Source organism: Bos grunniens, chromosome 6 (assembly GCF_055505025.1).
Source record: "Bos grunniens cultivar Pamir isolate PY7600 chromosome 6, Bosgru_T2T1.0, whole genome shotgun sequence".
NCBI lineage: Eukaryota > Metazoa > Chordata > Mammalia > Artiodactyla > Bovidae > Bos > Bos grunniens.
In genome coordinates, this window is record NC_141170.1 from 72,292,749 (window position 1) to 72,503,294 (window position 210,546).

At 38.2% G+C, this 210,546-nt stretch overlaps 1 protein-coding gene across 22 annotated transcripts; it reads right to left on the minus strand.

Annotated features, from left to right (window-relative positions):
- Window positions 1-26,595: 26,595 nt before the first annotated feature.
- On the minus strand, window positions 26,596-178,537 carry TBC1D19 (TBC1 domain family member 19). Of its 22 annotated transcripts, none has more exons than XR_015165506.1 (23): window positions 178,322-178,537; window positions 149,944-150,016; window positions 148,943-148,988; window positions 142,135-142,210; window positions 123,811-123,885; window positions 122,696-122,759; window positions 121,471-121,517; window positions 117,498-117,608; window positions 108,825-108,897; window positions 105,125-105,163; window positions 103,217-103,329; window positions 91,377-91,451; window positions 88,304-88,366; window positions 73,284-73,368; window positions 69,548-69,592; window positions 62,156-62,266; window positions 45,438-45,470; window positions 43,429-43,538; window positions 41,263-41,354; window positions 33,771-33,886; window positions 28,746-28,816; window positions 27,709-27,738; window positions 26,596-27,102 (listed from the first exon to the last, which is right to left on the minus strand). XR_015165506.1 is itself a non-coding variant. In XM_086406202.1 (22 exons), the coding sequence occupies exons 1-22, from the start codon at window positions 178,418-178,420 to the stop codon at window positions 27,037-27,039; spliced, it is 1,602 nt and encodes a 533-aa protein (XP_086262328.1). In that variant the 5' UTR covers window positions 178,421-178,537; the 3' UTR covers window positions 26,596-27,036. The 22 variants fall into 22 exon arrangements, 17 of the variants coding, with proteins under 17 accessions (XP_086262328.1, XP_086262332.1, XP_086262327.1 ...); XR_015165509.1 differs by lacking the exon at window positions 26,596-27,102 and adding an exon at window positions 68,655-68,731 and having other exon boundaries at window positions 27,535-27,738; XR_015165507.1 differs by lacking the exon at window positions 26,596-27,102 and adding an exon at window positions 68,655-68,734 and having other exon boundaries at window positions 27,535-27,738.
- Between the last annotated feature and the right edge of the window lie 32,009 nt (window positions 178,538-210,546).

Consider the following 210,546-nt stretch of genomic DNA (forward strand, 5'->3'; position numbering starts at 1 on the left):
TGCCTCCCTCTTTCTTGGCTCACTCCCTAGGCCTCCTCAATGTGCAACTTCTACATTGCTTTGGTTCTCCAAGTCTTCTGGTTGTCTGTTAAATGCTGGTACTTTTTAAGGGTAACAGAAAATAAACCCTTTTATTTAAAAGCTGGCTAGTTTAAATGTTTTCACTCAGGAGAAAGGCAGAATGGCTTACTTTTTTGGGTCACAGAACTACCTCCTTAATGGACCCATTTGCCTGGAAAGTGTGTGTTGGTGTGGAGAGTGAGGGAGGCCAGGAAAGGAGCTGTGCTCAGGGGGGATAGAGGGCCTGGAAAGCCAGGCTAAACAGCCAGACTTTGGTCTGAATTCAGCTTATCATAATGGAGTATGTATATCTTTTGAGTACTTGAGTACTTGCAGGGCAAAAGGACAGATACAGAATTTTTTTTTTTTTTTGGAGGTTCAATTTTACTCAAAGATTTTGAGAGGGTAATCTGTTGTAAATTAAAACATATTCTTCAGAATAAAAGGTAAAGTTGATGTGAATCTTTAAGACTTCAAAGAAGTTTAATGCTTATGGCAGGCTGCTTCAGCCAATGTACTCCCAATTTGCTGGTGTCATACAATTAGGATGCAATTTCTCCCATGTTCAGGAAAGCCCTCTCTTGATCCCATACACTCCTCTTTAATTGACTTCCTTAATAGCCAAACTCATTCAAAATGCTGTGTCTAAATTCATTGTCTCTCCTTCTCCTAATCCTAGTCTCTCTTGAAACCACCTCACCAGTGATTTGCTCCCACTTCATCTTGCTTAGCAGCTTCCGTGTTGCTAAAATCCAGCAGTCAATTATCTGCCCTCAGCTCCCATGACCACTGCAGAGGTGAATGTAGTTTACCTGCCTCTCCTCCTGGAAGCACTGTCTACAGTTGGTTATCAGGACCCCACATTCCTTTGCCATCTCCTTTGCTGGTTCTTTTCATTTCCCAGATCACTTTGCATGGAAGCGTCAGGGGGCAAGGGGTAGAGCATTCCAGATCTCAGTCCTTTGATGCCTGCTATATTCGCAAGCTTTGGTGTGGTGATCTTAGTCAGTCTTATAGCTTTAAATGGGCCTCCCTGGTAGCTCAGATGGCAAAGAATCCTTCTGCAATGCAGGTGACATGAGTTTGATCCCTGGGTTCAGAAGATCCCCTGGAGAAGGAAATGGCAATCTATTCCCATAGTCTTGCCTGGAAAATCCCATGGACAGAGCAACCTTGTGGGCTACAGTCCATGGGGCTGTAGAAGAGTTGGACACAACTTAGAAACTAAACAACAAGAACAACGGCTTTACACACCATCTACATGCTTTGGACAATCTTCATGTCCAAATTGCAGTCTTCAGCTTGGACTTTTCCCCTGAATTCCAAGTGCTTACTTAACATCTCTACTTGCATCTAATATACATCTCATATTTAATGCACCCAGAAAGGAAATTCCTAATCTTCCCACAATAAACCTGTTCTTCTCCCATCTCATTAAATGACAACTTTATCTTTGACATTTTTAGGCTTCAAACAATGGATTGATTCCTCTTTTACACGCCGCATCCAATCAATCAGAGAATTGTCTCACCTCTATGTTCAGACTACACCCAGAATTTCCACTGGTGCCACCCTGGTCTAAGCTGCATTGATCCATCGTCTCTTGCTCATGCTCCCTTAGGCTTCTTACTGATCTCCCGGTTTCTGCCTTTGCTCAGTTTAGGCTATTTTTCACCTAGCAACCAGAGCTATCATTTCACTGTGTAAGTCAGACCATGTGATTTATTGCTCTGTTTGGAACCCTCCAATGGCTTTCCAGTTCACTCAGGGGAAAAGCCAAACTTCATCTGATGGGTTTCATATCTTCACTTGAGCTACCGTCTTCTTTCTCCTCACTCATTCCATGCCAGTCCTGAGGGATTCCTTGTTGCTCCTCAAACAAACCAGGCCTGCTCTATGCTCAAATTTCTTCCTTTTGGAATGCTCTTCTTCAGCTCTGCAATACCTTGCTCCCTCATCTTCTCAGATCTTGGCTTAAACATCACTTTTCAGAGAGTCCTTCCCTGATCACCTCATTTAAAATACCAGCCTGCTACATCTATACCTTGTACCTACTATTATTCATCTCTAACTTTTTTCCTTCTGCTCGTCACCATGTAATGTACCATGATTTATTTTATTCATTTATCCTCTATCCTCCTGCACTCCAATGTAAGCTCTCTCAGGGCAGAGGGTTTTTTTTTTTTTTTTTTTTTTGGCCTTTCTTCCCCCCACTGTTGTATCCCCTGGTTAATAGGAGGTACTTGAAAGTGTTATTAAAATGAATTGACCCAGTGACTGAAGAATGGGTGACAGAGTTTCTTCTCTTCTACCACTATGGCTATATGGCTCTTCTTTAGAACAATTTGAGATTCTCTATAGGAGGCAGGAGCCATGTAGGGTTAGAGCAGGAGAGAGAAGTGACAGATGAGCATTGGGCGTAGTCTCAGGGAAAGTGTGATGGATGGATGTGAGGATGGGCAGGGTGGTGTAGGGAGGAAACTGGGGGCAGGTTGGCCAGAAGAATGTCATTTTTATAATCAAGAACTAATGATGATTTTGGGGTTTAAGCCTTTGTGACTGGGGCAGAAAGACAGCACTGCAAGGGAAATACCAACATTTGGAAAGGGAGCTATTTCTGAGGTATGCTCAGTTATGATGTTCCTTCCTTCTTATTTCAATAAGCAAATGATTTTAATAATTGTGTGGAAAAGTAAAAATATTATTTTTTCATAAATACCATATTTGGTTGAAAAAAACCCTAATTGTCTCATCCATACTATATCTCTTTGAGAAAAGCAGTAGTCTTTTGTATTTCTTCAAGAAACATATGAATGTATTGCTCTCTGCCTGAACTTGGCTGACCCTGGCGGCTTCCTTCTGGGCCACCATCCTAAAAGAGAGTCCTGGCTAAAGTCCTTGTTACTGAAGCCTGAAGAGTGACCTCTTGGGGTCATCTCAGCCCCCACGGGCACCAAAAAAAAAAAAAAACATATGAATGTATTAATAAATGCCTCACTGTATTTTTCTACAATGCCATCTTTTGCCCCCAAATGCAAACTCTACAGCTGTATAGTAAAAATATATTTTTAATATTATCTTGGCAATAATATGAAAAATAAGATTCTGGCCTAAATGAAATAAGGCAAATAGAGAAAGACAAATACTGTGTGATCTCATATATTGCATCTACCAAAAAAAAAAAAAAGACCAAAAAACCCCCAACCAAACTTATAGAAAAAGAATCAGATTTGTGGTTAGCAGAGGGTGAGGAGGGGGAAGAGGTATTGGCGGCACTAGTGATAAAGAACCTGCCTGCCAATGCAGGAGACATGAAAGATGCGAGTTAATTCCCTGGATCAAGAAAATCCCTTGGAGAAAGAAATGGCAACCCACTCCAGTATTCTTGCCTGGAGACTCCCATGGACAGAGGGGCCTGGCAGGCCACGGGCCACAGGATCACAAAGAGTCAGACATGACTGAAGCAACTTAGCATGCACACATAGTCAGCAGGTACAAGCTTCCAGTTATAAAATAAATAAGTTCCAGGGATATAATGCTCAACATGATGACTATCATGTTCAATACCGAAATCAGATTGATTATATTCTTCACAGCCAAGATGGAGAAGATCTATACAGTAAGCAAAAACAAGACTGGAGCTGACTGTGGCCCAGACCATGAACTCCTTATTGCTAAATTCAGACTTAAATTGAAGAAAGTAGGGAAAACCACTAGACCACTCAGGTATGACCTAAATCAAAGCCCCTACGATTATACAGTGGAAGTGACAAATAGATTCAAGATAGACAGAGTGCCTGAAGAACTATGGCGGAGGTTCTTGACATTGTACAGGAGGCAATGACCAAGATCATCCCCAAGAAAAAGAAATGCCAAAAGGCAAAATGGTTGTCTGAGGAGGCCCTTCAAATAGCTGAGAAAAGAAGAGAAGTGAAAAGCAAAGGAGAAAAGGACAGATATATCCATTTGAATGCAGAGTTCCAGAGAATAGCAAGGAGAGATAAGAAAGCCTTCCTCATCAATCAATGCAAAGAACTAGAGGAAAACAACAGAATAGGAAAGACTAGAGATCTCTCCAAGAAAATTAGAGATACCAAGGGAACATTTCATGCTATTATGAGCACAATAAAGGACAGAAATTGTATGGACCTAACAGAAGCAGATATTAAGAAAAGGTGGCAAGAATACACAGAAGAACTGTACAAAAAAGATCTTCACAACCCAGATAACCACAATGGTGTGATCACTCACCTGGAGCCAGACATCCTGGAATGTGAAGTCAAGTGGGCCTTAGGAAGCATCACTACGAACAAAGCTAGTGGAGGTGATGGAATTCCAGTTGAGCTATTCCAAATTCTGAAAGATGATGCTGTGAAAGTGCTGCACTCAATATGCCAGCAAATTTGGAAAACTCAGCAGTGGCCACAGGACTGGAAAAGGTCAGTTGTCATTCCAATCCCAAAGAAAGGCAATGCCAAAGAATGTTTAAACTGCCACATAATTGCACTCATCTCACACATAAGCAAAGTAATGCTCAAAATTCTCCAAGCCAGGCTTCAACAGTATGTAAACCATGAATTTACAGATGTTCAAGCTGGATTTAGAAAGGCAGGGGAACCAGAGATCAAATTGCCAACATCCATTGGATCATAGAAAAAGCAAGAGAGTTCCAGAAAAACATCTACTTTTGCTTTATTAACTACGCCAAAGCCTTTGACTGTGTAGATCACAACAAACTGTGGAAAATTCTTCAAGAGATGGGAATACCAGACCACCTGACCTGCCTCTTGAGAAATCTGTATGCAGGTCAAGAAGCAACATGTAGAACTGGACATGGAACAACAGACTGGTTCCAAATCAGGAAAGGAATACGTCAAGGTTTTGTATTGTCACCCTGCTTATTTAACTTATCTGAAGAGTATATCATGTGAAATGCCAGCCTGGATGAAGCACAAGCTGGAATCAAGATTGTCAGGAGAAATATCAATAACCTCAGATATGCAGATGACACCACCCTTATGGCAGAAAGTGAAGAAGAACTAAAGTCTTTTGATGAAACTGAAAGAGGAGAGTGAAAACGTTGGTTAAAAACTCAACATTCAGAAAACTAAGATCATGGCATCTGGTCCCATCACTTCATGGTAAATAGATGGGGAAACAGTGGAAACAGTGAGAGACTTTATTTTGGGGGGCTCCAAAATCACTGCAGATGGTGACCACAGCCATGAAATTAAAAGATGCTTGCTCCTTGGAAGGAAAGTTATGACTCACCTAGACAGCATATTAAAAAGCAGAGACATTACCAACAAAGGTCCGTCTAGTCAAACTATGGTTTTTCCAGTAGTCATGTATGGATGTGAGAGTTGGACTATAAAGAAAGCTGAGTGCCAAAGAATTGATACTTTTGAACTGTGATGTTGGAGAAGACTTTGAGAGTCCCTTGGACTGCTAGGAAATCCAACCAGTCCATCCTCAAGGAAATCAGTCCTGAATATTCACTGGAAGGACTGCTGCTGAAGCTGAAACTCCAATACTTTGGCCACATGATGCGAAGAACTGACTCATTTGAAAAGATCCTGATGCTGGGAAAGATTGAAGGCAGGAGGAGAAGGGAACAACAGAGGATGAGATGGTTGGATGGCATCACTGACTCAATGGACAGGAGTTTGAGTAAACTGCAGGAGTTGGCAATGGACAGGGAGGCTGGTGTGCTACAGTCCATGGGATAGCAAAGAGTCAGACACGACTGAGTGACTGAACTGAACTGAACTGATGATGACTATATTTATCACTGATATGTGGGATATTTAAAAACTATTTAAAAAGTAGACCCCAGGAATTCTCCTCAAAAGGAAAAAAGTTTTTCTGTTTCTTTTTTTATATCACTATGAGATGATGGATGTTAACTAAACTTATTGTGGAGATCATTTCACAATATATGTCAGGCAAATCATTATGCTGTACACCTTAAATTTATACAGTGCTGTGTGTCAGTTATAGCTCAGCAAAACTGGGGGAAGACTCTGGGGAAAGACTCTTTGCAACCCTTAGATATAATTCTCTGGCTCTCTCCCTCACTCTCAATCTCTAATTATCCATCCATCCATCCATCCATTCATCCACCTATCATGATAATAGCAATCATGTATGTAGCTTATTTATATATATTCCAGGCACTGTTTTGAGCTCTGCATATGTTACTTCATTTATTACAACCACCTTACGAGGTAGGCTAACTGCTGTAGAAACCCACTCTAAATTCTCAGCTTCTTAACACAGCAAAAGTTTGTTTTTCACACAAGTAATAGTTCATGCAGGTGTTTGGCAGGCAGCCTCTACTCAGTGACTCAGGGGCCCAGGCTCCTTCCTCTTAGGTACTTTTAGCTAGTGGATGGGATAAGAGAGAATGTGGAGTATCACCCAGAAATTTTCCCTGGCCCAGGCCTGGAATCAGAGCACATCACTCCCCTTACAATCCATTCACCGAAGAGTTCAGTCCCACAGCAGGCCTGCCAGGAGGGAGACTGGGCTGGGAACAACAGTCTGGCTGTGTGTGAACAGCGGGCACTGATCTTTGCCAAAGGTGGGCATGAGTGTGTTGTTTTACATAGGAGAAGACCACAGTCTTAGAAGGTTAAAACATTTCCCAAGATTATATCAGTAAATAGTGATGGAGCCAGGATTCAAAGCCCAGCTGTCAGTCCCCAGAGTATATGCTCTTTATCACTACAGCTATGACGATGCTCCATGGAGGTTAGGGCAGAGTGACAACCAGCTATCCACATAAATGAAAAAAATAAAAAGCAACAATGACTCCTAGATCCCCAGAGTGCTCCCATGTTTCTGCTTACTCTCAATCTGCTGTTTTCTCTGAGTGTACAGTCAAGAGTGCCAGAAACCCAGCAAGGATCCCATCCCCACCCCACCTCCCCTCCCCTCCCTGCCAGGTGCTTCATAGTCAGGGAGCCAGCCTCAGCAACCCTCCCGTCACAAATGCTTGTCACCAAGAGCTGTCCTCATAATAAGAAGCCAGCCTGACAGGTGGGTGGTCTGTGGGGAGAGGGGTTCGCCGGAAGGAGGAGAGGCCACATTTACAGTCCCATTAAGACTTTCAAAGTAGTCCTTCTTGATATGCATAGTTTCCATCCAGGGGGCCCTGTGCAGAACATCACAGGCTGTCATCTTATTTTTGGCTCTCTCATGGGGCCAGGGAGGCCCTGGAGAAAGGGCCCTGGAGACCTCGCTTCCACCCTTTTTTTCTGCTGCCCACTGGTGGAATAACTTTAGGAAGTCACTCATTCATGCTCTCTAGGCAAAGTGAGGAGTTGAGATGTGATCAAGACTTCCAGGGGGGGCTTAGAACCAAAAATATCTAGCTAAAACTAGGGGTCCCCTCCCCACAAAATGCACATAGTCATCTAACTCTGCAGGAGCTGACAGACTTCCTGAAGGGTGTCCCTGAACCGCTCGTTAAGATCGGCTGACTCTGGGCACTTTGTAGCTTGCTGAAAGCAGTGTAGGACTGCTCTCCCTTGACTCTGGCACCTCCTATGGAAGGGAACCTCCCTGGTACCTTCCAGGCTCTGAGGTTGGCCCCCAGGAGGTCTGCGTGGCCCTGTCCAGCGCAGCCCCTCCCCACAAGCCCAGGCCTCTGGTTGCCTGGCAGCAGGCCCACAGATCTGCTGGCAGACTTGTGTAAGAGTGAGTCACCGCAGGAGCTCTTCTGATTCACAGGGTGCATTTATTTGACAAAGGAGGTGTAAAGGACCTTGTTTCTCTTTGTGGCAGCTAATCTTTAAAAATCATTTGCTTCTTCACTGTCAGGGGAGGGTTTGTGTGGTAAGCAGCCTGTCAGCTGCTCCCCTGGAGATGGAGAGGCCGGCTGCCACAGACCTGCAGCTGTGCTGGGCACAGGAAGTCCAGGGGCTACTGGTAAAAAGTAAGGGGAACTATAAATACTGTAAAAAATGAGAGCCTCCAAGTTCAAAGGCAGTCCGGATGTTGTCAAGGTCGGGCTGAGGAAGAAAGGGGGCCCAGAGAGAGCCTTTCTGCTTCCTCTGAATATCCGGTATTCCCTGCCAACCTCCAGGGAGAAGCCGGAACTCCTTAGCATGGTAAATCCTCTGAGCTTGGGCCTCAGAGCACCTTTGCTATCTCAGGAAACTATGGCTCTAGCTTGCTTCCTTTAGTGACGCTGAACATGCTCCAGCTTTCCGAGGTACACGTTCTCATCATGCGGTTCTTCTGTCAGAGGGTCATTTTCCTCCTGTCAGTCCATCTCAATCCCATCCTTTCTCCAGGCCTGCCTTTATTCCTTGTCCACCTGGAAACATATCTAGATCATTATGAATACAAATGTCACTCTTTATTGTGCTAAGTCGCTTTAGTCGTGTCTGACTCTGTGAGACCCTATGGACTGCAGCCTGCCAGGCTCCTCTGTCCATGGGATTCTCCAGGCAAGAATACTGGAGTGGGTTGCCACACCCTCCTCCAGGGCATCTTCCAAACTCAGGGTTCGAACCTGCATCCGTTACATCTAACCTGCATTGGCAGGTGGGTTTTTTTTTACCACTAGCACCATCTGGGAAGCTCACTATTGAGTGACTACCATATACAAGCTGCTTTACAAACCTTATCACACTTGATTCTCTCAACAATCTTGCAAGATAGGATTATCATCTTATTTTATAGGTGAAATAATTTGAAGCAGTTAATTAAATCTCCTAAGGTCATGTCACCAGTAAATGACAGACCAGCCACTCTGGCCCAGTTGGCTTTAAAGCCATTGTTATGCTGTGATACCCATGCCTGTAGGCAGGCACCCATCTCTCTGCCTGCCCGTCCACCCTCCCGTCCACCCATTCAGCTGGCCATCTACCATCCTTCTATTCCTTCCCCCGAACACCTATGTGAAGTAAGGCAGTTCTCTGCCACCTCCAGTTCCTGTGACACTCAGTAACTGCACCCCACCCACTACAACAGCTCAGCATGATACCTATTCTTTCCTAGTGTAGACATTACCTTTCTCACCGCATTGGAATCACGAAGGATAGGGCTCAGGTGTCCTTCATAAAGACTACCACAGCACTTTGGACATTTTGAATACTTACTAACAACTAGATAATGATTGAATATTTACCCTGCCCTTTCATGAGCAGGCTGTGACGATAAAAGCCATGTTTCCAGATGATCAGGAACCAGGAGGCCAAGTCTTCAAGTGACCAGGGCCAGGGAAGGCCATTCAAGAAAGGTCAACAGAGAAGAGTCCAGAGCAAGAGTCTCCTGAAACTCAAAGAACCCTAGTTTTATATTCTTTCAAAAATCTTTTGATAGGTATACCCTGCTGTCACAAAAATCCCACAGTGAGCATGGAACTTTAGTCTTGAGACTGTAATCACAGGAAAGAGTGCTCTGTTTCCTAAGCAACGATAATTCTTTTTCTTTCCATCCTGTGTGCCCCTTTATATAACAATGAAAGCTCTAATGACTGGAATACACATCCAAACTACTCTTGAATAGCATCCTAAAGTGGCATTTTTTAAAGCTCCTGGAGATCCTGGCCTTATGTAGCACAAGGAAGAGGAAACGAATAAAGCAGCAGTTGTCTAAACCCAACTCTGTTCCTGTTTACACAGACAGATGGACAACCATGACAGCCACTCATGCACATCCACATCGCACAGCTGTGTGTTGGCTGAACGGTGCGGTTCCCACCTGCAGCCCTGCCCCCAGTCTTGGTGGACTTCTCTCTTCGGTCCTGATCACCCTTCATGCATTATCTTATTGCACTATATCATGGCCGCCTGTTTACTAGAATGCTCCCTCCCCTAGACTGTGAATGTCACCATGTCCTCATCACCACTGTCATCATCACCTTCACGGTGATAGTAACATCGTTCACTGCAAACTGTGTAGCAGACATTGTGTTAACTGCTGTGTGTGCATTATTGGAATTATTGACGATTGCATGGAATCTTGGGAGGAGCTTCCTGGAGATGCCAACCACCAGAAGGCATGCTCCGGGAACATTTCTGCCACTGCTGGTGAACCATCCCTCTTAGGGAAAGTATGAGGAACATCCATCTCTCTAAACTAACCCAACTGATTCACCCTGCCTCCATTCTGCTATCTTTTATCTCCCTCATTGAGCTATTGTTTTGACATTGTATTGCCAGTCTTTACACTTGAGTTCAGAAAGCATACCCACTTTATTTCTCGGGCTGACAATTTCTTTCGCATTAAAGGGGGAAAAATAGGATTGGCTGATGTTTCCACCATATAGTTTCTTTTTTAAAAAGTGTTTTTTTAAATCTTGGAATAAGATATTCCAATTTGTTCTGCTCTTCCTGGTCTGTTCAAAATGTTTTTCAGTAGACCGTCAATCTGAAACCAAGATTTTTTCCCTCACAGATTTCAATGGAAGGTGTTTCTCTAGTGCATGGCAAGTCATCTTCCCTGATCAGCATCTAGAATCCATCACTCCTCATGTCCTTAATTAAATCTTCAAGTTGGGGCTTACGTACTGAGATTCTTTATTCAAAAATACCAAGGGGAACATAAGCAGGCTTCATTTCTTGTTGTAACAATGCCAGTTTTCCATAATCTGACCTTCACTTAACACCAGTGGACCAGAACCTTTCTTCAAAGCAGTGTATATATTTTTATAACCTAGATGCACAAGATGACGACAGAGGATTATCTTCGGTCATTAAAGATGCTGGAACATTCTTTATTACAGATGGAAAAAATAGCCCTGCGGTTAGTTTTGATTCCTGTTTGAAGCTGACTTGAGCTGTCTTTTGTTGTCACAAGGTGCGGCCTCCACCTGTAGGATTATAAGTACCTATGGCCTTTAGGCCCAATATTTAAAAGCAGATTAGATATGTGACTCACACATTCAATATGTGATCATAAAAATGCAAATATGCTCACAAGCAAGAAAACTATTTGTATTCTCTTCCCTGAGCAAGCTGTATTCATTTTCAAGGAAAACTTATTAATGTCTTGTTTTCAGGATACATGCTATGCTTTATTCCTTCGTGATTTTTTTGTTGTTCCATTTGCATTTTATTTTTTATTTTTAATTAATTTTCATTGAAGTATAGTTGTGTTAGTTTCAGCTGTACAGCACAGCGATTCAGTTTTACGTATATGTATATTCTTCTTCAGATTCTTAACCCGTATAGGTTATTACAAAATATTGAGTATAGTTCTTCCCTGTACTGTACAATAAGTAGGTTCTTGTTATTCATCTATTTTATATATAGTAGTGTGTATATGTTCCATGATTTTAAAAAATTTGTTTTATAAGAAAAAAGTCAATGTTGTTTTTTAACCTACAGATCCTTCTGGAATATGGATAAATAAACTATCAGTTACATGGAAAACTGGCATTGCCACAAGATACCAGTGTCAAGAGGAATTTGACAGTAAAGCTTTTTGTCTCCGTTAACTGTATAACACACAATGCTGAATTTAAGACAGAGATACAAAACTGTGCAAGTGATGGAGTCTAACTCCAGTTTTGAGGTTTATCTGATGCCAACCTGCAAGTCCCTCTCATCTTTTCCTGATTGGCCCCAGGCTGAGCAAATGGAGTAATCCAGCCCCGGTGCAACCTCCTTTGGCACCAGAGGGAAGTTCAAACCATGCGAGGCCCCAGTCTCTGTGCAGGAACCCTCACCCAGAGCCACCTTCCAACCATACAAAAAGCCCCCAAGCCAGTCTCATTTCCCAACTCTTTCGAGCCATTTTTCGACCTTATTGGAAGCCTGCCTTGCATTCCCCAGAAAATCTCATATGTGAATAATAAACCTTTTCATATCCTTCCGGTGTGTTTGTGGCATCATCAGCTTTGACGCTGAAGCAAATTTTGAGAGGCAGGAGTCCCTCTTCCCTGTAGGATAATCACAATACAGTATGATCCTATGAAAAAGTTTTTCTATATGTGCACTTATTAATAATTACACTTGAAAGCAGAAACCCAAACCTTGGAGAAATATACTGAAACCTTAACAGTGATTAAGTGGTGATCTCTAAGCAATAGGATATGGGTGATTTTCTTTCTCTTTGTCTGTATCTTCTAAAATTCTTGCTATAAAGATATGTAAGTAAAAAATAATGTGGCATGCAATGAAGAGTCAAAAGCACGGTGCCTTAAGTAGGAGAAAAGAAAAATGCTCAAATCAAATGCACAAATTAACTTTGCCTGATCCTGAATTACATATACAAAAAGCCCAAATCAAGCTTCACATGATCTGGCCTTCTCTCTCTCAAAATGAAGAAGAAAAAAAAAAAAAAAAAAATGAAGCGTCATTGCATAAAATTAAATTTCACTTTTTAGGAAAATTTTAATCTAAGCTTTGAAACTATTTTCATGAAAGTCAGCATGAGGAAATTTATTTCTCAAAAAAAAAAAAAAGCCTTTCCTCAGGATTCAAAGGCTGAACTGAACTTTTAAACCTAGAACCATTAAAAATGTTAATTAAACAGTATTATTAATACCCTGTATTAGTATCAAGTATTCTTGCCTGGAGAATCCCATGGACAGAGGAGCCTGATGGGCTACAGTCCACGGGGTCGCAAAGAGTCGGACACGACTGAGCGACTTCACTCACTTCACATTAGTACCCTGTACTATCTTACAGACTTTTACTCTAAGGACAGTAGTAGGTCTTGTTCTGTAAATTTCCTATCAGACATATAGGAGTGGGAAAGAGAAACTGCTGTATGCTCATGATTTCTTGTGGAAGAGGTGTTTTTTCCTCCATCTTAAGAGCCAAGAGACCCATTTGCAAGGTCACATGACTAGGAAGTGGCAGAGCTCATATTCAGACCTTGACTGGAGTGAGTTACCATTTCCTTCTCCAGGGGATCTTTCCAACCCAGGGATCGAACTCGGGTCTCCCACATTAGAGGCAGACGCTTTAACCTCTGAGCCACCAGGGAAGCCCTCAGACCTTGACAACTTGACCCAAGTCCCTTACCCTTGGATGGTCCCAAAGCAGCCTGCTTTCAAGGGGCTGAACTAATGATGAGCAGTGGTCTTCAAACCTGAGGCTGCACCAGAGTCACCTTGTTAAGTCAGGGTTACTGGATGCCACCGCCAGCGATTCCAACTCAGCGGGTCTGGGACAGTGCCTGGGAATGCACATTTCTCACAAATTCCTCCTTAGTGACCACACTGAGAGCCAGGAAGCGCAAGTAGAACCTTAATTCTGGGGCTTTCCAATGAAGAGGGTTCAAGGCCTGGGTCTTAGAGCCCTTAAGGAGATCCAATAACTTATTGGCTACTTAGGGCTTCCCTTGTGGCTCATCTGGGAAAGAATCCACCTGCAACACGGGAGACCTGGGTTCAATCCCTGGGTTGGGAAGATCCTCTGGAGAAGGGAAAGGCTACCCATTCCAGGATTCTGGCCTGGAGAATTCCATGGACTGTATAGACCATGGAGTTGCAAAGAGTGGGACACAACTGAGTTACTTTCACTCACTAGGGCTGTCAGAGGGTCCCAGTGGCCAGGCTGAAACTTCCAGTCCCATAGAGGCCAGTCTTCACACACTGGACTGTTTCTCCATGATAAGGACTTACAGCTTCCTCCTCTATTCTCTGTTGGTTAATTAGCTACCCCTCAGGTGAGGTTTCACTAAGCCAATTACTCACCTACCAGCCAGGAAATTTCTTTTGTTTCCACCCTCCAATGACCTATATTTCAACAGTGCCCCTGAGGTGGCATTGTTAGGCTTGGGGAAATGACAAGAAGTTGTGGAGACCAGAGGCCCTTCTGAGAGGCTGGGTCCAACCCGCAGGATATGAGGTGGGTATCTGGCCACTTAGTAGCTGGGGCAAGAGCCTAGGGGAGGCTGCTGAACCCCCTCCTCTGGGGAATGAAGCACGCCATTGGCTATCCTTCAGGGAACAATAAAGATTAATTATGCTGTCAGCAGAGAGGAGAAACCTGCTCCTCCTTTGAGCTACATTAACTCTTTTAGGTCCCAGAATGGTTTTCTTTCAACTCTTAGAAACTGGCAGGAAATTAAAGAGAGTCTCAAGAATCTGGGGGTGGGGGTAAACGGTGCTGCAGAGGGTAAACAGGTTGTGTTCTGACCACGAGTTTTACATGGAACGTGGTAAAGTGCCTTGTAAGTAGGGCTTAGAAAAAATGTCAGTGAACAAGCCCCAAATAAAAACCCCGGGATAATCCCAGTTAGAAAGAATTGCCTGCTTGGCTGCCTTGGCCCTAGACATCCTGAGGTCTCAGTATCCCCCTTCCCTTCCCATGGTTCTTCCTGTCAACCCCGGAGAAACATGAACTAGTTTGCTCTATGTATAGGTTAATTTGAGGGCCACTGGAATTTGCAGTAAGCATCCTGTCATCTTAGAAACAGGGCCAGTTAAGGTTGTCAGGGCCTTCCTCAGCTGCAGCTTGTCCAGAGGGAAGCCCTTACTCACAGCCATCCCAGCCCTGACTGCTGGAGGCTAGGGGATTTGAGTCAAAACTGGGCCACAGCTGAACCCAACACAGGCCCGCCTCACCCTCAGCTAGTCCCTTCCAAGCTGCTGATGACAGTGCTTGGATCTTGCCAAGGGAGAAAAATATGTAAATTATAAGCTGGAGAAAACGCGGTGCATGTTAAGTCCTGCCAACTACAGTCATCAGACCAAATCTTGCCTGCCGTGCATGGAGCTAGGATGAACCGCAGTCAAGTTCCGTCATGCTGAGTCTCTCAGGGACCCGTCCCTGTGGCCCTGGTTCTGGCTGGAGTTCCTTGGTGTTACGGCCTGAGCTTTTGCAGCTTTGAATTGGTCTAAGGCCTGAGTAAACACACAGCAGGGAGAGCAACGCCTCAGGGGCTGTGGTAAGCCTACACAGAGGCGCCTAGGGTAAAAGGAAAGCACAGGCAGGGGAAGACAAGGCAGACAGCCCATGAAGGCATGGGCAACCAGAAAGAAGCATGTACTTGCAAGAACTCTGCCCTGAAGCCCAAGTGCCACAGCCCGATGCTGGCTAGCCCACTCAGCCTGGCTAGGTACAGTGGCCCTGCCCAGCCCAGCACCAGGTGTGAAGCAAATTGGAAGACCACGGGAGAGCCTGCGGCACCCCACTCCCCTTCTCCCAGAGTTCCTTGTTTTATCTCACTCAGTGATCAGCAGGCCAAGGGGGTGCCTTAGATAAGCTTGCCTTGATTCTGTGCTATTTGCATTTATTGGTATTATTGAAAGAAACCCCAGGTAGTTTCATTTTGCTCTAGGAACTCCTCAGACCAGTAGCACTTGTCATTTGGGAACTTATTAGAAATACAGAATCTCAGAACCCCCCACCCCAGATCCTCTGAATCAGCATCAGTTGTTTAAGATGCTTCCAGGTGACTCCTAGGAGCATTAAGGGCTAAAAAGCTCTGCCATAAGCACTGGTTTCTAAACTTGGCTTTATTCTGGGGGAGTTTTAAAATAATATATACTGATGTGTGGGCTCTATTCCAGGAGATTCTGACTTGTTAGGATTGTGGCCTGGTTATTGGGATTTTTAAATGTGTACAAGGAGGCTTCCCAGGTGGCTCAAGTGGTAAAGAATCCACCCACCAATGCAGGAGAGGCAGGAGACACATGTTCGATTCCCTGGGTTGGGAAGATTCCCCTGGAGTAGGAAATGGCAAATCGCTCCAGTGTTCTAGCTTGGAAAATCCCATGGACAGAGGATCCTGATGGATTGCAGTCCATGGGGTCGCAAAAGAGTCGGACATGACTGAGTGACTGGACATACCTAAGATGATTCTAACATGCAGTAAAATTTGAGAACCACTGAATAAAGTGCCCTCTGATTTTTTTCCTAGAGCAGTGTTTCTCAAATTTTAATGGCTCGGGAACCACCAGGGCATCTTGTAAAAATTCAGATTCTCATCCAGTAGTCCTAAAGCAAGGGAGATTCTGCCGTTCTAATGAGTTTCCAGGTGATGCCAAGGCTGCTGGTCCAAGGACCTCACTTTGAGAAGGAAGGTTTTGAGACACATGAGCGTGACCATGGGAGAGAAAGTCAGTGACACAAACAGAGAGAAAGACCAATTGTGTAACATCTGGACCCAAGCAGCAGGGTAGTGTAAAAGAAAGAGCTCAGGATTGAACGCTGAGCAGGCCAGAGGTCTAGTTCTCTTTCTACAAGCTGTGGAAACTCGACGAAATTGCAAAACCTTTCTGATCATCAGTTTCGTTAACTGAAAAGTGGAGATAAGATGGCCTGTCTGGTAGAACTACGTAAAGATACCAGGTGACCTACTTCTCCAGGGTTTCCTGTAGAAGAAAACCAAAATAAGAAAACAGAACAAATACTAAACACTGTATTTCAAGAAAATTTTCTTGGAATTCAAAGCTTTTTTTGAAATTAGGTGTTGAAAGAATATGGCACGAACTTCAGATGAACACAAAACAAGCAACACCTACATCCTGATTTGTTTGCCTATTTTTCTGTAAATAATTGACAGAGGAGTGCTAAAATCTCTGTGATTTTAAACTTGTCTGTTTCCTTGCCCTTCTGTCAGTTTTGCTTCCTATTTGTAGAAACTGTTTTGTGTATATATGTTCAGGACTGTTGTATCTTCTTGATGAATGCACCTTTTATCATTATACTAATATTCTTTTTTTGCAAATATGCCTTCAAAATAATGTCAGTTAATTGAAAGGTCTTCATTTTTATTAATAAATAAAACAGTTGTCTTATTAAAAATGTTTTGTCTTTTTAAAAAATCTAACCTGACAATCTCTGCCTTTCGATTGAAATGTTTACATTTGCCACTGCAGCCTTTTCTTGGCTGTGCTGAGTCTTAGTTGCGGCATGTGGGATCTAGGACCTCACCAGGGATTGAACCCAGGCCCCCGTGCGTTGGGGGCACAGAGTCTCAGCCACTGGACCACCAGAGAAGTCCCTGAATTGTTGACATTTAAATCTTACATTTTAATGTGATTATCGATTTGGCTGAATATTTTGCTATTTTCTCCCTCTGTGTTTTGTATCTTTTCTACTCCTTTTTCTGGCTTCTTTTGAACTGCATATTTTTATGATTACACTTTATCTCCTTTGGCTTATTAATTATAACTTGGTGATTTATTTTAGTGGTTGCTTTAGGATTTATTGTATACCTCTTTAATTTATCATAGTATCCCCTCCAGTGATACTCATACCACTCACATGGAGAACCTTAAACTGTATGTTCACCACATTTCTACCCTACTTGATGTTGTGCTATTGTCATATATTTTACTTCTATCTAACCTTGTAATTTCTTATTATTCTTGCTTGATATGATTTTAAAAAACAGATAAAAGAAAAAGTTTTATATTAACCTAAATAATTACTAGCCATGAAATTAAAAGACACTTGCTCCTTGGGAGAAAAGTTATGACCAACCCAGATAGCATATTGAAAAGCAGAGACATTACTCTGCCAACAAAGGTCCATCTAGTCGAGGCTATGGTTTTTCCTGTGGTCATGTACAGATGTGAGAGTTGGACTGTGAAGAAGGCTGAGCACCGAAGAATTGATGCTTTTGAACTGTGGTGTTGGAGAAGACTCTTGAGAGTCCCTTGGCCTGCAAGGAGATCCAACCAGTCCATTCTGAAGGAGATCAGTCCTGGGATTTCTTTGGAAGGAATGATGCTAAAGCTGAAACTCCAGTACTTTGGCCACCTCATGCAAAGAGTTGACTCATTGGAAAAGACTCTGATGCTGAGAGGGATTGGGGGCAGGAGGAGAAGGGGACGACAGAGGTTGAGATGGCTGGATGGCATCACTGACTCGATGGACGTGAGTCTGGGTGAACTCCAGGAGTTGGTGATGGACAGGGAGGCCTGGCGTGCTGCGATTCATGGGGTCGCAAAGAGTCAGACACGACTGAGCAACTGAACTGAACTGAACTGAAATAATTATTAGTTCTAGTGCTCTCCATTACTTTGCGTAGATCCAGGTTTCCTTCTAATGTCATTTTTCTTATGCTTGATTCCATTTATAACAAAAGGATCCTTTTGTCTGAGTAATTAAAACAATCTCTCCCCAAGCCACGAATAAGTTGAAACATGAACAGACAAAAGCCCACAGGGGGAGAAGAGAACCAAACTCTCTGGATGGGGGAAAAGATAGCTCCATCACCAAAGCAGAGCAGTGCTAATACGGAGACAACCACAAGCATTGCTGTCTGAAGAAGCAGCTGCCTATAATTAGACCATACCAACCTCAGGCTGCCTGAGGAAGCAGCCACCCCCACCACAGAAAACAGTCTGGTACAGAGCATTACCACCGAGAAGATTCCGTTTGTTCTACTCTCCATCAGAATAGGAAGCTTCCCCATCATCACGTACTCACCTAAACTGTCTTTCCTTATTCTGACCTAATTCCCACCTATCCTTCATTCCTCTCCCTCTTCTGTCCCTAAAATTCCCAATGCCCTGTGAAATCAAGGAGCTCTTGTAATTTTTAACCTCCTCTCTGAAGAATGTATTCACCTCCTAACAAAAAGCAGGCTGTTTCCTGGAGACATGGGTTCTATGCTGCCCTCTCAAATGGATTATTTCTTTTCTCTCAGACCCAAAGTACTTCCGCACCAGCCTTACTCCTCAAAGCTAGTTGAGTTTTACTCCCCCTTCCTTCTTGCAACCCCCTTCTGCTCCTCTGAGGCTCACGCCACTCTTCTTCCTCCATGGTTGAGTCACTAATTAGTAGCCCCTAGGTCTTTCTTCCTCATTCTCAGTAAAATGAACTTGCAGTTCAGTTTTCCTTTTATCTCTACCCATGTCATATTTGTCAATTTCAACATGCAGGCTGATTGATCCATCCAGTATCACAGACTCCTGGTTTCTTGCTGCTGCTGCTGCTGCTGCTAAGTCGCTTCAGTCGTGTCCGACTCTGTGTGAGCCCAGAGACAGCAGCCTACCAGGCTCCCCTGTCCTTGGGATTCTCCAGGCAAGAACACTGGAGTGGGTTGCCATTTCCTTCTCCAATGCATGAAAGTGAAGTTGCTCAGTCGTGTCCAACTCTAGCAACCCCATGGACTGCAGCCCACCAGGCTCCTCCGTCCATGGGATTTTCCAGGCAAAAGTACTGGAGTGGGGTGCCATTGCCTTCTCCGCCTGGTTTCTTGACTTCCAATATATTCAATGATGTGTTCTTTTACTCCACCTCAGATATCTACCATACCTTAGGTTTTGATATCAATTAAATTGGCACAATCTCCAAAATTTCAGATGTAAATATCTCATTTGGCCACAAAGATTACCCTTCCAAGCTACTTGCTGAAGTACCCTTTCTTCAAAGTGCTTTTACTTTTTGTTGTTACTTTCAGTCCATTCACCTCTCTTTCTCCATACTTACTGTCAACCCCTCCTAACCTCTCACTCCTTTCCTAGTTTATATCCCATGACTCATTGTTATAGTTTCTTCCTTGCACACCTTGACTTCTTTGCCCTATTGAATGAAGTCTGGAGGTTCAGTAAGCAGCACCCTTCTTCCTGCCTGAGTTCTGAGTAGTTAGATAAAATCTAGGCAATACAAGCAGATGAAGATGATGCATCATCTTTCTTAATGATAAAGTTAATCCTGGGGAACGTGACTTAGTTTTGCCACAAGAATAGGTTTTTCAAAACTGTGTCTTGGACCTGTCTGCCCAGCGATGAACTGAACAACTGCAGCTACTCCCCTTACCTACTCCACTTCCTCCCATACCACTGGATCCAGACTTTCTAACGTTAGGGCACAGAGGAACAGTAAAGAACATATGTTTGCTCTGGGCTGCTGGCTCCCCAAAGAAAGGTGAGAGAAAGGGGTTGGCTTTATTTACATGGCCACTCATTGATTCCCAACATCATCAATAATACAATTCACTCCTCTCCACGGGAAGAGGGAGTGAGGGGTGTTACACCAGTGAACTCCCTCTACAGGGAAACGTACGTTAGGATTTGGCAATGCACATCCCTTGAAACCTCTATTACACTTGCCTTATAAAAGTCCAACTTTGGGGAGTCTTTTCCCTGTCAGCACCAGAGTGGTAGAAGGTAGTCTTCAAAATACTTTACAAATTTTATCTTATTTGAATATTATAAAAATCACGAGAGGAAATGGACAGGTAGAATCATAGATCTTATAGGTAAGAGAATTCAAGCAATTGTGGACTTATTGTCGTAGGTAACAGTCCATATGATAACTCCAATTCATCTGAGAGGAGGTGGAGTAGGTTCTGTTGTTCTGTAATAAATTACCACACACTTAGAAGCTTAAAATAACACAAATTGATTACTGTTCTGAGAGTCAGAAGTCCTAAAATCAAGGTGTCAACAGGTCTGAGTTCTTTCTAGAGGCTCTAGGGGTGAATCTATTTCTTTGCCTTATGCAGCTACTAGAGACCACTTGCATTCCTTGACTCATGGCCCCTTCCTCCATTCTCAAAACCAATAGCAAAGCATCTTCAAATCCTTCTCTGACTCTGAGACTCTTGCCTGCCTTCCTCTTTCTCTTATAAGGATCCTTATTACACTGAGTTCACCAGATAATCCAGGATAACAGCTCATCTCAAATTCCTTAAGTTACTCACACAAGTCAAGTGCCTTTTGTCATGTAAGGTAGCAGATTCACAGGATTCAAGGACTGCCACATGAAAATCTTTGCAGGACCATTATTCTTCATAGGAGGGATAGCACCATTACTTCAAAAAAGAGGTGTTAGTATTCTAATTCCATAAGAAGCAGTCTCTTACCACATTTATTACTGAAAAAGCAAACATACAAATACATACAAACATTGAGCACTCAGAATAGTCTCATGTTCGGAGTAAGCATTTAATTCTTATTGAATAAATATATGCATATCATATATCTAAGAAAAAAGTTTTAGGGATAAAGAATAGTTGAAGTAACGTGAAATAATTACCTAATTAACATAACAAAGACATTAATACCTGGGGCCAATTGCTTAATAATTTGAAGAAGCCATTTGGATCATCAGCAACATAAAATTTTGAGCAAAATTATCTTGACTTTGTATGTCTTCCCACCTCATTCTGAATCTATTTCATTCCTTTCCATTATTTTATCCCTAAATTGCTCAAACTAGTAAATCGACATATACTGAAAATATTTGTTGCATTTATTTAAGAAAGAAGTATATTTAATTTAAAATTAGATGAGCTGCAGCACTTCGGTGTTCTATTGCAGGTTCTAGTCAGTGAACAAAGGAAGAAAAATAAATAAAAACATAGATTTGAAAAAAATGTAAAAGCATCTTTATTTATAGATGACATTTTATATGTAGAAAAGCCTAGGGCAGCTACAAAAAGAGGTACTGGAAGTGGTAAGTTTAGCAAGATCTCAGGATACAAGGTCAATATTTAAAAAGCAATTGTATTTCTATATATTAACAAACCATTGGAAATTGAAATTAAAAATATCATTTACAACAGCATAAAAAAGTAAAATAATCTTAACAAAATATGTGTAAGAACTCTACCTGGAGAACTACAAAATACTGAGTGAAAATAAACAAGACCTAAAGAAAATGAAGATACAGTCCACGTTCATGGATTGGTAGACTCAATATTGTTAAGATATCAACTGTCCCCAAACCTATCTATAGATTTAATGCTATCTCAATATTAAAAAAAAAAATTCCAGCAGCCTTTTTTGGATACAAATGGAAAAGCTGATTCCAAGAGTTATTTAGAAATCCAAATAACTTAAAATAGCCAAAATAGTTTTGACATAGGTGAGCAAAATTAGAGAACTTATACTACTTGATTTCAAGATTTACTCTAAAGCTACAAATCAAGACAGTGTGGTGTTGGAGTAAGTATAGACATAAATCCATGGGACAGAGTAGAGAGTACAGAAATAAGCCCATAGATAATACAGTCAATTGATTTTATACAGAGGTATGGATGTAAAGGGATAGTTTCTTTAGCAAATGGTGCTGGAAAAAATTGTGTATCCGTATCCAAAATGTGACCCTCAATGTTTAATTTGTACCATACAGGAAAGTTAATTTAAAAAAAAAGAATCAAAGGCCTAAATGTAAGAGTTAAAACTATAAAGTTTCTAGAAACAAGTACAGGAAAAAAAATTTTGTGACCTTGAGTTATACAAAGATTTTGTAGATGGGAGACAAAAAATATGAACCATAAAAAAATGGATAAACTGATTCAACAAAATTAAAACTTGCTGTTTAAAAGATGGTTAAAATAAAAAGACAAGCCACAGTCGAGAGAAAATTTTACATAACAGAAGTATAAACAGAATAAACAATTCTTACAAGTTCAGGTAACTGATTAAAAACTGGCAAAGATTTAGACACACTGCAAAAAAGTATTAAAAATGGCACATGAGCGTAAAAAGGTGCTCAACATCCTAAGTAACTAGAGAAATACAAATTAAAGCCACCTACTAGAATGACTAACATGATCATAGCTCTTATACACCATCAGGAATGTAAAATGGTAGAACCACGTCAGGAAAAATTTGGAGGTTTCTTACAAAGTTCAACTTATGCTTACCTATGACTCAGCAATTCTACTGCCAGATATTTACCCAAAAGAAATGAAGATATTCCATGTAAAGGCTTGCACACAAATGTTTTTAGAAGCTGTATCCATAATACACCAAAACATGAGAACAACATGGATATCACTAACCATGATGGGTAAACAAATTGTATGAAATCCTATCAAGTCATAAGAAAGAATGGAAAACTAATCAAATAACATGGATGAATCTCAGAAAATCATGTTAAGCAAAAGCTGTCAGACACAAAAGAGTACATATGCATGATTCCATTTACATGAAACTTAGAAAAGCCCATCCTAACATTTAGGAACAGAGCAGATCAATGGTTGTTTGCAGTGAATGTGCATATGGAAGATCGAATGGGAAGGAACATAAAGAGAATTGTTCCAGGTGGTGAAATGTTCTGTAACTTGACTGCAGTGGTGGTGATTTGAGTATACACATTTGTCAAATTTTACAGAATTGTGTAATTAAAATGCATACATTTTATTGTACAAAATTATATCTTAATAAAGTTGATTTAAATGAAAAAACTTGAGTGAGCCCAAGCGTTTACATTTTTTTCTCTCAAAATATTCCTTTTTGGATTTCCACAGGCAATTCCACAAATCAACTTAGGAGGTAAAATAGCTGAGTGACACTGGAACAAGCAAGTTATTACTCTGAACTTAGCAATTTTCCTCATCAGTAAAACGAGTGAATTAGGTTAGATGATTTCATTTGTTCATTCAATAAGCATTTACTAAAGCCCACTATGGGCAAGCACTAGGCCAGGTTCTAGAGATATAAAGCTGAAAAAGAAACCCCTTAAGGAAACAGAATGAGTCTAGTGGAAAAGAAAGACAAGCTAACATATGATTAGTATATTGCTTATGCATAATTAAGATATGAGGAGAATTCATAAGAGAAGCAGTCTTCTCTGATGATGCAAAACCTGAGTTGGGTTTTGAGGTACAAGTAAGAATTAGGTAGAGACAAGAAGGCATTCCAAGCAAAGAGTGCTGAGTGGGCAAAGATCCAGAGGTGAGAGAGACATCACGTGTGTTCAAGGTACTGCAGGTAGCTTAGTAGGTCTGGAACACAGAATTCATCCTTGTAAGGTCATGGAGTGTCTTGACTGAAAAAAAGTTCTAAAAGATTCCTCTAGTTTAACCAGCATGCAGGTAGGAGTCCTGTACCAAATAGTGATACTCATGTTGTAGAGGATCTCCTAAAAGGCAAAATAACTACACCATCAGTTAGGATCCTTTTTGTGGCAAAGATAATCTTTTGGCTCATGTAACAAAACAGTCCAGGGGTGGACTGGTGGAGTGTGACCTGGGAATTAACAAGGTCAACAGAGCAGCTTCTCACTCTGCATTCTTAGGCCACAGCAGCTCCAGATCTTATATCGTCTTTTTTTCATACCCAGTTTCCCTGAAAGACTAAACCAAAGCCTCATAATCAAGTTTCACTAATTTTGCACAACCTTAGCCTCTGCACTAGATCCCTGTAGCCAGAGGGATGATACATAATGATGGTTTGGCCAGGACCCAGAGGCCCTGGAAGCGGGAGTCAGCCACATCTGAAGTGCATGGAGGAATAGGTAGATCGCTAGATAAAAATTAGAGTCTTTGTAGAAGAAGGGAGACTATATGTCCTGAGGAGGAACTACCAGATTCCAACAAGTTTTAGAACAAGGGAGGGGGTACAAACACATGGTCAGATTTCTTCTTTCATCGTCCATTCCTAGGACTAGTCAATGAAAACTGACTTCAGAATAAAATGATGGGAGACAACATATATGCAAAAAACTATCACTACTCTAAAACACTGTATTACTAAATGAGAAGTTTTACGAGAACAAAGAGAAGGATGTAATTAATTCCAGTTTATAGGCTCAAGGGTATCTTCACAATAGAGGAGAGTTTTTTTAGTGGGGCCTTGAAAAACGGAGGTCCACTGCCAAAGATAAATTACATGGCCATAGCTGGTTGAGGAGCAGCATGTAATCTGGCGAGGATGAAGCACAGGATAACGGATCAGCGTGAGAACACAGGAATGGAAAGATCAAGCTGTGGCGAATTCTCCCCACCCTGCTACAGAGCCTGAACTTTATCCTTTAGGCAATAGGGTCTTGTTTAATTTTTAAGCATGTAAGTGACACAATTGAACCTGTATTTAGAGAGTTGTAGGAACAGATTAGATACTTCCTGAGACTAGGAAGAAGGAGATAAGTATAGGGGAATAAAGCTAAGTTGTGAAGTGGAAGGCTGAAGGAGTTCAAGCTTAGTGTTCTCTATTTTCTCTGTGAAATAGGTAGAGAGAGGATGTGCTAAATGTAAGGGGGTACTATGCAATTAAGACACTCTGGAAATTTCAATTAGCCAGAAAGTTGTATTACCAAAACATTCTGATCAAAAAGGTTATTCAATAAACTCTTCCATAATATAAGGTCACACATACTACATTAATGGACGAATTGAAATCAAGAAGAGCCAAATATAATCTATTAGGCTATTTCACCCCAAGTGAGAATGCCACAGGTTAAATAACAATGTAATTATCACTGGTCACTCAGATCCTTGCGATCACCGGCAAGAGCCTATGTGAGGCAGTGTCAGAAGTTGGTAGGAGATGGCCTGGGAGAATTCTGGAGGGAGGAGGCAAGGAGATGTAGCAAGAGCAGTGCAGTGAGAGATGCAGTGGGCAAGGCAACCTGTCTTCCATGCAGTATTTTAACAAGCAGCCAGGAGCAGCACATGGCTGAGAGGGTATGTGTGGCAGCCTATCAGGTTTGGCTTTTGGATTCAGATTTAGAACTACTGGCTAGAGCCACCCTTCTAAATGAAAGGATCTGCTATGCCATGGTTCATTAAAAAAATTTTTTTAATAGATATGAGGTCTCAAACTATCAAATGAAGTCACACAAATGCTAATGAAGTTGGGCACTCTTCACATATTATTTTCTACAACTTGACCTTAAAATGTCATATGTAAAATCAATTATTGACAACCTCTTATATTTGTCTGGTGCTTTGTAGTATTATAATAATAATAAAAAATAACTTTCAAATATATTTTCTCATTTGGTTTTACTCAACCCTGTCAGCAAACAGAGCAAATATAGAACTTCCGGTTGCCTGTCCTGTCTCCCATTTCCCACAGCCAAATTACAGATATAAGAGAGTAAATTATCTAGGGATTTAAAGCTAGGACAAGAACTCTCCAGTTGAATGTTTCTCCTACTAGATTACTACATTGCTATGTTTAAAACAGTTTATGAATATTCTCCTAAAGAAACAAACCAAAGGTAGGTGTATCTGTACACATTTGACCTTAATCATTCAGAACTCTCTTCCTAACAGTCACAGGTGTGTGCTTGTCCTTGTGATGAAAGTGCATCTGTGTACACAGAATGGCAAAGCATATGATCATAACTGTATGCCTTCAAAGGCAATAAAGTGGAGCTTGCTGCTGCTGCTGCTAAGTCGCTTCAGTCATGTCCAACTCTGTGCGACCCCATAGACGGCAGCCTACCAGGCTCCCCCATCCCTGGGATTCTCCAGGCAAGAACACTGGAGTGGGTTGCCATTTCCTTCTCCAATGCATGAAAGTGAAAAGTGTAAGTGAGGTCGCTCAGTCGGGTCTGACCCTCAGCGACCCCATGGACTGCAGCCTACCAGGCTTCTCTGTCCATGGGATTTTCCAGGCAAGAGTACTGGAGTGGGGTGCCATTGACTTCTCCAAAAGTGTGGAGCTTATTAAGGATCAATTACTGAATAAATGGTTATTTGCTTCTTCTAGTCGTTATTTAGTCCTCAAAGGTCAACAAGTACCTGATGAATAAAAGCATTATATGGAATTTCAAATTAATAACTAGTAGTTATATAAAATTCCACCACACTTGTGGTGGTGTGCTGAACCTCATACATTCCTAAAAAATACTCTCTAAATGAAAGACTTGGGAAATAGATTTTGATAAAACTTTATACAATACTAGGCATTTAGTAAGACTATCAATATATTGATTCAGAATTTTATTGAAATGATTAGAATTTTGAATTTGAGTATAAAATTGAAAGACATTGATTTTTGGACTTCTTCCCCCCACAATCTATCATTCCATATTACAGAAATGCTAGGTTTTTAAGAAGTAATATAAAATAAGACCCTCCACTTATAATAGGACCAAAATTAAGATTGATGCCGTGCACAATGTCTTCAGTCTCTACCTCTGGTCTCTCTAAGCTGCTCTGCACTAGAAGTAAATCTTGTTAAACCAAGCTTCAGCCAAAGCGCACATGGTTTTCATCTTTCATTCCCTTCGTTGAGTTCTTGGGTGTCCCCTTTGGATACTTCCGAAGTAAGAGAATTTGGCAACACACCTCAGCAGTGTCAAGTCTTCTAACCAAGAGATGGAAAGCTGAGAAACTTGAAGGGATCATTCCATCATTTTCTTTTTTTCAGAAAGTGATGACTAAAACACTGTCAGGTGCAAACAGTTGTATCTGACCTTCTCCAGGAGAGACCTTTAAGGGAGAAATAAAACGGAGAGAGATCTAGAAGATCTCTGATGAGAGACAAGTTGTTAAAAACACCAAAGTACATTTTCATTCCTACTAAAAAGCATTATCTTTGTCAAGTCTTCTCACATCTTACCCCACCCCTGCTCTGAGTGAAGAGCAATTTATAAGACAAAATGACTCATTATCTAGAGATAAATTTACAAACTGACATAAGAGAATTATCCCAGAGGCTACATTACCTATTCAAGTTTATTACAATATCTTTAGTTCTTATTGCATATATAGTTACATGCCTTTTACAAGTCAGGATTATCTATATAGTAGGCTTGATTTAGCAGAAGTTATGTCTATTGCTTCTCTCTTGAAAATCAACAGCATGCAGTGCAATACATGGTGTGCAGACTTATTGTTTCAAAAAGTGAAAAACTACTTCGGTTTAACTGAGAAGGGAACATGATCTTTATTGGCTTTATGCAAAGTTTAATTTTGGTTTTATGCAGAGTTTGCATAGTTCATGATTACTTCCTAAGGAAAAACTAGATGTATTGTCAGTGACCTTGCAGATCAGGTGACAGTAGCAAACAGAAAAATCTGAAGAAGAGGCATAACTTTTAAAGTAGAAAGGTCAGCAAGAACTGCCTGAAACAAAAAACGAAAGGAATGATTAGTATCGGCATTCTGATCAGCAAAGTGAAGCCTCTAAAACAAACACAGAAAAACCATTACAATGCACTTCTGACATCAGCACACTCTAAGTGTTTCAGATTGGTCTCAAATCTGAAGCTACAACCTTCCTTCTCTTTTCTGAACATCTTAATGTTAGAACGTGTGCAAAATGCTCAAACGTTCAGTAGAAAATAACCTGGACTTTAGCCTTGAGCCTTCTTCAAATATACAAGGTAGCATGAGTTTATAAGAGGTCTGACATTTCAACTTGCTTCTATAAATAAACATACATTATGAATCCTAGTCTTGTTATACTAGTGTAAGGAGTAACTGACTTTAGGAAATCATTTTAAGAAGGAATTAATGTTTATTCAGTTGCAAGATGCATAAACATCCTCTTCCCTTTAAACAAAGAATGTAGGCAGCTATTTTAAGGATAAAATTGCATTTCTATGAGAGATAACAAATAGAGTAATATTGTAAGTCACTACTTAATTGAACCATGTTTCAGATATAAGTTATACTATTGAAAAGAAACCAGCTTTAATAATTAACTCACTGCTAAAAATAACCAAAACCCATGTATCTTTACTGTATCAACCAAATGTATGCTCTTTAATTCTTTCAACTAGTGTGTCTTTGTTCTATGAACATAACACATGGATGTGAACAATTATAAGAAAATGCAACACAAGCCTCAATAGTTTCTATCAAAATTACTAGGTATCTTGTTTCCCATAAAAATAATAATGGTTTCTTATAATAACCTTGTTTATGACCCCTTCACAAGAACACTGTTTTCAAGTAATTAAGGAATTCTGAATATTTAATATTACTTAGCTTAAAACTTATAGGCATTACTCAAGATAAAAAATTAGGCTCTGAGTAATGTGTGTCCTATGCATTGGAGACTGAAGTACCCAAGCCTGGCAATCTCTCAGAAACTATTTCCATCCCATCTCAGCGAAACTTATCCTTACTTCAGCTGCAGCCAGTGATGTCACCTCCATCAGGTTCACTGCTCGGAAAGCAAACACAGCAGCTGCCAGGACTGGAAAAGAATGAACACTATTTTAACTGCTGGCCTACTCATCAGCCTGACAAATCTACTGGTATACCCAAAACCCACAGTGAGAACTCAGACCTAGTGCTTAACACAACTGTATTCAGTTAAGGTCTGGTGAGGAATGGAAATTTTCTTCTCTGGAGATCAGTATCTGAGGGCATTTCATTTTCTTTGGAAAAAATGAAAATTTTAGTGGTTTTTAAAAAGCCATTTTATAAATTGTTTCTTTCGTACCTACAGCTTCAATTATAACAGTTTTTAAATGGTAGATATAATGGCTGCCTTATGAAGATTTATTTTGATGCAGGTGTTTCTTATTGATGCAATGGAAAGGCTTCTGAAAAGTTAGAAGACTGAATTTTTAAATGTATCAGATAATATTTCATATGTATCAAGGCAGTATCTATATAAAAATGCGGCAACAAGTATGTCTTTCCTTAAAAATGTTAACTTTATTGACTTTCCTAGAGTGTCATAACTGGGTATGTCTGTTGGGTGGGGTGTGGGGATTGATCCTGACATTTACATTAATGTTGGTTATAGGAAAAGATAAGTTGAAACTTTGAAAAAAAGAAATAAACCAAACCATTATAGACTATCTTGAAGGTCAATAATATATACGGAGTAGAAAACATCTAGATTTTTGTTCCCATTAGTCATATGCATATGAAAAGACAGTAATGCTGATATGCATTACGTCTTATTATATAATCTACCATAAAACCTTACGAAAGGGAATGAGTCATCATGAACAATGGAAGGACTCATGTAAGAGCTTCTGGCAACTCTGATAAGGAAACGGTACTGCCCAGAGGTCACATCACTTCTCCTATTTTTCCCATCACCATAGTGGTAGTGCATTCTCTACCGAACAAGTCCTTGAAGTTTAGGAAATGAATGGTAAGGAATCTTTAAAATTACGTGGAAGACTGGTTCCTAAGTATATTGCATAGACAATGCAAATAATTGTTAAAAATACATTTCTAGTATGGAAATAATAATCATAAGAACAGTTAATTCTCGTATCAACCCTGTGTTTGTTACTATTGTTAGCCCCATTTTACTAATGTAGAAACTGAGGCACTGTGAGTTTGGATGACATATTCAGAATCATACAGGTAGAAAATAATAGAGAGAAAACTCAACTCTGGCCCCAGAGCCCAAGCGTTTAACCACTGTGTGATGAAATTTCTGAGACTGAAGGTAAGCAATAATGACTCACCCCTGACATGGAATTTGGTGTGCTTTCCTAACTGTCTTCTCCTGTGACCCTCACAATGGTTTTCCCTTGGGATAAACCATAATGGAGAAGAGAATAAAAAAGAATGTATATCCATGTATATATCCATGTCACTTCATTGTACAGTAGAAATTAACACAACACTGTAAATCAACAATACTTCAATTTTAAAAAATAATGGTTTGCCAGAGATGGACTGAGGATGGTGCATGGTGATCCATGCTCTGGAGGATCAGGTGGCTAGGTGGCTGTTCCTGGGGAGTACATGGTGGTAGGTGGCTGTTCCTGGGGAGTAGATGTCAGGATCCAGGTTTCTTAATTTCCCCAGGTAGAGGCAGAGTGACTGGGAAGCACAGGTAATTTTTGAGGGGACAATAGATTTTGCAAAGCTTGTCAAAAAAGCATTAGAACTAGTTAGGAAAATTCTGGAGGAAAAAAGATGGTTGTGGTAAAGTGAATAAATTTATTTAAAAAATCAAGTCAGCTGGAATTATTTAATATATAAAGACAGATATAAGAGATCTGGAACAAAGAATTTACCCTTTAATTGCGAATGGTGAAATTTAAGTACTTTAAAGTCCTTGAGCTTCCATTTTTATAAGAATATCCAAGAAAACCATTTCTGTGGACAAGCAACTTCTTTATAGTTCTCTAATATCTAGAAACATATTTGACAATGGAGACATTTTATATGCTAAGGGATGTGGTCACTATTTCCTTTTTTGTGTGTAATTTAATAGAGTTGGTGAAAGCTTGACAGGATGGTCAAATTTTTTGCTGTAGCAGGAAAGAGTTTCACATGCTGGGAAATAGTTTTTCCAAAGGTAGATAAGAGGGAGAATAAAAGAGTAGTTACTAATTAGCTTCAGCATCCAAAATGCTTGTGTGCTCATAACCTTTATTTATCTTGGTGTCACATCACAGAAGTTCCTTTCTGTCTACTTCATGTTTGGTTTGCCCAGCCCTTCCAAAGAGCAGGCTTATTTGCCAAGGAGAAAAGCTCTATACTTTGGGATATTTTCAACTGAATTCATGCTTTATATGAAATATAGAAACTCAAATACTTACTTTTGGTCTTTTAAATTGTTCGCATGAATTTTAAGCAACTCTATCATGAACATTAAAATACCCATGCTTTAAACTGTTCTTCAAAAGGCCCGAATAAGTTCACAGTTTAAACCAGTAATATTTACTAAAATATTTATAAAGATTATATAAACTCACTTGAGCAAAAAAGTTGGTCCCAAAATATTCTTTTCTAATATACTCAGATGAAAAAAATGTATAAAATGATCAAAACTAATTTATATACATGTGTGCATGCATGCTCAGTCATGTCTGACTCTTTGCAACCCCATGGAGTGCAGCCCACCAGGCTCCACTGTCCATGGAATTTTCCCAGCATCTACATGCAATTATTTGCCTTATGTCTCTTTATTTGAATTCCAAGGAAGGAACTCCCATCAGTCTAATTTCATTTCTAGATGTTCTACAATTCTTCCCTGTTGGTTTTTTAAAAGACACTCTGAGAAAGCAAATGGATTCAACAGTGTGGACTGTCATTCTACCTATGTATCAATAACTTATTAATGTATTAAGCATGCAGCAGAGTACCTGGCTTAGAGCAAATGCAGCACTCAACATTCATTTCTCTTTTACTTCAGTTTGCTGAGGGCATGATAAGTCACAGAAAGGGAGAATTTAAATTGGAAGAATTTAAGGTCTTATAGCTTTGAGGTCTTATAGTTTAACATTTCTTTCATGATAGAAAATCTTGTAACCCTTCAGATGACAGTTAAAAAGTCCATTCTACTTTTAGAAGGTCCTAATTATTAGAAAGTACTTTGTAATACTTAGCCCATTTCTTTAACATGCTCTAATATCTTTTTGAAATGATACAAAAAGTTACATGTTAATACAATGCTCTTCAAAATTTATGAACACCCAGAAGAATTACTTGGTGGAAAATCTTAAAATCCTGTCACCCAAGAAATGTTAGCAAAAAACAAGACTACTTAGCCTGGAAAATAGAAGACTTTGGGGAAAGAAGGGGGTGAGAATAGAAAAAACATGATGACGATCCCGATGCAACAGTAGTACCTTTTAACAAGTTATATTATCCAGAAGTGAAATAGGCCACTTAGTAAGACAGGGATTACCCAACACTGAATGTTCAAACACAGGATAAGTATTACCTGCCAGAAATATTTAAAAGAAGCTATACTTGATGGTCCGGAGAAGGCAATGGCACCCCACTCCAGTACTCTTGCCTGGAAAATCTCATGGGCGGAGAAGCCTGGTAGGCTGCAGTCCATGGGGTCGCTAAGAGTCGGACACGACTGATCGACTTCACTTTCACTTTTCACTTTCATGCATTGGAGAAGGAAATGGCAATCCACTCCAGTGTTCTTGCCTGGAGAATCCCAGGGACAGGGGAGCCTGGTGGGCTGCTGTCTATGGGGTTGCACAGAGTCGGACATGACTGAAGCGACTTAGCAGCAGCAGCAGCATACTTGATGGTCTCTAGGATTCCTTCCATCTCTAGATGGTATGTATCACAGCCATTCAGCCAAAAGAGGTGATGACAGACCTTTTTTTTTCCTAACTCATATTTGTATTGGCTTTAAAAACAATTGAGATCGAAGGATACTGGGAGTTATTAAAAACTTTGGTAAATGATAACTCTAATTACACCAGGGGCAACAGTTATCTTCATGGCACTTTATTATTTAACTTTCCTTTAAAAAATACCACCTAATTACTCTAGACCTCTCAACACTCAAAAATATGTTAATATGGTACCTAGAGAATCTTTTCCAGGGAAAGGGTCTTCAATTAAGCATTATTTCCAAATGGCCACAGAGGTGACTTTACAATGCTGTCACTGGGTAAAGAAATAAAGGCTCTCACAGCTTAAATAATTTGCTCAGTATCACACAACTGGAGAAGGCTGGAACCAGCACTCTGGCAACTTTTCAGCTCTCCACCCATGTGAAAACTCTGCAAAATTTATTTGAATTCCCTGATAATCCTGGTGATAGAAACAACTGAATCTATTTTACATGCAGAGAAGCAAAATAATGTAAGAAATCTGTGCTGTGTTATCATACAGTTGCCCTCTGTGTATATCTGTTGTAAGAACTGCTTAATTATTAAATGGAGATGAGTTTGTGACTTTCTGAAAAAATGTTTAATTTTTTTGACTTAAGAGAATAAGTAAAAGGGGGAACCTTTATGTATTACTCACAGACAGAGATTTCAACTATGCAGGGAGGCTCAGTCTTGGTTTGGCTTTTAGGCAGTAGCTGAGAAGGGGCACAGAACAGAACTACAAGATAATCAGAGGAGTCAGGAGAAGAACGGAAGTAGACCTACACTCCACTGCATAAACCTCATAGGTGCTGAGACTGAACAAATGCCCTGGCTGGACTAGAAACAGGTGAGGGGAAACTGACATTCCTGGAAGCAATGAAGAAAGACTAGGAACAGACTGGTGATGGGCAGTTCCTCAGGCGTATTTAGATTGCAGAACACCAGTCCTTGTCTTCTAAGGCAGATAAATCGACTAAATGTTCATGAATTAGAAATGACAGACAACTGTAGATTCCAATTCCAATTACAGATGGTAAATGTTAGAAAGAAAAGAAAGGCCTTACTATAGAAACAGCATGTGTTTTATAAACAAGCACTTACTCTTACCAGCAAGAATTTCCAGAGAGTTGTATCCTAGGATTCTGTCCCACAAAAGCAAGAGTTGATCTGTAGCTAAGTATCCAGAGAAAGCTCGAACCATCCATTTAAATGATATGCGAAGTCTATAAACAAAGAAAAACAAGATATTTTACCAGTGGTATTTTTTCTCATCAGAAAGCAATTATCAGAAGATCTCAACGAGTTACAATGACAGTAACTCCTTTGTGGGTTTTAAAAATCACAGTCATTTAAAACTCAAGTACTCTACACATGTACAATGGAATACTACTCAGCCTTAAAAAAGAAATAAAACAATGGCATTTGCAGCAACATTATTAGAGATTACTATACTAAGTGAATTAAGTCAGAAAGAGAAAGACAAATACCATGTGATATCACTTATATATGGAATCTAAAATGTGAATCTTAAATGAACTTATATACGAAGGAGAAACAGTCTCATAGATACAGAGAATAGACTTGTGGTTGCCAAGGCCAACAGGAGAAGAATGGATTGGAGCTCAGGATTAGCAGATGCAAACTGTTATACACTGAATGCATAAACAACGAGGTCTTGCTGTATAGCAAAGGGAACTGTATTCAATATCCTGTGATAGACCATAATGGGAGAGAATATGAAAAAGAATATATATATGTATAACTCAATCACTTTGCCATACAGTAGAAATGACCACAACATTGTAAATTAACTATACTTCAATAAAATAAATTTCAAAAAACTCAAGTACTCTATTAAATACAGCTGTAAAAATTCAGCTGAGAAACCCTGAGTTCCCAAATTAGTGGTCTCAAAAGTATTAAGAGAAAGAATTATATTTCAGAGCCCTACTTTATGTTGTAGTTCATTCTTTAGAAAACTCACTTCTACATTTTGTTTTTCAGGGTATGTACTAATTAGTTATCAATGAGGTGATCTTATAGTTTCAACAGTTCCAGGCAAGTCAAGATTATTTGAATTTTTATTCAAGACACTTAAATAAATACTTATAGCTGCATATTTTTCCAATTCAATAAATTATATTCCTAGATTTCACTCAAATGGCTACTAAGGATACAAAAAAGACAAGGAAAAATAGTTTTAAAGCTATAAGGGGTTTCCCAGGTGCTAGTGGTAAAGAACCCACTTGCCAATGCAGGAGACATAAGAGATATGGGTTTGATCCCTGGGTTGGGAAGATCCCCTGGAGAAGGAAATGGCAACCCACTGCAGTATTCTTGCCTGGAGAATCCCATGGACAGAGAAGCCTGGTAGGCTACAATCCATGGGGTTGCAAAGAGTCAGACATGACTGAAGCAACTTAGCAAAATAAAAATAAAATAGAAAAGCTATAAGGGAACTTAGAAATAGATTTCTGATTTCAACCCTTTAGTTTTAAAAAGGAGGTCATCAGAACTCTGAAAGATCAGCAAGAAAATTCAATTAAATTCTATTTTGTGAAAAATAAAAAAAAAAACCCAAAAAATCCTAAGAAGTATGAGATCCTACTGTTTCATAACAAGGTTATGTTACAATAATATTTTATCTCTAGGATCAGGAAACAAACCCAGCTTTGGTGCCTGAAGAGATAAAATACTCTCTCACATTTCTCTACTATCTATTAGCAATTAAATATCAGTTGACTGCCCCTGAGAGGTTTTAGCCAAATTCTTTGTTAAAACTGTCATAATATTATATAAATACCAGTACTTTTTCTTAAAAGAGAAACTGGGATCCAGAGATTGCCTTTGTTGATGTCATATTAATTTTCCTAAGATTGAAAAAGGACCCCCAAGTTTCAGAAATTCCTCAATATTATATAACTATTGCTCTAATATAACAAAGTACATGTAGGCAGCAGTATGATAAGTCAAGTTTCTTGGTTGGTTTTAGAATATTGGTTTATAGATGCCAAAAAAACTTTTGGCCAGTGAATGTTTTAAATTTTAAAAGTTCACTAATTCCCTGGCATGCCAGTAGGACTCCATGCTTCCACTAAAGGGGACCTAGGTTCAATCCCTGGTCTGAGAAATAAGATCCCACAGGCATGCAGCGTGCCCCAAACAAAACAATTTCACTTTTAAGTCTAAATTATTAACTTCAACTAGTTTCATTTTATGGATCTCTCATAGTGTCTCATTAGACCAACAGTACCACATACCATGCCTCCCCGCTCCCACTAGATATATGTGCTAGTATATCTAGCACAGAATCAGTTTCTTAGAAATAAAGCTTATTGATGCATAATTTATATACAGTGGAATTTGCTTTTATTAATGTACAATTCTGAGTTTTGTTAAAACCAAATAGAAATTTGAGAACTAAAAAATACAAAAACGATAACAACAACAAAGCAACCCTCACTGGATGAATCCAACAGCAAAATGGAAATAAACAATGAGAGAGCCAGTGAATTTAAGTATAAGTCAATAGGAAGTGTCCAATCTGAACTACAGAATTTAAAAAATTGAAAATAAAATGAAAAGAGCTTTAGAAACCTGTGGGATAAGACCAAAAGTTTTAATATTTGTGTTCCAGAAGAAAAGATGAATGTGAGTGGTACAGGAAAAAAAAACTGAAGAAATAATGGTTGAGGGAGAATGGACACATGTATATGTATGGCTGAGTCCCTTCACTGTTCACCGGAAACTACCACAACATTGTTAACTGGATATACCCTAATACGAAATAAAAAGTTTAAAGTTTGGGGGAAAAAAAGATGAAACCTAAAAAAAGAAATAATGGTTGAAAACTTCCTAAATTTGACAAAAGAAATAACCCTCAAATTCAAGATGTTCAACAAACCCTGAACAGGATAAACCCAAGAAATCCATGTCCAGATATATCATAAACTGTTGAGAAACAAAGACAAAGACCTTGATAGCAGTCAGAGAAAAAAAATAACTGATATTATTTCTCCCTGAAATGTTTGGTTGAATTTGTCTGTGAAGCCCTCCAGGCCTGGAGTTTATTTGAAAATAGAATGTGATAGATTAAAGATGTATATTGTAAATCCTGCATAAAGTATTTTTTAATTAAGGCATGTACATTTTTTTAGTGATAATGCTATCGGATTTCCCAGGCAAGAATACTGGAGTGTGTTGCCATTTCCTTCTCCAGGGGATATTCCTGACCCAGGGGTCAAACCCATGTCTCCTGCACTGCAGGCGAATTCTTTACCTGCTGAGCCATCACGGAAGCCCAAGGCACTGTCATAGCCTGAATGCTTGTGTTCCCACCCCTACCTCAAATTCACTGTAACTACCTGCAATGTGATAGTATTAGCAAAGAGATGTGGCCCTTGGAAGCTAATTAGGATTAGATGGCAGAAAGTGAAGAGGAACTAAACAACTTCTTGACGAAAGTGAAAGAGGAGAGTGAAAAAGTTGGCTTAAAGCTCAACATTCAGAAAACGAAGATCATGGCATCTGGTCCCATCACTTCATGGCAAATAGATGGGGAAACGGTGGAAACAGTGACTGACTTTATTTTTGGGGGCTCCAAAATCACTGCAGATGGTGATTGCAGCCATGAAATTAAAAGACACTCCTTGGAAGGAAAGTTAGACCAACCTAGATAGCATATTCAAAAGCAGAGACATTACTTTGCCAGCAAAGGTCCGTCTAGTGTAGGCTATGGTTTTTCCAGTAGTCATGTATGGATGTGAGGGTTGGACTGTGAAGAAAGCTGAGAGACAAAGAACTGATGCTTTTAAACTGTGGTGTTGGGGAAGACTCTTGAGAGTCCCTTGGACTGCAAGGAGATCCAGCCAGTCCATCCTAAAGGAGATCAGTCCTGGGTGTTCATTGGAAGGAATGATGCTGAAGCTGAAACTCCAATACTTTGGCCACCTCATGTGAAGAGCTGACTCACTGGAAAAGACTCTGATGTTGGGAGGGATTGGGGGCAGGAGGAGAAGGGGACAACTGAGGATGAGATGGCTGGATGGCATCACTGACTCTATGGACATGAGTTTGGGTGAACTCCAGGAGTCGGTGATGGACAGGGAGGCCTGGCGTGCTGTGATTCATGGGGTTGCAGAGTTGGACACGACTGAGCAACTGAACTGAACTGAACTGAAGACGAAGTGGGTTCTCATGATTGGGATTAGTGATTTCATAAAGTCATGTGACAGCTTGTTTTCCCTCTTTGCTCTCCATCACATGAGGATACAATGAGAAGTCAGCAGTCTGCAACCTATAAGAAGGTCCTCTCCTCGACCATACTATCAACTTGATCTTACACGTCCAGTCTCCAGAAGTGTGAGAAATAAATTTCTGTTGTTTACAAGCCATACAGTTTATAGTAATACGTTGTACCAGACTGAACTAAGACAGACATTATCAACAAATATTTTTTAAAAGGTATAAATAATAACTCAATACTGGAGATAAAAATGGAATAAAAAATATTCAAAAGTAGGCAGGAAAAGAGGAAAAAAAAGAATAAAGAGCACATGGAACAAACAAAAAAGTCTATCAAAATAGTAAATGGTATCAACTGTTATTATTTTATCCCAATATCAATTACATTAAATATAAATGGAATAAACACACCAATTAAAGATAAACTGCCACAGTGAAAGACCTGAATATACTTTTGATAAGAAAGCCACCTGAAAAGTAGAGACACTGATAATCAATATACTAAAAGTAGGACAGAAAAGAATACACGATACAAATTCTAATAAAAAGAAAGCTGGAATGGCTATATCAGACATAGTTCAGTTGTGTCCAACTCTTTGCTACCCCATGGACTGTAGTCCATGGAATTCTCCAGGCCATAGTACTGGAGTGGGTAGCCTTTCCCTTCTCCAGGGGATCTTCCCAACCCGGACATCAAACCCAGGTCTCCCACATTGCAGGCAGATTCTTTACCAGGTGAGCCACAAGGGAAGCCCAAGAAGTAAAGACATCAATACACTAAAGATAATACAATAAAGATAATCAATACACTAAAAGTAGAAGGACAGAAAAGAATACACTATATGAATTTTAATAAAAAGAAAGCTGGAATGGCTGTATCAGACATAGATTTATTACTAGGAAAAGACATTACATAATGATAAACAGGTCAATTCTCCTAAAAACAGTGTCAAATACATGAAATAAATATATATATAGCAACGTAGAAACAAAAAGACAAATTCCCAGTTATAATTGGAGACTCTAACACTTCTTTCTCAATAATCAATAGAAATAGTAGACAGAAAATTAACAGTGAGACGTCTTGAACATTATAAAAAAAACTTGACTTTATTAACACATAGACATTCTGCTCAATGCTAGTGGGAAATGAATTCTTTTAAAGTATACATTAAAGATTCATCAAGGTAGCTCATATTCTGGGTCATAAAACAAACTACAAGAACTAAAATCTTAAGAAGCACATTGTCTAATTGTAATAGAATTAAAATAGAAATCAATAACAGAAAGATATCACATTTTTTTCAAATATTTGGAAATTAAACAATGTACTTTTATATAAACTATGGTCAAACAGGAAGTCACAAGAGAAATTAAGAAACATTTTGATTGAATGAAAGTAGAAACATAAAATGTCAAAATTTGTTGAGTGGAGGTAAAGCAGGGCTTTGAGGGAAATTTATAACATTACTATTGCTTATGTTAGGAAAGAAATATCTGAAATCAATTCTCTAAATTTCACCTTAAGCAAGCAGAAAGATGAGCAAAACAAAGCAAAAACAAGCACCCAGAAGGAATAAACAAATTAAAGAGGATAGATCAATGAAACTGAAAATAGAAAAACAGAAAATCAATGAAACCAAAACTGATTTTCTCAAAGAATAAAATAAATAAGCCTCTGACCAGAATAATCAAGAAACACAAGATACAAACATCAATCTCAGGAATGAGACAGGCAGTGTCACTCTGATTTTAAAGATAGTAAAAGGCTAATTAAGAATAATTATGGAATATTATGAATAGTTTATGTCCATACATATAACTTAGATAAAATGCACAAAGTACTCAAGTAGAAGGAGATATCCTGAAACGTCCTATATCTAGTAAAAAAATTAAATTCTAATTAAAACTTTCCAATAGCATTAGTTTTAATTCATGAAAGTCTTTTTTTTTTTTTTAATTCATGAAAGTCTTTTAATAATTGATTTCTAGCCTGACAACTGAATTTTTACACTTTCCTTTCATAAGAATTTTGATGTTTACCATAATTTATTGAAATAAATTTGTTCCTTTTAATGATTAAAGTATATGAATAGAGTAGGAAAATATCAGGATTTTAGTTATAACAATTAACTAGATGTCTATAGAAAAGCATAGATATATACAAATATTCATTTCACAATAATAAAAAATGAGGTCAGTTTACCACAAGAAAAAAATACATGTGTAATATATTTCTGCCACAATTTTGTTTTATAATAATAATTATTAACAGAATTCTATTTTTTATTGGCTATAAAAGAAAGATTGTCAGGTATTATCAATAAATGATATGAGGTACACAAAGAGGAAGACAATAACAAAACACTGGTAAATCATTTGGAAATTTCTGTTGCCATGGACATTGTTAATTGAAAAAGAGAAAAGAGAACCAATAATAATGAGGTCCACAGGTACCCGACCTATTCACTGGTAACTCGTACCGGGATGTTTACTGATAACTCATACTGAGATAAATAAACAAAAATTCAAGCTTTTGCAAGGAAAAATCACAGTGTACAACCATTAGTAGATAACTGATTTAGTTTTCACTTAGTGAAAGATGGCAAACTTTAACTGATCTGGCTTTCAAAGTTGTCTTCTGATAAATCTGGCCTAAATTGACAATTTTAGTATCATCATATTTCTCAGGTAGTATTTGTTTCCACAGATTTTTACCTTAGTTTGGTCACCATCTTTCAGTATGAACTGGAATTAGTTGTCTGGTGATTCTTGTACCAAGCACAAAAATCCAAGCAAATAAGAATTTATCAGGATTTTGGTAAGTCTTCCAAGAATTTTTGGCACAATGTTGAGTTATAATTTACTACTTGATAATTATTGTTTTGGAGAAGGAAATGGCAACCCACTCCAGTATTCTTGCCTGGAGAATCCCAGGGACAGAAAGGCCTGCACATACAGGCTGCTTCTGTCAATTTCTCAGACTTTAAGACTGAACTTTTTAACTTGCATATAATTAGGTCACTCCTTTACCCTATGTATTAGATTCTAAAAGTTTGCCAGCACCTCATTGTGTTAAACCAACTACTCTGCACCTCTTTCTCGGAGAAGGCAATGGCAACCCACTCCAGTACTCTTGCCTAGAAAATCCCATGGACAGAGGAGCCTGGTAGGCTGCAGTCCATGGGGTCGCACAGAGTCGGACATGACTGAAGCGACTTAGCAGCAGCAGCAGCAATTATTGTTTTATTGGGGAAAATGTTAATTTCTCTGAAAAAAATCACTGCATCTTTGATGATTAAAAAGAGCCTTCTGATATCAATCTATTCTTCAATTAGGAGAGAAAAATACTCACGGTTGAGCCCCAATTTCTCGCAGATGATAAAAGAGTTGGGGGAGATAAGTTTGCAGAAGAGTTTCAAACAGCAGACAGAGTGACACAATACCCTGGATACAATAAGTCACAAGAGAAATGCATAGCTTAGTATTTAAAAATGAACTCTGCCATCAAATTACTCAAACAGAAATGAGAAAAAGATGATCAGTATCAGTATTGTTTAAGAGCCAAAGACAGGAAATGCACCAATGAGCTCTAAAACATTAAAAATAAGTTTATCCCTCTTTATGGATATTCACTCTTATAAATATGCCAAGGAGCCTACTTTTTAACAGTGAGGCTCCCTGCATAAGCTGGCATATAGTAATGTTCAGAATTCAAGAAAAACATCATTTTCTAGAAAGCCTGCTACTCTGTAAGTCATACATTATCACTTAGGCTCAGCAAAATTAGTTTTTTCTGGATGCAGTCCAATTTCCAGGTATTTCTCTAGTGCTGTAGCCACACCCTTACTTTCTTCCTCCATATGCTCCTTTCTTTCAGCTGCCTCACCCACCAGGGAAAATATTTCCTGCTTTTTTTATTCTTTCATCGAAAACTATCCCCAGGGAAAGATTTACTGCTTGAAATTTCTGTCAGGAAGTCATCAAACAAGAATGTTTGATTACTGAGTATAAGGATGGTTTTTAAAAAACTGAAATCTAGTTTTTTTAAAAGGGCATTGTAGAGTACAAAGCAGATGGGTTTTCAAGTGCATTAATTACTTGACAACTCTGAATAAAGTCTTTCTTGCAGTTTAGCATTCCTCAGGGTTGTTCTTTGTAAGAAAGTTCTAATCCTCTTTTTGAGTTTCTAAAGAAGTAAGGCTGTCCTGGTTCTAAACAGTTCAGTCTGGCTGCAAGCCAGAATAGGAGATGACTGCCTGTAAGTCTTTATTTCACTGAATAAAGAAAGGGCAGAGGCAGGGCTGTCCCAATCAGTCAGCTGGAAGAGGACAGCTTAGGGTCAGCATGGAGGCACAGAAGGAATAGCCAGAGTTTTAAAATTTAAAAAAAAAAAATTTTTTTTTAAGTCTAAAGTGTGAAAATAAAACATGAGAGTAAGAAATCTGATGCTAAGTATGACTGATTAGAAAAGAGAATTATTAATATATTTTTGGTTATCCTAGATTAAACATTATTGCAATATAGACACTAAATCGTTATCTCAGAGAGAAGAGACCCATGATAATTTGGTAGCACTTCATTTGCTCATCTGTGACATCCTGGATTTCCGTTACTTGCCAGCTGTCATCAGCAATGTTTGAGAGCAACACTAGAGACAGAGGAAGGTGGACTAGGAATACACAGGATTAAAATGGGGAGGAAGTATGATGAACTGCTATTTAGTTTAGTAGCAGTGTGACAATCTTCTCTTTCAGGAAACTTGGTAGCCCTGACACATTCCAATTTTAATGTTTCTTTGGGAGTGTCAATCAAGTTACTGACAAGCAGACCAAAGCAGGCCCCAAAACAGAAAAAGTATAAATGAAATAAATACTTGTTTTTACTCAGGTTAAGAGGGGTAGGAGTGGGGAGGGAAGATACGATAAAGGATGGGCCAAAATAAAACAGATATGAATATTCAACTCCCAATATGCTTCTCCTTGAATTTCTTGTTAAGGCCAAGGAGCCATCTATTGAATAAACACAAAGAAAATATCTAGTTTGATAAAGGATAATTAGTCAAACATGATATTGAAAAATAAGGGACAAATAAATGTTTAATTTTCATTAACAAAGATGATGATGATGATCATAATGACAATAAAAACAACAGCCACCTATTTACTGAACACCTGCCACGAGCCAAGTACTACCCAAGTGCTTCATACTCTTCTTTACAGCACCACAGAAACTCAGCATTAACCTCATTTCAGAGATGAGGAAACCAATGTTCAAAAATGTAGCCATCTTTGTCAAAGAAAACAATACAGACATTGCTATGCTTATTCTTTCAACATATAAAAGATAATTTAAATGCAAGTGATAAAGGACTTTTTCTTGTCATTATTACTAAAACTATTTAAGTATCAATTTACTCTTTCATTTTTTCCATAGGAAAGCAATGCTTGACAATTTGTTTTTCTTAAGGTAAAAAAGAACAAATCAGAGTCTGGTTTGATCCAATTTTTTATGAACTTACAGAAGGATGAGAAGAGATGGAATGAAGCCTGAAGAAAAAACGCACATACATCTCACGGAATATCTGATACAGTTTGGAAGGTTCATGGTATAGAAAACAAAGTGGTGCAACTGAAAGAACAAGAAAAATTGATTGATAACATTGCGGAACTACTATAATCGAAAAGTAAGTTCACAAACATAAAGGACAAATATTTTATAGTAATAATATTCATTCAAGTTTAAAATCATATATATTCTTTTTTCATGTTGAAAAGGGAATATATGCACATGTAAAAACTGTCATTAAAAATTTTTTTTAATGGGAGTAAATTATAAAATGTTTTATAATCCCAACAGTAGAATAACACAATGGAACCATATAAGGGTATTAAAAATTCAAAGTAACTTTTTAAAATTACATAAAATCTCTTTTTAAATTGAAATAATAACAAAGTGACATCCAGGCAATTCATTTTTACTTTGTCCCACAAAGGATCTTTCAAAATTTTTAATTTTTGACATCAGGTAAGTAAAATATAAGATGATTTATGGCTAGTTTTTAGAACTGATGGAATTTGAAAATTAAAATTCTGATTAACAGGCTATTGGTCAACATTGGCATATCCCAATATGTTTCTAGATAGTTTTCATAGGCTTTAAGTAAAACAATTCTAAGAATTTATTTCTCTAATGAATTTTTTGTGTGTGTTTGTGATAACAATCTTAATTAATTTGAATTAAATTATCTTTTGCACTGTTTGTGGCAATTAAGCATAGGTGGGTCAGCTCAACCAGATAGCCCACAGGTGAATGTCAGAAAGTCAGATGTTAAAATCAGATGCCAACCTGACAATATGATTCTTTCATCTGTGAACAGGCAGGAGCCAATGATGTATTTTGTACTCTGAGAACTGTTAGAAAATTTAAACTTCCTGACATTATTAACCGTTCTCTAAATTGCTCGAGTACACCTTTTAAAAACTATTTACTTGAAAAATGCCTGCAGTTGGATTATTAAAATAAAAGGATTAAAGGGCTTACATTTTATTATTAAAGGTAAAAATTTATATTCTTAACCTTGCTAGGTTTTCTATTTTAAATTCCTCACATATTTATAAAAGAGAAATATGCTGGAACGTCACTATAACAACATGTATTATGTTATGAAATTTTGATGGCTCAAGAGAATAAAGCCAAGCGAAGCATAGTGCAAAATTCCCAGACACTCTGAATCCTCTTCGTTGTATGCTGGTTTTAAAACTTTTATATTATGTCATTCACCATGATGGTATGATGCTGAACACCCGAGGATTTGTTTTTTTTTTTTTACAAAGAAAAGTGTTAATTTACTGCTGATTCTTTTTACAAAGGTAAACTTTATATTTCTGTTTAGTCTAAAGGTTGGGGAGGAGGAATAGTTGGGACAAGAATCTTCAACAAGTTCATACGTAAAACAGATAAATGAAAAATTAAATGGCATTAAGGGAGAGAGCGTTCTCCTTCTTATCTTTGTGACGCTTCCTGCATTCCTCATTCAAAGACCTGTGAGGCAGAAAGGTGCTGGGGCGCTCAGACCTGCACACGTGTGTGTCACGTGTGCTTCAGGACGCCCGCACACTTCAGTGTGACTGCTGCTCCGCACACCAGCCAGTCTGAAGAAATCAGGAGCTCACTCGGTGTTGTCCTTCCCTTTGCATGTTTTCTGATCTAGTATTTTTCAAAAAGACTTACGGGAAATAGTTTAGGAATTTCTACAGCTATTAAAACTAAATATCAGTGTGTATTTCTAATTTCTAGTGAATTAGAAAATGGTAAACCACAGAACCATTTTCATGGTATGTTTAACTTCACAAGCAATCATCATCTCAGCAAAATTTTACTTGGACATATAAACAAATACCAAACCCAGTGTTTAACAGTTCACAATAACATTGTTGAATGTGTGGGTGATGCAATATAAAGTGTGAGGTTCATGTTTAAATTTTCTAAAGTGTAATAAAACAGTGAGTATTTTAAAGCCTAACTTACCATACATTGAAAATCCATGAAAAGGGATTACACCTAAAAAAAAAAAAAAGTATTTCATTTCTATTAGTATACCCACTGAATTATTTTTTAGGTAAACTTTAGGGGATTAAAACCAAAAATAGAGAGCTTTGCTATTTTTGCTTCAACTTTGTTCATGAATGTCAGAAAGACTTAGTGATGGTAACCAACGAAATGATGTGCTTTTTAATAGCTTTAGAGAAGCAATCAAGAGGTTTTCAATACATATCCGGTTAACTTTCTACTGATAAAGCTGAAAATTAAGACTATGAATATATGTGTTACAAAAACAGAACAAGGCAGATCACAGAACCAAGTTTAAGAACTAACTAATGGTCTCAGAAAGTCAATAGATTAAGTCCTTCTTGAAACAACTTCAACCTGTATACTAAATTTGTTAAAAGATAAGTGAGCATTTCAAGGTGCCTCTTGTATAGATATATTCCCTTTAAACTTAACAAAAGTTACATCATAGGATGTGATTTGGAAAAAACATTGGTAGGAATATGGTACAAATTCAGTGTAATCTTTGGCAAGAATTATACAAAAGAACACATCCATTTAAAAGAAATACTTGAAGCCTGACTTGGTGTGCTAAACATCTTGTCACATTCTAAGTGAAAAATTAGAACTTGGACAGCTTAAGTTCAAAACAGAAGTTCTGTAATATATACACCATATCTCTAACACAGTACTAGATCAGGCTGCAAACACAGAAGAAAAATGAGTTTAATATTTTGAAAAATAGTACAGGAATGCTTTATTCATCTGACATTTTCAGAGGCAAAACCATGGTGTCGGCAGAGACTTTAGAGGTCATCTAGAGTAAGTCCTAACAAATGACTGTTCAGTCTCAGTCTAAAACACATTCAGCAATAGGGGACACATTAATTCCCACTGAAACCAGTTAAAATTTTGAACAGGTTTAATTTAGGGGGAGTTATTTCTCATACAGAGTCAAACTCTGGCTCCTAGTAATCCCCACTTACTACTCCTAGTTCTGACCACAAAGGTCAGAATTAGCCTAACTTATCTTCTATGGAAACTTTCAGAAACATTGGAGGACACGGACTGGTCTTTCCCCCACTCCCAACAGCATCACCACCAAGCTGGGTTTTCTGTGTGTGTGTGTGTGTGTTTTCTCGTTGTTCTGAAACTTAATGAGTTCCTTTAACAGTTCCCCAGGTGAAGTGGTCCTGAATAGTTTCTCTATTCTATTCTCCTCTGGACAAATTATAGTTCACCACAGTCAAAGTGATGTGACGGAAGCCTTCAAGCATTTTTCTTCCCTACACAGCCTAGAGCTAAAGCATAGCATACTTGTGCAGTTGTTTCTGACCTAAGTAAAGGGCTATATTCTTATATCTATTACATTTCCTCTTTGGTGAACCATTCCAGTTTGAGACAATCCCGGATCCTCGTCCTGTTATCTAATGTATTCCCTCTTCTTCCTGGGTGTGCATTGCTGGAGAGTTTGATAAATGCACTATGTCCTAATCTAGAGCATCAACAAATGCTGAACGAGACAGAGGACAGGACTTGTCACTAGAGACCTCCTTCCACACTGACAGTAATCCATTGATCAACACCCTACTGAGGTGCACTAAGGGCACAGACCAGGTGTCAAGACAGACTTGGTTGGGTTTATATAGCTCTGTCATTTAAGAACATTGCGTGCCTTGTTTCTTAACTCCCCTAATTCTCCATTTCCTCATCTTGTATATCAGAGATAATACTAGAACTATATAAATGACTAAATGAGAGATAATGACTACAGTTTGGGCTGCCCAGGTGGCTCAGTGGGTAAAGAATCCACCTGCAATACAGGAGATACAGGAGATGAGGTTTCGATTCCCAGGTCAGAAAGATCCCCTGGAGAAGCGCATGGCAACCCACTCCAGTATTTTTGTCTGGAGAATTCCCATGGACAGAGGCCTGGTGGGCTACAGTCCATGGGGTCGCAAAGTGTCGGACATGACTGAAGCGATTGACTACACGTGCATATACAACTATAGATTAGCCATTCATAAATAAAGGCAATTATTGATATTATTATTCACAAATTAACTCATATTTCTATGATGATTCTAGAAGTAATTTTATCAAAAGAGAGTATGAGGAAAACAAAATATTATTCTGAACTAGTATGCCAGGCCAACCACCTTTAAAATTTTGTGCAGCATCACTCAAACTTCATAAGATATAATTCTCAGGATCTACCTTTTCCCATTTTCCCCATGTCTTCCAGAACACAACACAGATTCATGTTGTTCAACTCTGTCTGAATCCCACCATGTTTATCATTTTCCTTACTGATCTCGATGTAATTAGCTTCCCTGTTCTCTCAGAACTGTCCTACTCTTCAAGTGCTTCACACCCAACTGCAGAATTCATTCCCCCCCACGCTGAGACTGATGTCACTGAAATAAATTCTCTTGCTTGTCTGTTCTTTACTTCAAAGGTGTTGCACACCTTTCATCTTTTTTCTCATTTCCCTTTAGGGAGGTCTTTAGAGGGAGACATCTCCTTTCCCTTTTTCAGAGCTACCATCTTCACCTTTGTTCTTAATCCTGTTTCCTTCACTTTTTCTCACAGAAGTTAAGGTCAGATCTGTGGCTTGTCTATGTGTGGTCTCTGGGCTAAGAATGGATTTTACATTTTTGAAAGATTATTTTAGAAAACAATAAAGAGTATTAAGAAGTAGAGACTGTTTGTGGCCAACAAAATTTTAAATATTTACTAATTGGCCTTTTACAGGAAAAGTTTGCCAACCTCTGCTTTGGAATCCTGTCCCACCGATTTTCCTCCCCCCTCTTTTATGTTCATCATTTAATAAACACGTACTGAGTTTCTACTATGTGCCTGACACTGCTCTGAGATCTGGGGCTTACTTTTTATCAAGGACAGGGAAGTCATGATGAAATAAGAGCACGTATGTCAGACAGTGACAAAGCCATGAAGAGGAGTAATGGAGGCAAGGGGGGTGGAGAGGACAAGGCCGGGGGCGGGAGGCGGTCTTGAGAGGTACTGAAGCTCTGGAGGTGAGAGTCACCTGGGACGGGGTGCCCTGGAGGCCCTGGGCTTCACGTGGTAACTGCCATGAGCCGGGATGTCCCCTGAGACGGACGGCCCAAAGGCAGGGAGCGGTGGCGTCGGCCTCCCCTGCTAGTGGAAGAGCAGGGGAGAGGGGCGGCTAGGTCTTATGGAAGTACTCCTCTCTCCAGTCCCTATTTTCACTGCAGCCTCTCAGCCAAAGGCATTATAAACACCTTCACTAATAACAAGAGGAGGAGAAAGAGGACTTGTCCATTTTTTTCCTGGACCTTACATTCCTGTCAAACAAATGTTTAATCTCTCTCCTCTTGAAGTCAAGCTTAATTCGAAAAACATGATCTGAATTAACTTCACTTCATTATGTATCCCCAATTCCTTATAATCTGGTTTCCACTCCTCTCACCCCAACTCCTGATTGCTAACGTCTCCTCTGTTTGTGTGTCCTGCCCCGCAGCAATTGAAAGTCCCTTCTCTAGATTGAGCCCACCAGACCCCGTGCAGATCAGGCTCCTTGTCTCAGAAGCTTCTGCTGCTCAGTTTTTGGTTTTGTTTTGTTGTCTTTTGGGCTAGCTCTCTCTTCTACGCACTTCTTAAATATGGCTACTTTAAGACTCTCTCATACTTGTTTTCTCTTTCCTTCCACTAGCATTTTCCTTATTAACCCATAATTCAACAGTAAAAGCCCAGTTTCCTGCGCCTCCTTCTGGCCTGTCTAGTTCTGTAAACAACTCCTTGTCTCCCTAGGCTTCAAGGAAGAAAGCTTTGCTTTCTAGTCCTCCCTCAGCCCTTATACCTAAATGTGACTGTGTTCCTTTCTTGTCCCTTTAAGATAAAGAAGGCTTAACTCTTCAGGATTCGGCCACTGTCTAACATAGCTTCATTTTTCTTCCCTACGAGCACAATTCTAATCCTGCCAAACTGACTACCACCCTTTCAGCTTCTGGACCTTAGGAAAAGGGCTGTAAATACTCCTCTACACTTGCAGCCACGTCCCAGCCCAACACCTTAGAGATTTTAAACAATACTCCTTCTAGAAAGATCCCCCTGACAGACTCCTACTTTCCATCCCCTATCACTCATTAGTCAGAACTCTTGTGTCAGCTGATTTCCCTGACTGATTGAGGTGCCCCTTCTCCTCTGTGCGCCTAGATAACCCTGCACAATTCTGGCTCCACTTCCTACCTGTGTATACTTAGGTTGCTTATTTCTCCTTTTTCCTTATCCAGTACTGTTCTTAGACCAAGGCAGGGGGACTTGGGAATAAGAGGCCTGTTATAGCCCTTCTCTGACTATACCCCTCACCCAGAATCCATGTCCCTCCTTTCAGACCACAACTCCAAGACTGATATCCCCAACCCAAAGGCCCTTAGCCAGAGTCCAGGGTCTGCACAGCCTCTTCAGTGGAGCCACTCTTCCGATGGATGCTGTCCTCAGGATGGAGAGGTGGTCATTTGTGGAGTATGTGAACAGAGCTTGGACCTGTCTGTCCAGGTACGGGGTAGAGCCATGGTAAGAAGTGGGTGAGAGATACCACAAGCTAGGAACTTCTGAGGAGTCTTAAGCATTCTGAATTTGAAACTCGCCTCCCAAATTGTTATAAAGGTATATTTTTCAAGACAAGAAAACCAAGTAGAATTTACTTAGCAGTTTATTAGCTTGACTTATATAGACTTATAGTAGGTTGGCTTCCAATTGTACTGGGCTTCCCTGTTAGCTCAGTTGGTAAAGAATCCACCTGCAATGCAGGAGACCCTGGTTCAGTTCTTGGGTTGGGAAGATCTGCTGGAGAAGGGATAGGCTACCCACTCCAGTATTCTTGGGCTTCCCTATGGCTCAGCTGGTAAAGAATCTGCCTGCAATGCAGGAGACCTGGGTTTCATCCCTGGGTTGGGAAGATCCCCTGGAGAAGGGAAAGGCTACCCATTCCAGTATTCTTGCCTGCAGAACTCCATGGACTGTACAGCCCATGGGTCGCAGAGTCAGACACAACTGAGTGACTTTCACTTTCACTTTTCAATTGTACACATGGCCTGAACCCTCCAAGTTAGGAACAGACTTTCCTTTATCTGCAAAATGAGGACAATACCAGTGAAGCTGTAAAGATTAAATAAGAGGATGTATGTTACATGCCTAGCACAACACTTGATGCAAAGTCAGAACTTAACGAATGATGTTTTTGTTCTCTTATACTATATTATAATTACTTCTGTTTTTCTCTTCCAATGTAATAAATCACTTGAGTACAAAAACTATTCCTTATTTCTCTCTATCCCCAGAGGCAAGCTTAATGCCCAAAATATAAAAGGTATTCATTCAGTGTTTGTGGAATGAATATATGAAGTCCTAGAGAATCTACCTCTACCGTTTTTCAACTGTTCACTTCCTTCCGACTGCCAGGACTGAGTTCAGGCTCTGATGAACTCTTACCTATAGTCTGTAAGAGCCTCCAAAGTGGTAACCCTTCCCCAAAACTCTCTGCCTTCCAACGAACTATTGTAATGGTTCAGGTTATCTTCTAAAATGTTGATGAGACCATGAAAAAGACCTCTATATCCATCGAGGATTTTCCCCTGACCATTCATCCACACACCAACTATTTGCTGAGTTTCTACTTACCCAATTAACCAATGTTTAAAAACCTACTCCGTAGCCTCTGGAGAAATTAAATTGAATATAACATTTTTTCTATTTATGGAATTCACATTCTAGCTTTATAATATAGGCTAAGTGTCTACAGAGTGAAATTCAAAAACTTTGATCTGGTCTTAACCATTCATGATGGCAATCTGAGATATATCTGCCTCTCCTTTGTCATCTTGATTCTGTACGTGCTGTGGTACAGCCATGCTAGATTACTCATCATCAGAACACATCATGCATTTTCATACTTTGATAGCTTTGAACTTTGTAATTCTGTACAATGAATTGCTTTAATGTCTATCAAAACCTTGCTAAGGATAAGTATAATCTCAGAAAAACATACCACAATTTCTTAATCCTAATTAAATGCTGATTCTTCTGCAAAAATTCTTATGGCACTTTGTTCATATTTCCATCACTATAATTTCACTGTATTTTGTGTTATAATTAACTGTTAATAGATTGTTGCAGAGGGCAGTAAATATGTTTTATTCACCTTTTATGCATTTTATGGTGCCACAAACATGGTTAATAATGAATATACTTTTGCTGAATGTTGCTGCTGCTGCTAAGTCGCTCAGTCGTGTCCGACTCTGTGCGACCCCATAGATGGTAGCCCACCAGGCTCCTCTGTCCCTGGGATTCTCCAGGCAAGAACACTGGAGTGGGCTGTCATTTCCTTCTCCAATGCATGCCTGCATGCTAAGTCGCTTCAGTCGTGTCTGACTATGCAACCCCATGGACAGCAGCCCACCAGGCTCCTCTGTGCATGGGATTCTCCAGGCAAGAATACTGGAGTGGGTTGCCTTTTCCTTCTCTCTTGCTGAATGAGTGAAGGGTAGATGAATAAGTAAATGATGAATAGAGAAGGGGCAGGAAATTTATTGGTCTCTAGTTGGGAGGTGAGGATTTTATTGTGGGCTTATCAAACTAGCTGGATAACTTTAGGAAAGTCATCAAATCTCATGAGCTTCACTAATTGGTTGTCATTAAAAGGGACTAATTGGAAGGCCTGATGTCATTGAAAGGACTAATGCTGAAGCTGAAGCTCCAATACTTAGGCCACCTGATGCAAAGAGCCACCTCATTGGAAAAGATCCTGATGCTGGGAAAGACTGACGGCAGGAGGAGAAGGGACGACAGAAGATGAGATGGTTGGATGGCATCACCAACTCCATGGACATGAGTTTGAGCAAGCTTTGGGAGATAGTAGAAGGACAGGGAAGCCTGCTGTGCTGCAGTCCACAGAGTCACAAAGAGTCAAACCAGACTTAGTGACTGAACAACAAAAAAAGGGACTAAGACGGTCTCCAAAATATCATCAAACTCTAGAATTAACAATTATGTCTAGGGCAAATATAGAAAAATTTGTGAGATCTAAGGAAAACTGAATATATGAGGATTGTATTATGAGAATGGTAACATTCTTTACCAACTTAAAGGTCTTTTAAGGACTTCCCTATAGCTCAGATGGTAAAAAAATCTGCCTGCAATACAGAAGACCCAGATTCAATCCCTGGGTCAGGAAGATCCTCTGGAGAAGGGAATGGCAATCCATTCCAGTATTCCTGCCTGGAGAATCCCACGGACAGAGGAGACTGGTGGGCTATAATCTGTGGGGTCGAAAAGAGTCGGATACAACTAAGCAAGTAACACTACTACTATTACTACTACTAGTCTTTTGCTTTCTAAAAACAAAAAATTGAAAACCAGATTAGATACACGCTGAAGGTCAATATTCTTAATGACACTATAGCTACCAGCTTTAGTTCAAGGGAACACTTGCTGCTGCTGCTGCTGCTAAGTCTCTTCAGTCGTGTCCGACTCTGTGCGACCCCATAGACTGCAGCCCACCAGGCTCCCCCGTCCCTGGGATTCTCCAGGCAAGAACACTGGAGTGGGTTGCCATTTACTTCTCCAATTCATGAAAGTGAAAAGTGAACGTGAAGTTGCTCAGTCGTGTCCAACTCTTAGCGATCCCATGGACTGCAGCCTACCAGGCTCCTCCATCCATGGGAACACTGAGGAGGGCCCAAAGATGAGTTTTCTTCTTTAATCTCTCCCTCTGTTTATATCTTTGGTTAAGTCTCTTTTTTCTCTTGTGAACACCCATCTTTTTCTATCTTCCCTAAATACAGCTTTGTTTTCTTTTCTTTTCTTTTTTTTTTCATATTGACACACTACTTTTATTGTCTCTAAATACAATTATGAGGGTGATTTCCAAGCATTTGGTATCAGTCTCAGCTCTGCAATTCCCATTTTCTTTTCTTTTTTTTTTAGATTTTATTTTTAAACTTTACAATATTGTATTAGTTTTGCCAAATATCGAAATGAATCCGCCACAGGTATACCTGTGTTCCCCATCCTGAACCCTCCTCCCTCCTCCCTCCCCATACCCTCCCTCTGGGTCATCCCAGTGCACCAGCTCCAAGCATCCAGTATTGTGCATCGAACCTGGACTGGCGACTCATTTCATACATGATATTGTACATGTTTCAATGCCATTCTCCCAAATCTCCCCACCCTCTCCCTCTCCCACAGAGTCCATAAGACTGATCTATACATCAGTGTCTCTTTTGCTGTCTCGTACACAGGGTTATTGTTACCATCTTTCTAAATTCCATATATATGCGTTAGTATACTGTATTGGTGTTTTTCTTTCTGGCTTACTTCACTCTGTATAATAGGTTCCAGTTTCATCCATCTCATTAGAACTGATTCAAATGTATTCTTTTTAATGGCTGAGTAATACTCCATTGTGTATATGTACCACAGCTTTCTTATCCATTCATCTGCTGATGGGCATCTAGGTTGCTTCCATGTCCTGGCTATTATAAACAGTGCTGCGATGAACATTGGGGTACACGGAAATAATTTTAAAAGTTCATCTTCGTCTAATCATGTTAACATGTGAAAGAAAAACCAAGCAAGAAAAATAAGTTCATCAATAGAGCCATATCTTGATACCTTACAGAAATAGAAATATGTATTATATCCTTCTAAAAACTAAATATCATACAGTATACTATAGCATATATGTGGAATTTAGAAAGATGGTAACGATAACCCTGTATGCAAGACAGCAAAAGAGACACAGATGTATAGAACAGTCTTTTGGACTCTGTGGGAGAAGACGAGGGTGGGATGATTTGAGAGAATAGCATTGAAACAGGTATATTATCATATGTGAAACAGATCACCAGTCCACGTTCGATGCATGAGACAGGGTGCTCACTGGTGGTGAGCACCAGGTTGGTGCACTGGGATAACCCAGAGGGATTGGATAGGGAGGGAGGTGGGAGGGGGGCTAAGGATGGGGACCACATGTACACCCATGGCTGATTCATGTCAATGTATGGCAAAAACCACCACAATATTGTAAAGTAATTAGCCTCCAATTAAAATAAATATAAAAAAATAAAAACAAAAACTAAATATCAAAGCCGGGTGCTATTAAACAAAACCCCTATATTCTCATTAAAAAACACTTTTTACTTTCTTTGTTCAGTACTGCAGAAACATTTGAGCAGGCAAATTAAGGTAGAAAACAATGAAGATGTTACTATCATTATCTTTGTCTGCTACAGATAATAATTACAGATGTCCTAAGTGTAGGAACACCTTAATCAAGACAGAGCACTTTTCATTATGAAGCATAGAGTGAATAAATTAGTCAACTGCCAAACAGCAAAAAGGAATGCTGTTTAAGATGACTCATGATTAATCACACTTTTACCACATTTCCCCCAAGTTCTGAAATCTATAGTTGGTGTATAAACAGCTAGGTTATAAGATATTTGAGGCAAGGGCCACAATTCATACTGAGTATTATCTTCAGCATCCAGCATAGTCTTCTACAAGTGAGATGCTCAATATATGCTGTTAATGATGGGAATTTAAGCAATTATAATCATATACTTATATATGATATAAAAGTATAAGATATATATATTATATATGATATTAAATATATATCACATACATATGAATACGTATGTATACATATATACATATCATACATGTGTACATATAAATATATATCATATACATATGATATTAAATTATATCATATGATATATTATATACGATATAGCTTATATATGATATTAACGTATAAGATTCATTTATCAGATCAGATCAGTGGCTCAGTTGTGTCCGACTCTTTGCGACCCCATGAATCGTAGCATGCCAGGCCTCCCTGTCCATCACCAACTCCCGGAGTTCACTGAGACTCATGTCCATCGAGTCAGTGATGCCATCCAACCATCTCATCTTCTGTCGTCCCCTTCTTCTCTTGCCCCCAATCCCTCCCAGGATCAGAGTCTTTTCCACTGAGTCAACTCTTCGCATGAGGTAGCCAAAGTACTGGAGTTTCAGCTTTAGCATCATTCCTTCCAAAGAAATCCCAGGGCTGATCTCCTTCAGAATGGACTGGTTGGATCTCCTTGCAGTCCAAGGGACTCTCAAGAGTCTTCTCCAACACCACAGTTCAAAAGCATCAATTCTTCGTCTCTCAGCTTTCTTCACAGTCCAACTCTCACATCCATACATGACCACAGGAAAAACCATAGCCTTGACTAGACGAACCCTTGTTGGCAAAGTAATGTCTCTGCTTTTGAATATGCTATCTAGGTTGGTCATAACTTTCCTTCCAAGGAGTAAGCGTCTTTTAATTTCATGGCTGCAGTCACCATCTGTAGTGATTTTGGAGCCCAGAAAAATAAAGTCAGCCACTGTTTCCCCATCTATTTCCCATGAAGTGATGGGACCAGATGCCATGATCTTCGTTTTCTGAATGTTGAGCTTTAAGCCAACTTTTTCACTCTCCACTTTCACTTTCATCAAGAGGCTTTTTAGTTCCTCTTCACTTTCTGCCATAAGGGACATGGACATCACCAGATGGTCAACACCGAAATCAGATTGATTATATTCTTTGCAGCCAAAGATGGAGAAGCTCCATACAGTCAGCAAAAACAAGACCAGGAGCTGACTGTGGTTCAGACCATGAACTCCTTATTGCCAAATTCAGACTTAAATTGAAGAAAGTAGGGAAAACCACTAGACCATTCAGGTATGACCTAAATCAAATCCCTTATGATTATACAGTGGAAGTGAGAAATAGATTTAAGGGCTTAGATCTGATAGATAGAGTGCCTGATGAGCTATGGAATGTGGTTCGTGACATTGTACAGGAGACAGGGATCAAGACCATCCCCATGGAAAAGAAATGCAAAAAAGCAAAATGGCTGTCTGGGGAGGCCTTACAAATAGCTGTGAAAAGAAGAGAAGTGAAAAGCAAAGGAGAAAAGGAAAGATACAAACATCTGAATGCAGAGTTCCAAAGAATAGCAAGAAGAGATAAGAAAGCCTTCTTCAGCGATCAATGAAAAGAAATAGAGGAAAACAACAGAATGGGAAAGACTAGGGATCTCTTCAAGAAAATCAGAGATACCAAAGGAACATTTCATGCAAAGATGGGCTTGATAAAGGACAGAAATGGTATGGACCTAACAGAAGCAGAAGATATTAAGAAGAGATGGCAAGAATACACAGAAGAACTGTACAAAAAAGAGCTTCACGACCCAGATAATCACGACGGTGTGATCACTGACTTAGAGCCAGACATCCTGGCATGTGAAGTCAAGTGGGCCTTAGAAAGCACCACTACAAACAAAGCTAATGGAGGTGATGGAATTCCAGTTGAGCTATTTCAAATCCTGAAAGATGATGCTGTGAAAGTGCTGCACTCAATATGCCAGCAAATTTGGAAAACTCAGCAGTGGCCACAGGACTGGAAAAGGTCAGTTTTCATTCCAATCCCAAAGAAAGGCAATACAAAGAATGCTCAAACTACTGCACCATTGCACTCATCTCACATGCTGTAAAGTAATACTCAAAATTCTCCAAGCCAGGCTTCAGCAATATGTGAACCGTGAACTTCCTGATGTTCAAGCTGGTTTTAAAAAAGGCAGAGGAACCAGAGATCAAATTGCCAACATCTGCTGGATCATGGAAAAAGCAAGAGTTCCAGAAAAACATCTATTTCTGCTTTATTGACTATGCCAAAGCCTTTGACTGTGTGGATGACAATAAACTGTGGAAAATTCTGAAAGGGATGGGAATACCAGACCATCTGATTTGCCTCTTGAGAAATCTGTATGCAGGTCAGGAAGCAACAGTTAGAACTGGACATAGAACAACAGACTGGTTCCAAATAGGAAAAGGAGTTCGTCAAGGCTGTATATTGTCACCCTGTTTATTTAACTTATATGCAGAGTACATCACGAGAAACGCTGGACTAGAAGAAACACAAGCTGGAATCAAGATTGCCGGGAGAAATAATAATAACCTCAGATTCATTTATGAATAAGCAATTAATATATAATTATAAGAGGCTCTCAATAACTCCATGTTGAAATTACAAATGGCCCACAAAGTCATACAGACATGAATTTGGGTCTTGTGTATCTCCAGGAAAGTTACTAACACTCTGAGTCTCTATTTGCATTTTTAGAAGTGAGGTTAAATAATACTACCTTCACTGGGCTGTATAGTACTAAAGCACCAGTGAGTTAATGTATTCAAAGCGCATCACAGTATAGTATATAGTACACAGCCAGTGCTCACTAATTATAGTATATTTTGTACTATAAAGGGAGAGTACCACACTTGCGCATCAGCTTAAACCTAAGAAAATCTTTCTTTCATCAGTATTAAATAGAGGTTCACTTCTGCTTAATCAAGATTAACCTGGGCTTAAGATTCCAGAAAAGTGTACATAGACTGCTCTGTTGACAAAGGATAAAGTCAGATTCTGACACACAAAAGTAGGAGGCCTAAGAAGCAATGAATTCATTAACACTCTAGGGCACATACCACCTAAAACATTTCTTTGATCTCAAAGCCTGTCATGTTCTTGGCCAGTTTTTCAAAATCCTTTCCTTTGCCTCTCACCACTTCAGTGTTTCAACGGTCAAGTTTCATCCACCTGGCCTTCATCCAAGAGTGTACTTCAAACGGGCATCGGGATGCTTGGGACACCATTTCTAATCTGGCCTCAGAGTTCTGCGAGTCTGCTATGAATGGTTATTTTAAGATCCTAGCCTACCTTTGGAGAAGGCAATGGCACCCCACTCCAGTACTCTTGCCTGGAAAATCCCATGGACGGAGGAGCCTGGTAGGCTGCAGTCCATGGGGTCGCTAAGAGTCAGACATAACTGAGCGACTTCACTTTCACTTTTCACTTTCACGCACTGGAGAAGGAAATGGCAACCCACTCCAGTGTTCTTGCCTGGAGAATCCCAGGGACGAGGGAGCCTGGTGGGCTGCCGTCTATGGGGTCACACAGAGTCGGACACGACTGAAGCGACTTAGCAGCAGCAGCAGCCTACCTTTATCTAACTGAAGAAAGCCTAAATTATTAACTGCCTACTCCATTCAACAGAATTGGCAAAACTAATACAATTTGTAAAGTTTAAAAATAAAATTAAAAAAAAAAAAAGAAAAAAAAGGTTTGATAGAATTCTCCTGTGGGGAAAAAAAAAAAGAAATAACTTTATAAAGTAATGATTCAATGGGCCTTTGACATAGCCCAGAGTGGTAAACATCATCAACAAAAATAAATCTTAAACTGGATGAGATATAAATAGTAAATATGACTCAGAAAATACCCCAAATTATTAACATGCTTTGCACTTACTAAATATTTTCCCTTAATTTTCTCATTGTCTCTATTAATATTTAGCATTTATACTTGTACCATAATACTAACATCCGATTCACTTTAACACCACTTCAGTTGAAAGCAAATTTTTACTCTCTTTCACTTGGGATTACTCAGTACAGCTTATTTAATTCATTTGCTGAAATAATCATTTCCTTTGTTTATTCTCATCCCACATGTAGCCTACAGGTCAGTAAGTGTAAGCACTAGGACAGTGCTCAAATCGTTTTCTACTATTTCTGCTATCTTTCTGAATTGGAATTTCAGAATATGATTTTGTTACTTTATTTTGGTAGTTAAAAGTTCCCCAAACATCAGAGCATAATCATATTTAAATATACCTCTAGAAATCATATTTTAAACAATCAGTTTTTCAGATAATGTCCAAAGTTACACATGAAATTAGATTAAGATGTTTTTAATTTAGATAACAAAGTATATTGTTATTTATCAACCTGACAAGATTTAAACTGATATATTTTTGTTATTTCTTCCAAGAATCTTTCCTGAGAAGGCTCTGAGTTTTTGTTTCTGCCTGACTTCTGGGCTCTATGCAAGCAGGAAGTGAAAGCTAAGGAAGAGCTGTAAATGGCCTAAGCCTTGGCAGACTCTCTCCATGGTTTAATCAGCAAAGACTGGGAAATTTTTTTTTGGTTTGAGAAGGAAATCTCTGTCAAATTTCTAACTGGTCACTAAGCTAACAGAACAGAGACTTCACAGGGCACTCAATACAAAAAAAGATAACCTTTACAAAAGCAGTTCAGAAAAGGCATAAACAATAACAGCCCACAACAGCAGCAAGTTCTGGGAAGGGAGAAAATCTGATTTTCAGAGTTAGCACATTGAGAGTCCCTTGGACTGCAAGGAGATCCAACCAGTCCATTCTGAAGGAGATCAGCCCTGGGATTTCTTTGGAAGGAATGATGCTAAAGCTGAAACTCCAGTACTTTGGCCACCTCATGCGAAGAGTTGACTCATTGGAAAAGACTCTGATGCTGGGAGGGATTGGGGGCAAGAGGAGAAGGGGACGACAGAGGATGAGATGGCTGGATGGCATCACTGACTCGATGGACATGAGTCTGAGTGAACTCTGGGAGTTGGTGGGGGACAGGGAGGCCTGGCATGCTGCGATTCATGGGGTCGCAAAGAGTCGGGCATGACTGACTGAACTGAACTGAATAGTCAAGATATCCGGTTATCAACAACAAAAAAATTATTATGCATGCAAATAAATAAGGAAATATAATCCATTCACAGGAAAACAATAAATTAATAGAAACTGCCCCTAAGGAAGCCCAGACATTGGACTTACTAGATAAAACTTTAGAGTGACTGTCTCCCTATCTGACCTGGCCCCTGGCCCCTGGCCCGTTTACCTCTCCTGCCTCATCTTGTGCCAACTTCTGTTTTGCTCACTGTCATCAGTCACAGTGACCATCTATTATTCTTTAGATCATCGAGTATGCTCCTCTCAGGCCTTTAAAAATGCTGTGCGTTCCCCATGGGGTGTGCTCTCCTTCTTCGCGTGGCTCCTCTGCATATTCTGGGCTCTGTTCACATTCTACCTCCCTAGAGGCATTTCTCCTGACGCTGTTCTCTATAACAGCTGTGCCCTCCCCACCTCCCTACCTCCTATCAATTTCTGTTCCCTTTAATTGTTCACGTCATCACTTTCTGAAATTATTTTCAGTTATTTACGTTAGCTACTTGTTCCCTTATGGCAGAAGGTGAAGAGGAACTAAAGAGCCTCTTGATGAAGGTTAAAGAGGAGAGTGAAAAACCTGGCTTTAAACTCAACATTCAAAAAACTAAGATCACGGCATCTGGTCCCTCACTTCATGGCAAATAGATGGGGTAACAGTGGAAACGGTGACAGACTTTATTTTCTTAGGCCCCAAAATCACTGCAGATGGTGACTGTAGCCATGAAATTAAAAAACACTTACTCCTTGGAAGAAAAGCTATGACCAACCTAGACAGCGTATTAAAAAGCAGAGACATTACTTTGTCAACAAAGGTCCGTCTAGTCAAGGCTATGGTTTTTCCAATAGTGATGTATGGATGTGAGAGTTGGACCATAAAAAGAAGGCTGAACACTGAAGAATTGATGCTTTTGAACTGTGGTGTTGGAGAAGACTCTTGAGAGTCCCTTGGACAGCAAAAAGACCAAACCAGTCAATCCTAAAGGAAATCAACCCTGAGTATTCTTTGGAGGGACTGATACTGAAGCTGAAGCTCCAATACTTTGTCCACCTGATGCAAAGAGCTGACTCACTGGAAAAGATAGAAGACGGAGGAGAAGGAGATGACAAAGGATAAGATGGTTGGATGGCATCACCAATTCAATGGACATGAGTTTGAGCAAGCTCTGAGAGATGGTGAAGGACAGGGATGCCTGGCGTGCTGCAGTCCATGGGGTCACAAAGAGTCGGACACAACTGAGCGACCAAACAACAGCAGCAGCAACACTTGTGTACTTGTTTATAGGATGTTTATAGGATGTCTCCCTCCCAACGTCAAGGTCCTTGGCAGCAGGTACTTTATCTTTGCCCTTTACTGTGGTTCACCCACCTAGGAGAGGGAGCCAGAACAGGGCCAAATAAGTATTCATTAAATGAATAGGGACAAGTTACACATGTTGAAATAAAAATAAAAACAAGAAAAACTTAAAAATTTCCCATGATGAGTCTCCTCCAGCTCAGAAATTTTTGCTCACTGGTTGTCTAATGAACCTACTAGAGAAAGTCTTTCCACTGTAATGTCCAGTGCCACAGGGGCCTGTTATTTATTTCCATCCTAGGAAAGGAGACCACAGGAGGGGAAACAAGTGAGCAAACCTCTGCCCCCTTTTAAGCACCTGCCAGGTCAGGGATGGAGGGTGTGTCTGTGAGCTGCAGGCAAAGCTCTCTGGGTGAGGCCCTGTGACCATGAAGGCCAGGCCACTTTTGATGGTGGTGGTGGCAGAGGTATCCTTGAGAGTTCAAAGTAATCCTGTCTTTGGCAGAGGTTGAAAATAGGGCAGGTAATATAAAAATGTTGCTTAGTATTGCCTTAAGAGTAAACGCACAGAGACTGACTGCTCCCTGTCTCTTTTTATCTGAAATTTCAGACTCAATCCTCAGAGAAGAGTCCTCTCTGATTCTGGTAAGGTTCTAAAACAACCTGAGAAAAGAAGTGATCCTTAAGTATTAAGTTTATGAACAGCTGTGGGTTTACTTCATTAAGCATTAAGCTATTTTTTTTCCTGGATGAGACTGTTTCTAGGACCTATTACATACACTTACCTTTTCAATCTCAGTTCCCTGGTGGCTCAGACGGTAAAAGAGTCGGCCTGCAATGCAGGAGAGCAGGTTCAATCCCTGATGCTGACCCTGACGCTGGGAAAGAACCTGATCCTGGGAAAGATTGAAGGCAGGAGGAGATGGGGATGACAGAGGATGAGATGGTCAGATGGCATCACTGACTCAATGGGCATAAGTTTGAGCAAGCTCTGGGGGATGGTGAAGGACAGGGAAGCCTGGTGTGCTGCAGGCCATGGGGTCGCAAAGACTCGGACACGACTGAGAGACTGAACAACAACAACCTTTTCAATGGGGCTTCCCTGGTGGCTCAGATGGTGAAGGTAAAGAATCTGCCTACATGCAGAGTCCTGGGTTTGATCTCTGGGTCTCAAAGATCCTCTGGAGAAGGGAATGGCAATCCACTTCAGTATTCTTGCCTAGAGAATTCCATGGACAGAGGAGCCTGACTGGCTACAGACAGTCCTTGGGGTCACAAAGAGTAGGACACAACTGAGTGACTAACACACACACCTTTTCAATATATAAACCCCTTAATTTTCTAAAAGATACTCAATGAATTCAGTAATGTTTTTCTGAGGTAGTGGGACATGGTGATTAAGAATATTGCTTCTGGCACTTCCCTGGTGGCTCAGTGGAAAAGAATCTGCCTGCCAATGCAGGAGAACAGGGTTCAGTCCCTGGGCTGGGAAGATCCCACATGCTGCAGAGCAACTAAGCCCGTGCGCCAGTTACTGAGCCCAAGTGCTCTAACTGCTGAAGCACCTAGAGTCTGTGCTCTGCAACAAGAGAAGCCACTGCAATGAGAAGCCTACACCCTGCAACTTGAGAGTAGCCCCCACTTGCAGCAACTAGAAAAAAAAAGCCCACATAGCCATGAAGACCCAGCACAGCCAAAAATAAATAAATAAAATTAAAAAAAAGAATATTGCTTATGGACTCTGTGGGAGAGGGAGAGGGTGGGAAGATTTGGGAGAGTGGCATTGAAACATGTAAAATATCATGTAAGAAACGAGTTGCCAGTCCAGGTTCGATGCACGATGCTGGATGCTTGGGGCTGGTGCACTGGGACGGCCCAGAGGGAAGGTATGGGGAGGGAGGAGGGAGGAGGGTTCGGGATGGGGAACACATGTATACCTGTGGTGGATTCATTTTGATATTTGGCAAAACTAATACAATTATGTAAAGTTTAAAAATAAAATAAAATTAGAAAAAAAAAAAAAAGAATATTGCTTCTGAAGTCAAACAGCTTGCATTCAAAGCCGGGCTTTGCCACTGGGCAAGTTAACACTGTGCCTCAGCTCCTCTATCTGTAAGTAGGGATAATACTAGTAGTAAGTTGGCTGAGAAGGTTCTTGTACGGATTAAATGAATTAAAACATATAATGTATGTAGTGCACTCCCTACTACATAGTTCTGCATGGAAAATGTTAGCTGATACTGATGACTACTGTTACTATTGTTGCTATAACAATATTTTTTTCTTGGTGCCTTAAGCTCATTATAAAAGTCTCAAATTAATATATGTGTTACAACCTAATGATACTTTTTTAAAGGGAAGAGGGCTATTGGCTTTTACATAAAATGGTCCCAGACTGATTTGCAGGTGTGCTTTTATATGCTGGTCTCTGATTTTCACTTCTACTGTTGTTAGTCATTCTCCAATCTATATCAGCTTCTTTTCATTCTTTTTTTTTACAGGGGTATGCTGCTGCTGCTGCCAAGTCGCTTCAGTCGTGTCCGACTCTGCGACCCACCAGACAGCAGCCCACCAGGCTCCCCTGTCCCTGGGATTCTCCAGGCAAGAACACTGGAGTGAGTTCAGTTCAGTTCAGTTCAGTCGCTCAGTCGTGCCTGACTCTTTGTGACCCCATGAATTGCAGCACGCTAGGCCTCCCTGTCCATCACCAACTCCCGGAGTTCACTCAGACTCATGTCCATCGAGTCAGTGATGATATCCAGCCATCTCATCCTCTGTTGTCCCCTTCTCTTCCTGCCCCCAATCCTTCCCAGCATCAGAGTCTTTTCCAATGAGTCAACTCTTCCCATGAGGTGGCCAAAGTACTGGAGTTTCAGCTTTAGCATCATTCCTTGCAAAGAAATCCCAGGGCTGATCTCCTTCAGAATGGACTGGTTGGATCTCCTTGCAGTAAGGGACTCTCAAGAGTCTTCTCCAACACCACAGTTCAGAAGCATCAATTCTTTGGTTCTCAGCCTTCTTCACAGTCCAACTCTCACATCCATACATGACCACAGGAAAAACCATAGCCTTGACTAGACAGACCTTTGTTGGCAAAGTAATGTCTCTGCTTTTGAATATGCTATCTAGGTTGGTCATAACTTTCCTTCCAAGGAGTAAGCGTCTTTTAATTTCATGGCTGCAGTCACCATCTCCGGTGATTTGGGAGCCCCAAAAATAAAGTCAGCCACTGTTTCCTCTGTTTCCCCATCTATTTCCCATGAAGTGATGGGACTGGATGCCATGATCTTCGTTTTCTGAATGTTGAGCTTTAAGCCAACTTTTTCACTCTCCACTTACACTTTCATCAAGAGGCTTTTGAGTTCCTCTTCACTTTCTGCCATAAGGGTGGTGTCATCTGCATATTTGAGGTTATTGATATTTTTTCTGGCAATCTTGATTCCAGCTTGTGTTTCTTCCAGTCCAGCGTTTCTCATGATGTACTCTGCATATAAGTTAAATAAGCAGGGTGACAATATACAGCCTTGATGAACTCCTTTTCCTATTTGGAATCAGTCTGTTGTTCCACGTCCAGTTCTAACTGTTGCTTCCTGACTTGCATACAGATTTCTCAAGAGGCAGGTCAGGTGGTCTGGTATTCCCATCTCTTTCAGAATTTTCCACAGTTTATTGTCATCCACACAGTCAAAGGCTTTGGCATAGTCAATAAAGCAGAAATAGATGTTTTTCTGGAACTCTCTTGCTTTTTCCATGATCCAGCAGATGTTGGCAATTTGATCTCTGGTTCCTCTGCCTTTTCAAAAACCCATAAACCAAGTTTGTTAGGCATGTGTGTCAAATAAAAGCTAATATATGCTAAACTAAGTTGGAAAAGCTCTTCTATGAATAGAGGAAAGGAACTTGATTCCATGGACATCTCATCTGGCCCTTCAGAGATAATTATTTTTTATTTCTCAATCCTTATATAACTATAAAATTAAGTTTCTGGGGAGACAGATGTAACAAAGGTTATACATACATGTTAAAAGTAAAAAGCCTCTAAATTGGCTTTTTAAATACTCATTAAAGTCCCATCACTTCATGGCAAATAGATGGGGAAACAGTGGAAACAGTGTCAGACTTTATTTTTCTGGGCTGCAAAATCACTGCAGATGGTGATTGCAGCCATGAAATTAAAAGATGCTTACTCTTTGGAAGGAAAGTTATGACCAACCTAGATAGCATATTCAAAAGCAGAGACATTACTTTGCCAACAAAGGTCCGTCTAGTCAAGGCTATGGTTTTTCCAGTAGTCATTATGGATGTGAGAGTTGGACTGTGAAGAAGGCTGAGTGCTGAAGAATTGATGCTTTTGAACTGTGGTGTTGGAGAAGGCTCTTTAGAGTCCCTTGGACTGCAAGGAGATCCAACCAGTCCATTCTGAAGGAGATCAGCCCTGGGATTTCTTTGGAAGGAATGATGCTAAAGCTGAAACTCCAGTACTTTGGCCACTTCATGCGAAGAGTTGACTCATTGGAAAAGACTCTGCTGCTGGGAGGGATTGGGGGCAGGAGGAGAAGGCAACGACAGAGGATGAGATGGCTGGATGGCATCACCAACTTGATGGACATGAGTTTGAGTGAACTCCGGGAGTTGGTGATGGACAGGGAGGCCTAGCGTGCTGCAGTTCATGGGGTTGCAAAGAGTCGGACACAACTGAGTGACTGAACTGAACTGAAAGTCCTACTATAATGAGATCCTGGAGGAACAAAAATGAATGCTACAGTCCTGAACCTCACAAGGCCTGCAATGTAGAGGGGGTGATAAAGCATATACAATCAATGCCAAGAAAATACAATATGAGATAGCAAAGATTTTCACGTTGGGTACTATAAGAGTCTAGAAGAATGGCCCTTAACCTCACCTGGGGATCCAGGGAAAGGTTCCTGAAGAGGATCATGCCTGAGCTGAACCTGGAGGGCAGCCAGGTGAAGAAAGGCTGAGTGGGCTATTGCAATCACAGGACCAGGCGAGGTAATGAGGCAGGAAGCAGCATACTGCTTCTGTGAGAGTATGCTTGTGCAAAGAGTTACTAATTTGATATTTTGTGATTTTTAAAAAAGTAAAATAGGAAATTGTGAGAAATGAAGCTAGGAGTTAGACTGAATAGGAGCCAGAGTCAAGAGGGACCTTCTTATGCTTCCTTAGAGGTTTGGGTATTGCTTATAAAGAAATGCAGAGCCATTAAGAAACTTTAGGGAGAAAAATGACAAATTTCAGATTTTCCTTTTAGATATACAACTCAGACAGCACTGCGAAAAACAGAACAAGGCTAGAAAAGCCTAGAGGAAGGGAAATCAGTTAGGTGTCTCAGTTCTGTTCAGTTCAGTCACTCAGTCGTGTCCGACTCTTTGCAACCCCATGAACCGCAGCACACTAGGCCTCCCTGTCCATCACCAATTCCTGGAGTCCACCCAAACCCATGTCCATTGAGTCGGTGATGCCATCCAACCATCTCATCCTCTGTCATCCCCTTCTCCTCCTGCCCTCAATCTTTCCCAGCATCAGAGTCTTTTCCAATGACTCAGCTCTTCACATCAGGTGGCCAAAGGATTAGAGTTTCAGCTTCAACATCAGTCCTTCCAATGAATACCCAGGACTGATCTCCTTTAGGATGGACTGGTTGGATCTCCTTGCAGTCCAAGGGACTCTAAAGTGCCTTCTTCAACACCACAGTTCAAAAGCAGCAATTCTTCGGCGCTCAGCTTTCCTTTGTAGTCCAACTCTCACATCCATACATGACCACTGGAAAAACCATAGCCTTGACTAGACAGACCTTTGTTGATAAAGTAATGTCTCTGCTTTTTAATATGCTGTCTAGGCAAAGAGTCGGACACGACTGAGCAACTGAACTGAACTGAACTTAACTGAGGTTGGTCAGTTACTTACTCCAAGCAGTAAGCGTCTTTTAATTTCATGGCTGCAGTCACCATCTGCAGTGATTTTGGAGCTCAAAAAAATGAAGTCTGACACTGTTTCCCCATCTATTTGCCATGAAGTGATGGGACCGGATGCCATGATTTTAGTTTTCTGAATGTTGAGCTTTAAGCCAACTTTTTCACTCTCCTCTTTCACTTTCATCAAGAGGCTCTTTAGTTCTTCTTCACTTTCTGCCATAAGGGTGGTGTCATCTGCATATCTGAGGTTATTGATATTTCTCCTGGCAATCTTGATTCCAGCTTGTGCTTCCTCTAGCCCAGCGTTTCTCACGATGTACTCTGCGTCTGCTGCTGCTAAGTCGCTTCAGTCATGTCCGACTCTGTGCGATCCCATAGACAGCAGCCCACCAGGCTCCCCCGTCCCTGGGATTCTCAAGGCAAGAACGCTGGAGTGGGTTGCCATTTACTTCTCCAATGCATGAAAGTGAAAAGTGAAAGTGAAGTTGCTCAGCCGTGTCCAACTCTTAGCGACCCCATGGACTGTAGCCCACCAGGCTCCTCCATCTATGGGATTTTCCAGGGAAGAGTACTGGAGTGGGGTGCCATTGTCTTCTCCGAGTCTGTATCTACTGGTGTCTAAAGGCTGAATGAGGGCAAGGTAGTAGTTATGATGATGCCATGAGGGTCCCAGATGGGTTTTGAAGATAAAATTGGAATATCCTCATGATTTGTTGGAGGAAGAGGATCCATGACTGAAAAGAATCATGATGACTACCAGATGTTAGGCCTTGAATGACTGGCAGGCACACTTAAGTGAGAGAGAAACAGTTCAGTATTTGGGTTTTTATTGTTATTGTTCTGTTTTTTTAAATTTAATTTTGCTTTTTTTTTTCTTTTATAAATATGAAAGTTAATTTACTTCAGCTTAAGACATGTTAAGTTTGAGTTAAATAATGTAGAAGTCAGAACTGAATTAACAGATAGAAGAGCAATTAACAAACAGAAGCAAGAGAGCAGATAAGAAGTCCTAGGAAAATGTTTGCAAAGAAGAGCTGCATGGGGAAAACCAAGAGGAGCAGCAGAAGTCGGGCGGGGTGGGCCGCTGGAACTGCAGCGCTCAAGGAGGGGCAGAGGAGGGGGCCCGGGACAGAAGTGGGAGGCACAAGGAGGCAGCCTGTGCTTTCTCGGCACTGTCTGTGAGCTTCATGTGGGCTGGTCAGTAAGGAAGCTAAGCCCGGCGTGTAAGTCGCATCTGCTGAGCACTCACTACACATCCAACTGTGCTGTTTCATACAGTGTATCTCCTTTAATCTGTTACCCATGTGCTATAGATGACGAATCAAGTCTGGCGAAATGCATAACTTACCCAAGGTCATAGGGTGAGCTGCAAGAACTGGGATCTGAACCCAGGTCTACAGGATTACAAAGGCCACGGTCTTAACTCTGCTGGAGTGAAATAAATTCTTCAGGATGCCACTTTATATTATCATAATAAGGACTGCTATATAGTGCTTTTCCAAGGAGCATATCTTTAAAACTAAGAATTTCAAAAGGAGTCATTATACATTTGACCACTTTAATCAAAATACAAATTTTTGGAGTTACATTTCTTGAAATATTTTTTATCTCATAAATACTACACTTGTCAAGAGGCTTCCCTCCTAGTTCAGTCGGTAAAGAATCTGCCTGCAATACAGGAGACCTGGGTTTGATTCCTGGGTAGGGAAGATCCTCTGGAGAAGGAAATGGCAACCCACTCCAGTATTCTTACCTGGAGAATCCCATAGACAGGAGACTGGCAGGCTACAGTCCATGGGGTCTCAAGAGTCACACAGGACCTAGCGACTAAACCACCACCCCTACCACCACACTTGTCAAACCATGAGAACAACAAAGTGCAATACACGGCAATCCACTCATTGGGGCACTGCTCCAGTAAAGCCACGGGAAGGTACTGGACAGACGAGTTAGTGTCCTTCAGAGCAAAGCTACATGCCCTGCACTTAACACCTGAGTCTTCTTAGCTTGCTCACAAATACTATTACTGGTCTCAAGGGAAATCAGAAAGGCCATGCACAGCCCAGCACAAACCTACCACAAACATGGAAAACTTCATTAGAATAGTTATTTTACAGAAGGTTTATTTTAGATGATAAATTATTGTTCATTTAAAGATAGAGAATAATAAAGTCACATTCCTATTATAAAAGTTGTAATTTTCCTATTTCCCACTAGAGGAAGCAATAACATTACTCTTACCATTTGGTGGATAAAAGACAGCATATTCTTCTAGTCCTAGTTTTCCTGTAAGAGAAAAAACACACAGAGTTCCAATATTGTTAAATAAAATAGAAAAAACTTTAAAAATTAACTAACTTTGTGAATATACTAATAATTAGTGGAATTTTAAAAACTACTATAGTACAATCTCCTTTCATTTCATAAGAAATTAATTTGAAAATATGCCAGCCAATCTTTTGGTATCAGCAAATCTTTTCATCAATGAAGGTTAACAATGAAAATTTAAGTACAAGGCAAGTGATGCAAATAATTTAAAAAACAAACGTTTTCAAGCTCCTTAAGCACTTAAGAGCAGCATCTATTTGTAAGCACAGAACTGTTGTATTAATTATAAGTAATTCTATTTTTGTCATTAAAGTAAGTCTAAGCTTTGTAATACCTCATTAGTTTATCATTTTAATGGAATGGGAGAAGAGTTTAAATTAAATATCTATCACTGGACAGTGGTCATATTTTCTGAGTCCTTAAACAATTAATATGACCTAAAGTGTGAAAGTTGCTTAGTCATATCCAACTCTTTGTGATTTTATGGACCATAGCCCACCAGGTTCCTCTGTCCATGGGATTCTCTAGGCAAGAATACTGGAGTGGGTTGCTATTCCCCTCTCTAGGGGATCTTCCCGACCCAGGGATCAAATCTGGGTCTCCTGTACTGCAGGCAGATTCTTTAGTCTGAGTCACAGAATAAATATTTGATATCAACATTGTCTCAGAAAATTAAAGTATATTTACCACAACTAAATATTTAAAGGAGTTTAAAAAATTTTCTCCTCAAAACATTTAAAGGTCTGAGGTTTTTCCCACTTTCCACTGAAGTGTGAAAAAGTAGGTAATGTTTATCTCGACGGTTTTTCTAACACTGTTGAGTCTACTGAAAAGACATATGCATTTTTGCATTTGACTTTAAGGCAAGATTTTAATTAAAACAATTTTTGTATTTCTTGTTGGGAATGGTGGCAGAGAAAAAATGGAGAACTGGATGAGCAGTTTAGGTTAAAGTGGAGACAACAAGGATTGATCTTGTGAGTAAGAAGAAAATGAAATGATAGATAGATGGTAGGTTGACAGGTATCCAGAGGGATGGATGATAGAGAATACCTGCTGAGTACTCAATACTGGGCTAGGTGCCAAGAGGCAAACAGAACAGATGTAAAATATGGGCCTTGAACCACAGGGCTTATAGTCCAGACTACAACAGGGAACATTAAGATATGTTTGCTGAATTTTCTGGCACAGGCTTTACGTGTTTTAGAGGTTTAGAGGAGAGGGAACTTGATGAGAGATTAGTGGACTTGGTGAGTAAGAGATAATAGAGAATGTATAATTGGTCTCTGCCCCTGGTTGCTGGCACAGAGCTCCTGAAATCCTTGATATTTCCTAAGTTTGATAAGAGCACTAGGAGCATCTCTTATGCTAGTATTTGTCTTTGATGCTGTCCCTGATACAAGGCTTCTGAAACCCTTGTCAATTCCTAAATGAAACTAGCATTAAGAATATCTTTTGTTCTATTCGGGTGACCTGAGTGGGCTCCTGAATGGGGGCTTGTCACCAGAAAGACCAAGCCATGATTAGAAGCTTGGAATTTTCAGCCTCACCCCCCATACTCTGGAAGGACTGGAAATGGTATTTAATAATCGATTATGCTTATGTGGGCTTCCCTGTTGGCTCAGACAGTAAAGAATCCACCTGCAATGTGGGAGACCTGGGTTTGATCCCTGGGTTGGGAAGATCTCCTGAAGAAGGGAATGAATACCCACTCTGGTATTCTTGCCTGGAAAATTTCATGGACAGAGGAGCCTGGCAGGCTACAGTCCATCAGGTTGCAAAGAGTCAGACATGACTAAGCGACTTTCAAAATATGTGAGGAAGACTTAAACCCCAACAGTAGGGGGTTTGAAGAACTTTCAGGTGGGCAAACAGGTCAACACTGGAACGATAACACACCCCAATTCCACAGGGACAGAAACTCCTGTGCTCGTGACCCTCCCAGAGCTAGCTCTATGTATCTCTTCATCTGGTTGTTCATCTGTATTCTTTATCATATCCTTTAACAAGCTGGTAAATACAAGTACATGTTTCCCTGAGCTCTGTGGGCCACCCTAGAAAATTAATCAAACCCAAAGAGGGGTTTGTTGGAACCTCCAACCTATAGCCAGTTGGTCAGAAGCACAGGAGACAACCTATGCTTGTGACTGGTGTCTGAACAGTGTGTGTGTGTGTGTGTGTGTGTGTGTGTGTGTGTGTGTGTGTGTGTGTGTGTGTGTGTGTGTGTGTGTGTGTGTGTGTGTGTGTGTGTGTGTGTGTGTGTGTGTGTGTGTGTGTGTGTGTGTGTGTGTGTGTGTGTGTGTGTGTGTGTGTGTGTGTGTGTGTGTGTGTGTGTGTGTGTGTGTGTGTGTGTAGGGGGGCAGTACTGTGGGACTGAGTCCCTAACCTGTGGGATCTGACACCATCTCTAGGCAGACAAGATTAGAATTGAGTTAAAACGTAGGATACCCAGGTGGTGCCAAGACTTGCTTGTTATTGTGGGGCAAAACTCCCACATATGTGTAAACAAAAGCGTCAGAAGTGAAGTGTTTTGTGTGAGTTGTAAACACACTACTGGGAAATACAGTAGGAAAGAACTGGGTTTTTCCCTACATAGAAGGAAATAATCTCAGTTTTTCTGATACTGTGAGATATAGACTAGTTCTTCAAGAACCTATGATTTTGGGGGTGAAGGAAAAGGAATCCTTCTGTGTAGGGAATATATAGAGATTTCGAATGAATATGCGGTAATGTGGAATAAACAGGGAGCCAAAGTTAGGTAGGTTAAGACAGGGCCTTAAAATCCTGGCTGAATTTAGAGGTGAGTCCATTAGATAATTAAATTCTACAATCAGTTTTTCAGCAGATGATGTTAAAGAAACAAACAAGCAAACCAACTGTTTCTATCAATTCAGTGTAGAAGCAATGTATCTGAGAGAGCCCCCAAGTTTGGGGGGAGCCTGATCCTAGCCCTGGGAATGTGGGCCTGTCTTAGGGCAGGGGTTGTGGTAATCAGGCAGACAGTCGGACTTAGGAGATACAGGCAAACAGCTTCCTTCTTTATGGGAACAGCAGAAAACCATACACAATAGGTTCACAAGCTTTCAGTGCTGGGAGTTCACTACTTAATAAAAATGAGAAATCAGGGGAAAGTCTTTTAGCTAACCACTGGCTCAGCTGTCAGGTGCCAGCAGCATACTGAAATAGCATTATCTTATAGGCAGCTAGGGATAAAGACAAGAAAGCACTAACTAGAAATCAGAATGCTAATTGCATATAAATTATATCAAACTTTCAAGTGTGGTGTAACGTTAAGAGAAGGAATAACGAAGGCAAAAAAAAAAAAAGCAGAGAAAGCAAATTCAAATGATAAAGTCATAGTGAGAAGGGGGAATAAAAGTCAACATATATGACACAAGCTGCAACAGAGGATAGCGCGAACAGGAAAAATAAAGAAGGTAACTTTAAACGCTGTTTTGGGGATCCACTTTCCTGTGATTTGTGATAAGTTGCTTGGGAGTAAAAGGATGGTTATAATAACTTAAGAGACATCTTTTTAAATAATTTACAATAAAAAATTTTGAAAATGTAATATATGTTATAAAATGAACAGTCTTGGTATGATTATGTAAGTGCTAAAGAATATTTCCTTTAATTAAGAAAAGTTTACCTCTTATGTATGATTTCGGTGGTGAGGCACTGTTGTATGCAAAATGACTCAATACAGATGTATCTCTGGAAAAACAAAGTAACACCTGGGTACAACATTGGGGAAAAAACAAACAATTAAGCACTGTTTTATAACAGGTAATTCATTGCTGTGTCTACTTACGAGGTACCGAGGTAGATAGACTTCCTCAAGTTCAGTACAGTACCTGCCAATGAGAAGAGTGCCCTCTACTGGTACACCTATGGTAGTGTTAAGATAACCAAGTGTGATAGCCCAAGTTCACCCAAAGATTTCTCACTGTTAAGTCACCTAAACCTTGAACAACAGGAGAAAATGCTAGCTGCTACCTACCAGTTGATTCTGTATTACCCAGTTGATTAGTGTATTTTCTATTTGGAAAAAAGAACCAACTGAGAGAAATTTAATAAGATAAAGAATGTAGAGGGGGAACCCTTGATAACTATAGTGGCATACAGCAGTTTGGAAAGTGCAGGAAACTGGGACCAGGCTCACTGCTGGGATGCGGCAGCTGGCAGTGGGCATGTCAGAGGTGGGGGGAAGGCAACTCAAAGTATCCAGAAGAGATTAGCAGCAGTAGAACAAGTGGTGGTCCAACATATGTTAGGAGCTGGCTGTCCTGACCACTCTACCTGGAGGTGAAAACAGGCAGGACAGACAGTCAAAATCAAAGATGTCCAGTAAGAGAATCTGAACTGCTGATTTCAGCTTGGAATTTTGGCACAGGGGACCAATCCCCAGGAAGAGGATTAGTGATAGGAAATCTGGGTCCTGGTAGTGAAAGATGTGGGATTCAAAAAACGTCACTGAGAAAAGAATTCGGGAATAACAGAAAAGGCAGAGAAAGCCAGTTAACAGAACACAGGCACAAAGTAGGGCTGGACCAGCAGCAGGAGCGAATGGAGAGAGGAACCGTGGTTTCAAGGCACGAGGAAGGGGCCCAGCTTTAGAAACAGGACAGATACGGAGACTGGGCATCAGTCAGGCCCAAAGGCAAGACGCACACTGACCACTGCCACTAATTTATTCTTATTTTAAAAGACTACATGAACAATACATGTTTGTGACAAAAACCAGAACGTTAGAAATACAAATAATCAAAGAAAAGAAAAAACACCTACAATCCCACCAATGTTAATATTTTAATGTATATCCTTTCAGATTGTTCTTATACATACACACATACATTTTCAAACAAAATAGGATAATGCACACTATCCTATACTCTATTTCAATATTATAAGTATTTTCTACCCACATTTTTAACATTGCAGAATATTCCACTGTGCAGATGAATAATATATAACCTTTTATTGTTGAACATTTAATTATTTCCACTTTTCCCCAGCTATAAACAATGCTGCAGTGGACTTCTTGATAGCTAAATATTTATGTACACCTTTATTTAAATTTCTAAAACTGGACTAGCTGTCTGGTCAAAGTGATGGGCATTTTAAATCTAAAACTCTTCACATACATAGCAAAATTGCCTTTCAGAAAGATTTTGCTTTTGTTTTTAACATGGACAGCAATAAGATAGTACACGTTTTCTCTTACTCTCATCAAAATGGTTTATGATCATCTTATAGGTAAAAAAAAAATGGCACCATGCTTTAGTTACTAATGAGGTTGCCCACTTTTCCATTTGCATTTCTTTCATTATTTTCCAGTTCATCATCTTAGTCCATTTTAAAATTGATGTTTTTTTAATTACTGATTTGTTTAAATTTTTACATGTTAAGGACACTAACCTATGGTCAAATTATATGTTATAAATGGCTCTGCTCAATGATTTGTTAATTATGTTTGACACAGTTATTTTTAATTTTTATATGCTCAAATCTACCAATACTTTCGTGCTTGGAAAGTCCCTTCCCTCATTTATAATAGTCTACTATACATATTCCCTTAAACTATGAAGTAAATGGTGTTTATCATCAAATATTTCTGGTTCTTTCCCTTTGAGAACATATGTCAGCTTATATTTTTTGTCCACTTTGGTGTTAGGCGTGCCCATGAGATTTGCTCTTTACTCAGTGAACTAGGTATGTGTCATTTGAAAGTTTCCAAATGGACGCTCTAAGAACCAGAGTAGTTAAGCAGGGTCCCTCTTTCCCTCTGCACAGAAACCATCAGTGTCCCAGACAGTGGTTATGCCATTAACCTGGGTGCTGGAGTGAGGATGACAGAACTATGTCCCCATCCTATCTGGGGTTAATATGACCACGAGCAAGAAATAAACCTCTGTTGTTTTAAGTTGCTGAGATTTTTGGATTTACATGTTGCCACAGTATCCCAGGTGGCTCAGTGGTAAAGAATCTGCCTGCCAGTGCAGAAGACTTGGGTTTCATCCCTGGGTTGGGAAGATTCCCTGGAGAAGGAAATGGCAACTCATTCCAGTATTCTTGCCCAGGAAATCCCATGTACAGAGGAGACTGGTGAGTTACAGTCCATGGGGTCACAAAGAGCCGGTCATGACTTTGTGACTAACCAAACAACAACCAACAGTAATAATCTAGTGCCTCCTGACAAAATCAGGCAATTTTGTTTAGCAATTTGATAAAATCATTTGGTAATAAAATCATTAGCTCATCTGAAATTTATTTTGAAACTAAATTGCTGGAGTCCAAAATATAGCCCCACCACTTACTAGATGTGTGATATCAGGCAAGTTACTGGACTTCTTAGAGTCTCAGTTTCCTCTATGTCATACATATACAATATTAATATCTACTTCAAAGTCTACTGTAGGACTTAATTAATACACATAAAGTGCTTAAAGCAGTGCCTAACACATAGTGAGTATTATTACAATGTTAGCTACAGTCATTACTACTACTCCTACTACTTTAAATTTTATTCCATATTCTATAGTTTTCCCCCAGGAGTATATTTAATTTTGGGTTTGTTTTTATTTCTATGGCTTGAGACCACCATGTTTCTTCACTGTGAACTTTTGTTTATGCTCATTTCTGGAAAATTCTCAGCCATTATCTTTTTGAAAGACGCCTCTCTAGTTCTCTAGTCACTCCTACCTGACTCCTACAGATTGAAGGTTGACCAACACTTATTCAACCTGCCACAGCTCTTAATCAGTTTCACCCCTCTGTGTTCTCGCGCTTGGGATATGACAAAGGAAACAGACAGATAAACAAAAAACCTCCCTTAAGGAGCATGATTGGGGCGTGGGGAGATAAATAGCAAACCTTGTAAATAATTACATTATATAACAGATTGGTTGGTGAATGCTACAGGAACAAAGTAAAGGAGGGATAAGGAAAGAGAATTGCCATTTTAAAGAGAACAATCAGGGTGAACTTCATTGAGAAGATAACATCTGATGGAAGACCTGAAAGAACTTGAGGACATTAACATTTAGATATCAGGGGGAAGAGCATGCCAGGCAGAAAAGCCAATAATCGCAGCGGTGCTAAGGCAGAAGTGCTCCTGATGTGCTGGAGAAAACCAAGTGTGGCTGGAGCAGATGAGTGGAAAGAGATATGTGAGAGAGGAAAAGAGGCCAAATTATGCCAGGCATCGTCAGGATCTCCGCTTTTATTGGGAGTGAAGTGCAGCTCCACCGCAAAGTTTTCAGCAGAATAGTGAAATGATCTAACTGACTTTATAAGGATTCCTCTAGTCACTATGAAGAGAACTGGGCGTGGTGGGTGCGGTGTGGGGTGGGGGTGGGGGCAGGCAAGGGCAGAAGCAGGGAAGCCCTGCAGATTATGACGATGATGGGGACGAAGACGGTGGCAGTCTGCAGTGGCCACTGGGACATGCGGCCCAGACTCTCTTTAGGTATGAAGGACTTATGTTGCCTGGCTCTTTACTTTACATTATATATGCCAAATGATTATTTCTCATATTTAAAAGAATAAATGATTTCAATATTTTATTTGGTAAACAGGTATTTAACTGAATTATAATTCTAATGGTTTTCAGTTAATTCCTATATTTGATAATAATTTTGTATCCTTTCTGGTATCTATAACTTTATTTTTCTTATTCAAGGAAAGGTACTCTTTTCCAGAGCCTCTGGAAGAAACACAGACAGCCCTGACAACACCTTGATTTTAGCCCACTAAAGCCCATTTCAAAAAATTTCCAATCTTCAGACAGAACTGTAGGAGAATATATTTGTTTTGTTTTAAACCACTAAATTTATGTTAATTTGCTATAGCAGCACCAATCAGCTAATACAACTAATATAACTAATAAAATTATACAATTAGTGTAACAATAAATAACTACTAATAAACTAATACAAATAAAATAAATAAGTACAAATAAAATAAATAATGCAAAAGAAAGTATACTTATAAATATCCTTCTATCATTGCCTAGAGGGAATACAGTTCCTAAAGAAACATTTGTATTAACTTTCTCTTTGAAACTGGTGGGAACATAGTAATGTTAGGAGAAGCTCTGTGCTTAAATATATACACCTAAAATCCCTATCGCCTTAGAGAAGACAAGATATCTGAAACTGCTCTTGAGAGAACATCAGTGACTGTAGCGTGACTCTGATGATAAGCCAGAGATGGGATGTTACACAGTATGTACTGACGCGCAACCCCAGCATGCAAGCAGAGAGCTGCCAACTCCTATCTTAACCTGAGCTGTTTTAACTTCTGAGATCCAATTTTGTATCTGTAATGAAGTTACAGTTCAACTGTAAATTTGCTAGAAATGTTGTGACTGTATGAAGATGACAGTTTTAATCAAATTAACTAGAAAATTCAACTTTGATTATTCCTAAATTAAGTAAAAATTGAACTTTATGTGGATGAGATTACATATGTAATGATTTACTTTATTTAGAAAAGTTGGGAGTGTAAGTATAAGCTGGATGTGTAAGTCTGAACTACAGTTTTATAGCAGAATTACACCTAACAGTTCTACATACAGCTGCAGATTTACATGGACTAAAGCTTCCTTTCGTTTTTGAAAAGATATTTATAATGAATGTTTCTGAGAAGTAAGTTATTTATGTAATAAAAAGCATATAAGAAATGATGTATGTCTGTTGGAAAAATCAGTTTAACTTACAGTTATTGCACAATTTTAAAATTTGTGGTGCATCTTGTATTTCTATCCAAACTAATCTGGAGAATTTTCAAATGATAAAATTTCAAGAATCACTTTTTTAAACCCTCTGCCCTGATTTAAATTTTCATAAACCAAAGAGCAATTAGGCTTACAAAGCTTTGAAACGGAACAGACCTAGCCTGGGTCCTGGTAGCTATCAGGTATAGTTTGAGCTCTGAGCCTCTGCTTCTTCATCTATGAAACAGAAATAAAGCTACCTGTTGTAAGAACTGTACTGTAAGTACATAAAGCATCTAGAGCAGTTCTTGGCACCTAATAAGCACTCTCTAAGTAAATGATCAAGATAGCGCTGATAATTTCACTTCCAATCAGAGAATACTGGGAGAAAAATTAACAAAGACTTCTGGTTTAGTTTCATGCTTGGCTAAGGACTCTCATCACATTCTTACAGAGAAAAATATACTTTAAAAATCCTTCTCTGACCTGTCCCCTTGATTTCCAACCTTATACATTCTTCCTGTGTTTCTGATCTTAACTTCCATGCATGTTAAGTCACTTTAGTTGTGTCCAACTCTTTGCGACCCTGTGGACCATAGCCCATCAGGCTCCTCTGTCCATGGGATTCTCCAGGCAAGAATACTAGAGTGGACTGCCATGCCCTCCTCCAGGGGATCTTCCTGACCCAGGGATCAAACCCACATCTCTTGAGTCTCTTGCATTGGCAGGAGAGTTCTTTACCACTAGTGCCATCTTGGAAACCCAATACTTTTAACTATCCAAAGCCTGGAAACTCAGTCATTCTTGATTCTTCCTTCTCAGTCAACCTGCATAGTTAGCCAGTCACCAAAATCCTCCTTATTCTGCCTTTGAGAGTTTCTTCCTTCTCTCCTCTCTCCTGCCCTTCCTTCTTTCCTTTCCCTTCTCTTCATCCCTCCCTCCCTCCCTCCCTCCCTTACTTCCTTCCCTCCTACAAGTATTTACTTGAACATCTACTATGTGGCAGGCATGGTTCTAAAGACTGAGAATACAACCACGGATGAAAAAATATCCCAAATCCCTGTCCTTACAGTGTTTCTGCTTTTGTGAAGGGAGATAGAGGGGAAAAAAGTAAAATATATTGTATGTTATTTGGTGGTACATGCTACAGAGGAAAATAAGCAGACAAGAGGGATAATGCATGCTCACATGTATATATTAGTAAAAGTTTGATGTGTATTTTAATTAGGAACTGAAAAGTGGTCAGGAAATGGGTCTAGGGTAATAATAAGAGTTTGGGTAGAACAACAGCTCCCTGGGACTAGGTACACAAGCCTGGAGTTGAAGGGAGAGGTCCAGAAAGACCAAAAAGACAAGACAAACATAAATTTGGGAGGTGTCAGTGTACAGATGGTATTTAAAATCATGAGAATAAATGAGATCACCAATGGCAAGAACAGGAGGAAAAAAGAGGTTCAATGGCTTATCTTGGGGTACTCCAGGGTAAGACAGGAAAATAAAGAGAAACCAGCAAAGGTGAATGAGCGTGCCAGCTAGTAACCTGAAAGCATGATATCCTAGAAGCCAAGTGAAGAGAGAGAATCCAAGAGAGGGTGACTGAGTGACCAAACAGATAAAGTAAGGTGAGAACTGGGAAATGATCACTGGATTCAGCAACATGAAATAAGTTTAGTGGGATAGGTTGGCAGAGAAAAAGACTTATTCAGGAAGGTTCAAGAGAGAACAGGAGGATAAGACTTAGAAACAATATCTACAGATTTAAAAAAAAGAACTTTCACCAACTCAGGGAATAGGGGAATGGCGCAGTAGCTGGATGTGATGAAGAATCGGGGAAGATTTTTGTTTTGCTTTATTTTGCTTTTAGATGAGAGAAATAATAGCACATTTGTATAGTGAGAGGAGTGATCCAATAGAGACAGGAAAACTGACGATGGAAAAACTAACAATTTCATTGCTTTTGAGTACCAAGGGGAAATGAGTTTCAGTGTCCAAATGCAGAGATTGGTTTTGTTATAAATAAAAGCATGGATAATTTATCCATAATAAGAGAAAGGGAGCTGAGTATATTGATGCAGATGCAGGTATGAGGAATACAGGTGGTGGTGGGAGTATGTGTGTGTGTGTCTTTGGGGGGCTTGTTCTCAGAGCTTTTATTTTTTTCAGAAACAGGATTCAGAGTCATTAGCTGAGACAGAAGAGGTGGAGATTTGAAGAGAGGGGAGGTATGAGAAGTCTTCTAGGAGAATGGATGAAAATTGGATTAGGGAAATGAAGTAGAAATGCCAAGGAAAAGTAAGGACTTTCTTGAGGTTCTTGGTCATGAATTTAAATAAAAGCAGTTATCATGGTTGCATGTTTTTCTCCAGCCACTTTCAAACGCACACTGTAGCCACAGAATCAAGCTGTACTTAACCAGGATTAAGGTTTTGCCAGGTAATTACTACTAGAAAGCAGGAGAAGGGCAAGGGAGTTGAACATGCATTCAAGATGAAGTGATTATAATGATAAGTCATGCTACTGACATGTCTCACATTTGTTCTCTCTGTTCACACAGGCCTCGTTCTACCTCAAGTGCTCGTAAGGCTAGCCTGAACTGCCAGAGCTGTTCACCACCATGCGAAGCTAATCTCTCCTCATTAATCACCATGTGCATATGGCTCATGCTTATTTTTGCTTTTCCCATTCTCCTAATTCTTTGTCTTTTAAGAACCAGACATTTCCTCAGAGGAAAAAAAAAACCAAATGATTTCATTTATAATGTGGAATCTTAAAAAAAAAAGAAACCCACACATGGACAAACAAAACAGCAATAGATTCATAGATACACAGCCAGAGGGGAGAGGGGTGGGGGGCTGAACAAAATAGGTGAAGAGGATTAAGAGGAACAAGATTCCAGTTATAAAAGAAATAAGTCATGAGGATGTAATGTATAGCATAGGAATACAGTCAACAATAACTGGAATAACTTTGTATAGTGACAATTACTAGACTTATTATGGTGATCAATTTGTAATGTATATAAATGTCAAGTCACTATGTTGTATATCTAATAATAAAATAATATGTCAACCACACTTCTATAAAAAGTTAAAAAAATTTTAAGATAAAGGAAAAAGAACCAGACATTTCTTATAACATTTCTATTCTAAAGCCACCACTAAGCTGAACTACTCCCAGAATTTATTTCCCCTTTAATTGTATTTGCATGGAACATTGCATAAACCTCTATCAGAACATTTATCAAATTATAACTGTGTATTTGCCTTTCCCTCATTTTTCACTAAAATGTGAGCTTAATAAACATTTTCTTATGCAGTGCCTGTATCAGAACAGACACTCAATAATTTGACATGAATACATGAATAAAGGGTATCTGATTGCACCTAGGCCTTTCTTAAACTCCATTCAATGGCATTAAAATATTTGTAACTATGGCATATTCTAGCTTCCCTGGTGGCTCAGTGGTAAAGAATCCACCTGCCAATGCAGGAGATGCGGGTTTTATTCTTGGATCAGGAAGACCCCCTGGAGAAGGAGATGGCAACCTACTCCAGCATTCTTGCCTGGGAAATCCCACAGACAGAGGATCCTGGTGGCCTACAGTCCATGGGGTTGCAAAAGAGTTAGATGACAGCGACTAAACAGCAACAACAACAAAATGGCATATTCTAATATGTCAGTATTTCTACTAAGCATATGCTAGATAAGCCAAGCATATGATAAAGAATTTGTCAGAAAACAGAAAGAGTAATTCCTATGTCTTCTCTTTACTATTTAAAAGTTCCAGCATGTGTATACCTGAAATTTTTTTAATTTAAAAAAAAAAAAAAAAAAAGTTCTCCCCTATGAGTACTTTATATACTTTGGACAATAAGTTAACTTTTATAGGTTGTCATGATATCACTAAGTACTCAAATCTGAAACTAAATTGTCAAACGACCCAATTTACTTACATGGAGTAAAGGGTTGTCTTCTGTTTGAACATATTTTAAAACTCTGACATAATTTAAAATTTTCAGCACAACTAAGTATTTTTAAGAATTTCATGCAAAATAAATGCTAAACTTTGGAATACTAAAAAATTGACTTATTACTCAAAAGGCTATTTCTATAATGTTCAATGTTGTTGCTGAAAAAAATTCAGGTAACTAACATGAGTCACTCAGAAGACAGAAGAATACCTGTGTATCCGTGTAACACAGGCCCAGATCTTCCTTCAGGAGGAACTACTGGAGACTTTCTCATCTATATATGGACACAGCAATGCCACATGCTGTCAAATTTTTTAGTCTAGTCACAAAATCCAATACATGGGTTATGACACAGAGCGTGCTAGAAAATTAAGTTCATTCCATTAACATCAACAATTTTCCCATTGAGTAGTTATGTTGCTAGGCAGCTCTGCCAAATGAAAGCCCATAATTAGCAATAAGAAAAGGCTTTCTTCTTTCTTATGTCGTACATACACACACATTTGAGGGCATGTGCATACATGTATAGGGATAGAAATTTTTTTTCAGAAAAAAATCACAACTCAATTCCTGATAATATTGTTTTCAATGCAAAAAATTACATATACTTTTATTACTTAAAATGAACTTCTCTATGACAAGTCAAACTAATTATAAAATTAATTATGATCAAGTATGATCACGAAAAGTATTTTCTTGGTAACTATCCATATGAGGAAAATTTTGTTCTGCAAAATTCCCAAAGACAGAACTTAGGTGTTACAATTATCCATTTATTTATGTTGTAAGGACAAAGATCCACATCGCTGCTGCTGCTAAGTTGCTTCAGTCGTGTCCGACTCTGTGCGACCCCATAGACAGAAGCCCACCAGGCTTCCCCGTCCCTGGGATTCTCTAGGCAAGAACACTGGAATGGGCCACCATTTCCTTCTCCAATGCATGAAAGGGAAAAGTGAAAGTGAAGTCACTCTGTCGTGTCCGACTCTTAGCGACCCCATGGACTGCAGCCTACCAGGCTCCGCCATCCATGGGATTTTCCAGGCAAGAGTACTGGAGTGGGGTGCCATATAAGATCTATGACTGAAAATACTATAGGAAATCTAAAAATAATATAATTTGGACTAAAATATTGATAAAAATGGAAAATAAAGGTTAAAGTATACTCCTACAGTACTCACTATCTATGATATTGATTAATACCTAATGCTTTACACACATACTTTAAAACAATTTCGAAACATTTTTGCCTCTTTAACTAGAATGTAAGCCCATCAAAGGTGGTATCATTATATAAAAGGGTCAATAAATACTTACTGATGACCATTCTGCTTTTTCTCAGAGAATGCATCCATTGTTTATAAATAATTATGTTTTTCAGACTCTGTCACTTATAAGTTTCCCAAGTTTATGTGGTACATAAAGATGAATATGTCTTCAAGGGTAATTCTGGCACTATGTGGAGAAACTGTAACGACTGTAATTTAAAATGCTATCCTTATAGACCCTGTTCATCAAATGAGGTAGGTTTTTTGTCTGGCAAGTCCTTTTCACCACCACCAAGAAGACTTTGTAGCTGTGAATTTAAATTGACAATCCTCTTCTCTCCAGCCACCAAAGGGGCAGAAATTGTGACATTTCCACTTGCTCTACCCACACACTGAAGTAGAAGAGTGAACACACTACAAACTATATGATTATTGGCCTTTGGCTGATATTATAATTTATGTACTCATGTTCAGTGTCATAATAGTTTCATGTTCAGGATCTAAATAGCTATCAGAGGGAGGACCAAAAATTTTCATTTGTTTCATATTTTTAGTATTGTGCAACATTAACTAATTTGTTTCATTTAGAAGTTAGTTGATAAAAAGATCCTTCACATCTAGAACTAAACTCTTAACTAAAGAAAATCTACAGCCCTCTACAATGACAATAAATGTGTAATCACACAGAACACAAGGCCATGACCCTATGTATATGTCCTGCTGAGAAGCCCAGTAGGTTGGGAAAGGTATTTGTGAATAAGTGATATTCTAGTTGAAAGCTGAAGGAAAAATAGGAATTTAGTAGAGGAAGAGGGGAGGACAACAGTCTTTTACATCAAAGGAACTGCAGGTCTGATGACCCTGAGGTAGAAAAAAGCATAACGAACACGAGGAGTAAAAGACCAGAGTGGCTGGAATGCATAGTGCCACAGTGTTAGTGCAGAGGTGAACAGTGAGGCTAGAGATGTGAACCAGCACACCCAGGGTCATCAGGCCTTGTGAAGGATTTTCGTGTTTGGGATTTAATCTCACAAGTAACATGAACTGATTGGTGTTTTTACAAGACCACTTTGACCAGTCAGGCAAGAAAAAGAAAAAAAAAGGCATCCAGTTAGGGATGGGTATCCGTGGTGGCTCAGTTGGTAAAGAATCTGCTTGCAATGTGGAGACCTGGGTTCAATACCTGGGTTGGGAAGATCCCCTGGAGAAGGGAACAGCTACCCACTCCAGTATTTTGGCCTGGAGAATTCCAAGGACTGTATAGTGCATGGGCTTGCAAAGAGTTGCACATGACTGAGCAACTTTCACTTTCAAGTAGGAAAGAAAGAAATAATCTCTACTTACAGATGATATGATCTTATATATAGAAAATCCTAAAGGCTCCATCCAAAATCTGCTAGAATTAATCAATGAATTCAGTAAAACTGCAGGATACAAAATCAATATACAGAAAACAGTTGTGTTTCTATACACTAAGAACAAAAAAGCTGAAAAAGAAATAATTTCATTCACTATAACATAAAAAAGACCAATAAAATACGAAGAAATTTAACCAAGGAGGTGAAAGATCTGTACACTTAAAACTACAAGACTTTGACGAAAGAAGCAGAAGAAGACACAAACGGAACAATACCCTACGCTCATTGATAAGAAGTTGCACTGTTAAAATGCCATACTACCCAAAGCCATCTACAGATTCAATGCAATTCCTATTAAAATTGCAATGGGTATTTTTCACAGAAATAGAAAAACGATCCTAAAATTTGTACAGAGCCACAAAAGAAACTGAGTAGACAAAGCAATCTCAAGAAAGAATAACAAAGCATCATACTTCCTGATTTCAAGCTATGCTACAAAGTTATAGTGATCAAAGCAGTAAAGCACTGGCATAAAAGTAGACATAGGAACCAATGGAACAGAATTGAGAGCCCAGAAATAAACCACACATACACAGTTAACTAATATTTAACAAGGAGCCAAGAATACTCAGTGGAGAAAAGATAGTATCTTCAATAAATAGGGTTGGGAAAACCGGATAACCACATGCAGAAGAACGAAATTAGACTTGTACCTTATACCACTCACAAAAATGAACTTGAAATGGACTTAATACTTTAAACATAAGACCTAAATTCCTAGACGAAATCATAGAAAAAAAGCTCCTTGACTTAGGTCTTCATGGTAATTTCCTTTTATGATAGTAAAACACAAGCTAAAAAGCAAAAATAAATAAGTGAAACTATATCAAACTAAAAACCATTATAAAGCAAAAGAAACTAAAAACAGAATGAAAAGGCAACCTACAGGAAGGGAGAAAATATTTGCAAATTTTATGTCTGATATGAGGCTAATATCCAAAATTTATTAAGAATTCTACAATTCAATAGCAAAAAACAAACAACCCAATTAAAAAGTGGGCAAAGGAAATTAACAGAAGTTTTCCAAACAAGACATACAAATGGCCAACAGGTACATGAAAAGGTATGCAACATTACTAATCACCACAGAAATGCAAATCAAACCCAGAATGTTATCACCTCATACCTGTTAAAATGGCTACCATAAAAAAAAAAAAAAAAGACAAGTGTTGGTGATGGTACAGAGAAAAATGAACCCTAGTGTACTGCTGGTAGGAATGCAAGTTGGTACAGCCACTACAGAAAACAAGTCATAGAGGTTACTCAAACCTGCTCTTGACAGAGGGTTACCCTCTGAGTGGAGGCAGGAAGCCCCCGACTTCTGAAATTTTGCATCTACAACACAGAGCTGAGGAGAATGAGAAATACCGGTTTCCTGAACCTTTTATGGGCTTCCCTGGTGGCTCAGATGATAAAGAATCCACCCGCAATGCAGCAGACCTGGGTTCGATCTCTGGGTTGGGAAGCTCCCCTGAAGGAGGGCATGGCAACCCACTCCAGTATTCTTGCCTAGAGAATCCCTATGGACAGAGAAGCCAGAATAGTCCATGGGGTTGCAGAGAATCAGACACGGCTGAGCGACTAAGCACAGCACAGAGCCTTCTATAGAGATACTGCAGTCTTTGACAGAAATTATTCGAAAAAGGAACCCCATCTTCCTAGCCACACTCAGTTGAATTGAAGCTTCCATCATGATGATCTGGGGCTATGAGGAAGGAGAGAGTGCATCATGGCTCAAGTGCTACAGACTGATTTGAGACTTAATCACTTCTCCTGAATAAATGTTTTTATTTGCTGACTTGACATCTAATCTTAAGACAGTTTCCAGATACTTTAAATGTTTGGGTTTTTGTTTTTTTTTTTGCTTTTTAAATAATTTTCACTGGTTTTGATTTTTCTAATAGGGATGGTTCTGTGGACCTCTTTATGCTACAATGCCAAAAGCAATCATTTCTACTCAGTATTTCAGTTTAGAAACAAAAATTACTATATAAATGAAGCTTTAACTTTATTGTACATTCAAAATTTGACTGAGTACCAAAAAATAGGTATCAGGCTACATATTTGCTACATACATAAATAAATTTAAGGTTTTTATACTGTTTTAATTAATAACAATATGTTAAAGAATGGGATTTTAAGTCTTAACTTTTTTTTAATTTTAAAAATTAATGGCATATTTGAAATCATGGAAATTCCCTTAAAATTCTTTCCAAGGTTATCTCAAATTTTAATTTTATAAATAAATTTTATAAAATCTTTTGGACTTTAGTTCTTGGAATATACGATTAGGTCGCACAGAGTCAGACATGACTGAAGCGACTTAGCAGTAGCAGCAGCAGCAAACCTTCTAGAGAGATTCTTATTTAACTCTTTTCTTAAACAGATACACAAACTACAACCACTATTACCATCAGAGACCTGCTAATTCGACATCTGGGACTGATTTACATTTAGTCAAGCAGAAACTGCCATGTGGAATCTAGATTTTTTTTTTCCATGATACATATTGCTGCTGCTGCTGCTAAGTCGCTTCAGTTGTGTCCGACTCTGCGACCCCATAGACAGCCTCCTACCAGGCTCCTCTGTCCCTGGGATTCTCTAGGCAATAACACTGGAGTGGGTTGCCATTTCCTTCTCCAATGCATGAAAGTAAAAAGTGAAAGTGAAGTCGCTCAGTCGTGTCCGACTCTTAGCGACCTCATGGACTGCAGCCTACCAGGCTCCTCCATCCATGGGATTTTCCAGGCAAGAGTACTAGAGTGGGGTGCCATTGCATATTATCTATCTTTTATCTATCTATGTGTGTATGATCTTTAAAAAAAAAAATATCATTTAAGCAATTCTACATAAATCACATATTTCCTAATTGTGATGTTTCTATTTTGTTTCTCTTTTATCAGATATAAGAAAGACCTAGGTAAACCCAAACATCCACAGTATCACCATATGATGTGATCAAACAGTAATCACAACTCTTCAAGCTGATTTCAAAGCACTTAATTATTTACTCAAGACCTTTAATAGAAAAGTATCATGTAAAAATGCTTTCTCTAAACATCTTGGGACAGCTGAAATATGAAGTAGACACTCAATTTATGAATCTGATCTATACCTCTCCTGGGTGGAACAGAGATGAAGTTCTTATCCTCCCACCTAGTCTCTTTTAAGAACAAAAGTTAACCTGATCCCAAATTTGGAACTAATACAATTATGTAAAGTTTTTTTTAAAAAAAAAAAGTAGCCTGAGTTAGAGAATTTAAAACAAGAACATTATATATTTTAATTTTTCAACTTACCTGATATAAATAATCTTCAAATACAAAATAATAATCATCATTGCTTGCTGTCAATTTCACATCCTATAATTAAAAGTAGAAGGCACTGAAAAGAACTTAAATGAGTACGTTTATAGTACTAAGACATAAATATAACATACAGAAATAATACTGAAATGATTTTATTACTTCACATATGATTATAAACTTCTCAATTAGATTTTATCACTGGGTTTATCAGAAATAAATTTATAAAGTTACTTGACTGATATTTGTGACACATTACTTGACTTCAAATTGTTTACACTTATTTGGGTTCCATGAGTAATTTCTTATTATTTATTTCAATTTTATCTCCTTTGAATCTAATATTTAGGTATCTTAAAATTAGAAAAGCATTTGCAATCACAACATCCAAAAGCAGCCGTAAAAATCTGGCCTCAAATTACTGTTCAATCTGGTCCTCCACTGTTCAGGCCCACATTCATGCCATTCCATCAAAATACCAAAAATCTTTGATGTTTTTGTAATTATTCATTTGCACGTCATCACTTGTTAGCAAAAGAGACAAAGTTTATCTTCAATCTCACCAGCAAGAAAACATACATGGTAGAAATACTGGAGAATGAGAAATACTGGTTATACGCCCCAAAGAAATATTACTTAAAGACACAGATTAAGAGAAAAGAAAGGAGTCAGTCTAAGTCACAACATGGGCATAAGTAGAGATCACGAGATCTCAAGGAGGATGATGTTGCCTCTAAGGGGGCATCATTCCTGGGGAATCAAAATTTTAGAGAAAATTTTTTCTTTTATGAAGAAAAGGTTGAGAAACACTGATATGAACTGTCAGATCACAGTAAGCAGTAGAAAATTGTAGATGGTGTGGATTCAAGACAAGTTTGTGAGAAAAAAATACAATCCAGAGAGAATCATTAGATATTTTAGCTTAGGGAGGGTTTGATGATGTTCTGTGCTTAAGCATTGCCTTGTTTCCTTCATTTCTTTAACCGCTAAAATAATTCTATTTTCTATTAAATTAAAAATGAATCTTTGCCAAAGGGAGTTGTAATGAAACTTCAAATGATTATTTTTTTAATGCTTATTCCCTTAAGGGCTGACTTTAATAATATCTGGAGTTGCTCCAGTACGATCAGCAGCGTTTAACTAACATAAGTAAACACTCATGCTGTGGACCGTCAGGACTGATTCTACCAAAACTTACATTCAGCTGTTCAGACACAAGCTGTTTACCTCTTTCTCATGACAGATTTGCTTTACTGATTCTAACTGAAATTCATGTTGGCAGCAAAGGGAACTCTCGTGCTAGCACTCTTGGATTTTTTGAACTTCTCTTGTGAGTCTTCTCTCATTTGAACAGAGAGATTAAAGTCTTAAAGCCCAAAAGATCTCTTAGGCTGTTGCTAAAATGATCCCCTGCGTACAGTCATTTGACCTCAAAGTCAATAGCAGTACCTGTGATCCAAATCTATGTAAAAACTTCTAGAGTTTTTCAAAAGAGTCAAGACTTTTCATCAAAAGACTGCATCCCCTTAATTCCCCTCATCCTCCTCCCTGTAGAGCATAGTGGTTAAAGGTACGGGTTATGAAATCAGATTACCTAGATTCAAATCTTGGCTTTACTATTTAATATATGAATTTAAATGGATTTCTTTACTCTTTGTTTACCTTAGTTCCCTCATCTGTAAGACAGTAAAATAATAGTATTAATACTTCCTACTTTGCTATAATACATGTATCAATATGTGGCTGGTGAGTAAGGAAATGATGTCAGTACAACATGAGAATTGTGTTGGTTCAAATGCAATTTTCCTTTAAAAAGAGAAGTCAGAACAGCAGAAGTAGAATTATATCCTTCAGCAGGAAAGGGCAAAGCCTTCTGCAGGCATGAGCCCTTTGCCTGTTTCCAAGAGAATGGAAATTTCAAGAGAATGGAAAATGAATGATTGCATGGGGTCCCTGTCTCCAGAGAGGCACACCCCCAGCCTTGCATATCTCTTAACTGCTGTACTGCCTCTTGTGCCCTCCTGAACAGCAGCCCCAGTGGCTCTGTGCAACTGAATTATTTTAGCACTTACACTTTGTTATTTTTGTACATTTTTAATAATTCCTGCAGGAGCAGCCTGCTTGGGCTGTCCAGTTCATCTCCCAATGATTGTTTCTGTTAGCACTTTGGCTATAAAGTTGCAAAAGCTACCCCAACCCTATTTTTCCTATAAGCTCTATTATTTTTAATGCATGATCTTGTAGAATGCAACTTTTTTTTTTTAGGAAAAAAAAAAGAATTATCATTTATAGCCCAAATACTCCCCTGGGGTAGCTGTCAGGATCAGTTAATCTATGTAAAGAGTCTGGAGCATTGTATGACACACAGAAAGCAATCATTAAACGCTAGCAGTCACTGTTATTATTAACTTCTGTTATGTTCTACCCAGACAAATCTTTGGGTCTTCTTTCCCCTGTTTCTGAGGTCTGGAATAATATGCCCTTTCTCCTCTATCTTACAAGTTCTAAATCTAAAATCCAAGTCTTTTAAACAACCCAATTATGAATCCGGAATCAGTCAAACCCTATACCATGCTTTTAGCATCTACATCTCAACTCTCAATAACAGATGCCTGGAAATAAAACTTGAGATGTGTTTAACTCTATGTCTAGAAATCAAAAGAAATGAAAAATAAGCTGTGACTTCAATATAATAAAATAAACAAGCAGGCCCTAAAGAATTGTGAGATAAATAAGATGAAGAAATCCATAATCTGATTTTTTTTCTTTTAGTAGATTTTCTGTATAGTTTGAGTGGAAAATTGTAATTTATAAGGACAAGAAATATCACTCACTTAATCAATATACGGGAGGGTCAAGAAAGGATTGTGAAGACAGTTGCAAAGTGAAAGATAACACTGAATAGAAACCTCAGATTTTGAAGGTCAACCTTATCGTTCTAAGTATAATGATCACTTAAAATTATTTTTCAAGGTTAATATGTATCATAGATAGTGCAGTACCTACATGAAGACTCTTGATAATTGCTTAATGTTAACGAAATGGAAAAACTTACAGTTTCACTTACTTTATAAATTAGACTGTCCACCAAAAGGTCATGTTGTATCACATTTGTCTTAAGCTGCTCATAATATAAAATATCCTAGATTTAAAAGAAAAACAAAAACATTAAAAGTCAATCATTTATAAAGTCAGCCTCAAACTTTAATAAATAATGATCATTAATAGTATTATATACACTAAGAGAATAAGGGCTTTATTTTATTACTAGAGTCTCTAGGCCTGGATAATAGCTGATGATCAATAAACAGACTTAATCCCATCCCTTAAGATAAAATCTGGTACCTGGTAGGTATTTAATCAATGTTTGCTACATTGATTTAAATGTAATTTAACTTTAATAGCAAATGTAGTATTTATTAATTATTAGGAACTGTTTTACCCAATATGCATGTTACTCTATTTAATCTCATATCAACAAAATAAACCTGTTCAATGATTATTATTCCCATTTACATTTGAGAAACTGAGGCCCAGAGAAAGAAGTAACTTTCTGTTCAAGGCCACAAAGGTAGTAAGATTTGATTCCAGGAAACCCCCAGAACCTATATAAAAACCCAGAGTGACTACTCTATACTGCCTTTCTAATATCTAAATTATTATAAAATAAAAAAATTTAAGCATACTAAATCATCCCTGGTAGTAAAAGCTATCATATAGCATATGAAAAAAAAAAAATCAGGATTTTTTTTTGAAAAAAATGTCTTTAATTTTTCATTTTTAGTTCAAAATAAAATGGTTGTAACTATACAGAATGCTATATAGCTAACTTGTACATGATTTAAACATAGGTTGGAAAAGTATGTAAGTTTTTAAGAGGTAATGTCAAACATTCTCATATCATCTGGCTAATGGACAATGATAAGGGTTCAGGACTTTTAATGACATTGGTCAATAGAATCAGTAGTGCACTTTAAATCTGAGCCAAGGCTTTTAAAAATTAAATAAAAATCAGCTATAGCACCAGGAACTCTGCTCAATATTCTGTAATAATCTAAGTGGGAAAAGAATTTGAAAAAGGATACATGTATATGATGCACAACTGAATTACTTTATTGTATATCTGAAACTAACACAACATTGTTAATCAACAATACTCCAATATAAAATAAAATTTTTTTAATTGCAAAGAAATTAGTAAAATTTTAGCAAAAAAAAATCAGTTAAAAAATATTAGAATATCAAATTAACTCTAAACAGTGATAAGATTAGGCTGAAAGTTAAGTGAAAGTGAAAGCTGCTCAGTTGTGTCTGACTCTTTGGGACCCCATGGACTATACAGTTCATGGAACTCTCCAGGCCAGAATACTGGAGTGGGTAGCCTTTACCTTCTCCAGGGGATCTTCCCAACCCAGGGATTGAACCCAGGTCTCCCACATTGCAGGCAGGTTCTTTACCAGCTAAGCCACAAGGGAAGCCATTTAATAAAGAATAAGAAATAAGAATAAGAGAGGAAGGACAGGAAAGAGAGAAAAGGGGGTAAGGAAAAAGAAGAAAAGACAGAAGAAGAGAAAGTGGGAGGAAGGAGGTAAGATGTAATCCAGTTAAGGGACAGGCTAATAGTTGGTCAGGTGTTCATAATAAAGATTGAGAAAGGTCAAGATTAAGTGGGTAGTAGCTGTGTTAAAGAGAGATGGAAATATCATCTGACTACTACAAGCTGATCCCTGCGTTTCTCCGAATCCCTCCATCCATCTCTCGGGGACTCTAGCCCTGGTTTCCACCTCTACCAAATACTGCTTGGCTCCCTCAGTACTGTGTGATTCTTTCTGAAGACAGTCCCTCAAACAAGTAAGAGCTAGGGGACAGGATCACCTGGGACAGAGAAGAATATCTGATGCATGCAGCAGCCATGGCAGGGTGGTGTTCAAACCTATGTTTCCTGAAATACAATTTCTTTATTTATTTTTTAATTTTATTTTTAAACTTTACAATATTGTATTAGTTTTGCCAAATATCGAAATGAATCCGCCACAGGTATACCTGTGTTCCCCATCCTGAACCCTCCTCCCTCCTCCCTCCCCATACCCTCCCTCTGGGTCATCCCAGTGCACCAGCCCCAAGCATCCAGTATCGTGCATCGAACCTGGACTGGCGACTCGTTTCATACATATTATACATGTTTCAATGCCATTCTCCCAAATCTCCCCACCCTCTCCCTCTCCCACAGAGTCCATAAGACTGATCTATACATCAGTGTCTCTTTTGCTGTCTCGTACACAAGGTTATTGTTACCATCTTTCTAAATTCCATATATATGCGTTAGTATACTATATTGATGTTTTTCTTTTTGGCTTACTTCACTCTGTATAATAGGTTCCAGTTTCATCCATCTCATTAGAACTGATTCAAATGTATTCTTTTTAATGGCTGAGTAATACTCCATTGTGTATATGTACCACAGCTTTCTTATTCATTCATCTGCTGATGGGCATCTAGGTTGCTTCCATGTCCTGGCTATTATAAACAGTGCTGCGATGAACATTGGGGTACACGTGTCTCTTTCCCTTCTGGTTTCCTCAGTGTGTATGCCCAGCAGTGGGATTGATGGGTCATAAGGCAGTTCTATTTCCAGTTTTTTAAGGAATCTCCACATTGTTCTCCACAGTGGCTGTACTAGTTTGCATTCCCACCAACAGTGTAAGAGAGTTCCCTTTTCTCCACACCCTCTCCAGCATTTATTGCTTGTAGACTTATGGATGGCAGCCATTCTGACTGGTGTGAAATGGTACCTCATAGTGGTTTTGATTTGCATTTCTCTGATAATGAGTGATGTTGAGCATCTTTTCATGTGTTTGTTAGCCATCTGTATGTCTTCTTTGGAGAAATGTCTATTTAGTTCTTTGGCCCATTTTTTGATTGGGTCATTTATTTTTCTGGAGTTGAGCTGTAGGAGTTGCTTGTATATTTTTGAGATTAGCTGTTTGTCAGTTGCTTCATTTGCTATTATTTTCTCCCATTCTGAAGGCTGCCTTTTCACCTTTCTAATAGTTTCCTTTGTTGTGCAGAAGCTTTTAAATTTAATTAGGTCCCATTTGTTTATTTTTGCTTTTATTTCCAATATTCTGGGAGGTGGGTCATAGAGGATCCTGCTGTGATGTATGGCAGAGAGTGTTTTGCCTATGTTCTCCTCTAGGAGTTTTATAGTTTCTGGTCTTACGCTGAGATCTTTAATCCATTTTGAGTTTATTTTTGTGTATGGTGTTAGAAAGTGTTCTAGTTTCATTCTTTTACAAGTGGTTGACCAGTTTTCCCAGCACCACTTGTTAAAGAGATTGTCTTTAATCCATTGTACATTCTTGCCTCCTTTGTCAAAGAGAAGGTGTCCATATGTGCGTGGATTTATCTCTGGGCTTTCTATTTTGTTCCATTGATCAATATTTCTGTCTTTGTGCCAGTACCATACTGTCTTGATAACTGTGGCTTTGTAATAGAGCCTGAAGTCAGGTAGGTTGATTCCTCCAGTTCCATTCTTCTTTCTCAAGATCGCTTTGGCTATTCGAGGTTTTTTGTATTTCCATACAAATTGTGAAATTATTTGTTCTAGCTCTGTGAAGAATACCGTTGGTAGCTTGATAGGGATTACATTGAATCTATAAATTGCTTTGGGTAGTATACTCATTTTCACTATATTGATTCTTCCAATCCATGAACATGGTATATTTCTCCATCTATTAGTGTCCTCTTTGATTTCTTTCACCAGTGTTTTATCGTTTTCTATATATAGGTCTTTAGTTTCTTTAGGTAGATATATTCCTAAGTATTTTATTCTTTCCGTTGCAATGGTGAATGGAATTGTTTCCTTAATTTCTCTTTCAGTTTTCTCATTATTAGTGTATAGGAATGCAAGGGATTTCTGTGTGTTGATTTTATATCCTGCAACTTTACTATAATCATTGATTAATTCTAGTAATTTTCTGGTGGAGTCTTTAGGGTTTTCTATGTAGAGGATCATGTCATCTGCAAATAGTGAGAGTTTTACTTCTTCTTTTCCAATTTGGATTCCGTTTATTTCTTTTTCTGCTCTGATTGCTGTAGCCAAAATTCCAACATATGGAGGCTGAACAACACGCTGCTGAATAACCAACAAATCACAGAAGAAATCAAAAAAGAAATCAAAATTTGCATAGAAACGAATGAAAATGAAAACACAACAACCCAAAACCTGTGGGACACTTTAAAAGCAGTCCTAAGGGGAAAGTTCATAGCAATACAGGCATACCTCAAGAAACAAGAAAAAAGTCAAATAAATAACGTAACCCTACACCTAAAGCAACTAGAAAAGGAAGAAATGAAGAACCCCAGGGTTAGTAGAATGAAAGAAATCTTAAAAATTAGGGCAGAAATTAATGCAAAAGAAACAAAACAGACCATAGCAAAAATCAACAAAGCCAAAAGCTGGTTCTTTGAAAGGATAAATAAAATTGACAAACCATTAGCCAGACTCATCAAGAAACAAAGGGAGAAAAATCAAATCAATAAAATTAGAAATGAAAATGGAGAGATCACAACAGACAACACAGAAATACAAAGGATCATAACAGACTACTATCAACATTTATATGCCAATAAAATGGACAACATGGAAGAAATGGACAAATTCTTAGAAAAGTACAACTTTCCAAAACTCGACCAGGAAGAAATAGAAAATCTTAACAGACCCATCACGAGCACGGAAATTGAAACTGTAATCAAAAATCTTCCAGCAAACAAAAGCCCAGGTCCAGATGGCTTCACAGCTGAATTCTACCAAAAATTTAGAGAAGAGCTAACACCTATCCTGCTCAAACTCTTCCAGAAAATTGCAGAGGAAGGTAAACTTCCAAACTCATTCTATGAGGCCACCATCACCCTAATACCAAAACCTGACACAGATCCCACAAAAAAAGAAAACTACAGGCCAATATCACAGATGAACATAGATGCAAAAATCCTTAACAAAATTCTAGCAATCAGAATCCAACAACACATTAAAAAGATCATACACCATGACCAAGTGGGCTTTATCCCAGGGATGCAAGGATTCTTCAATATCCGCAAATCAATCAATGTTATACACCACATTAACAAATTGAAAAATAAAAACCATATGATTATCTCAATAGATGCAGAGAAAGCCTTTGACAAAATTCAACATCCATTTATGATAAGAACTCTCCAGAAAGCAGGAATAGAAGGAACATACCTCAACATAATAAAAGCTATATATGACAAACCCACAGCAAACATTATCCTCAATGGTGAAAAATTGAAAGCATTTCCTCTAAAGTCAGGAACAAGACAAGGGTGCCCACTTTCACCATTACTATTCAACATAGTTTTGGAAGTTTTGGCCACAGCAATCAGAGCAGAAAATTTCTTTGTTTTAAAAAATGCTTGATACACAGTTCTCTAGTTTGAGTCAAATGCTCATCACATAAAGATAATCTGGGAATTTGCTGGCTATTTTTAGTCATTTTAATTAAAATTTTAATTTTAATTAAAAAGCTTTATTTTGTTCTCATTCATTATGTTTTGATTTCTTACCTAAAGAAAAATTATTTTACTATTTTATTTACCTTCTATTATATTTATTAAATCTACCTCTTTAGTTAGAATAAAAGAACACTTTTAAAGGTAGGAACAGCACCCAACTCAAACACCAATCCTGACAGCTAGCAAAGGGCATAATATTATACTTTAATGCTTCCTAGTGAACGTAGCAGAAAAGCTGTTTAGAGTTATGTTGCTTTTTAAAAGTAAAAAGTTTAAAATTGCAAACTGATATATGACCATTAAAATAAGTGAAACAATCTAGAGCTGGATAAAGAAAATACTCTTTTTTTCTTCCCTCCCACCACACTGAAGAAACTCATGTTATTTATATTTGTATTAATAACATTATTTGTAATTTATATCCTTCCATACTTTTCTCCATGCTTATATAAATATATAATCATACTTAAGGGTTTTAGCTGTTGTTTGTTAACATAAAATGGAATCATACTATACTTATTTTTCAGTTTCTAGTGATGTATCACGGTCATCTCTCTCTGTCTTTTAAATAACTATCAACACATAAACTTTAATATTTTTAAAACTGCACTACAGATACATTATGATTTATTTAACCATTCCCCTATAGATGGCTACTCAGGTTGTTTCTAGTTGTTTGTTGCTACAAATACTACAATAAATATCCTCATGCACATATGCCTTTCCTGAGCGACTTTCACCATTTTCACTTTTCCATGGGTAAAAATAATGGTTATCTTACTGTTGTATTAACTTAGACTTTCTCAAATACTAATAAAGTTGACTTTCTTTCATATGCTTATTGGCCATTTGAACTTTCACTTCCATGGTTTACGTATTTTTCTGTTAGATTACATTTATTTCATTAATCTGTCAGATTCTTTATCTATACTGAGGATTAACATTTGTCATTTGGGTTACAAATACCTTTTCTTCATATTAATATGTTTTGTTTTTGTTTATGGTATACACTGACAAATTTTTCAAAATTCTTTATGGATTTAGGTTTTCTTGCTTGCCTTAGGCAAGGCTCTCCTACACCACATATTTATGTAAATATTTTCCTAATTTTTTCTAAAATTGATATTTTAAATTTACATGTTTATAACCTACCTGGAATTTATTTTAATATTTTGTAAGCCAAAGGTCTGATTGTTTTCTTTCAGAAGGATGGTTATCAGCATCATTTATAAAATAAATCATGCATTTCCAATTGAAATAAAACTTCAACATTTCTCTATCAGAAATAGATTCAGTAGGCAGAAAATCAGTAAGGTCCAAGTTGAACTCAACACCACCACCAATAAACTGGATATGATGGACACCTATACGCTACCTCATCCAACAGCAGCAAAACACACATGATTCTCAAGCTCACATGGCACATTCACCAAGACGGACCACATTCTGGGTCATAAAACATGGCTTTAACAAATTTAAAAGAATAGAAATCCTACAGTGTCTGCTCTCCGACCCACCGTGGAGTTAAACTAGAAACCAATAACGGAAAGATAACTGGAAAATATCCAAATACACGGAGATTAAACAACACACACATGGGTCAAAGAAGAAATTTCAAGAAAAATTTCAAAGTATTTTGAACTAAATGAAAAGGTAACATCAAAATTTGGGGAATGCAGTAAAAGCAATGCTTAGATGGAATGTATAGAATTAAATGCAGGCATATATTAGAAAACAAGAAAGACCTAAAATAAACAAACTAAGTTTCTACCTTAGGAAATTAGGAAAAGAAGAGCAAATTAAACTGAAAGTAAGCAGAGGAAGAGAAATGATAAGAATAGAGCATAAATAAATAAAATTGAAAATAGGAATCAATAGAGAAATAGCATTGGAACCAAAAGTTGGTTCATTGAAAAGATCAAGAGACAATGATGAGCCTCTAGCTAGGCTAATTAAGAAAAAAAGAGAAAGGACACAAATTACCCAAATCAGAAGTGAAAGATCCTTTGAACATTAAAAGGATAATGGAGGAATACTAGGAATACTTCCCTGCCCACAGATTTGATAACCTAGATGAAATGGATCAATTACTTGAATAAGATTTTGCTGAAAATTTGCTGAAATTCACACAAGAAGAAACAATGTGTATAGGCCTAGATTTGTTAAAGTAACTCATTTAATAATTAATAACCTTCCAAAACAGACAGTACAAAGCCCAGAGTGATTCACTGGTGAATTCTACCAAACATTTAAGGGAGAGATTCTGCCAGTCTTCTACAATCTCCTTCATAGGACAGAAGCAGAGGGAATACCTTTTAATTCATTCCATTACCCTAAAAGCAGACAAAGACATTATAAGAAAACAATTTATAAAATAAAACAATCACCAATAATAGAATATTTAAAGAGTACTTTGTATAAGCTCTGGCAAATAGACATTTAAGAGCAATAAATTATGATTATAAAGGCAATCTTTGAAAAGCAAAGTAGCCCAAATTTTTAGCATCAGACAATAATTTTAGTATATGTATCTATTTGGTCTTTTATTCAGACTTAGACTATCCATTTAACTAAAGAGAAGAAGAAAATATATACTTAAAAAATCAAAGAACTCACAAAGAGTCCTAAAATTTTATACTTAATTGTTCAGTAAGCATTTAGATGAGCCTATCATTTTTAGGTACTGTACAAGATACTGACATTAAGATGGTGAAGAAGAAAACAATTCCTGTCCCCAGGTACTCAATCTAGAAAGAATGTGAACTTGTTAGTTGCTTGGTCATGTCTGACAGGCAAAAATACTGGAGTGGGTTGCCATTTCCTTCTCCAGGGGATCTTCCTGACCGAAGGATTGAACTTGGGTCTCCCACACTGCAGGAAGATTCTTTATCATCTGAGCCACCAAGGAAGCCCCAATCTAGAAAGGGAGTCAGACAAATAAAGTAAGAAGTATGATATATGTTTCTTTGACTTGAGTCCTTGCTCCTGCCCTGGTTATGGCAGGAGGGAAAAGAAGGAAGTATCTAACAGTAGCAGAGATGGAGTCGGGAGAAGGCACGGTAGAGGAAAGGTGAGGAAGCTTTCTCAGGAAAGGTGATGGAATAAGCTGCACATGAGAGAAGAGCAGAGTATCCAACAAGAGAAAAGTCTGAGACTTTTTTTTTTTTTTCAGGGAGAGAACAGAATGGTAGAGAGACAATTCAACATTTCTTGGATGACCATAAATGCATTGAGGTGAAGATTATGCCTTTTCTTTTAGACATCATGAGTCTGATATACTTTTGGATCATGTGTTAAGAGTTCTGTAGGAAACTGGAAATAAAAGTTTTAGAGTTAAGACAATGATTGATTGAAAACAGAGTTGGAGCCATTACAGAAAGAAATGATTGGTGAATCAGTCTAAGGAAAATGTGCAGAATGAAAAGAAGATCAAAACTGAATTCTGAAAAACACAATCACTTGAGGGTTGTACGGGAACCCAAATGCAGACTTGAAAAAAAAAAACAAAAAAGAGGGAAATAACTAAAAAAAAGGATGAACTAAATTAAAGACCAAGAATATTTCAAGGACAGAGTAGATAATAGTATCAAATGCAGTAAAATGCAAAGACTAAAATGCGTCCACTGTTCTTGACATCTTTAGCTAGGACAGTTATCGTTATTTGGTAGAACGTATACCAGAATAAGGTAGATTGAGTGATTATGGGATTAAGAAAGTAGGAGCATTCAGCATAGAATTTTCTTTCACATGATTTAGATATAAAAGTAGAAAGTTCACAGGTTTCATGGAAAGAATTTGGATAAGTTCTTTCTGATGACTTATGTTTTCTCTGGTTAAGAGAAAGTAATATCTTTTACTAAGATTGTGAAAAGCAGCGGTTGAGGAGAGTGAAGGACAGAAACAGACAGTGGGAAGACTAGGTAAGTGTGACCAGAAAGATCTAGGATGATCAGGCATTGCTGGAGATCTTTAGGTCAGGCTGTGGAGAACCTTGTTGTGAAATCACTAAAGGAAATCTTAAATGTTAATACTCATCTTGACTATTTTATCAGTAAGTAAGAACTTAGAGCAAAGTAAAAGAAAATTTTCTATATTCTTTTAATTAGCAAACTGAAATTAAGCAAAAATTTAAATATGCATGTTTGCTAAATATGGATATTTGATCCAGAAATCTATAGAAAATATATAAAGACAACGCTTTTAAGCTTATCACATATTTTCTTAAAAAGAGAAAAAAATCAAAGTTAAATAATGTTCTAATAAAAGTATTAAATAAACTAACTGCTAGGAACTCAAAGCATTAAATACCAAGTCTTTCTAAGAAGGTAAGATTTTTAAAACAGGTTTATGGGTGTGAAATTTGAAATATTCTGTTTATGTATCTCCTTAACTATGATACATTTGCATGTGTACCTTATTTTAAGTGACTGAAAAGTAATTGAACAAAACATTCTGATAAAGAATTCTTTGTAAGAAGTATTCTCCCTCCTCTAATATACCACCTAAACAATTATTTTGGAGTTGCTATAGTGTGTGCAGGTCACACTTTTACAGTGAATATAAAAGTGTAAGGTATAGAAAGTGTTTTATTCAATAAAATCAAGATTGCCTTTCTGATATGAATTTCTATTTACAGATCTGTCATTTTGAGTACAGAAAATCAAGATCATTATTAACTCCAGAATGCAAGTGTAAAAACAGCTGTTGAACATTATAACAATCATTATTTTGGATTACTACTTTTATTCTACAGTGATATTTCTGGAAAAATTCTAAATCTATTTTTGAAATGGAAGTAGTTCCTCTGCAGAGACAGGACTTGTTAACTTAGCTGCTGGTCGATGAAGTTGGTAGGTGATCTAACTCTGATCTACACAGTCAGATCAGAACAAGAATTACTACCTCTTTTACAAGAGCTGATGCACTAAAAAAAGGCCCAAAGTACACTCTAAACTGTTTTGTCAACTGTTACTTTTAAAGTGTCACCTCAAAAGATCAGCAGTATCATTTGGTTTAAAATTGCTCTAAAATAAAGCACAAAGCTTATTCTTTCAAAAAGGAAGCAAGTGATTTTTGATAGTGCTGTTTACAGAGGGAGATTTAAAACACATATATATGCATGCACATACACACACATAAGCACACATACATAATTTGCGAAGGCCAGAGGTATAGCTTTTATAATACTTATGTTAGTGCTTGATTTTCTTAAAAACAGCATTATTATAAATTATGATGTATGATTAATATTATATAACTAATTTATTAATAATTATCACTATTATATGTAATTTTAATATATGTGTATAATTAGATATGTATATAGTTATAATATATGTGCCTAAATTATTACATATTATAAATTATGATTAATTTACAGTTATATGCAATATATAATTATTACTGCTACCATCAGTGGTGGCCTGTTACATCAGGTACTGGGTTAATAAAAGACTTACATTTTATTTAATTCTCATAACCACTCTATGATATAAAAATTATTACCCATATTTAAGCATAGGTAACTTGAGGCTTGAAGAAATTTTTCTCACTCAGCAACTTATTTCAAATAAGTTGGGGGAGCTAGGAGTTGAAACTAGGTCATATGATTTCAAAGCAAACCCATGTTTTTAACCACTGTCTAGTGAACTATTAGTTTGCTATAACTATTAGTTTGCTATTTATTAAAATATTTAAATCAATGATTTGTAGATCAATGGGCTTAAGCAAAAAAAAATTTCTCTAAAATATTTCAAAAAGAATGTGTTACATATTTTTTCTTTATTGAATCTATTACCTGTCTGTTGGTGATTTCTCTTCATTTTCATTTTATTTCCTAAAATAAAATGTTCTTATACTTAGAAAAATAACATTCCCACATAAAATGTCAATTTTTAGAACTATAAAAATGGTGCATATTTTCAAAGTAACTGTAGGGACAAAGTACTCATTCACATACACTGAGCAGTCTGTCTTTATTTCACCCTGTTCTAATCCCCAGTTCCACCACACATCCTCACTGACCTACACTGGTAGACTCCACTTATTACAATTGTATGGAATTGGCCAAAAAGCTCACTGGATTTTTCTACAAGATCTTTACAGAAAAACCTTAATGAACTTTCTGGCCAACCCTACACTTACTGTTTGGGTATAGGTTCACACTATCCAATTAATTATTAATAATAAAAACATATATATTAAATACATAGTGATTAAATTATGTATTAATCTTATCTTAGAACTCTAAACTACAGTGAATTTGAAAATTAAAAAGGGGATACATATAAGACTAAGAAAACATATTTCTGTTTTGAAACACGGGTCTTTGAAGAATAAATATCAAATTTGGCTCATCCTTCTTTTTCTTACCTCAGGGTGACTGGAGATATTCAAAATGAGAGCCCATAGTTCAGCTCTCAGGGCTGTGGGACTTCCTTGTCTGATATACTGTTGAGCAGCAGCACTATCTTGTTCTGTTAAAACTGTTAAAAGTATATTAGAATCTCATTAGAAAATGTGTAATGTAAGAAATACATTGAAATCTTTACAATTATTTTTAGGAAGCTAACATTTCATCTTTGTATCTTACATAATTAAAACATATCTTGGCAATCTTCTTTTACTCTCTGATTTTTGATGTGGTCTTATTTACAGTCCTGTATGTTTTAAGCCTTAGGCTCCTCCACCTCCTACCTTATCTGAAAGTTTTTTTACTGTAAGTACCTTGAATTCCTGTGCTTTAACTATAGTTTCATGGATCTGCCACTAATGATGCATATATATAATAAATTTTGGATTTGAAGATCACATCAAATCATACCTACAGAAACCATAAATTTCTTAAGCATATTCTACTCAGTCATGAATGTTCTAGTATTTGGAAGTAGTATGCTATCTGAAGTATTACGACTAAGAATTCTACAAATGTAGATATCCATTCTATTAGATGATCTTTTAACTATCTGCCAAAATCAACAGAAGAAGTGAAGAAGTGAAGATGCTCAGTCGTGTCCGACTCTTTGCAACCCCATTGACTGTAGCCTACCAGGCTTCTCTGTCTATGGGATTTTCCAGGCAAGAGTACCAGAGTGGGTTGCCATTTCCTTCTCCAGGACAATGAACAGAAAAGAGGAATTTTTTAAGAACTGAAAACACAAAGGATCCAATAACATTTTAAGGCTCCAAATTATTCAGAAGTGGTCAAGTTCTCAAAATTAATATATTATCCTTTTGTTTTAATTTTTATTTTAAAGAAAATATTAACTATTAAATCTAGAAATTAAGTCCCCTTCCAAAACAAATAAAACCGAAATATAAAAAAGTAAAAACAAAAGAAGAAATACTAGACATCTGCTAATACTTGTCTAACAGTACTGTTTTCTTATATTCTTAAAAGAAAAAGGAAAAAACCTTACACTAAATGAAAATGAGAAGACCAAAAGAAACAAAGGGACCCTTTGAAATAAAAAGATGAAACATACCCTTTAACTTGCAATTATATTTAATGTAAATATCAAATCATATAAATACAGTCCTCTAGATTCTGAAAATTGAACTAAGGAGATTAGACCATGATAATATAACTGTCAGAAGGTTCATTCTGACACAAAGACTTATCTGCACTTCATATTTCAAAGACTGAACTGGCTTTATATAAACAAGGAAAAGAATCTTCAAAAGATGGGGAAAATTTATCCTCCAGAATGCTGACAGCTGCTCAGTTATTAAGTCCTGCCACTGTGAACAGTCACCAGGAAGCGTGGCAGTCATCACTTTCTCCTGATGCAGGAGCATATTCCTATTAACGTTAATGAGAAGGGTGTGGGCATATCAAAGAGAGAACCTGACTCTGATTTTAAAATGAAATTCCACTGTTGAATGGATTAAGCTAATACCCTTGAGAAATGTGTAGCTGCATTTATCTTTTGTTTTTTAGTGAATCATCTGTGTACTTCTTTATCTGCTGTTTATTGATAAAGCCAAAGTGATGCATTTCCCCTCTTTATAAAGATTCCTATTGTTTTATCTACATTGTTAATTATGATTCCTTTTTAGGTCTTTAGCTTTTCAGGGATTAAATTTCAGATGAGGGCATATGATGCAGACATTTACTTAAAACTGTCTCATTTTTAGAAGTTAAAATAAGTTTAATCAAAAGCTTATCTTTTTCTCAAGAGGAGGAGATGTATACTAAATAGCTGATTCGTGTTATTTCACAGCAGAAACCAACACATTGTAAAGCAATTATCTTCCAATTAAAATGTTTAAAAAGCTTACCTTTTTGCCCAATACGTACATGCTCATTTTCAAAAAGCTCTAAAAATGATAAAATAACATTTTTAGACACAAATATAATCAGCCACATTTAGAATAATATTATGTGTATTTTTCTAGTATTGATGCTTCTAATTATTTTCAAAGCTGGAATAGCTCTACAGGAAACTATAAGAATATACGTAGAAAAGTCTTTTTTCTAAGTTGTTTGAAGTTTATAGAAATTAAAAGAAAATTAAGTATATTTAATCAGAAAAAAAATTGATAAACTAACTTCCTTTGTTAAAATAGTATAAAATACCTTCTCATAACACAAGTTTCTGTCAATTCATCTTTAATTTTTTTCCCCTAAAAACAAAACTTATTGACAGCTTCATTTGCAAACCCCTACTTCCACTCTAAACTAGCATGAAAGCATACCTAATAAAAGCGTTAATACTATATGGGTAATCCCACTATAAAAATGCCATTTTAAAAGGTTATATGGGGAAAAAAAAATTTTGCTTTTAAAGTACCAATCATAATAGAAAAAAAACAAAACTCCTAAACTTGGTCATATTCAACCCAAGAAACTTCTGTTCATCAAAGACATCACTGAGAGTGAAAAGGTGAGTCACAGAGTGGGAGAATATATTTGCAATATGTATCTATCCAGTGAAGGTCTTGTACTTAGAACACAGAAAGCACTCCCAAGTACGTCAACTTAAAAAAGACAACTATCCAATGCAAATATGCAGAAGATGTGAACAGGTTCTTTACAAAAGAGGTAATCCAAAGGACCGATAAACGTATGAGAAAATGCTCAACCATGTTAGTTATCAGAGAAATGAAATTAAAACCATTATGAAATACACAACCACCACAATGGCTAAATGCAAAGGAAATGGAGCAAATAAGCTTCTCATACAAAGGTGGTAGGAGTGTAAATCAGTCCAACCACCTTGGAAAACCATTTGGCGACACCTACGAACACTGAACGTATGCACACCCTACAACAGTTAGCAGCATTACTTTCACTATGAATCCTAACGTCTGCCTATATGTACCAGGAGACTTACACAAGAATACTCACAGCAGCACTACTGTAATACAGTCAGCCCTCCAAATCTGTAGGTTCCACATCTGTGGATTCAACCAACCTCAGACTGAAATATTTTTAAAAAATTCTAGAAAATTCCAAAAAACAAATCTTGAATTTGCTGTGTGCTAAGTTCTAAAAAGCAAAACTTGAATTCATGTGAATGAACTGACGTTGGCATACCCTGCTGTAGTCTCCCACCATGTCATGGATTCATGCTGCTTGCCAAGGAAAGCTATAAGGTCAGTAAAAATGAACCAAGCATTTGCAAAATAAAGCAGAAAGAAGCTGAAGTATTAGTGCTGCCCCTACAATTGCAAAAATGGTCTCTGGTTCATGGTAAAATGCTTACAAAGGTATTAAGTGTGTGGCTGGAGGACATGTCACAGAAGCATATTCCTGTTGACAGCAAGATGAGGTGTGAAAAAGCACTTAGCCTCTGTGAGCACCACTATGAGGGGATGAGGAGAATGGAGTCTGAAGCTCACAAGGGATGGCTGGCTAGCTTTGTGAAGTGCTGCAACCACAAGAACTTAGAGATCATGGGAGAATCAGCATTGGCTAATGCAGAGACAGCTTCAGCGTTCCCAGAAGAGCTCAAAAAACTTACAGAAGAGATAGGCTATCTTCCAGAGCAGATCTTCAATTGTAATGAAGTGGGCATGGTCTGGAAGGAGATGCCCAATAACACCTATTTCCATAAGAATGTAAAGCAAGTCCCAGGGTTCACGACCTGGAAAAATCACCTTATTCTGGTGCTGTGTGGTAATGCAGCAGGTCATGTGATCAAGCCAGGCTTCATCTACTGAGCAAGCAATCCCCAGGCCCACAAGAACAAAAACAAAAATTGCCGGCCCATGTTCTGGCAATACGAGAAGGTTTGGGTGAAGGCCATTTTGTTCTTGGAGAGGTTCCACCAGTGCTTCATTCCTGATAGTAAAGGGATGAAGAGAAGGGGCTGCCATTTCAAGGTCCTCCTCTTAGCTGAGAATGCTCCTGGTCAACCCCAATCTCTCTGCTTCACCAACGAGAATGTGGAAGGCTGCTCCTGTTTCCTAACTCTCTGTCACCGCTGCAGCAGTCCATCCAGGTGACTTACATCCACCTCACTTGCAAAAGGTTCCCTGCTGCCCTTGATGCTAACCCTGCCTGCAGTAGCAGCAGCAGCAGCCGCCTCAGTAGCGATTTATGAAAGAGCTTCACAATTGCAGATGCAAGTTTGCCCACTGCAGAGGTTGTAGATGCCCTAAAGCCTGATGCATGCTGGAGGCCATTCTGGAATGAAGCAATCAGTGACTTGGGGACTTCCCCAATATTGATGCGGAAATCAAGAATACTTTGAATGTTTCAAGGAAAGTTTGGTAGGGGAGATTTCTCTGACATAACTAACTGATGACAATGTTGAGGGCCACACAGAAGAGCATAGAGAAACCCTTACCAAAAAGGAACTTGAAGATATGCTGAAATCCTATAAACACACAAGGATGGTGATGATGATGATGACGTAGAGATTTAGTGGAGGCAGAGTCGTCAATCTAGACACTTGAAAAATTTGCAGCAGTTTTTCAAATATGATTAGAGACAGAGAACATGTGTGTATGTGGAAGTGGGGATGGAGGTGGCAGAAGGGGGAAGGACAGAATGAGGAGGCAAGAGATGAGATTTGAATAGTAAAAACAGTGGTTATCTTTGACACAGGGGATCAAGATTGAAAGGGGGTAGGAAAGGACTTCATTTTATTGATCTGGGTGGTAATTTAATAAGAGTGTCCAATTATAAAAATTTATTGAGCCATTCTCTTAGGACACATGTACTTTCCTATATGCATTATACAGTAAAAAAGGTTTTAAAATGATAATAAAACATAGCTACATCTAGAGTTGTTTTATATATAAAACACATATAACACATAGTATATGCTCAATAACTGTTTTTTATTATTATTATTAGCAACAATAATAAGTGGCCAACTTCCTTATCTTACAGTGGAAGAAACAAGTCCCAAAATACAAAGTGACTTTTCCAAGTCACACAAGTAGCCAGTGGCAGAGGAAAAGACAAGAGCAGCCCCATGGCTCCTGTCTATGATAATTAGTACAATAATATAGACCTTCCACATTTTAAGTCAATTTTTACTTCCTGTTTATTATGATTAAATATTAATCCAGTCTTTTATGAAAATATTGGCATTTAGGCACAAGAAAAGAGATGTTGGGGAAATGTTCTAGATGAAAACACACCAAGTTTAAAACCTGTGTTTGTTTATACAAGATAGAATGTCAGTGTTCATTTAACTTGGTGATATGAAAAATAATAAAGATGGTGACGGCAAATAAAGGGAGCCATGAGTGCTGCCAATGAAAATGTTACCAACAAAATGACTTGTGTATGTCCTAGGGGTTTTCAAAGTTGTTTTAAAGACCCTCAAGTAAAAAGACAATATCTAGTTGAAGGCTAATAAATATACAAGATTCTATACAATAATTAATAGTAACCAAGGAGAGGCACAAAGCATGTTAGTTGACAGATATTAAAAAGTTACTAGATTAATTTGGAAATGACAAGATAAACCTTAACCTAACTCTCATTTTCATTTATTATATGCCATATGGGAGAAATACTAACCAGGAGGCACTTGTGTAGAGTCATCTATACCCAGCTGTCCTGTAGTTAAGCCAAGTTCTACAAAGAATTCTTTCTGAAAAATAACACACAGAATTACCATACATCTCAGACTTTTCTACACGTTATTTAAAAGATAATCTTCACCTAGACATCAACTTAAATGAAAATCACAATGTAAAATAAATCTTTGCTTCATTCAAATATCTAAAAAAGAAAACGATATTATTGAACCTTTAAATAGTAATGCTTTACTCCAAAATTTTCCCTTTTCAGATAACAAACTAGTCAGTAAAAGTAAAGACTAATTATTCTTTTGAGTAAAGAACTAATAACATTCAAATCTTTCTTTAAACATACATATACAAATAGCACATGCAGTACCTATAAATTTTATTTTCTAAATTCATTGTCTAAAATTACCAATATAATTCTGTATCTGTGCTTTGTATGGTACTGTATTTCACTCAGCTCTTAATCAAATAAACACTGCAAATATCCAAAACAACTTAAATTAATTTTTAAGTAAAATTAGACTATCAAGTGCTCTGCTAAAATAAGAATAAATTAGATTTATTCTCCAGACTTCCTCTACTTATCTACTAATGCCTAAGGAAAGTAACCCTGTTTGTCTGTTTTTTTAAATACATAAGAACCTCATAGTATTCACATTATTTTTATTCCCTAAGTAATTAAATATTTCTATTAATACTTGCCTCAGTCTTTTGTCATTATTCTAATTGCTAAAACCAAACTTCCTTCTTCTTTAAAAATGGAATTAGTTTTAATCCTTCATAATTATCTATGATTATTTAAATTAGTGATTTGTGTCCCTCATAAAACAGTTATTCAGCATAACATATATTTTATTTTTTTATAGATTTTAAATAAGTGTCATTATATTTCAATCTTTTAACTAAAAACTTGATTTTTATCTATATCTTAAAAAAGCACTGCAACTTATGTTACCAATTTTGGTAACTAAAGAGATAAAAATTTACTGCTTTGGACTATTTTTTATTCTATATCAGTAGTGTAAGTGTTAGTCACTCAGTCATGTCTGACTCTGTGACCCTATGGACAATAGCCTGCCAGGCTCCTCTGTCCATGGAATTCTCCAGGCAAGAATACTGGAGTGGGTAACCATTCCCTTCTCCAGGGGATCTTCCTGACCCAGGGATTAAACCTGGGTCTCCTGCATTGCAGGCAGATTCTTTACTGTCTGAGCCACCAGGGAAACCCTGGGCCCTAATCTCAGATTTTCTTCTTTATAAACATGTATTACCTTTTCTGCAACCTCTATCAAAGCATATAATTACATAGTATTGAAATTATCTTTTTACTGTCCGTTTCCTCACTAGCCTGAAGCTCTTGGAAGATAGTCCTATCTCTTACACACATTTGCACCTCCAATACTTAGCGCAGTGCTTAGTGACATATAACAAGGGGGAGTTAATAAATAGTGAACCACTCTACTGAGCTCTAGTTCCAACCTGCTGCCTGTACCTGACTGAACAGGAATTAGTGTGCAACTTCTCTTTAGAGTTAATACATTTTGGTTTCAAGAAATTCCCTTTCGGCAAGATAGAGGTACAGGATTAAGAGATATAAACTACTGCATATAAAGTAAATAAGCTACAAGAATATATTGTACAACACAGGGAATATAGTCAATATTTTATAACTATAAATGAAGTATATCACCTTTAAAAATTGTGAATCAACACGTTGTACACCTGAAACTTATGTAATATTGTACATCAACTATACCTCAAAAAAAATCCTTTTTAATATGCATGAGTCTGCATAACACTGTGAGCTAGGTTTGAGGGCCATCTATTACAGGATCATATAAGACTCACTGAGTCTCACCAAGTTCAGTACTCACACAGACAGACCAGGGTTACAGATAAACCATGCACTCTGGAGGTAGAACCATTATCAGCAGCCACATGATTCAGGAAATGGGGACAACCATCCCTAATGCCTGGAGACATTAAGTATGGTCACAGTTTTTTGAAAATCGGTCACAGGATTCTGATTCTCCAATAGCTAAGAATTTATCTACACCAGCTCCAGGTCCCCTCAGACAGACAGAAGGCATAATTAGTCCCACTTACAACATGTAAAGCTGAGCACCGAAGAATTGATGCTTTTGAACTGTGGTGTTGGAGAAGACTCTTGAGAGTCCCTTGGACTGCAAGGAGATCCAACCAGTCCATTCTGAAGGAGATCAGCCCTGGGATTTCTTGGGAAGGAATGATGCTAAAGCTGAAACTCCAGTACTTTGGCAACCTCATGTGAAGAGTTGACTCACTGGAAAAAACTCTGATGCTGGGACGGATTGGGGGCAGGAGGAGAAGGGGATGACAGAGGATGAGATGGCTGGATGGCATCACCGACTCAGTGGATGTGAGTCTGGGTGAACTCCGGGAGTTGGTGATGGACAGGGAGGCCTGGCGTGCTGCGATTCATGGGGTCGCAAAGAGTCGGACACGACTGAGTGAATGAACTGAACTGAAACCTTTTCATAAATCATCATTTCCTGCTTCTTTACCTAGCAAACGCCCTCAAACTATTTCAAATGTCAGTACCTCTGAGAAGACCTTCTACACTTCATGAGAAGAATCTGCCACTTCCTCTTCTATACAGCCATATCACTTTGTATAAACCTCTCCTAAGAGGACTTCTAACATCTTTTAAAATAATGTCTTAAAAATAGTTTTTTATGACAGTTATAGTACTAATGCTTAACATTTACTGCTTACTATGTTTCAAGGACCGCTTATATGCTTTATATTTATATATTAATTTCTTAAGGCTGCCATTTTAAAAAGTACCACTAATTGCTGCTGCTGCTGCTAAGTCGCTTCAGTCGTGTGTGACTCTGTGCGACCCCATAGACGGTAGCCCACCAGGCTCCCCCGTCCCTGGGATTCTCCAGGCAAGAACACTGGAATGGGTTGCCATTTCCTTCTCCAATGCATGAAAGTGAAAAGTGAAAATGAAGTTGCTCAGTCATGTCCGACTCTTAGCGACCCCATGGACTGCAGCCCACCACGCTCCTCCGTCCATGGGATTTTCCAGGCAAGAGTACTGGAGTGGGGTGCCATTGCCTTGGCTAGCTTTAAAAAACAGAAGGGTGCTTCCCTGGTGGCTCAGACAGTAAGCGTCTGCCTGCAATGCAGGAGACCCAGGTTAGATTCCTGGGTCAGGTAGATCCCCTGGAAAAGGAAATGGCAACCCATTCCAGTATTCTTGCCTAGAAAATCCCATGGACAGAGGAGCCTGGCAGGCTACAGTCCATGGGGTCACAAAGAGTTGGACACGACTGAGCAACTTCACTTTCACTTTAAACAATAGAAACTCCCAGTTTCTCACAGTTCTGGAGGCTATTAGTTCAAAATGTTAACAAGATCATGCTTTCCCTGAAGGGTCCAGGAAAGAATCTGTTCCATGTCTTTCTCTTAGCTTCTGGTGTTGCTGACAATTGCTGGTGTTCCCTGGCTTATACATGCAACACTCCAATCTCTTCCTGTCATACTACATTCTCCTTGTGAGTCTCTCTTCTCCTCTTCTTTTAAGGACACCAGTCATGTTGGATTTTGAGCTCACCCTACTCCAGTAAGACATCATCTTGATTTCATTGCACCTGCAAGGGTCTTATTTTAAATGAAGTCACATTTACAGGTATTGGAGGTCAGGATTCAACATAACTTTTGGGGGGGCCACAAGTCAACCCATAACATATCTTAAGATATTGATCAATACTTTTATGAGATACTATTATCCATATATTGAACAAGAAAACTAAAGCTCAAGGTTAAGAAAACCTGCCCAAGGTCACACAATCAGTGAGTGGTACAGCAAGAGGTTAAACCAGGTTAGTTGGCTTCAGAATCTTAATTATCTAACCACCATGCTATGCTATCTTTACATACATTAAACATAAGTCAAATCAGCTAAAAGACTTAACAACAACCATAACAAAACATTAGTTTCCTATTTATGCACTCCTCTTCAACACACAAATACACACAATCACAATTATTCCACTACGCAGGAACAACCACTTTCAGCATTTTCCCTGGTATTCATATCCATATTTTGGAAATCCTCTGGTGGTCCAAGGGTTAGGAATCCACTCTCTCACTGCCAAGAGCCTGGGTTCAATCCCTGGCTGGGCAACTAAGATCCCAATAAACCATGCAGCATGGCCAAAAAGCAAACAAACACACATCCATATTTCAAGTAACAGGTACATTCTGCTATTCTAAATTTAGCAGTTTCAAATAACTATTAAATCTGTTAGTGATAAATGTGGATTTTTAGCTCAGTACATTCTCTTTTCCTCCTTCTATCATTCCAATATATGTATATATCAATGCTTAATTACATCTATATTAAGAGTTTGTTGTTGTTATTATTATTTAAATATTACTCACTGCTGAGGAATGTAGTATGCTATAAATATGTTTCCTTTCTTGTACTTTTTTCCATACAGTTCATAATTAAACCACTTTTTCACTTATGCATTTTCTCTACTTACCTCTCCCTCCTCCCTTCTGCATGTGGTTAGCACGTCATCAGGTCATCTATATTTTTGGGGTTTTTCTTGCAAGTTCTCATCATGGAACCCTACAACCTCCTGCTCCAATATGGATTGCTCTGCTCTGGTCCTGTTGCACAGACAGGCCTGGAAATTCTCTTCACTGGCATTCTGGAACTTATTCTACTCTTAGGTTGGAAATCCCATTTCCTAGATCCTCTATTTCACCCTTTTTGTTTATGATCTTGTTATAGAGCATTTCTACCAATAGGTCCATGAATTAGAATATTTTAGGTCATGTACATCTGAAAACAGATACTTCAACTTCACATTTGATTGGTGGTTATATACAGAATTCTAGGCTTGAACTCATTTAGATTTTTAAAGGCTTTACTTAAAAATCCTCTGGCTTCCAGTCTTCCTGCTGAGAAGTCAGATGCCACTCTGATGCCTGAAACATTATATATACTCTGTTCTTCCATAAAAAGTTTTTAGTCTTCTCCTTTTCAGGTGCCTTGCTATGGGTCTTCTTTCATTCATAGAACTGGGTACTGGGTAGGTCTTGTCATAATGAAGATTCCTGTCTTTCAGTTCTTGAATTTTTTTAACTCCTTGGCTTCTGTATTCTCTTTCTGGAACTCCTACTGGCCAGGTGTCAGCCCATCTGGACTGACCATCTAATTAAACAAATCTTTTCCCATTTATTTTTCATCTCATTGGCTTTTTGCTTTTACACTGTCTTCTGATAGAGATTTCCTGGGCTTTCTACTGATTTTTTTTGTACACCATATTTTTTATTTCCCTAACTCTACCCATTTTTTTTGCACATCATATTTTTGATTCCTAAAAGCTCTTTTTCACTTTCTAATGTCTTGTTTTGTTATTCTAATGAAATTCTGTTCCTGTTTCATGAGTAATATCTTCTCTCTGAGAATATTAATGTTTCCTTTAAGTCTTCTATTGGGAAGATACAGTTAACAAAAGGTTAACCTCTTTGTCCACGTGAAGACTACTTTGTATTTACCTTCTCTCAGCACTGTTGCCCTGAAAATGTACTGGATTATGAAAAAAAAATTGTGGAGAGGAAAGCCAGCTACATAACCAGCAATATAATTTACTGGAAAAAAAAAATGACACTTGACTGTTACATTTCATCTGAAATGAAGGACTGTAAGTGGACTAAAGAACCTATTGGAAAACACAGGCCTTAGCTACCTGGTGTGCCTCTTGAGAGGACTTGGAAACTGTGCTCATGTGCATTACAAGAAACAGTTCCCATTGCGCGTGAGATTTTCCTATGCTGTACCTACATAACCTTGTTACTTCCATGTGCAAGCATTCCTTGTAGGGGCTAGGAAGTAGCAGCTGGTAGCTGTAAGGACTTCCAATGAAGATCTACATGATATATTGACATGCCATGTTTTCTGTTCTGTATCTCTCTACAAATCTAATTGAGCCTTATACCAGGTTTTGGCCTATTGTATCCTGCAAGTGTAGACGTAAATTCAAACCTGAGGTAACTATATTGGTGGTCATAATAATTACTCATTTCCTAAATTGGCTATTTCTTCTTCTTTATTTTTCTCTGCAGGGTCTGTTTTAGTTTTGAGCTGTGCTTTTCAAATTGTAAAATTTCAAATATCTGGAGAGCCTAGGCTGGTCAGTCATATTTCGGATTGAGGCAATGAACAATTGACTGGAATCTCTGTCTTTGAGGCCTGGGCAGAGTATGATGGGCTTTAGTCTGAAAAATTTATTTATAGACAGCCAGCTTTCACTTTCTTTCTTTTGGTCAACCTTCACTTAATTCTTCTGTTTTCAATACAATGCTTCATTCCTATTCAGCTCTACATTTGAGGTCTCTGAGTTCATGGCCTCTCTGCAATGATTATATACACCTCTGGTCTCCTGTTGGGGAGGAGGAGTCGCCAGAAAATGAAGGATGGGACAAGCCTGGGGGTCTAAACCCTTTTATACAATCTCTATGTCTCCTCAATGTCTTCTATCACATGTGGTATCTCCAATTCCTCATTCTTTGCAAAGTTCCAGGGAGAAAATCATCTGGTTTCTTGTATCAGTCAGAGTCCAGTCAAGAAATAGAAACCATATCACAAGTGTGAACAGGGAAAAACAGAATTAACAAGTGCAGAAAGCAACTATGGCTTCTAGGCTGAAGGAGAGTGAACCAAGGAAGGAAGAACTCAGGAAAGGTCCCCCATGTCCTCAAGACTGAAATTCAGACTTTTAAGGAGAGGGTGTGCCTGCCCCAGGAACATGCAGACCAGAGGTGAAGAACAATCTTGCCAGTGAGTACAGGCTGGAGCTGGTTGACTAAGGGCTGCCAAATTGAATACTACTGGGTCTTCTGTTTGCTGCTCTGCTGGCTTCTGTACATGGAAAGTCCCTTTATCCTACTATGGTCTTGCAATGTCTCTCCAGAAACCACTACTGACAAAGCCTAATGTCAAGCTAGTTGGCAAAAAGGAAATGTTTACAAGGTCCAGCTCCAGTATAATAAAACAGGATTTAAAAAAAAAAAGGTAGGTTTACAAACCACAAATGGTCAGAATGGTCATCATCAAAAAGTCTATAAATAATAAATGCTGGAGAGGGTGTGGAGAAAAGGGAACTCTGCTACACTGTTGGTAGGAATGTAATTTGGTGCAGCCACTATGGAAAACAGTATGGAAGTTCCTTAAAAAACTAAAAATAAACTCATGATATGATCTAGCAATCCCACTCTTGTGCATATTATCAAGAAAAGACAAAAACTCTAAATCAAATCATAGCAGCACAATTTATAACAACCAAGACATGGAAGCAACCTAAGCGTGCATCAACAGATGAATGTATAAAGAAGATGTGGTATACAGATGCACAAAGGAATATTACTTGGCCATGAAAAAGAACAAAATATTGCCATTTACAGCAACATGGATGGATCTAGAGATTATCATACTAAGTGAAATCAGTCAGACAGAAAAATACTGTATCACTTATATGTAGAATCTCAAAAAATAAAACAAATGAACTTCCTTACAAAACAGAAATAGACTCACAGACATGGAAAACAAACTTACAGTTACAAAAGGGAGAAAGAGAGAGGTAGGGATAAATTAGGAGTATGTGATTAACATATATGCACTACTATATATAAAATAGATAAATAACAGGATTTACTATATAGTACTGGGAACTATATTCAATATCTTGTAATAACCTATAATGGAAAAGAATCTGAAAAACAGTATGTGTGTGTATCTGTGTGTAGTAACTAAATCACTTTGCTGTACACCTAAAACTAATACAATATTGTAAAGCAACCATAGTTCAATTTTTTTAAAAGGTAGATTTGGAGCTGAAAGGTAATAAATTGATTACCATCACACTTCTCATCCATACCTCCCACCTTTCAGAAGCAATAAGGCTTGACCTTCTTCTTCACGTCTGAGTCATTCCTCATTCTCCCATCAGTTCTCTATGTTAATACTTTAAAATTTAGTTGTTTCTTAGTTTCACCAAAGACAATATTTACATTTCTGTGCTCCTTACTATTTTGGGGTAATTAACAAAAGAAAGACTGGTGGTAATTTCTTAACTTCTTTGTAAGGAAATCTCTCCACTTTACTACAATTATTCTATTTTAAAACTAATTTCCTTACCAAAATGTGACAATCTGCAGAGCAAAGATAGTCTTTAACTCATCTTATGTTCTTTTATCTCCCTCAGTGTCTTCCATATTAGGAGCTTAAAGAAAGGTTGGTTGAAATAAATGAATGTATATTCCTTAAAATTTTTAAATAAAATTCACAATTTGTTTCAATCAGTTTTATAGCTACACATCAGGCACTGAAATCCCAATAAGAGGTCTTATAAGTCTATGCTGTTTATTAAAATAAGAATTAAGCAAAAGCATTTATAGGTCAATGAAAACTCACCTTTAATCCTACTAGCAAAGCAACTCACTCTCTATAGAACATATTTACAATAAAAAAGAAATTTTTCACTTTATTCATTTATTTAGTGAGCAGATTGTCCTACTACTTTAAATATATGTTGAACTAAAATATTTTTCCAATGGTTACCCTCTAAAATATATTAATTTATTTTGAACTACCTATACTTACCAATTCAGGGATGTCTTTTACTTTGAGAGGAACTTGGATTAAACCCAAATGAGTCCTGAAACTAAGAGAATCACCATTTTCATAATTTGGGTTGCGAAGATTAATTAATACCTTTAAAAACAAATCCAACGAAATTGGTTAGTTTCTTTATACAAAATTCACACTTATAAAATTGGCAGTGATATTCTTAGTATATCACAAAATTAAAAATTATTTGGGTTATGCTTATACTTTAATCACATTCTGAACACTATAAAATTGAGTTAAAATGTTGAAATACCATAAACATGTTTTCAATTTAATATTCCAACAGATGACCTATCAAATACTAAAAAGTTAAAATTTCAGTTATAAAGAAAAACTTTTTGATGTTACGAAAAAATAAAAATTGTTTGCATATAATATTTTACAAGGAAAACTGACAGAAAAATTTAAACTGCTTGATTTCAGTATTTGCCAGGGGAAAATCTTCAGAACCAACTCTAACACTTTTAAAAATAGATGCTGAAAAGTTTCTAGAAAGACAGTGGAATAACATCATATGGTATTGCTTCTAAATCAAATCCAAAGGTAAAAAAAAACTTTTTCAGAAGCCAAACTAACAAGAAATATTTTTCAAAATTAAAAATCTTGGATATTTGCATATCCTTTAATCTAGGAATATCACTCCTGTGAGTATGATTATGGAAATAATTAAAACTGCTTGCAGAGATAGTGCAAAAAAAAAAAGGTAAAGGAAGTGTTGTTTATAACAGAAAAATATTATGCATTTAATATTTTAAGACATTCAATATTAGACATTTAAGATGTTTAAGACTACTTAAACATTACGGTAGAGGAAATTACCTATACAAATTATGTTTTATGTACATAAAATATAGTTTAATATGCCACGATTAATAAATACCACAATGTTTATTAAATTAAAAATTACAGTAGTGTTTATTGCTGTATGATGATATTATAAGTAATTTTTGTTTTAAATTTTCTTCTTATATGTGTTTTCTTATTTTTCTAACAACATGTATTTTAGGGAGAAAATAATAATAATTTCCAAAAATATTTTTAAACTGCAACTCTGAAGGGAAAGAAACCAAGAATTCAGTGAAGAAGATTATAATGACAGAAACACCAGCATATCTGAAGTAGGCATTAATAACCTGATAACTAATGGCTGACAAAATTAAATATATCACAAGTGCAAAAGAGTTGCCTAAAATTTCAAACACTAAATCGAAGCTAAAAATATCAAAGGAATTTATTTAAAAAAAATGTTTTAGCAAAGAACCAACAGTGTTAAATATAGACTAATATAGCACAATACAATTTTAGTCTAATTATGCAAATAAGGGATCACAGTGCATGGAAAACTTAAAAACATAGAATTGAAAAGAAAAACTATGAATACATGGGCAATAGAAAAGAAAAAAATATTAGAAAAGCAGAAACGATAAGGAAGTGATTATAGAAAACTTTTCTTGAGCTAAAGAAGAATCTCAGTATGACTAATAAAAGAATCAATTCAGCAATAGTCCTTAAGTAAACAGAGTGCTATGATTATTAAGAAGAAAACATAAAGTTAATTATATAAGAATTATATGAAATTTAAGTGCTAGGAAAGGGATGAGTTTGAGAGAAATCTTTAATAATCTAAGAGAAATAACACTAGCAGTATAAAGGCAGTTTCAAACCAAAGTAACTTCTCTTTTAAGTTAAAAGGAGACTGTTTATAATTCTAAAAGGCTCGAAATGATTTCTAACAATGCTGGCAAACTTGTATCTGAGAAAACAGGTTCAGAAAAAAAAATGCAAAAGATTAAATCATTCATTTACTCATTCACTCAACACTTATTTACTGAGCAACTATGTGGTAAGCACTGTTACACCTGTTTGAGAGAGAGTAGTTTAGGACAGGATCTACTTGCAGCTGGTTTGTGGTAGCTCCTATCTTAGCTTCAGGGACATCTAGCAGTGACCCTTGGCCAAAATGGGATGAAATGCACTAACTAGTCATTTATAATGTGCTACTTAATGTCCCCTGGAGGCATTCCATATCAATTTATTTACTGTTTATTGAAAATGTATAGATTGATAGTTTGCACCTGAATTACCAGTAGGGTATAAAAGACTCATTAGAAAGCTTGTGCTGTAACTTGCATCTTGCACGTACCTTGGTGATTCATAACCCAAAGGCAAAGTGCATCCTGTGTAACTGAGAAAGGGCTGCAAAGTGCATCCTGTGTTACTGAGAAAGGAGCTGGGACTGGAAATTTCTATTTCTTTGTATTTGCATGTGCTTTCTTTCTCTTGCTGAAAGAAAGCTTTATGTGGGTGTATCCTTGTGGCTGAAATCTTGTATGTCTTCTCAGTTATCTGATTTGGCTCTGTGTGACTGTTGCAGCGGGGAACAAAGCTTCCATGTTACAGAATAAAGGCGGCAATAGGCAAAATAGAAAATCAGTATGTTTTATGATGCTAAAGGTTATGGAGAAAAACAAAGCAGAAAAGGGTTATAAGGAGTTCCAAGAGGTGAGCCAGGGAAGGATTTGGTGAGAAGGCAACATTTTTTTGTGTGTGTATATGTTTAAATTTTTCCCATGAATGTTCTTTTTTAAATTGAAATACAGTTGACATACAATATTGTGTGAGTTTCAGACTGTACTAAAAGTGATTTGACATTTGCATACATTATAAAATTATCACCACAATAAGTCTGTATCTCTCCAAAGTTATTACAATACTATTGACCATATTGTTTATGCTGAGAATATGACATTTAAGCAAAGACATAAGGGAATGTGAGGGAATGGACACACAAGTATCTCGGGGAAAAGCAATGCAGGCAGAGAAAACAAGGAGCAAAGACCCTCAAATGGGAGAAAGCCAGGAGAAAGTAAGCAAGCTAAAGCAGCTGGAGTAGAAAAATCAGGAGGAAAAGTAATGGGAGATGAACTCAGAGAGGTGATGGGTATCAGATCAAATAGGGTGTTTTAGGCCACTGTCATGACTTTGGGTTTTAAGTAGAATGAGATAAGAAGCCACTGGATACCAGAAGAGTGGCTTCTTCAGAATAGTATTTACAAGGCTTCCTCTAGAAACTCTGCTAAAAATAAATTCTAGGTGGGGAAGTGTAGAAGCAGTAAGAGCAATTAAGAGGCCTATGAAATAGTCCAGACAAGAGATGGCAGCTTGGATCAGCAACTTAGGAATGGCAGTGATGAGAAGTGAATGCATTCTGGACATACTTCAAACGTAAAGCTGAAAGGATTTCCTGGTGGATTACATATAAGGTACAAGAGAAAAAAATGGAATTAAAGATGAGTGAATTAAAATAATTAGTGAGTTCTAACTGCCTACTAAAGAGTTCCTCTTCAATGTCAATACCCTCTCAAACTTAATTAAGTGCATCATCTTCACTAATGGACCTGTGTCTCTTTCTGTATTCTGTATCTTAAGTTAACTCTGCCTAGTTATCCAACCTAGACACTTAAAGGTCATCTTTATCTTTTCTTTTTCTCATACTCCCTAGATCTAATAAATTCCCAAATCTTTTTAAAAATCTGTTAAATTCTCATCTTGTTAAATTCAAGTCTGTTGATGTCTTTCCATTTTAAATGCTGTTCTCTTAGTTCAAACCTTTATCATGCCTTGTCTGAACTGTTACAACAGGGAGAAAAAGAAAAAAGAAAAAGATTCACTGAGCACCTATTGTGCTAGCCAGCAGGCTACATGATTTATAGTCGCTAATTTTTAATCAAATCTTCTTGATGTACTTCCCTCTAATCTTTCCACACTACCATGTATTTTCCCAGAGCAACTTCCAAACACAAATCTGATAAGGTTATTCCATTGCTTTCATGGCTCTGGGGCTTCTTATATGGTGATTCTTCTGCCTGGAGATGTTTTTTAATATCATCATTTCTTTTGCATTTTTACCTCATTAATATACATATATTTAACCAACAGAACCTACCTCAAGAAAATCCTTAGGTGCATAAACAGGTCTGAAAAGGCTTAAATCTAGAATTAATAAGACAGATTAAAGTAGAATTTCGGTTACAATATACAAATCCTTAATAATAATAAATTATAACGGTTCTTTCATATTGTTATGCAGCTAGGTTAATTCAAACATTTGCAGAATATCAATTATTTGTCATACACTGTGTTAAGCACTGTACTAACAAAAACAGAAAGTCCCTTCCCTTGATAGTCTAAATAGCATATTCTAGAAGAAATTGAAGAGTCCTCTCTTCCATAAATTTGTAATGGAGCATTTGTAATTGAATTGGAAAACAATGTCAATATCATATGAAAGTTCTACATGAGAATTCTCAAAGTACTTAGAACACAAACAATAAATTCTCAGTGAATCTGTAGTTGTACTGAACTGCTCTCCCTTTTGAACTTTCTATAATACACTGCTTCCTTTGTGCATGCATGCTTAAATGCGACTCCCCACTCAGGGATCGAACCTGCATCTCCTACATTGCAGGAGAACTCTTTACCACTGAACCACTGCGGAAGCCTCAGGTTATATTGAACTATTCTTCCTTCTGAATTTCTATAACACACTGCTTCCTTTATGATGGCTCAAAATTTTTTGCAACCTCCCCAGGCCCCAGCTATTTTTTAAGAAGGAGTGGTGAAGAATTATGTACATGTCTACCTAAACAATTATTTTACATATATCAATAATTAATTTATACATATATTTATCACTCATTAAGTGTTTTTTAAAATTGATAGACTCAATTTTAAACATTAAAATGAACCAAAATAAATTCTTAAAAACATTTTAAAACATGTTAAAGGTCTTAAAACTTTTCAAAATGTAACACATTTTAACATCTCAATGTAATTAAAGCTTGAGATTTATCTTAATTATGAGCCTAAGAAATCCACTGAATGATTCTAATTTATCCTTTCATAAAAATGTTTTCAAATGCTGATTAAAAAAATAACTGATTTAAATATTCTCAAAATAACGGAGCATAGTGACTAAAGCTGGGAATTTTTAAACTGCAAAGTAGAAGTTTAAGCAAAAAAAAAAAAAAAAAAGATGATAATAAATCAGTGAGAAGGGAAGTTGCTATCTTTCCAAAAAGAACTTGTTAATAATGTTATTTTGGATCCACAATTAAAAGAACAATTTTTTTCCCACTACCACATTTTGAAAATATTTTTTTCATATGTACCTGGTTCATCGGTTCCCATTTCATTCCATTTATTGAGAAGTTCTTTCTGTTCTCCAACTGGCCTCTAAAAAAGGTAATTTTAAAATTGGTTTCGTTTTGTGAAGTTAAGCAATGCAGCTGAAAAATAAGAATCAATACCTTATCTAAAAGCTTATATAAACTACCATAACACAAGAAAAAATAATTTCATTACATATGATTAGCTTTTCTGGGAATTACACTTAATGTTATTTAACTATTACCTTGTATGCAGTCTTAATGGCTCAGTTAGAATATGGTACTAATGAGTCTAAAATAGAAGGCAAATGATATGTGCTGGCCAGTAAAATTTCACAAAGAAAGACTGCTCCTCAGCCACATACTACATCTCTCACCCCATCCAGCAATCTCAGAAATGCATCACAAGGGGGCTGGCCAAGAGAGTGTGACTGTGAGTCAGTAGCATCATCTTCCTATATGAAAGACAGTATATTACACAATACTACATATTTAGACAGTTTTTCATATAAATTTATCCTCTTTTACACCATCCTTCTGGTGCCTTCAGTGACTTGTGCTTGGATATTATCCAATGTACATTCACTATATCTTGTCCAACAGCAGGGAATAAATAGGTGTAGGGAGGACGAAGTGAAGAGAAACTTGTTCACTCCTACTCTTGAACAGCTATAAAAGACCCAGAACATTCCTCACGTGGCTTTTCTCTCCTTTTCATCTCTCCCCTATCAAAGCCCAGAACTACAGATAAATGTTGAGTATTAGATCTAAATAGTTCTAGAGAGATGATAAATCATTCGGGTAAGGAGACTAAAGGTAATTAAAATCTTTAAAGTGCATTTATAACCTTTACAGACAAATCTCCAAATAATCTGTACTGTACAGCCTATATTTATTCTTGATACAGGTTTGTTTTTTTTTTTTTACAAAAAGCATTATAGCATATGCAATAGAAAACTATATAAAATACATCCACATAATTTACCTTTTATAGACTTTGGTTTCAAAAAGCTGTATACCAGTAACAAAAAAAAAAAGATAAATCTGCCTAACAGTTATAATTTCATGATACTTGCTAGTACATGATTCACAATAAAATACTTAAGTGTTAAAAGTACCTTTCGTGCCAATGGAATACTCAGTTCAGTGCACATACTATTTAAACTCTTCAAAATTCTTTTTTCCCAACTTCCCTGAAACATAAGGAACAGTCTATTACTATTTTTGGTTAACAGTGCCAAAAGTGATTTTTAAAAAATTAAAGACATTATGAGTTATATAGAAATGGTGAAGTTGCTTGAGATTGGTTATCTTATTCACTAGATTACTCAACAAATATTGATTACTGCCTACTATATGCCAGATACTATCCTTAGTGCTGTGAATAACAAAATGTCTCCATCCTCATGGAACTGACATTCTAGTGGAGGATTGGAATGAAGATAGATTAAAAAAATAAATCAACAAGTCAGATGTGGAAATAGCAGATTTTAAAAAAAAGGTAAGCTATATTTAAGTACTTTATAAATCTTTCATACTTGAGACTCCCATTAATGACCTAGTAAAATAAAATTTTATAGAAATTATTATATTGTAATTTTTCCAAACATCTTTCACCCTAAATACTTCACTATGAATTTTTTAAGAATAAGAACCTAGCTGTGGTACATATACACAATGGAGTATTACTCAGCTATTAAAAAGAATACATTTGAATCAGTTCTAATGAGGTGGATGAAACTGGAGCCTATTATACAGAGTGAAGTAAGCCAGAAGGAAAAACACCAATACAGTATACTAACGCATATGTATGGAATTTAGAAAGATGGTAACAATAACCCTGTATATGAGACAGCAAAAGAGACACTGATGTATAGAACAGTCTTTTGGACTCTGTGGGAGAGGGAGAGGGTGGGATGATTTGGGAGAATGGCATTGAAATATGTATAATATCATATATGAAACGAGTCGCCAGTCCAGGTTCCATGCATGATACCGGATGCTTGGGGCTGGTGCACTGGGATGACCCAGAGCGAGGGTATGGGGAGGGAGGAGGGAGGAGGGTTCAGGATGGGGAACACATGTATACCTGTGGCAGATTCATTTTGATATATGGCAAAACCAATACAATATTGTAAAGTTAAATAAAATTAAATTTAAAAAAATAAAGTAGGATAATGAAATAGCAAGGAATTTATAGCATCAAGTAATGTAATAAAATGACTGTCCAGGTTTCAAAAAAAAAGAATAAGAACCTTCTCTTACATAACCACAATACCACTATGACACCTGAGAAAACTAAAAATAATATTTCATATCATCTTAGCCCATATTCAATAATTTCCAATTATCCCCCAAAATGTCTTTATATCTTTTTAAATCCTGGATCCATTAAAAATTAATGCATTACATTTAGTTGTTATGTCTCTTTCTGTATAGCTTAATCTAGTGCGCTTTTCTCCTTTTCTTTTTCATACTGGCTTTTTTGAGCAGTCCAAGGCAGATGTCTTTTGGAATGTGTCACAATCTAGATTGGTCTTACTGTTTTCTCACCATATCGATTACATTCTTCTTTGTCCCTGGTATTTCTCATAAACTTGAAATAATAAGTTAACTTTAATGGTCAGTCATAAATTGATCATCCGTATACATCATACTTCAGTAAATTATTCTCTTTAATGCCAAGTTAAAACACCATAATTTTTTGGTCTTTTAGCACCGGCCACTTCTGACTCACAAAAAACAGAATAATACCAAAGCTCCAAAATTTAGACCAAATGAGGAGAAATGGAGATAACTATATATTATACTATCTATAAAAGACAGCTAAAATCAGATAATATTAAATAGAATAATAATACCTCCTTTACATGATTGCTATAAAAATTAAAGATGTAAAGTACTTTGAACAGTGACACAATGATAATAATCATTCAATAACTGATAGTTTTTACTACAGCTATCATTATTCAGAGTTTCTTCATTAACATATGTATCTAGATATATTACTCTCTATCTGGAATAAACTCTCCATGCTCTACTCTTATCCCAACATACTTATTCCTATGTTATCTGAATAAATTATATTCACCATTCAGGTCTTCACCTCTATTAAGCCTGCTCTTACCTGGCCCCCACTCAGATAATATTAGTGCCTTTGCCTACAGATTCTCACAATATCTCTTCCTTCACCTATCATAGCACATATCACACTTTATCGAGCACATAATAAGTTTTCAATAATTGAACAGATTTCTACTCTTAGTTATGCTGCAAGTATTTAGAAAAATTTTGGTACAACTGCCAAAGTAATGAATGAACAGGAAAAAAATCATCTATAAGAGAAATACAAAGCTGTGTGAAATGCATAAGACTTAGTTTACTGAATATATAGAAATAGGTTTTCAAGAATAAAAGAATACTCAATAAATTTCATAAAATACAGTCCAAACTAATTCTGTTTACTAGTTTGTTTTCAATTTTTTTCTCTCTCTTTTCTTTTTCCTATAAAGAGTTCTCTTAGATGCAGGACTTCAAATATATTTGGGTATATTATTCATGACCAAACTTTAGTTAGTGTAATACAACCCACTTCCACCCTCAACATTCTTATCCCAAATTTATCTGGAAAAATCTAACTCAACTTTCATATCTTGGCTTAAAAGTAATTTCCTTTAATAAGCTTTCTGCCACTTGCTCCCTCAAATCCAGATTGTGGGGGTTGGGGGAGCAAGTATTAGAACCTTAACAACACAAGAGAAGACTCTACACATGGACATCACCAGATGTCAACACCGAAATCAGATTGATTATATTCTTTGCAGACAAAGATGGAGAAGCTCTATACAGTCAGCAAAAACAAGACCAGGAGCTGACTGTGGCTCAGATCATGAACTCCTTATTGCCAAATTCAGACTTAAATTGAAGAAAGTAGGGAAAACCACTAGACCACTCAAGTATGACCTAAATCAAATCCCTTACAATCATACAGTAGAGGTGACAAATAGATTAAAGGGATTAGATTTGATAGAGTGCCTGAAGAACTATGGACGGAGGTTCATGACATTGTACAGGAGGCAGTGATCAAGACCATCCCCAAGAAAAGAAATGCAAAAAGGCAAAATGGTTGTCTGAGGAGGCCTTACAAATAGCTGAGAAAAGAAGAGAAGCTAAAGGCAAAAGAGAAAAGGAAAGATATACCCATTTGAATGCAGATTTCCAGGGAATAGCAAGGAGAGATAAGGAAGCCTTCCTCAGTGATCAATGCAAAGAAATAGAGGAAAACAATAGAATGGGAAAGACTAGAGATCTCTTCAAGAAAATTAGAGACCCCAAGGGAACATTTCATGCTACTATGAGCACAATAAAGGACAGAAATGGTATGGACCTAACAGAAACAGAAGATATTAAGAAGAGGTGGCAAGAATACACAGAGGAATAGACAAAAAAGATCTTCATGACCCAGATAACCACAATGGTGTGATCACTCACCTAGAGCCAGACATCCTGGGATGCGAAGTTAAGTCGGCCTTAGGAAGCATCACTACAAACAAAGCTAGTGGAGGTGATAGAATTCCAGTTGAGCTATTTCAAATCCTAGAATATGGTGTTGTGAAAGTGTTGCACTCAATATGCCAGCAAATCTGGAAAACTCAGCAGTGGCCACAGGACTGGAAAAGGTCTGTTTCATTCCAGTCCCAAAGAAGGGCAATGACAAAGAATGCTCAAACTACCACACAATTGTACTCATCTCACACACTAGCAAAGTAATGCTCAAAATTCTCCGAGCCAGGCTTCAACAGTACAGGAACTGTGAACTTCCAGATGTTCAAGCTGGATTTAGAAAAGGTAGAAGAACAAGAGATCAAATTGCCAACATCTGCTAGATCCTAGAAAAAGCAAGAGAGTTCCAGAAAAACATTTACTTTTGCTTTATTGACTATGCCAAAGCCTTTGACTGTGTGGATCACAATCAACTGTGGAAAATTCTGAAAGAGATGGGAATACCAGACCACCTGAACTGCCTCTTGAGAAACCTGTATGCAGGTCAAGAAGCAACAGTTAGAACTAGACATGGAACAAACAGACTGGTTCCAAATTGGGAAAGGAGTACATCAAGGCTGTATATTGTCACCCCGCTTATTTAAACGTATATGCAGAGTCCATCATGTAAAACACTGGGCCGGATGAAGCACAAGCTGGAATCAAGATCGCCGGGAGAAATATCAATAATTTCAGATATGCAGACGACACCACCCTTATGGCAGAAAGCAAAGGAGAACTAAAGAGCCTCTTGATGAAAGTGAAAGAGGAGAGTGAAAAAGTTGGCTTAAAACTCACCATTCAGAAAACATGGCATCTGGTCCCATCACTTTACAGCAAATAGATGAGGAAACAGTGTCAGACTTTATTGTTTTGGGCTCCAAAATCACTGCAGCCATGAAATTAAAAGACACTTGCTCCTTGGAAGAAAACCTATGACCAACCTAGACAGCATATTTAAAAGCAGAGACATTACTTTACCAACAGAGGTCCATCTAGTCAAGGCTATGGTTTTCCCAGTTGTTCTGTACAGATATGAGAGTTAGACTATAAAGAAAGTGAGCACCGAAGAACTGATGCTTTTGAACTGTGGTGTTGGAAAACTCTTGAGAGTTCCTTGGATTGCAAAGAGATCCAACCAGTCCATCCTAAAGGAGATCAGTCCTGAATATTCACTGGAAGGACTGATGCTGAAGCTGAACCTCCAATACTTTGGCCACCTGATGTGAAAAACTGACTCATTTGAAAAGATCCTCATGCTGGGAAAGACTGAAGGTGGGAGGAGAAGGGGATGACAGAGGATGAGATGGTCGAATGGCATCACTGACGTGATGGACATGAGTTTGAGCAGGCTCTGGGAGCTGGTGATGGACAGAGAAGTCTGGTGTGCTGCAGTCCATGGGGTCACAATGAGTCGGACATAATTGAGTGACTGAACTGAACTGAATTTTAATTCAGTCATTACTATAAAAATAAAACTTGCATAAAGATTAAAAATCCAATCCCTGATTTTTTATTATGTATCCTATTATATAAAAGAACTAAATTTCTAGCTATTGAATTATGATTACAAAAATTATCATTTTCAACCACTAATAAGAGGACTCTTGAGTTGATAAAAAGAAAATAACTCTCAGATATAAAAATAAAAGTTACAACAGACATCAATGTGTGGCTCATAATATATACCGTACATATTTGTAAGACTGCAATACATAATTTTAATACAGCATAAAACCTACTGAAAACACAGACATAAAGTCCATTTAAAATAGAATACTTTCTATAATTATATGTTAATAAGATATTCTGAAGCATATTTAACTTATTCTTTAGAAAATCACTCTGACAAAAACATCTCTTCAGGAGTTTTGACAAAGTAAAATTTTAAGTGATAAATCACAGTTCTCCTAAATAACTATCCCACTTACCAAGTATTTCAACTTACCAAATTTAATGTTAGATGTAATATACAGAGAAACTACTTAAGAAAAAAATTTCACAGAAAAGAAATTAGAGAAAACAAACTTATGGTTACCAGAGAATAAGTGAGGGGAGGGATAAGAATAAGTGAGGGGAGGGATAAATTGGGAGATTGAGATAGACATATACAAACTACTACATATAAAATAGACCTGATCCAAAGAGCCAAATAATTGGAAAAGACCCTGATGCTGGGAAAGATTCAAGGCAAAGGAGAAGCGGGCAGCAGAGGATGAGATGGTTAGATACCGTCACTGACTCAATGGACATGAATTGGGGCAAACTCCAGGAGACAGTGAAGGACAGGGAAGCCTGGCATGCTGCAGTCCATGTGGTTGCAAAGAGTCGGACATGACTTAGTGATTAACAACAACAATAAACTAATAAGGACCTACTGTATGGCATAGGGAACTCTTCTTGATACTCTGTAATTCTCTATATGGGAAAAAAAAATCTAAAAAACAGTGGATATATGTATATGTATAGAACTCATTCACCTTGCTGAAGAGCAGAAGCTAACACAACATTGTAAATCAACTATACTCCAATAAAATCTTTTTAAAAAGAAATTAGATATTAGAAGCAAGCATTCTGAATGAAAAAAATAGAGCTAAGTGACTTACATGTGTTTACAATATGTTATTTTATTAATCCTGTGAGTAATGTATCATTACCCTCATTTTTACAAATGGGAAACTTTTTAAAACAACACCTGAGAGTAGAATGGAAAAGAATATTAAGAACTAAAGCAATGCTGAACAAAGCTTTATTCATCATTTTTTATTGTGTTCCACAACTAAAGCAAAAACGTGGAAATGATCCAGAAGAGAATAAAGAACAAGATGAAAAACTGAGAGAAAGAGGAAAAGGATGTTCAACTCAGAAAATTCAAAATTTTAAGGCTAGAACAGGTGGACATGAGGTTAATAGCTGAGTTTTCAAATAAGGAAAATATATTGATTCAACAAATATTTACTGGGCTCTTATTAAACATATGCCATTAAAAGATGAATAAAACAGCTATCCCTGTAGTGAGGGTGAGAAGGATAAGACAGAAACAAATAATATGGATAAGTTGCAAAAAGTTCATTAGGGCTATACCAATCTATACATAAAAAACCATAAAAATGTAAAACAATAGGCACGCAATAGGAAGCTAAGTATATCACAACTTCTAGCTGTCCACAGAACACATCACATCCTGAAATAATGAAAGAAGAGTGACCCCAATGGTTGGCCTTGTCTTCCCTATTCCCTGTTCCATACCTATGAAAGGTTGTCAGGATTTTTCCAAGGTACTCTTTGCAAGAACTTCAGTCAGATGGTCAGAAGTCATTTCATAAAAGTCTTAGTCAACAAAATCATTTCCACAGACATTAGAAACAGTAACAGAATTTCCTGACAATGAGGGGAAATCCAAGATGAAGCAAGCGGCTGTTTTTAAGTGGGGTCATCCTTTAGGTTCCCTAAAGAACTCTAATCTTGATTAAGTGGTATTTATTCATTTCTTTGTCTCACTGATTATCATGTATTCAATGCTTTATATCTACAAAGCACAAAGCTCAGACCAGTGAGTAAATGTTATAAGGAGCTTATAACCATTTAACGAAACTTGCCAACAATTAAAAGACTTAATCAAAATGGGTTAAAATTGTGAATTTCTTGTTTCCAGTTCTCCATCAAAAGGAGATGAGCTCCAGAGGTTAGACTGGATAAATGTGAAGGTCCACTCTAGCTCCAGCTCCAGTTCTATAGGTACATTTTTCTCTACCTGTGGAAATGAATAAATAAGCCCTACGTCTCAAAGATAAATGCTAAAAATTCATAGTTGATGCTATGCTATTATTTAAATAAAAATTTCAGTGTGTACCTAGCACCCAACAAAAAGTTGAAGTAGCAAATAAGTTATTGAAAAATGATAGTGCGCCAATATAAAATAAGAAGAAAGTAAAAGTTTCTATCCCAAAGACTTACAAAATAAAGATTTTTTAAAATGTTATTTAAAAGGAAAATGGATGGTCTTTTACATTTAAAATGTTTAAATAGAAAGACATTACCTTTTACTTAAACCCATATCCTCTCTAAATGAAATTATTGTTGCTTTCTAATCAGTTTCCCTAATAATTGAAATCTATGATATTAACTCAAAGGATTTCAAGAATTTTATAAATAAGGTAGTTTCTAAGCCATGAGAGGTAAAAGATTCTCAAAAGAATTGCAATTCTACTGAAATCTTTAAATGGGTATTATTATCATCTTGCTTCTTTTTCATAGTAATGAAAATAAATAAGAAGTCATTAAAAACAATGTAACAAATACACAGCATGCAAAACTTATGAAATTATAAAATTTTTTCATAAGTTTAAATTACTTTCTTCACACTGAAATGAATAAAGTAAAACAAAATAATAATAACCCAGCTTTCTAATGGAAAAAGGCTTTAGTAATTCTATGATAATAAAGAGTATACATTTATTCAAGATAATATAAAAAACCATACAATATATAAAGAATAAAATAATAAGCACTCATAAATTTCCACCAGTCAAAAATAACCAGGGTTACCATTTTATTCTATTCATTTTTTCTATGCATGTATGTGTACAACTGAGATGTATATGTGTGTATATATGCACTTGGATATATATACACTTAATTAAAGTAGAATTATATTGTTTTATAGTTTGCTTTTTTGAATGGAGATTATATCATATGCAATTTCACCTCATTATGCTGCTGCTACTGCTAAGTCACTTCAGTCGTGTCCGACTCTGTGCGACCCCATAGACGGCAGCCCACCAGGCTCCCCCGTCCCTGGGATTCTCCAGGCAAGAACACTGGAGTGGGTTGCCATTTCCTTCTCCAATGCATGAAAGTGAAAAGTGAAAGTGAAGTCGCTCAGTCGGGTTCGACTCTTAGCGACCCCATGGACTGCAGCCTACCAGGCTCCTCCATCCATGGGATTTTCCAGGCAAGAGTACTGGAGTGGGGTGCCATTGCCTTCTCTGTCACCTCATTATACTTCTCTGAAAATGCCACTTTTGATGCCTGTGTAAAACTGTCTTTTGGAGATTCGCTGTTACATTTAAGCAGGCCCTATTGCTTTCTTTAGATGCCTTTAAATTTTTTACTATTATCTCTGATTTTTTTCTTTAGAGAAGGCTCAAGAAGTGAAGTTACTCAAAATAAGGGTATATTTTCCTAAAGGGAACATTTCCACTTTTCATTATGTAATTCATTCATCATTTAAAAAAAAAAAAATCTATTGAGTGTCTACCATGGGCCAGGCACCATGCCAGAGGTTGCAGATACAATGCGGGAAGAGAGACACTGGTTCTGCTCTACAGAATCTAGTGATCATACAGACAACCCAAGTATTGTGATAGGAAGGTCAGGGTGCCTCTCATGTGGAGGACTTGAGATACAGGAAAAGTATCTGAGTATCTGAGAGCGAGGGGTCAGAAAGCCTTCCTAAAGAAACCATCATCTAACCCAATACCTGAAGAATGTGTAGAAGTTAGCCAGAAACACGTGGGGTTCAAGGGGAGGCAGTCTGGGGTAGGAGTGACGGTATGAGCACAGGTTCTCCTGCTGGAGGACACCAAGGAGATGAAGAGAGAGAGAAGGTACCTGTGCGTGGAAATGGAGTGGCAGGAAGGGGAGGGACAGTAAGAGAAGGCAAGGGATGAGACCTGAACAGTAAAATGGGGCAAGATAATGTATAGATTTTTAAGCAAAAGTAAGGAACTGAAGCTCTATCCTAAAAGTCTTGGAAGTTTTAAGAAATGGAGTGACAATACAGAAGGCAGAAGGACCAGTTAGGAAGGAGATGAGAATTGAAGTAATATGAAACTAGCAAAATTCTCAACTTTACTAAGGTTACTGGATTGACAGAAAACAGGATAAATTCAACCACACAGCTCATCCTGAGTTTGAGCATTTCTGGACTGGATACAGAAAGGCTGAAAAGAATCAGGTAGTGCAGATTCTGGAGTGGCTGTCCAAATTCAAATTCCAAGTCTTCCACTTAGTAGTTTTGTGAAGCTGGCACTCTCTGAGACCATAAATGTAACTCATCTCATAGAGTCGACATAAATATTAAATGAGTGAATACTTGAATGGTACCTGGCACATAATTAGAGCTCTATGTGCTTACTACTATTATTTCACATGTAAACTTGTGAATTTAGATTTATCACACTGCATATAAATTTCTTCAAATACGGCTTTCTGTGAAAGGCGTAGCAAAGTAGTTCCCAAAGTACTTTACATGGAAATATGTCACATACGTCTGAACAGCACTAGGTTAAATAAAAATTAAACTGTTTCTCTACTGAAAAGCCTCTCTGAGCCATTAACACACCAAAAGAAATTGTAAGCAAAATTAAGGAGCATTAGATTAAAAACCAAAGTATCTAATAAATATTCATGAGTCTATATTGATACAAATAAATGATTGAATAAGTAAATAAATGGGGGAGAGAAGACAACTCTCTGATGCAGAAGAATTCTAAATACTTTTTGTAGATACTCCCCTGCTCAGGGAGGTAGAACATAATTTCTCTTCCTTAAGTATGAACTGTGACTTCCTTCAAGCTGGTTTTAGAAAAGACAGAGGAACCAGAGATCAAATTGCCAACATCCACTGGATCATGGAAAAAGCAAGAGAGTTCCAGAAAAACATCTACTTCTGTTTTATTGACTGTGCCAAAGCCTTTGACTGTGTGGATCACAATAAACTGTGGAAAATTCTTCAAGAGATGGGAATACCAGACCACCTGACCTGCCTCTTGAGAAATCTGTATGCAGGTCAGGAAGCAACAGTTAGAACTGGACATGGAACAACAGACTAGTTCCAAATAGGAAAAGGAGTACGTCAAGGCTGTATATTGTCACCTTGCTTATTTAACTTATATGCAGAGTACATCATGAGAAATGCTGGACTGGAAGAAACACAAGCTGGAATCAAGATTGCCAGGAGAAATATCAATAACCTCAGATATGCAGATGACACCACCCTTATGGCAGAAAGTGAAGAGGAACTCAAAAGCCTCTTGATGAAAGTGAAAGTGGAGAGTGAAAAAGTTGGCTTAAAGCTCAACATTCAGAAAACGAAGATCATGGCATCTGGTCCCATCACTTCATGGGAAATAGATGGGGAAACAGTGGAAACAGTGTCAGACTTTATTTTTTTGGGCTTCAAAATCAGTGCAGATGGTGACTGCAGCCATGAAATTAAAAGACGCTTACTCCTTGGAAGGAAAGTTATGACCAACCTAGATAGCGTATTGAAAAGCAGAGACATTACTTTGCCAACAAAGGTCTGTCTACTCAAGGCTATGGTTTTTCCTGTGGTCATGTATGGATGTGAGAGTTGGACTGTGAAGAAGGCTGAGCGCCAAAGAATTGATGCTTTTGAACTGTGGTGTTGGAGAAGACTCTTGAGAGTCCCTTGGACTGCAAGGAGATCCAACCAGTCCATTCTGAAGGAGATCAGCCCTGGGATTTCTTGGGAAGGAATGATGCTAAAGCTGAAACTCCAGTACTTTGGCCACCTCAAGCGAAGAGTTGACTCATTGGAAAAGTCTCTGATGCTGGGAGGGATTGGGGGCAGGAGGAGAAGGGGACGACAGAGGATGAGATGGCTGGATGGCATCACTGACTCGATGGATGTGAGTCTGGGTGAACTCCGGGAGTTGGTGATGGACAGAGAGGCTTGGCGTGCTGCGATTCATGGGGTTGCAAAGAGTCAGACACGACTGAGTGACTGAACTGAACTGAACTGAAGGTGGGAGAGGGGCAGTAACTTCACAGTGGAAAAAAACCTCACAATTAGTATCTCAATCAGGCAATAAAGGTCAACATCAAAAGTGATATATCATGTTGATAGTATGAATGATGATACAATTTAATCAATATAAATGGCACTTTATGTCTGTGATCTTCCTACAAAAAACTCACAACCCCAGTCTAATCATGAGAAAAACATCTGATGAATTCCAAGAGAGGGATATTCTACAAAATACCTGACAGGTACTTCTCAAAACTGTCAAGGTCATCAAAAACAAGGGAAGTCTGAGAAAATGTCATAGCCAAGAGGAGGCTAAGGAGACATGGCAACCAAATGCAATGTGGTGTGCTGGATGGATTCCTAAAACAGAAAAAGGACATGAGGTTAAAACTAAGGGAATCTATTGAATAAAGTAGAACTTTAGCTATGGTATTAATATCAGTTCACTAAGTATAATGAATGTGCATAGTAATGTAAGAAGTTAATAAGGCAAACTGGGTATCAGATCCTTGGGAATTCTGCATAGTATCTTCTCGATTTTTCTATACACCTAAAACTCTTGTAAAAAATCAAGTCTACTAAAAAAATAAAATAAAATAAATTGTGATTCAATAAGAGGAAGGCAATGTGTGCTTCCATTTGCAAATTTACTTGTCCCTGGAACCCCCTTTTGTGGAGCATCTCTCAGGGTGAGGATTCGGCATAAAACACTCGGGAAAAGGCTGACGCAGTAAAAGAAGTCTCTTCCCCTTATCAGCCCAGATTTCCTGGCCACCTTCCCTTTGGCAGGCAGCACTTTCTACCTTGTGTTACAGATACATGTGTCCAAGTCTTATTTCAATGATCAAATCATGTAGTTTCCTGAAGGCAGAATCTCCATCTAATTTATTTCTGCATCTCCACAGCACACAGCAGAGTGTCTTTTACTCATGGGCATTCAGTAAACATCTGTTAAATAAATACTGTAAGAAAAGATGGGAAATGCCTTTTCTTACTGATTCATTATAAACTAAGTTTCTGCTACATAAAAGTCTGGGTTGTCATGCCCTCCTCCAGGGATAGTGTGCTACCAGAGTTCAAAAGAGGGAAAAATCCTTTCAACAGGAGTAATAAAAACCTCAGCGAAGAGATGCCATCTAAGCTGACACAAAATAAATGGGATTTACATAATACAGAACAAGCAGAGGGCTTTCCATGACAGCAAAACCAAAAGTGTTAAAGACGCAATAGGAAAGGCAAAATGCTTCACTTGGATGGGCACAAAGGGCAGTTATAAGACAGCAGAGACTGATGGAGTGGAATCATCTCTGCTGGGGACAGAAAGTAACTACCCTTCATGGTGGGCTTTGGACTAGGAACATCATTTACTAGGCAACTGGCAGTCACTGAAGGTTTCCTAGAAGGCAGTGAGAAATATTATAAGGGTAAATCCTAGAGAAAGAAATGGCAACCCAAAAACATAGGCCCCCCCCAAAATAAAGTCTCACTGTTTCCAAAAATAAAGTCTCCACTGTTTATCTCTTTTTTTTTTAGTAGACTTGATTTTTTACTAGAGTTTTAGATGTATAGAAAAATCAAGAAGATACTATGGAGAATTCCCAAGGATCTGATACCCAGTTTCCCTCTATTTACCATGAAGTGATGGGACCAGATGCCATGTTTTCTGAATGGTGAGTTTTAAGCCAATTTTTTCACTCTCCTCTTTCACTTTCATCAAGAGGCTCTTTAGTTCTCCTTCACTCTTCTGCCATAAGGGTGGTGTCATTTGCATATCTGGCAATCTTGATTCCGGCTTGTGCTTCATCCAGCCTGGCATTTCACATGATGTATCCTGCATATAAGTTTAAAGAAGCAGGGTGACAATATTCAGCCTTGATGTACTCCTTTCCAATTTGGAACCAGTCTGTTGTTACATGCCAAGTTCTAACTGTTGCTTCTTGACCTGCATACAGATTTCTCAAGAGGCAGGTCAGGGGTCTGGTATTCCCATCTCTTTCAGAATTTTCCACAGTTTGTTGTGATCCACACAGTCAAAGGCTTTGGCATAGTCAATAAAGCAAAAGTAAATGTTTTTCTGGAACTCTCTTGCTTTTTCTAGGATCTAGCAGATGTTGGCAATTTGATCTCTGGTTCCTCTGCCTTTTCTAAATCCAGCTTGAACATCTGGAAGTTCACGGTTCCTGTACTGTTGAAGCCTGGCTTGAAGAATTTTGAGCATTACTTTGCTAGTGTGTGAGATGAGTACAATTGTGCGGTAGTTTGAGCATTCCTTGGCATTGCCCTTCTTTGGGACTAGAATGAAAACAGACCTTTTCCAGTCCTGTGGCCACTGCTGAGTTTTCTAGATTTGCTGGCATATTTTCCAGTCCTGTGGCTGTTGCTGAGTTTTCCAAATTTGCTGGCATATTGAGTGCAACACTTTCACAGCATCATCTTTTAGGATTTGAAATAGCTCAACTGGAATTCCATCACCTCCACTAGCTTTGTTTGTAGTGATGCTTCCTAAGGCCCACTTGACATCACATTGCAGGACATCTGGCTCTAGGTGAGTGATCACACCATCGTGGTTATCTGGGTCATGAAGATCTTTTTTGTACAGTTCTTCTGTGTATTCTTGCCACCTCTTCTTAATATCATCTGCTTCTGTTAGTCGCATACCATTTCTCTCCTTTATTGTCCAATCTTGGCATGAAATGTTCCCTTGGGGTCTCTAATTTTCTTGAAGAGATCTCTAGTCTTTCCCATTCTATTATTTTCCTCTATTTCTTTGCATTGATCACTGAGGAAGGCTTCCTTATCTCTCCTTGCTATTCTCTGGAAATCTGCATTCAAATGGGTATATTTTTCCTTTTCTCCTTTGCCTTTAGCTTCTCTTCTTTTCTCAGTTATTTGTAAGGCCTCCTCAGACAACCATTTTGCCTTTTTGCATTTCTTTTTCTTGGGGATGGTCTTATCACCACCTCCTGTATAATGAACCTCCGTCCATAAATCTTCAGGCACTCTGTCTATCAGATCTAATCCCTTGACTCTGTTTGTCACTTCCACTGTATAACTGTAAAGCGATTTGATGTCGGCCAAACCTGAGTGGTCTAGCGTTTTTTCCTACTTTGTTCAATTTTAAGTCTGAATTTAGCAATAAGGAGTTCATGATGTGAGCCACAGTCAGCTCCCAGTCTTGTTTTTGCTGACTGCATAGAGTTTCTCCATCTTTGGCTGCAAAGAATATAATCAATCTGATTTTGGTACTGACCATCAAAAGCAGATAATTAATAATAAAAGGATTGAGATGCAACAAAATGAACCCACTGAAAGATAAATGGGTTTAGACTAAACTAATGGTAAACATATAAGTTAACTAAGCAGGGTGACAATATACAGCCTTGACGAACTCCTTTTCCTATTTGGAACCAGTCTGTTGTTCCATATCCAGTTCTAACTGTTGCTTCCTGACCTGCATACAGGTTTCTCAAGAGGCAGGTCAGGTGGCCTGGTATTCCCATCTCTTTCAGAATTTTCCACAGTTGATTGTGATCCACACAGTCAAAGGCTTTGGCATAGTCAATAAAGCAGAAGTAGATGTTTTTCTGGAACTCTCTTGCTTTTTTCACGATCCAGCGGATCTTGGCAATTTGATCTCTGGTTCCTCTGCCTTTTCTAAAACCAGCTTGAACATCTCGAAGTTCACGGTTCACGTATTGCTGAAGCCTGGCTTGGAGAATTTTGAGCATTACTTTACTAGCGTGTGAGATGAGTGCAATTGTGCGGTAGTTTGAGCATTCCTTGGCATTGCCTTTCTTTGGGATTGGAATGAAAACAGACCTTTTCCAGTCCTGTGGCCACTGCTGAGTTTTCCAAATTTGCTGGCATATTGAGTGCAGCACTTTCACAGCATCATCTTTCAGGATTTGAAATAGCTCAACTGGAATTCCATCACCGCCACTAGCTTTGTTCATAGTGACGCTTTCTAAGGCCCACTTGACTTCACATTCCAGGATGTCTGGCTCTAGGTCAGTGATCACACCATCGTGATTATCTGGGTCGTGAAGCTCTTTTTTGTACAGTTCTTTTGTGTATTCTTGCCACCTCTTCTTAATATCTTCTGCTTCTGTTAGGTCCATATCATTTCTGTGCTTTATCGAGCCCATCTTTGCATGAAATGTTCCCTTGGTATCTCTAATTTTCTTGAAGAGATCTCTAGTCTTTCCCATTCTGTTGTTTTCCTCTGTTTCTTTGCATTGATCACTGAGGAAGGCTTCCTTATCTCTTCTTGCTATTCTTTGGAACTCTGCATTCAGATGCTTATATCTTTCCTTTTCTCCTTTGCTTTTAGCTTCTCTTCTTTTCACAGCTATTTGTAAGGCCTCCCCAGAAAGCCATTTTGCTTTTTTGCATTTCTTTTCCATGGGGATGGTCTTGATCCCTGTCTCCTGTACAATGTCATGAACCTCCGTCCATAGTTCATCAGGCACTCTATCTATTAGATCTAGTCCCTTAAATCTATTTCTCACTTCCACTGTATAATCATAAGGGATTTGATTTAGGTCATACCTGAATGGTCTAGTGGTTTTCCCTACTTTCTTCAATTTAAGTCTGAATTTGGCAATAAGGAGTTCATGATCTGAGCCACAGTCAGCTCCCGGTCTTGTTTTTGCTGACTGTATGGAGCTTCTCCATCTTTGGCTGCAAAGAACATAATCCATCTGATTTCGGTGTTGACCATCTGGTGATGTCCATGTGTAGAGTCTTCTCTTGTGTTGTTGAAGAGGGTGTTTGCTATGACCAGTGCATTTTCTTGGCAAAACTGTATTAGTCTTTGCCCTGCTTCATTCCGTATTCCAAGGCCAAATTTGCCTGTTACTCCAGGTGTTTCTTGACTTCCTACTTTTGCATTCCAGTCCCCTATAATGAAAAGGACATCTTTTTTGGGTGTTAGTTCTAAAAGGTCTTGTAGGTCTTCATAGAACCATTCAACTTCAGCGTCACTGGTTGGGGCATAGACTTGGATTACTGTGATATTGAATGGTTTGCCTTGGAAACGAACACAGATCATTTTGTCATTTTTCAGATTGCATCCAAGTACTGCATTATGGACTCTTTTGTTGATCATGATGGCTACTCCATTTCTTCTGAGGGATTCCTGCCCACAGTAGTAGATATAATGGTCATCTGAGTTAAATTCACCCATTCCCGTCCATTTGAGTTTGCTGATTCCTAGAATGTCGACATTCACTCTTGCCATCTCTTGTTTGACCACTTCCAAAGCAGCCATAAACAACATGTAAATAAAGGAGCATGATTATTTTCTAATAAATATATTTTATTAATTCCTATAATTTTCATGGGTCTCAAGACAGTATTCTTCTGATTTTTCAACCAGTTGAAAATGTAAAAAAAAAAAAAAAAAAAATCCTAGCTTGCCCACGATACAAAAACAGGTAGCAGGGCAGATCTGGCCCATGGGCTGTAGCATGCCAACTCTTGATCTAGTGGGTAAGCCTAGAAAGAAGAGAGAAGACTACCATACATATACTTACCATTCATACACAGTCTCAGCAACTAGCAGTAGGCTTTAAGAACAGACCTATTATTCACCTCTTCAGTCTTAATAAGAAACCAACTTCTGTTTTTTACACGTTAAAACTGATACTTTCTCTAAAATGTTCAAAAATTTTCCAATTTTGCCAAAAAAAACAATCTTAGAACTAGATATTTAGCTTTATTTTCTTGAGTTCAGACCTTTATAATAAAAGACCAAACAATTCTTTCATACACGCATCATTTCAATATTATGCTTTATGACACACTGATAGTAAATACCATCTGATTGCTGGACCTAAAGTATTAATACTACATAGAGATACAAATATCAGAGAAGGCAATGGCACCCCACTCCAATACTCTTGCCTGGAAAATCCCATGGGCGGAGGAGCCTGGTAGGCTGCAGTCCATGGGGTCACTGAGGGTCGGACACGACTGAGCAACTTCACTTTCACTTATCATTCTCATGCATTGGAGAAGGAAATGGCAACCCACTCCAGTGTTCTTGCCTGGAGAATCCCAGGGACGGGGGAGCCTGGTGGGCTGCCGTCTATGGGGTCGCACAGAGTCGGACACACCTGAAGTGACTTAGCAGCAGCAGAGATAGAAATATACTACACATTAATATTTCCTCAAATATCTCCATGTTTTTTGTTTATATTGCTTCCTTTCACCCTCCAATTTTAAGGGCTTTTTAAAAAATCTGCCTAACATCCAGCACATGAAACATAGTAACTCAAAGCAGCAGAACACTTCTCAGGAGCAGCAGAACCACTGTGTAATTGCTGAAGCTGGGTGATGGGTTCATGGGAGTTCTCCAGGGTGTATTTCAAATTTTTCATAATAGTTTCCAAGACTACGATGGAGAAAGAAGGTCAGCTTATGATGTCCATTAAAGCCTCAGGAGTGGCAGTTAGAGGGTCCCCAGCACTGAGAGGAAGGCTCATGAACAGTCCTACCTCACAGGCAGGTAGACCAGGCTGGGCAAAGGCAAAGGCCAGCTAAAGAATTAGGGACATTTAGACAGCTTATTGTTTCTATTTTAACAGCTTTTTATAGTCTTTCTATTTAAATTGTTTTATTTTATTCTTTTAAAGTGACTTTTCGTTGTTTGTCAGTTCATCTTAGATTACAGGAGTCATTTGGATTCTGCAACTGAATACAACTAGTATGTGACAACCTGTTATGAAAACAAATATATTTCAAATACACTATCAGTAACACTGGTGTCAAAAGCCAAAATTTTAGGGGACGAGTGAGTCAGTTCATTCCCTATTCTTTCCTTTAATATCACAGAACTTGAGGAACAAATCGGTACATAAAACTTTTATCATATTTTAAATCTTAGGCCAGTATGGTACATGATTTTTTTCCCTTCTACTCAGTATTTTCAGAATTACTATAGAAATTAAGTAAGTAATCCTTGGTTACCAAATATAAACAGCATACAAATACTATTTGCATCACTTTAGTAGTCCTTATCCAGTCTTTCATATAATAAATATAGTCCTAATGTTAATAAGGATCTTTCATTCTGCATTATATAACTTGGTATGGAATAATAAAATTAAAATGAACAATAGCCAACCTGTGCTTTCCGCATGTATACCAAAGGTTCTTTAAGATGTTCAGGAGGTGCAGCAGGATGACTAGGTAAAGGAAACCTGAGGACAGAAAGAGGGAGCTAAATATTACATACCACTCTTGATAATTAATCAGTTTGTTTGGTTAGAAATTACTTACCTCTATAGTCCATGATATATGAAACAGAACATTTGCTAGCAGTTCTATGTACTTATACAAGGTACAACAACCTAACAAAACTTTAATTTTTATCCTGCTAGCATTGTAACTTTAAATTAGCAATTTAATGACATTAAAAGTTAAAATGGAATTCATAGATTGAGGTAACTTTTAAATTATTTAGCTCTGTAAGTGCTCATATGAAATTTTCACAACTGTTAATTTTAGTATATAAATATTATAACAGAAATTTTTTAAATCTGAAATCTAAACAAGTCCATTAACTTACTAAAATATCAACTTTTCTCAATTCTCCCAATTTCCTTTTCCACAGAATTGAAGTGATAGTATAAATACTCTTTTGTAATAGCCATATTTTAGCATGCAATATATTACATACTATATTAATTCACAGACTTAATAAAATTTTTTAAATTTAATGTCAAATTCTGTTTTCTGTGTAACATGACATTTTATATTCAAAATATATTGTTTTTATTAAGAAAACAGATTCATTTATTCAACATATTTGAGCCATTCTAGGTATATGGTGAGATTAAGACAGTGTCTCCTATTCTCATGTACCTAATATTCTAGTGAAGAAAGACAGTCAATATTCATTAAAAAACAAACAAACAAATAGAATAACATAAAAGAGTAGTAAATGCCATGAGAAAATGAGAGCAGGATAAAGTCTAAATGATTTGGAAGGGCAGGGAAGGTGTCTAAGAAACCTAATGTTTGAATCAAGACATGAGTGAAAAGGAGCCAACCAACATTCCAAGCAAAAGGATAGCAAGCACAAAACTCTGAGGTGGGAAACTGTGGAATGTTTAAAAATCAGAAAAAGCCAGGATGGCTGAAATGTAATGACTGAGGCACAGAGTGATATAAAATCATAGAGAAGCCAATAGGAAAACACAACAATTAACATTTCCTTAGAGGTTTCAATCTCTTTCACAACTGATACCTCTAATTAAAATTAGTCATAGAAATTATACCCATGTAAAGCAACCATATTCTAACAATCAAGAACCATGCACTGAGTTCTCAAGAAATTCCTCATCCAAACAGGGACATCTAAAGGGGAACTTTAGACAGTTTTACTAACTGATTGTTTCTAATTGTTTTTTCTGCTAAAATCTGCATTCCATGTACCTAAACAAATCACCTTTCCACACTCACAAAAAAAAAAAAAACAAAAACCACTGGTAATTTCTAGATACCTGAGTATTTCAAGTTGTATATTTTATACTGCTCACTATATTACTTGTAAAGATACATATGTTTTATAATGAAATGTAATTCTAAAATCCTTCCATTTAACAGTAATTATTTCTAAATTTAATAAAACTTGGAAATTTAGAAACTTGAGAGCGTTTACTGATGATCTTAAAGGTTATTTAGAAAAGATCCTGGTGGCTCAGATGATAAAGAACCTGCCTGCAAAGCAGGAGACTCAGGTACAAACCCTGGTTCAGGAAGATCCCCTGGAGAAGGGCATGGCAACACACCCCAGTATTCTTGCCTAGAGAATTCCATGGCAGAGGAGCCTGGCAGGCTGTAGTCCATGGGGTCACAAAGGGTCGGACACGACTGAGTGACTAATGCTTTCTTATTTTAAGGGTTATTTCAGACTTTATTTTTCTGGGCTCCAAAATCACTACAGATGGTGACTGCAGCCATGAAATTAAAAGACGCTTACTCCTTGGAAGGAAAGTTTTGACCAACCTAGATAGCATATTCAAAAGCAGAGACATTACTTTGCCAACAAAGGTTCATCTAGCCAAGGCTATGGTTTTTCCTGTGGTCATGTATGGATGTGAGAGTTGGATTGTGAAGAAAGCTGAGCACCGAAGAATTGATGCTTTTGAACTGTGGTGTTGGAGAAGACTCTTGAGAGTCCCTTGGACTGCAAGGAGATCCAACCAGTCCATTCTGAAGGAGATCAGCCCTGGGATTTCTTGGGAAGGAATGATGCTAAAGCTGAAACTCCAGTACTTTGGCCACCTCATGTGAAGAGTTGACTCATTGGAAAAGTCTCTGATGCTGGGAGGGATTGGGGGCAAGAGAAGAAAGGGACAACAGAGAATGAGATGGCTGGATGGCATCACTGACTCGATGGATGTGAGTCTGAGTGAACTCCGGGAGTTGGTGATGGACAGGGAGGCCTGGTGTGCTGCGATTCATGGGGTCGCAAAGAGTCGGACACGACTTAGCGACTGAACTGAAGTGAACTGAATACAAAGAAATGAGGATCAGCAGATAGGAACAATACAGAAACTGGATGTCACTCTTTACTCCTCCCTCTTCCTGTCTCTCCAAATCCCTCTAAATACCACCCATCTTTTACTACCTCACTGACACTGATTTGGGCAATGACATTATTTGCTTGCATTCATCTGACATATTCATAAGCAGTCTCCCCTGCATCTACACTATCTTCAACCTATTTGTCAATTTGCCTGGCTGTTCGTCAGGAGTAGTGTGTTCTTATTCACCAGTGATTGTATTTCCAGTGTCTAGCATAAGACCTGGCACATACTAGATACCGAGTACATTATTGAATGGGCTTCCCAGGTGGCTCAGATGGTAAAGAATCTGCCAACAATGCAGGAGATGTGGGTTCAGTCCCTGGGTCAGGAAGATCTCCTGGAGAAGGAAATGGCAATGTACTCCAGTATTCTTGCCTTGAGAATCCCTTAGATAGAGGAGCCAGGCAGGCTACAGTCCATGGGGTCACAAAGAGTCAGACACAACTGAGCATGCACATATGCACATTTCTAAATAACTAAAACGCAAATGTGATCATATCACTACTAAATCCTAAAATGGTACCCAAATGCTTTTAGGATCTAGTCTACAAATCCTTGAGTAACAAGCACAAGCCTGCCTACAGATCCAGCTTCATTCTTTCCTATGGCCCTTTGCCCTCGACCATCCAGCCATACAATTTTTATTCTTCCAATATATAACATTCTTTTCCACCTCTAAATGTCTGTGGGCTTCCCAGGTGGCACCAGTGTAAAGAATCCACCTGCCAGTACAGGAGATGCAAGAGATCTGGGTTCAATCCCTGGGCTGGGAAGATCCCCTGGAGGAGGAAATGGCGACCCACTCCAATATTCTCACCTGGGAAATCCCAAGGACAGAGGGGCCTGGAAGGCTACAGTCCTCAGGTTTACAAAAGAGTTGGACACGACTAAACACATATGCATGTGTGAAACATCTGCACCTGTTGTTCCCTTGTGCCCAAAGCATTTTTCTTCTCTATTCCTTCCCCTAACTGTAGCTTTGCTTTCTGATCTCAGTCTGAATATTATTTCCTGTGACAAGTCATCATGACACCTCTAGTCTGAGTTACACACCTGCCCTATGTACTGCTTGTACTTACCCTATTACAGCACTTACCATATTCTACTGTAATTGCGTCTGTAAAGTCTCTGTGCCCCACTGGGATGTAAGCTCCATTAAAAGCAAACACTATCTACTTACTTGTGCATTATGCCAGCACCTAGCTCTGAACATAACAATTGTTATGTGTAACATTTACAACTAAGAGGGCAAGAAGAACTATGATTAGGAGATTTTAGAGATGCCCAGGTCTACTACCTGAGGACTCTCTTAGAGAACACTGTGCATGTCTATAAAAGACTGACCTAGTCTGGTGATCTAGTATAAGGTACTCATTAATCTAAAAATCTGTCTGTTTTGAGGCCCACTATCATTAAACATTTATATGTCTCCAAAATATGGTAGACACTTGCATATATATACTATAACAGCAAATTGTGGTATCTGTTTTTATAACATATACGTATATGAAAGGTTAAAAAGGTTTATATATTCTTTTAATTTGTATTCCATAAGGAAAATAATATATCTTCTAATTCTTTATATGCATGCTCAGTCTCTTCAGTCATGTCCAACTCTTTGCAACCTCATGGACTATAGGCCCCCCTGGGTCCTCTGGTCCATGAGATTCTCCAGGCAAGAATACTAGAGTGGGTTGCCATTTCCTTCTCCAAACTGCTCTACATAAAATACAATAAAGACTAGGAGACAAAGAAATGGGTACATTTTCAAAGTAAAGACTTTCTTAAATATTTACAGTAAATATTTAGGATTAATAGTTTCACTAAGTTTTCTCAATTCAAAAAGATATTTATTGTGTGCTAGCCCTAGGGGTGGCTCAATGACTACTTGCTGACTCCATGTCATTTATTTGATGCTATAGGAGATACTCAAAGAAATGTAAGACATAATTCTTGTTTTAGAACATTTTTAATCTAGGTAAAAAACAAGATGCAAGTATATGTGAGAAGTAGTAAAAAGTATGGCTTTAGAATATGTTTCACTAGAGGTAAAATCCCAGCACTGCCATTTACTAGCTACATGATTTTCAGCAAGTTACTTAAGTGATCTTAGACTCAGTTTTCTCTTCTGTAAAATAATTAGAATAATAAAATCTACTTTGTAGGGTGTTATAAAGACTACCTAATATAGACAATGCCTATAAAGTGCTTATTACCACAGTGCTGGACATAAACATTCAATCAATGTAAATTATCACTGATATAATATTAAATAGTTTTTAGCACAATAATAGATAAGGTACGCAATTTTGAAGTGGAAAGAGCTAACCTGGGCTAGTGTTATGTTTCATGTAATAAAAGACTGTAGAAATTTTTCTGCTATACTTGTTAAATAAAAATCTGACTAAAATCTTTGGAATCATTACTAAAATAAGTATGACATGAGCAAATTCCAGGTATGATGTATACAGTTCACATGGCCACAGTTCTATTAGGAATGAGAGTATGTGCATTTTTTTTTCAGTTCCAATCATTTATATTAATAGATATTTCTATCTTAGTTTTGCTTTATTTACCTATGCATCTAATGGTTTCTACCAATGAAAAATGGACCAGAATACGCTAAGTCCACTTACTTTTCTGATTTGCATGAGGAAACACTTCTTCCCCGACTCCAGATGTGCCCTTTCATATAAAACGAACTGCCTCCCTGTAACATACTTGACCTCTTTCCAGGGCTTTACTCACTATACCCCAGAAGACAATAAATGCCCTCTCCAACTTTTAAATTTTGGAAGAATAAACTGAATATGCTCACAATGTTATTTAAGTAGAAGGTTAAGTCTGAGTGTGGAGTTCAGCTAAAGAGTTTATTTTGCTCTTGCACTAAGCTATGTCCTCCTACCAATCTTTATCACAAGTAAAAGTATAGTTTTGATTTCCCATTTGCCTTTATATTTTATTTTCTTTATTTGTTCAGAACCCAAGTGAGGAAACAGGCAGTTTTACTGAACTTCTTCAAATATCCCAACAAGTTATTCAATATTTATAAAATACTTATTTAATGTCTATTATGTAGGATATCAAGGATATTACAATGAATGAAATATTGTCCATGCCATCAAGTAAAAAGGCACTCTATCTCACAGAACAATTTTCAGGAATGCATTATGCCACAAAAATAGCAATCATCAGTAGTATCTACTGAGATGAGAATCTAATATCTGGAATTATACACAACAGATGCTATTATTCTGCCAGTATCAGAGACAAAGACACTGAAGTTACAAGCTTAATAGACAGGCAAATCACCATGTCCATATTAGTTTAATCAACTTATGGTATCTCTACTACATTTGGGGAGTTTTAAAACCTTACTTGTCATGATAAATACCTTTTCCTTTAGTGACTAGAACCAAAGGTATAATCACAATCAGCTTTACTTAATAGATGGCACTTTATTTATGAGTTTAAGAGCTCAAAAACCAACTCAAAAGATAGCAATAAGCAAAGAAGCAAATAACTAATTTTAAAAACGTGTGTCTAAGCACAAATCCACAAGCATTCATCTCTTTGTTTTAGAAACAATTCTGGTAAACCAGGTTATTTCCTTTTCCAAGTAACAGCAGATTAGAAGGAGCAAATTGGAAAGAGGAGTGTGAGAAACTAGAGAGGTTACGGATACAGATACACTGATAGCAGGGAAAAAAAGACTTAAGAACTCAGTTAGATCATAAACCTCATGAGGGCAGAAACTGTTCACTGTTCTATGCTATATCCCCAGTGCCCACTATAGTGCTAGCAATAAATAATTGATGAATAATGGAACATTAAGTAAACTACAAAGGTTAACATTTGGGATCCATATGTCTTATAATGAAAAATAGTTCTACACACTTCAGCAAACTCGGACAACAAATTCAGATAAATAAAAATAGTAATATTCTTAATAATGAATATTTCAAAAAAGAGTTAGTTGTGTTTAAAATGGTCAGTATATAAATACAGAAAAAGGATAATGTCCAATATGGCAACAATAAAGAGAACACTGGTAAGCTTAAATTATCTGGAATACTAACTTTTGAGAAATATCATATTCCCTAATTACACTGGATTAATGAATTGTTAATATAAAAATTTGGTCGGTAAAAACCCCCACGTATTAATTCTCAGGAAGACCACAACTGAAATTGTAAGTGAAACTCACTTGAAATGCTATATAAATGCTAATAAGAAATAATAACAATGAGTACACATAGTAAAACTATATTCATTACTTACAAAGCAAATATAGCTAAATGTAATAAGAGTATCTCAAAATAGGGAGGAAAAACTCACACACTCAGTTCACTATACACAGCATTCTGAAGTTTTTTCTCCCAACCTGTTTAAAAAAAAGGAAAACATATATAAACATATTAGTTTTTTAAGTAAACATACATTAAAATTAAATTTATTTCACAAAAACTTTAACATTATATTTACTGTGAAAGAACTTTATCAACTGCCAATTGCTAATGTAAAGTGTTATTCTAAAGAATTATTTCTTATATATTTACCAATATTCCCTTGGCTAACACTGAATACAAAGTCGTCAACATGATTTACTACTTTGTAAGTAAAACTATGGTGTCATTTTCTTAAGATGAGAAGAATATTTCCTTCTTTCATTGTTAAGGAACTCAACAAATGCCAAAATCTTTGGCAGTTGTACTGTCAGTGCTATGAGGAACATGCCAACGGAAGGGCGAGAAACAGCCAGGCGCTTGACAAAGATCATAAGTAATTCATGACAATCACCTAGTCAGTAAATTCCTAAACAAGAGAAGCAGACTATTATGAGGCACCACCAGTCAGATCAGTTCACTTGGCTACTAACTATTATTTCTGATCAACTTATTTGGGTAAGTAAACCACTTAATATCTCAGTTCCCAAGTGCAAAAGCTTAACAGCTTGCTCTAAAAGCTGAGATCTTCTTCTGTTTTCTTTGAAGTGTAGAAAAGAGAGAAAAGAAGCAGAGAAAGAAAAAAGTCACAGATGAAAGGTAAAAGACAAGATATTTAACCAAGGAGATTTTAATACATTCAGGATGTATTTTGACCAGGAAGGTAAACACTATTTAAAACTGATCAATGTAAAGCAGTTATTACCAGTGTTCCTGAATTTCTGCAGAAATGTCTGAAAGTTCTAATTCACTGCAGATAAAAACCTATCCTACCACTCTTCCACAATTTTAAACAAGTAACTGACTGCAGATACAATATCCCCTCAAAATAAAGTCTTTCCTTATTTTGCTTTAAAGAATTAGAGAAAGAAAAATAAAAAGCAACTTACAAACCTGATATTTTAAAGAATTCCTTAATATCTTCTTTTAGTGATTCAAGTTTAATCTCAGGTCTCTGAAGACTGGCCTGATTTTAGAAAGAAGAAACAAAAAGACAGGTCAAAAGTAGTCATTTGGCGTGATACTTAATGCTAACGAGATGTTTAAAAAGGAATGTCCAAATGTGTGTGTGTGTGTGTGTGTGTGTGTGTGTTAGTTGCTCAGTTGTGTCCAACTCTTTGAGACCCCATGGACTGTAGCTCACCAGGCTCCATAGGATTCTCCAAGCAAGAATACTGGAGTAGGTTGCTATTTCCTTCTCCAGGGGATCTTCCCAAACCAGGGATCGAACCTGAGTCTCCCATATTGCAGACAGATTCTTACCATCTAAGCCACCAGGGGAGCCATATATGCATACTACCATTTAAAACACCCCCTTTGAGATCAGAGCTCCTGAGCATCTGGAACAGCTCGTAAGACAGAATACTCATATACTTTTAAAACAGAAGATCTGTGATAGGACACTAGAATCTACTTAAAATATTAAACCTGTAGCTAATGAATAGTTAACATCTTCATCTAAGACTTTCATTTTTATGAATATTTAACATCTATTTTTCTAATAGGAAAAATACTTTATAAATTCATTCTTTTTATACTTAATATATATGGAATCTACATGCACCTAATAGCCAAAAACCCGGATGCATCCATATAACTGGAGCTTTGAAGAGTGTCATCCCCTTTGGATTGCTGCTCTGTAAACCTGCATTTGTTGTACATATTTATGGAAAATACATAAAACTACCCACTCAAGATTGCCGGGAGAAATATCAATAACCTCAGATATGCAGATGACACCACCCTTATGGCAGAAAGTGAAGAAGAACTAAAGAGCCTCTTGATGAAGGTGAAAGTGGAGAGTGAAAAAGTTGGCTTAAAGCTCAACATTCAGAAAACGAAGATCATGGCATCTGGTCCCATCACTTCATGGGAAATAGATGGGGAAACAGTGGAAACAGTGTCAGACTTTATTTTTCTGCGCTCCAAAATCACTACAGATGGTGACTGCAGCCATGAAATTAAAAGACGCTTACTCCTTGGAAGGAAAGTTATGACCAACCTAGACAGCATATTCAAAAGCAGAGACGTTACTTTGCCAACAAAGGTTCGTCTAGTCAAGGCTATGGTTTTTCCTGTGGTCATGTATGGATGTGAGAGTTGGACTGTGAAGAAGGCTGAGCACCAAAGAATTGATGCTTTTGAACTGTGGTGTTGGAGAAGACTCTTGAGAGTCCCTTGGACTGCAAGGAGATCCAACCAGTCCATTCTGAAGGAGATCAGCCCTGGGATTTCTTTGGAAGGAATGATGCTAAAGCTGAAACTCCAGTACATTGGCCACCTCATGTGAAGAGTTGACTCATTGGAAAAGACTCTGGTGCTGGGAGGGATTGGGAGCAAGAGGAGAAGGGGACGACAGAGGATGAGATGGCTGGATGGCATCACTGACTCGATGGATGTGAGTCTGAGTGAACTCCGGGAGTTGGTGATAGACAGGGAGGCCTGGCGTGCTGCGACTCATGGGGTTGCAAAGAGTTGGACACCACTGAGCGACTGATCTGATCTGATCTGATCTGACCCACTCACAAATGCTTATTAGTGTCTCTTTCATCTTCAGTTGAATGCTTTCTATTCTACTGGTTTTTCACACTGTGATTTTTACCAAAATAATAATTTCTCCAACTTATAATGGCCTCAATTACCTTTGAAGTGTTGATATTTCATCACCTAGCTCTCTCTATCAAATTCTAGAGACATATGTCTTAAAAGGGCTTCCCTTGTGGCTCAACTGGTAAAGAATCCACCTGCAATACAGGAGACCTGGGTTCGATCCCTGGGTTGGGAAGATCCCCTGGAGAAGGAAAAGGCTACCCACTCCAGTATTCTGGCCTGGAGAATCCCATGGACTGTATGGGGTCACAAAGAGTCGGACACGACTGAGCGACTTTCACTTTCACTCACTTTATGTCTTAAGAAAGCATTTCTGTTAGGGTATCTCACAAACATTTCTGATTAAGAAATCAAAAACTGATCTTATATTCCATTCACTATCTTTCTCCTTCTCTCCTATTTTTAATACTCATCCATGAAAATTATCATTCACCAAGTCAGAAATTTCAGTTATTCTCAATTCTACTCTAATTCTTCCAAGATTCTAACATCTCTCTGGGAAGATGACATTGGTAGTAGGGAGACTTTTTTGTTTTAATCTCCACGATCTCCACAGTGAAACCAAGCAACTAGACAACAAAACCAAAATCCAACAGAAAACACTCACAACCAAACTTGGTAATAAGGTATTCCCCACAAACCTAAAATACAAGCAGTTGGGGACAAACCAACAACCACAAGACTTGTATGGTGTTAGCAACTATAAAAGGAAAGAGCAGAGGGGCTGTTGATGAATACGAAAAGAGGAAGACCCCAAAATTGCCAGCAAGTATTCACTGGAACATATGAAGAGCTAATTTGAGAACAGGAGCTGACACTGGGAGGGTTGTTCTCTAATCCAAGATAGCAGACGAGGTCTGAAGACACTGGAGCAGCCTCACACCTATGAATACTTGAAACTGACCAGACAAGTCTCTTCTCCCTTTCTAAGAAGAAAAACTTGATAGAGTAATGAAAATTGAAGATGACAAGGAACCAACTTACTACCTTGAAAACTGATTAATAAATGAAAAGGCATCTATCTAGCCCGACTTTCCTACAGGAACTATTGTTTAGTCACTAAGTCGTATCCGACTCTTTCGCGACCCCATGAACTGTAGCCCGCCAGGCTCCTCTGTCCATGGAACTTCCCAGGCAAGAATACTGGAGTAGATTGCCATTTCCTTCTCCAGAGGATCTTCCCACCCAGGGATCAAACTCGTGACTCCTGCATGGTAGGGGAATTCTTTACCACTGAGCCACCAGGGAAGCCCTACAGAAACTATATCATTTGGTAACCAAATAACAGATATGGAGAAATGTCTCTTTATAAAAATATTCCAGCTAGAATAACTAAAACAGGTATGATATAATTAGAATACCATCATTTTGCAACGCCTAATCAATTCTAGGCATTGAGGAGAAATAGCTATTAACTTTGCAAAAAAACAACCAGCCATTATGTGCTTCTCAATGAAAGAGGACTCCAGTGCCAACAGCTGTGGTCACTGAGATGGCACCTGAGTCTGATCAAAACCCCTGAATCCAACTGTCAACTTACAGGTCATACAAATGACAGAGGAACATGTTAATCCGAATCATGGAACTTCAGCATCAGAAGGGATTATAGAGTTCTTCTAGGCCAACTAACCATTTAATGACAGATTCACCTCTCCTCTCCAAGGAGCTTTTTTAGCTTAGAAACTCTCAGTTTGAAACTCTATGCTAGCTTTCCCTACCTTTAGTCAATTCTACCTTGGAACTATTCTGTTAGAAAATCCTTATTATGAACTAAAATAGATTCCCCTTAACATCTGCTACTATCATTCTTCCCCTCTGCTCCACCTTACTCCAAGTTCACAGAAAATATGCCAAATCCCTTTTCTGTGAGAGATCTTCAAATACTCAAAGTTAGCTATTGTATCTTCCCAGAAAGTTCTCAAGGTCACATACATTTTCAGGTTCTCCAAGTTCTCTTCATTTGACATATTCTCCTTACCACTCTGGTCATTTTCTCTAAGCAAAGTCTAGTCCAACTTGTCTTCTACTGTAGTAACTTCCTAATTTACCTCTCTATTTCACTCATTCCACTACACCACTTATTCTCAAATTTTTAAGTCTCAGGACCCTCATTCTTAAAAATCATTGAAGACTCAAGAGTACTTCTGTTAATGTGGATTATATCTACTGATATTTATAGTACTAGAAATTAACTCCTCAAAAAATAAAAAATTGAATTTCTGTATGGCCCAGCAATTCCAATTCTACATACATACTCAACAGAACTGAAAACAAGGACTTTAACAGCTACTTGTACACTCATGCTCATCGCAGCATTATTTATAATAGTTAATATATGGATGCAACCCAAGGGTCAAAGATAAATGAATGGATAAAGAAAATGTTGTATGTACACACAATGGAATACTATTCAGCCTTAAACAAGAAGACAATTCTGGCACATCTACAACATGGACAAACCTTGAGGACATTATGCTAAGCAAAATAAGCCAGTCACAAAAAGACAAATGCTGTATGACGCCACTTATATGAGGTACTAGAATAGTCAAATTCATAGAGACAGAAAGTAGAATGCTAATAGCCAGGGACTGTGAAGAAGGAGCAATGGGAAGTTAGTGTTTAATGAGTATTGAGTTTCAGTATGGGATGATGAAAAAGTTCTGGAGATGGATGGTGATAATGGTTGCACAAAATGTGAATGTGAATTCACAAAAAATATGAATGTACTTAATGTCACTGAACTGTACACTTAAAAATGGTTAAAATGGCAAATTTTATGTTTATCATAATAAAAATATTTGTCAATTCATTTTAAAGTAATAAATATAAATCTATTATATATTAACCAAGATATTTTTATTTAAAAGAACTATATTTTAAGAAACAAAATTAGTGAGAAAAAGAGGCCCTGTTTTACAGTGCAAATGCAAATATCTTTGATGTTTGGACAGTAGAAGACAACTGGGCTCTTCACCCCGCTGTAATATTCCATCTGTGGCATGTGTTGTTCTGACTAACATATGCGAAAATCAGTGTCACACAGGCAACTGGAAAATGATATTTTAATATCCTTTTCAGATATTGTGGATATTCTCCTTTGATAGTATACTAAATTTGACAACTAGTAGTTTCCTAAAGATTAGCTGAAATGTGGAATTTGAATGAACTTATAATTTCATGAACCTATACTTTCACACTTTATTGGAAAAACATGTATCGATCTGCCTTGCACTTTGAATCAATCTTCTACTTATACATGATTTTGTAACATTACATATCAATCATTTCAAACATATTAACAATATGTGGTGGACATATTTCATTAAACAATATCAAAAAGTAACATTTGTTAATATCACCATCAATACCATCAGAAAAGTATTTAAGTATTAGGAAGCCATCAAATTCACACTGATGAAAACAAGTTTTCCAGAATCCAATTTTTATTTAAAGCCTGAATTTTATAATTGGCAATATATAACAATTTTCCTTGAAGTGATAGGCTCACTTTGCTCATTTTAGAGAAAATATCTGCCAAATATTCAAGTGTGAATAACAGTTTGTCAACAGTTCACGCTTACAAGTAAAGATGTTTCATTTTTTAAAAAAAGGCAATCCAGTTTGTAATTTAGTTAATCGCTGGAGTGGTCTTCCTCTAGATAGCCATCTTATTGCAATACACAGCAGTAGTGTCTTACTCATAATTTCCATTTCAGCAAACAGATTATTTAAAAATTAGTATTCAAGAAATGAGATGTAATAAAATTTATACTTGTTTACTGTTGATCAAGAACACTTAAACACTTAGATTATGTTTTAAAACTGTGTGTTGGTGAAAAATACAGTGACTACTAGTAGAGTTCGGTACTAGTTCCCCGATTTAAACTCATCGCCATTGCTTTTGTAGCATCAGTGTAAATGTCAGCACAATGAATATTTTTTTAAAAGGCCTTTGTATTATACAAAATAGTTTTGACCTGAAGGGGTCTTAGGACCCACCAGGGGTCCACAGACTATACTTTGAGAACCACTGCACTAGGCTTCTAGAGCATAAGTCTTTCATCTCTGAACCAACATAATGCTTATCACATAGAAGTACTTCATAAACGTGTTTTCAGTGAACACATTGCACTAAAGATTACTTAGGCCTACACCTACAAAACCCCATGGGAACGGAATTCCCTGATGGTCCAGTGGTTAGGACTCGGCACTTTCACTGTTGTGGCCTGGGTTCAGTTCCTTGCTGGGGAACTAATATCCCATAAGCAATGTGGCGCAGCCAAAAACAAAACAAAAAACACATAACACAAACACAAATGGGGGTGGGGGAATGGCTACAAATAAAAAAGCATTAAAACAAAAAACATAAAAAGATGGCCAATTTAAAAAAAAGCTAACTCCACTATGTTACGACAGAGGAATCATCCACAGAACAATTAATTCTAATTTTAGAAACTAGAAAAGGGGAGAAAAGGCATATAGGCTGAGTGGATGGACTGAACAGAGGTATGTAAAAGTTCTGGTGCACTATCAGTTTGTAGAAGGGTGGATGCTCCAGGAGAATATAGGAAGGAATAAAGTGGAGGATGAAAGTAGAACACTCCCCATTTCTATCTAACCTGCTCACCAGTGCCTGACTAGTGTTCACCAAAACCATCTCAATGTCTTCACCCTCAAAATACCTCAACGACCCTTTCACTGCCTATGAAATAAAGACAAACTCATTCTGGCATTTCAATCCCAATTTATAAAATCTTATCTCTCTAGAAGCGCCCTACAACAAAAAGCTACTTAGCCTTGTCACCATTCCCACATCAGGAATTCACTCCCATCTTCCCCACTTTAAGTGCCATCCAAGCCTTCTCCAAGTCCAGGGGTCTCCTTTCAATATAGTATATACACCTATTCATTTGCATTCTTCCTTCAATAATTAACTGAACACTTCCTACATGCTAGTTGCTCAGTATAAAGGGAAAACCATCACAAAGTCATCCCTTACCCTTGTAGAACTCAAAATGTATTTAGTGAGGTTAAAAATAAAAAAGCTAAGACAGAAGTATGATTTTAAAAATAATATATATATAACCCCCTCCCCGTATCAAATGCAAACATTTTCATCACTAACATAATTGCTTTGGACTTAATCTAGTTTTTCTAAAGAGCCCATCACCACCACAGAAAAGAGTAGCACAGAAACATATACGTTACCATATGTAAAACAGCTAGCCAGTGGGAATTTGCTGTGTGATGCAGGGAGCTCAACACAACACTCTGTGACAATCTAGAGGAGTGGGGTGGGGTGTGAGGGAGGTTCGAGAGAGAGGCGAATACATATACCTGTGGCTGATTCATGTTGATGTGTGGCAAAAACCAATACAACATTGTAAAACAATTATCCTCCAATTAAATAAAATTTTTAAAAAAGATGCTCTGGGGTTCTAGGGGACTTCCTTGGTGGTCCAGTGGTTAAGACTCTGTGCTTCCAATGCAGGGGTGTGAGTTTGATCCTTGGTCAGAGAACTAAGATCCCACATGCCATGCAGTGTAGTCAAATTTTAAAAACAACAACAACAACAAAAAATGATGCTCTGAGGTTCTAGTCTCATGACAACATCCTATCAGTTATATTATTCCTTCTCTCTCCAAAGCCTATCTCCTTCCAGGTTCCTTCCTTTACAACACTTACAACTCTATTATTCATAATAACAATCTGAGCAACAAGACTTATTAAGCACTTAATGGAATGGAAATAGCATTTGAGGTTTTATACAACATCCATTTTAAACACAAATAACACATGATACAAAATAATGATGACCTGGTGTGAGACATCAAATTTGGAATCAGGCTATCACTCTACCATCTAGAGGATGAATGGGCAAATTCAACTTTAAGATGTAGGTTGATTTCATAATTCAAGAAAACACAGAAATCAAAAACCATATGCTTTTTCTAGAAACACAAAGTTCCATGTTATTACACCAAGATTTTTAAATAAGTAAACTTTAGTATACGAAAGGATACATTAAAATACTACAAGAAAAGCACTAACGACAAGGGGGAAATCTGAAAAATCATTTATATTTGGCTTTGAAATACTCTGTGTGATTTTAATTTTTCTAATTAAGTTGGGCCAACACTGCTTTAGCACTTTCTAAATATAATACAGACAAAATGAAGGCAGTGCAGAATATGGTCGTGGCAGGAAAACGCCCTCTTGACTAAATTTGTAAAGGCCTGTTACAAACAGCCAGTTGTTTAACCATACATTATCAAAGCTGATTGTAAAGCTGGCTTTTAAGAGTTAGCTGACATTTCTAGCAAACATCCGAGCTATTGGACATAAACTAAGGCAAAGTTATCACATATATTTTCAAGTCCAAGACTACATTACATTACTTTAAAAGGATCTATAATTATATTCTTTTAAAGTAGGAATCTATAATATCACAGATTTCCTATTTTATCTTAAGAATCAGGCAAATACATGTTTTTGAATTCCCTGCGAACCATCTCCTTATACTCCTTTATCAGTTTTGCTTCCTCCACTTTTTATTACCTCAAGGCAATTAATTCCCTGATGTTATATGTATAGATACATAACCCTTTATTTGAAATCCTACAACCTAAAAAGCTTGGAAAATTAAAGCTGTTTTTTTTTTAACTGAATTGATGGCAAAATCTGTCCTGACTTAAACTCATTTGGTAGGAAAATCTACTGAAAATTCATACATTTTGCTGCATAAATACTAATGTGTAATTACAAGGTGCAATAAAACGATAAATAGTAAGGATTTAAATAACATACAGAATATGCAGGAATTACCTTTCTAAAATTTGAAAAATGCTAATTCCAAAACATACCTGCCCCTAGGGTCTGAATAAGGGATTGTGGATCTGTATTTATGTGCAGGTTGGTACAAGGGTAATTGCAGTTTTGGACCATGAATTTGAAATCATTATAACTAGGCTCAAACATCTTTATTAATCAAAATAGGAACGATTACAATCAACACATTTTTGCCAATGAGAAATAAGTTTACTTCTGTAGACCAAAAAATCCGCGCTTCAGGATTCAGTGAGCTCTTGGAAAGCATTTTCTGCCTCCTGCTGGTTGTGGAAGGATTTTCCCTACAAAAAGTCATCGAGATGCTTGAAGAAGTGGTAATCCACTGGTGAGAGGTCAGGTGAATATGGCAGATGAGGCATAAATTCATAGTCCAGTTTGTTCAACTTCTGAAGTGTTGGTTGTGTGACATGCAGTCGGGCATAGTCATGGAGAAGAATTGGGCCCTTTCTGTTAACCAGTAACTGCTGCACACATGCAGTTTTCCATGCATCTCATTGATTTGCTGAGCATACGTCTAAGATGTAATGGTTTCACCAGGATTCAGAAATGTGTAGTGGATCAGATTGGCAGCAGACCACCAAACAGTGACCATGATCATTTTTTGGTGCAAGTTTGGCTTTGGGAAGTGCTTTGGAGCTTCTTCTCTGTCCAACCATTGAGCTGGTCATCTCCAACTGTTGTATAAAATCCACTTTTTATGGCATGTCACAATCTGATAGAAAAATGGTTCTTTGTTGTTGCATAGAATAAGAGAAGACAACACTTCAAATCAACATTTTTTTTCAGTTAGCTCATGAGGCACCCACTTATTCCACTTATTGAGCTTTTTTGCCTTTCCAACTTGTTTCAAAAGCCAAACAACCATAGAATGGTCGACGCTGAGTTCTTAAGCAACTTCTCATGTAGTTGTAAGAGGATCAACTTCAACGACTGCTCTCAATTGGTCAAGTCTCAACTTGTGGGCTTTCCCAGTGGCTTAGACAGTAAAGAATCTGCCTGTAATGCAGGAGACCCGGGCACGATCCCTGGATCAGGAAGATCCCCGAAGAAGGAAATGGCAACCTACTCCATTATTCTTGCCTGGAAAATCCCATGGACAGAGGAGCCTAGTGGGCTACAGTCCATGGGGTCACAAAGAGTTGGACATGACTGAGCAACTAACACACACACAAATTCTGATGGCTGGCCAATACATTCCTCATCTTCAAGGCTTTGCAAAACTTCTTGAGCCATCACTGTACATTAATTAGCAGTTCCTGGGCCAAATGCATTGTTGATGTTGTGAGTTGTCTCTGCTGCTTTACGACCCGTTTTGAACTGGAATAAAAAAATCGCTCAAATTTGCTTTTTGTCTAACGTAATTTCTATAGTTTAAAATAAATATAATCAGCAAGTAATAAGACATTAGCAAAAAAACATAAATTGAGAAATGCACATTCAAATGATGTATAACATAACCACACTTACTTGAGAACATATTCCAGTATCAAATGGCAAAGTTCAACAATGCAAAACAGCAATTACTTTTGCACCAACCTAATACTATCATCTCACCATGAGAGCAAAACTTTATCTTATTCATTGGTTTATTCCCTGGGCCTTGAACTGTGTCTTACACATAGTAAATACTCAATAGATACTTGTTCAATAATCAAAACAAATAATAACAGTGAATTAATAGATGTGGAGTTCAAAATAGAAAGGAACAAAAATATTCCTTCAAGGCAGTAACCTCCAAATGAAGTTATAATTTATACAGATCATTAATCTCTTATTTGCAATTCTGAAATAGAAAAAGCTTTGGAAAAAGTTTTGTCATTACTGCTTATATTCTGAAGCTTCAGGCTTTTTTATAAAATTGAGAAACAACTATTAACTTATTAGATCCCAAATTACAATAAAAAGAAATACTTAAAGAAAAAGTACTTTTAAAGAAAAGCAAAATGCCACAGCAGACTTTGAATTTCTTAAGTAAGGATGCTTTTCATAATCTTTTACCACTAAGTATTTGATACATAGTAGGTACTCAGATATGCAGATGACACCACCCTTATGGCAGAAAGTGAAGAAGAACTAAAAAGCCTCTTGATGAAAGTGAAAGAGGAGAGTGAAAAAGTTGGCTTAAAGCTCAACAGTCAGAAAACTAAGAACATGGCATCCGGTCCCATCACTTCATGGGAAATAGATGGGGAAACAGTGGAAACAGTGGCTGACTTTATTTTTCTGGGCTCCAAAATCACTGCAGATAGTGACTGCAGCCATGAAATTAAAAGACGCTTACTCCTTGGAAGGAAAGTTATGACCAACCTAGACAGCATATTAAAAAGCAGAGACATTACTTTGCCAACAAAGGTTCATCTAGTCAAGGCAATGGTTTTTCCAGTGGTCATGTATGGATGTGAGAGTTGGACTATAAAGAAAGCTGAGCGCTGAAGAATTGATGCTTTTGAACTGTGGTGTTGGAGAAGACTCTTGAGAGTCCGTTGGACTGCAAGGAGATCCAACCAGTCCATCCTAAAGGAGATCAGTCCTGGGTATTCACTGGAAGGACTGATGTTGAAGCTGAGACTCCAATACTTTGGGCATCTGATGCGAAGAGCGGACTCATTTGAAAAGACCCTGATGCTGCGAAAGATTGAGGACAGGAGGAGAAAGGGAAGACAGAGGATGAGATGGTTGCATGGCATCACCGACTCAATGGACATGGGTTTGGGTGGATTCTGGGAGTTGGTAATGGACAGGGAGGCCTGGCGTACTGTGGTTCATGGGGTTGCATAGAGTCAGACACGACTGAGAGACTGAACTGAACTGAAGGTACTCAATATATATTGTCAGAATGGACACTAAGAAGAACTGGGATTTGTTTCATTTAACAAAGACATGTTGAGTACCTTTCTCATAGTAGTCATTATGCTGGGTATATAAGACAGCAGAACAAGAGACACAGAGTCTTTCCCTGTCTTTATGAAGCAGACTTTAGTGGGGAAGGATGATGCTTAAATACTACAAAAAATAAAGTTCCAGGTACTATGGATCCCAAAAAGAAAGGAGTAGATAAACTAAACTAGAAGGTTATGGAAATTCTATAAAACTTAGACAGTCACGGCTGAAGAGCAGAGACTGAAGAAGAGTACCACCAAGCTGTGTGGGCCTAATCAAGGACTTTGTTCATTCTCCTAAGGGCAATGAGAAGCACTGAGGGATTTTAAACAAAGGAGTGTATTTCATTTGGACTTTAATTCAGACTTCTACTTTCTGAGCACTTACTATGTGCCAGGCATGTTATCTTGTTCAATCCTGACAGAATTGGCCTTGTATTTCCAAATTGTATGGAGGAGCTGGTGGCTGATCAGCATCCCTATATACAACAAAAAGAAGAGCCAAACAAACAGAAATCCAACTATATATAGACAGAAGAGGGTTGTTAAGAGAACAAGAACTAGAGTAACAGAAAGGGGAAAATCTTGAGAGACATACTGGCTGCTGTAGCCACATCTTCCCTTGGATCATTATTCTGAGCATGAACTGAAGGCTGACAATCGGGACAAACCCAGTACCAACCCTGGTGGAAGGCTGCCAAGGGAGGACAGAGGAATAAGCATAGCTTTGGCACAGACTCGGGAGATCTTAAGCACATGGCCAGTTTTCTCAAGAAATTTTTGAATATTAAAACTGTGTGGGGTAGAAGGCTACAAACCTAAGCACAAGACTTGTGAAAAAGTTCTTTAGCAGTCTGACCAGAAAAAGGTTAGAGTCTGGGACCCAAGGAGGAAAGCACCCTTAGAATATATCAAATTCATAGCTGAAAACTTGTGAGAGCCAGGGAAGAAACAGAGGAAAGAAAATTAAGCCTGAAAGTAAAACTCAGTCTCAACCCAGCACACTCCCTAATTGGATAAAGGGAATCAGTCACAAGAGTATCGGCCCAGGGGGTGGTAGCGTTGTGGTGATCAGTCCCCCATTCATATCTGACTCTTTGGGACCCCATGGACTGTAGCCTGCCGGGTTCCTCTGACCATGGGATTCCCCAGGCAAGAATACTGGAGTGGGTTGTCATTTCCTCCTTCAGAGGATCTTCCCGACTCATGTATTGAACCCACGTCTCTTGCATTCCCTGCATTGGCAGGCAGATTCTTTATCACTGTGCCACTGGGGAAGCCCAGGAGAGGAGAGAGTGAATCCTTAAAAAAGGGAAGATATCATCAGGAGGCATTACAATTTTTTGGACACAATGTCTGGCATAAAATAAAAATTATTAGGCATGCCAACAGACAAAATTAGATTAACAAAAGATAAGGAAAAATAACACCACAGACAGATCTACATGTGATACAGATATTGGTGTTAACTGACAAAGACTTTAGAACAATTATGAGTTATATTTTTTTTAAAGAGAAAGAACTGGACAAAGTAGATGAAAAGCAGGTAATTTTACCTAAGAATTGGAATCAATAAAAGAGAACCATTTGGAAATTTAGAACTGAAAAATAACACTAAATATAAGTAAGAATTCATTAGATACATTTACCAAGAGATATAAAAATAGCATAAAACAGGATTCATGAATTGAAAGGAGGTCAAAAGAAAATGTCCAAACTAAAGCACAGAGGAAAAAAATGTAAAATAAAGGAAAAGAGTAGTAGAGATAAGTAGGACTCAGTGAAAAATCTACTATATACAAATTGGAATCTCAGAAAGAAAGAAGGAGAAAAATGTGGCAGAACAAATATTCAGACAGTAAATGATGAAGAATTTTCTAAAACTGGAGAAAGATACTAACACAAGATTTAAGAAGCTCTATAAATTCAAACCAGAATGAATTTAATAATAATAATATAATGCAAACAACAATAACAGCACATCAAGGTTATTTTCAACAAAGATTAAAATGAAAAAGATAATATGAAAATGTTAAAATAGCCAGGTGAGGGTGGGGAACATATATTCAGTGGATTTCAAAAAGACTGATGACTGATTTCACAACAGAAAACAAAGAGGCCAGGAGAAAAAGAAATGTCTCGATATGCTGAGAAAAAAATTAATGACAACTGAAATTTAAACACAGGATTTAAAAAAATCCTTCAGAAATAAAGATGAAATAAAGACATTATCGGCGCTTCCCGCACAGCTCAGCTGTATAAGAGCTTCCCAAGTAGCACTAGTGGTAAAGAACCCGCCTGCCAGTGCAGGAGACCCCGGTTCAATTCCTGGGTTGGGAAGATCCCCTGGAGAAGGGATAAGCTACCCACTCCAGTATTCTTGGGATTCCCTGGTGGCTCAGATGGTAAAGAATCCGCCTGCAATGTGGAAGACCTGGGTTCGACCCCTGGGTTGGGATTCCCTGGTGGTTCAGATGGTAAAGATTCTGCCTGCAATGTGGGAGACCTGGGTTCAACCCCTAGGTTGGGAAGATGCCCTGGAGAAGGGAAAGGCTACCTGCTCCAGTATTCTTGCACTGGATAATTCCATGGACAAAGGAACCTTGCAGGCTACAGTCCACAGGGTCGCAGAGTCTGACACAACCGAGAAACTTTCACTTTCACTAAAGACATCATCAAACAAATAAAACTGAGGAGACTGTCACCAGAAAATCTGAACTAAAAGAAATACTAAGAGTTTTATAGGAGAAAAATAATCCCAGGGTAAATAAAGATATATAGAAGGGAATTATAAGAAACAAGAATAAAAATTGGTTAAGATGAGTAACCAATGATGGAATTCCAGTTGAGCTATTTCAAATCCTGAAAGATGAGGCTGTGAAAGTGCTGCATTCAATATGCCCACAAATTTGGAAAACTCAGCAGTGGCCACAGGACTGGAAAACTGATCCACACAGGACTGGAAAAGGTCAGTTTTCATTCCAATCCCAAAGAAAGGCAATGCCAAAGAATGCTCAAACTACCGCACAATTGCACTCATCTCATATGCTAGGAAAGTAATGCTCAAAATTCTCCAAGCCAGGCTTCAGCAATACGTGAACCATGAACTCCCAGATGTTCAAGCTGGTTTTAGAAAAGGCAGAGGAACCAGAGATCAAATTGCCAACATCCACTGGATCATTGAAAAAGCAAGAGAGTTCCAGAAAAACATCTATTTCTGCTTTATTGACTATGCCAAAGCCCTTGACTGTGTGGATCACAAGAAACTGTGGAAATTCTGAAAGAGATGGGAATACCAAACCACCTGACCTGCCTCTTGAGAAACCTATATGCAGGTCAGGAGGCAACAGTTAGAACTGGACATGGAACAACAGACTGGTTCCAAATAGGAAAAGGAGTACGTCAAGGCTGTATACTGTCACCCTGCTTATTTAACTTATATGCAGAATACATCATGAGAAACGTTAGGCTGGAAGAAGCACAAGCTGGAATCAAGATTGCTGGGAGAAATATCAATAACCTCAGATATGCAGATGACACCACCTTTATGGCAGAAAGTGAAGAGGAATAAAAAGCCTCTTGATGAAAGTGAAAGAGGAGAGTGAAAAAGTTGGCTTAAAGCTCAACATTCAGAAAACGAAGATCATGGCATCTGGTCCCATCACTTCATGGGAAATAGATGGGGAAACTGTGGAAACAGTATCAGACTTTATTTTCTGGGGCTCCAAAATCACTGGAGATGGTGACTGCAGCCATGAAATTAAAAGACGCTTACTCCTTGGAAGGAAAGTTATGACCAACCTAGATAGCATATTCAAAAGCAGAGACATTACTTTGCCAACAAAGGTTCGTCTAGTCAAGGCTACGGTTTTTCTAGTGGTCAAGTATGGATGTGAGAGTTGGACTGTGAAGAAAGCTGAGCACCGAAGAATTGATGCTTTTGAACTGTGGTGTTGGAGAAGACTCTTGAGAGTCCCTTGGACTGCAAGGAGATCCAACCAGTCCATTCTGAAGGAGATCAGCCCTGGGATTTCTTTGGAAGGAATGATGCTGAAGCTGAAACTCCAATACTTTGGCCACCTCATGTGAAGAGTTGACTCATTGGAAAAGACTCTGATGCTGGGAGGGATTGGGGGCAGGAGGAGAAAGGAACCCCAGAGGATGAGATGACTGGATGGCATCACCAACTCGATGGACATGAGTTTGGGTGAACTCCGGGAGTTGGTGATGGACAGGGAGGCCTGGTGTGCTGCAATTCATGGGGTCACAAAGAGTCGGACATGACTGAGCGACTGAACTGAACTGAACTGAAGATGAGTAAATATTGACTAAATGCTTATGTTACAAAACACTGATAGCAATGTCCTATGGAATTTAAAATAAAATGCACAACAAAAATAACACAAAAGGAAAGAGGTGTAATAACTAAAGTTTCTAAGTTCTAGCATTACATTACAGGAAAATAGTAAAAAAATAATAAAATAGTTTATTCAAGAGTACAATTAATCAAAATAAATGTTGTAACCTCTAAGGCAGCTATATAAAGAACAGTAAAACACTGTGTATCTACCACATTAATGGAGAAGAAAAACAAAAAACAATTAAAATATTTGAATGATATTTAATAACCCAAAAGAATATAAAAAAGAGAGAAAACAGAATATGAAGCAAAATTAAAAACCCAAATATTAAGACCAATAATATAAAACCAAATAAATCAGTAAAATCATTAAATGTAAATACACTAACTAATAAAATTGAAAGATTTGTCAGCCTGGATTTAAAAGACAACTATATTGATGATTTTGATACAGAAAGGGTGAAAATAAAAGTATGAAAAAAGTCATACCTTGCAATCACTAATCAAAAAAAGCTGCTGTGGCTATACTAACATCAGACAAAACAGACTTTAAGGCAAGAACCTTACTAGAAATAAAGGACATTTCATAATCATTAAGGGATTAATCCATCAGGAAGTTATCACAATATAGATCTATGTACAACCAATGAAACAGCCTTAAAATTTAAAAATTGAGAGAAATAAAAGAAATAGATAAATATACAGTCATGATAGGAGATTTAAACATATTTCTTTGAATAGTTGGTAACAATCAGAAAAAAATTCAGTAAGATTATAGAAAAGCTGAACAGTATAATTGACACCTGGATTTCAGTGACATATACACAGATAACCTGACCCAACAATGACAGGACACATTCTTTCATTCTTTACAAGTGCCCATGGGATACAAAGCAAAACTGACTCTACGCGAGGCTGCAAAGCAAGCCTCAACAACGTCCAAAAGATTTAACCAGTCAGAGGAGGTCTCTGACAACACTGATATTAAGTTGGAAATCAATAACAATGACATGGTATTATACATAGAAAATGCTAAAGATGCCATCAGAAAAATATTATAGAAGAGCTTCTTCAAGAATAAAGTTGAAGAATACAAAGCTAATATACAGAAATATTACATTTCTATACATTAATAATCAACAATAAAGAAATTAAGGAAACAATCCCATTTACCATCTCATCAAAACCAAGAAAATATCTCAGAATTAACCCACTTAAGAAAACAAAAATCCTATACCCAGAAAACTGTTAGACACTGATGAAAGAAACTGAAGATGACACAAATAGAAAGATATACCGTGCTCTTGTTTTGGAAGAATCAATACTGCCATTTACAGCAACATGGATGCATTACGCTCAGTGAAATAAATCAGAGAAAGACAAAATGCTATGTGATATCACTTCTATGTGAAATCTAAAAAAAATTTTTAAACTAGTGAATAAACAAAAAAGAAACAGACTTACTGATACAGAGAACAAACTAGTAGTTACCAGTGGGAACAGGAAAAAGAGAGGGACAATACAAACTAGCTACAGTTTGTAATTAAAAGCTACTTTGTAACTAAAAGCTATAAGGATATATTGTACAAACAGTGAACACAGCCAACATTTCATAGTAACTATAAGTGGAGTATATGTGTGCTCAGTCCCTCGGTCATGTCTGACTCTTTGTGACCCCATGGACTGCAGCCCACCAGGCTCCTCTATCCACGGGATTTTTCAGGCAAGAGTACTGGAGTGAGTTGCCATTTCCTTCTTCAAGGGATTTTCTTGACCCAGGGATGGAACCCGCATCTCCTGTGTCTCCTGCCTGGCAGGTGGATTCTTTATCACTGAGCCACCTGAAAGTACAGCCTTTAAAAACTGTGAATCACAATACTGTACACCTATAACTTATATAAATATTGTACATCAACTAAACTTCAAAGAATACCAAAAAAAAAAAGAAAATCCCAATTAAAAAATCCAAAAAAAAGGAAATTTTCAATAGCTTGGAAATTAGGTAATATACCTGATGATAACCCTTGGATCAAATCTTTAAAGTGACAAAAAATATTAGAGAATGTTTTATACAAAAGAATATTAAAAAAATATGACTCATTAAAGCTGGAATATAGTTAAAGCAGTGCTTAGGGGGAAGTTATAGTTTTAAATGGATATTTTAGAAAGGAAAAAATGTCTTGAAACTTATGTTCTAAGTTTCCATCTCAAGAAACTATAAAACGGTAGCAAATCAATCTCATAGAAAGTAGGAAAAATTAATAATAAAGATATGATCTAAAATTAAGAGAAAAACAGTAAAGCCACAATTGGTTCTTTGATTAGTAAAATTAATAAACACCTAGCAAAACTGTTCAAAAACACATATGCACACAAATTTTCATTATAGGAAACTGATAGATTTTTCAGACATTAAAAAGAAATAAAAGTTTGTTTTAGACAACTAGACACCAATGATTTATATCATTTATTTTTAAAATATTTATTTAACTGCAGAATAATTACAAAATTGTGATGGTTTTTGTCATACAGCAAGATGAATCGGCCACAGGTATACAACTAAATGGGCTTCTCTGGTGGCTCAGACAGTGGAGATTTCACCCAATGCAGGAGACCTGGGTTCCATCCCTGGGTTGGGAAGATCCCCTGCAGGAGAGCATGACAACCCACTCCAGTATTCTTGCCTGGAGGATCCCATGGACAGAGGAGCCTGGCAGGCTGCAGTCCATGGGGTCACAGAGAGTCGGACATCACTGAGTGACTAAGCATGCAGGCACATACATTTAAATAAACGAACTCTTTGAAAAACACAACTTATCAAAACTGACAATAGAAGGAATAGAAAATCTGAATACTCCTATATCTATTAAAAATGAGTCCGTTCTTTAAACTCTTGCCAATACTAAAACATAACAAAGTTGCAGGACTGACAACTTCAGATTATCAAGCTACCAAAATCAAGAAAATGTGGTAATGTTAAAAACACAGACAGTAGATCCCTGTGCTATATACCGTTGGTCCTTATTAGTTATCTATTTTATATGTTTCTACATATATGTGTATACATTGATCCCAATCTCTTATTTATCCCTATCCTGCCTACCCCTTTTGCCCCAGTAACCATAAAATTGTTTTCTACATCTATAACTCTACCTCTCTTTTGTAAATTAGTTCATTTGTACCATTTTTCTGTTGTTGCTGTTGTTCATTGTTCAGTTGCTAAGTTCCTTTGCAACTCCAAGGACTGCCGCATGCCAGGTTTCCCTGTCTTTCGCTATCTCCCAGAGTTTGCTTAAACTCATGTCCATTGAGTCAGTGATGCCATTCAACCATCTCATCCTCTGTTATACCCTCAATCTTTCCCAGTATCAGGGTCTTTTCCAATGAGTCAGTTCTTAGCATCAGGTGGCTAAAGTATTGGTGCTTCAGCTTCAGCAGCGGTCATTTCAATGAATATTCAGGACTGATCTTAAGGATTGACTGGTTTGATCTCCCTGCAGTCCAAGGGACTCTCAAGAGTCTTCTCCAACACCACAGTTCAAAAGCATCAATTCTTCAGCGCTCAGCCTTCTTTATGGTCAACTCTCACATCCATACATGACTACTGAAAAACCCTAGCTTTGACTATACAGACTATTGTCAACAAAGTGATATCAGTGATGTCTAGGGTTTGTCATAGCTTTTCTTCCAAAGAATAAGCATCTTTTAATGTCATGGCTGCAGTCACCATCTGCAGTGATTTGGGCCCAGGAAATAAAATCTGTCACTGTTTCCACTTTTTCTCCATCTATTTGCCATGAAGTGATGGGACCAGATACCATAATCTTAGTTTTTTAAATGTTCTAATGTTTCTAATGAAAGTGAAGATACCATTAGAATGATATCATTAAAGTGGTATCATCTGTATATCTGAGGTTGCTATTTCTCCTGGCAATCTTGATTCCATCTTGTGATTCATCCAGCCTGGCATTTCACATGATGTACTCTGCATATAAGCTAAATAAGCAGGGTGGCAATATACATCCTTGACATAACTCCTTTCCCAATTTGGAACCAGTCTGTTGTTCCATGTCTGGTTCTAACTGTTGTTTCTTGACCTGAATACACTTTCACAGAAGCCAGATAAGGTAGTTTGGTATTCTTATCTCTTGAAGAATTTTCCAGTTTGTTGTGATCCACACAGTCAAAGGCTTCAGTGTAGTTAATGAAATAGAAGCAGCTGTTTGTCTGGAATTCCATAGCTTTTACTATCATCCAATGGAGGTTGACAATTTGATCTCTGGTTCCTCTGTCTTTTCTAAATCCAGCTTGCACATCTGGAAGTTCTCAGTTCATATATTGTTAAAGCCTAGCTTGAGGGATTTTGAGTTTTACTTTGCTAGCATGTGAAATGAGTGCAACTGTAGACTAGTATGAACATTCTTTTTATTGCCTTTCTTTGGGATTGGAATGAAAACTGACCTTTTCCAGTCCTGTGGCCACTGCTGAGTTTCCCAAATTTGTTGGCATATTGAGTGCAGCACCTTAACAGTATCATCTTTTAGGATTTTAAATAGCTCCACTAGAATTCTATCACCTCCACTAACTTTGCAGCAATGCTTCCTATGGTCACTTGACTTCACACTGCAGGATGTCTGGCTCTAGGTGAGTGATCACATCATCGTGGTTATCTGGGTCATTAAGACCTTGTTTGTACAGTTCTTCTGTGTATTCTTGCCACCTTTTCTTAATATCTTCTGCTTCTGTTAGATCCTTGCCATTTCTGTCCTTTATCGAGCCCATCTTTGCATGAAATGTTACCTTGGTATCTCCACTTTTCTTGAAGAGATCTCTAGTCTTTCCCATTCTATTGTTTTCCTCTGTTTCTTTGCATTGTTCACTTAAGAAGGCTTTCTTATCTCTCCTTGGTATTCTCTGGAACTCTGCATTCAGTTGGGTACATTTTTCCTTTTCTCCTTTGCCTTTCACTTCTTTTCTTTCTCAGCAATTTGTAAGGCCTCCTCAGACAACCACTTTGCCTTCTTGCATTTCTTTTTCTTGGGGATGTTTGGTCGCTGCGTCTCATACAATGTTATGAACCTCTGTCCACAGTTCTTCAGGCACTCTGTATACCAAATCTAATGCTATTTGTCACCTCTACTGTACAATCATAAGGGATTTGATTTTGGTTATATTTGAATGATCCAGTGGTTTTCCCTATTTTGTTCAATTTAAGTCTGAATTTTGCAATAAGGAGTTCATGAACTGAGCTGACAAAACAGTCAGCTTCAGGTCTTGTTTTTGCTGACCACAAAACTCCATCTTTGGCTGCAAAGAATATAATACAGATTGGTATATACTATAGATTGGTATATAACTTTTTTTAGATTCCACAGGTAAGTGACATCATGTGACATTTGCCCTTCTCTGACTTACTTTACTCAGTATGACGATCTCTAGGTCCATCCATGTTACTGCAAATGGTATCATTTCATTCTTTTTTATGTCTGAGTAATATTTCTTTCTATACATCTACCACATCTTCTTTATCCATTCCTCTGTCAATGGACATATAGGTTGCTTCCATGTCTTGCTACTGTAAATAGTAAACAGTGCAGCAGTGAATATTAGGATGTATGTATCTTTTCAAATTATGGTTTTCTCTGGGTATATGCCCAGGAGTGGGATTGCTGGATCATATGGTAACTCTATTTTTAGTTTTTTAAGGAACCTCCACACTGTTCTCTACAGTGGCTGTACCAATTTATATTCCCACCAACAGTGTAGGAGGGTTCCCTTTTATCTACACCCTCTCCATCATTTATTATTTATAATCAATTTATCTTTGACAAAAGAGCAAAAGCAATTCAATGGAGCAAAGACAGTCCTTTTAACAAACTGTACTAGGACAACTGGACATCCGCATGCCAAATATACATATGTGTGTGTGTGTGTATAATATATATATTTTAATGGATCATAAATGTAAACCCCAGAACTATAAGACTTCTAAAAGATAACATGGGTGAAAATCTAAGTGACCCTGGTTTTGGAGATTAACTCTTAGACATACTACCAAAAACGTGATCCATAAACCAAAAAAACTGGTAAGCTGGACTTCATTAAAATTAAAAATTTCTCTGGAAAGTTACTGCTAAGAGAATGAAAAGACTGGCTACAGATTGGGAGAAGATATTTGCAAAGCACATATCTGATAAAGGGCTTGTACCCTAAACATACTCTTAAAACTCTTAAAACTCAACAATATGAACACCCAAATAAAAATGGGAAAAGACCTGAACAGACATCGCACCAAAGAAAACATACAGAGAGCATATAAACATATGAGAAGATATTCCTTATCATACGTCACTGCTGCTGCTAAGTCACTTCAGTCGTGTCCAACTCTGTGCGATCCCATAGACGGCAGCCCACCAGGGTCCCCCGTCCCTGGGATTCTCCAGGCAAGAACACTGGAGTGGGTTGCCGTTTCCTTCTGCAAATGTCACTAGGGAACTGTAAATTAAAACAACAGTGAGATATCACAACACACCTATTAGAACAGCTAAAATCTAAGCCACTGGTAACACCAAATTCTGGCAAGAACATGGAGCAACAGGAACGGTCATTCAAGGCTGGTGGGAATGCAGAATGGTACAACCACAACAGAAGACAAGCTGTCAGTTTCCACCAAAGTCTTACAAACCAGAAATTATGCTTCTTGGTATTTAGCCAAATTAGCTGAAAACTTATGTCAACACAAAAATCTACCCAGGAATGTTTATAACCAGTTTTATTCATAACTGCCAAACTTGAAAGCAACCAAGATGTCCTTCAAAAGACAGTGAATGTACAAACGAACTGATATACCCTCACAATATAATATTATTCAGGAAAAAAAAAAGCTGTCAAGGCACAAAAAGATATACAGTAACATAAGGCACATTGCCAAGTAAAAGAAGTTAATCTGAAAAGCTACATACTGTATAATTACAACAGTGAGACATTCTTAAGGGCAAAACTAGAGACAGTAAAGGCCAAGTGGTTGCTGGGGGCTTGAAAGCAGGGAGGAATGAATAGGCAGAGCACAGAGGGTTTTCAGGACAGTGAAGTGTGACCAACCTAGACGACATAATAAAAAGCAGAGACATTACTTTGCCAACAAAAGTCCATCTAGTCAAAGCTATGGTTTCCCCAGTAGTTATGTATGGATGTGAGAGTTGGACTATAAAGAAAGCTGAGTGCTGAAGAATTGATGCTTTTGAACCGTAGTGTTGGAGAAGACTCTTGAGCATCCCTTGGACTTCAAGGAGATCCAACCAGTCCACCTAAAGGAAATCAGTCCTGAATATTCATTGGAAGGACTGATACTGAAGCTGAAACTCCAATACTTTGACCACCTGATGCAAAGAACTGACTCATTTGAAAAGGCCCTAATGCTGGGAAAGATTGAAGGCAGGAGGAGAAGGGGATGACAGAGGATGAGATGGTTGGATGGCATCACCGACTTGATGGACATGAGTTTGAGTAAACTCTGGGAGTTGGTGATGGACAGGGAGGTCCATAGGGTCGCAAAGAACTGGACACGACTGAGCAACTGAATGAACTGAACTGAAGTTATTCTGTAAGATACTGGAATAGTAGATACATGGTATCACACATTTGTTGAAACCCATACAATACAAAGAGTGAGCCATGATGTAAAATGTGGACTTTAACAGTAATGTATCAGTATCAACTGGTTCACCAATAGTAACAAATGTAGCACACTAATGCAAGATGCTAATAAGGGAGATCGTGTGTAAGGAGAGGAGATGTATGAGAACTCTGTATTTCTGCCCAATTTTTCTGCAAGCCTAAAACCATCCTAAAAAATAAAGCTTTAGTAATTAAAAAAAACCTTCTCAAAAGAAAATCTGAGTGACACAGGCTTCAAAGGAGACTTCTTCTAAACATTTAATAAAGAAATAACAAACACTGTCTTGTAACACTCTTGCATCAAATAGAAAAGAAAAAAGGAGGTGAACACTTCTGTACCATTTTATCAGGCCAGCATAACCTTGATACAAACTTTTCAAAGACATTACAAGAAAGTAAAATTACAGACCAACCTTTCTCACTGACATAGGTTCAATCCTTCAACACTTATTATTGGATTTCTGCTAATGTATAGGATGTGGAAAGTCAGAACAAGAAAATATTACTCCCACCCTAACAATGAGAAAGAGTGGTATAATCTACAAAATCTTAACTTTTGAACTCAACAGAAAAATGAAGTTTTAAGACAATCAAGTGAATTAAATTCCAAACAGTAACAAGCCCCTTTAAAGACAGATGGAACTACAAACTATTTAATATTTGACAAAGCACAGGAGGAAAAGGAGGCTACAGTACAATCAAGAAAGAAAAATGCAGCTAAAATTAACTGTTATAGATTAGATGTGGGCTAGTATGTCAGTTCAGAGAAGGCAATGGCACCCTACTCCAGTACTCTTGCCTGGAATATCCCATGGACGGAGGAGCCTGGTAGGCTGCAGTCCATGGGGTCGCTAAGAGTCGGACACGACTGAGTGACTTCACTTTCACTTTCATGCATTGGAGAAGTAAATGGCAACCCACTCCAGTAGTCTTGCCTAGAGAATCTCAGGGATGGGGTAGCCTGGTGGGCTGCCGTCTCTGGGGTCGCACAGAGTCGGACACGACTGAAGCGACTTAGCAGCAGCAGCAGCAGCAGTATGTCAGTTTAGAAACACTGGGAGCTCAAAACACAGGGGAATTCACACTTGCATGCTCTTTTGCCAAGGTCTCCATCAGGGTTGAGGGTAGAGCAGGTAACTGCAAAAGGTCCCTTTCTGTGGCACAGGTGTGCAAGAAAGGATAGGCCACCACTATAAAAACAGCATACAACCATGCCACATTGCCCAAACTCCCCTCTCATTTGAGGAAGAGGCCTTAAACCTCTGGAAAAGGCAGAGGTTCTGGGTGTATGCCAGTGTACTCAGTCATGTCTGACTCTTTGTGACCCCATGGACTGTAGCCCACCAGGCTCCTCTGTCCATGGGATTTACCCAGCAAGAATACTGGAGTGGGTTGCCATGCCCTCCTCCAGGGGATCTTCTTGACCCAAGGATCAAACCCACATTTCCTGAACCAGCAGGCAGGTTCTTTACCACTTAGGCACAGAGGAAGCCTCTGGGGATTATGATTGACGAAAAACTACCTTCCTCATGGAAACATAAGAAAACTCTCGCAGGCCCCAAATCCTATACCAGTACAAAGCAGAGGAAAGTCAGCACTAGGGAGAAGGAGGAATCTCTCACCCGTTATGTGCCACAAGACAAACTTCAGCTGCCAAAAGCAAAAGAGAAAGGAGCGCTGTCAAAAAGCAACTGTACTCCAATAAAAATTAAAAATTAATTTAAAAAATAAAAATAAAAAGCAAAGCATTGGATGACAGGTTGGCTGTTCCTTATAAACTATTCTTACATATAATCCAGCAATTACAATCCTTGGTATTTACCCAAATGAGTTGGAAATGTCTCCACCCGAAAACCTGCACATGAATGTTTGCAGCAGCTTTATTCATAATTGCCAAAAGTTGAAAGCAGCCGATATCTTTCAGTAAATGGGCAAGCAGTTGTACATCCAGGCAATGGAATATTCAGTTCAGTTCAGTTGAGTCGCTCAGTCATGTCCGACTCTGCAACCCCATGAATCGCAGCATGCCAGGCCTCCCTGTCCATCACCAACTCCAGGAGTTCACTCAAACTCATGTCCATCGAGTCGGTGATGCCATCCAACCATCTCATCCTCTGTCGTCCCCTTCTCCTCCTGCCCCGAGTCCCTCCCAGCATCAGGGTCTTTTCCAATGAGTCAGCTCTTCGCATCAGGTGGCCAAAGTATTGGAGTTTCAGCTTCAGCATCAGTCCTTCCAATGAACACCCAGGACTGATGTCCTTTAGGATGGACTGGTTGGATCTCCTTGCTGTCCAAGGGACTCTCAAGAGTCTTCTCCAACACCACAGTTCAAAAGCATCAATTCTTAAGCACTCAGCTTTCTTCACAGTCCAACTCTCACATCCATACATGACCACTGGAAAAACCATAGCCTTGACTAGACAGACCTTTGTTGGCAAAGTAATATCTCTGCTTTTCAATATGCTATCTAGGTTGGTCATAACTTTCCAAGGAGTAAGTGTCTTTTAATTTCATGGCTGCAATCACCATCTGCAGTCAGCCTGCTTATTTAACTTATATGCAGAATACATCATGAGAAACGCTGGACTGGAAGAAGCAGAAGCTGGAATCAAGATTGCCGAGAGAAATATCAAAACCTCAGATATGCAGATGACACCACCCTTATGGCAGAAAGTCAAGAGGAACTAAAAAGCCTCTTGATGAAAGTGAAAGAGGAGAGTGAAAAAGTTGGCTTAAAGCTCAACATTCAGAAAACTAAGATCATGGCATCTGGTCCCATCACTTCATGGGAAATAGATGGGGAAACAGTGGAATGGAGTATTACTCGGCACTAAAAAAAAAATAAGCTATCAAGCTATAAACAGATGGTGGAAACTTAAATACATATACTAAGTGAAAGAAGCCAATCTGAAAAGGCTACATATTGTATGACTTCAACTACATATATGACATCCTGAAACAAGCAAAACTATGGAGACAGTAAAAAGATAAGTGGCTGCCTGAGGTTCAGGGGGAGGAAGGGATGAGCAAGAGAAGCACAGTATTTTTACAATATCAAAAACCATGCTGTACAATGTTAGATACATGTCATTATTTATTTGTTAAAATAAAGAGTCCACAACAATAGTCAACTATAAACTATGAAATCTGAGAAAAAAACTTAACATCAATTAGTAATAAAACTTTCAGAAAACAAGGAATAGAAGAGTGCTTCTTCAACTTAACAAAAAGCATCTAGACAACATCACAATGGAATCACTAGCCAGTGTAACAAGGCAAGAAAAATAATTAAAAGGCACACTGATTGGAAAGGAAGAAGTAAAATATCTTTATTCACAAACACCTGACTTGGAAAATCCTAAGTCATCTACAAAAAAAGGTATTATAACAAATACATAAGTTTAGTAAAGCCCCAGGATACATGGTAAATATACAAATATCAATTATATTTCTGTATACTAAGAACAAATGAAAAAAGAACAAATAATTGGAAACTGAAATAAGAAAAAAAATCAGCATTTTAATAGTATCAAAAAACATGAAATACTTGGGGAAATTTTTAATAGAATGTATACAATAATCATATGTTGTTTAGTCACTAAGTTGTATCCAACTCTTTTGCCACCCCATGGACTGTAGACCACCAGGCTCCTCTGTCCATTGGATTTCCCAGGCAAAAATACTGGAGCAAGTATTTCCTTCTCCAGGGGATCTTCCAGGAATCAAACCCACATCTCCTACATTAGCAGGCAGATTCTTTACCACTAAGCCACCAGGGAAGCCTGATAAGCGACTTACGTCATACATAAAGAATCCATACAATTCACCAGTATGAGAACAAACACCATTTTTTTAAAGGCAAAAGATTTTAACAAACACCATTTTTTTAAAAGGCAAAAGATTTAGAGGAGTATAATTACAAATAAAAATTAATTAATTAAAAACTAACACCAAGCACTAGCAAGGACGCAGAGCAATCCTCATAATTGCTGTGGAAATGCAAAATAATACAGCCACTTTGGAAAAGTTTGGTAGGTTCTTATAGACATACACTTACCATACAATTCAGCAATTTCACTTCAGAGTATTTATTCAAGAGAAAAGAAAATTTTTAAAGAAAAAAAAAACTATACCAGAAAGCATATATCAGTTTTACTCATAATGTTTATAAATGGAAACAAACGATAACTCTGTAACTGAAAGTGCCCAGCAACCAAGGAATGGATAAACAAATCGTAGTACATTCAAACAATGAAATATTACTCAACAATAAAAAGAAACGTAACTACTGAAATAGCAATTACATGAATGAATCTCAAATTATGCAAAATGACAGAAACCAAGCACAAAAATTCTCATACTGTATGATTCCATTTGTCACATTCACAAAAAAAGGCAAAGGTCTCCTGATCAATCTCTGCATCCAAAGAACCTAGCACATTAGAAAATAATGAATGCCTGGTGGGCCGTTGGAGGGGGAATCATTGCACGGAGGGTGGACAGCAAGGTCATAGAAGCCAAAGTCAAAAGGAACCTGGGGGCGCAAACACACCTGCAGGATGGAAACAGCGAAGGAAGGTATACTTCAACCTACCTCCAACGATTTCAGCAGCTTAAATAATTAGATTCTGTAAAGCTCTACATTATGAATGAATAGCCTCAGCGGTTCTCTGGCCTAAAAGAAAGGCATGATGCGCCCCACCCTACTTTAAAAATAAACCCGATGCCCAAGACTGAGCAAGTGGAGCTTACAAAGGGCTAGGAGGATTTTCCGTGCCCAGGAGCGGAGCTGAAGAGGGCCGAGGCGGGCTCGGGCTTAGGTCTGCCGGAGGCCGAAAGAGCCGGGGCATCGCCGCGGCCCCGCGGGTCTCCACCCCTTCCCACATCCTCACTTACCCAGGCCTGCCGTTCCAACTGAGCGTACAAATTAGAGCCTTTGAGCTTTTGGACTATCTGGGCAATAATGAGAGACAGATCCGACTCCTCCTGCAACATTTCCCCTGTCCTACCCCGCCAAGTAGCGGGGGCCGCTAGCGCGGAGAGCACTGGCCACGTTCGGGGTCCCACTCTAGACCAGTGACACTTCTCGGGGACCTTATTACGCTGGGACTCCTCCAGCGGGCGTTACTAGGCAACTGCCAGGCCGTGAGTCCGTTCCTCTCTGGTCCCCCCTCAAGCCTGAAGGCCCAGCACCTGCGTTCCGCTGGCAGAAAACGATCTTCGGAGTTGGGGGAGGGGAGAGTAGCTTTTCAATTCCATTGTTCCCGCTTAGTCTGTGGTGGAAAGGCAAGAATAGGGTCTCTTTCCTCCAGATCTACAGAGCCTCTGATGCATCAGGGGAAATCAGAAAGTTTTGTATTTTTGTGTTTTATTATGAAGGATCATTCCTTTTCCACTTTCCAGTCTCTACAGAAAACAGGGCAGTGCACACAATGAAATGGCAAATGACTTCCAAAACTTACAAGGCTCTGACCCTAACTGCGCGAACTTGGGCGAGGTGCTTAAAGTTAAGAACTCGGTTTCAGTCTCAGCAAAATAATACCCAGCTGACGAGATGCTGTGATGATTAGCTGAGATAACAATCGTGAGGGTGCCTAGCACTGTACTTAGCGCTCCACTTTATTTCCTTTTCTGCTTCTGGGGTCTTATGCCAGGAATAAATATACAATGTCTTCTCACCTAACAGCTACAATAATAAGCATTTTATTGACAGATTTTCTCTGAAGCATTGGCATTTCAGTGGTAGCTAAGACATTGTCCGAGTCTTAAGGAATGTGCCATCTAAATAGATTTCCTCTTCTTCCATGCACTCACTCATTCAATCAAAACTCAATTCAAAATTCATTCAGCTTTCAACTTACTGAGCTTTTCCATACAGGAAATCGTGTAGGCACAAAGGTAAATGAAACATGGTTCTTGACATTAATGTAACACAGCAAAAACTTTAAAGAGAACTAGAAGTATCTAATTAATTGACATTCCAAAAGGCAGCTAATTTTGAAAGGTGTATGGAATAATACATGTATTAGAATAACCTCACCAAAATAATCAAGAATTAAATTCAAATATGTGCATGCATATATTTTAAGCAGAGAAAATGTAGGATTCCAAGAAAAGAGACCAAGATTGCTGGCAAAAACTACGCTAGTATAACTGCATTAAACTCTAATGTGGTTAGGCGCATTAAACTTAGCACGTTGAACTCTAATGTGCTTAGGCATAACAGATCTTCTGATTCAATAGGCCTGTGGTAGGACCTGCTAATCTCACTGTTAGCAAGTTTCCAAGAGATGGTAACCCTGGTGGCCCAAGGCCTATATTCTAAATAGCAAAAGACTAGAACAGGTAAACAATAGAAGTTCAAAGGGACCAGACTTCTGACATCTATAGGCAGTACCCTGGCCTTCAGAATATTATGATGATAAATACAGATCCCAAATAACCCCTTTGGTCAGGTTTGTTTCTTTGGAGTGAGGCAGGCAAGGGGGAAAGTGTGTTAGTTGCTCAGTCGTGTCTGATTCTTTGCGACTCCGTGGACTGTACCTGCCAGGCTTCTCTGTCCATGGGGATTCTCCGATCAAGAATCATAGAGTGGGTTGCCATGCTCTCCTCCAGGGGATCTTCTCAACCCAGGGATCAAACCTGGTGCTTAAGGCAATTTACATACTCTACAAAACATGTAGCTTCTCTACAAAACATTCTCCCACAACTCAGAATTTCTCACACTTGTATATGAGTTCATCTCCTCAACTCTCTACAGTCCGTTTATCCCAACATCCCACCCATTCAAGAATCTCTGCATGAATGTCACTATGAACAACAACAAAAAAATGTGGAGACAGTGTTTTTAAGATTGAAAAGGGTGACGTGATTAATAACTGAATAAATAGGGATGCTTAGGTTAAGAAGGGTCATAAAGTATAGAAGGGAAAGAAATGAAACCTGGAGCTGAAGAAAAACCACGGTGCCTTGAGTCAGAAAAGTCTGGGTTCCCCTCCTGCTCTGCTCCCTTGGAGCTGCTCAAGTCCTCCATCATCAGAGTTTTCACTTTCTCTTCTGTAACAAGAGGATAAAAGACCCACCTGAGGGGATAGTGTACCTAGTATTAAAATATCAGCAAATAATAATAAATTAAATATTAAAATTTGATAATTTGACAAAACAGTCCCCTGTTCAATTGACAAGGGAATAGAAAGTACCTGAAGAAATGAAGCAAGACATATGAAAGTACCCAGCACAACTCTTTGCACACATAGGGGCTTTAAATTTTTTTCTTTTAAGGAGAAAATAATTTTCAGTCTTAAAGCAGCAATTAAAAAGTTCAAATTTTATTTTGATGGCATGCTCAAGCAAAAATAAATTTAATCTTAACATTAAAAAAGTGTTTCTCACATCCATAGAAGCAGATGTGTTTGGAATATAATTCAATCCTAGCGTGCCCTCTGTTCTTTTTTCAATTCAATTTAGCCACGCTTTTCAGAACACCTCTCTGTGCTAGGAATGGCAAGGAATACAAATATGAGTAAGCAATGGTCCCTTCTCTCAAGGAATTCTCAGTCCCAAAGGGATGGTGAGCCCAGTACACAAAGGACTAAAATGGTAGACAGGGGCCTTTCACCTGTGTATCTGGAAATTTTATTACTTTACAGTAATTGTCTCATAAGAAACGGAAGGTACTGCTTCCTATCTCTGTCCCTCAAGGGAGAACTTTGCCTTGGAAAGTCTTATTTTACCTAACAGGGTCGAGGATTGGGAAAATACACTATTTCTGACATTTTCGAGTGAACCGTGACCCAGACTAACAGATGAATAGTCAAAGGGGTCCAAATAATCTGAATAATTAAAACTGCATAGAGACAACAGCAAAATAGATGCAGGGTGAAGTCTCTTCAAAATTGCCTCAAACTCAAAGCAGAGGTACTCTGGCCCAACATGTGTAAGGCCCTGTGCCCAGTCATGACTGACTTCCTCAGAGCTGCTCTACTCTGATCTGTTTTACATACAATGTCATGTCAGATTTCACTGTGGGTGAGGGGATGCATTTGAAAATCACTGACCAGTGGCCTCACAGAGGCAAGGATGTGGACCACATCAAAAACACCCTGCCAGTCTAACGCAAAATTAAGGCACTCTTTAGGGTATACCAGAACATGTCCTTATTTTATTCACATGAGTATGGCTTGCATAAGCTCTACAATTTGCAATGAAAATTATTTTCAGCTGTTATTTTTGAAGGAGACACTGGGCTTCCCAGGTAGCTCAGACAGTAAAGAATCTGCCTGCAATGCAGGAGACCTGGGTTTAATCCCTGGGTCAGGAAGATCCCCTGGAGAAGGGAATGTCAACCTGCCCCAATATTCTTGCCTGGAGAATTCCATGGACAGAGGAGGCTGGAGGGCTACAGTCCACGGGGCCGCAAAGAGGCAGACGTGACTGAGCGGCTAGGCACACAAGCACTGCTTTTAGCATACCGTGTCTGCAGAATGGCTTGAATTGTATGTTGTCAGGAATTTACTTTAATATAAATTATTATGTGTGTCGTGTGGATCACGAATGTCAACAGATCTCACTGTCTTTGGGAACAAATGAGCTCGTAGTGGTATTGACTACCTGTCACTGTGTAGGTAGCCCCACGTGCTAGCACAAGCCCTCAGGCTCCTCTTATAAGTCTCTTCCTGTTACTCCTGAGAATTGTTAGGAAATGACACAGGTGTGCATAAGAAAATTTCTCCTCATGATCTTCTCCGCCTGCTCTGGTGATATCCAGAGCCCCCAAGCCACTGTCTGGGGTGCTGCTTCTTAATGCTCCTAAAGCTGCAAAATACCAGAAGTATTTAAATCCCAAGGCTCAGCAAAGCCCCCATGAAAAAACCTCTTTGATTCTTCTTGCCACCTCTCTTTACAAGGTGGCTATACCTCATTTCTGAGTCCAGGGTAAATACCAGATTGTGCTAGTCTCCACTCCCCATCTTTTCTTCCTCTGGTTCCAGATGACTGCGTGTGAATGGGGAAGACTGGGCTACTGGCTCTGCGAACAATCTCGAAACTGGGTTGACTCCTTGTAAATTCTAAAGCTCTCAGGAGAGAAATCCAAATAACAAGTAACAGTGGTTTAAATTATTGTTAGCAACAAATTTGGAAGAGCATCCCAATTTTGGTTTAGTGCCTCAAAAAAACATCATCAAGAATCTGACCTCTTCTTTTCTGTTGCACCATCTTAGCATGCCAGCTTTCACCACCTAGCTTATTGCTTCAGTCTCAAGACGGCTGCTGTAGATACAAGTGACACGTTCTCCTACTGCTGCCTACAACTGCAGGGAGGGAGAAAAATAAGAGTTCTCAATGACTGTGTGTGTCTCTGTTTTGAGGAAAGACTTTTTTTAAGAAGCCCCAGAAAGAATGCTACATGAAAGTCCAGCAAGAAATAATCTAGTATTTTATTCTCAAACCTGGGAGAAGGATGGAGAATTGCTTGCTGATGCTGCCATATTGTCCAAAATGCCTTCAGTATAAAATTTTGCTATGGTATGAACACTTGTAAATGAACTTCTCTGATTGATATTTGGGCCAGTCAGACTAAAAATCAATGAAAATCCTTAGAGTTCGGCAATATTCAGATCACTTGCTATTCACAAAGAGTTGATTGTGTGCAGTTTAAGACCCAGAATCTAAATGATAATACTTCTAGATGTGGCAATTTCTCAGCATCATGATATGATATTTTAAAAGCTAAACACAAATAAGGTTGACACAGTCTATGAATAAATGATTATGTGGCAAGAGCAAAACATTTGCAACTGTTATTTTTTCCTAAAAAAGACAAAAATTGGTGACATGTGAAGAAAATGGCTTGTGCATAAATGACTTTTGATGAAGGGCTCTCTGTATCTAAAAACCAGCCTATTGAAATTCTAGGTTATTCTCTCTGGTTGTACAAGCGGAACTGAATATTAGAAACAATCTATTTTTCAACACCATCTGTGCTGCTTGGGGAGAAAGAGATTTACTGCTGCCAAGGGATGTCCTATTGATAGTTCCTCCAGCACTTCCACCACATTCCAGGTAACAGAGTAGAGCAGGATCTATCTGGCTCATTTTCTCCCTGTGTCTGTGATTGCAACTCTGCTTTCTCACCTCCTCCGCCAAACTGCACATGCACGCACACGCGCAGACACACACACACACACTTCCATTCCAGGATATTTCCTTTTATATTGTTCTTTTTCATCTTACATGGCCTGTTTTCTGTTACCTCCTGGGAGACCAGCGTACCATTTGCCAGCTGTCATTGTTCCAGTTTCCTTGAAGGCATAGTGGCACATACAAGGCAACCATTAGTATATATATATATACATATATGTATATATATATATATATGAAAAAGACAGCTACAATATTAAGTCCTTAAGATCAAGTCAAAGACTGCAATGGGGCCTGACTATACAAGTTATCCCTATGGATGCAGATGGGGAATTAGGATCGAGTTATAGACCTAGAAAGAATACCAAGCGCCATATGTCAGAGACCTGGTCATCTGAGAGCAGAGCCAGTGAAGGGCGGAGCATGGCCCTCTAGAGCAGAACCAGCAGGCCCCCTGGTTAACAGGAGCAGGTTCTAGGGAAGTGGCTGACAGGTCTATTACCAGGACTTAAGCCGGAGAGAAATTCTATGCAGGGGCTTCCCTGGTAGCTCAGCGATACAGAACTCACCTGCCAATGCAGGAGACTTGAGTTCGATCTCTGGGTCAGGAAGATTCCCTGGAGGAGGAAATAGCAACTCACTCCAGTATTCTTGCCTGGGAAATCCCATGAACAGAAAAGGCCTGGTGGGCTACAGTCCCTGGGTTTGCAAGGAGTCTTTGTTCAGACACTAAACAACAACACAGTGACAAGCTCTATGCAGTGGAAGAAGCAAGGCCATGAGCCCTGGGACAGAGTGGTTGTAACAGCAAGGAGAAGCTTTCAAATGGGAAGTTGAATGACCAGGTTTGATAAAGAGGGAAAAAAAGACAAAGACTGCACTAAAAGACTGGTTCTTAAATACCTCAAAATATCTTTCCGTTTCCAAGCTTTTCCTCAAAAATTTAAAAGACTATGTGGGTATTCCAAAATATGCCTGTGTTTATTTTAATATAAAACATATTTTAATAATGAAACATCTAGAAAATTAATGCACCATTTGTACTGTTGGTATTCAGCCCATTTCCTGGTGCACAGCTGTATGCCCTTAGAGCACACAGTTTCCCAGACGTCTCAGTGGCATCGAACCTTAGCCTGCAGCTCTACCCTATTTATTAACATACCCTGCTTTATTTTCCCTCCCTGTCTCACTTCCCTACTCTCCCACCAGTATTTGCTTGAGTCACCCCAACACACTATTTACACTCAAATTCTTATTTCAGACTCTGCTTTCAGGAGATCCCAACCTAAATAACCAACACCAAATAAGATACCTGGAAAATAGCAGGCACTTCTTAAGTCAAAGAAAACAATAACCATTTCCAATTTTCTCCAGGTGGAGAGGGGGAAAGACAAAGACTGCACTAAAAGAATGGTTCTCAAGTAGCTCAAAATATCCTTGAGCTTTGCTGGGGTTTTGCAGCTTTAAACCCAATCTTCCAGCTCAGGAGAGTCTTCCAAACTTTACATACTCACGTTACAGAAGAATGGCAACAGGGATTTTATCAGTCAGGATTCTCCAGAGGAAGAGAAGCAATAGAGATAGAGATAGAAATACATGGATACAGTTATAGATATAGATAGATTGATTTTAAGAAATCGACTCACCTGACTATGAGGCTTGGAAGGCCTGAATTCTGTAGAGCAAGTCAGCAGGCTGGAAATTCAGGTAAGAGTTGAGATTGTGATCTTGAGTCCAAAATCCATAGGGCAACAGGCTGGAAACAAGCAGAATTTCTAGGATATAGACTTGAAGCAGAATCCTTCTTCTTCAGAAAACCTCAGTTTTTGCTCTTAAGGTCAACAACTCTTTGAATGAGGCCACCCACATTATCAAGGGCAACCTGTTTTACTTAAAGTTAAGAGACTGTAGGTGCTAAATATACCTAAAGACATTCACTGCAACTTCTAGATTAATGTTGCAAGGAAATGAACAACATGTCTAGCCAGGGTGACACATAAAATTAACCAATACAAGACATGTCCATGTCCTTAGCACAGGTCTTTAACAGTACTTTTTGTACACACTTGCCTCCACCAAGTCCCATTCTATTTTGACCCCTCATTATCTCCCTAACTTCATGAGTCTCCCTATAGAATTTCCATTCTGATTTTCTCTTTTGTGGGACTCTTTGGTGCTTTACTGTTCATGCTTTTACCTTCATGCCTTTTCTGTTCTTGGTATGTCCCTGCTGAGTTGGATTCCACTTTGGGGGACTGACCTCTTGATCTGGGGCCACAGTCCTTTCAGGACAGGGCATCTGGGTTCAGTGGTCCATTGTATTGGGTCCCAAGTAAGGTGTGAGAGTCTGTACAGATTCCCCAAACAGAACAAAATTTAATTCATGGAACTAAACATGAAAATGTATGTAATACAGCACTTTTGTTAAGAGAAAGGAAAGTAACAAAATCAAACTGGAGTCCCTAAGGGGAAAGTATTTAAGTTAGCCCATGCACATTTGTGTGTGATGTTACTTAATGTCAAAACATACTGGAAACACTTTAAAACAGCATCACTGACACATTATTCCAGAACAAGAAATGTTTCCTTATCAACTGACTCATCTGCTGGAACTGCTTCACTTGACAGGACAAATAAAGACAGGAAATGCGGATGGTTAAAAAGCGCATTTTAGGTTCTCAGGATATGAGTAAAGGTGAAAATTTTTAAATACATTTTAAGAATTACTTTTCATATTTCTGCAGCCTGGATTGTCCAAATTAAAACAAACTTGGGAAGTCAAACATTTCATTTCCTCAAGGGTGAAATTTTGCTCTTTCCAAGAGTAAAATTGAGAAAATTGCTTCAAGTCACAGACGAAGATGGAGACAGAGCTCCAAATTTACACCTAAGTTTTCTGACAATTTATCCTCTGCATTCCCTTGATGCCAGAGTTTTTATTTTGGTGTGTGTAGTTTGTCGTGCCATTATCCTTTCATTTTCTTTTTCTTTCCTCCCTCCTTCTCTCTTGCCCTTCCTTCCTTCTTTTGCTTCATAGCTGCAGAAATTTAACATGGATGGACAAACACTAGTATTATCTCACTTAATCCTTATAACACCTCATAAAGTCTCATGAAACGTTTCCCTAAGTTTTACAAAAACTAAAACTTGAAACTTAGGTTACTTGTCAAAAGTCACAGTAAAGTTCATAATAACACAGCTGGGATACAAACCCAGCTCGCATAGCTTCACATTTCCTCTCTGGGAAAAATGAGGGTAATTTTTGCCTCAAAAATGTTAAGGTCCCACTTTTGTCTTACAAGCCCAACTAGTGATAGGAATGAAAACTCCAGAAGTTTTCAGAAGTCCTCCCTTTTAATAATGATAAAATTTAAACGTGAGCACTTCTATTGACAAAACAGGTTACGAAGTATGTGAGGGGAGAATATTTCCCTTTATTCATTGTACACTTCTGCATATCTCTGCAAGAAGTTCTTCTGAACATCTATGAAAATCATTTTCTACATTATTAATTTCTAGGCATTAGAAAAATAATATGATTTTATTAAATCTTAGAGATGCAATCTTGAGAATGTAAGGAACATGATTAGTAAGGAAAATGGAGTGTGAGACCTGCAGCTAAATAATACTCTATTGATCTATTCTTCTTGAAAATGTGTAAATGTTTTCTCTAATGGATGGACCTAAGGGTCAGTTTTGTTATTCTTCACTTCAAAGATAATAATAAAATTCAGAAAAGTATTAGTTTTGTATCTGAGAGCAAGTATTCCTTCAAGCTATTCCTTGATTCAAATAGGTTTTATTAGACTTTCAAACCTGTTGATATTTACCCAAGAGACTGTGGTTTCATTGGAAAGATTTTTTGTTAGCTCAGTATTTTTCTTTAGCAACTGAAGGACCTGATCAGAGGGACTGAGACATTGTTAAGTTTTTTTAAAATTACGTGGAGGAAACTGATTTAAATATAAATGAGATTTATCTTTAGACTCTGCATAGAGAGATCTTCCGGGCAAAAGAAGATAGTGGTCATAAGCTTGGGTCTCGTGGTCTATGCTCCTTGGTTCTTGGGGTTAGATACTATGATTTATATTTACTTGCTGTGTGACTTTGGGTACTTTCCTAAGGCTCTATATGCCTCCGTTTTCACATCTGTAAAATAGGGATAATACTACTTCCCACTTCATTAAGTTTTTTAAGAATTTGAGTCACTGAATATCAAATGCTTAGAAGTATGCCCTGGTCCCTGGGAGGCCACAGAGAATGTTTCAACCAGAGCTTCTCAGACTTTGGTGAGTATTAGAATCTCCAAGGAACTTCACACAAATACAAAGCTGAAGTCCCTATTCTACCTCAGTAAGCCTGAGCCTTCATGTTCTTTCTGAGCTTTCCAGGTGACAGTGATACACATCAAAGGTTAATAAACATTGGTTTAGATAACACTTGTTCATCTTTCACATGTGCCAGGTATTGTGTTCAAGGTCAAAGATACAGAGAAGTATGCATCAGCCTGGATACAGTCTCAAAGAACAGAAACTGCCTTAGCTTTCTTAAGGAAAAAGAGATTTTATCCAGACAGCAAAATAGTTATGAAATAGGAAAGCCTTGAGGAGCAAGTTCTAGACCAGGACTCCAGAAACAACTCTCAAGAACAATACCGTCAAGGGGACCCACAGATACAATCAGGGAGGGAGAATCAGACCACCTTCAGGAATTGCTGAGTTTGAGGATACATTGCCTTAGCCACTGTCTAGCCATCAAGACGGCTACCTCGACCACTCAACAGCTGTCTCCCAATGCTCTCAAAACTAGGTTCTGGATACTAGAATGTGGCAGAACAACTCAGCATCTTCATGACTGTGCTTGTCCTAGCAACACTCACAGCAGCTGAAGGATGGCCCCTGCCTCACTTCCACCTTCTGAATACTCCATAAAGGGCAGCTAATTGAGGAAACATTGACATTCAAGACTGAGAGAGACATTCAACACTGAGTTCTCATCTTCTATGGCACAGGAGACACACGGGAGGGACCTTGGAAGGGACGCTGATGCCAGTCTACAATTTCCATCCTAGATGGAGGGATTAGTCAGCCAAGGTTGCCATAATAAAAGGCCAGACTGGATGGCTTAAGCAACAGGAACCTATTTCTCACAGTTCTGGGGGTGGAAAGTTGAAGATCAAGGTGGCAGGTTTGATTTCTCCTGAGACCTCTCTCTTTGGCTCTATGTAGCTGCTTCTCACTGTGTCCTCAAATGGCCTTTCATCTGGGTACATGTCCACCCTTGGGGACTTTTCTTCTTATAAGGAAACCAGTCCTGTTGGATTAGGGCCTCACTCTTATGAGCTCATTTAACCTTAATTACCTATCTGAAGTTCAATCTCCAAATATGTCACACAGGGAATTAGGGCTTCAATGTGAATTTGGGGACAGGGGGACATAATTCAGTCCATAACAATGAGTAAGACACACTTCTGTTCTGGAGGGATTTGCCCTAGGAGAAAAGATTATAAACACAGCTGCAGGTGCTAAGTGCTGTAACAGAAGAGGGGAGAGATAATGGAGAAAATACAGCAAGGGATGTAGGGGAGCCTTTCAGGATGAGTTACATGTGTCTGTGTAGTGCTTAATAAGTGGAACCTTTCTTATGAATTTGTCTTTTCCATCCCAGATATCAAGTTCTTGGGAAACTCAAGTACCCAATAGTGAGGAAAACGGATAGTACAAAATGTCACTTGGAAGAGGATGCTGATATTCTCAACAAATCTCTACTCCTTTGACTTCAGGAGCAACCTGGTGGCTGATGCAATGCAGGCATGGAAGTCCAGCAGCTCTGCTCACCACACCCTATTTACTGACTTTAAAAGAAACCATAAGAACTGAAGTTTTGAATATTCACTAAGAAGCAGGTATAGTGCTAAGACCTATACAGGTTTATCTCATTCAAGCCTCATCTGAGAATTATCTACACTTTTCAGGATTTGAATCCAGGCTGCCTCCAATGTCTGGGCTCTTACTGATGGTGCCAGGAAGATCCAGACCCTCTTTCCTTCTGGTCCATTTAGGATTCAAATTCCCAAGGATCGCTGCAGGGAGCATGCCAAGCCTACAGTTCAAACCTTCCACCCAATATCTTATCTTTTTTTTTTTTTTTTTTGCCAAATTAACTTCTAGTTTTTAAACTTTTTACTATCTTTTACATTTTTACCCATAAAATCACTTAAATAAATTATTTCCTAATCATTTAATAATAATTAATAATCAATGAATTTTATTAATTTTTCAAATAATCTGGCCCTGCTTCTTTCATTCAGTCTTATTTCTAGGTATTGCTAACTTTTTTCCAATCTCTCAGTTTGTCTTAGAGGATTTTCTCCCTTACATGGCATCTTGAAACTTGGTTTTCATTCCAAAGGAAAGAGGTCTAATTAAGACCATGCACCCTAGGCTTAAGATATTTATTTAATAGGCATTTATTGGGTGTCTTTCATGTACCATGTTTGGTGCTAGATACTAGATACTCAGCAATGACCTGGACCATCCAGGACCCTGATCTTACAGTCCTCTTCACTGGAGAAAATGGACTGTAAACACATAACCAAAATTTTCAAAGACAATTTTAGATAAACCTGGTTGTTTTGAATAAAATGAAACCTCGTGATGGGTACAGGTGTCTGATATGTATATTAGGTGGTCACAGAAGGCATCTCTGAGGCAGTGACATTCAACGTCTGACCCATGTTACTAAGTCATTGACATCAAATTATATTCATCAACCAAATAATTAACACAAACTTAATTAAGCTTAAGGTATTAAGCTCGGATGAACAAATGGAAAAACAAAAGACACAAAGCTGAAATGCTAGGGCTTAGAAGTTTGGTAGCTATTCATCTGACGTCTGATGAATAGAAGTGGGTCAGAACGGACCTGCCTCCTGGAGTACAATTTACTGTTTTTGTGTGCTTTTTTCTCTCCTGTTTTCTAGGCACCAGGGATTTCTTGGCTGAACTCTCAGACAGATGAGTGTGAATCCTTGACCTGCATGTTATGTGTGGATGTTCCTTCCTGTTAGTAATCAGTAGAACTCAGGGCTTAGCGTTCCAGAGACCCTGCCATTATACCAAAACTTCAAATGATTATGTTTGGTTTAAAATATATCTCGTTATGCCAACAATATGCTGGCTCTGATGATAAGTTGCAGCTGGATTGCTTTAATCCTTTCTCTTCTGTGATTTTTGATTCTATGAGTTGTGATGTTTCATATTCAGCTATGTTCATTCATTAAGCTAGTAATCACCAAAATCTGTGCTTTGAATTTCCAACTATATGCCAGGTAGAAACAAATTGTTCCCTGATGGTAATGCAGGTTTGAACTCAACAGTGTGCATGACTGTGAATCTGGATGATAAAAAGTTCAGGCAGTCATATGCAAAACTTGAAGAAAAGCTATTTAATATATGTTTGTCATTATGTAGCCAAAATACCTAGGCAACTGACTTTTGGGGGTTTTTTTTTTGTTTGTTTTCCCAATTTTTCTCCAGATAATCCAGTGTAGCCAAGGAAATCTTTGAATGGTAAGTTCTCAATTTTCACCGCAAATCTATAAACTTCTACAACCAGCACGAGACCTCAGGCTTTTCTCAGAAAGAACAGCTCCTCCAAGGACCAGGATCTTGGTAGTTCAGTCTATTTTGTTAAGACTTCTTTGACATTAATCTTGAATGTAACCTTTGTTCTTTAAGATGAGCTTCTGAATTTTAAACACAAATGGAAATACGGAATGAGGAAAATATAAAACAGCCAATTTAGATGTTATTGGCTTAATCACTCAGTTAAGTGCTTTTCTTCCTTGTTAGGCCAAACAAAATAAAAAGGAGCTGAAGGGGAAAAAATCAAACTCTTAGAGACGAACAAATCATCTGAGAACATTCCCAGTCAGCTCATAAAGCCTGGGAAAAGAATAACTTAGTCTCCTCTCCTCTTCCAGAATTGGGTCTACTCCAAAGAAATCATGCCAGTACAGTCTCTAGGTTTGAAGAATATGGGATAAGTGTCTTTCTGGAGCCACCAGATGCCTCTGGGCTTGTAAAATGGTGTCACGTGGTACAGTAGACAGAGACCAGGACTCAGATATGGGGCATCCAGGCTCTCAGTTCTGGTTCTTTTATAAATTAGGTGTGTGGCTCTTTGGGTCTAAGTTTCTCATCTGTTTAGCCATATGATATCTAAATAAGATGATCTTTAAAGATCTTTCATCACAAATCTAATGATGGCATAAAGCTAGCAAGGAGTGCAGCAGTTCAAACAGCACTGTAGTTTAAGGAGGGGCATCTTTGTTAATGTGATTAAAAAAAAAACTCAATATTAAAGAGAATCTATTGACTTTTCTAGAATCCTTCTATATATTAAATTTTATACGTATATAGAGAACAGTAAAAGATCAATGTAAGTAATAATGATTACTCTAGAGACAGAAAGTAACAACACATTGATAGAACCAGAATCAGGATATCCACTGCTTAGAGGTAGTTCAGTTGGCGTTATGGAACTACCACCACCACCAAGAACCAAACACAGAACACCTGGCATGTGTCTAAATGACAATACATTTCCAGAGATTTTATTGATCGATTTGACATTTAGTCTTTACATTAGCAACTTCCTTGATTTTTAAAGCATTTGGATCTTATGGCTCTAATCAGATTTGGACTTCCTTGCTCTCAATTTCTTATCTACAAAATAAGGGGCTTGTTCAAAATAGCTCTAAGACCTCACAATCTCTAAAATTCTTAGTCTGTATTTTGGATGCCAAAATGAAATGTACACCATCAGTGTTGCAGACCTGTAGAGAGAAATACTTTGCCAGAGGGCAAAATGGCTTTCTAAATAGTTTCATTTTAGATATACTAAAAAGGAAACTTTAAATCCTCCCTCCCCCAGAAAATCTCTTTGCTGCCTGACCTATAGAATTACAGATTTATCTGTTTAACTTAAGACCTTATCTTCAGGTTAAAATACAAATGCTTCTGCAAAGGTCACATATTAAATATTATTAGTCATTTTTACCTTTGTTTGAATGAATTTTTTCTCAATATGACCCTCTCTTGTTTCATAAAGGATTTGAAGCTGCTTACTGGAGATGAGTCGAGCAATTGCATTTCTGAGTTCAGCTCTGGAGAGTACTCGGGGGACCAGGGGGAAACATGAGGAGGAGGGTGCCACCAGTAAGAAAAGCTCTATGTAAATTGCAAAGTGCTGGGAAAATATTAGAGATGGTCATTAATAAAAGGAGGATGCTGGACGGGCCAAAGTTAAACCTTCCTCATTTCCCAATAATTTTCAGAGTCTATTATGCCAACCGGTCAAATTATTCTTCATTCTTCTTATGGAGCTTAATGTTCCTTGTCTAATTCTTCAGACACTTTGTTAGGGAAAGAAATTCATCCATAATTTGCTCTTTACCTTGCTCATGTTGCTTCCCTATTTCCTGAATGGCGTAAAATTCTGTTAGCCACTGTGCTGTCTGGGGCCACTATGGGGCCATTATGACAGTCTCATAATTGTCCCTATTTTCTGAAAATACAAAGATTCATTCTCTCTCTTTGCATAAATAGGTGTCTATTAAGCCCAGGAAGGAAAAATGACTAATTTTTAAATGGTTTTTTTGACTTTGTCAGAGCTGATTGTGGCAAAATTCTATCATAAACAGCAAAGTCACAGCCCATTTTTAAAGGTACAAATTGTAGCCAAAGACAAAAAATTCAAGAAACTTCTAAATTGTACTGTACAGGTTATTTTGCTTAGGTCACAAAAATAATATAATCTTGAAAAAGAAAGAAAAAGAAGCTTTTAAATCCTGAAAAAGACTTGAAATATCTCTCATTGCTGGAAGATGCCGATTCAAGAAGGAGATCTACTATATGATCCAGCAATTCTACCTCTGGGTTGTAAGCAGGGTCTTGAAGAGATATTTGTACATCCATGTTCACGGCAGAATTGATCACAATAGCTAACCAATGGAAGCAACCCAAGCATCCACTGACAGATGAGATAATAAACAAAATGTGGTATATACATACAATAGGATCTTATTCAGCCTTAAAAAGGAAGGGATTTCTGACATCAGCGACCATATATTGTTGCTGTTGTTTAGTCTCTAAGTCATGTCTGACTCTTTGCGACCCCACGGACACAACTGAGCGACTTCACTTTCACTTTTCACTTTCATGCATTGGAGAAGGAAATGGCAACCCACTCCAGTGTTCTTGCCTGGAGAATCCCAGGGATGGGGGAGCCTGGTGGGCTGTCATCTATGGGGTCGCACAGAGTCGGACACGACTGAAGCGACTTAGCAGCAGCAACAGCAAGACTATAGCCTGACAAATTCCTCTGTCCATGGGATTTCCCAGGCAAGTATACCAGAGTGGGTTGCCATTTTCTTCTCCAGGGGCTCCTCTCAACCCAGGGATGGAACCTGCATCTCCTGCTTTGGCAGGCAGATTCTTTACCACTGAGACACCAGGGAAGCCATGCAACTGTATGGACGAAACTTAAAGACATTATGCTATGTTAAATAAGCTAGGCACCAAAAAAAAGCAAATGCTGTATGACTCTACTTAAATGAGGTTCTTTCAGTTCAGTTCAGTTGCTCAGTCATGCCCAACTCTTTCGACCCCTTGGACTGCAGCACGCCAGGCTTCCCTGTCCATCACCAACTCCCGGAGCTTGCTCAAACTCATGTCCATTGAGTTGGTGAGGCCATCCAACCATCTCATCCTCTATCGTTCCTTTCTCCTCCAATCTTCAATCTTTCCCAGCATCAGGGGCTTTTCCAATGAGCTAGTTCTTCACATCAGGTGGCCAAAGTATTGGAGCTTCAGCATCAGTACTTCCAATGAATATTCAGGACTGACTTCCTTCAGGATTGACTGGTTTGATCTCCTTGCAGTCCAAGGGACTCTCAAGAGTCTTCTCCAACACCACAGTTCAAAAGCATCAGTTCATCAGGGTTCAGCTTTCTTTATAGTCCAACTCTCACATCCATACATGCCTACTGGAAAAACCATAGCTTTGACTAGATGGACCTTTGTTGACAAAGTAATGTCTCTGCTTCTTAATATGCTGTCTAGGTTTTTCATAGCTTTTCTTCTTGAGATACTTTAGAGCAGTCAAAATCATAAAGACACAGTAGAATGGTGGTTACCAGGGGCTGGTGGGAGAGGGATAGGCAGTTATTGATTAATGAATATAGTTTCACTTTGCAAGACAGAAAGAGTTCTGGAGACTGGTGGTAGTGATAATTTCACAAAAATATGAATGTTTATTAATACCAGTGAATTGTACATTTAAAAATGGCTAGGATGGTAAATTTTGTTATGCATACTTCACCACAATAAAAAGACTGCTTATTCATTCTTTTTAAGATAATAATAACAAATCATTATATATTAACCTACATATTTTTATTTAAAAGAAATGTATTTTCAGAAGCGAAAATTGGTGAGAAAAGAGGCATTGTTTTAGATTTCTGCACAGTTCTTTGATGTCTGACAATAAAAGCAGCTGGATTCTTCAATTTGCTATGGTATTCAATTTGTGGTGCTATTTTTTTTTTTTTTTTTTTTGGTTGATGAAAAAAATTCAGTGTCACAGAGATATGTAACTGGAAAAGGGAGGAGTGTTTTCATATCATTTTCAGATATTGTGGATATTCTCCTTTGATAGTACATCAAATCACATTAAAAAAATCGAACAGACAAAACATGAAAGACCCTTACTACTTTTCAGCAATAGTTAAAATCATGTTATATCAATCTATTACTTTATGACATTTTGTTAAATTGAATGATAAATATTTAGAAGGTTTGTATGAAGTGCTTTTATACTGAAACCCAACAAGCTATATACCGTACATGGAATCACTTGTTCTTCCTATGGTGGTGAAATGGCTGAAACAATATGTTGAAAACAATAGAGTCACAAACAATACACGTTCATCTCTCAGAAAATATTGTTAGAAGATGTATCAAAGAAACTACCTCAAGATTGAATAAATTAGTATTAGTACAAGTTGAGCAGTATGCAAGGTTTTCCACTCTGTCAAAGGAAAACACAGTCATGCCTTTCACTTGACAGTTTTAGGGGTTCTGCTTTGGTAAGGAACAGACGAAACACTGACTACTGTTGTGTGTGGGAGAGAGAACCTCTACGGAAAGGCATTCAGTAGAGAATCCAACAGTGTGTTCAATGGGAAATATCTTCAGGGAGGGATAAAATAGAAGTTCGGAATTCACAATACACACTACCATATATAAAATAGATGGCCAACAAGGACTTACTGTCTAGTACAGAGAATTACATTCAATATCTTATACTAACTAAATAAACAGTGGAGGACAGAGGAGGCTGGCATGCTACAAGTCCACGTGGTTGCCAAGAGTCACACATGACTCAGCAACTGAACAACAACTAAACCACTTTGCTGAAACTAACACAACATTGTAAATCATCTACACTTCAATAAAAAGCTGTTTTGAAAAATTGGAAATTCTTTCCATTAAAAAGGCAAGAAAGAAGTTTTTTGTTGTTGTTGTTTTTTAATTTTATTTTATTTTTAAACTTTACAAATTGTGTTGTTTTGCCAAATATCAAAATGAATCCACCACAGGTATACATGTGTTCCCCATCCTGAACCCTCCTCCCTCCTCCCTCCCCATACCATCCCTCTGGGTCGTCCCAGTGCACTAGCTCCGAGCATCCAGTATCGTGCATCGAACCTGGACTGGCATCTCGTTTCATACACGATATTATACGTGTTTCAATGCCTTTCTCCCAAATCTTCCCACCCTCTCCCTCTGCAACAGAGTCCATAAGACTGTTCTATACATCAGTGTCTCTTTTGCTGTCTCGTACACAGGGTTATTGTTACCATCTTTCTAAATTCCATATATATGCGTTAGTATGCTGTACTGCTGTTTTCTTTCTGGCTTACTTCACTCTGTATAATAGGCTCCAGTTTCATCCACCTCATTAGAACTGATTCAAATGTATTCTTTTTAATGGCTGAGCAATACTCCATTGTGTATATGTACCATAGCTTTCTTATCCATTCATCTGCTGATGGACATCTAGGTTGCTTCCATGTCCTGGCTATTATAAACAGTGCTGCGATGAACATTGGGGTACACATGTCTCTTTCCCTTCTGGTTTCCTCAGTGTGTATGCCCAGCAGTGGGATTGCTGGATCATAAGGCAGTTCTATTTCCAGTTCTTTAAGGAATCTCCACACTGTTCTCCATAGTGGCTGTACTAGTTTGCATTCCCACCAACAGTGTAAGAGGGTTCCCTTTTCTCCACACCCTCTCCAGCATTTATTGCTTATAGACTTTAGGATCACAGCCATTCTGACTGGCATGAAATGGTACCTCATAGTGGTTTTGATTTGCATTTCTCTGATAATGAGTGATGTTGAGCATCTTTTCATGTGTTTGTTAGCCATCTGTATGTCTTCTTTGGAGAAATGTCTATTTAATTCTTTGGCCCATTTTTTGATTGGGTCGTTTATTTTTCTGGAGTTGAGCTGTAGGAGTTGCTTGTATATTTTTGAGATTAGTTGTTTGTCTGTTGCTTCATTTGCTATTATTTTCTCCCATTCTGAAGGCTGCCTTTTCACCTTGCTAATAGTTTCCTTTGATGTGCAGAAGCTTTTAAGTTTAATTAGGTCCCATTTGTTTATTTTTGCTTTTATTTCCAATATTCTGGGAGATGGGTCATAGAGGATCCTGCTGTGATGTGTGTCAGAGAGTGTTTTGCCTATGTTCTCCTCTAGGAGTTTTATAGTTTCTGGTCTTACGTTTAGATCTTTAATCCATTTTGAGTTTATTTTTGTGTATGGTGTTAGAAAGTGTTCTAGTTTCATTCTTTTACAAGTGGTTGACCAGATTTCCCAGCACCACTTGTTAAAGAGATTGTCTTTAATCCATTGTATATTCTTGCCTCCTTAGTCAAAGAGAAGGTGTCCATAGGTGTGTGGATTTATCTCTGGACTTAAAGCTACTAGTAGTGCAAACTACTGATGAGGCCAAAGCAGGAATGAATAAATACATTCCAGGTAAAGATTACAAAGATAGCACTGCCTATGGAGGCGTTTTGTATAATATGTTTTAGAGAGATGAGAAGTGACCACAAAAGTCTTGGGAACCTGTGGTGAACTGAACGACTGATCTCAGTTCTTCATTCTCTTGTTGGAAAATGTAAACTTCAGTAGTTTTGACATAGGGCTTCCCTGGTGGCTCAGTGGTAAAGAATCTGCCTGCCAATGCAGTTTAGATCCCTGGCTCTGGGAAGATCCCCTGGAGAAGGAAATGACAATCCACTCCAGTATTCTTGCCTGGAGAATCCAATGGACAGAGGAGCCTGATGGGCTACAGTCCATGGGGTTGCAAAAGAGTCAGACACGACTTAGCAACTAAACAACAGACTTGACATAGACTCCTAGAGGACAGAGGACTCTTTTCACTATTGACTTTGGGTTAAATGTGTGACGCCTTTTAACCAATAAGTTGTTAGAGGGAGAGGATTAAGATGCAAGTCCTGCTCCCTTCCGTAGCCATGAAGAATATGCTCTGAATTGCTGCTGCCTCTCAGTCTGGGTTCTGGAGTGAGACACATGAAGCCGCTCAGAACCAAGCTCAGCCATCCTCAACCAGGACCAGGGTCTCCCCAGACCTGTGAGCAAGAATAACGCCTATGCCTTTGACCACTGCAGTCCTGTGGTTGTTTGTGATGCAGGACAGTAGACTAACCTGGTATCCCACATACAAAGCAGTTATCTCAAGGTAAAATCTTCATCAAACTAAAAGACAATACTTATTTTTCTCTTACAAAAAAAACAAATATTAGAAATCTACTGACCTTTTCTGTGATGACAAGTAAATGTCACTAGAATTCTACCTAGCAAATATTTTTGAAACAAATAAATATGTCCCTTCTTGGTGAGGGTGATTTTTAATGCTGAGGGAAAAAAAAAAGTCATTTTTTAAGAAAATGTATTTATGCTGTGTGTAGAGGGTTCAGTTTTGGAAGCTGGTATCAGGAGTTTCCCACAATTATTTCATACTGTTGCTCCGAATAATTTATGTTTATTACTATAAAGGCAGCCATATCTGCACACTTGAAAAACGTGGAAACTGAGTTTTCTACTGCTTAATCATCCTCTATTGAGTTTAAGATCAATGAATTTTACCATATGTGCTATTACGCAATAAAAAATAATTTTTTTTCCTAAACAAAGAATCTCAATGGGTTTTGAATCCATTTGTTAAAAATACAGAGACAAAATGCCTTACAATTAGTTAACAAGAACAAGTGATTGACATCAGGGAAGACAGAAATTACTTAGCTCAATTTCAACAACAAACCCTGCATAATTTATGGGTGGGAATAAAAAAATGAGTATAATGAATTGATAAGCAAAGCAAATATACACTTCCAGTCAGATCTATGTATCTTTGTGCGATATCTTTTTCAGCTGTGATAGACATACAATCAAGTATCAAAATAAGCTGAAATTAGAATCAGACCTTTGGATTACATAATACAAAATGTTAGATCAAGATTTTCAAGAACAGTGAAGCTTATTTGATTACTCTGTTGTAACTGAAAATATTATTACTATTAATAATACTTAGTCTTGGATATAAGCAACATTTTGAAAACAAAAGATTTATGTACCATAAATAATTAAAACCGTTTAAAATACTTTATGTCATCACTTTAAAATACCCATTTGCACAATTTTAATAACATATAATAATGCCACATAAGCAATTCATAAATAAAAAACATACTTGTATTCAGAATAAACCTTCAAAAATATTATATTGATAGGAATGGCACGACCAGAAGTTTTAAGGCTACTCATCTGAAAAAACACCTGTTTTTATCCCACCTACGGTCTTCCTCTCCAAATCTTCAGTTCCTCCTGGTGCCTCCTCCTTTCTATCCAAGCATGCATATCCCAATCCTGTCTTGAAATCAAATACATACAAGCATTCTCATTTGATCCTGTAAATTCCTCTGGCTGATTCTATTTTTCTCCTTTTTATTGCCAAATCCCTGGACTAAGTAAGCATCAAAAGGTGCCTCTCTTGCTTGAATAATTGTGCCTTCATCGCTTTTTTGTCCTCACCACCACCCCCAGAATGTGCGTGCACACACAGACCCTACACACAGGACTCCATTCCTCTGAAACCCATGGTTTGGATGTTCCCACGGATCTTAAAGCCAAATCTAAAAATCTTTCCTAGGTCCTTGACCTCTTTGTCCCCAGTCAAATTTATTGCTCTTTCCTACTAGTTTTAGAAAACTATATTCAAATAAAACCTTTGCCCTTTTCCTGCCTTATTACGAGAAACCAATGCCTTGTCAGATCTAGCTGAAGATTACTGATGAAGGATGCTTGCCACCTCCCTTGAGATGGTTGTACCAGGCTGCTCTGGTGGATGCCTCTTGCCATCTCCCCTCTCGCCCAAGGGTAGATACAGCCCCTTTCTGCATTTCCCATGGCCCTGCTAACACAATTTTACTGCAAGGAATTATCACAGAGGACAAAAGAATTAAATATGATAGCAGTCCTAAGTTAGATATAACAGATCTTAAACTTTACTGGCTGGCTCTTTCATGGGGGGCAGGGATTGAGAGGGGATGGGGGAACATCCAAGATGGAGGCTGTCTACCTTCTTAGCTCAAGGCCAGTCACCATGATGTTGAGGGTCCCCTCCTCCTCAGTCAGGTTGAAGGCCCCTTCTTATATTCTCTATCTCCCGAGTTCCAACTCCCCATCTCTAGCCCCAGCCAGCAGAAGCTGAACTTCCCAAATGCATCACTCTAACATATAAAACAGTTTACTGAGGTTTAACTCGATTCCGATTACATACTAGAGTCACCTGGGACTTGTAAAAAAATTCCAGTGATTATTCTGTGCCTGCAGAGATTCTGAGTCACATGAATTAGGGTCAGGATATGGGTATGCTTTAAAAGCTCCCCATGGGATTTAATGCGCAGACAGAGAAAGGAAGTCCCAGTTTCCTTGGTCACTGTCTCAGCTTCTCAACTCCAATATGAGTTTGCATTTTTGTGGGTTGTTTATTTTCCTTTTGCACAGAGATCTAATTTCTCCTTTCTTTCACCCGAAGTGAATCCCAACTGATGACCTTTAACAAAACAAATAACGAGCAGAAACTTTGAAATTATTCATTTTTCTTAAATACTGCAAGCAACGCAGATCAAATTCATAGACTGAGCTCGAGGGCAAGTTCTCAGGCTTTTTCTAAGTTGGAGAGCTTTCTTTCATCCATGGGAGACCAGTCCTGATTTGGATAAAGAGACATTGAGGTGGTGAGCTTATCTCTCCTTCTAGAACAAATCTGGGGGGCTGTGACTTTAAAAAAATTTTTTTATCCTTTCCTGATTCTCAGCAGCAAACATTGCCACCTCTCCATTTTCAACAAAACTTTATCTTATCTTGGATAGAGTGATTCTTGGTTAGCCAGTTCCCCCTTCTCCAGTTCATTTCTACCTGGCTCCCTCTCCATCTCTTGTTCCTCTTACTCAGTTTAATTTAGGCCCTGCCCAAGCTCAGTTCTTGGCTCTCAGCTTTGCTCTCTCTTCATGTGTGCATGCTAAGTCCCTTCAGTCCTGTCTTGACTGTTTGTGACCCTACGGGCTGCAACCCACCAGGCTTCTCTGTCCGTGGGATTCTCCAGGCAAGAATATTAAAGTGAATTGTCATTGCCTTGTCCTCCAGGGGATCTTCCTGACCCAGTGATCAAACCCACGTCTCCTATGTCTCCTGCGTTGGAAGGTGGGATCTTTACCACTAGTGCCACCTGGGAAGCCCTGCTCTCTCTTCACACTTCCTCAGATAGGTTATTCATGTTGACATCTTCAGCAATTCTATCCATCCTTTATTCTAAGTGGGCTTCCCAGGTGGCACAATGGTAAAGAATCTACCTGCCAATGCAGGAGATGCAGGAGACCAAAGTTAGATTCCTGGGTTGGGAAGATCCCCTGGAGAAGGAAATGGCAACCCACTCCAGTATTTTTGCCTAGAGAATTCTATGGACAGAGGAGCCTAGTGGGCTATACTCCAGGGGTTCGAAAAGAGTTGGACATGACTAAGCACTCAGCGCGTTTATTCTAAGCACTCTGTGCTCGGTGCTGGAGAGACAATGGAACTTAAACCAGCATGGCCCTGTCTCCTATCATAGGGCTTTCATTCTAGTGGGAAGACATCAGCTTATTGAAAAGAGCCAAAGAGGAGACATATCAATGCAAGTAACCTTAAGGAAAGGGACAGAACTCCGTAACGATAACAAACGGAGAGGCCTTGTATTAGAGGTTAAAAAAAAATTGATGTTTGAGCTGGGACCAAGTCTGAATAGCTGAAATCAGCATGTACTTTGGGTCATCCCAACTCCTTGATATTGGGTCTCAAACTTTTGCCATTCCTAATCTTCAGTGTCAGTCTCTGGAAACGCAGTAAATATCTATTGATGTAAGATTTAATTCAAATAACAAAACATTGCTGAGTTGACTACCTGTTGTTTTTGTTCATGTAGGACACCCCCTCCAAGAAGAGGAATGAACCTTCCTCCCCGACTTGAGTAATATCCCATTCTCATCGCTCAGCCATTCATCTCTAGAAGGCCAGTCTCCCATTCTCCTGACCACAGAAAATGGTTCCAGGATGAGAAGAGGACTATGTTGGGCAAAACGTGGTCTTTCTCTGGGGTTTTTCCATTTGGAGTTGAAGGAACAAGGGGATTAAAAAATGTGGAACTTTGACCCTCTTGCCTTCCACATGGAGAAAGCTCATCTTCAACAGGTGAGAATAAGGAGAGTCCAGAAATAGGATGGGCAGATGATATACAGTCCTGGGGTGTCAGGGTGCAGTTCCATCCCAGATGTCCCTGGAGCTGCCATGATTCCTGCAAGACTTGCTTTAGTTTTGTGAAATATGCATTATAGGATCCACAATTAACTTCAGCCAATTTGAGTAAAAATTCTGCTCATTACAACTGACAGAGTCTTGACTTATACATGTTGGCTCAACTACAATTCACTAACAGATTTGAGGAGATTCAGTTCAGTTTAGTCACTCAGTTGTGTCCAACTCTTTGTAACCCCATGAACCACAGCACGGAGGCCTCCCTGTCCATCACCAACTCCCAGAGTCCACATAAACCCATGTCCATTGAGTCGGTGATGCCATCCAAGCATCTCATCCTCTGTTGTCCCCTTCTCCTCCTGCCCTCAATCTTTCCCAGCATCAGGGTCTTCGCATCAGGTGGCCAAAGTATTGAAGTTTCAGCTTCAACATCAGTCCTACCAATGAACACCCAGGACTGATCTCCTTTAGGATGGACTGGTTGGATCTCCTTGCAGTCCAAGGGACTCTCAAGAGTCTTCTCCAACACCACAGTTCAACAGCATCAATTCTTCAGCGTTCAGCTTTCTTTATAGTCCAACTCTCACATCTATACATGACCACTGGAAAAACCACAGCCTTAACTAGACGGACCTCTGTTGACAAAGTAATGTCTCTGCTTTTGAATATGCTGTCTAGGTGGTTACCTAATATTTCTTTAATTGATATGAAAATTGTTAGCCATTATTTATTATCAGTGAAGACAACAAACCATCTAGCACTGGACCTATAGAGATAGAAAAGAAGGAGATACTTTGTTATGATGTCCACAATCAGTAGAAGAAACACCCAGCAAATAGCTACAACACAGAATAACAAGAATGACTACAGGATACAAGAATTATATACAGGATAGAGTAATTCTAATTACAATTCTAATCTCGCCTTGTCCTTTAATATTCATGGAGAACTAGTATTTAAATAGCATTTGCCTCTATCCTCTGACTACTCCAAATGTGTAGGTGGACAATTTATTTTAAAATGCAATGCAATTTTTATAATCTTTAAATTACTATTTCCTATTCTATTGTATGACCAGTCATAAGTTCAAACGAAGTACCCAGTCAGCATGTCTTTTTCTCAGTGGGCGTATATTCAGTGCCAGGCTGGGTGTGCTTCTGATAGCTCCTGTGGCCTGGGAGAACTTACTAGCCTCAGTTTGCTTGTCAGTTCAATGGGAATGATAATGTTATCTATCTTATAGGATTGCCTAGTGCCTGTCTCTTGAAAAGTATCCAACAAATACTGGCAGCTATCTTGCTAGTGTTAGTATTAGGTCTTGCTAGTATGAGTTGCACTAAGATGCCAGGCTTCCCTGTGACTTCTGCAGAGTCAAGTCTTTTACATCCTGACTCACTGCCATTTGTTTTTCTCCCAAATCATCTCACTTATTCCTTTTGGAGTTTATTTTTATTTTGGATGGATCATTTTCTCTTTGGCAAAGGTGACTTTGAATTACATTTATTTTCCTGAATGTGCTAACAAGACTCAGTGGTGTAATCAATGAGCAATATAAACAAGCTTTGAAATGTTTTCATTCACATAATAAGAACTAAATCATTTTGACCTCTAACTCACAGGGTACCAATCAGCATGATTCTCCAGGGTGACTTTCAGCCACCTGCCAGTCTACTAGTACTGCATCTTCTTGATGTAATGAGAAAATCATTATCATCATCAGATTTTTATTAACTACCTAAAGCAGTGCTAAGGAAGAGAGAAAGAGGGAGAGAACATGCTCAAGAGAATGAGAGCGAGTGAGAGGAACACCAGAAAGATCTGATCTTGTTTACAGAGCAAGACATCCAGAACACACAAACTTCAATAGGCCATGTAGGTAGCCAGAAATAACACAAAAAGTGATATATTTAACTGCTTTTTAGAATCTGCCAAATTTGAGCATATTTGCTCTGAGAAATTACTCCAAGCCAAATCCTGTTCTAGGCATGAGAGTTATATGACTGAATGATAGAAATGCCTTGCCTTCATGGATTTAAATCTAGTGGGAGGTGATGGGCAAAAAATAAAGAGAAAATAAACATATGAATGTATATATTACATTGAGTAATTATTGGTCATTAGGAAGAAAAGAGAAGCAGATGATATGGTAGAGAAGAATGAGGGTGGGGGGAATTGTATTATTTTAGAAATAATAGGAAGACCATTTTGAAATGATATTTGAGTAGAGATCTTACTGGAGTGAGATATCTGGCCACGCTGGTATCTGTGGAAACACTTATTAGGCAGAGAGACAACCAGTGCAAAGGCCCTGGGGCAGGAGTAATTTGCCGTAGTTGAGAACAGTAAGAAGACCAGTGTGACTGGAGCATGGGGGCAGGGGAGGGGAGAAGGAAGAGGAGGAAATGAAGTCAGAGAATTGGTGGAGTGGGGGTGTGTGTGCCTGGACCACGTAGGGTCTTGTAGGACACAAGATGGCTTTGGATCTTCTTCTGAGTGGGCCAGGAGATTGCCAGAGGGTAATTGCAGAAAGACCACTTCCATTTGAGAGGCTGCTGCAGTGACACAGTAGAGAGATGATGATGGCTTAGGCTATTTGGATAGTGTTGAAAGTCCAGAGAAATGGTGAGACTGTGGGTAATTTTGGAGTAGATCTGACAAGATTTAAGGATGGATTAGATATGGAGGACAGGAAAAAGCAAGGTCTCAAGGATGACTCAAAGTGTTTCAGGAGAAGGAGCCAACATTTACAGAGATGAGTAAGACACAAGCTTGAGATTGGTATGGGATGAAAGGGGTGGGGTGGAGAATCCAGAGTTCAGTTTTGCACATCAAGCTGAGCCAGGATCAGAGTGAGAGAGTACAATATGACACGTGCTTCTTTAAACTTTCACACACATCTGACACATGGGGATCTTGTTAAAATGCTGACTCTGACTTAATAGTGGAAACTAATACCACTCTTAATGAAGGAAGAAATTTGAGCAACAAAGAAAAACTGTGATGCTGAACAAGGACACAAATCAATAAGTGAAAAAAAATAATACAAAATACCAAGAACAAAAGACTTGGAAGACAAAGTCTTAAGTACAAACCACAAAATAAAATCAGTTATTTGCATGCTATTGCCATGAATCTGCCAACATTTTAAATATACTCAAATATTTTGTATTTTGTAAGTTGTTTTAATGTTGTTATTCATTTTTCTTGCTTCATTGTATCTTTTTTAATGTCTCTCTTTTATGTTTCACTATTTTATCTTTTATGGCAAATATGGCAATGAGTTCAGTTCAGTCACTCACTCATGTCTGACTCTTTGCGATCCCATGAACCGCAGCACGCCAAGCCTCCCTGTCCATCACCAACTCCCAGAGTCCACACAAACCCATGTCAATTGAGTAGGTGATGCCATCCAACCATCTCATCCTCTGTCTTCCCCTTCTCCTCCCACCTTCAATCTTTCCCAGAATCAGGGTCTTTTCAAATGAGTCAGTTCTTTGCATCAGGTGACCAAAGTATTGGAGTCTCAGCTTTAGCATCAGTCCTTCCAATGAACACCCAGGACTGATCTCCTTCAGAATGGACTGGTTGGATCTCCTTGCAGTCCAAGGGACTCTCAAGAGTCTTCTCCAACACCACAGTTCAAAAGCATCAATTCTTTAGCATTCAGCTTTCTTTATAGTCCAACTCTCACATCCATACATGACCACTGGAAAAACCATAGCCTTGACTAGACGGACCTTTGTTGACAAAGTAATGTCTCTGCTTTTTAATATGCTATCTAGGTGGGTCGTAACTTTCCTTCCAAGGAGTAAGCATCTTTTAGTTTCATGGCAATGAAGGTTCAATTATTCAAGCAACAGAGGGACCATTTAATTCCCAGTTAGTCCAGAAATTTAACAATAAAAAGGAGAAAAACAGAATCTCAGCCAGAGGAGGTTACAGGATCAAAGGAGGATGCTCTTATGTGTTTGATTTAGATAGGATGAGGGTGTGCATGCTTGGGTAGAAAGGAAGAGGCACCAGGGGAAATTAAAGATGTTGGAGAGGAAGTATATAGGTATAAGCCCACAGATATAAGAAAATAGGCATTTTTTTAGGTGACAAAAATGCTTGTGGCAAAGATGCTCTTGGTAAAAATACCTAGAACCTATTTTTTAATCTATAAGATTAGTAAAAATTTTTTAAATTTTAATAAACTTGTCGGCGGGGGGCGGGGAGGGGGGGGGAGGTGAATGATGGCTCCCAAAGAGATATATCTCTGTGCTAATCCCTGGGACCTGTGAATGTTACCTGATATGGGGAAAGAGTCTTTGAAGACATAATTAGGTTGAAATTCTTAAGATGAAGAGATGATCCTAAACTATCCAGGAGGGCCCTAAATCCAAAGATGAGTGTCCTTATAAGAAGGAGGCAGAGGGACATGACACAGCCAGAAGAGGACAAGGAAAGAGGCAGAGACTGGGCTGATGCAGCTATAAGCCAAGGAAGCCAATGAGTGCTGGGACCCAAAGCTGGAAGAGGCAAGAAAGGTTCTTCCCCAGAACCTCTGGAGGGAGCTTGGCCCTGTCAACTTCTTGATTTTAGATTTCTGGCTTCCAGAATGTAAGAGAATAAGTTTCTGTTTCAAGCTGCCACCAAGTTTTTGATAATTTATCATGATGGCCTCAGAAAATGAATACAAAATTCTATGAAGAAGGCATGGGAAAATCAATTCTCTCACAAGTTACTGATGGAGGTATATTGGAGGGCAATTTTATGGAAAGCAATATTTGGCAGTCTCAAAGTCCCCACTTCTTCCAGTCTGTGACTTCTCCATTTTCTAGGGTGCTATCCTGCTCTGCTATGGTGGAAAAGAGAAAAAAGAAAGAGGATCCCATGGATGTACTTTATTTGGGAAGGTATCTGTTGAACCACTCCTGCCTACAGTCTATTGGCTATAACTCAGTCACATGATCCCACAAATCTGCAAAAGCAGCTGGGAAATGTGGTCTGGGTACCCAGAAGTTGGAATGCACAGCACTGTCTCTACCATAAGAGATTTCTAGAGCTAATTCTTTCTCTCGTGGGATGCTCTGAAGAATTCCCAGAGGTGCCTCATGTGATCCCAGCATCCTTAATGTAGAGAATTTGTGCCCCTCAGTAGCTACTTATAATTCCTCTTAAGCCTGTGGGCATCTGGCTGTTCACTTGCACTCTTGCAGTCACACTGCCCCTCTGGAAGGTTCTCTCAGGTGGAGTCCAAGATGCCTTCAAGCTAGAATTTTCCGAACTGTCGCACAGCTGGTACCCCAGCAAGTTTGTGCTCTCTACCAGTGAACGAGAGTTTACTCCCAGTGCAGACCTTTCTATAAGGCTTGCTTGCCTCAGGCAGCATCACCCAGTCACCTACCTGTAGAATTTTTCAAAGTGGGTCAAATGCAAATCCATGTGCACCTTCAACTCTAGGGCACACATGCCACTGCTCTCTTGGAACCTGCAGAATGTGACTGTGGTGGGAAGGCAGTGCTTTCCTCCCCAGCCTCACTGAAGGAAGACAGAACGCACAGCACGTGCAACCCAGGCTCCTGAATGCTGACTCTCCAGATCCTTCCATTTGGGGGGCCACAAAATAGGTTTTGCAAAATACCATTTGCAAGTCTCACATAGATAATTCAGCACCTCACTTTGAAATGTAGGAGGTCTTGTCTTATTGTTTCCTTATAGTGTTTTTATAAAAGGTTTTTGTTGTTTAATGCAGTCATAGTTGTGATGCTTTTGACCCTGGGTTCAAAAAACAATTCTCATCCTACTCTTGCTCTTAGAAATAATAAATAGAATATTTCCTGCCATATCATTAAAGGAGGGATGTCGCAGTCATCAATGATTGAAGCCTTCCAAGTAAGCAGGTAAGCCCAGAGGAAACTCAGGATGTAAAAACACAGAATACGTGCCCCAGTTAGCTGAGAGAGTGAGTGAGTGAAGTCGCTCAGTCGTGTCCAACTCTTTGCGACCCCGTGGTTGCAAAACTTGCCCCAGTTAGCTGAGGCGCATATCAAAGGAATGCTTTTGGTGAATCCAGACTCTTGCATCTTTACCTACTCAGAAAAGCACTAAATTCCTGGACATATCTGGCTTATTTAATTAACAGTAATGCTTTATTTTATTTTACTTTTTGACTGCACTGAGTCTTTGTTGTGGCGCACCAGTTCTTCGCTGCTGCATGTGGGCTTTCTCCAGTTGCTCTGCCACATGTAGTATCTTAGCTCCTCTACTAGGGATCGAACCAGTGTCCTCTGCACTGGCCAGTGGATTCTTAACCACTGGACCACCAGAGAAGTCCCTAACAATAATCTTTTGATGTTCCTGACCATCTGCCCTTTGTCGTAAAACTTCTATATATTCTAGCACCTCCTCTTACCTCAGAACTATCTGAGGTGCTATCTCCCAGGCTGCTGTCCTCCATTAAGTTCAGTCGCTCAGTCTTATCCGACTCTCTGTGACCCCATGAACCGCAGCACACCAGGCTTCCCTGTCCATCACCAACTCCTGGAGTTTGCTCCAACAGATGCCCATCGAGTCGGAGATGCCATCCAACCATCTCATCTTCTTCCATCCCCTTCTCATCCTGCCTTCAATCTTTCCCAGCATCAGGGTCTTTCCAGTGAGTCAGTTCTTCACATCAAATGGCCAAATTATTGGAGTTTCAGCTTCAGCATCAGTCCTTCCAATGAATATTCAGGACTGATTTCCTTTAGGATTGACTGGTTAGATCTCCTTGCAGTCCAAGGGATTCTCAAGAGTCTTTTCCAACACCACAGTTCAAAAGGATCAAATCTTCGGTGTTCATCTTTCTTTATGGTCCAAGTCATTTTGCCCCAAATAAAACTTAACTTGCAAGTTCCACTTTATGCAAATTTTTTTGAACAGAAACTTCGATTCTCCTTCCATTTCTCCCATTACTTCCTGAACTGCTGTGAGCAAATTACATTACAGGTTTAAAGCTTAGTGTCTTTACCAGTAAAATGGAGTAATAATATGCAATTTACAGAGTCACGGTGGAGGTTAAGTGGAATATTATCTGTGAAAGTATCAAACACTGTGCTTAAACTAACTGTTCAAAGAAAAAGATCTTCTGCTTTCATTCTCTTCTAGAACAGAAATGGCCAAGCTGCTTCTAAACTGTATATAAACAAAAAAATATGGTTTTAGACTTATGTTTGTAATTAACACAAAGCTCTGAAGAGAGGCGCTAACAAGAGACTTGAATTTCCTGAAAATTTAACCTGGACTTACCCTTTCATGTTTCTTGGGGTTAGATGCAGGCAGCCTGCTGCTGATTTAAGGTAAACTAAGAATGAAAAAGACATTTGGATTTTATTTTTTCAGCCACCTCCAAACTGCATGCACATTGCCGGATTGTAAAAGCTACCTACTGCTCTCTGGGAAGATCTTTTCTGAATATAAAGTGCCCTGGGGAGACTGATAATATGCTCTGAAACAAAACAAAGAAAATATATCCGGCTTGCAATGGCCAACCTGGTTCCTGGTGGATATCTGGATATTATTTAGTCCTGACAGAAGAAGAGAGCCCTATTAAGTTTGCCAAGCACAATGAAATAGGTGATCCTGATGGGTTAAAACCAGTCTCTGAGTATGCAGTTAATATAATGAAATTGCAAGCCAAGCCAGAGGGTTACTGTGACCTGCTGGGTGGCTTCTCTTACATTTGACTGTAAAAAGCATCTTCTATCCCTGAAAAATTCTGTGTTTGAAAAAGAGGTAGCTCAGATGATTTCAACTGTTTGGGATTCCAGGGATTTTGATCAAGCTCCTACTGCATGTTAGGGTACATGTCAGGGCAGTAAATTCTGAGCTAATTGAGAAATAAGAAAAAGGCATTCTTTTTAACAACCATGTTTACTTGCTCTTCTACTATGTACTTGTCTCTTTAAAGTAGTAAGGAACTCAGTGCTCACGTTTCCAGCTGAGGCAGAACCAGGTGATGTTCTATGTCCTCATTTCAGCTTTCATACTGTAAACAAGCGCCTTTCTGCAG

Bases quoted from the DNA above. Each gene is read 5' to 3' on its own strand.
- TBC1D19 (XM_086406201.1), bottom strand. From the start codon at position 178,420: ATGTTGCAGGAGGAGTCGGATCTGTCTCTCATTATTGCCCAGATAGTC. The intron at 103,330-105,124 runs GTAAGCTTTTTA...TACTTTTAACAG, and splicing joins TGTACGTATTGGGCAAAAAG to TTTTAACAGAACAAGATAGT. The intron at 43,539-45,437 runs GTAAGTTAGGCT...TTGTTCTTTCAG, and splicing joins TCATGGATTTTCAATGTATG to TTGCACCACTTTGTTTTCTA.